Below are 288,358 nucleotides of genomic sequence, written 5' to 3'. Positions count from 1 at the left end.
AGGGTGCCTCTGCTGGGACCTTGTGAACATACTTTATTTATTTTGAGATTAGATTAGGAAGTTTGAATACAATCAAACAAACCAGTAGCGTAACATAATATATGCCCTGGGAGTGTCAATCCTCTGTTCCAGCCTCAAATATTTCCTTGAATAACAACCTTAAAATCCTAGTAAGAATACCCCTTGATACCATTATGCTGTAAGTAGAGTTTACTAAAGACAGAGGACCTTTTTCTTAACGAGTTGTCACTGGTGGGAACAAACAAAATTGGTTAAGGCAGAGAGAGGATATGATCAGATCCTATGAGCCTAGCCATAAAGCAGTATCATCCCAATACAGTATCATACCTTTCACCTCAAAAATTCAACTTTGTGTCCTCTCACATGTACTAATGAGAGCATCTTGAGGCTGGAGCTGAGGTTAATCCTTCCTTTGCTGGCTCTCCAAGTGCTTTTGGCACCATTTCCAAAGAGGAAATGCTACAGGTCTTCCTGAGTGAACTAGCAAAACCAATGAGTTTTAGAAAGAGAAAATGTGTCAGAACTTACTTCCACAGCTACCTAGATATGTTAAACTGAATTAAAGTATATGTCTTGACAACATGCAACTTCTCCAGATAGGCATCTATTTCACGTGGTTTTCCATTTCATGGCAGGCAGATGGAGCCCTCTCTACTTTCTGCAGTGTCCCAAAGGACACTGTCACCCATGTGTTGAGCTTAGGAAGTAAATGGGGAGTTTGTCATCTGAAATCACTGCATTGAAAACCAAATGACACAGAACAACAATGCTTTTCCGTGCTGCTGATCAGAATGACTCAATGGTCCTCACTAATGCCACCTACTTGAGCAGTTTTCTCAGCAAGCACAAAGTTTGGGAGATAGGAGCTGGTGAGCCCAGCTGGGTCCCACTGGGATGTGCTGGTTTTATTTATTTTGCAATGAGATTTTCAGGTGTCAATGCAAACAACAGAATTGGTGATTTAGTTTTATGTACCAGCTGGAAAGCCCAAGCCAGTTTCCGGAGCTGCCCCTTTATTCCTGTGGTCACTGGCTTTCCTCTTGCTGTTCTGGGCAGGTCACCATTAGATGTTTTATCTGTTTTCAGGAAGACAGATACCACCTACCAAGAGTATTTCTTTGAATGTCTTGCCTTGATATGGTGTCAGACCCAGTGAAATACAGGATGTTCCACGTGGCTTTTAAATCCCACCACAAACTAAGAAGTTATCCTAAGCCCAGGCACAGCTGGAACAGGGATCTGGGCTGAGAAGCTGCTAAGAAAGAAGTGGCAAAGCAACATCAAGGGTAGGTAGAGTTAAATGGCTGAAGAAAATTGAATACAGATGATAATTTGGGATTTTTCCTCCTTAAATCAGCATGAAGGGGAAAAAAAGCGGTCACCATAAAGAGTCTAACAAACAAGCACAGAGGAAATTGCTGTGGCCAGGAAAAGAGCAGGAGAAAAGCAAGTTTCCCCACTGCTTTTGATGGAAGCCACAGAACTGGTTAGAAAAGGAACAGAGAATGCTGCAAGAGTCAGAAATTGCAGGCTGGGGCCCAGATCCAGCAGGAGCTGAAGGAGGCAGAGGCCCACAGTCACAGGCCTGCCTGGGAGCGGTTCTCAGATCCAGGTCTCGATGTGAGCCTTGTCCTCACCCAGATGCCTGCGTGCACTGTTTTCCTCCCTGGCCTTCCCTCCAGTTACCTTCTCTGCAGCTACTGCTTCTCTTCAGTGACTACTGAAAGCCCAGTAGGAAATACAAAATTTACTATTGCATTTTTTCTACATTAAAATATTAAAGGCAGTGGGACTATTTCCATTACAAATCTCTATTTAGTATAGGCAAATTTTGTCTGTTAAAATACACTGTAAAATTTGTGGGGGTTTTCCAGCTCATTTCAGTTCTACCTTGTTTTTCCTCCTTGCACCCTTCCTGGTAAAACTGGCTACTCCCTTTTGCTCAGGCTTTAAAGTGTTCCTTATGCAGAGACTTAGCTGGGAAACCGAGAACTGGAAAATGACAATTCCAAAATCTGATCAGTTCAAAATGCAGCCAGAATGCAAAGTTACACAGACATCTTGGAAAAGTGGTTCTGATTTGTTACAGTTGTTTCATTTTTATTTTTTTATACACAACTCATTGACCGAACTCTATCATAATAAGAAATAGAGCTGTCAGAAAGCTTTTAAAATAATTACTGTAATATGCGTAGCAGTTTAGAAAATCCCACTCAGTCAAAAAAAATACAGGTTAGCTTCCAGTTCCCTTAAAAAGTTAGGATTTGCAAAGTGTTTAGTGCAAAGTGTTAGCAAAGCTGCTGAAACAGATCAAAACCCAACAATTTTAAAAACAGCAGCACAATTTTAAGACTGCCTTAGTCAATACCAGTCTTTCATGAAGTGGTCCAAGCACATCGGCCACAGAAAACTTCATCTCCCCACCTCTTTTCTGTTCTTAGGAAAAGCCCTGACTCAATGCAGGAGTCTTCCAACAGTTAACACCCATTAAAAATATTAAGATGACTGAAGGGAATAGTTTTATTTCTCCATTATAAATAAGCAATATAATTCTTTGTCACCAGTGAGATACTTCCAACATGCTTAATATTATACCTATTCAGACCAAATAAATATAAATTGTTAATAGAGCTAAATCTTGAAATTTGACTCTTCTGATGTCTGGAAAGGGGAGAGAAATATTTCATTTTGGCTCTTCTCTCTATTGTCTCTCTACTGCTTTTTTTTTTTTTTTTAAGACTTCTAACAAGGTTTTCCACCCAACTCCAAGTGGAATAAGCTGCTCCCATTTCCAGGTATGTGCTAAGGCTTCTCCATCACATGCAAAAGGAAAATAGGAGATGCCAGAGAGCAGGTTCAGCCTTATTCTTCATCCTTTGAGATATTCAGAAGCCATCTGGGCATGGTCCTGTGCAATCTGCTTTGGGTTGCCCTGTTTGAGCATGGGGCTTGGACAAGATGACCCAATTCATTCACAGAGGAAGTACAGTGCCCATGGCTCTCATGCCATCACGTGCAGTGGTACCACAGCAGCAAAGTTTGGCAGGTTAAAGTTGTTGGATGTTCAGCCATGAAATATGAACCTGAAGTGGTAGCTGGAAACCCAGGTGCGGGCTGACAAAAGGGATGCAGAGGATCTCCTGTTGTCACCCTGGTCTGATTCTCCCCCAAAGCTGTCTATTTCTTCTACTGTAGCCACACCTCTTGTAGAACTGAAGCAATACACCTGGTTCTAGTCCATTACATTTGGTCTTTATTTTCCTTTGTGTAATATCAGTAAAATTCAATTAATTACACCAGGGTGGAGTCACTATTTTGTTTTTGTTTTTGTTTTCAATGTGAGGTTCTAAACTACCTCCTTATTTATGCTGTTACGTCTTCATCTGTTAATAGAGCCATCAACAGATTACAACCTAATTGCATAAATTAGGAATGTAATTTGTTGATGTTCCTGTTTTGCTGCTGTTCTTTTTTTTTCACAGTAAATCCCAGGAATTACAGTCAACAGCAAAACAATTGCAACCATTACTGAACCACCTAAAAGCAATTCAACAGCTGCATCTTCTAAAACGTTACTGAGTCCAGAGACTTACAAATAATACTGACTCAAAATACTAGCTACAATTACAATGTAGCTTATAGAGCACGGATAACTATTTACATGATAAATATCTTCAATTTATAAGGTAGTTAAAAAGTTATATGTAGTGTGTAGTGTATAAGAAAAGAAAGCAAACCCAAATCACTGCTAAAATCTTTCTAACATTTTATATAGTTTTATACATATATGTTTTAGATCTATTCTTTTATATTATTTTCTTTGCTTCTTATAGAATAACTGGTATTAGGTCTGATGCGGAGACATACATGTATACAGACACATAGTCCTCCATGAGAAGATTCTGCATAACTTGCTAAACAAAAGCTTTTCAAACAGTAATTGATACATTAAAAAAAAAAATCTGACAGTGTGAGTATGACTTGGTTTTGGTAGGCAAGAACCTACCAGATCTGATCTCCCATTCACAACTAGGCATAAAAGCCTGATTTTATAGTGTAATGGGGAAACAGGCCTCCATTTTTCTAAATTCTTGGTATTGCTTGTTGTAACTGCTGAACAGCTGCCCGAATTGTTGGATCTGCATTTCAGAGAGCACATCAGACTCAAAGCAAGTGGAGATGAGATAATCAGCTCTCATTATTTGCTTCTATAAGTCATTCCAACAGTTTTCTATACAGTATATATTCCACTGTTTTGTTTTGCCCTTTGCCATTTCAAATGATTTTAGTAATGAAACTTGTGTTGTTTAGCCTAGGAAACCAACGTAGTTTAAAAGACATCCACACAAGTAGAAAATTAACCCAATTTAAGATAGCTAAATATAAGTGAACAAAGTGGGTAGAAGAAAGCTTTACCTGTCTAAACAATTCCTATTTGCACCTTTTTCTGAGTGATGTAGATGATAAAAAGTGCTTCTAGTGCCTATGGATGTAATGAAAAAATAATACTGCTAGAAAAATCCTGTGCATTTAAAATTATATAAATAAGCAGTTAGGGACAGGTGGATACTCCCATACATTTCAACGTCACATGTATTCCTACAAAACAACATATTGTAAGTTGGTATCTATTTCAAACTATATGCAATGAGTGTCACTTAGTGTAGGCTGTATTACCAAATTGTTTTTTTGGCTTCTTCTGGTTTTACCACTTTGTAAATTATTCACTCTGAAGTATGTTGTATATTTGCTTTTTTTCCTGCCAGGCAATTTTACTATTCTGAAACTGGCCCTGTGTGACTCTTCTCTGGTAGACCACCGCCTATCATTTTAGCTCTCTTTCTTCTTCCATTTATACCTGAGAACTCCACCAAAGTCAGGGTGTTTGAATTAGTTTTGTTTTCTTGTGTTAGGCCAACCTCCCAATCTACTCTTCCATTCAAAGGTGTAGAAGACTGGTTTGGTAGCCCAGCAGAGAAGCTTTTCTTGTACCCTTTCTCTCTCTCTTACACACATATATATGTAAGGACCTGTTAATCCATTCAGTGGAAGAATGAGCAATATGCAGTGCCAAGAAGATGAATATACAAAGCATTATTTACTTTTAAAATTTTGTGGCTTGTCTTGTAAGTGAAGAGTAATTTGATGTTGCAAGCCTAGAGATGTACACTTGTACGTGAATTATGCTCATTTAGAAATTATCTAAGTAGGTAAGCAGATGAATTAGTAGTTCACTACATAAACTCCAAACTGAGGACATGGTCCCAACAAGGGCCATTTGTTTGCTGAAGCTCTTTCCATTAGTTGTTTTTGCTAAAAGACGAGAGTGGAAGAGGCATTCCTGCTGCAAATTCAAGGCATGTACATTTTTTTAAGAGTATCCAACCAAGTGTCTATGGTACAATCCAGTGATTTCAGTTCCTTCTTTTGACTACTTTGCCAGCTTAATGGCAAAAGCTCTGGACTAGGCTACACAGCAAATGAAAGAGCCTCCAAATTCCCCTGAGACCCTCCATTCCACCTCTGGACTGCCTCCAGTACACCAGTGATTGTATAATAACAGCAGCATTATATATAGAAAGTCAACATGAGTTCTGAAGTCATTCAACAATAGCTAAGCATAATTATTTACATTATAGTCACAGAATGTCTGGGAGGAAAAAAAAAAACCCAACATGTAAAATGAGGCTTTTGGAGAAGGCAAATTGTAGCAATTACTGGCCTGGCAGCTCTTTTTAAAGTAGTGTTGATGTGTTCAAAAGGAAGAAATTTCGTTGGGTTTTCTTTCAGCTGCAATGGTAGCTCTAATGCTGCAATCAGTCTGTGTGTACTCACTTAAGAAAGCAGAGGGAGCTGTCTGATGGCAATTACCATTCTCCCTGCTAGGAAGCCAGGTCACAAATTAGCAATCTGTGACTTCATGTCACATCTTGCAAAAAGACAGGCCTCATATCCTTGGGAATACAAGAGAATATGCATTGCATTATACCATAAGATAGACCTGGTAATTAATTTATACTTACAGAATAATTACATTTCACCAGGACTGAGTAAAAACAATAAAAACTACTGACTGATAGTTTAACAATAAAAACTACTACCTATAAATACTGACTGGTATTTACAGCAGGGAAACTAAATCTGGTTCTTCTGCAGTCGGAAAAAAAAAACACCTCTTCCTGAAAAATATGTAGAATAATTGAAGAGCTATGATGATGCAAAACAGTATAAAGAAATATAATAGCTGTGAAACATAATGTAATCGGGTACAAGTAATATACTTTCAAATAGTGTGACTGAGGTAAGTGAATGCACCAAATTATTGCAGCAGCATACCTACTGATAAATCAAAAAAAAAAAAAGAGTTATTAAAAGTCATAGTTACAATGAATTGGTAAAAGTCATATTTTCTATGAATAGGAAATCCTGCTGTAATCAAAACAATTACGATTCTTTGGTTCAGCACTGTCAAACCCAGCACGTGGAGATCTCACCCCATTGCCCAGTGAAGCTGTGCTCCTTGGGACAGTCAAGAGCCACACTAGTGCATTCAGCGATTGCCAGCGCCTTGCGTGTGGCAGAAAAGTGGATTAGCTGAAAGAGACAGTCAGTGAGGGCCTTTTCTTCAAAGGATGCTCATAGCCAGACCATGCAACAGGGAACCATAAAAAACTCAAATTAATGGAAATAAAGAGTTCACCATATAATATCTAGTGGTCAGTCTGGCCCTATACCCACAAACACAAATGTCAGTCTTACCCTGCAGGCAGCCTTCTGAAAGTAAAGGAAGAAGCTTAATTGAGATTAATGGCCTTTTTTGCTGGGGCCCAGGGAAAGTCCTAATTAATAAGGCAATACGTTGAACAGTGAACATAATTTATAATATGTGCAATCTTCAGAAGACATAAAACGCACTGACCAACATGACACTGAGTGAGAAATGTCTTATGCCTTCCTCACTTTGCATTTTAGAGACACTGTCACCTGTCCAGTTTAAAGTTAGCATTCACAGTTTTATTTTTTTGAAGGCAAATATTCTTGCTTTACACACCAGCATTCTCAAAACTCTTCCTAATGTCACACGAAGAGGATACAGCTTCAAGTCAGCTTACATTGTGGTCACAGATGACAGGCTTCTGTAAATCTAAGCTAAAGTAATTGCACTTACATTTGTTGATTTTGCTTGTAGTGACATTTTTCTAGGCTTTCTTGCAATATTAAACTTACTTTTTCTCCATTTCCTATTGCCTGCAATGCTCTTGCATATTTTCGTTCACACTGTTGGGGCACAACACATTTCCACATAAAAAAAGGCCAAAAATTTTCACACAGTAGTTCCTGCCTCAAACCAACTGTTCTCAGGTGAACTAGACTGGTATTTTGTTAAAAAGTATATAATTTAAGAATTTCATATGACAGAGATTTTATCATTCATATACATACACAACACACGCACATTTCAAAGGTAAGAGAAAATAATTTACTATTTCCTTCATGATATACCTGTTTAATGTTATACTTCAAGAATCTTTGCAGGTGTCCTGAAAAGTCCTACACAGAAAGGTCAACATCATGCAAGACTTAATTTTTTTCTGATACACACTGAGTATGTACATGCGTGTGTCCTTGTGTTTTATATGATGAAATATAAATACACTCACAAATACACATATTAAGTATACTTATCCAGTCTGAAATAATGCTGAATTATTCAGGTGCTGAACAGATTACCTAATAAATAGCAGAAATAAATCAAGGTGTGTAATATTTTATCTTAAATTTTTTCTGTTATCACCACTACTAAACAACACTCCACTTTTCCTCAGTAAATAGATCTATTAAAACAGAGAACCAGAACATTTTTCTTTACCAGGTCTACTTAAAAACTTCTGCTTGCATCTTATCTTTTATTCTAACCATAATTTTATTTCTGCTTTGACCAGAAGCCTGATTTGTCCAAATGCTCTAATGAAACCCAAACACTTCCATGTTGCGCAGCCATCCTTCCTTTTACCCTTCACTTTCAGTCAACTCTTGTGTCTTCCCATTTCCTCTTCGCTAGCTTAGTTGCAGTTCCTGGGTGAGTAGTACTCCAGATTCACGTACCATCACCCTAAGCATAACTGTCACAATTTGCAAATCATAAAACACTAAAGAAGAAATTCAGGCAGATGGAATTCAGTTGACCACAGTGAGCTGTACCTAACTACAAACAGTCCCATTGTGGTCCTAACATTTTATTGAACAGTGTATGTAAGAGTACATTCCTTTCTACTCACACATGATACAATCATCTTCCATAATTTTTAGTGCTTTACATTATGGCATTTGCATGCTACACTAATGGACTTAATAAGTTTCTTTGCAGCATATATTTTCCTCATGCCTAGTTTGCTGCATAAAATTCTTTAACTTGGAAAGAAAACTGTTCTTAAGAAAACTCATCCTACTTGAAGGATGCTCATCCTACCCTACAGCAATCAAAATAAAATAAAAAAATAAATTTATTACATACTGTTAAAATCAATGACAGTTCTATGGATAATGCATAAAGTGGTAATTAATCAGAATTGTCTATATAATGAAAAAAATCATTTTATACTTTTATGAATTCAAAATGAACTCTTATTTTTCAATATATTTGGTATACAAAAAGAAAAAAGAATTAAAAATATTTTAACACCCATAATAGAATGACACATTGCCCCAAAATATGATCTAGAATCCAAAATTTTTAATCACCTTTTTCATGTTACACATGGTATATATCAAGTATATATCATGCATAGACATATCATGTGCTACATAGCATAAAGCTTTGCCACAAAAAGCTTTAATTCATACTATATTTACACAGGGAAAGACTTGTATTTTGTAATTATTTTGCTTCACTCAAGTTCAATTAGGAAAAAAAAAAAGTATTTCCCTGAAGTTATGGCATTCTTATAAATTTTACATTTCAACTATTTTGTGTTCAAATTCAGTTTATGGTGTATTTTGAAACATCTATGATTCTATATGAGATATATCAAATTTGTCTGATGTTACTGCATTATGTATAGTCTTTTTTTAGAGAATATAAGAATTTCAGTATTTCAGATTTAGGGTCTCATTCTGTTTTATTAGGAAATGGTCTTTTACTTCCAAGAATGGGAAAGACTGATTAAAGCAATCAGCAGCAATTCTCCCGTCAACTTCTGTGGTGGCAAGATTAGTCTTGCCTCGTACACCTTTACAAAATTATTCTTACAAAACATATATACTCTATTCACAAAATAAAGCTGCCAATGTCTCATTTACTTGTGTTTCAAGGAAACATTTTTACTGTAAAAGACTGTGCATTATAATGCTTAATACAAAAGTGGCTGAACAGGGAAACCCAGTTCTAACTGACTCTGCTAAGAATATTCACAGATTTTCTGCTATGCAAACTTTAAATGCTTTCACAGTCAGGCACCCCATATATCCTGTGCTACTGACTCCACAGTGAATTGTCGTATGACTGTCAGGGCTCCTTGTGCCATCTCTCTATCATTTCAGACAAACACAGAAGCACTGAAACATAACACTGCTCAAAACACCTTTAGGCCTGGTCCTGTCCTGCATTTTTTTACATACAGAAAAGTACTTTATCAGCCAAGTAGATTTTAGATTGCATAAAAATATCCTACTTCTGATTGCAGATTTAAATGTGCTTAATAAACAAACACTGAGATCAACCAGTGGCATTGCAAAGTGTGCAAAGTTAAGCATGTAGTCAAGTCCTCCTGGGAGTAAGATCTGCATTACAAGAAATAAGTTTCATAAATATATCCACAGAACAAATAGCAAGGCTTTTACCACAGGGACTTAATTTTGTTCTTTTTACCCATTCCAAAGTTCCTGTTAACTTTCTTGGATCCTCTGTGTAAGTTGGATAAGGATTTTATAAACCACACAGAATATCACACAGAAAGATTTTTAGATTCTCTATTTTTTTAGTATTTCTACACAGTGCTAGTATCTTGACGACCCTATTCAAACTGATCAAGGTTCAGAGCTTGCAGTTCTTCCTCAGCCTGTGTTGGTACAAGCTCACATTCGATTCACAGTTAAAACTAAATAGTAGCCTTAGCATTTGCTTTACTGTTTTTAATGTGAGGGATAACGTTGTATGGGTTTTGTCTCATATTCTTTAGGAAACAAAATAGCTTACAAAAATTATATGAGACAAATTAGACAGTTTTAAGATCAACTTTTATTGAAAAATTAAAACTGCATTGCATATCTTCTTTATAACGTTGACATTTCTTAAACCACAAAACAGAGATTCTGTTTAAAAAATCTCTTCATATTTGTCATCATTCAAAAAACAGATTATGAACTAAGTCAATGATGATTTTAAAATCCTGGGTTACTCCCAAGGCCCCTGGTTCCATTTGTCTGCCATGAATGGTTTCTTCTCTAAAAAGTACCTTTAGCAATACAATCAGTACCTTCAATAATACAATCAGAATTTTTCTCATTCAAAATCAACAGCTGCTGTTGATTTTTATCTAATGGTCAGTCTTTTCCAAATAAATTACATCACTTAATAAGCACTGCAGCTACATGTTCAGCTAAGATCTTGCCTATTGTTTATTTGATCTGAATTCACCCACACAAAATTACAGTGATTGTCCGTGTGATTTGAAAAGCAAAATTGCTACCTTAGGGTATATTTTAAACCTCAAAAAACCAAAATTACTCACCTGGAATTGCAATGCTTTGACTTAGTCAACACTTCCGTATATCCATACTTCCTGATCTCTCACGGTCAATAGTGTATGGATTTAAAAGCAGGAAAATTCCAGGTAAGCTTTTGTCTGAGAAGCTGTAACATATTACTCAGGTGAAAATTACCTACTGAGAAGAAAACACAGATGAGTTTTCTCACTGATGACCATAATTGCTCTGTTAAAATCAGCTAACCAAGACAGAAATTAATATGAGCCCTGTGCCTGCAGAAGCAAGTACATGTAATAGGGAAACGCTCCAAAGTCTGATATTAGAATTAAAAGCTTTGCAAAAATCTAATTATGGGTATCATCTGTGTCAATACACAACACTGCAGAAAGGCAAGATAAAATGCAGAGGGTAGAAGGATAAATTTAAACCCCCTGTCTTTAGAGAAAACACCTCTGTGTTAACCGTCTCACTTCTGAAACAGGCAGGAAGAGCTCCATTATTCCCATCTAGCTGCAAAACATCAATGGGAATAGGTAGAACCTCTGATGCTTCTGACCTTCAAAACACAAGATATTCTACTAAACGAAGAAGCAGAAATTTTAGTGAGCAAAACTTTTTATATGTGATGAAGAGCTCTAGATCTATTTCTGACTACGTCACAGGACTGTATGAATGCCAGTAAGCTATATTACGGTCTTTCCTTAAGTTTCATGATCAGTTACATGAGGATGATTCTCTTTACCTAGGTAAAGAGATGCTTCTAGGAGATACAACATTTCAAACACAATAAATTATAATATTGAGAATGTGATCTGGATACAACGTCCATGAAGTTAAAATATTAAGGTTAGAAAATGAAGGATAAGTTGGGATCTTTAGTAATACTGTTGCTGAAATATCTTGATTAGGGAGGTGGAGGAAGTCAGAAGTTCCCACGTAAGAACTAGTTGAAGAAATCACAAGGACCATGGCGCTGCTTATGTGGAAGATGTAAAGTCCCCTAGTGAAGCTAGGTCAGCAGTTATATATCTTTGCATTGATTATACTAGTTCATATTGTTTCTCATAAACAACAGGGACTGAGGGAAATCTTTCGATTTCCTGTAGCTGCCCTTTGAAAAAAAACTGTGACAAAACTTTGTGTAAAACTGTGACAGAGACCAGATTTCAGGCAGAAGCCTGTATTGAAATGTGACATGTACTTCCTCTTCAAAACATTCTGTGCTCTAAAAACAGCTCTCCATGAGAGGCCCTCTAGTTTTGATGAGTAGCTGATATCTATAAAGAATGGCATTTAATATTATGGAAGTTGGTACTGAAGTCAATGTTCATGCTGACTATTTCTGTATTGCAGGCCTCAGGTCATACTGCATGGATGTTTACATCAAGAAATATTAAGTATTGAAGACATGGTAAGATATCAGGGTTATCATTAAGGAAGGTTGAAGTTTAAGAATAAGAAGGCAAGAAACAAACTACACTGTCTTGAGGAAAATAACCCAATGAAAGAAATACTCTACCAAGAGGTTTCATGGCATAAAAGTAATGATGTAGATAACATTTTGAAAGTCATAATCATAAATCTAAAAGACAGTGACAGATTTATAGTAATTTTTAGATTCAACTCAAATAATTTCAAGAAAAGGTTTTAAAGAAGGTTATGGAAGAGGGATAAGCAGTAGTTCTATGAAAAGCCAGAAAGCCTGCTATATGATATGGCATTTACCATGACAGCTTTTTCCTTCTCCCTGCTCTGGCCCAGCCAAAGATGTGAGACAGCATCCTCAGAAGACAACCAGTGGGACCTGCAGGATGGAAATCTCTCCTGGCTGTAGCTGTCCTTCCACAGGACTGAGAGGAAGCAGAGAGGCTGCGAAAACTGCATAGCATGACTGCATTGTACTGAATGTTTCTAAAATAATTTAAGTTTATTACTGATTTGGGGGAAAAAAAAAAAGAAAAAGAAAAAGAAAAACCAATTAATTACTGACTTGCATAGAAGATAGCCGTAGAATCATATATGAAGAGATTTGAAATTAGCATATTCCATTAATCACCATGACAACAATTCAGTAGACAGAGGGTTATTGAGTCTTCATTTTGTTCCACTACTCTGCTTCCAGCATGGAGTTTTCCACTGGGTAGTATTGATTCTCTAATGATTAAAACTGAACAAGCTGCAGATGACTTTAGTGTCTGTACTTTGAAAAGTCTAGCCAGTTGAAATAGTTGTGACAAGCCAGCTCTATTAAAAGATGCTGAGATTACTTTTGTATTTATTTATTTTATAAGCTCCAAACACATAGTGAATTCCATTTCACTAAAAGAATGATGCTGGTTAAAACTCCCACGGAAATGCTATAGAAGTTCAGGAAGCTTCCCATAGAGTTTAGTTAGAATGGTCATAGACATCAGTCCTGAAATACAACTCAAAAACAGGGGCCTTGGTTAGCAACCAATATTCACTAGAAAAGCATTCAGATCACTGAAGAGACAGTCTGACATTACAATAAATAAAACTGAAAATTCTAATAAATTAAAGGGATCTCATAATTTGACAGTTTATACACAATGTTAGAATTCCTTATATTCAGTAAAATTATCTGTAAGTTATTATTTTAAGGGCACTAGGATTTAAATGAAAGTGTCAACTAATATTTTAGTATTTTTTTCTTTGGCTCACAAAGACACTAAAATACCATAAACATTATTTAGAACTTCAATAATATATAAATAGGATACATTACAAATGGAAGAAAATACAAGACAACTCTTCAGCATGGTAAATCTCTGCATATAAATAAGCAAATATTTCATATACCTACAATTCAACAGTTATCTTGCTGTAAAACTATTACATTGAAATCCTTTTACACAAAGTCATTTAACAATAATATACACAATCTACACAAATTAACTTCTAAAAATACAGCAATAATATACCTGTTACAATGACTCTGCTACTATTATCCCCTGATGTGACACTAAAGGGGAAATACAACTATTTTACTCAAAGGTGCTGTTAGAGATTGCTGTTTTGTACGTGAGAGAAGCACCAACAATAAGATTTAATACTGTTATACATTTTCTTTAGCTCCTAAGAACCTACATTTTAGAAATGTTTCTATATGCCTATTTTTACCTGGGAAGAAAATCTGTAGCACATTATCCACATCATTAGTTGTTGAAGGAAAAGTTAATTCTCTTAAAGTGGAAAACATGCTGTGGTTTAGATCTAAGTTTATAACCACTTTATATATATATATATATGTGTATGTATATATATATATAATTATATATATTTATTTATACTGTACATATATACTGTGCAGAGTTCTTAATTTACTATTTTAGTACTTACTAATTTCCTGCTGACTACAATAAACAAGACCAATGTAAGAGTCAATAGTACTTCAACTTCAAGATAATACATTTTCCCTCAGTATTATGATCTACCAATACATATATGTTTCAGTAGCCTATAGTTGTTTTATTTAAGGATATCTTAGGAGACTGGACCTTACAGAAAGAGAATTTCCTTAAAACATGTTCTGCAGAACTGGGTTAAAAAAAATAGCCAGTGCTGGAAAACAGTGAATTAGAGAAATAAATAATTCAACCACTTTACTACAGCTCCTGCCCCAATCTCTCTATTTCCTCAATGAGGAAGTCAATGTCAGACTTCGTTGCTGCTGGGTTTGAGATGACCATTCGGAAGAAGTTGACTTTATCGCCCTGAGGCTGATATCCAACCATGGTAGTACCTGACTCCATCATCAGTGCTTTGATTTTCGGTGCCACCTTTATAATTTAAAAATAAAAAAATAAGAGAGAGAGAGAAGAGAAGAATTAAAAATTTTATCCTTTCTTGGTATGTTGCAACATTTCTTAATTTGGAAAAAATAAACGGACAGATCGGAAAGGCACTAGTTGTTATAAAAAGATCTGTAAGAAAAAAAGCTTGAAAATATAAATATGTAGGAATGACTATTTAAAGAAAAATTGACAATAATACCCATCTTTTTTATTAAGAGACTAATAGCATCCTAGAGTATTCATTATGTAACAATTTAATCTATTAAACATACGTGCCATTTCTCTGTGCTGAAGATTTTTGTCATGAAAAAGTGTTTTCTGTCTTTTGATGAAAATGTACTCCAGAACCACCTTTTAGAGGGTAATGGATGTTTTCCATGAGAATATTATGCATTCTGAAAGTCATTTTCTAGAGGCAGGGTAGGGGGAGAAGCGGGGACACAATGGAAATTTTTCGACAAGATTTATTTCAGAAAGAATATTCTCTGTTAGCGTAAGCCATGGAAACCTTCCAGTAGTTTTGCAGTACCGTGCATTTACTACAATCTCACATCTTCACTTTAATTTACAAGGAATAATGTTCTGACAATCTTAATATTTGGTATTGACTGAGCCCAGTTTTGCCATCCAGACCTTCTTTCTCTCTGCCAGCCAAGGTTAGATGTCCAGCTCTTACACTGTTTTGCAGGATGCTTTATAATATCCTCTGACATTAAACAGGGTCAAATCAAGTATTTCATCCTTCTTCCCAGTCTTATCTTCCTCTTTTCTCTCTTTTTTTGACAATTTCTTTATCTAACATGTCACTGGTTGACCTAGGAATTTCTATTCTTTTCTGTTCTCTTTCCCCAGTGTGATGCAGACATAAAATCCTCTGCAAAACTTCCCAAGTTTGCCCATTCTTCTCCCTTCCCAAACAGGAAAAAAATTGCAATTCATTTTGCCAGCTATAAAATCATTCTTTTGTCTCCGGAATGTATTTCATTCCACTTCTGTCTGTCTAAAATGCTACTACAAAATTATTGTATTTCACTTCCCCCAAGTCCTAAGTAACATGATACTTGACCATATGCCTTCACTTCCCTCTATTTTTTCTTCAAATAAATTTATCCCAAAGGGTGTAAATTTTCATGGAAATGCATTAATACATGACTAACCAAGCACATTTAAAATTTATATATAGACCTGAGGACTTACGTGTTTCCATGTCCTTTACCTGTCCTAGCATTTTCAAATAATTACCCTCATGTTTCTTTTGCTGATATGCTGCCCTATTCAAACAGGATTGGGACATCTTTGTGCCTCACTACTTTTTAAAGATGCATACTGCTTTTGAGAGTACAGAAGTGATACAAAACAAATAATCACTGAGTATATTCTGTATCTCATTCTATAGGGGAAACGTGACTTCAGCCTCAGTATGAGACAAAGGTGGACAAATATCAAGGTCGTAACAAGCAATTGAAGAACTGACATCCCAGAACTGGGAACATGAGTCAACACACAGATAAATTATTTTTAATAAACAGAACACTTTGGGTTGAAAGTAGGCTATATTTTTGTATTTAACGTAAGCCACATACCCTGTGTAACTTTTCTCTTCTCTCATCAGAGTCTGGCATGCCCCTGAGACTTGGCGGAATATACCAAAAACATACATTTGTATGCTCTGGCTGCAAAAAGAACCAAACACATACAGTGATAAACAAAATAATACAGATCAATCACACACTAAAGGCCAGTCAGTAGCATATTTTAGCACAGACATGGAAGACAAAATATAGTATTAATTTTCCTAGTTCTGCATGTTAAAACAAAATAAATGGATTACAGCACTGCTGGTTGCATCTGCTGTCTTAGATTCCCTATATACTGTCCCATTTACAATGTTTTAGGGTGCTAATGAAGTGCAAATACATTTCATCTTCATGGAGTTTTATGAGGAAGTGTTTTCCAGGATTGCAGCAAAAGCAACCCAATTTCCCTTTTCTTAGTAAACAGAGAGATGAAGTATATTTGTTATTCTATCAACCAAGAGCTTATGCAGTGGCACTAGCAACAGAATGCACAGCAAAAATAGCAGTGTCTCAGTTATGTATGTAAAAACATGGAATCTCAGCTTGAGTAGATTGTATTAAGGTAGTCTTCATGCCCTAAAGTGAGAAGTCCTCTGCAGAAGAGGAGAGGACATAAATCTGACATTTATGGCAAAAAACCACATGCATTTGGCCAAAAAATTACCCAGATGCCAATAGTCATGTAGGTCTTTAGAAAATAAGAGCAGTTTTGCATAGCTGGCTTGAAGAACTGTAAGAAGTGTGAAGACTGTTTTTGAAATTCCATACAGATTTGGCTCCTATACACAGGTTAAATGAAAGAAAACTTACCTCCCCTTCAAAAACCATCTCAAATTCTTCTCTGTTTTTGATCTTAGTGTAGAGATATTCTGCCAGCTCCAGGCATTTGTTGATCTGATTTTCAAATCCTACTGTACCCTGTTTTAAAAAGAAACTAAGTATTAATTACATGGTCATTTTTCCTACTCCAATGCAATCATCTTTTCAGATAAGCTTCACTCTTAAATGTTTTCAGTCAGGAAACATTTAGCAGTATTATTTCTTGTAATTTAAAAGTAAAGTTAATCAATACTACAAAAGTGGCTAAATGTGGCCTTACTGTAATCAGTATTTGGTTTGGGTCTCATTTTAAAAGAATTTATTACGATAATAACAAGAGTTTTGATATTTTTAATAGATTATTTTTAGCTCTTTTTCTTTTTCAGTTTCAAAAAAATACTATGAATATTAAGTCTTGGCTTCCCAGCTCTTTCTGAAAGACTGGGATCGTGGAATGGGAACTCAGTTGAAAGGGTAAGAGTTGGGAAGTAATTTATTTCCTCTGAACAGTTTGCTAGAAATTTGCATTTTAATAAGTCAGCAAACAAAAGCCTGCAATGTGTTTCCTGAAAATCATTTGCCTACCCACTGATCTTTTGTTGTATCTGATTTGTTTTGAAAGATCATAATCCCAGAAAAAGTAGATGAATGTTGCTTATAAATTAAGGGCGGGGGGGGGGGGGGGGGGGGGAGTTTTGGGTTGTGGTTTTTTTTTTTTTTAAAGTACACTTTGTATATGAATGAAGAGGTAAGACAAGTACACTCTTAAATTATTGCATATTTGGGTAAGTTCTTTGTACTGAATAAAATGCCTGAAGTTAAAATCACAAGAATACTTCTGGACCTAGGCTATATATTTCCACTATGAGGACAAGAGTATGATCACTCATGGTGGCTAATGCTGAAGGAAAAATTTCCACAGCTCCTAATATTTTGTTTTCTTAACATTTTTGTAAAATAATCATGCAATCTGCTAGAAACAGGTTCTATCCAATACCTCAGAGATCTCAGGTCCAAGAAATCTGAATCTGTCTCAAGACTAAACAGAAATCTGAAATAATTAATGTCTGGAGAAATTTAAATTCTAGATATGCAGAACAACTTAGCAATTTTATTCTATATTATTTTTAAAGAATCACATCCAGAAATATCCTACTTCTGAATTTTAAATGAGGCCTATCCATTATGATTTCCACTGTATATTTTTTTCTTTATTGTGAAGTGCTGTACTTCTTTAGTGAGGTCATTTTAACAGGTGACTAACAGCAGAGGTAGAATCACATGCCAGTTTTAACAAAATGTACTCGACTGGTATTCAGAAGAACATTCAGTCCATGCTTTAATGGTGCCTGTAGTCAGCACTTGGTAATTAGAACCACAAACAACACACTTCAAAGTTGCTAGTCACGGTCTGGTTCTAATGTGCCATAAGCAGTTTCACGTTCCTGGATTACAGTACCAAGATGATTTATTTTGGAGGAAGAACTGAGTCTGAACTGAAATGTACTTAGCCTGGTAATCAATCCTGTGCTGATTACTGAAGTCATTGTTACAGGTATTTTGTGTTGAAGCGTTGTGTTTCTTTTTCTGAAGTACTTTTTGAAATAAACAATGACAACTCTACAATCTGTTTAAAAGTAACTGTATATCTGAAGTTCTGTTACTTTCTTCCCTCAGTCTTCAATAGTGAGGAAATCTGCATGAAACCATCTCCTATCATCACAGATTACTTACTATTGCTGTCCATCTCTCACCCAAAGTGAAAACTGGGTTATGATTGTACATTTTGCCAATAAATTTAAACTCATTTTTATAAAAACAATATTAGACGATAGACAGGTTACCCAACTGAATTCCCATTTTGTCAGCAGAAGAGCAAGAAGAATAGTAATAAGATGACTGCAGGTAAAGAAATAAAAATGTAACGTGTTTTCTTGACTACATGGACCCCTGTCTTGTGAACACATAGGCCTGTATGTTTCTGGTTTTTGAGCTGAACTTTTACTGTTTACCTTTGCCTTCCACATCAACCAGAATTTGAAAATGTCCACATGTCGACCACACTGTATTGCCTTATCTCCGGTGTCATAGGATACATCATACTGTTTGTCTTGCTGGAAGAGGTAGCCTGCACACATTTGATTGCAGCCTTGAAGTATACCCTGTAATGAAAAATGTGTATTGTATGACTTACATGGCATATGTGCATATGAAACTGTATGCATTAATAATATATAAAAAAATGTATTTAAAATATATACAGAAGAATTGTTCTTTAATGGGCCAAATTATGAAATACTGACCTTGTTTTGTAAACCTGAGCCACAAAAATAGTTTCATAATATAAGGTAGTTCTCTTAGAAGTCCCTGAGTAGTTTTATACACCCACAGACCTACACCTGGAAAAACATTCTCATATTAATTTGTATTCTTAGTTTTTGATACTAACTTTGTCCACTTTACTTTGTATGTATGTTTTTATGTTTGTATGATTTTAAGACTTAATTTTTTGATGTGTCAAATTACACACCAGAATAAAGCTGTGGTCTCTCACTGCAGCAGATAGAGAAAAAAAAGTAACTGGAGGCTTCAACTTCATATATTGTCCAGTTTATGACACTTAACATTAGTGATAAAAATAAATACAAAAGACCTAAACCAGACATTTTTTCTTACAAACAAATATGGTCCACAGACCAATAGAACCTACAGATACTGGTAAACATCTCTGAAGGAAACACACAGGAAAAAATTTCTGTATATTGCACAGAAGTCTTACACATGTGACATTTCTGAAACAGTTAGCACCTCCTCTAGAGTTCATCAGTGGTTCTTTGAAGAAGCTCGAAGACACTGGCGTATCTGATAAATACAAAAATACCTACCAAAGTTCTTATTTAGAGAATAAAAAATTTTGCCAAAATCCTCCAACAGTTAGCATAAATAATAGCTAGTGCTTCCCTGCAATAGATGTCGAAGTGTTTTATAAAGGAAAATAAACACTGCAGTCTTCGGTTTAGAGATGGGTCACCTGGAAGAGCAACAGCAGTCCTAGGACTGGAACCCACAACTCCTTCACCCCAGTTCTATACACGGGAACTACTTCTTCAACTAACTCTTCTAGCAGCAATTGACACGCCAGAAATTAGTAGACAACAGAATTAGGCCTATCCACAGATGACATGATGTGGAGTTTTTTTATCATCTAAGGAAAATAAATATTGCTTAAAAGAATTAAGACCCTGGTCATGCTTTCATTGATGTCAATGAAGAATCTAGAAAAAAAGCCCTAAAAAGATACATGGAGTCATAATAAAAGCATTATGGTTTCTTTTCAACAGAATTGAGAAACTTTTCAACCGCTGTGTAAGGTAAAAAAGTTGCTTTTTATTTAAGCAGTTTAGACTGTGACCAATTACTAAAACCAAGGGTGTATGGTCAGTATATCATAGAAACAATGGGGCAGATGTTCAGATCAATTATATTAGCATGGCTCTAGCATTGTTATTAGAACATGCAAAGATTCAACAGCTAAAGATCTGACCCATATTGTCTACAACTTTAACAAAAAAATCCCCAAAAAACAAAAAACCAGAAAAGATAAAACAACTTCCTAAACACAATGTAAATCCACACAATTATTCCTTCCAAAAGAAGTTTTGAAACTAAATGGATTTTACACTACCCTCCTAAAAAGTAGGGCTTGGTATTTAGTGTTTTGGTTTTTTTAACTGCTTAATTATTAAATATAAGGCAGACCTTCTCCCGGACAAGGATGGCAGAACATTGCAACAACACTCCCATCATCTTGTGTGGATTCCAAGTGACTGAGTTGGCTCTGCAAAAAAATTACACATTCAGATAGGTTTGGAAAACAGAAACTTAACCTGAGGCAGTCACCTTTGTTTTTTGCTTTCAGCTAGAAATGTATGGAGTTTTGACCATGATGAATTCACTATGCAGATTATTACTGTCTCAAGTGTCTTCTTTCCCAGATATACTGTCTGGAAAAGGAATTTTCCGTGCATTAACACTGCAATGTCAGACTTGTGATTGGTTTATATTATTACTAATACCAGCTAATTTGTGTCAGACTATGCTGGTGAGCTGATATAGTAACTTCATCCCCAGAAGACTCCACTTCTAGAAATAGCACTAATAAAACTAACAAAAGAAGTTTGACAGGTTATATCAATTCAAGGTACTGATTGAGGGAGGGGGATGTCAGAGAATTAAGAGAATGCAGTTCTTTACTGAAGAACTGCTGGAAAAGTAGAAAGCAAAGGAAAAGACACTCCTCTTGCTTATCTGCTTTTCCAGTTAAAGCCACAAGATGCCTTCTCTGTACTAGTTTGTCAAGCCCATGGACTGTTAAAAGGCTATAAAATTTTACATCACAATCCTACCATTCTGTATGTAAAGCTTAAAATTTACATGTAAGCACATGTGGATGCACAAGATCACCTAATTTATTAGCCAAACAGATGAGATGTTCTGTATTTTTAACATACTGTCCTAGACAGTTTAATGATGATGCTAAAATAAATGTGCCAACATTGCACATCCATTGACCTCTTCACCCTAAGTAATTAATTACGAAACGTCCCCTTGATTGACCATGTGTTCCAGAGAAGGAAAGTGTATAATCATATTTCACAGACTGTGCATGTGTTCTTACAATGCGGTTGAAAGAAAATGCAAAGCTATTTCCTCCTCTTCTACACCCTGCTATCAGAGAACGCAGACACAACCACAGTTCCTCTATTTTGAGCAACACAATGACTCCTTCACCCCAGTCTGAGGACCACTAATTCCATAAAGATTCCAGACACAATTCCAGCCTCTATCTGCGCTAGGTTAGTCCATAGCACCCCTCAGCCAAAAGAACAGCTCACCCTGTGTTGTACCTGAGGAGCTCACCATCCCTCTAAAATCTCCTGCTTAGGCAGTGCAAACCAGCAGGTATAGCTCAGACTTAGGAGGCAATTACCTTTTAAAAAACTTCACTAACAGTTCAGATGGAGTAGTCAAGAAATAGAAATTTATATAACAGCTCATTTCCTTCTGAGACCTCTGCAGTTTCAGTTTAGCACATTTATTTATTCAACTTTCAGGGTTCCAAACAAAGACGGTTTCAAGCCACTTTTGCAAGGAGCATAAGGTTTATTTGAACATGAAGATGTCACTTTCTACCCTCACAGCCAGCCAGCCAGAGACTGTCCTATCACAGGCAATCCCACTCTGTACCGTGGCAGCATGCCAGCCCTTGCAGGCCCATGGCTGGCCAAGTCTAGCCCGACTGTTAGCCACAGACCCCAGCTGGGGCCTGTGACAGGCAATTATGCAGGAGGACACGTGGGCCCCATCCCACCTCTGAAGATCCGTACAGCTGACTTAGAAAAGAAATAATATCACGCTTCATGGCCTGCTGCTTTCTGTACTTGCTTGAGATTATGGTCTTAATTAGCACCCCTGGGTTGACCTCAGGTCAAAAGAGGTGTGCCAAACTACTGTGACCAAACCTGTATAGCTTAAGGAAAAAATTTTCCAATGCTGACCTCATATTAGACGTGTTGCCATGACGTGAGTGACTTGCAAATTAGATTGAGCGGAGGTAGATATGATTCTGCTACTTCAGAGTACTCCTGCCACACCACACACTGCTGTCCTTGAGACAGGAGGGTCCACATGATCTACCTACCAGTCCTGTACATTATTCTTTATCTTGTACTTGTTCTTCACTTACTGTATGAGATGCCCACCACTAGGAAAGTTTGTTTTCCCTAAGGCCTAAGGCAGTGCATTGCTCACTGTTCTCATTTTATGCTTTTACACAGTGCCCGCTTTCAGCACAGTTGACTTGAGGAAGCAATTTGGTGCTGATTTGAGAGTACATGGATAGAACTTGTTTCAAATCTTATTTTGCTTCCCTGGAAACCGATATCTACGGTGATGGCAAAGATCTGACATTTCTGATTCTTCATTGCTTTTCTGATTTTTATTCAGACGGGCAGCCTTTTATGACAGAGAAGTTTCAGAGGAAATCTAACGACAAACACACCCGCAGGGTTATAAACATCGCATCTTCTACAGACTACAACTTTGTCATCATCAGATACGGGAACATCTGTGCCAAGTACTACTTATGGGACTCCCCTTAGTCTGAATTGTAAGGGCTGGGGGGAGGGTCACGCTCTCACTCTGCTATCACTTCCAACACAAACGCTTGGCCTTTTTAAATTTGGTTCAAATAATTGTTTAATAAAGGCTGGCTTCTGCTCTCAGTGGGCATCTTGGTAACCTGGGTTATGTGCTTGGGGGTACACACACACTCTCTTTTCTGCAGACTGCACTCTGGCCTCTACAAGAGCTTCCTGCTTGTTTCACGTCATCCCCACATGGCACCAAGTCACACATTCCTTTACCCTGAGACGCGCTGAGTATCTGTGACTCCTTCTGGCCTCTCTGTAAGCTCCCTCAGTTTTCTGCCAGGCACCGTAGAACTGTACCAGCTCTGTGCTATCACAGTCCTTTTCAGCTTACAGGTACTGAAATTTGCCCCTAAAAATTGCTGCTAATTCAGTCTCTACCATATGTTCCTCTCTTTGTTGCACACAAATATATATTGATGTGTATATAAATATACAAGCAATACAAAAGCAAGCATATATATATATTTATAAAATTTCATTTGCAGAATGTATACCCTTTATTTTCTGGAAATTACTGCAAACATCCTTCAGGAGAGAATCTCTAGGAATTCCCACCATGTCATGGCTTCCCATCATAGGTATTCATGCTCAAGCACCTTCTCTGGATTCTTCACTGCTATTCTCAAAGCCCTACATTTCAGAGATTGTCTAGCTCTCACACTTCATTTTTTCCTTAAATCCTCCTTCACCCATTCCCAGAGTTTTGATCCCTTCAAAGCTCTACATAGAACAATCTCTTCCTTCTTGCCAAGCAATATCCTTGTCCTCCTTCAAATCTGCTGAAAACTTACCTTTCACTCAGCTGTAATTCACTGTTTTCTTCTGTAGTATTGTTTCAATCTTCCTACTCTGAACCTTTCCTGTCTATCTTGCTTTTGTTTAATTTAGTGCTCAAACTCCCGAATGTAGCAAATTCATTTTTTCATGAGTTTGTGAAGTGTCATGTACATTATGAAAGTACTTTAATAACAGTATTACAAATAAACACCATGTAGTACCTTTCTATTCCATTCAATTTATGACGATGCTTTCGGGACATTAAGAGTCCACCTCCCCAGGCAGCCTGGAAGAGACAGAAAAAAGAGTAAGACTTGTTTTGGAAAACCCTGACATATTTTAATTTACACAGGATCTAGTAATAAATATTTTAATTCAAGACAAAACGTGTAAACAAAAAGAATCCTCTTTTGCCTGAATAATAGCACTTAATTTAGTTACTTACATCTACATGGAGCCAGAGGTTGTATTTTTCACATATATCTGCAATCTCCTGTATTGGATCAAAGGCTCCATATACTGTTGTGCCTGCAGTTGCATTTACAAAAAGAGGAACGTATCCCTGCAACAAAAATAATAATATTTAATACAAAATCCAAGCTTATACAGAAAGAAAAAAAATAATAATTTTAGAAATGTGTCTATCCCATTTTCCAGCCTAAAAATGTTTTTCTTCCCATCCAAAAAGTACATATTAGCAACAGTAGAAACTAACAAATTTTGTACATGGTAGGAACAAACTCGGTTTTTATTGTACTGCAACTTGACAAAATAAACTAGTCAGAAGGTAAAGAAAATTATTTTGTCTAATCTCTTTCAGTGAGGATATTCAAACACTCCAGTAGAAGACTAGCAATAATCAAGTAAAGTTGAGACTCTTACATCAGTAAAAAGGAAAATTAATGAAATGTGACTTATAAGTTGCAATTTGAAGGCTTGAAGTTGTTTCTTTAGTCTTTATGTACTTATAAACAAAACAAAGCAGAACAAAGCAATCCAAAACAAAAGCAATATATGTGGAACTATCACATCAAAGTGAGACAATTTTGAATTAGATGAAAAAAAATGTGAACTGTAATATCATCAAGTGCCCAAATATAAAGAAGTTAAGAAATAAAAAAATACTAATCTTGATTGTTCTAACTTTGGTGGTTTTACACAAAATTAATGAATTTTTCATTGCATTGATTCACGAAATAACAATGAATGCCTCAAAAGATTAAACTTCCTGGCTATATTTACTAAACCTGCAGCCTCACACTTGAAATCTACTGGAATTTTTAGGACTTCAGTAGAATTTTTGATGGTTTTAGCTAAACTTTAAAGTTTGGACAAAAGTAGGTTTAGTTTCATGTTTTCGTATTCTTTTTCATATATTTCCAAACAAAGTTATTTTTAAAAGTCATAAAATACAGATTTGTTTCAAGAATTAAAAATACTTTTTTTAAACAGTAAATGGAAACCTTAGCAAGACATATAGATAATTCCCTAAATAATACCTGAATGTATAATTAAGCAGCTGAAAATATTATTATAACATTTATATCATTATAATGTTCGCTTTTAACATAAACTCTCAGACTTCACAGGAAGAGGTAATTTTACTAAGCCAAGCATTTAAGTACTAATTTTTAAAAACACAAACCTTTTGTTTTGCTTCCAAAATTTTTGCCTCCAAATCAGCTGGTATTATTTTGCCTCTGTAATTATTGTAGAAACAGAAAGACAAAGAAAATTGAGGAGTGCATATGGAAATACTAGCTACAGCTGAAATAATGTAATAGGATTTTCTCAACAGGCCATTAGCAACTTGACACACTGTACTGAACCAGTCCATAAGCACAATACAACAAATTTAACAGTCGAACACATTTAATATATCAAAACCTTAGCATTCATCCTACCTTTCATTGCATTTTATCAAAATCACGTTGTCTGTTCCAAATCCAAGCGCAGCTCCAGCTTTCTTTATTGAGTAGTGACTCTGCAGCAAAACATATGCACATTTAATGGAAAGGTTGTTTAATGATGAAGCATCTTCACAACATACATCAATAAATTAAGAATTAGCAGCTTATTAAACTCACATGTTCTGAGGTAAAAAGAACCAGTTTAGGGACTGCAGCCATGCCTTTGGTTTTGACTTCAGGGAAATACTTGTAGCGTGCAGCCATTATGCTGTACATGTTGGAAATAGCTCCTCCTGTGAATGAGTAAACGAACGAATAATAAAATAGTCACAATGAGAAAAAATGCATATAAGAACAAAGACATACAAGTCTCATTTGCATTATGCAGTGAAAGTGGCGGTGAGCTATGAAAAAACCTATGTCTGAAATGCATGGTCTTCAGTCTAAACGGCAAAGGGACAGACCCTCTAGAAAGTCATACCGATAGCTGGAATTTTCTATCCGCCGTCTCTTTCAATCACTAACATTTTGTAACACATTCCTAAAAAGTTCAGCTTTTGTTGTGCTGCTTTTGCATGACAACTTCTTGTCAGCAAGAATAACAGGAACTTATAAAATTGTCTAAGTGTTGACTGAAGAAATGTCGCATACTGGGTGGATTTATACCATCTTGTTGTAGATATAGAAGTTGATGACTTAAAGGTAGATTTCTACAGCTGAGATAGTTATTCTAAGCTTCCTTGTAGTCAGTGAAGGGAAAAAGGCACTTTGCAGGTTATGATTCAGCTAACCCATTTTGACACTTACTTTTAAAGAATGTGAATTGAGGGAATGCAACTATTTCTCTTGGTTTACTGCTGAAAAGAGCCCAGGACAATGAGTTCAGTGCTGCGATGCAGACCTCAAGATTTAGTAAGATGAATCTCATCCGTAAAGTCTTGGATAACTTCTTCCTCTAATATTTCTTCATCAACAAGAACACTGAGAAAGATCTGTATTTTTCCATCAGACAGGACTGGAGACCGAGAAAGTGTGCATTTTTTTGTGGCCTGTTCCAACAAGAGGTGGAATTGTCCTTCATCCTCTGAAACAGGATGGTGTACCCCCACGTCAAACCCAGAAATCTGAGTTCTGCTGGGAGTCCACATCGTCCACACATAGGCCCGGGACCTCCATATGGTTTACCAGTCTTTTCCATCACTGCTGACTGCCTTTGTATCACCTTCACGGGAAGACATTTTGTCCCGGTCTGCATAATGGAATCATACTTGTGAATCCAGTCAGATTATGTCCCAGATAACATGTCCCAGAAAGCGATGGGCAGTTACAGTCTTTTTCTGACTGTGAGCCCAAATCCTCACTGACCATCAAAGAAGACAGTACATGATTCTCAAGAACTATTGGTCAGCAGGGATTGTGGTTGCTCAGCACCTCCAGAAATTAAGCACCTAAAAAGGGTGTTTAAATGCCTAACTATATACCAAAGCTTCTAGTGAAGTTTTAAAATGTTGTCCAGCCATGATACATAACCATACCCAAAGATAATTGCTTTTTCCCCAACCATCTTTGTGGGATGTTTAAACAAAGCATTCCTACTACGAAACATCTGATGCATTGTTTTGTGTTGCAGATATTGTGGTATTGTGGGCATTCAGATACAGTTTACGTTTATTTTAACTTTTGAATTTTTAGTCAAACCACCAAAACAGAGAGGAAAAACTCACCAGGTGAGAATATTCCATCGCCATCTTTATTTGACCACCCAATAATCTCTCTCATCTTTCGAAGAGTTATTTGTTCCATAAGGACAAAAACTGGGGCAATTTCATAGGTAAACCTGCATGGATAAAGAAAAAAAAAACCACACAAATAAAAAAAAAATCAAATAGAGATTTTAAAAACACACAAAAATTTCCCAGGCTACGATTCTTTGTGAAAATGCCTAAGATTCCTAAAAGTTTTCCTATACATTTAGGTTCTGATACTGCAACCTTTACCCAAGCAAAAACCCTCAGGAAGACAATACTGAAAATAATTGTCAATAAAAACTGCAGTACTAGCTCTTTTGCAACTTTCTATATAACCAACATAAGACCTAATGCTTACCATCATAGCACTGCTGACTGCTGTACAAGATGGTACTGTAAAAATTTGTTTCCCAAAGTGCCAATTCCACATTTGTGGAATAACATATTGCCAAGTCCTTATAAAAACAGTGAACTTCACTGAGCTAAATACAACCATAATTAGAAGTATTGAGCTAGGGCTTCAAAGTCTAAATACAATTAATTATGTGGGTTTATTCTGTTGATGATCTCCAAGGACAACTTATTTCTACAATACCATGTGATCAATAACTGTCAAGAGTAATTATAAATGATGATTTTCTAATTACCAATTACTAAAAACAAGCCAGCAGTCAACTATTGTATCCACTTAATGAGGGCAAAAACCACTGCATAGTCTGGTATGCCCTAATGTCACAGACAGATAAGTGTATGGAAAGTGACAGCCATACAACCATTTTGGTGATCAAGGTACATGGATAAATCACTACCACTGTAAACAAACTCTGCTTGCTCTGTGCGCCAAAAAAAAAAAAAAAAAAAGAAAAAAAAGGAGAGGGAAAAAGAAAGCAGATAGAAACTAAATAATCAACCTGTGGTTTCCAGAAGAATCTGTAAGAATATGACACCCTGACACTTTGATCTTACTGATGTCTTCCACTTGAATAATTTCACCAAAACGTATGTGTTGTCTCTCTAATACTAAAATGACATTTTGAGAATAGGTACGGGAAACTTTAAGGAGATGTGATATGAAGAAAGGAGCATGTGTCTGAAAAGCTTGTCTTTTATCTACAGCTGCATTGGTTAGTTAAAATATTAATTTTTTTTCTTCAATCCTTATGTGTCCTTAGTTCATCAGAGAAACACCACCACTATTTTTAAAACATTCCTTTAAGACTAAACAACATTTGTAATTTGTTTAATTGTTGGAATCGTTATTTTCAGAAGCCAAAATACTGGTTATTTTGCTTTTATTATCATTAGAACTGCCAGAGACAGACAGCTGAACACTGATCTGAAGTTTGGGTGCTGCCAATATTTACAGAGAGACAAAATTAAAAAACCAGTTGGTGTCTGCTAATAGGGGTGGGGTGGTGGTGTTTTAAGCACTGCAAGTCTAGGATATATACCAGTCTTTATTGAGGCAGAATGACCAACTGAAGTCAACAGGAACTCAGCAGTGTGTAGATCACCGAAGCCTAACACAAGATACATTTAAGTCAACGTGGGTTTTTTTCCACCAGTTTAAACACATTTTGACGTTTTGCCTGAGACCTTGCACACTGATCCTACGTACCTCCCAGAAGACTTGAAAGCTTGAACAAAAAATATATAATGTTAAGCAAGTCTTTTGTATATAAGACATCAAGTGTTCACGAGGGGAATTTGCAATATACTTAAGCCCAACTAAAACAGCCTTTCTTTATTTTATTATGTAAATATTTTCTGAGTCTTCAAAGACTGACAAAGATATAAAAGACTGAAGATGATTATACATGATAAGGCCAATACAGCTATATTAGATGATGGCCATGATTTTAAAAATCACATCTCGCTAAAGTTCACTCCAACTTATTTGTTTTAAAATTAAATTATTTTGAAAAATTCAGTTAAATGCAGAAAATGTGTTTGGCTTGGAAGGAACTCTCCGATTTTAGAATCAATCTCCTTACAAAAAATGCTGATTAGATTTTCTTATACAGTTACAACCTTTACAGTTGTTTCTATGAATTAACTAAGAGTCATGAGTCTCAGCTCCTTACTAACAGAATAAATGAATGGGTTTTTTGGTAGTGGCCAGTGCTGGCTTAATTCTGCTCTCACCTAAAGGCCAAATCGCCTTACCAGGCCAAATCACTCTAGCTACCTGTCCTCCTGTTTGCCAGTATGCAAAAAGCATTCTGAGAACAAACATACAGCATTTTACATCATTTTTCTATGTTACATTTTCGTAAGCATAAATGCGTAACACTGAAAATAACAATATAATTCTCTCATCTAACAGTGGGCATAAAGAGAACTTCCAGATAATATTACTGCTTTCTAACCTCAGCTGGCTGGTGCATGGTGAGTGAATGCCTTCTACTACATATCCCTAGAGCTGGATGAATAATGGCAACTTCTGAAATTTCCACCCTGAAGGTCTTATGATTAGCAATTGAGCTATGAATAGCACATTGATATATTATTTCCAAGTCAATGTGGGAAGCCTATTGTGATTAGTTTAATTTAATGTATTATCTTCACAGTGACATTTAAGTAACATTTCCTAACAACAATTTAAAATTTTAAAAGATGTTTTGATTACTCAAAACTCATTTGCAAAAGAAAAAGCATTTTTTTAATTGTTCACAAATATTTTAAGTATTGTTTATAGGTGGAAAAGCAAAAATGGCAAATGGAAAACATTCCCTACCATAATCCAGTGTTACCGTTGCTTGTGTGTTACATGCTTGTGTAGCTGAAATAGATTAGAACAGTTTCTAGTTAAACACCAGAACCTGCTCTTCTGTGCTGGAACACTGCTTAAAACAAATAATGTGTTCCCCAGAGTTCACAGGGATGATTTGGCTATTTTTAATAACCTTCTCTGTCAGTTCTTTGAATCATATTTTACAAACATCTTGCTTTAACCGTACTTGCAATTACTGTATTATTTGAAAACATATCATGTCGACCTTGGTTTGCTGAAAAAACCACAATATATTATTTTGCATTTGCTAAACCTCATACAAGCAAATAGTCAATTTTCATGCTCATAGAGAAATATTTTCAAGATATGTTCTTGTTTGAAGTATAAATGGATCAGAAATTAGCCTTACAGAACTAGCTATTTAACAATTTACTTTTAAAACCAAAGGAAAAAGCAACCTCATTTAAAAAAAAAAAAAAAGTTACTCTTTCAAAGTCAGTAAGTGAGATGATGTTAATAATGATGGCAATATTTCGTAAGATTATCAGTGTCTGCTACAGAGCTGAATTCCATTATGTCCTCTCAGATTTGTGCAATTTCACTGATTCCAAAAGGGTAACTAAGTTAGTCAAAGGAAAAGGGGCTTGCAGAGTTACACTCTCAGAAGTACATTTTTGTGACAGAGGAACAATATTTAAGCAAAGTATTATTTTAGAAATGTAATCAGATTTGTTTTCACTTTTAATTGTGGTGTGAAAATAAAAGCACTTCAAAGCACTTTGCAACACTTCTTTTACAACTAAAATATATGTTGTTGGGTATTCTTCCCAATCAGCTTTTAAATCTGAATGTCTCATACCAATTTTTAGGAAACGCAGATCTGATTGAGAAGATTGTTACAAAGAGCAGGCTGGTTTTGGCTGGAGCACCTTATGTATTTTTCTTTCTTGCTAACCTCCTGAAACAAGGCCAGATCGTAATCTACACAGAGCTGCTAGTAATCAGCTATACTTAATGAACCATTTACTCGTGGATAGGCCAGTGAAAATACTGTTCCTTTTCCAATCTGCAGATACATTTCCTGTGTTCTGCCAATCTGCCAATTAGCTACAAACTACCCAAAACAGAGGTAGCTTTAGAGTTAAAACACATCCAATGCAGGACTAAAACAAAGCTGTTTGTTCCCTGCCAAGTATTTAGGCTCCCATCACATTTTTGAGCATATACAAATCAATATATAAACAAAAACTGGCTAGTGTTTTTTTTGTTTGTTTGGTGGTTGGTTTTTTTTTTTATTATTAATTATGCTCTTTGTTGCAAAAATTCAACATAATACCTTAAATTTACATCTATCTTTCATTAATTTTGAGGTGAAGAAACATTAGGAAAAGTTTCCTCATTGGTATGTTCTAGATGTAAAAATTTTACTTTGTTATACTTGCATTTCTTTATTTATACACAGCTTTAATAAATCTTATATGAGTAATCCGTTATCATCAAATTAATTTTCTATGCTACATTTTTAACCATTTTGAAGCCACCCAGAAACCACTTCTTTACCAGCACATGAACAGGGGAAGGTGGTGCCCCAAGCCTGCTATGTCTGAAGTCAACAGCAGAAAAGACAATCAACTTTTACATATTTTGTATTCTAGTGTTAACATATGGATAGCTACAGAAATACTCAGTCTGGAGACAAAGTCTTAAAAAAAAAAAAATCGGGAAAAGATAAAGAAGATAGGTCCAAGAATAGAAAAATAATTTCATGGTACTGTCTTAGAATCAGCATGTTCTACTTACCATGTGGTCTGGGATATTTGCATTTCTATTTATCAGAAATGTAAAACTGTTCAGCTTTATATAACTATTTTCACTGTATTACTGCCACATTAAGAAAAATGTGTCACGCTTTTATTGAAGATGCAGCAATTGTCATTTAAAGAAGAAATTTATGCAAGTCTGTGGCAGTACACGTCTACCATAATAGACGGCAGCCCCTGTAAGCACCAGTCACAGGCACCGACAGGACGACCCTGCTTACATGTTTGTATTAGCAGTCGATGTCAGCCACTCCCCAGCCAAGCCAATAATGTCCAGTCCCGTGGACAGCTGATTGAAAAAGCGAGGATGACCTGGAAAGAGAATTGAGAGCAAGTCAGAACAGCCCCACTAGTATCTCTCAGGTTCCAATTTTAAACCGTCCAGCTGTTCTGACACAGACGGTGGGTCCGCGCTCCTAACACACTTGCAGCGAAGTTTTCAAAGCAGGTCCTGCTTATGGGGGGACCGTTAACCAACTTTCACGGATGCCTCGTTACAAACTTGGAAAACCGCTTTGGAGGGAGCTGCTGCATAGAATCATTAGCGTTTAAATTAAAAGAGAGGACCTCAGAGGCGCTTGAGATTGTAAAACACCTCCGGAACCTGGGCAAGGGCTCGGGTTCAGGCTAGCCCAGCTCCAGAGGCCCCCCCCGACCCCGCAACCTCAGCCGTGCTGTGAACTCGGAGGGGGGGAGCGATACTTGGCAGTAACAACCTGCAGGTGCTGGGGTCATTTGCATTTGAATGGAGAAAGAGAGGAAGGCTCATCCGCTTGTAATGAGGCTGTAGGGATGGGGGAGGAAGGGGGGAGCGCGGAGGGGACCGTCGCTTGCTGAGCTGCGCGCCCACGGGAGCGGATTTTCGCGGGACCTCTGCGGGAAACGTCCCAGTGCAGGGGGACCCGCTGCAACGGGGCGCCGAGAGCCCCTCAAGAGACCCTCGGCACGGGCGGTTCCCCCACACAGTCTACAAGCCAGCATTCACCTCATAAACAAAGGCCTTGCTGTCAAACCGAAGTCAGTCATATTCCTGTATTTCAGCCGAAGTTGCTTTTACAAGCAATAAGCCCCACTACTTGGGGGGTCTACTTTTTTAGCATGAAGAGGTGGAATTCTTAAAAAAATGTTGACGGAGGCGGGAGGTGTCATGATTTAGTCCTTATCTCAGCTCTCTTGGGAAAGGACAGGCAGATGCCACGCTGGGGACAGCCCAGCCCGAAAGGGGGAGTTTAGCGCTCGACGCCCGGAGGGACCCTGTCATGTCGCATTTGGCTCAACACTGGGAACATCAGCATCTTTTGACGTAAAGAAATAAACGCGATTCTGCTCCGAGCGATGTCAGCGGGGCCCGTGAGGAGGCGTGAGCCCGCCGGCGCGGCCACGTCTCGGCACATCCCGAAGAGGAGGCTGCCGCGGGAAGTGGGGGGACACGGAGGCGAAGCGACTGGGCTGCTCCTGCCCCAGGGAACCAAACGGCTCAGCGCTGAAGCCCAGAAACATCACGCCGGCTTAGCTATTTGCTTTGTACAGCGCTTCGCTCCCTTGCCACGAGACACGGTTCGGGAAATACGAGACATTTCGCTGACCTCCCAAAGCTGCCATCGAGCCCGCGGTCTCCTGAGGCTGGGCTGCAGATTCAGCCCCGCTGGCTTTTAAAGGGAGCTTCACTGAGAGAGAGAACGCGAGTCCTGGGAACCCGGGGAGCCGGGGCGGGTGTCCTGGGACGTCACACCCTGAGAGCCCGAGCATCTCTTTGAAGCTGCACCAGGTCCTGCTTCGAACAGAGCCTGTGCCTGGTCGGATACCTGCATCTCCGCTCCCGGGGACAGATCCTGCCGGTCCCGCAGAAGCTCCAGGGGAGGTTTGGGCTGGCTCGACATCCGGGCGCAATCAATACCGGAATAACGGTGGAAGCACGCAGACCGCAGCGACTCCGGCTTTGCTGCTGGCCACCTGTTCAACAGCCCACGGGGCTGGGAGTGAAACACGCTTCCCTCTGATTAGAGGCACAAAATCCAAATATGCCCCTGAGACTCTTGACTAAATCAAAGCACCGTGTGAATGGGAAACGACAGGCAGCTAACCGCCACGTTTGTCGGCAAGTTTTTCTGCCGAGCCGAGCCGAGCCGGAGCGCTGCTCGCCGGGCAGAGCTCAGCAGACCTCAACCGCTGGAGCAGGACTGGGGAGGGGAGGCACGGCCCCCGCCCTGTTACCGCTCCAGTTCCTGACCTGCTTGGGTACGTACAGCAGCCAGGGCTTGCTGCCAACCGAGCTTTCTTCTGACACAGATGCAAAACATTTCAGGCCAGACAGCCTAAAAGAGCACAGACTTTGCTCTACAGCGTGGCTACAGCTCACCCAGTAAAAGAAGCGATTGTAAACGGGCATTTCTATCTGATTCAGAAAGACCTGGACAGGCGGGGCTCCCGGGTACGGGCCTGAAATCCACGGGGTTCCTTTATTGATGATTCCTAGGATTTCAGTCTCTTTTGCATTAAACGTCTGGTGAACATAAAGAAGAAAAACTGCAAATTCAGTGTCATTTATGCCCTCATTTACCTAATGATATTGCTCCCCGGAGATACAGACAGCTCGCATTTCATCAACTGAAAGAGATTACGTCGTAAAAACTTGTTTCTGGGCACCACAAACAGCACCGAGCCCTGCCCGCCGGGGATGGATGGAGCATCAATAGCTGAAGTTTCTGAGCAGAGACATTTCCAGCGCCAGAGAGCCCTGGAGCTGAGCCTCTAGGGAGGCAGAGGCGAGAACGTGGAAAGGGTGTGGTCTTACCTCCGTGGGCTCAAGCCCGCTCCCTTCCCCATGGGCCAGAGAAAAGCCCTAGGAGAGACTCTTCAGAGTAGTGTGCGAGAACCTACCTGTCCTCACTCCGTATTTCAGCGTGTCCCGGCAGTCCACCAGGATCTGCTCCAGGGACTCGGGGTTGTCCGAGAGCTCCAGGTTGAAGCCCTCCATGCCCTCCAGGAGCTGGTGCGGGTGGTGGAAGTCCAGCACTTTGGTGGATCTGTCAAACGTCTTCCTTACGTAATTGAGGAGGATGTCCACGACCTCCAGCAGGAACTGCATGGTCTGCTCCTCACCATTCTTGGCGGGCAGCAAATCTGCGGGGCAAACCAGCTGTCAGCGCCTGCTTTCTGAGCGAGAGGCGCAGATGAACGACCATCGGCCGGCCGCAGCGCTCCCGGGACGGGGAAGCCGCGGTCCCGGCGCAGCCTGGCTGTAGCGGGGCAGGCGCCCGGTCCCGGGTCGTCCCGCTCGCCCCCCGGCGAGTGAATCCCGCCGCTGCCCCCGGGGCTCCCGGCCCCTCTTGCCCGGTGGGAAAGGGCGAGCCCAGGTCGTGGGCAAGCCCAGGGCGAGCCCGTGAACGGCGGGGACACCTCCGAGGCACCTCGGCCAAAAGCACGCCCTGCAACGCTAACGCTGTGCGGGGCACTCACTTCCCGGGGGCCTAAAGCACCCCAAACCCGCACCTGCCCTTCTCCTGCAACGCTGACCCCATCCCGCAAAGGGGCTGGTTTCCTTTCCGCACCCTCCTCCTCAATGGCCCCGTACCAGCAATCACAGACCGTTTCATTGATATTTTACTGAGGAGAAAATAAATTATAAAACTAGTCTTCTCCTGGAGGATGGATCTGGAGTGAGATCCATCTCTAGATGGGTCCATCGCTAGAGCTGAGCTGCAGAGGATCATCCCAAAATACATAGGATTGCATTTCAGGAAACTTGGCCACATTGCCTCGGCAAACACACACCACACACAGAGAGACCTTCCTTCAAGAACAACCAAGCAAAAGCACGGTCTGAACGTCGCTGCACTAGCAAGGGAGGCAAGGGCAGACTACTAAGGGACCTGCCCGAGATGGAGCAAGCAGAAGCTGTAAATAGTGTTTACCTCTGGCATACAAATTGGAGAAATCTGTCTCCGTGCGCCGGAACCTGGATTCCTTCTCGCTGTTCTCGCACGCCAGCAGGCTCTTGGAGGACTGCCTTTCCTTCAGGGAGCTAACGATCCGGCCCTTGTCTTCCAGGCTGTTGGTCCTTTGCAGGAACCCTACATTGTTATTGCAAGGTGCACAGGTCAGAGTTTTCTCACTTCCCAACATGTTTAGAAATATCTAAAGCAGCTCTCTAGAAAACAGTTCAAAGCGGTGTTGGCTCTGAATCTGACTAATGAGGTCAGGAATAAGAGTATTTATGGGGATTATTTGCCTCCAGGAGGGAGAGCTCAAAATGCCATCAACTGCAAAAACTCAGCCATGCAAAAAACAAATTTTCGTCATTTAGTGCAGTGGTAAATTCTTATTAAGTCGATCAGACAGATTCCACTTCAGTAATCAGCCGCTGGAAGAGAGTTCAGGATGAGTCAATGCTATTCCAGCCTGCAGGCGAAGTTTATGGACCTAGCAGACAGGGGCAATGATGTATGATTAAAATCAGGGCCACTTTCAGTTCTCCTCGTGGTGCTTTCACGCACAAAAGGCATGAGAACAAGCACCCATTCTGGAACAGCAGCCCTGAGAGCGCCAGCGCTCTAAGGACACCGGTAGCACTCATCACCCCACCTTCCCGTTGTCAGTAGGGACTAGCACGTGCCCAGGAGATGCGGATTTTCCACCCGAAAAGATGCTTTGATACTAACACTCATCATCCCTGGGCTCTACAGGAGCTCCGCTCTCACCAGAGACTGCGCCCTGGCGCCCAGGACCCGGTCTCAACTGCTGTTGTTATGTGCAACAGCAATAATAAATCTCCTCGCCCCGAGAATTATGGTGGTGGGCGCCACGCAGGGCCCGTGGCCAGTAACGAGACTCCTCTACTTTAACAAGGCAGAGAGAACAAATAATTTTCAGGATGTAATCCATTAAATCCATGCCAGCTAAAACACGCACAGGGTTGGGCTTTTCCTCATTAACGAAGACAACGGATTTAGACCTCCCAGGCTGCAGCGAGCGCGCCTGGATGTTTGGAGCAGACAATGCGGCAGTGCCGGCCTCCTTTTTTCTTTGTTTTCTTTTAAAACAAGTAACAAATGAAACCAACGCTCGTCGCGGCTGGGCATGCCCGCCAGGGAGAAGGACTTTGCAGGGAGGAAAACCAACGCCGTAACGTCCCTCGCCCACGTCCCCCGACGCCGGTTCTTTCCAGCGCCCTCCGTTCTCCGGCCACGTGTCCCCGCTCTCCGGAGACCCGATGGCGAACCGGCACCGCCGGCTCCTCCCGGCAGGCCCCCACCGTCCGGGCCACCTGCAGCTTGGGCAGACCCCGGGGGTTGCATCTCCGTGCGGAGACATGTGAGCGACACTGAGCGGCTCCCGGCACGGCACCCGTGCCTCGGAGCCCGCTGCGAGCCTGATAGGGCCACGGAAAATGGAGCCCTCGGCCGTCAGCCCCTTCTGCATCAGTCGGGAACCCAAACGAGTCTCCAAGAGGGTCGTTCGCAGGCAAGTTTGCCTAGCCCATCCTTTCAGTGAATACCTCGCGTTTTGCCTTTTAATATTGATCTTCTACTAATTAGTTTCTCTCTACGATGCTTTTAGGAATACGAGTTATACGAGAAAGAAACTGTTTAAGGGAAACTCTCTTCGTGCGTAAGTTGTAAGTTAAGCGTAGCCGTCCAGGATCGACGACAGTTTTTTTTTGTTCGGTTGGGGTTTTTTTGTTGGGTTTTTTTTGGGTGAGTTTTTTTGTTTGGTTGGTTTTGTTTTTTTTTAGTTTTGTTGTTACCGTTTTTACCGGTCCTTGCAGCGATCACCAGCGCCTGCAACAGCGAGTGCTGTTCGCCTGGAGTGCTGTGCGCCTGCTCATGAGGTGGAGCAGCTGATACCGAAGCAGGTGCAGTCTAGACTGGATTCCGGAGCGATCCTCTTCCCCCAGGTCCTGTGGCTTCATTTTGCTTTATTTTTCCGTTTGTCTTTTTTTCTAGGCTCTTGGTGGCGATGCTCAGTGGGAAGAGTTACGTGAGAGGAGACGTCTGCAAGAAGAACGCCGCATCCCCCCGAGAGCCGTGCTCCCTGCCGCACAACGGCCGCTCTTCTCGGCGTGCAGACACACGTCCCTCGGAGGCTCCGGTGGGAAAGGAGAGGGCAGCGCTTCAGTAACCGAGAAAGGCTGCAGTTGCCACCGGTTCGGCTCTCATCGGGCTCAGAGAGGTCGGAGCTTCGCTGAAGGGTCTGGCCTAACTAGAGCTGCGCTAGGGAGGCGGCAGTGAGAGCGTGCGGACGGCACGGAGCTCACTTGTCCAAACGACTCCGCGGCGGTTCTTCCCCGTGGGGGATCCCCCGGCTCCGTTATTATCTACCGAAGCCGGCGGCAGCGAGCTCAGGTGGCGAGGATCAGCCGGGGCTCGGAGCGGCTCCGCACGGGGCCTCTCACCGTGGGCCGCGTGGGGCCCGCGGGACCGCGCGTGGCGCCTCCAGGGCAGGGAGAGAGGGAAAAAAAAAAAAAAGGGAAAAAAAATCCTGAAGGGGGGATCTTGCTGCCACCCGGCACCAGCTCACTCGGCTGCAGAAAACGTGTCGGTCGCCCAGGTCTCTCGGCCACAGCGGCGTCTCACGGAGCTGGAGGGTCCGGTCCACGGGTGAGCTCCAGCGGGGCAGGGGCAGCCCCACGCTTTGTAGTCGCCAGACCCTCGCATTGCCCCAGCTCCTCTGGCGGGAGGTTGAGGGACGCTCCGAGCGCCCACCCGCGTCCCGGGGGCTCCTTCCATGCCGAGGGGAAGCGCGTGGCTGCAGCAAACCTTTCATCTGAATCCGAAGCGGAAAGGCGGGTGGGTGTAGGAGAGATCCGGCAAGTAGCAGGGCATGAAACAGCGTCCGCGCTGCTTCTCCTGTAGCGGCGGAGAGCGCAGCCTCTCCCAACAGCAGCCGGTACCTCCCGCAGGTGTTCCACTGACAGGTATTTTCATCCATGCCCTTTCAGAGACGGAGGATTTCAAAGCCGAGTGAGACCGGACTGGCGAGGGAATCCATCGGTTCCCAACGTGCCCACAAATCCGGCGTGATTTCACATCGGGCCTCGCACACGGCAAGCGCGTGAGCCCCGCTCGGCCCGGCCGCCCCGCGGGGCCCTCAGCTGCCGAGGCCGGGACGGACCCGCCGGGCACCGGTCCTTGCCGTGGCCACCGGGCGATGCGCGTCGGTGGCGGCTGCAGGATATCCTGATTCTCTCCACGGCCGGGGGGTTCAGTACCTCCGGCGTGACTTGGCAGCAAAAATCCCACTGACTCCGGAGACGAGCGGAGTTTCTAACTCACATGGCTGCTTTTGAAATCCCGCTCTCCTGCGTTGCTCGCTGGGCCGGGAATCGTGAGCCGGCCGGGGCCAAACATCTGGGGACGCACCTGAGCAATTTGACCGTGTCGAGTATTTCCACATCAGCTTGCCACGCAAACGTTAGCAGGATCGGTCCCAGCAGCGATAATAATTGCCGAAGGGGGACTGAAAGATGTAGCATTGCAACTTCAGACACAGGGGAACATCTGCCCATACTTTGCCCACCGAGACAGTTCATTAAACCGCTTTAAAATATGTTCTCTTTTTTTCTTTTTAAGTGGATATGTGCAGAGAAGAAGAGCGTGGGGTGTTGGTGGCGGCAGTGGTCTTTTCAGGCGGTGACTTTCAACCAGAAAGGAAAGGAGTTAATCCTTAAATCGGTCAGTTGTTTGAGAAGAAATGACATACATCTTGGATACGTAATTACTGAAAATGTCAAACACATAATATACAGCACAGGTGGAAGAACCGACTCATTGTTCAAGACCTGCCGTTTCTCTGAGATCAACCCTTATCTAAAGGTTGCATTCAAAATGAATCGATTTTGGTGTGATACACACAGAAAGAACAATTCCGAGGCGTCTGGTTTACTATAGCTTTGTGACTGCACAATATTTGGGGTCCGGAATGATGTCTTGTGAAAGGTAAGGACAAGGGGACATCATCTGTAATACTCAATCGTCAACTTGTTGAGCATGTTCAATTAGGATTCTTGGCAACCTTAATACTTCACTTTATATATTTACCAAAGGCAGCCTTCCCTCTGTCATTGTGAAGGTGTTAGATTCAAGTAGGAGGGCTCATACGAGCAAAACCAGTGGTCGCGACCGAATCCGATTATTCCGAATCACCGTCACTATTCAGGGCGTATTTTTCGTGTAAAACAGAAAAAAAAAGCCAGAAAAGGAAAATGGAGAAGCGAACCCGAGAAAAAAATACAGCAGCCCTGCTTGTTTTGAACTCCCTTCACAAACGCTCTACTACAGTCTCTTTTGCCTTTCCCAAATCCAAAATGGTGGGATATTTCATTTTCAGTGTATTTGATCTCATTGAGAGAAGCTGCCATGTCCCTCTGTAACCCCGGTAGTCTAGCAACACGGAACAAGCCTAACGGTGCGTTACTTTATCAGTTCTGCTTGCCGGGCTAAATTAAAATGATGATGAAAAAGCCCATCGCTCCAGCCACTGAAGGGACTGGTAGGGAAACGGTCCATTAAACCCAGATCAGGAGCTATTTATAGAACTAAGCGACTACTCGTTAATGTCGCCTGCGGGTACCAGAGAAATCTCTAATAGACACAGGACTAAACATTCGCTCCCTGATTCTTTTCCAGTCCAAACATCCAGGTGACGAAACGTTTAGCGAATGAGCTTCGCCTCGGGCAAGTAGGGCAAGAGGTTTAAATATATCTTTGCTTTGAAAAAAGGCCCGTTTCTCCCACGAAATAAGTTCCCATCCCCCCAAAAAGAGATGGCTGGGGAAAATGGGAAATAATTTCTGTTCATAAGGGGCACGGGCTGAACGATTCTCCCCATCAGAAAATGAAGATTTGACTGTTTGTCTCTGAAAGCAAAGGCGCTACAGAGAAATCCGGAGAAGGAAGACAGCTTGTTATCTGCAAATGAATCTCTTGCTATAACGTTGCGATCTGATTGTGCATTTGTTTCCCTTCCTTCATTTCATGTGCCTGCGCGCTGACTGGCTGCCAGCGCTATCTTACCGGCACAGCAAGCTGACGAATTGCTCTTTAATAAGGCTCTCGTTAATCTTTTTCCCCCAGGAGATCCGTATTTTCTAGTCAGATAAGGTTGAAAAATTTCAGACAGTGAGAGGCGGCCAAACCCCCCGCCCGTTCCTCGCCGCCGGCCTCCCCGGCGGGCCCGCGCTCCCCCCGCCGAGGGCGGCCGGTGCCTGCACAGCCCCGTTTATCGCAGAAGGACGGCAGGGCCCGCAGCCGCCCCCCCCCCCACCGCGGCGGACAGCGCCTGGGCCGAGGCAGATCCCAGGGAGAAGGCAGGGCGGCGGCGGGACCGCCGTGCGACCAGCAGGGGGCACCCCAGGCCGGAGGCGGGACCGGTGGGCCGGCGCCGGGGGCGACGCGCCGCGGAGGGGTCCCGGCCCCAGCGTCTCGAAGCATGGGGTGTCGCACGGCAAGGACACGGGTGGACTTACCGCATATCTTCAGCCCGATCTTTCTGGTGCACCCGTGAGCCACGCCGCACCACGAGTCGTAAGCTGGAAGAGAGGGCAGAGACGTTCCCCTGGGGCGGCGGATCTCCCCCCGCCGCCCTGCCCCCCTCCCGGCCCGCCGCACCGCCCCCCGCACAGCTCCCCCGCGGCCCCCCGCCCCGGGGAGGTCCGGAGGAAACGGCTGCTTCCCGAGCCCGGCGGCGGGCAGCTGAGGCTCGGGTGACAGGGAGGTGACACGCTGGCCTGCCGACGGGGGAGGGAAAGGCACCCGGGACCCGAACATCTAATAATTTACTGGCGGGGCTCCAGGGAAATGGCAGCTTAAAATAAAGTGGCGTGAAATGGGGTCACCAATGAGTTCAGGAATTAATTGGGTGAAAAATAGTATTTGACTAGACGATCGGACTTGCATGGCTAAGCCTCGGCCAGACTGCCGGGCCGCCGACGGCCTCACTAGGGACGCTCCCGGCCCGGCTCCTGCCCCGGAGCACCGTGTGCCCCGCGGCTCGCCCGGCCCGGCCGCTATATGGTGGCCCCGGGGCCGGCAGCCCTTCGCTCGCCCGCCCTGCACGCCCGAGGTAACGCAGCCGAGCGGCTCCTGCGCGGGGGCAGCGCCGGCGGCACGACCGCACCGACGGAGGGAACGGGCTCCTTCCCACGCCCTTGTGAGACCCAGCCGAGCCGGGGGCTGAGGTGGAGGGGGCCCCGGCCGCGGCACGGAGCATAGCCGAGCCTCTCCGGCCCCGGGGCCGGCGACGGAGCCTGGGCGGGGCGGGCAGCGGCCGTTGACCCGGGGAGGGAGAATCCCCTCCAGCCCGGCGGAGGAGACCTCTCGGCGGGGGCGCTGCCCGTGCCGGCGGGCGGGGAGCCCCGGGTGGGCAGGGCGGGGTGCTGCTGCCAGAGGTTATCTCATTTTTAGCCGCTATGCCAGTTAATTCGTTTTCTGCGTGTGACGCTTCAGCCGAAGGCAGCAGAGCCTGTCACCCCCGCCTGGAACAAGATCCAGTGCTGCCTTCGCCCCCTCCCCCGTTCCTTCCAGTTGCAGAATAATGAAAATAATGACTCCGATGCTCGTGCCTCGTAGCCCTTTCAGGGTAAAAGCTATTCCCCGCTTCGCTGTGCCTGGCAACCTTTCAATTCTTACTGTTGCCCGCTCTTTGTCTTTGAGCATCGAGACTCTTTTTTATTTATTTTCGGTAAGCGATGCTCTGAATTGCCTGGCAGGGCTATAAACTGATTCTCTACCCACCTGCAGCAGCCTCTGCTTCCCACTCACACCTCAATAACTCAAAGCGAATTTAGAGCAATTAGGAATACAAGGCTTTGAAAAGCTACAATTAGCATCCAAATTTCGCTTGATTACAGGCTTCAGCGTAGGCTGAAAGGAAGCTGCAGCATTAGCATTTATAAAATGTAAGGAGGGGGGACACCCGCTTGAAGCCACTGGTGTAACTTCGCCCTTTAACTGATTTTTCTCCACACCCCTTACAACATCCCGATTTTTTGGCTATCTGGGGGTTCAGTTTATTGTCTAAATCCCCCAAATGTGGCTGTAAGATAAAGGTAGCGCTGGCCGCTGAGGTGGGCTTTTCCTCCCAGTGTTTTATTCGCCACAGACCAACCTCTCCCGCTCCCACCAGGAAGATGGTTTCTTTGTGTAGAGCACTCTCCGCACCTTGCTTAACAGCGCGGAACAGGGCTTCATGGTTTTATCGTTTCGTTTCGAAACTGGTCTTTCCAAGCCTAGGCGGAGAAAGCCTCCAAAATACTTTAAACGAGAAAAATATGAAAACCTACTTGTAGGTCGAAAATTAGTTGGGGTGGGGTCCGGAGCGTCGTTGGAGGACGAGGGAGCAGAGGAAGCCATCCCTTCAAAAAAGCCCCAGTCCCTAGAGCCCGGGTTTTCTCCAATATTTCTCCGAGGCGTGGGCAGCGAGGAATTTGCTGGAAGGAAGAAAAGGCGGTTTTAGTAGTCTGGTCTCCTGGAGAACGGCACCGGCGTCCTGTCCGGAGGGGCGGGCAGGGGCCGGCCGCCCCGGGGCCGAGGGGCCAGGCACCAGCAGCGCGCCGCGAAAATGCCTCGACAGGCTGAAGAGCGAAATCCTCCCTTCGCTGGATGCCGAGGCGCTACCCCCCGCGCCTGAATGATGGATTTAGCAGAGCATGAAGTCTATGGCAATTATATCGGTGGCCGCTGAGCAGGGCAATTATGTGGCTCGCGTCAAATGGAAACCAACGTGCAAAGCGGGCTTCGAAATGACCAGCCCACACGACCTACAATCCCAAACCGGAGCCCGTTTCTGTGCGTTGTCATCCGAGCCCCAAACATACGCCAAGATAAGCGTTCAGGAGAGACTGACAGACAGATCCCCGCCACCACAAAGGTGCATTTGCCCAGGTCCAATGACAGGCGCCACACACACGTGTATTTGCACACACATGTTTCAGCAAATCGGGACCAGTACGTGCGCTCCAGCGCTAACCAGCGCTCCCCCGTGCCCGCGTTCGCTTTAGCGGCACAAATGGCAGGAGAAGGCATGTCTGGCCGGGGAAGGAAGGTGCTGGACCAGCCCTCGCTCCTCGCCAGATGTTCAGCTCCTTCTTGGCGGACACGGCGCTCCGATAACCAATACAGGGTCGCTGATCGAGAATTGCCGGGTCAGTGCCCCGCTCATCTCTTTGTCCCCACGGCTACCTACGATTTATTTTATTCCCCTTGTAAAGAAAATGAAGGTCGCGGTAACGAACGAGCGCTTTCTTTGTTAGCCTCTTTTTTTCAAGTCGGTAGCTACCGATTCATTTCCATTGCCGGGCGGGTTTACGCCAGCGTGTAAGCGTAACGGATCAATGATTTCAATGGAAAACAGGTATTCCGCTTTTTTAAGAGGAAAAAGAAAACAACTACATAGCAGAAGAGATTCTCTAGACAATGCCTGGAAGTGAAGTAACAGGTTAACACAATGTCTAAGGCGCTAGCTCTCTCAAAATACCCGTTATCCCTCTATAGGTACGACAGCGACGAAAACCGATTTTAGGGGAAAAAAAATCTCCAGATCCTGAAAGAGCTTCCCAAAGGTTTGAAAAAATAGGATGCTGTTTAGAGGAGACTTACCGAGGGGGTGAGCGGACCACTCTTACCGCCGGAGTCCAGGCAGGCAGGGCGACTCCAGCCTGGGAGCGACCCGCCGCTTATAAACTCCGCCAGAAACGACGTCGGAATACCAATCGCGCCGCGGAATTTAATGCGAGATGACCTTTTTTTCCAGAAGTGCTCGGATTTGCTTTTTTAAAAGCGTGAATCGCCGGTTGATCTGTTTCGACGCAGGCATGAGTCACAGGACTGCCGCCACCCCCTCCGCGCCGCTCCGCACGGGGGCTGGGGACCGGGGACCGCCGGGGCGGCCGGCTGGAGCGGGGAGGGAGGGGCGGTCCGTCCGGCCCCGGCTGCCGCCACCGATCCGCTCCGCACCGGGGCGGCGGGGTTGGCTCCCGTGGCGGGTGGGGCTGCCCGGAGCGGCGGGGGCGGCAGCCCTGTCAGGGGTTTCTGCCTTGCGGGTTCCCCGTTGAGTCCCTTGTGCGGACGGCGCCGAAGGCTTTCCCTAGATAGCGCTGCCTTGACCCGAGGTGGCGGGCTGTGCGAACAGGCGGCAGAGCACCGCACACACCGGCAGAGGCGACGGGGCCGAAGTCCCGCTCGGACTGTCCCTGCGGCCCCGGTAGTCCCCTGCACACGGCGCGGGCCACGAGTGAGCCAGCAGGGGTCCGTTTGAGCTGTAGCTTCGCAAAACCACCCCCCCTGCTCTGTGCCGGGGCTCGTTGCGCCCCTCCGGCGCACTGCCGGTCCCCGCGGCCGGTGCCGGCAGCGCCCGTCGCCCCGCTGCCCGCCAGAGGGTGACAGAGGCACAGGCACTGCCGCGCCTTCTGTCCTCCCGGCCACAGGGGAACACCTGGATTTCTGTGACTTGCCCCCAGTGTTGCCGATAGATCACGATTTCAAACCAGACATCCTTTTGCTGAAACGAGAAACGCTAAGACAACATTTTCTTTTTGTACCCGCGACAACCCCAAATCTGTGTTTCTCCACCCCACACCCTAAACATGCTTCGCCAACACTGTGGTGGTGACCACGGTGCTACATTTCAGCTTGTCGCCGTAGCTACGCAGATGCCTAAACCATACCCTTCTCACAAAAATGGCACGTAAGGGGCTGGGAGGAATCTGTAATGAGACGGGAGGAGGGGAAACAGCTCGATGGAGCCAGAGAATTTCATCCCGTGCGGGGGGTGCTGGGCAGTGCAACGAGCAGCAGGGACGTGTCCTTCTTGAAGGACTCGAGGGAAGAGCAAAAACTTACAAGCCCATTTTAGAAAGGAGACTGGCCGACTCACAGCATTAAGTAGCCGAGACGATTGCTTTGCCGAGCACACCTACCGTCTAGGAACTGGAGGCGTAACGAAAACGCCGACAGCACAAAAGCCAGCTTTTAAACATAGCTTTAAAGGAATTAACAGCCCTAGCTGACATGACCTTTTGCCGTCTGTTCCAGGCTATCGTTTTAAAGCTGGTTTCAACCAATCGGGCAAAATGTTTGCTCAGTGCAGAGCGTGAGAAATAATAATATAACTGTAGCTAATTGTCTTTATAAACGTAAACAAGCATTCATAGGTAATCGCGGCAAAATTGCAGTGCAAAGAGTCAGCGGAAGATCACGCAAAGATCTCCTAAGCCATCAGTCACTGCAAGGCGCGACCCGGCTGGGTCCGTGCCCGGCAGGCACACAGCGTGTGCGCTCATTCCTTCCCCTCCGGCCTTCCAGAAGTGCGTGTGTCTGGAGTAAATAGACATGTTTTAAAATAAACATTTACATCCTCGGCGAGGCTGAGGCCCATCAGGGGAAGGAGCCAGGCAACGAAGACCAGCAGGCTGTCCGTGCCACGCTGGAAACAAGTGCCGTTCTGGCACCTGGGTGCCCCCCCCGCCTCAGCCCCACCGCTCCCCTCCGCTCAGCACCGCGGACAGCGCCCGCCCCGCCCGTCCCGGCGGGTCCCGGCGCGCTGCCCCGGCAGGGTCACCGGCACGGCGGGAGGCGGCGAGGGCAGCAGACCCGCACGGCCCCAGGCGGGTCTGCAACCCTCCCCCCCCACCTCGCTGCCGGGCGGGCAAGAAAATGTCGAAAACAAAACCCGCCGAGCCCGGTCCCGCCCCCCCCGCCCCACGTCCCCTCTAGGTGGTGCTGTATCTCAAGGCCAGACCCTGCAGAGCCCGCCCGCCTGCGGCTGCTCGGAGCCTTGTGCTGACGAGGGTCTCTCTCTTCGTCCTGGCCCCGGCGGGACAGGAGGAGAGGGAGGCATCAAACCCCGAGGCTCCGCGGGTCCCCCCCCTCGCTCCGCCCGCTCATCTACCACGCAAAGAAACGCTTGGTAACTCTCGTTTGCAACGGACCCCCTTAAAAATCCGACCTAAAACCAAATCACTCCAGCTCCAGAGGCTTCGTTCAGTGCTCGCCATACCAGCTGAGAACCTTTGAAACACCCTTGCCAGCTGTACATGCCCAGGTGGGGCCACTCAGAGAGGTACCGGTTTCAGCGAGAGAGCTCAAAGCCTTCCCCCTCCAGCTGTGCTGCCTGAGCTTTCTGCTCAACCCCTCTTCGCTCTTTTCTGGTTCCATGCGCCTGTCCCTTTCCTGTGGCTATTGCTCCAGTGCACTGCAGGCACAGGTTACAGAGAATCTCTTTGCAGGCTGGAGACCCAGAAGACTTGGGTTTTGCTTCAAACCCTGACATTTACTGAGGATGCGGAACACAGGAAAAACCACTGACTCGCAGTATCAGCAAGGCAGCAAGATGGAGATGTATAACCCCCTTAGTTGAAGCTTGTAACCAGCACATTGGTTAGAACTCACACAAAAACTCCAGATCACGGGGTCTCTTTTAGTTCACCTCCATCCACTAACTGGACATGCTAAAACATGAATCTTGAGTACCCTGGGTGGGCACAGTAATGAAGGTGATGCAGTCTTTGGCAACCAAGACCAGTCAGTGACTACACAGTGTTTGTAACTGTGGGCATACGGAAAATGACTGTTGAGCAGAGGAAAAGTGTTGCAGCCTGTGGGTTTGAAGAGTCATTGTGCTAGGGGCTGCAAACAATATTTTAAGAGAGAGGAGTGCCTCCTGCTACACTGTAAGGAGTTCACAATGTAACTATGTGCCAATGGAAAAGCAAATACGGGAAAGGCATGGAGCCACAATGTTTCTTGTTTCTTCATATTCTCTAACCATAGTCATGCTATGTATGCATTTATCTGCAGACAGGGAAGTAAATTTGCCTTCTGATTATTATGATTGTTGTTTTTTCCTCCAGGAGTGTTCTCTCTCCATTGCCTTATAATTGTAATTTTGTTTGGATTGTGAATATTTTAGCTGGTTGGGACCAGGCACGCTCTTTCCTTAAAAACATATACAACAGTATGTTCACTGAACATCTGCGATACTCCAGAAATTGTGGGTTTGTATATCTGCAGCCTGTGATTCTTTCTGTTTTTAAATCACACAGTTATAATAATTTTTAATCCAGTACATTATTACAAAATATATTAATTGCATCAGATATCTGTTTCTTTTTCCACCATTTCTGGTACACAGTTATGTCTCATTTACCTGCACCTTTGACTGAATGGAATAATTTAAATGACAAATTTCCCTAACTCTTGGCAAAGAAAAATCAGAAAACTGTTCAAAACTAAGTATTTCAGAACTTTTCTGGCTATCAACTGCAGTGCTAAAACATACAGATATAAATTACTGGATATCTGTAACCAAAAAAAAAAAAAAAAAAAAAAAAAAAGAACGTGCCAAGAAAAAATAACAAACCATTGCTCTAATTATTTGGCACTGTCCAGAAAATTCTTCACATATAAATTTGGTGAAGACTACAGATTTATACTCTTTTTCTACAGGTAACTTTTGCTGTTTTATGGGACTTGATAAAAATGTGTTGAAGGTAAGCAATAAGTTTGCTTTGGGTTTTATGATCAGTCAGTCATTGATGTACCCAACTGTCCCATATTTAAGGATCATGTCCATCACTCGAATTTCAAAGACAGCTCAGGATGAGCTGCCAGCTAGAACATTTGGCACTGCTGCGATGAAGGGCATTTAGAAAAGTCTAATCTGAAGCACATTGTTTTACATACTTTGTGGCTTCTTGTTGCAGGATGTCCCCTTCCTGATCTATGCTGGCACGTGTTGCTGTCCATTTTGATCTGCTTCATCTGAAAAACATTCCAAAGAACAACCCACATCCTGAAACAACAGCAGCAGCAAATCCCAACTCTCAATACCCCCAAGCAAACTTGGAAGCAAGCAAAAAAACTCCCTTACTTCCAAACCATAACAAAATAAAACCCAAGAGAAAACCTTCTTTTTCTAGATGTATCAAACAAAATTACTTCAGTTAGGGAACCGTGTTTGTAGCATGAAAAAAAGTTAACAAAAATGATAGTACACCCATCTCTCTACCAGTTTTAGGGAATTGTAACTGTTTACCCTGTGTTTGAAATAAAATTTATTTCCCACCTCCCCCAATAACCCTGTAGAGGCAAGACAGCTGATGCCTGGATTTCCCCCTTGTGATATGTTGTTATAATTGTTACATGTCTCACTGAATTATATCTTTTTATCCCATAGGAGGGCATCAGTTTACAATGAAAACATTCAGTAATTTCAGTAACGCTGCTGTAGGAGAGAACACAGTTTGGCTCTCCGATCTCAGAATTAGTTTGGAGAGCTGGACTCTGGGATTTTTTCATACATGATTTATTTAAATTAAGCATATTTCATAAAGAATTCTCAGGAAACAAGAAACACGTACATTTCTGCTACTTTTAAAATCAATTCTCAAATCATAACTCAGTCTCAGGTATGGGCTTAAGTCTCAAAAGTTTTCAGGACCATTATAGTTGTGGGCTTAATTAGGGTGGGTTTTTATTATTTTTTTTATTTCCACTCTTTTCTCTGTGGTGGATAACATAGCTTTTGCCTCAATGAGTTTGTCAGTTCACTCAGAATAGTCATCAGTACTAGTGAAAAAGTAGGTCTTCTGCAGCACTATGCTTGAAACCCTTCAGCCTCCTGGTATCTTATTAGCTACAATACTATAGAAATCAAAACAAAAAAAAATTTCCAAAGAGGAAGGTTTAGCACACCTGATTGAAATAAAAGTGGTTTAAGCAGAAAACCAATACCTACATTTTATAACAAGGTGTAAACATAGCACAGAAACACAATCAGGACGACATTAACAGCTACAAAAATGGACGGGTGTCACACCGTACTCTGAGAAGTTGGACACCAAGTTTGTCCACCAGATAATACAGGCGGGCAGGCAAGAAAAAAAAAATATCTTTCTGAGTAGTTCATATTCCCTAATCTGAGTGGATTTCATTAGAACTCTCACAATGAACAGATCCCTATTCTGAGGTAATGGAGGAGTGCATGAGCTTTAAGCAAAGCTCCCAGCTGTTACACACGCCTCTTTTCAGTATTAGTATGGAAGACTATGAGAGCATTGAGGGGCAATTTTAACGAAAAAACACTTCTCCCAGATCAAGAGACTGATCAAGAGGTGATTCAAAGTGAAGACATCAGCTCCGAGGCAGAAAATCAGATTAGAGCTGTCATGTTACAAACACATACTCAAATCTATTTATGTAAAAAATTCTTGTCCTCTACTTTGGCCTTTCAAAACTCCTTTGAAGGCCCACATTTACCTAATGCTCCTGACTCCTCATTAGAATTTTGGTAGCTGCACCATGACCACAGGAAAAGCAGAGCTGCTGTCATCTTGGAGGGTGTTAGAAACTCAGCACTAGAAGAAGAGAGACAACTTAGCCATGCTATCTTTACCAGTTCATACTCAGCCACAACAGTTTTTTAAAGTTTCTGCACATCAGATAAAGAGCAGCACAGCTCTGAACAATGAATCAAGTATAACCTCTCTCTTTATAATCCTAAGGGATACTTAATGTTTGCAAGGGTTTAAAGCAAATGTCTGGGAAGGGATTCAAGAGAGTACAATAGATAGTGCTGTGGTTTCTGACAGCCCCGTTCTCTACAGGACAGGTAACAAGGCTACTTGCACTCCTCTCCAACTACGATGAGAGAACACTAACCTGGGACTTCACTCTTCAGCATTCTTTTACCAGACACCTTTTCTTTTCAGAGATCACTAATGTCTTTAAACAGAAGTTCCTAAACTAAACTACACTACACTGATGGTAAGGTGAGCTAGCAAAAACTCTGAAAGATTTGACAGATATCCAGGCTTCACGCTATTCATGCCATACAGAAAATCTTAGAGGTGTAGTTCCACTGGCCTCTACCTTCACAGAAAATTCTGTAGAAAGGCTTTTAGGGATCTGAAGACTCCCAAAAGACCAACATGTAGCTTTTCTAGGATGTAAAAGAGTCCAGAATTTCCCCCTCTGGTATCTGAAATGTTAGACCTGGAATCTGGCTTGCGTATTGGTGTAAACTAGTCCTAAATGCCTTCAGATATTAACGTGTCCATTGCTTGCTAGAGGCAGGCTATATAAAGCGCTGCAACAGATTGCACTCTGCAGTAAGAAATATTGGTAGGACTTTATTCTGGCTACTGTTTTTTAACATGTTAAAACAACTACTGTGTTTATTTGCAAGTGAATAGGCTCTTCTTCAAGACACATACAGCATGGAATCTAGGTGAGTGAAGGATAACTGCCAAGAGTTGTACAAAATTCTTGTTCAAGTAAAGGCATTACAGATTGATTTACTACTTTAAAATGTTTGTTGGTTAACAGCCGGCTTGAAAATGCAAATTTTAAACCAAAACTCCCACAAAAGATGCAAAGTCCTTTCAGAAACTATTTGACCAATTTCAACCACTCAAAATACCAAGAACCAAATGTTTACTAATGAGGTTTAAAAAAACCCCACATTCAGCAAAGAGTGAAAATTAGTTTTACGTTTTACAGTTATAAATATAACTTGTGTTATTATACATAAGAAATGAGATCAAAGATAGTTAATTAAATACATTTCCTTAAAAATGAAGGTAAAGACAAACTGGTTTTTAAAGAAGTCTACTTCCCAGACAGTCCTAAGAACCCCTGCAAAGCACCATCAAAAGCCCTTTACTAGGCGTTGCATATTCAGTTTCAGTTACTCAAAATAACTTCTATTGTTATCAGAGTCACTAGGTTGATCCTCCCTACAGGTTCCTAATTTTGATTCACCAGACAGAATTCGCTTCAGTAAAATTTTGGAGCCCTTCGGAAACCACTTAGTCCATTTGTCTTTGCTCATGCCTTTGTGTCCAATTCCTCAGTAACAGTATGGGAGCTTCTCCTATTCTCATTTATGGACATAGTATGAAGATAAAAAAACAGCTATGGCATTCACTCAAACTTCAGAGCACCTTAAGCCTTCCCCATTTCCAGAGGGCCACTTTCTGAGTTCTGTGACATGTATTCATGTATTTCGTTTTTTTCATGAGCATGGCTCTGTGGAAGCAGATGACATGCCCATTTTGAAAGTAATTAAAAAAAAAAACAACCCACAATTATCCTTCTCCTTCACTTTGCAGTAATTCTCTGTAAGAAACATGAAGAACAAGAATATGCTGCTAATGACAGGGACTCCAGGAACGACCTTTAGATGCTACTGAGATACAGAGACATTGTACCTTGTACCAAGATGAAGTACTGGAGAACTGCAAAGGCACCTCTGCAACGCTGGAAAATCTCTTCAAGTAAAATAAATTACATCAGAGTTCTGTGGGTTCCTGCCCTTTAAGCTGCTGGGGTTTCATGTCCTTTGTGCTGTTAGGGATAAACAAAGAAACAGGCACTGCAAAGCTAAGCCCTGTTAAGAGTCACAAATATTTGGTAAGCATCTTCTCTGTCATATTTACCCAAACAGATCTGCATCAGGAATTACTGAAAGAAAAAGAGATACCACAGCAGCTAAAGGCAGTAAGAAATCAATGGAAGGTTTCTTATATAGACACATCTATCTAAGCACGATAATATTAACCAATTATTTCTCCAAGACTTACAAACGTAGATAGTCTTAGAGAGTTGAGCATTTATTTTTCATATGAAAAAGAATATGCAAAGTATTTATTCAATAGCATTTGGACACACCATTGGTAAACATATTTTTTTCTTACACTGAGGTAAAAGGAAAATATAACCTTACAATTATAGCATGAAATGGCTACTATATAGTCTTAAGAATTAATATGAGGCCTTAGAATTTCTGCAGTGAAAAGCAATATTAAACTTTAATGTACTCATGTGTTTAATAAAATACAATAAATGTATCTTTTCTTCTGCCTACCCCAGAACAGCATGTTAGCTATGTTTGGTTCTCATTAGTTGACTTTACTGAAAGTGATTACACTCAGTCCAATTCTCCATCCCCATATAACTTACAGTGTTGTACAATAAAATTCTTACTATTTTTAAAAAGCAAACTGTAAATACAGTAAGAGTTGGGTACAAGCCTTACCTGCAGTAGCACGGCTTAATCAAAGTATTTTTTCATCATTTTAAAGTGACAGAGTTGCACTATCTGTTGAGTTAGATGCATACCTTTTTACAGACATACCAGCCAATTTATATCCAAACTTTTAAAAACACAACTTATTATCTATTTCTTTCAGCATTGTAACATGGCTCATTTAGTCCTCACCATGTGGACACCAACTGATTTGAGATAATACATATGGCAGACATCCCACATAGATGTGTGCATTAAAAATGGCAGAAGATATTAGCACAAAATGTAAACCATCTTGAGTTTATATATCCGATCTATTCTTGAGATGCTCTACTAAAAGGGAATTTGACTCTCGAGAGCATATTTGAATAATTTTAAAGTTTTAATGCCAGTCCAGAAAAATCAGCATATTTATAAAGTAGGAAGAATGACTCCCAGTTTATGATTTTTCCCTGTCCTTTTTAAAAGCATGAATATGAATTCACTTAGGTCTTGAGAAAATATCTCCAAATTAAAAAAACAAGTAATAGGAGCTGAATAATGTGGACACCAAAATGAATATTAGTAATTCAGGAATCACAACCTCAAAGAGGTTTATCATTTTCATTCCTTTCAATTTAAGTGAGAAAGGAGGTGCTCCACTTCTCTCTGGAAAGCAGCTGGCGTACTTATCTTTTATCCATTTCTAGAAACTAAACTTTTGTTCTTTCTACAGCCTAGCTGTGTCCAGAGAAACAGCTGAATCTCTGTGGTAAATTTACTCAAGCATCTCAATTCTATAGTCTCTTTATGCAGACCAAACTCACCAGAACTGTGAATTCAAACTCCCCCAGTTGAGTATGAATGTTTTACACCACACTGACACCTACCATTGCTACTGTAGTTCATGCCACCTCAGTCTATAACTTTTATAAATGTTAACAATATACTAAGTTGGTACAAGTCACAATCTTACCAGTTATGTAGATTCTGATCATTTTTACAACCAGCACTTATTCGATAGTGCTATATGGTTTATCTCCAAACCCGGACAAGAGATTTTCAATGAAGCTATACATTTTTACAAATACCTCAGCTAAGACTTTTCAGTTGAAATAGTCTTAACAGCTATTTTGTTAATGTCAAAGCTACAAAAATCACAACAATTTTCAGCAAGCAGTGTTTTTATTTTAAGGCAGCATTTCTGTCACTCAAAACTACATCATCACTTTGCAGAATAGGGAGTTTCACATAATCATGCTGGAAGATTCATTTTCTCCTGTTCAAGTGATGCAAAGGAACGTAGCAAGTCTGATACCCCTAAAATACTATGGTTTGCTCAACTGACAATCACAGTTTCCATGTGACTTGTTGCTCCAATGGGAAAATAATTTTATCAATTGCTTCTGCATACATCAAGTTCGCACGTGTCATCAAGTTATAGAACACTTTTGCAGGAATAAGTTTGAAAATATTACAAGGTCTACAAAAATTCTAAGATCTGATATTAACCTTAGTAAAGACTACTGAAATTGTAAGAAAAATTATGATTAAACAGTATACTTCAACAATGGGTCCTTCTCTTCTCCCAAGTAGCAGGCGATAGGACAAGAGGAAACGGCCTCACGGTGTGCCAGGGGAGGTTTAGATCGGATATTAGGAAAAAATTCTTCACTGAAAGGGTTGTCAAGCGTTGGAACCGGCTGCCCAGGGAAGTGGTGGAGTCATCATCCCTGGAGGTACTTAAAAGATGTGTAGATGTAGTGCTGAGGGACATAGTTCAGTGGCGGACTTGGCAGTGTTAGGTTAGCAGTTGGACTCAATGATCTTAAAGGTCTCTTCCAACCAAAACGGTTCTATGATTCTATACCTGTTGGAGAATCAAAATCATTAACTGAAATTCAGTAGAATCTCCAAACTAATTTTCCTCAGCACCATCAGAACTTTCTTCATTTTCTTCATCATTGCTCTTTGAACAGCTAGTACTCTTTGTGCTACTATTGCTGCTTTCATCACTTGTTTCTTCATCATCTTCACTCTCCCCACTGGCAAGTTTCTGTGCTTCTTCTGCCATAAAAATACACAAGATCATTCACTGGTGCACTGCATTTTATATTAAAAAGAAGTTAAAAAGAAGCAAGTAGGGCAATGAGTTTCACCTATTTTCAATTAAATCATTAAATACCAAGTAATCCTTTCTAGCAAGTGAAGAAAGCCCTGTAATGACTGTGTGGCAGACTGCAGGGTTAAAACTATGAAGCCAGCTTGTATCCTGAAATGTGGTGTGTCCACTCTGCACTTGGAATTGGCTCATCATAGCTCTAAAACCAGCACAGCTGGTCACCAGAAAAATCACTCGTTTATAGGAGAATGCTCAGATGCATTAAGCCACAAAGATTCTTTGTTGTTCCTGTTTCCTGTAGATACACAGCAGCAAGAGAATGGAAGATTCCCCCCCTCTCTGCTCCTTGCCCCAGGTGTCTTTATATCCTAATTGATACAGGACTAGAAACTCTTGATCACAAACAAGTGGTGTAAGCTAAAGTTAATATGTAAGAGAAGAAAACGTACATCAAAACCAGGCTTGGGAGTATCCAAAGATGGATGAAACTAATCTTTGCAATTTTTTCCTTCTCATTATTTCTTCCCCATATTACAGAATTCAGAGGGACTTCATGAGGTTAACAACCTTTAGCCTAATACCCATTTCATAACAAACACGGCTTACATTTTAGCACAATTCAAGTGCATGGTCACAGGTGACATCTTAGAGCACCATCACATGTCTTTTTGTGAATCTATCAGGGTTAGTTTAAAAACTGATTCCCTCTACTAATTTTTACATGTTCTCTGTTGGAGCTTTCCTGCCCAGATGATAGGAGTTTTTTTTCATCGTTCCTCTTCCATTTCAGTGCAGGTCAAGTCAGATTAGTTTAAGGTCTTTATCAATGCTTTGGAGTCAGTTAGTTGATATTATATTGAGACAGATGAGGGGAGCTCACCTGGTCCATTCTGCGTGTTCTGAGTTTAGAAGATGGTTTCTAAATTTGTAAGAAGATCTCTGACTCTTTTCTTCCTCCCTTAATGTACTGTAAAATGAATACTTGCAATTGAACAACTAGATGTTTACTCTGACACTTTGTAGACCAAGGCAGCCTATTTAAGATGTAGAAAATCCAGATGTAACAAGTATTTTCTCAATAATTACTTGCTTTTCAAACACAAAGTCAGGTTCCTATTGGTACAATAATTCTCAATGCTTATCAGTGAAAGGCAAGAATGCCTCTACAATAAATATTGTAGTTGCAATTCTCAAACTTACCCATCAACATATTTTCTTCAAGAAGTGGAAAAAATTGCTTGGCCTCAGTATTTTCTAGGTTATAGTTCAGAACTGCAATCTGACAATGTAATATATTACAAACATGTATAAGATGACAAAATGAACAAACCAGAAATAAGTCTGTGTCGCGGACAGAGTGATCAACTTCACTCATAAGAGAGAAGTAGTGAAATATTTATTAAGGTGAAACAGTGACTTAACAAAATCAGTAGTAAGTGTGATAAAACCAGTAGTAAATGCGACAGTGTTTTACGAGATTCGATGTCAAGGTACACTCTATCATTTACTGCATAGAGGACAGGGTCAGACAAGCTGTCAGGGAGACCCTTTCTGAACCTTGTGACTCAACAGGAGGACCCCCTTGCTTTCTAAACTCCTTCTCAGAGAGCAGTCCAGGTGCGGCTGGATCCAATCCTAGTCCCAGACTTGGTCAACGGTTTATGTCTAAAGGATTATATATGCACAATCAACCCTTTATATTACTTAGCTAAGATTTCAAAGTTTAGCATGCTATTAGCCACTTACCGAGAATCTGTTGCAGCAAGGAATCTCTCAACCTCGAGGAGTGGAACCTTAAGCAAGCGTCCTCACAAAAGGGGAGACCCTGGCGTGCAGCCCGCTGCCATACAGGAGAGCTCAAAGGGCTCTTGGGCTGTCCACTATTTGTACAGTAAGATAATTGACGTATAGTCATATTCTCATGGGAACAAAATTTCTAGGTCCCCACTCCAGACAGTGTTTTGGCTATGTTGCCAACCATCCCCCAAAGTCCAGGTGCAAGTTATCGCAACTGATGTTGTGATGGCCAAGGCCTGAGCAGGGGCAGGGCCGGGGGAACAGGGAGAACACACCACCACAGTCTGCCACTTATGGTTCATGAAAGTGCAATTATACCAATGAAAAACTTTACATATACACATATCAAAAATGGATGTTCATAACCTGAAGAATATCAAGCTTGCTGTTATAGCCTGTGCTCTTGGGTAGTATCACAATTTTGAGTGTCTGCAATGCAAAAAAATTGTGTCTCAGCTAATGTCATTAATAGTTTCAGATAAAACTTTAATTCTAGAATTAGCATGGAGAGAAGACAAATTACATTTAAGAGCAATGAGATCATAAAGATCTGCAATAAAGATCTTAATCGATATAATCATTATATCATAAATAAGAATAATAAACACAGAAGAATCAGATACCAGGTTAAACTTGAAAGAAACCCAAAATTATTAAGGCATGAAAAAGCTTTAACATTATTTTGCAGACCACATGCACCACAAAGTGAGCAAAACCAACCAAAATCAAAAATTTCACATGAAAGAACAATTTTGAGGTGAAAACTGCCGTAATTAAATCCCTCAAGATTCAGTTAGACAGCGGCTGTGCAATTGTAATTTTTCACAAGATAGTATAAAATTCACTGTTCCTGTTATAGTAAATTGCCCGGTATTTTGGGTTTTGCCATTCTGCCTTCCCTAATAAACCTTCCTTCTCTATTGCATTTACTACAAAAAACAATTAAATCAATTGAAATGAAGGTTCTGTTCCTAAAGAACATCCTAAAGAACAGTGCAGGAATTTGTGGCCAACTCACGAACAGGGAGCCAGGAGAAATCAGCTGAGGTCACTTGGAGACAATAACAGCAACAGAGATCCAAAAATATAATACTGAATACTCAATTAACTGACGGCAAGCAGGCAGGCAAGAGCGAAACAATTGTAACCCAAACAACCATGTGTCTGAGGCCTCCAAAGCTGTGCTGCCTGGCAAACACAACAAAACATAAATATATTTATCATGAGGAATTGATAGGATCTTCTCTCTATCATGATAAGAAACCATGGTAATGACTGACACAATGTATCATTCTCATGAATGAGTATTTTTTACTATAAGCCAAAATCACATGTAAACCTAGACCTGGGAACGAAAGGTTGGGTAACTAGGTAATTAATAGTGCTGACAAATCTTGACAAGAATTAAGAAGTATTCGCTGCAGAATTGGTGCCCCAGCTTACCTGAGTCCATAACATTTAGTCACGCTGTTAATTTGTTATTTTAATAAAGGAAAGTTACCTTTCCCAGCAATTCTATTGGTGGAGTAAGTTGTCCCTCTTCATTTTCACTTTGTTCATTGTTACTTTTTCCATCATGATCTGACATTTCCAGTGGCTCATCATTATTTTGGTTTTCAATAGTATTTGGTTCAATTTCAGCATCAATTTAATTACTGGGTGCTTTCTTAATTTTCCTAGATTCTTTTTCATCTGAATTTAAAGAGTAGAATGACAACAAGAGCAAACATTAAGACTTGCAGAGCATTTTACATGTTCAGACTAACTCACAAACATTTCTTCATTAATGGTGATCACTGGTAAGGTCTTTGTGTATATAGTTTAAAATATTTTCTATTTAATGATTACCTTAAAAAGGTTTCTTTAAAAAAATTACTTAAAAGGGTTTGTAAAATTGAAAAATATTAATATTATACCTGGAAAAAAAATAAATCTCTTACTGCAAGAATGCAATGGGAATGACATAGTATCTTCCACTAGTAAGAACTCAAAATGCTAGCTGTTAAATCTCTTGTCTATACACCCATCTGATTTTAAATGCAATCCTCCTGTTGACACATAGGACAAAAAGCTGAATGAATGTGTTCATCAGTGATTAAGTTCTTGAGTTTAAAAATCACTCTTAGGCTACAAATAGAATCACATTACTGGGCTTGACTTAGTCTCAGTGATAACAATTTTACCAGCTTTGTCCCATAAGATTCAGATGCAAAGAAATTTTTGTAAAAGTAGGGATCAAAGAATACAGTAGCAAGAAGTAAAGAAAATTTAAAATTTTATATTATATGAAAAAGTGAATGCAGACCAGAACCTCTTTATGGAAACATCAGTGTAAGAATGAGTTATACAGATTAAAGGAGAGAATTGACATCTTTACTTTAAATGGAAACAACATGTATTGTTCACAACTGATTTTTTTTTTTTTCAATCATACAATTAAATTCCAGAACATGTAAAAATATATTGACCAGTTCAGAAGATATTGCCAAGCTGAAAACAGATCACAGGAAACTAAATATGTACTTAAGACTTCCTTTGTTCCTAACACAACAATGTGCATTTTTTTAGATTTCTAAGATAGCTTGAATTCACTGAAATTTTGTGGGAAAGTTCATACTTATTTACCTTCTTTTTAAGAATTAAATTTTCTTGTTATTTTTCACAATAAAGAGTTCTATCTTTAGTAGAATGCATTCTGCCAAATTCCTTCTTTGAAATTGATTGTTCTCTAGCCTGATTTGCAATGGAAAGTCACAGGCTAAATTTTGCCATTTTCCAAAGGAGGTTGTTTTCAAGAAAATTTGGTCTCTTGTTCCTTGGAAACCCTAATGAAAGGGAGCATCTCCTGTCATTTTTTAAAGTAAGTAATTTCTCAGAAAATTTCTCTCAATATTTTGGGGACAAACTTCACACAAGACAGTGTTTCAGGTAAGAAAACCAAAGTAAAGTCAAGGCAATGAGCCAGTACCATGTATTTTTGGCCTACCCGACTGGGAAGGCAGTAGGAAAGAAAGAACTGAAATGTGTTATTTTGTACAAGCCTGCACATGTGTGTAGAAGTCCACACAAATAAGGGAAGCATACAGGAACGAAGACAATGAGAAAAGGGTGGACTCGATGATCTCAAAGGTCCCATCCAACCAAAAATATTCTGTGATTCTGTGATATGCTCAGAGGGGAGTATGCAAGAACAAGATTAGATGGAATTAGAATTGGAGGGACAAGTCTGATGCATTTTCCTTCAGAGATAACCACCTTACCTCTCCCAACCATCCCCTTAATTAATATCCCTTCTATCTAAAAAGTATCAACTATCTTTTTTCTTGCAGTCTAATTAATAGGTATCAATTTAAACTCAGACCACCTTAGCCTTAACTTACACTTAGCTTTGAAGTCTTCTGTTTCAATATTAGACCTGAAGAAGTACTTCTGTGTCCAGTGTTTATCTATGTGTCCTCAGTTACACAAATTGGTCCAACAAAAGACACTATGTCTGTTCTCACACCTTGCCTATGTCTTTAACTCATTACAAATAGCAAAATGCTGTCACAGAAGTCATTCTCACACTTGTTCTTTCCTTGCTGGCACAACAAATATTTAATAATATAATGGGAAAAGGAATAATTTCAGAAAAAATGTCCAACACAGCCCCTATCGATAACGGTCTACAATTTGGTAATTCTTGAAGAGTCACACCCACAAACCATAGGTAACTTTAAGTAAATACAAATTGAACCTGTATTTTCTTATATAATCTGGGGAAGAATACTGGATGAATTCTTATTTTTTCACACTTTTGGATGAAACATCCCATATATATATTGCAAGAAATTTTCCAGTAGGGGGGGAAGAAAAAAAAAGAAAAAAGCAAAAAGCATATAAATATGAGAAATACTAAAAATTGCATCATTATTCACCAAACTGATCTCTAATGAGTTTTACAACCACAACAAAAGAATATCCTGTTTTGTGATAACCTTATACTAAATATTAATTCGCTATAGAAAAATGGGTTGGTTGAAAAATGAACATGTGAAAATGAAGGACAAAATAGTTGAAACCTAATACAATGCATTAGTACCTTGCTCTTGAAGATGAAAATTCCTCATTTACAAAGTATCAGAAAGGAACAGTCATTTAGCTTGCTACCTTTCTCCTTTCCTGCTTTCCCAAAAAAAAAAAAAAAGAAATTTTACTCACATTTTAAAAAGCCTTCCATTATCCAAGCTTTTCAAGGAGTATGATGAATAATGAATTTTTTCTTTGCAGTTAATTTCAAGGCAACCTAGATCAAAGTTGGGTTCACTGACAAAAAAATAAGGTCTTACAATAGCTCCAAATTTTGGAATATGTTTATTTTTAAGTCATGTCCAGCAGACAAACCTTGTTTTCTCTGGCTGCCTGAGATGCTGGTTTTTTTCCCCTGTTTGTGTTCACCCCAGGCAACAGCAGATCATGCTGACTGCAGCTGCCTCATCTGTGCCACCGGTTTCTTCGAGACATCTACTGTGTATCAGAAAGACAAGCTGGGAAAGAAAAATATATAGTTCCCAGCTTGTCTTGCTACCCTGCAGTTCAAGACTGTGGTTGTGAACAGGTAAAGGGAGGAGCCGCAGAGGTTGGTGTGGCAAGATTTCTTGCTGAGCGTTTCCTCCCAGTGGCCATCAGCCACCTCCTGTTGACAGAACTCCCACTGACCAGCCATTAAAAGAACTGGATACTACCTAAGCTGTTCAGAGGATTTAACGCCTATTAAAAAACCTTCCTGGTAATATTTACATAGCACTTCTTATTCAAAAGTACATAGAGGGGTGAAATCAGACCTATTTTTCAACAGATATTTTAGAGGTTTGTTTTGCATGGGAGACACCATTGCTTACCACTTGTGATCCAAATCCTAAACTTCCTTATACTAAAAATCAATGATTTTCCACACAGAGAAAACAAAATACACTCTTCTCCAAAATTATAATATTCCAATAAAAATACAGTATTTTTCAGCTTTTGCTGAACAAAGCTATTGAGCTTCCAGTCTGCACCATGGCAAAAAAAGGTTGTAATCTGAACACGAGTCCTAAGAACAAGTTCTTTTGCATGTTTGTTTTTCACTTAAATATAATTTGTGATACAGAAAACTCCCACACAGTAGGTACTGATCTGGGGATGACATCATCACTCTGTTCCTTGACACACATTAAATGATGGCAACAGTAGAAATCATATTTATTGACTCTGCATCTCTCAGCAGTTCCACTCACCTCCTTGAACTTTTGTGTTTACAACTCACAGGTATTTGCCTCTCCTTTTTAATGTTTTGTTTGTTTGGTTTCTTTTTTTTTTTTTTTTTTTTTTTTTTTTTTTTTTTTTTTTGAGAATAACACTGAAAATGTGTTTAAGCAACTGAAAGTGCTCCCAAGAGTGTATGAAGTAACTATGGTAAAGCATAGGGAAAGCTAATTTCTGCTTACCGAACCTTCAAATCCCCTCAATTATCTGTCATTGGAAGTCTTATAAATAGATCGTTATTATCAGTAGCTTCCACAAACACCAAATCACTATCAGCATGATCAAATCACATAGTATTTGTTTTGGTGGTTATAAGGGTGGCGAAAACAGTACTCCCAAGAAATGAACCCAAAGACAGAAGATTCAAATGTGAAAGTTCATGCTACAGCTACAAAATTCAGAGAGTATTTATCTAGTGTTCTACAAAGTTTCCTTCATCTTTCAAATCCAAAACAATTTTTAGAAGTCCAATTATAATAGTATAGGGACACGACAGAAACAAGTTTTCTTTAAACTGAATTTAATAACCACCCTCAGAGTTTCTGCACAACAGTGCCCACTCCAGAAGTTTATACTACTTCCAAATGACACATGCAAACATTTGATTCGCCATTTATGTCCGGAAGAGGTATTGCCTGAGTAGTTATCAGTCTTGCAGTGCCACACGCAGTCCCAGCAGAGCTGGGAGCTGCTGCCCCTTTTGCCTATAGATGGGAGAAAGCCGCAGGACTGGAGGTACACCTTCTCCTGGACATGTTCCTGGTGCCCCTTTGTCACGTGTTTAAGCAAACTCAAGCTGGGGAACCCTTGAGCAGTGCAAGGTAGCAGGGCTCATGAATAGAAAGGCAGCAGTCATTCTGTGTCCTGTGAAGATAATACAGGGAAGAAGCCTGCACACCTTAACGCCCTTGATAACGTTTCTGTTGATGTTAAGGCCAGAATCGGCCTCGGAGAAAAATTTTCACAAAGATTTTTTTCAATTATTGTTTCTAATTGTGATGAATTTACATATTTTATACAAAACAAAAACATATTACACTTATTTATCCATATGTTTATCTACAGTAATAATAAAAATATTTTAAAAATTAAATAACAAGTCACAGAACACGAAGTTGTTGAGTTCCTATAATGTAGCTTACCTAATACTAGTATTTTTTTATTTGATCTAAATAACAATGGTGCCAAGTGAACCACAGTTAGAGAGTTCATCCGTGTATTTCCAGTCTTTCAAAATTAATTGAGTGACAAATGATTGCATTATTGAGTTCTAATTGCTTAAAAAAGCATGTAATAGATCAGCTGCAAAACCAAAGTCATCATCTTACCCTGGTACTGCTTGAATTGATTCAATAGCCACTTCTGAAAAGCAAATACAGAACAGCTGTTTCACATTTTGGTCACCTGATGCAAATATTATTCCTCAACTCTAAGATTTCTTTAACTTGACGCTGTATGGTGATCTTTTTAAGAGTTCCACTTCAAATATGCACTACCAAATTGCCCAACCCCATGCTTACTTAGGTTTCCCTGATTAAGTAACAAATATTGCTTTAAGCAAGTATTGTTTTAAAAGCTAGCACTTGTTAAATAATGTACCTTTTGGCCCCAAAATAGACAATAAAAAAATATGTATCTGTTCCCAAAATAGAAACAGTAACTTTAAAAAGTGATAAATTTCTATTCATGGTATTACTAAATTCCTGAGGCAGTGATAATTTTCAGCAATTTCAATACAAATCCATACAAAGATATAAACTGAAACTTTGACATCGTTTCATCTACTGCATGAATATTGACAGCAATGAAATTTAATACATCACTCAACATAATATCTGAATAAGAAACAAAACTAGTCTATTGCCATAAAGGAGGTATATGTTTAAGTTCTGGAGTGAGCTGATGCTTACCTTCTTGGTCTCTGTCCTTTTTAAACAATTGTACCTAGTAGAAAATAAAAAAAAAACCCAGCTGTATTTTTTCTTTTTCCTTTTTTTCTTTTTTTTTTTTTACAGTAGACTACCAGAATTTGTATAAACAAACATGCAACATCAAAACAAACAGAACACCTTTTTTTATTGTTTTTTTAAATCTTGGGATAGCATGTTTTTACTTAATTTCAGTTACTGAAGCAATTAATTCATATCGACTTAATGTCTAAGTCAAAAGAAGAAAAAAAACCCACCCCAATGAACAAAACAAAGAAAACCAATCAGGACTTTCCCAGTGTTTTTGACAAGCTCTTGAGGTGGGCTTCTTCCCTGGGGTCTCCATCTCTATTAGAAGCCATCTATCCAGCAAAGCACTGATGCACATGCTCACGCTCCACCCAATTATGTAAAACAACCGCAGTATGTTCTTACGTCCTATTGAGATCACTGAAACTTAAATGTGTGCTTAAACAAATTTCTCTGTGGATTCCTTAGTAAGCAAACCACGTGAATGCTGCCATTATGGTCTTTAGCATTTATGAGGTGCTAGAATTTGTAATTATCATTTCCAATGGCCTTGATTTTCCACTGTAAGCAAATCTTCACCAGTACAGACTAATAATGTAGTACTAGTGGATCATCATAACAGAGCAATGTAGAACAAATGCATAAAGATTTTTAAAATGTGTTTAATGTATACTCTTTGTCATTAAAGAAACAAACAAAAAAAAGCTTTTATGTTACAACTTCCATATATATTTTACTCTAGAGCCACTTGAAGGTCTTATTTGCTACATCATATTAAAATAATGTTTGAGCCTACAACAGTTATTTCACACCTTGGATAAGACAGGTACCTTGGCCCATCCCTTGGATAACAGCAGTTTAAAACTTACCTGGCAGTAAGTTTAAAACTTACCTGGAGAACAGACAGTATCCAGCCTCTCCTCATTCACTGAGCTGTTGTTGGCACTCAAGGAGGGCAAGTGGGAACAAGATAGCTCTAAAACCAGTAAAACTACAGGCCATGCAGTCCCTTCTCTGCTGTCTAGTGGATCCCAAACCAGGTAACTAGGAAGGGTTGATTGACATTTTATGACTGTAATACGGTGAAGTTCTTCAGCATGAGGAGCAACAGCAGTATCTAGAGTTGTACAGCAAAGAGACACCCAGAAATTACAAGGAATCAAAAATGAAAAAGATTGATTGCACTTTCACTAGTACGTAATGTAAAAAAGCCTCCAGTGGCACAAATTACCTTTTTCCTCAACTGTAGCCACAGCATCACTTACATAACTACATAAAAATCAAAATACAAAATTTGAACGTAGAATTTTGAACAAACACTTATGAAAAAAGCTTAAAATCTGACACATCACAAAAATGATGCCAAATGCAGCAAGTACCATACTTAACCCCCTTTGCCCTTCAGAATGTGCACTTTTTATTATAATTCTAATTTGGTTCACTGGGTGGATTGCTCCTCTTTTATCCACTAGGCTTGATCAAATCAGTACAATAGAACTGCTGATGCATGAAATGATAGGTCAATGTAACCTTGTCATGGAGTAATATCCCTGCAAATCACAGTAAATAAATAAAACAATTCATTTTATATGCTCTAGCTATTAGGCATAAATTACCAAAACCTAACATTTTTACTTCAAATATAATATATTGCTGCATACTACTATATGAAAAACTCATTTAAATAACTTCTTAACACACAGTTAACATTTACAAATAAACAAATAAATGGTGGTTGTAGTAGCCATTACCGAATCCCCTTCACCCCCCACCAGACTTTCCCAGAACAGTGTAACTGACTTCTTCTTATGGCCTTCGTACAATGAAGGCTTCCTAAAAACTTGTCATCAAGATGTGTCTTTCTCTTCTTCCCTCATCCATTATGGATGTCTCTGGAGAAAGTTCATCTAAACACAAGCACAGTACATTTAGCACAATTTTTATATATAGAAGTTTGGGGTTTTTTTGCAATTTGTAGTTTTTCATTTTTAATTAATTTACGACAACAAAGTTAGCATTACATTGCTAAAGTTTCCATGTACTTAAAAAGCGATTTATCTTTGATTCATGATCATACAAGAAAATACTTTGTAAGACAAGTGTAAAAGTAGTAAAAAACCTTAACTACCGCCCCAGTAGTCCCATGCCAAGACATCATACTTCAAAACATATTGGAAATATTAATTTGTGATTTTATTCTTCACAGCATTAGATGTGCTATGAGGATCTCTGCTGTGCATTACTATGAATTAAAATACTTGTTTAAAACTTTTATAATACGCTACATACAAGTTTGTGTGAGCATATACATATTTCTATAGACTAGGGTTGGTAAATACAACTTAGAGGAGTTTACAAGGCTGCTGTTGTGTAATTCTGAGAGCATATGTTCACATTGTTTTTATGTAGCAACAGTAAAACTTAGTTTAAATAAAATTTAAACAGTATTTCTAACTGAAGTCTCTAATCTTGAATGGTTTGCTGGATATGACAGCTGTATAGAAGACAAATTATCTATACTACTAAGTATCTAATGTGTGCTGAACTTCTGAGATGGGTGTTTGCTTTCATTCTTTCCTAAAATATCCTTAGGTAGTCAAAGGAATACTTTTCTTAATTAAAAAGTGTTTCATTTTTATTTATAAACACAAAGGAAGTATTTTAAACTTCAGGGATCAGTGAATGGAAAAAACCTTATATGATTATTTTATGTTAGACAAAAATGTTTAAAATACACATTATAGATAACTGCATAGTTTAGCATGAAAAAGTCATGCAAAATAATTTTAAGTTGGAAATACAGTTCTTATAGTTACACATTTAACGTGGGAAAAGGGTGCTGGAAACAGGTGTTGAGAAGATTTCATTTTTCATTTGGTATATGAGAAGGAACACACACGTGTTCTCATGATAGATGTCTCAAGTAGGGTACTGTTGTCAGAGCGATTTTTCAGGAAGTGCACGTCAGCTACATAATCTAGACAGTAAAACCAAGAGACTACACTACAATGCCATTATTAGTTTTAATCAGTGTCTGCCAGGCCAGGCAAAAGACAATATACAAATGTTAATAATATTTATTTAAAACTGGAATAAAAAATTCAAAATAAAAATATTAGCTATGAAAATATGCTGTTTATGCTCTCATTATTAGCTTAATAACAAACACACTTTCCAATGTATTAAGAAAAGACTGGGAAATTAGAAACTCTAAAAAAAAAAAAACCTCCACGTTATCTGTAGTCACAGATAGCTCATAAGAAAATACCTCTGGATCGATCAATTCTGGGGTTCCAAAAACCTGAAAAATAAAAAAACCAACAAAATTTTAAAACAAGTTTGGTGACCACATCCACTATAAAATCTAGTACAGTTATCTGAAGGCTCCTATAAACAGAATCAGCTGGTTTTCCTTTAATCTTAGGCTGAAAGGGCCTATGACACAGTAGCCATATGCCAAAAAAAAATATTAAGAACATTCAACAAAGAGATCTGCAACTTCTCTGGGTCAAAAATAAAGCTATCTGTTTTGTGGTCAGTCTGAAGGATACATACATTTTCCTATACCATGCAGATCAGCAGCTCAGATGCTGAATAACAAAAAGCAGGACTCCTCAATGCACAGTAGCCATGCATCCTTGAAAGGAACACACCAACGTCTCTCTGCTCTCCTTGCCAGCGCTGGCATTTATAAACGCTTTCCCCTTGCTGCTATCTCACTTTGAAGCAGCCAAAGCAAGTCATATTTTGTTGCTGGGTTTTGGCCTCCCCTCACAGAAGGCACACAGCTGTCAGGGAAGCATAATGTTTTATGTTTGAATTCCATTGAAGGGCCAGACCCCACTCCCTTAAAAGTCAGAGAAAGTTTTTCCTTTAACTTAATTAGGAGCAGAAAGAGGTCTTGAGTAGCAAGTTTCTTCAGTAATGTATGTATTTCAATGGAGTGAAGTGACAGGTAAAAAAACAGTGCTACCACCTGAGGAAGTGGTATAAATTCAGACATCTCATTAGCACTCCAGATCCTACTTACCCTCCTGACACTTGATGGGAAAGGCCACTGAAATGACCACGGCAGCACAGTATAGGCGATCAGTAGATCCCTACGGGTGCACCACCACATGGCTGCCACTCTTACCTTTGCCTCATTCCCACCAGCTGTTACTTTTTGTACCCTGGGAACCGATGAGACCCGGTCCTCCCTCCTCCTCCTCCCCCAGGTAGGTCATACCAGCTGGGTCTCGTTCAAAGACACATTGCAGGGGCTGAGGAGGGAATCAAAAAAAGAGCAGTAACTGCTTAACCTGGATGAAGCAGCACAGACTCCAAATGTTGAACCATGTCTCTTGTGAAAAACATCCATCACCTGAAGCATACGGGAACCTCACCACATCTTGTATGTTGTCTTAGGAATATATATGTAAGACTATAAAAATGTGTTAGGAAATTTATCCTGAGAGAAATAAAGCATCAGAAGGGCTATCACCTTTCAGCTGTTAACATCTTAACCATTTCCATCTTTTTGTACGATGCAATAAAGGGACAAGATAAAAGTGAGGACTATCTGCCTGTCAAATCATTTTATTCTTTAAATTAAATCAGCTTTCATGTTATGCAGGCATATAAAATGGTTTGGAAAGCAGTATATTTTAACTCAATCCTTTAACTCCCAGGTTTTCCACTAATGGGAGAAGAACTTCCCTGTACTTCACACACCATGCTTCAGCCTACAGCCACACTTCACAGCCCAGGGACGAGCTGTGGGTAACACAGCTCTGAATGGAAATGCTGGCGTGTATCTGACCTTCAGAAACAACAATGACAACGTCAAAGCTTACACCACCGCAGTGAAAGACGAACAAGCCACTGTACTGAAATAAAAGCTAAGAGTCACCATACCAAGTGACTATTTTTTTAAAAAAAAACACCAAAACCAACATGTTAAGGGACTTGGCCCTACAGTTCTGAGAAATGAGCTTCAATTTGCCACAAAAAGGCCTGAAATATGACTAACATTCCCATCAGGTGTATTTTCCAAAGTCCCCACAGCTGCCATCAGTCCCAGAGCGGGACAGGGCCAGCCCACCTGAGGGAATGGCGACTGGCGATTGCCACCCTGGCACTGATCCCGCAGCAGGCGAACTCCTCCACCGACTAGAGATACCTCCATTACCCGCCTCTCACCTGGGATGGAAGGGAATGCACGGCCACGTTGCTAAGGCCCTGGAGGGTGGGGGGCTGACAGCATCCCCGGCCCAGGGCCCAGTGCCAGGGCACACACTCCTGTCTGGCACTTGTCCCCAGCACGGGGACCTCCTGCTGCGGGGGCTGGGGTAGAGGGGGGTGCTGGGGGGCTCGGCGGCCCGGGGGGCTCTGGGCTGGCGTCAGAGGCGAGGCCCCAGGGCCACTGTAGCCCACGGCTGCGCCTGAGGAGCAGGGTCCAGGTCGGTGTTGTTGGGAATGGCCTGAGGAGCAGGGGAGAGGCACCGGTGTGGGCCCTTCCTCGGTGTTAAGGGGGATCCGGGGAAAACTGCAACAGGTATAAAGCCATCACGCTCTTTCTTTTCAGAGGGGATGTAATCCAGCCGCACGAACAGCTATCGAAAGACGTGGTGGCCCCACAAAGCGTAAATCCAGTCACAAAGGGATGAGGCAAATCAGTGATGGATCGGCCTATCTGCAGCTATTAAACACAACAAACGAAATGCAATTCCAGCTCAGGAAGTTTCTGAAGCACTGTTCCCCAGAAGCTGAGAGGCCACGCCAAGGGGAATATCTGTTTTATATATGCCTTGTTTTTAATCCACTTTCCTTAAGCATCTGTTACTGGAAAACAGGCTCCTAGGTTAAACAGACCTTTGGTCTGGCTCATGATAGTTATGCATCTCCATTATGTTTACCATTTCCCCTGAGAAAACCATTTCAGGCTTCTCCGTTCCTGCTTGCCAAAGGAAGCCGCGTGTAGCAGGGACTCTTCCTGCATTCTGGGACTCTCTAATGATTATTTGGTTGGCTCCCGGGGCATGTGCAGTTCTGCAGCTTCCTTAAGGTCTTACAAACACACACATCCCCTCCCCATCATCCCCGCCAAAGGCACTGAAATGATTTTAAACAGATGTAGCTGGGATACTCTTTAAGTCTTTCCCAAGAGCATTATAGTGGAGTGGGTAAAATAATCAGACCCCAGAGGTATGAATCAGAGCCCTCCTAAGAAGTTAGAAAAAGCTGCATTTTGGTGGTAGAGGTGTAAATGAAAACCTAAACACTGAGGTCTGGAAGCTGAAAAGTGACAAGTTGGTGTCCTAACTGTTGCCACAAAAACTTACGGGCATTAGCTGTGTTAGCTAACATGCCACCTATCCCTGGGCACATCTTCAGGCCTGACCTAATCTTTTTGTGAACTTTTCAGCTGCAGTGTTGCTTATTGCATTCTAGTTCAAAGTGATTTCCTAACAACTTATTTTAAAAGAAAATGAGTTTGATAAAAGTTACAATGTGAGAAGTGTGATATTACAGACACAAATGTTAGAATTTATTTGTAGAATTTAAATTGTAAAAATCCTTGGTATTAATCATCATTAATATAACTCTAAATGCATCTCACACTAACAGGCATCAGTGAGATATCCAAATATTGGTTAGGATTAGTAGAGAATTGGCTTTTTGATCAGCAATTAAAAAAATGTTGCACCTCTCTAAAAACAAGTTCTCTTTGTGTCAGCCGAGCTGCTAAAGACAAATCTTTTCAAAAATTCTGATTTTGCTACTTGATTGTAACCTGTGCATAAGAAACTTCTGTACATGGAAAAGGAGAACAGAAAGTCAGGTCAGCCACTTAGTTTATCTCTGACTGATGTAAGACTTCATGGCTTAACCAACAAGAAGGACATCTCCTGCAGGCAAAAAATCAGATGAGACTATTTTATGCTTTTGATTTACCTTTTTGAATAAATGATGATAGATAAAAGTGATACCACTATTAAAAAGTGCTGTGGAATCAGCAGCAAGTCAAGAGGTTTGGTTGCTTTGATTAAGGTTTTTCATGCAGCATTGAGATAGTAGGAACCCAGTCATTTCTGCAGCACAATTTCATGAGAGAGACTGCTCTTATTGCTCTTGAGATCAAGAGCAATACATTAAGGACATATTAAGGATGGTATATTACATAGTCTATTAGTTTTAAAGGGATGAGGCATGTCTATAACTGGAGGTAATCCTGGTTGGATCATTTATCTTATTCTGTTTTATAAAATGTGCTTTGTTGTATGCTGTGCTTTCCTCATGCTTTTCAAAGAGGAAGAATGTTTTCTAAACTGAAATAACAAATAATTAACACGTAATTTGCATATGGTCCAAAGCTAGAGGCTCTGCTGTGATCTAACCATCCAGCCATGGGAGCACGATGAGGACTGCAGCACCCCTAGACTATTGCTCCCCGGAAGGAATTGTGCAGTGAGGAACTCCTTACCCACAGCCAATGGATATGAAGGGGTAAAGCTCCCCCTGTCAAAGCACACAGTCAGCTCATGGAAAACAGAACCATGTTCCAGAGCATCCCACCTGCTCTGGGGTGGCTCGTGTCCCTGTAGGACACAGCAGTACTGCAGCTGTTTCTGGACCTTGTGCAGAGAAGGCAAATTCCATGTGCCCGTACCCCACGCTGTCTTGCAGATCTGTACAAAAACCACCGGGAATCTAAGCCTACATCATCATTCTAATTGTTTTTACCAACATCCAAGTTTTGCATCTTTGATAGTGTGTGTATCTTAATTAGGAGCTGGTTCTCAAGTGTATTGAAAAGCAACTGAACAAACCAAATAATTGTATAATTCTAATACATCATTCTGAGTATTCAAAATATCTAATTACTGTAGCTTATTAAAAACAGGCCTAAACTTACCCCCTTTCTTGAACATGCGGAGTAAGTGGCAGAGGTTCTAACACCTAGATCAGAATCCAAATCTGATTATTACAGCTGATACCTGACACCTGTTTTAAATTAAGTGTACGATGAATGAATGCACGCAATACAAAGACAAATGAGGTTCTAACATACTTAGGCACTGTATAAAGAATTATTTTAATGTAACATACTATTCTGCTTTACTGGCTGTTTAGTATTTAATATTTCTTAGCTGGTTAAAACTGTGGTTCTAATGAGACAAATAATTGAATGGTAAAACTAGAAGGTAATTCCCACATTTAAGTCTCAGTGATTTCAGCACTCTGCAATCACTATATATAGCTTAGGAAATTTTCTTCTTCATGCGTACCGAAGTATTTCAAAATAGTACAATTAGGCACAATGATTTGGTTTTTTGGAGGGCAGGGGAGAGGGCAAACCCCATGAAGGTAATGCAACAGCTGCATACTGGGACAGCCTACAGAGAACTTCAGGGCTGTACCACAAACTCTTGTGAGTTGTGTGGGGAAACTGGGGGGCAGTGACTCAGCTAAAGGCTTCTAAAAATTCTTGGGTCTTGTGTCTCCCCTCTGCATTCAGGAGGCAGAGAAGGGAACTAGGACTCTTTCTTAGTGTTGATATTTGTGAGCATAAGCCAATGTGGCTCATGAAAAGGAAAGGTTTCCCACCTGCTTTGTCTTCTCCCTCACCCTCTGAAGAGTAATGACCTTCAGACCCCTGATCCTCTTTTTTCCCCTTGTGGGAAAGACTTTTACAAGCCCTTCCTCTGATGAAAAAAGCCCGCTTCCCTGTAGACTGCCAGGATGCGCTGAGCGTGTTTAGTGTTGTTCTTCTTTGTACATTCAAGATCCCAATGGGGCAGCAGAGTTACAGCTCCAGTGTTTACGTGCATTAACTGAGCTGCTCTGGCCGGTTTTAAATAGTATTACAGAGAACCTACTTCCCCTAACAAGATTGCTCACGGTTCTGGTCTCTCTAACTTAACTATTCAAGCACTCAACATAGCCTTGATTACAGTACTTTGCAAGTAGCTTCTCAGTGCCATTATACAATTTATTCAAGCATTTTATTAAGAAGCTCAGACATAGCCCTAGGTCCCATGTAGGCACATAAGAAGATTTGGTTAATATTTTGGAAAATATAAAAATGTAATCTTTGCCTGCTTAAAACTGTTTCTTCCAGTTCTTTCAGAGCAAATTAACAGAAGGAAGTCAGTGGAGCCACGCTGCTGAAGGATCAGGTAATGCTGAGAAGAATGGGCCTCCTATATTGGGCTAGTAAGGTGAACAAGCGATGTTTTATAACACATAAAGTAAGCAGATGTCAAGTGTTTGGCTGGGTTTTTTTGCAGGGCTTTTGCAAAAGCAAAGCACTACCACTGATCCTGGCCAGAAGGAAAGCAAATTATGTAGATGTGAGGGGAAGAAATGAAGCCCTTCCCATGGTCCTTTGGGATTAAGATACGGTAGCTAAGAACACCTGACATTCTCAGGCTGTGTTATCTTTCCTGTCTAATCTCTAATGGGTGAATAGCGCACGTTTTCCTTTCTCTTTTCACATGTGCATCCTAGACTTGTGGAGAGCTGTCTAAAATAAGGGGGAATGTGGCAGCGTGACTGACATCTCCTTTCCATACAGATGAGAGATCTGCATGTGGAGATCAGAGGCACGCCATCTGATCCTGAATAAAGCATGTGGGATATGACCCCAAGTGAAGATACGGGCTTTGGTCTAATAAAATTTCTTTTAACCTGCTTTGTAATTAGAGCCTGTTTTGAAAGTGTGCTCTGTGATGGCTGGTTCATGTTAAAAAGGAAAATGAAAAATGTTTTTGAGTAGTATATAGGCTAATACTGGGACGTTGTTTAAACAGCACCTATAAGAACAAGGACTTACAGATAATAGGAATATATTGCTTTTGCAGACAACCCTGCCTTTTAAAAATACAAAAACATAGGCACGCACTATTGTTTCTGATGAAGCTGGCGACGTGGCCATTTGTGAAGAGAGTATTTAACCTGTGAAAAATATCACAGTTTATAGATTTTGAGTATTATTTTTCATTTCAGAGATAAGTAACTCCGAAAAAAAAAAGGGGTTTTCCTCTATTTCATTTTCCCTCTTGTGGTTCCTCCATATTAAATGCTATGGTGATGTAATACTCAGTTCAGGACGTCTCAGTCACTGTCATGGTAAAAGTCTGTGATTCAGTGGCAACAGGAAATTACAAATGTAAGAAATAGTGCCTTTTATGATGGGACAGGTTGACAGGAAGGGCAAATTATGATGCTTCCCAAAGTGAGTTACTTGCTCAGCATTGGCATTAATGGCCAGAAAAAGCCAGTGACCGACACCCTAGAGAAGGGGGATTAAGTTGAGCTAGATGGAGGCTCCTACCTTAAGGCAGAGGTCATATCATATTGTTAGGCCGGAGAGAACAATTAAATCCAAAGCATAAGAAGTCTGTGCTCACTTGATGATGAGGTAAACCAGGCTTCAGCCACATGCTGCTGTAGGCACAATTGTGCCAGTCGTGGGGAGAGGAAAAAGACGTAGCCCTTACCTGAGGCATCTGCACCAGCAGAAGGCACCACTGTCGATGCAGCAGGACAGACAAGGCAGCACTTTTGCTGCTGCAGTTTTTTTTCACTCTGGAGGAGGGAAGGCAAAAGTGTGGAAGAGGAAGGGTCGCTACGGTGATGCACACATTAAGTGGTCTACAATATTCCTACACTGGTAAACTGTTCCTTCCTTGGGCAGAGATAAAGGGGATCAGATATCAGAGGGGATTATTATTTCTTTGGGAGTTCAATTAGATGAAAGGAAATTCTGTCCTTATTACCACTAACGGAGAAATCTGTACCTATACAGAGACGCTGTAGAAGGTCTCTGCACCACTGAAGGGTGCACTTCAACTGTTCATCCAGTAGCAACCCAGTTCACACCTCTGTACAAACTCTCCACTTCTCCAAGAGTTCCTGGCCACTAACTTCAGTACTTCACAGCATGGGACACATGGCACAGCCACCTGCAGAAGAGGTGGACCCCTACGATGTACCTACACGCCCTGGAGTGGGTATCCGTAACCTTCCTCAGTGGGCACACAGGATTTGTACACAGCTCGGGCTGGGCTCCGGTTAACATGGCAGAGCAGGGATGTAATCACCAGACCTGGGTCAGGGACGTGCTTGGATTTTCTGTGCACTTACGTAAATGCATATGGCAAAAAAAAAAGAGATGATGATGACAAGAAGAAAAACAGGACTGATGGCCTCCGGGTTAAAGGCCAAATCTCACTATCCATCATCTCCCACTGACTTGTCACAGTCACAAGGTCAAAATACACGTTTCCTTTGGTTTTCATTATCCATAATGAAACACCTATATCACTTCAAATCAGTTTGGAGTAAATATTAACAGGGAATAAAACCAATAAACTTATTTAAAAGACCCTTTGAGTTACATACATTTCTACTGATTTTCCCTGATCAAGACGTTCCAGGTCAGGTTTGATGAGGCTCTGAGCAATCTGATCTAGTTGAAGATGTCCCTGCTTACTGCAGGTGTGTTGAACTAGATGACCGTTAAGGTCCCTTCCAACCCAACACATTCTATGATTCTATGATTCAAGACTACTCATGCAATCAGCCCAGGGCCTTGGATCCTTCTTCTTGATGCTGCACGTTGACACTTACCTGACAATTGTGAGCCTTGCTGGTTGCTGAACACTTTCAGGTCCTTGGTGGCTTGGACGCTGTTTACCTTCAAAGTTATTGAAGACACCTGTGAGGCAATCCCTTTGGAGGAAAGCTTTGCTTTCAAGCTCAGTCGTCTTGGGGGACTTGGGGAGCGTGTCTGGCAAGTGTTTTTAAAAAGTTTGGCAGGAAAAACTAGGAGGTCTTTTGAGTTGACTCCATCATGTGCCAGAGCAGCAGACCCCGTATCTCTACCAAAGAACTCACAAGAACCTCATAAAAAGCGTAAAATAAAAGACTCTATAGCAAACCTTAAGATCTGACAACAAGCGGGGCATCATACATTTGTTTCTCACCACTCAATACGGGGAAAAGCTGACAAGACCTATTAAATGTTACAAGGCTCATTTAGAAGTGCCTAGACAATTGTGCAACTTGCACAGAGATACAAATTTACCTTATTTATAAACTTTTGAGTGGTCTGCTAAAATCCTTGAATATCACTCAACAGTAAAACACCTTTTGTCTAAGAGTTTCAAGACATCAGCATATTTCCTATTTCTTCAGTATTCAAGATTAATATCAGATATAGGTGAGAATATACAAACTGAAATAGTTAAATTGTAGTTACTTACATAAAACATAATGCACTCTCTCAAACTCTGCAAATAATTTAAGATTAAATATTCTTTCAAAAATTACATCTATAATTTAGTATGGAAGGAAGAATTACATGGCAATGGTTTTAGGAAGGATATCTCCCAATATAGTTTAAAAACCCCATTATCCTACTTTTTCTATAATAGTAGTTGAGGCGGTATGAAACATAACTTTATAAATTTGTTGGATTATTGCAGTGAGAATCTGGTCAGTCAGGACCAAAAGGGGAATCCTGCGACCTTCTCCTGGGTCAGTCTCACTCAAATAAAAATGAAGGCTTTGTTGTGATAAAGCCCTCAATTTGGATTACCTGACTTGGCCCTTAACTAAAAATAATTTGATTAACAACATGTTAAAAAAAAAAACCCAAACTACCTGAAGAACAATGGTGGTTGTTTTGTTTTGTTGTTTTTTTTCTTTAAATATTCTCTGCTTGAAAGTTTGCTCAAGTGTGAAAGTCACTTTTCAATACAGAAAACACGCCAAATCTCAAGTTTTTAAACCATATCCTGATTTTTTGGTAGAGATTAATTAATTTGAATTAACTATAAGATTAATTAGTTTATATGATGTGTCTATTACACCAATGATATTTAAGTTTTAAAATTCAGAAATGAATTGACCTTGAGCAGCATATGTACTCAAAATGTGTAATTAAAAATAATATTAATCATTTAATTTTATAAAATGAACAGCTGTTCTAGTTGATTGGAAACAGCTAAAAGTGTAAAATGTATTTTGTGAATGTAAAATTAAAAGTTAATTTTATTATAGAGTGCAATTTGCCAACTAGAAATAAATTCTTGAGATGTAAGCAATATATTTTTGTAACGCTCTACCCATACATCAGAAAGGTCACATATATTTAAATGCCATATTACTATAAAAGTTTAACGATTTCAATTGAAAAGCTATCATATGATTTAGCTATTTAGAGATGAATATGAAACCGCTATGATGGCTATGCCCTCTTTTTCCAATGATCTATTTAAAAGCTTTAGAGAGAAATAATGTTTCATTAAATATTTTTTATATTCTAAACTGGCACTTTTACTTACCTTGTGTTGTGAATCCTTAATTTTCTGCCTTTTTTTTTGTACTATTCCCACAGATTTAAGACTTTAATTAGCATTTGACATCGTGAGTTTTCACTTAAATGCATCTCTCCCTCATAACAGGTATTTAATTTTGACTGTACGTATTTTTAACCTGTGCACTTTCATGCTTTAAATGTAGTCATTATACAGATATTATACAAGGTGCATAGACTACAACACGCCACTGGGGTTTTTTGATATATATATTTTTTTTCAATCAGATACCACGACCCCCTTGACGTGGTGTGGGCTGGTGACTGCCAGGGCTATGGTCTTTTGCTTAAAACCTAAGTCACTTGCAGGCTCACACTTCAGTGAGTGGTAAAACTCAGTATTTCAGGGCAAGCTGTGTCTTGAGGACTGACTAAGAACCCAAAATACTATGGCTAGACCAGGAAACATAGATGCTGGGTAAATTCAGTTTGTCATCCAACTGGAGAAAAATCTTTCTGTAATGGTCCAGCTTAGGAATCATTATGCCTATGCTTACTGGGCTATTTTCTGCTGGTTACGTCTGCTCTAATAGGAACAGTTCTTCAGTTCTTTGTCAGGCTAAACTTGTGCCAGAAACCATCTAATACATTGCTTCAGCTTGTGTTAACACTTCATCTTGATCTTGGCACTTACTTAGCAGAGAAAGGCCATCGCTGTGTGGCAACATCCAAGTCCGTTATTCTGTCCTGTAAGTGGCCTTTCCAAACTCTGTGATACTGTCGTTTCCCCTCTACTGCTATCAAAAAAAGCACTTTCCATTACTGTCCATTTTAAGTAGGTCTGATCCAAACACAGAATTGAAAGACTATTTAATGAAACAAACTCTTTTAAAGCAGTCCTGATTTCTGTAACACCACATTCTTAATGTAACTGAGTATCAAATAAAGGAAGCAGGTTGCCACTGTATGCCATGAAACATTTCAAAAAGCAGAAACATTACATTCCTCCTGATGACATATTTATATCATATGTCAGTAGTGAGTGGGATGTGCTTTTATCTCAAAGACTTTTTTGACTAAGAGCTTCTGGATCAGGTCCATCAGTTATTTCCTCCATTGCTGACGCTCCTTCTGCAACACTCAAAGTACCTTCTACTTAATATCCTTCAACAACACACTTCTGGAGCCTAAATCTTTGGCAAAAGAATGCTAACCAATGAAGCTAAACATATTTCTCACAAGGCTTTCTGTAATAGGACAGGTTATAGAAGAGTCTTCAGTAGTAAAGGTAACTGCCTGCTTATTAATTTAGTAAGTTGACACTAAGAATATGGTGTGGGAAATTAATTCAGAATCATAAACATTAAAATATTGTTGAGGAGCTGTACCACGGTAACTGTCCATTAACTTCTCATTATTTCAGATGTGACGGTTCTGGTGGTATTGTCTCATCTCATTATGTCCTAAGAGAATAGATTCTTTGCAGTATTTGACACACGCACAAACACCTCCGTTTTACACGTTCTGTCATTATAAACATTTACTGAGCTGCTGCTCATCTTTGACGCAGCAGCCCATGGCAAAGTCTATCTCTGTCCTTATGGTTGTGCCGAAGCTTGTTTGACAACTGCCACCAGAGGAACCCGTCTGAGGCTGAATGGTTTCAGATTAGTCCCAGTGAAGTCTCGATGGCACTTTTTATTTGGCTGTCTCGTTAGGTAACCAGAAAATAAAGCTGACTTGGTAAAAATAGAAGGAGCAAATAACCTATTCTCAATGTTAAAATGCAAAATTTAGCAAATGACTAATCAGCTTCCTAATTTGTTTGTTCTATGCAAATTTCAGTTAAAAAAAGTAATAGTGAACTAACTCGTTACAGTAAAAAGGTCATTATTTTAAAAGAAATTTGCCAAAATGAATGTAAGCCTGAACTCATACTTACGTGATGCCCGATGAGACATAAGGAACCTAAAAGCTGTCACCGTTTACCAAGTAATTTTAAACACAATTTTGTGCCAAATACCTTCCCCCGTGCAGGACAGTGACTGCCATTTCGTCACACTGGGAGGGTAACAAACATCTCACTCTTCAATTCTGCCATTTTACAGAAAGTTAACATATGGAAAGCACATTTTGGCTATGCCGTGCCACAGGCAACATCAGGCCGGGAGCGGCTGCAGGGCCTGTGGCCTGGACATCTCTGAGACGGGGCGTTATTAACTTTCCCACCTCTGCTCAAATGTATATCCCGGTCTATAGGACGGGACCTGTGCGTTCACTCCCAGTACTGGCACCATGTTCCTCTTTTCCCTCATGGCTTCATGTGTAAGAAAGAAAATGACAGTAATAATAACTAAAAAAACCCAAACCAACCCAAACAAAACAACCCAAACCCAAACCAACAGGCCAACACCGCTCCGAAGAAGGTAGGGATTTCAAAGGCGTTTACCATGAGCAGCTCCCAGGTCGCGGTGCGCTGAGCTCCGCTTGACCCCGGCGACGAGGCTGGACCCGGCCCGGCCCGCCGCCGCCTCGGCGGGAAACGGCGGGAAGGCGGGGAAGGGGGGGGGGAGAGCCCGGGGAGGCCGATGGAATGAAACCGACGCGGCGGGACCTCCCCTGAGTGACCCCAGTGTTAACGTGTTTATTTCACGCTGCAGCCGCGGGTCGCTTTACAGAAACATCTCATGCTGGAGCCCCGCACGGGGCCGAGGAGGAGGAGGAGGAGAGGAACACTTGTATTCAAACAGAACTATTAAATAAACCTGTACACAAAACTTCAGTCTTTCCCCCTGAAAGCACCGAAGGCTGAGCCCCGGCACGGCCGGACCGACGCTGCCGCCTCACCTCCGGGCGCCCACAAGCCCCGACCCCCGCGGCGGCGGCCGGGGCGGCCCCGCTCCCGCCCCAGCGCCCGCGGCCTCCCCTCGGCCGCGCCCCGGGGCGGGGAGGGCGCCTGTCCTGGGACGGGGGACCGCGGCGGCCCCTACGAGCGTCTAGTCCCGGGCCTGAGGGTCCGCGGGGGCCGTGGCTCCTCCCGGCGCCGCCTCCAGCCGAGCCGAGCTCCCGCTCGCCGGGCCCGACGCGAGTCCGAGCGCCGGTCGCCCCTCTCCCTCCCGCCGCCGCCCGGCCCCCGGCTGCGGGGCGCCCTCAGCCCAGCTCCCCGCCGCGCCGCGGCTCAGCTCGGCCCGCGGGTGCGGTGCCGGGCCGGTCCCGCCCCGCCGCCCGGCGGTCACAGGTCGCGGCCGTCCTCCCGCTTGACGCCGTCCGCCGCCGCCTTCAGCTTCTTGTTCTGGTGGGTCTTGACGTGCTTGGCCAGGTGGTCGCTGCGCATGAAGCGCTTCCCGCACTCGGGGCAGACGAAGCGCTTCTCGCCCGTGTGAGTCCGCAGGTGCCGCTGCAGCTCGTCGGAGCGGGTGAAGCTCTTCCCGCAGAAGAGCCAGTTGCAGACGAAGGGCCGCTCGCCCGTGTGCCAGCGCAGGTGCGCCTTCAGGTGCGAGGTCTTGCCGTACACCTTGCCGCAGCCGGGGATGTGGCAGATGTGCTGCTTCTTCTTGCCCGGCTCCGCCTCCGGGGCGCTGCCCGCCGCCGACTGGCAGTTGGGGCAGCGGCAGCGGCGGCACCTCCTGGCCGTGGCCGCCAGGGGAGACTTGGTCTGCAGCAGGGCAGCGATCTGCGTCTGGTACTGGGCGAAGTCCGAGTGGCCCAGCACCAGGCTCCGCGGCAGGGCCGCGGCCGCGGGGAAGCGGTGGCCGCAGCCGCCCGGGGCGCCGGCCTGCTGGATGCTCCACCAGGGAATGTCCTCGGGCGGCGGGTTGGGGGAGAGCTGCCGGCAGGGCTGCGCGGGCGGCAGCAGGTTGGAGTAGCCGGGCGGCAGGGCGGCCTGGGCGGCGTAGGGGACGTAGGCGGGGGGGCAGCTGGACGGCAGGGCGGCCATGGAGGAGGGCAGCATCTTGACGGGGGAAAACTCGTAGGGGTAGGAGGGGTCCGCCGGGGGGGTGAGGGGCAGTTCGTGCGCCCCCCCGAAGGAGGGCTGCAGGTGGTTCTTCTGAGGAGTCAGCCCCAGGCTGGGGTGCGGCGGCGGCAGCCCCCCCGGGGAGTGCGCCGGCATCTCGCCGCTCCACGGGTGGAAGATCCTGGAGGGGGATCCCAGCGTCGGGTCGTAGGAGACCTGCAGGAAATCCGAGGGCGCCGCGCCCGGCTGTCCGATCCGGCTACAGGTGGCGGCCAGAAGAGCCAGGGGCGAGTGCTTGGCCAAGTCTGGGGAGGCGCTGGGGGTGCGGTCCTGCGCGGGAGCGGGAGGGAGGGAGAGAGGGAGGAAGGAAGGAGAGCGCGTTACTCGCCGCCCGCCGCCGCCGACCCGCGGGAGCGGCCGCGCCGCCCGCGGGAAACTTTCTGCGCCTTCTGCCCGCGCCGCCCGCCGCTCCCGCACGGGCGGCGAGCTGCCCGAAAACAGCTCCGGCCGAGCGGGCAGGGCGAGCCCGGCCCCCCCCGCCCCGCCCGGGGACAGGCTCCGCCACCTCTCCTGGGCCGGGGGCGCCGGGGAAGCGGCCGCTGCGGTCAGGGGGCAGCCCCCGCCCCGCATCCGTCCATCCCGTGCTCCCCCCGCCCTGCCCCGGGACGCTGCCTGGAGTTACCGCCAGGCTCCTGGCGGGAGAGGGAAGTTGCCGGCCCGAGGAGCCCGAGCCCGGCCTCTTCCCCCCCGCAGGGGGACCCTACCCACCTCTCCCGGGCCGCCGCGGGGGTGAAACCCCGGGAAGGAGGCAGCAAGCGCCAGCTGGCCCCCCCCGCAACGCGGGTCGCGGCGCCCTGCGAGCAGCCCCGGGCGCGGGTACTGACCTGGAGAAAAGCCTGGAGGGAGTCGTTCCGGAGGACAGCCACCGCGGCCATGGCTACTGCGCCTGGGGCGAGGGGAAGGCGCCGGGGCACCGCCGAGGCATGGAGACGCCGAGGGGAAGACGAGGAGCTGCCCAGTTTCCTTCTCTCTCTCTCTCTCTCCTCTTCCCTCTGATCTCTTCGCCTCTGTGCCTGTCCCACCCCCCCCGCGCTGCACGATCTCCGCGGACTGTCTGACTGCACCAGGATCACCTCCAAGAATTTGATAAGGACTTTGCTGGGCCGCCAGCCAGTCAGAGGGAAGATTTATGGCTTTGAAGTTTGCCGCTACCCAATCATCAAAGAATAGCGGCTCTTTCAGAAGCGAAAGCAAATCCTTTGAATCCACAAAGCTCCTATGGTGTGTTTGTTGGTCTGGATAAAAGAACTGATTATTAGGGGGGATGGGAAGGGAGGAGATAAAGGCGGGACAATTAATGAAGTAATCACTATGTGGGAAATGTATATACACAAATAATTGGATTTTCTTGATCAAAGGACCCCTTACCGCCTGGAGACCCTCGCATTGGATGTACAAGACACTGGATCTCCCCTCCTTTTTTTTTTTTTTTTTTTTTTTTTTGCAATTAAGGATTTGTAGCAGAGCCCTAAAGTGACAATGTGTCTTTGTTATCGCCCGCGAAATCTGCCTCCGGATTCCGCTGATAGTGTTTGATGACTCAAAGTAACAGGAGCACAGCGAGTTCACCTGATCGGGGCCGGTCGATCCCAGTCGTAAAACTTCCCTGGAGTAATTGTCGGTGGTTCCTCCCCGCTCCCTCCCTCCGCCCGCCCTTCCCCCGAGGCTGAGGGATATGCCCTCGGTATGACTCCGCAAACAACCGCACATTTTCCCCTCTGGTAGCTGGGTTTGGTTTCGCTCCGCTCAGCCGGCGCTAACCCTGTGTTATCGGGAGCCCCCGCCCGGCCGGGCTCGGGGGGACGGCGGGGTGACACCGGCAGCGACCACTCCCGCAGACAGACACACCGACAAACCGGCCAGCCGAGAAACCGAACGGAGAAGTTTCCTCTTCCCTAGCGGGGGCCGGGTGTAAAAGACGTATTTTCTTTAAAGGAAGACAGGATCTCTCTTGGTGGCGTTTCTGGAGGCGGGATGCGCGTCCGCGGGAGCCTGCCTGGCCTGGCCCGGGGGCGAGAGCGGGTCCGGGGGGCTCCGCGGGAGCACGGACCTTATTACCGGGTCTGTGCCGCCACCCTCTCGCCCACCTCCTGCCACAAAGCCAAACTCGGGCCCCAGGGCTCTGCTCCCTCACCCCTCACCTTTCGGCCTGTGTATATATATACATATATACGTGCGTGCTTATGTCTAACCCGCTTTTCTTTGGACCACGTGCGGGGCTATTTCCCCGGTAGCCACCACCAAGCACATCTGGGGCACGGCTTAACGCCACCGCCTGCTGCTGCGCTCGGTGGTCGGCAGAGCTGGCGGGACCCCTCGCACCGCGCCGCCCAGCAAGGGGCAGGCGGGCCCCCGCGCCCCTCCGCGGGCCGCTCGGCACCGCGCTCCGCCGGGGGCCCTGGAAGCGCGCTCCTCTCCTCGCCGCTTCCCCATCTGCTCCGAGGCCACCGCAAACGCGTGAGCCGGCCTGGCTGGCCAGGTACCAAAAGGGGACGTTCAGCTCTATCTTGGGGCGGGGGGGGGCGGGGGTGTGTGTGTACGCTTTCGGGCAGATGCCCCCGGCTGTGGTCCCCCGGAGCTGTTTGCCCAGGTAACGCGATCCTCCCCGCAGCCGCTGGGTTCAATTGTATTCACGCCGCCACTGAAGTCTCTTTAAACGCCAGCACACAGAGATCTTTATCTGGCTTTCCTGTGGAAACAATCAGTGTCCGCTCAAAGACTTCCAAGAGTTGTAGGGCTTGAATTAGATCGGTTTCTTTGAAGGGATTAAAGTGCCAAGTCCTCTCCCACGGCTCCATATAGAGTCTTGGGGAGAAGTAAAAGCTCGACCTCGTGTAACACTGATCTCTACGCAGCAGCCACTTCAAGCTCTTCCCTTGTGCCAGGTAACCGCTTCACCGGGTCGGTAACAGAGGGACAAGCGCCCCGCACCCAGAGCTTTTGCCACGCACTGATGCATCGCGGCAGGGCTCGCAGTGCAGCAGGAGCCCGGGGCCCGGCAGCAGCCCCCGGCGGGGCAGGAGGCTGCGGGCAGCGGGGGTCCCCATCTGCCTGCGAGGGTGCCGGGCTCGCCGGGTCCAGCGCCTCCATCCACCGCTCGCAAACACCCCTCCGGCACCGCCGGTGCGCGACCCGGCGCGGGCCGCCCCGCTTCTCCGCGGGACGTGGCGGGGGACAGGGAACCGCAGCGAGCCCCGGGCCGGCAGGGCAGCCAGAAGGGCTCGCACATCTCCGCACACCCCGCACACCCCCGCCCGCAGCCGTCGGGTGCCCCGGACTCGCTGTCCAAGCTCCAGCCGCGCCACAGGAGCCGCATCAGGTCAGGAGCGCACCCGCCTTCCCCTGGCGTCTGAGCTGCTGCCAGGGCAGCCGGAGCCGAGGGGGGACCCCGACGGGGGGACCCCGACCCGCACCTCTGGCCCCTGGAGGAGCAACAACCCTCCAGACAAGCCGAACGGCGGCTCTGGCACTCGCGTCGTCCCTGAACTTCGACATCCCCAAACTCGTGCCAACCCCGGACTGCTACGAGGTGCTCGATTTAATTCCTACCTCTATTTTTGTTAATTCGTTTTATCAAATAATTGCTAGGAGAATAATCTGAACAATATTTATAAACAAAATGAGAGTCGATAGGTAGTTCAGGAGACATTGAACATCTCGAGGTTCCCCCCAACTTTTAAGGTACATTATTTCCCCAGATCTCTCGATGAACCAAAATGATTTGTAACGTTACAAAAGAGTTAGTGGAAAGTTGGGTAACTTTCTATACAGATGCCACACTGCAGATGCCACAATGCCATAAATCTGCATCCAAGAAAGCACATTACTTAAAAATCGAGAATAATTTCTCATTTCTGGAAGAAACCAATGGGCTGAATAATGAAACGTTGCAGTCATAATTTTCTGTACAAATAATTAGTGTTCAAACTCGGAGCGTTTCGGTCTCCTGAAATGTATTCTTAATGAAGTGATGTTCAGAGCTGTCATTAAAAATGCAGGGCTGGAAGATCAAAGTACAATATTTATTTTAGAAATTTGTTTCAGTTATCAGGAGATACAGGTATCAAGGCCAAATGTCAATTCAGTTACACAAAGCACTATTTCCATGAGAAATGGGCTGCCGCTACACGCCAGCCTAAAGCGAAGAGATACCGCAGATGAGGAGCAGCGCGGGAGGCGGCGCAGCGCCCGGCGGAGCGGGCTCCGGGCGGCGCAGCCGGCGCAGCCGGGGCCGCCCCTCCCCGGCCGGGACCCACGGGGGGCCGGGCCCCGGGGCGAGCACGGCGGCCTGGATGCAAGAACTGGAGCCTGGAGAGCTCCAGCCACGGGGTTGAGGCGTTGCGGGGGGGGACACACACGACTGTGGGGTGGGTGTGTGGGGCGTCTTCCCCAGCCCCACTGCCTGCGGGGGCCCTGCTTGCTACGGCGGGCGGGGAGAGCGCTACCTCCACCGCTAGCACCAACACAGAAACCAACCCGCAGCCCCCGGGCCAGAGGGACTGAGACCACACTGGGCGTGATGATTTAGAGACAGTGGACATAAAGCATTAGCCACCATCTTTATGGACAGGTGTCTTCAAAGTCAGGATTTTTCAGACTCGGGTATCCCAGAGTGACTGTCCCACTGTGCAAAAAAGGCTCTTTAGACCCTGGTTTGAATGCAAGTAGCAGAGAAAAAAAATACTTGGGAATAACAGCCAGTGGTCCCCTCCATGGTCTCTGCTGTGCCTCTGCCTCCTGGTCCCTGAGCACCCCGTTGCAGAGCCTGCCCCAGAGCCTGTCCCCGTGACAGCTCACACTGCCACAGCGTCCCATGAACTCCCCATCTAGGTCTTCTCCTGGCACCCCTAGTCCCTCCCAAGACCTTTGCAGTCCCCTGCCATGAATCCTCTAGTCCTTCCTACAACCCTCCCGTCTCGGCTTTTCCAGCACAGCCACGAATGACTCTGGGAGCCTGGATGGGCTCTGGCCAGCTGTCTGCACCCAGTTTGGGGATCTGGGGCTGCCTTAAATGAAGTACTGTTCTTAAACAATTGTGACAAAAAATCAGAAACACAAGCATTTTTAAGTGAACAGCTGCATTAACATTCAGCAAAGCCTCCTAGTCATGTCCTCCATGAGAGCGTGGTGGGATTCAAACCTGAACCGGCTTTAAATACTCTTGCTCCAAAAGGCAGTATCTTCACACCATGCCCCATTCAGACCACAACTGTCTGGTTTAAAGCCTTACTAAAAGACCATCTATCCGCAACACCAAGAAGTTTCACCAGAAGTAAGGTAAATTAACCCATGTATATAGCTCCAACCATGCGTGGATGCGCTGGCAACAGTTATGTGCCATTAATATTGCTATTATTTACTTCAGCAAATTTGACATTTTTATGCTAGACAACCTGACTGGCATAATAAGAGGACTCATCAGTTCTTATTTTTAACATGCTTGTGTATATGGTTTGTTTATTGGCTTCAGATTACTAACAAACAGTTTTAACACAATTATATCTCCTAAGTTTTAACAGTTTTAACATCAGTAGATGAAAATAAAAGAAAGGTTAAAAACTGCTATGGCACCTCCTGCATTTTTCTGTGCATAAAGGAAAAAACACAAACCCCTAGACAAGATCAGCACATGCAAGGGCATATTTAGGATTTAAGGGCTTGCCTCAACATTTCCCAGTCTCACTGTGGATTTCACAAAGATTAATAGAGGATTTCCCAAACTTCTGAAAGCTGAGCTGCCCTTTAAGGAAAGTAGAACAAATTTTATGCCTCGCTACAGTTTTACTGCCTGTCGTTAAAGGTTTAAATATCTTCATGCATTCATCTCCTGCTCCTTCCTTGGCTGGCCCTTTGTGACTCCTCCTCCTGCCTTAGGGAACATTGGTGAACATTTTTGGATATACTTCCTCCCCTTGCTTCCATACTTTAAAAAGGTGTCAGACTCTTAAGTATATCAATATTGAAAGAGTTATTCTTGGCTCCACTTGGAATGCCTGGGACACCTTTCAGTTCAAAACAATCGTTTCAAACTCTTTGGAAATGCCTTTCTGCCTCTGGCATACACGGCTGCATTTTCTTCACCACTCTAATGGCCAGAAATGGACTTTTATAAAACGGAAAGCAAGCCAAGAACTCTGGTGAGCAGCTGAAAAGGATCTGCTGTGTACACCCTGCTTGTCCTCCCATTTTGGGAAACATTAGGTAAAAAAAGCCTGTGTATTTTTGGTGGAATGCATTTGTTTGGGGAAGACTGGATGGGAAACTTTTATTTTATGAATACAGGTACATATAGCCACTCTATTCTTGCATTGTAATTATTCAGTATGGAATGAAAAGGTAATTAAACTATTATTTGCCTCCTTTGAACTACAGAGAGTATATTATCTAATAACTGGGTCTCATGGTAATTAATTTTCATTACTTAGTATATTTATTGACAAATTAAACAACTGTCTCTGTCTATAGTGTGTTAAAACTGGAAACAGCACAAAGTTTAGACAGAAAGATCATTGTTCAACCTACACATAAATACTGGATGATCATATGGCTGCCACATTGATATCGATTTGGCTGAATGGATTAATCCAACACTGTAAAAATACACCTGTTACTTAATGAACTTGTGTTGTAATTTTAGAACATTTTGGTATAGAAAAGATTAAGTATTTTCTAATGGCAATATTTTTCAATACTTTAAGAATTGCTTTTGAAATAACCCATTCTTCAAGGACTACTGAACAAGAGTGTATTAAAAATCCATAATCTTTCTTACAACGTGCAAGTGATCTATACAAAGTCTTCAACAACTCCACTTTAGCTGGGGAAAAAAAAAAAAGAGATAGGAGGAAAAAGCCCAAGAGGGGGATTATAGGGGTAAAACCTGGGACACAGATACGGGGCATGACTATAGGATTGAAGGTGTGTCAGGTAAGAGATACTGTTTTCACACCAAGGGAAATAATCTGAAGACCCTTTCTACAGACCCTCTATGTATAATATTTTAAGGTAGCTTGTTCCAGTAATACATACATATTAGCGAAAGGCAGTCAATGCTTCTTGTGCCTATCAGCTACAACATAGGTAAGAGTTTTTGAGAGGTACCTAGAAAAGCCAAATTTCTACATTAAGAGGGGATTTTTTTAAAAAATGCCAATTGTCTTGGCTGCCACCACCGGCCCAGGATGCCAAAGCAGATTGGGGAAAACTTCAACTACAATTTTGAAATTACTTACCTCTCCTTAGCTGAATATAAAGACTTAAAACCACTGCCCTCATAGACTGACAGAAAAGTCTTTTTAGGAATGCACTGCATGCTATATTTCTGTGTCACTTTATAACTTGATGCCTTAAGCAATGCAGAATAATAGATAAATAGGTAAATGCATAAATTGTGTGAACTATTCAAATATAAATTTGACCCCCTCCAATTCTGAAAATAAAAATACCATCAACAAAATTATTTAAAATGTATACAATGCTTGTATTACGCTTTCCATCTGCACAGAGCTATAGAAATGTGAAGGCCTTCTCACCATACTCTTATGCAGTAGAGTCAGCTTCCTTCTCCTTCTTTACAATGAGAACAACCGTGGCCACACACACAACTGCACCAGGTGTGGAAAGGGGAGCTCCTTGCCTCAGTCCTGCACACAGGTTACCAGACTGCTCCTCACCGAACACTTAAACAAATTACCCCAGCTCAGCTCAACCCTTAGGAGCACTGGCCGAGGCAGGTAACTCCTGCTGGCTGGCTGGCCATGACAAACCAAAGCAAATAATCCTAACCTGGGAATAAATTACATTTCACTTCACTCTTCAGTCAGCCCCTCAACTGTCTGAGAACCCAGGACAAGATGAGGAGAAAGGATATTCCCCTCAAAGACAAGGGTGTCAGCAGGGCCATGACTCCTGCTCCAGCCTAATGAACAGCGTCATTTTTCTCACATTTCTGGAACCTGTGAAATGGAGGGCAAAAAGAAATGGCCTTTAAATGGGTACACTTTTGGGCTTCTTTCCCTCAGTAAATCTCACAACACTATTTCTCCTACTACATGCAGGAAGCACCCTTTTTTTCTACTAGAATTGGGCTAAGAGAATCATATATTGCATATGAAAGAGAGAATGGTCCATGATGAAGGACAGATAATGCAATAAAATGGAAATGTACTCTTAGTTTAAATTGCCTATTCCTTATGCTGGGGAATGAGAGAGAGACTACGATGCTGCAGTGCTGGGACTCCAATGCCCAAATGATACAGCTCTATCATGAGCCACTTTTAAACCCAAGTAAGCGGATTCAGGAGAAATCTGTGATTTGCAACCACCGACTGCTTCTCAGGAGGCCACACTAAATGACAAAGAAACATTTTCCAAATTTTTCATCTTAAAATAAGAAAGTCTTGAGAAAAAGCAAGTGCAAAGTCATGCAATTTCTTCAGTGTCATCAGACTAACTTTATAAAATGCTGTCCTCCTAGAGTACGGGCTCAAAAAATAACTGTTTTCCTGTCAAAATTCTTACAGAAGTCAATGGAATGCCCATAAAAATGCCCATAAAATGCCCATAAAGATGCCCATAAAAACTGAACCAGGTTCATGATTTTTTTCACTTCCATTGCTACACATGCTAAGTGTTCTTGGCACATGGAGAGATTCAGAAAGAAGCTGCTCTATAGTGCCAATGATTCTCTTTAATGAGATATAGTTATCAGTTGATTTATGAATTTCTCCTGCCTGTTCTCATTTACTTTGCTCTAAATTAAGGATAAGATCATTTGCATTCTAGAAGTAAAACAGTGTTTATAAGAGAACAGAGTAATCAAAATCCGTCTTAAATCAAGTTTTAAAAATGTACACAGTGAGGTTAGAGGTAGTTCTAGCAATGTGCACAGCCTCATCCATTAAACTCTACAGCAAAGACTCAAGAAAAAGCATTACATTTCCAGTTTTATCTAGTTTTCCATATTAGTATAGCATACCCTTATCTCAGGAATTTAATGTCAGAAGAGACAAAAGGAACTTTCTGCCTCAGCTTTCTGATACCCTGATGACCTCCTCCTGGGAGATCCTATGCTCTCTGTTAATTTAGATACCATATGCCTCACTGGTCATCAATTCAGTTGCTGCTCCTTATTTCATAGCCCTCACAGGGATTTTGATCATGCTATCTATAAAACTAATCACTTCTCCCTGTTTACTGTTGCTCTACCAGTCAGACAAGCCCCAGCTGATCAGTATTTTCTTATACATACTTAGAAATAGCACAATCTAGTCAGCTTTGCTCTTTCCTTTGGTATATGCTGCTCCACTATCATTTATACGCTATGTGCAGTGCTCAAAGTAAAGCATTAAAAACTGGAAAGCAGAAGAGGAGGGATGTAGGAAAGAGGAAACAGAGCTACAGAGACTCTGAACTAACAGTACTGGTCAGATGTCTGGAACTGGAAGGGAGTAGCCTGGAGACCAGGACTTTCTTGTTATGTTACAGCATACTGACATTCCTGAAATCCCTTGATTGACCAGGATCTGAGCTCCTACTTGTGTGTGTTATAGGGTGAATATGTTTGATCTCCTTTTCCTGTGCAAGCCAACATTTTGGGAGGGGTCAGAAGCAAAAGTCTAACCCTCTGGGTGGAGAGGCTGAGAAGGTAACCTCTGATCAGGCACCACACTAGTGCTGAGACTGGCTGGAGAAGCTAAGAACGAGTGTGGACTTACCCACGCTGATGCTGGGGTCACTGGTAATGAGAATACCAAGATGAATGGAGCAGGTCACTCTGCTCTGAGTGATTGAGGGAAGCTGTTTTCTTCTCTGTGGGGTGTTCTTTTTTGGCTAAAATAACATTCACTCAGAAGTCTCCTACACAGGCATATGCAGCCTCCTCTGACTCTCAACCCACTCTGATATTCAACCTAGATAAGAGGTTGAAACCTTATGTCTCCACTTCCCTGTTCTCTCCTGCCACCAGCCAGTAGTGCAATTATTTTTCACAGCTCACCTTTCTTCATCTTTTAGTAAACTTGCCAAGTTTACCACTGATAGGTGTTGTGGTTTAACCCCAGCTGGCAACTAGGACCACGCAGCCTCCTGCTCACTCCCTGCATTTGCGATGGGGGAGAGAATCAGAAGAGGAAAAACTCGTGGGGTGAGATAAAGACAGTTTAATAGGTAGAGCAAAAGCTGTGCACGCAAGCAAAGCAAAACAAGGAATTCATTCACTGCTTGCCATCGGCAGGCAGGTGTTCAGCCACCTCCAGGAAAGCAGGCCTCCATCACACAGAATGGTTACTTGGGAAGACAAACACCATCACCCTGAACATCGCCCCCTTCCTTCTTCTTCCCCTGCTTTATATACTGACTTGGGGTCAGCTGTGTCCCCTCCCAACTTTTTGTGCACTCCCAGCGTACTCGCTGGCTGGGCAGTGAAAAGCAGAAAAGGCCTCGATGGCTCAGCAACAACCAAACCCACCAGTGTGCTATCAACACTATTTCTCATCCCAAATCCAAAGCATAGCCCCACATCAGCTGCTAGCAAGAAAGTAAACTCCATCCCAGCTGAAACCATGACAACAGGGTACGTAAGGAAGGAGAATAGCACCCAGGTGTGTAGGGCATATTCAGGATATTTTTCTGAGTAACAGGAGTGCAGCTGTGGAGCTGGGAGAAAATATGGGAATTGGATCAACAAGCAAAATCTCGGGACAGCCTTGAGTAAGACGAAAGTCAAGCTGTGCAGTGAGTGTATTGGGAGGGGCTTTAGCCAATGTCAGCACATCATCTTGAAACCATTTATCTTCACAACTCCTCTCTAAAGTAGTATGTTATTCCATTCTTACCAAAGGAAACACAGGGAGACCACATACCTTGTCCTATGTCACATATTAACCCTACTGAAGAGCAGGGACCTGGACTGAAATAGCCCTACTGAAGAGCAGAGGCACACTACTGGGGACCATATCATAAGATGTTCCACCTCATTCCCCTTACAAAATCCAAACTCCATTCTAAATCCTTCCCATCCTCTCAGCAACTTTGAATTATGAGCAGATACTGATCTTTCTGTGGGAAAGACAGCTGAGGAATAAAGCCCAGATAACCTTGGGCAGGCAGACAGGCAAAAATGAGACTGTGTGAAGGCAGTCAGGAGACAAACATGCAGCCTATGCAAGTAGAGCAATAAGTCAACATGCCCACAACACATATATTTCTGCTCTTCCTGATGTACAGTGATTAGAGCAGATGATAAGTAAAACAGCAGAGTGTAACACCTTTGCTTTACAAAGACAAAATACATATTAGGTGGGCTGTACTGAACAGACAATTGTGCCTCTATAACTCAAACACTGAATATCCTGAGCAGAAATAACTACATACTTGCTAACTTTTACATCCCATCCTTTCTCTGCTTTAGCAAACTCTTCATCTTCACTACAGGATTCTGTCCAAGGCTTTAGTTTCAGCATCAAAACAACCGCTCTCAGTGGCAACAACCTCCTCTGCAGAAAGACCTGCAAGCTTTGCCACTGACACAACTTCTGGAATTCAGTAATGCTACCACGTATATTTTCCTGATCTCACACACAGGAGCAGTCAGAAGAGCTAATTTTCCTCCACGCCAAGTAGTCCCTCTCTCTATGCCAGCTTTCTTCTCACGTCAGCCACTGTTCCCCCAACCTTTTCCAGTGAATCCTTCTACCATCGTGTGTGATCAAACACAGTGAATGTAGATCTATGGCACGTGGTTACCTCCAGCACCTGCTGCCGATTGCAGCAGGTAGCACTGTATGTAACACAAATTTCAGATTTTGATTTTAAAAAAACCAATAGCTTTGTGGCCACCTCTGTTTCCTGGCTATCAAGAACCTAATGCTCTGCAAATACACGAGGCATCAGCATACAACCGTATTGCTGTATCAATCAAGTTTTGGGACACTTTTTCTTCCCTTACCAGCTCCTTGTTGATCTGTGTTTGGCTGGTTCCCTTTAACAGTCTTGCAGGCATTATTTATGACATAACTGGCATGTTCACGTCATGGAAGTCTGGAGGGTTCAAAAGAGGAATAAAAGCTTGGGGTACTTTTCATTCTTGGCCATTCAGAACAATTCAGATGCAGAAAAATATTTCTATCTAACCCTTGTTCAGCATCCTTCCTGCATGTCCTAAATTTCAACTCAGGTTTTGTTGTTATTTACAGCTATACAATGATATACAAAGAGCTAAATGAAGACTCATAGGATACTGAGAACATCTTGTAATCCTGCCTCTTAGAGTATTATGTGAGCTATTGTTAAACACGGTTTTCCAGCTACTGATTAATTATTTTGTCAAAAACAAAACCAGTGTGATTTTAATGAAAGTACTCAGATTTAGTCTGGCTGAGCAGAGAGATTATGTATTTAATTGTAAATGGGCTATAAACATCTGAGATCTTTACGTATGGAGAAAATAATAGTATTTATATTTAGATGTTTGAGTGAAGCTTGGGTTTTTACAGGATTGAGCTGGAAAAACCAAAGTGATATATTTTGATCTCTTTGTATTTTTCTGATATCTCTTGATCAACTTAATTTGAAAGTGAAAACATAAATGTATGTTAGAGATATCCATCTCTGTGCAATTTGTCTGAAAAAAACCCAAATAATTTCTTGCAATATAATGAATCCCAGAAAAATAAGGGCAAAATAAGGTTTTTTTTAGACTATATTATTCATCCAGAAGAAAAAAATCCTCCTCAGATGAAGGATTACAACTATTTTTGCTACAATATGCTTATAAATATGAAGGATAAATCACAGCAAAACTATTTACATCGAGCCATCTAATAGCATATTTATGACGGTTTGTTTGGAGAAGTATTTGTTAATTAAATATACTATTTATCACCTACCTATGATTTTCATCACCCACCCAGTAGGCTATCTTTCTGGAGTTCCAAATACTAAATTTCTATCATAGTATTTTTGAGAATTAATAATCCCAGAATTCTTTTTTCCTATTCTTGTGCTGGTGTTTTCTGGAAACTTATGACAGGAAAGATTCCTTCCAAAACTTACAGTAGATTTATAAAAGATAATGGGTTTAATGGTTTAACTGATTCCTTGCAGTACTGCAGGCCTAGAAAAAAAGTTTTACTTTGAACCATCAAAAAGTGAAGAATTTTTTGTGATTTTTGAAAGGGGAACCAGATCCCAAGATACCGATTTCAGTATCATGGCAATTTCTTATCGTAGAAAAGCTAGGAATTTTATACCTGATACATTTTATTTGTCTTTCCATTTGCAATTTTGTATTCTAAAAACAATTTACTTGGAGTCACAGTAACTATACCACTTGCCTTCTTGAGAAATGTCCAAAGAATCTCAAAGTGGTTTTCTACCATAGGTGTTACATGCATCTTAAGATGCTCTGCAAGATGATTTAATGCTTTATTATAGTACATGATGAGGATAATCTTAAAAATTTACTAAAGGTTGCCTCTTCCATGAAACCTAATGGTTCATATCTTTTTTTTCCCCTCTCTCAAGTAGCTTCCTCTTTTTTCTTCGAAGTCTCCCTCATCATAGTTTTCTACTCCATTGTCCCCAAGTCCATTAATTTTTCCTTTCATCAAAGATCATTAATACTTCTCTCTTCATGTCCATCCTTTAAAATTCTTCTTCCAAGTGTCACCCAGAAATTGGATGCAGCGGAGGAAGCCACAGGGTAAAACAGGAAGACTTTGCCCTCTCAGAAATAACAAATTACATGCTCTCCGTTTGGTTCTGTGCAGCAGTTGGAAGAAGCAGTGAAGTTGGCACCTTGTCACTGTAGTGTGGCAGAGACAATGAAGAATCCACCTCTAATTCTTTTTGACACAAAAGAAGACAGGAGAGAGAAAACCCATGACCACCTTGATTTTCAGTTCCCCCTTCCTGTGAGAGCAGGATGACAGTGATGTTTCCTGCATGTTGTGGCTGAGCAGAAGAAAAGCTAGGGGTATCTGAAATACCAAACATTCCCAAGAAAATACCTAACAGTCCTCACAGTATCATTCATAGGTCAAAATACCTTAAAAGAAAGAAAAGTAGCCTTTAAACGAGTCGAATCAATACCTGTCATAAACACTACATTTCCTTTGAAAGTTTGTATCACTGTACTTTTAGCTTGTCAGCAACATTTCCAAGTACTAAGTGTACTTCTCTTATTATCAAAGCAAAAAAATACTTATATCCTCAGGATATATCCTCCATCTGCAAATTAAAAAAAAAAAAGAATTTAAAAAATGTAAACTATAAATGAAACAGTGACTGGAATTTCTTTCTGAAAACACTGTACTGAGTTACTAACGAGTTTCTGATAAAGTTCTTTCAAATTCTTATACCTACTGGTTTAATGACAGGTACGCTTACCTTCTTGAATTTTACTGTTGCACAGGGAGTCCAGAGTGTTGTCCCTTTTGCACTTTACCTCATATTTTCTTCACAATTTGCAGACATACTCTAAAAATCATTGGGAATTTCCAGCTTAAGTGAAAAAATACGCAGATCTAAGTTCAACAAAGGTAGCCGTTTCTAACAATCTCTAGCAAACACAACACAGCTGACAGCTGAATGTTACAAATGGGGCCTCATAAACAGGGCTTAACAATTTTGTTTAAGATCACAAGTTCCCAACCAACACTTGAGCCACAGAAGAATGTCCATTAGCTGCTATAAAAGCAAAATTGGTAGGGCTTTGTGATTCAGTGGAGGGCCTGAAAGGCGCACACACAGGCAGACACACACCAACACACTGGAGAGTAGTATAAATTCTTCAATTTGAATAATTTCCACTCTTTTTTCTTCCTCTCACTAATATGAAATCATGTTTCGTTTCAGTTAAGAACATTTTTTCTGCTCCACATTTAATCATGTTCACATTTCTTTCCGGTTTCGCTTCCACTGGTCTCTTTACATAGCATCCAGTATGATTTTTTTACTGTGAATTAAAAAAACCCTCTGTAGCTAGAGTTGTTTTGTCCCACTGTTGTTTTCTTTAATCTTTTGTTCGATGCATGGAAAGATGCTAACCTTTCCGTGCTATCTTAACCGCAGTGATCTGGCAGCAAAGCAAATGAGATTTAGTAGATATGTTTCTGTTGTCATTATTAAACTTCATATGCTTTGCTATGTAGGCAACGTGTTTTATTTCTCTTAACTTGAAAGAGGTTTCTGTCTTATTGTTGCAATTTATTAAGGGCAAACAATCTAGGGCTTATAATAGGCCTGTAGGCAGAACAAAGCCCTTGTCAAATGGAAGGGTTGGCTGCTCAGCTGGGTAGCATGTAAATGTGCAAAAAGAACTGTTCTGTTCAAAGACACTAGACATGCTTTTTAAATAAAACATCTCGTATAATTGAGAGTTGCCATTTAAGAGTTGTGTTGGAAATGTTAATTTAAAAAAAATTAATTTAACTGAAGAAATAGAGTTGCAGTGTATTTTTTTGTAAACTCTCATAATAAGAAAAATCCCACATATCACTAATGTTTTTATTAGAGCCTGAATGCTGTATGTTTCTAAAATGGCAGTTTATTGTCATTTTATAACACTGTGTTATGCAAGTCAGGATATGTTCATTGAGTGCTGTATTCATCCTGGGCAGACCATGTAAACTTGATCTTATCCAAGACATATTTTTGGGTTTGTTTTCAATATGAGATCACTCTGCCTGTTACTTTGACATAGTATAACGTCTCAAGAAGTAAGACAGTTTCTCATTCTGCAGCTCATTTAAAATTTCTCATTATGTGCCTCCTTTGCAAGAGCTGAAATTAAAATGACAGATAAAGATAACAACATAATAGACATTTTTTTCATGCACTGGTCCACTTGGGCACAGACAGTTCTTTTTTCCCTCTTCTGTTAAAACGGATAATCAGGACAGTACCATCAATTAGATTTTTCACTTTAACTTTTCATAATGTTTCCAGACTTCACTATTTGGCAAAGACAATTGGGACAGATTTCTTTATTTTTTCCTCTGGCCTAAAACTCAAAACCCCCCACTTCCCAAACTGTTACCACCGAAGAGTTTATTAAATGGCTGAAAAAGACAGCTGGTCCCACCATCTGTTAAAAATTTTCAGGGGCCAAATGAAACAGGTTACACCTTTAGCCATGCCAAGTCTTCCAATACCCCCTCCCTCTCACAGCCTGTGGAGGGCTAATCTGAATTTCACGCTCTGATTTTGCTATTGCTAATGTCTGAGCTTCTTATGTGTGCTTCTTGTAGTTGCTTATATTGGTTCTCTAGCAGTAACAAAAGCTCCCCTCTCCTTTCAACCTAGCTCATTTGCAATCAACGGAATCCTGGGTCTATAGTCTCCTTTACAATAAGATACTGTACCTTGAAGGAAACCCACAGAGAACCTAGCATCTGACTTTTTGGAGCAAGAGAGAAAACCAGGGGTACATTTCTGTTGTTTTGCAGCCACTTTTCTATAAATGCTAATGGAAGTAATTCAGATGTGCCAACAAAGACAGAATCTGCAACACACTGCAGGTGTGAGGGGGCTGAAACAAAAGGGATGCTAACCCTAATGGTATTTCTTGTCATTAACAATTCTTTGATGTTCATACTTGAGGCTCTCTTTTATCTTGTAGTTTTTCAGCCATCTTTGTTAACATGCAGTGCAACTAAATCTTTTTTCCCCTAACCTTTAAAGACATCTGCAAAATGTTTATGCTAAGTTAGTTTCCATAGCGTCTTTCTGTAACACACATTGAAGTAAAATGAGATAAAGCCTGCAAGGTTATTATTAAAACATCAGTAAGTTCCTATCATTAAGTGAAAGGAGCAGATCAATAAAAAGAAGCTCTTAATGTTACTTTAATAAGGATGAGTTTCTTGCAACAGGACTGGGGATTAACTTCAGTGTAACAGAAGTGGTGTTTATAATATAGCAGCTCTGTTGATAAGAACCAGTTTGTTTTTCTTGTACTCATTTAAAAAAGAATTACAAATAGCAGTAAGTTTCTATATTAAAAAGCCTTTCACAATATAATATACTTAAGGACATCTAATTTTCCAGAAGGGATTTCTCTACCACTAAGTGGGCAATGGCATTCAGTCAAGACGCGGTAGGTGGAGTTTCTCCATATCCATCTGTCTTTCCATGACTTACAGATGGAAAAACGCTGTGTCTTTTAAAATGTTCAACTCAGTAGGATGACAGTAAAATGAAATGAACAATCAAAGCACATAAGATGCCAATCCGAACTACTGCACAGCACCACCAGCAGACCCAGCGTTTCGCTCTCATCCCATCGGTCATGTCCTCTTAGATCACATCCCATTTTATCACAGTCTGTTGCATTATTGTTGCAGCATGCTGGAATGTTGAATGAGCAACATAATCAATCAATACTAATTTCCAGTTTGAAATCAGCTGTAAATCTGCACTGAGTTAAAAATGCTGGAGATTGTAATATAAATTATCAAAAGATACAGTTTTATGAAGCCTCCCATTTCATTTTTCCTTCAAAACTTCATTTCTAACAGATCAATTTAATCAAATAAACGAAGCCTGTGCCTGCATTAAGTACAGCACTTGTCTTTGAATTTCGAAGTAAACTTCCACCACACTAATTCTACAGAAAAAGAACATAAAGAACAGTGGTTACATTCATACTCTTTTTTTCTTTTACAGCTTACTTCCATCTTGAGGGACAAAGGCAAACTAGGAACAGTGTAGTTAGTATGTTGTCCCATCCTAAGTTTCAGCTGTATAGACTGATGGACCAAGCTGCTTCTCTTGTTTCATCTACAGCATTCAGCAGTCTTAGAGATGTGTATGGGAATTTGGGATCTTAGATTATTGACAATTTTATGAAATTAACAGATTATTTTAAATTATTTTTCTTGCGACAATACTGAGCAGTGCTCACTCCTGGGGTGACAGAACTTACGAAACTAGAAGTTTCTGTTTCAAAGATTTTGTGATCTCAATAAGAGACGTTCTTAGAAGCCTTTACATAATCTCCCCTGTTGCATTAATTTGTTACTTATAACAGGAAGCAGCAGCAAGAACAAAAAACATTGAATAAACTATGTCAGGCAATTTTGTGGAAGTACCTCCTCTGTATTCCTCCCCCTTTGCTAGAGGCTCCCATGCAGCACCTCCGTATTGCTATGTCCCAGCTGTACGGCACTGCCATACTCCAGCACCCAGCTTTCAGAGGACAACTTCCACCAGAACCACAAGACCCTGCTACCCCCGTCCTGGTCTCACCCATCCCCACCAATGCATTACACAGCACGCGGCACCAGATCTGCTATTCCAGTTTTAGATAGGTCTTTGTCAAAGACCTGCCATGATCAGCAGCACAATTTTTGGAAAGAGCCCTGCCAGGCCTCCCTCCCTCTGTTCCTCCCTCTCTCCCTCCCAGCACCGTACTCCAGCCCAAAGGAAGGTATCCAGTCTTTGTTGTGGCAATATTTCTTTCACTGAGAGATCAAGATGAGACTTTCAACCCTACTTTTCACTGGTGATGGGTCAGATATTGTGACTTGGGTCTTCTGCAAAAAAAACTGCAAACATGTTGATCTACCTACTTGCCATCTCGATTTGCCGACTATCTTATGAAATACTATTTAAATTATTGAAAAAAAAATTATCTCTCTGGAATTTAATTAAAAAAACAGGCCTGCCAAACAAAATCAAGGAATTTAATCTATTACTGGCCTGATCAATAATATGTAATCTGTTTTCTGGAAACATTACTCCAAGATGTGTTTTTCACCTATCTGCTCCTATGTCCTCTAGCATCACATCACATGAGTACTACAATAAATACTACCCTGATAACATAATGTATATATTTACTGTTCTGATTGATACTGGATTTATACATGTAATAAAATAATTTCCAATAATTCTTGAGAAATCCATTAAGACGAGTCAGGGCACCACCAGCCTGTGTTTAAAGACACAGTGCACTATTATTATGAATTGTCTGCCTCCTTCCTTACCAGTTCCAGTGCCCAGCATGAAGGAGGCTCAAAGCCTCTCACTGAATTCTGTAACCTTTAGCTCTGGCCCAGAGGACCGCTCCCTGGCCTTTGGTCTTCATGGCATCCTGTGCTACTTTTGTCAGTCAGGGAGTCATGCTTTGTTGTCAAGCAGAAACATTTTCTGTTAACTACACATTCTGCTACAACTCCTCCCAGGGTGAACAGTCTTAAAGAAAAGGCACGGTAGTTAACAAAACATACTTCTAGTGTTAACAACAAAACTGACATTATTTCTCATATTTTGTTGTCAGAGTTAAAAGCAGGATGGATAAGTTTATTACATGCATATATTGGTCTTATGCATATATTGGTACTAAAACTACTTACCTGTTTCTTAGAGGATGATACTTTTGTGTCATACGGCTTTAGTTTTAATTGTATGTACTATATATATATGGTTAACCAGAAGATATTTAAAAATGCCAGAGCTTGGATGTCTCTCAAAATTCTCCTTCCTTCTTGTGAAAAAAAAAAAAAAAAAGAAATGAGAAATAAGTGTGTGGTAGACTTCAGTTATTTATCTCATTGCTAACTCTTTGACAATAAAAAAGCAATACCTCTATACAGTTACAATTCTTACAAAAGGAAGGAAGGAGGGAGCAAAATTATTCAATAATAACTTTTTTTTAAAAAAGGGAAAATTTAAAAATTGGGACTTAAATATTTTTGGTAGAATTTTATAAAATTTGTAAAATTTAAATTTGTTGTAAAATAGCTAGTAGTACCACCCAGACATCTTGACCTCCAGCCATTCACTTCCACCACAAAACTACCTTCTTAGTCCCTCTCCATGAAATGATGTAACTTTTGCTCAAATTATATATTTCCTAATTTTCACTAAAGAAGAAACTTGTGAAGAAACTCTACTTACAGCGATGGGCCTGAGCTCTAAAACCTGATTTGATCACTTGTCCTCAGATGCATGAAATCAAGCAAAGATCAATGGATACTGAAAAAAGACCATTGTGTATTAACACTGCAGGCTTTAGGCATACATATCTTGCACTATCAGAGACAACAACATATCAAAGTATACGAAACTCATCCTGTTTTTCCTACTGTTTATTGAGATCAATATCAAATAAGAATAGACTAAAGGACACTACATATCTTCAATTTCTTATTTATTTTATATTTGTCATATCTTCTATACTTAAAACCACACCTGTTTCTCATGATGATGGAAGATATAAATAAAAAATATTCCTTCACAATAACGGATGTTGGTTATGACGATGAAGGTTAGAGATTATCCAGTCAAGACCACCTTTAAATAAAAGTATAGCAAAAACCGAAGGGACCTAAATACAGAAAATAGCAACAGTAGGAGAGTCCTTGCAAATCTTAAAAATTGCAACCATTTATAGTGAATGAGAAATGCACTGAGGGTATGTAAAAAGTAGTATAAAGAAAGTAAATTGGTAGTTCCCTTTTACCCTCGAACAGCACAAGTCAGAAGGTCTCCAACTCAATTAAAAAGGACCTTTCATGTTACAATACATACCTTTTGTTTAAAACTGAAACAGAAAATCCACTTTGTGTTTGTGTGTATGTGTGTGCCGTGTATAGCGTTTAGTACCACAGTGTACCAGAAGCCAGGAACTTAGTGCAATTGGAACACGAGACAATTGTTTGGAATTATAAACATTCATAGTTATATAAAATACAGAAAAATATCATATAAGTATAGAATTATATAAGCATATATTATATGCTTATATTAGCAATTATGCTACATGACCTAACATAACCAGTAGCTGCCTACTATTAGGAAGAAATTTTCCTTCCAGGAAGACGCCTTTGTCCAGTGTGGCTTATTTTCTGTACTTACCTGAAAATTTTGGGTTTGATTGCTACCACCAAAAGGAAAATCAACTTTTTGTCTGATTGGACTCAGCAAAGTCTTTGGCTTTACATTATTTATAGCCATATTTTATAAGCTTCTAAGTAACAACAGCTCCTTGGATAACCTGATAGGGGCCACTTAAAAGACCTTCAGTGGACAAAAGCCCTTTCCACCACTCTTCCAGTGTACGGGTGAGGGAGGTCACAGTGGGGGCAAATTTAAGATGTCTGCAATTTACTCCTATTCTAAGGTCCCTTTATGTTACTAAAGTGATGTAAATGTTTTAGTGAGAAGCACGTTTAAAATTACCAAATGAAAGGGGCTAATCTCCAAAAGCTCCCTGCCCCATTTTTGTTGGCACAGAGAGAAGTTTTTAAGCTGCCATAACTGAAAGGCAGAAATTGTCCTCATCAAGAACTGGTTTCTAGTGCCATTAAAGTCCACAGAAGAAATCTACTAAAATCCCTTGTTGAGCATCACTCTACTCTCTCCTATTTGCTGAAAATTGTTTAATATATTACACGCTGTCTAAGAAATTTTCTTCTTCCTAACAGGATTTAAACTCTTTACTTTTATAAAATATTAAGAACAGGATATGTTATGAACTATTAAGCAAAATACATTAATATTTCAGGATAATATACATGAAAAGAAATAAATCAGAACAATGCTTCAATGGTATCAAAACCAAATGAGAAAATCTAAGCAATTCGCGTTGATAGGCTCCCACTGATCACAATCATCACGCTGCCATGTCTCCTGGACTCCTTTTGATGCACAAATCAATCAACTCAAACACACACACATCTATCAACGTGGGAACAGAAGTTCAACTCTTTGGCTAGTTTTAATGCGACTGCAGGGCACTACAGCAGGCTGAGGATATTGCTTTTAATAATCTAAAGGCATATATGTGCTCTAAAATGAGGATGAGAGAAGGCCACCTCACAGGGGTTATCTGGTGAAGGGTAAAGTGTATTGATCAAAAACAAATGAGGCAAGGAGGTTAAGTTATGAAATAACAAAATGCACAGACTGGCTTTGTGCACAGCTTTTAGCCAGGAAGTAGCAAGAATGAAAACACACTACTCAACAGCAGCTTTTAGATAGTAACCTCAGTATAAAAATATAGTAACATTAAACTAATTTGAAAAATTATAGCACATGTAGATAGTGGCACTGCATATAACAAGGAAAATATTGTACTTTACCCTTTCCATGCAATTAAAGACTGCTTAAAATCTCTTTGAAGTCCATTTCTGATAGCTGAGATTGATACAAGCTTAACAATTGGGAAGAAGAAAAAAGAAGAAACCTAAGGAATGTACTTAGGGAGTGTTTGCATTTTGCTTGTGCTTTACTATTTAATGTCTGAAGCTGCTTTTGTAAAATCGGGGCCCCATTCAGCAAAGCACTTAATCACGTGCTGAAATTTCATGGATTTCAGTGGGACTTAGGCTTTGGCTTAAGTGCTTCACTGAATTATATAGAATTTTTCACTTCCCCTTGCTGTTTTGTGAAATTAATAGAACTACTCAAAGTAATGTACTACTCAGTGTAAGAAAAATCTTGGTTTTTAGACAGGTGACATGGTATCTAACTGGAAACCCCACTACCATTTAACTAAAACAACTGATAAACTCCTAACTATGCATAATAATGATGTGAATTGCAATAATAATAAAACTTTATTTTCCCAAATAGTTTTCAAAAAGGAAGGATAGAACCACAAAGCAACAATATTGCTAGAACTCCATGTGATCTATGCCAGTACAAGAATAGAGTAAGTCATTTGACTCTTAATGACTCATTTTGTCATAACTCTTTTGTTATTTTCCATCCAGATATGCTACAAATTAATAGAGAATTTATACATTGCGTAGGAAAAGTTGTATGTTATTTTTGATGGGGTATCATAACAAATAATCATTCTTGTTACGTTTTGATAAAACATAAAGAAACTGATCTGCACACATGCATTCATATTAGTTGCCATTCATATTTGCACTGCAGTTTTGAATATCATTAATTCATCTGCAGTTACTCACCAATTCTCCACTGTTAAAGAAGTCTCTAAATTTAAAGGCTCTAAAGTGCTTTTAAATTACATCTACCCAGATGTACAGCAGAGGAGAATGAGGAGTGAACTGAAGGACTCCAACCTCCAGCAGGTTTTTAACTTCTAATTTCAACCTTCTGTCACATTTCGGGTGAAGAACTGTTCTTCCTGGAACAGCCAAATCTTTCTCTCATCCTCATCTGCCCTGCCTGACTTAATTTCTGTGTTTATTAGGACAGACAAAGCTTTTGCTGAACTATCAATTTCATTACCTCTTTTCCTTTCAAACCCTGTTCTGTCTTAGGGATTCCCTGACTGCATTTAGGTCTCATTTCCCATGCCATCCCTCCTTGTCTCGTGGTCAAAAAGACAGTGCCAGTGAACCCTGATAATAAGAAAATCTGTAGCTTAAGGAACTTAAGGTGTGAACTGCACCTCCACAAGGAAGAAGGTTTGTTAGCACAGATCAGGGTAAACCCATTGGAGAGGAGATGAAAACAAGCATCATAATTAGATGTATGTAATACACGGTCACATTTAATCAGCATGGTTTCTCAAAACCCAAAAGTAATCATTTTGAGCAAATTTGTAAGGCGATACACATGTGAATGTTTTATTTCCAAAAGATTTTGACAGGAACTTGTACGGAAAAGAAGCAAAGAATTGTCACAGATCAAAACTGTGGCTGAGAAACAGAAAGTGAAGAGTAAGATGAAATAGTCAGCTTCTGTCACAGAAACGGTTACCAGCAAAGCATCTCAGCGTTCCATAGAAAGTTACATATTGTTTCAGTCAGGATTTGGAAAAAAAGTGAAAAGCAAGTAGAAAATTTGTAGGTGACATTTTTTTTCCTGCTACATACAAGAGGGCTGTGGAAATGCAGGAGTCACCAGAGCCCAGAGACGCAGGTTAAGAAAGAAATTAAATACTTGCATTGATAACAAGAATAACAAGTCATAATGATGGTTTCAGTCACAAGGGCTACATGAAGCAGTGTGTAAAATGTTCACTTTAAAAATGTTTTCCTCTTATATTTGAAATAATTCTTCAAGTTAAACTTATGGTAAACTATTACTTTAGAAGAAAAATATTTATGAGGTAAACTGAGACACAATTACTATTTTAGATGATTTTACTCTGTATGTTTTTGTAGCCATACACAGCACAGAAAGGTATAAAGGATGATGTTTAATATCAGTCTAATGAAATAGAGAACATTTTCACCCCAAATGAAAATTTTTAGTACAGAGGTCTTTTAATCCAGTTCAGTTCCTTGATCTTATTTTTCACACAGCTCTACCAGCAGTTGTGCCAGCACAACAGAAGGGATAGCACAGGGTGGGAACAGCAGCCAGGGGAGCAGGGAAGAAGGGGTCAGAACTGTATAAACTAACCTTGCTGCTAAAGAAACATGTCTGTTACCAACATCAAGAGACACAGGTAGTGCTGTTCCCCTTTACCGCAATTGCTTACAGAAATACAGCAAAATGGGGCAATTTACAGCTACAAACCCATGTCTAAATTAGTGAAAGGAAGTTACTGGCTGAAATTTTATTTTTTAATATATTATATAAACACACACGCACAAAGTTAATTGGATGAGATTACCATCATGAGACTACTTTTACCAGTATTAGTCAATAGAGTAAGTGAGGTTCAGCTTTGAGCAATAGACACACCTCTTGAAGGAGGAGGAGATGGGGAACTGAGAAAGCTGTCATCTTCAGGGATAGATTCAACAGCTGACAATGATTTGTAATACTCATCCTCTCCGTCAAGCACTTTGATTTGGCTTGAAAGAAAACAAACAACATTTATTAATTTTAAAAATGAATTCTGTCAGTATCTTCAGAAATAGAAACTTCTCTGTGGATGAGAAAATGGAGAGTGCTAGTACAAGAAAGGAAAAAAAAAAGACGGGATGACCTGATGGGAAAGACATAGCTTTTATATATACTTCTACTTTGCTATACCTTTTTAAGATTATATATATATATATAAGTTCTGAGGATCAGTGAAATGCGACACAGTCTTTTGATTTGCATGTACAGAATGACAGACCAACTATTTGCATCAAATGGGCATTTCATTTGAGCAATGGGGTTTTTTTATCTGTATATGTTCCACAAGTAGGGTATGATTTTGATAATGTATTTCAGCTGATGGTTTGCTGTGAATATGAGCCAAAGACCACATCACCAATTTTGGGGGAAAGCCCTATTGACATCAAGGGGCTTTCATTTCCGTGTGATGTATGATGAGCGCTGCAGTCCCATGTTAGTGTTTTTATTCCTTGAAGATGAATACAGACTTTTTTAAACTAGGGGAGGAAGAACAGATAAACCAAATCTTGCACAGTCGTGCAAAATTTTGGGGTTTAACCTTGACTCAAAGACTTCCTATTCATACAGTTATATTCAGAAGATTAATTAAAAACAGAGGAAATAATACAGAAAGTTCTTGTATAGTTTTGGAATGGATGCATTTGCAAGACCAAGCATCCATCAGTTCTCTCTGGTCCAAGTGACCAGTCAATTAAGTATTTTGGCAATTGTATAGGAGCCAACTTGGCTTTTGTAAATCGTTTTCAGTGATTTCTGCCTATTGCCAGGTGATAACCGCTCACGTGACTATGAGAATTGACACAAAACAACAGAGAAGGAGCAACTCCTTTTTGGGCTGAGCGGTCTCTCTGTCAGTTCTTAAAATGTGCTCCCCCAGGAGGGCTGAAGCCCATTGCGAGCGTGGTGCTGCAGAGCTGGCAGGGCTTCTGTCCATGTTCTAGGTCAGAGAACTTCAGTTTCAACACCCTTCAGTTGGCACCTTTCACTAGTGCTAAACGCACTTAAAAACACAAAGAAAGCTATTTTTTTGTCGTAGTAGTACTCAGAGAGAGCTGTGGAGAATATTTTGTGAGAATCAGTTCTAGTGTCTGCAGACAGCAGTACATACAAGTTTTACATTTGCTTCTGCAGAAAATGTCCAATGTCAATGCACAGAAATATGTTAATTGTTTATTTTTAGAAACCTCTCTAGAAAGTTTTGCATATTCTGTAATATCACAAAGGACTTCTTCTGTTTACAGTTGCTTAGAACTAAGAAGATAGATATTTACCCAAGTTTTCTTGGCTTCCTCTTGCTCCCTTGATATTCTAGAGTTCCCTGTGGAGAGGGCCAAGAACACACAGTCAAAGCAAAGCAGCAAGTCGTTAATTTTTAATTCAAAGTGATTTTGTGTTGAATGCAAGCAGATGCTGATAATATCAGAAGTCACAGCATAATTTTTTTGATCAAAGGGCTCAAGTGAGCCTGATGAAGCATGCATCTTGCTCGTCTTTGATAAACCACATCAATTATTCACCGTGAAGGCAGACATCCTGACATGAAAGCAACAGATAAAGAGCATAAGCACATGTTCAAGACGAGAGCAGAAGAACGTGGGGGTGGGGCTGGAGGGGCTGAAACAGGTATTAATAACAGAATTATTAACTGGAAACAAAGCCAGTAAAACAGCTTTATTGCCACTTTGAACTCACATTTAACTGGTTATAGTACATGTTGTCCTCAGGGCTATTCAGCATTTTGGGCTGCTGACATCGTCGACGAGGTGTTCTCAGCTTCTGTTCAAGACAGTTTTCTGAACCTTCAGTAAGATAACACAATTTAGTTTTAAGCTGTGCCAGGTGCTGTGATCGTCTTAGCGTATTTTAGTCTGTAAACAGTCTTTTCTTCTGTCCTATTTGGTCCTCAATTTATTAGCAAGTCTGTCCTATCCAAAGTAAGCACACAGAAACTTGGGGATCTTTGTTTTCTCCTTTGAAACTTAGTTCAAACACAAGTTTTTAAGCAGAACTTCATTTTTACTTTTATAACATTTTTTATTCTTCCATATATCTATATCACACAGCTCCTTATTCCTTTCACACTTTATCATAGTATCTTCTGTTATCTAAGCAGGAAATGAGGTATATTGTGACTAGCTAGGGATATATCATTCAGGAGCAGCAAAACCGTTTTTCTACAGTAGACAGTAATAAAGCCCTTTGACTGATGAGACTTAGTCTATTATCATCATTTTTATTATATAAAAGGGCTACCTTCTTGACATGGCTCTCGGTTTAATCGGAGTAATCGGACTGGTTTGGAATTAGGCTTTCTTAATATAATTTGTGATGTGCTGTAAAGTAACAGTTGCTTAAAGTCATCTGGAAAGCAGAGTTTAAAGATGAAGGAAATATTTCAGAAGGGGTGGATTCTGAAAAGAACTAACAGCCTTTTTATTCCTTTTTTTTTTCTTATTAAGAAAAAAAGACATTCTAGTGTGTTGTACTCTATTTTACCAGGCACTTTTTGTGGCACATCCTCTAGATTACCAGAACAACTATTTTCAGGATAGATCAGGATCACTAGGTTACTAAAAGACCCTGTGGGGGATAAGGAAAGGTCATTTACTTTTCAAATAATTCTCCCAATACTTTTGACTTTTCTGATATCTCCCTGTTAAAAAATATTTTAGTGACAGTATGAATAAAAACAGTTTTCGGTTTTGAAGAAAAAATATACATCTTATCACATTTGCATTCCATACTGCACGGGAAACTTGCTCGGATACAAAAGACCAGCACAAAAATCAACTAGCACGAGTTCCTTTAAACACTTCAAAACTGAAGTCAATCTGGCTCATGTGGATGCAGGGCTCTAATCTCACAAATCCATTTGTAAGATTTGGCCTTAAAGAACAGGTAATATTACAAAGGAGGTTTATTATACACCCAGGTTTACAGTCTACAACTATTGTACTTTTGTGCAATTACTGAGTGAGGTAGAGAAGGTGGCTGAACTTCAGCCTTTTCGGTCAAATGACTGACTGTTCTGGGAGATTTTCTCTCTTTCACTGTCTTTCTCCCTCTCAACAGTGAAATTTGAAAGATATTAGATTCCCCTCAGTGTGGGACTGCAATGCCTGTGTGGGAGAAGAGTACTTGTTTCGTGCCAACTGTCGTGTTCCCTCACAACACCTGGGAGGGATGGTGGGTTAAATGGCCACCAGGGAACTGACTGCAGAGCTGGGTCTAAAATTCAAAACCAATTTTATAGAGAAAGGTTACATTTCTCCAGTAATACAAAAGAACTTTTAAATAATATGTTTATGCTGCTTGCTAATTTAATACCCAAAGCTTCAATGCTTTATGCTTTCAAGTTCAGTAAACCTTTGTATTTTTGCTAAGGAGAGTGAGACGGCTGAGTCTGAACCTTTGCTACTTACCTGTATTGTATAAAACCAGACAAGGCAGAACCTGTTCCAGAAAATACTTCTAGGGAAATTGGCTGCTCAAGTAATACTTGTGTCTTTAGAAAGCTTTTTCTCTAATACTTAGGTAGGACATAGGTTCAACTTTGTTCTCTCTGAAGTCTCTGGAAGTTTTGTGGAAGACCTGCCATAACTATATTCTACTCTCTCTCTGTTTGCTCTAAAAGTTACTCAAATTGATCTCAGAGCTTTCTGTCTCAGGACAGCAGGGTCTGCAATTTTTTCAAGCAATGTTTTCAGTTACAAGGCCATATGAGTTCCTTTTTACAGCAATGTAGTTCTTGAATACCTCTCCACAAATATTTTTTTTTAGTCTAGCAAGAGGCTGACATGAATAAAGACTTAGGCCCTCACAGTTCTGTGTAATTTCACACACCTCTCACACACCTTGCCAGAAGTAAAAACATGGCACGCAAATATTTAGAAATTTTCAAACAGTACAATAATATGATGGGGTATTCTTTTTTCCTTTCCTTCAAATGCTGTGGAGGCCTTAACGTTATCTTTTCAAAACATCTATATGTCTAATCTTTGTTTTAAAAATGTCTTTTATTCATTAGGATTCTGAGACACTAATATTTTGCTCTAGCTTTTTATCCTGACACTTAATTACTTCTGTGTATTCTATGGGTGGTCTGCAGCTTGTGTCCTCCAAAGGAAATACCCTTTCAGTGGGCCCATTTGTCTTAGCGTTTAGTAGCATACTACATGAACAGTGCAAAATCTGGTAACATTTATCATAAACTACCATATCTGGAGAAAGCAGTATTAACATGTGCTCAACACTCAGCAGTTGAATAGGCATTTTAAACGCTGTTCTAAAATATTTTGCTTTGATGACAAACTTAAAGCCACCAATAAGAAAAAAGTCACTTGTCACTTTAATAGCAGTAACAGCAGCACCAGTATCATAAACAGGGTACTGTCTACACCGCACCCAAATTGTGCCAAGTGCCCCTGCCATGTCCAGGCTCCTGAGTTTATTATAAGTTTAGAGACCAGATGAGCAAGGGAGCATGTGCACTTCCTTCAGGTTGTCCTTTAGCAGCACTTTTTTTTGAGAGACCTGCTTCCCTTTTGTCTGGAAGAAAACTTGCTTTGTAACTCTAAGAGCAGAATATCCTTATGTTACCATTTCTTTATTGGTAAATTCCTTACTGCAGTGCAGAAATAACATAGAGCAGGCAAAACACCTTCTGCCAAGTGCACTATATCAGCTGATCTAGCAAGCATAGGGTAGCTGAGGTTCTGGCCATCCTCCTCCTTTCCTCACTCAAACCCAGAGGCTGATACACATGGGTGAGCAGGCTCATGTGGATGCTTCCCTAAAGCTACTACAAAATTGATGTTGCTTACAGTGAAGGGAATTAGAAACTGCCAAATGGGTAAATCTGTTGGAGTATACAGTATTTATAAGTAAACAAACCGATGGGGTTTCTGTTTACTCCTCCATTACCACTATTGGTTATCCTTTTTATTTCTCTGGTACATAAGAGCCCAAGCCAATAGATCAGGACCTTGCAGTGCTCAGACAAATTGAAAAGATCTGTTGTTTTTTTTTTCAACTAAATGCAAAGTCAAACATTCAAGTTACATTTTTCAGGATTGGGAATTGCATAATTAGAAGCTGTGTCTCCAGGAGAGACTTGGGAATCGTCATGGATATTCAGATGAATATGAAGTAGACTGGGTGCAAAGCAGAGGACTACTCAACAGAAACAGGAAAACAGTTTTATCGTTGAGTGCAGAATTATTTTAAAGTGGGAGCTGTAAAGTGCAGAATGTTTTGAGAACAAGAACAATCTGAAAACTGGAAAACCTGCCATATGGTGAGAAATTTAAGAAGACTGTTCTATTTCCATTTTTTCAAAAGAAGTTTAAGAGGGGATTTGAAGCAAGTCTAAACCCCTGTATAGAAGGTGTAGGGTTTTCACCTTCAGAAACAAACATCTGAATTGTCTAATGGTCAGAAGTGGAAGAAAATTTCAGACCAGAAATACAGCACATACTGAAAGCAATCAGTCAGGAGAAAAAAATTTTTAGCATGGAAAATCAGGTTGAGAATAGAAGCTTTTAGAAAAGGTACGCTTTGATTTAAGGCACAGTTAAAAACCATTCATGATATGACACAGATCACTTCTAGCTTAATATAAATTCATTTCTCTAATGTGATTTTTATCACAAGTCTCAATCTGCAGAAGATTTTGTATTGATCTTTTGATTTCTGGGATATACTTTCACCTCAGAATTTTCATGTGTTTCTTCTTCTTTGCTTTCTTATGGCTGAAATGGAAACATTTTTCTTCAATTAGCTATCACATTCATCATAATGACACTTTTTATGATATCTCTTGGCTTGGAGATGATTAGCACATTTCTTATGCCATATCTTATTTAGATGATTTTTCTGTTTAAAAATCCATCCTTTCCAAAAGCTGCAAAGGACTGTTTCAGAAATGCACAAACTGCCAAACAGTGAGATTTAACGGAAGGCTTTAAAATGCTCTTTAGCACTGACACAAGGACTTTTGCATTTAGGATTTGGGCCCTGACCTATACTTTCAAAAGAGTACCTGCAAAAATGTAATTTTCTAATGACTTCCCATGAAGCAGAGGATTTCATCTGATATTCAGTGAAGATCTCATCTTAGATGTCCTGTTTGTCCTGCTTATCTTGGTATTGAAAACTTGTGGACAGGCACTGGGCACACTCTTCAGAGGAACTGTGAATCATCAGATTTTGCTCTCTGCAATGAAGCTAGAGTCTTCATAAACTGTTTATGATTGAACCCTTGCTTCAAAAACCTCTTGATGCTGATAACCTCACCAAACATTGTAATTTTTCCTATATTGATAATTCAGCAGAGAAAATGGTGACGAGGAGCTACAACTGCATTTGGACCTTGTAAAATTCACTGATGTGAGTCAGATTGTTTTAAGGTTGGTGCAGCACAGAGGGGGCTCGAAACTCTGGATGACATCTTACTTTGAGCAAGGAAGGCACAGAAGGGGTCTTTGCCAATGTGCCCGTGCCACAAAGCAGGTTGCGTGGCCGATTCCCTTGCTGAAGGGACTTCATCCACTACAACACATACTGCAGGGTGGAGCTGAGTACTCTCATATTTCTTCTGAAGCCATTTACCCAAAGCAGGTTTGGAAGGGATTTGTCCTGTCTCTTTCTGTTATAGCTGAACAGACACCTAATATCTCAGGATGGGTAGTTATTCTCTAATTACTCAGATGGGGAGATTTAGAGAACGAGAAGGGGCAGCCTGCTAAAGGAAATGTAATGGGGCCATTTAGGGGATCATATATCTTTGTAACAGTGTAAGCAAATAAAGTAGATAAATCAGTATGACCAAGAAAAATAGTAAGCATGTGGCTGATTTCCAATCTATAATATCAGATGAAACATGAAAGTGCAACCCTTAATTATAAGCAAATATTAGCACAGACTCATGGGATCTCATCATAACATCTCAAGGTCTACATTCATGAAAATTTAAGCAATGTTTAAAATCATGTTAATTTGTTCTTTGTTTGTTTCTTTTCCTGCCAGTCTAATTTATTCCAAAAGACTTTGGTTCTCAAGCCTGGATATATTGATCATGCCTATGTAAAGCATTGTTATAGCCTGGGGAGAAGACTTTTGTGGAAAAACTAGTCTTTGTTCTCCTTTGATAATTTATATGTATTTTGATGTTTTCAAGCTTTTCCAGTTTTGAATCATTTTTCAAGGCAGCAAGTTAACTTCACTTTTTCTCTTGAAGTCTTGGGCAAATGCAGAAATGACCTCACAGACAACGATAATATACATCCTCCTCCTGGACTGGATGCTAAGTGGATAATTATGTGCAGCATGTTGATTTCAAGGAACAGCTACATTTTCTTCTGTGCCATACAAGTCTGTTCAAGCAGAGGACTCAAGGGGCTAGTGATTCTGGTCTCACTCATATCAGTGTTAAATGGCAGTGACTGAACGTCACTTATGCAGTAAAAAATGCTGTAAATGAACTGTGCTTTATGATTTTAATTATTTCAGCTCTATTTAAAAAAAGAGAGATTTACAAAGGATGCATAATGCTATTTGGCCATGAGTCTTCATATAAACATGTGTTCCTCCCTTTCTCATTGCCATGATTCTCCACCATTTGCACAAATTTGCATCACACCATAAGTGCAAAATGGAAGTAAAATGAAAAACTTGCCTGAGAAGCAGAATGAATGCTCAGGCAGTTAGCGCCCACTGAGCCCCTGCTGCGCCTGCCTGCCTGCCATACTCAAGCCAGTTAACACAGATTTATCTTGCACATCCCTGTACTAAACTGTACTAAATAGTGTGACTTCAATATGAGCACACATTAAGAGATACCAGGCCCACATCACAGAGTATTTGTACACTGCCTGTTAAATGCTACCAACTATAAATGCATCAGAAACAAGGACAGAATATCAGCTGTAATAGGCTTCACAGAACAAGTACTGTAGAATAATCTCTAGCTTCATTTGGGAATAATGAAGTTATCAGGTCTATATACTATATATATAGTGTATATATATACACTATATATATAGATATATATACTATAAATTTAATATATTATGGTGGTTCTGCAAAAATGTTGGAGGCTGATAGAAAATAAACACACCGTCTCTGAAAGATTTTAATCTCAGTACATTCAGAACCACACCAAGAGACAACAACATAGGGCAAGAGAGAATAAAGAGCAAGGCTACTTGGTGACTTAAGTAATGAGGCATAATAATATCTTCTTTTCTAATATCTCTAATATCTTCTTTTCCCCTCTGAGGTTAATGAGAAGAGAAAGAGAAAACTACAGGAAAGAGAAATGGATGGGAAAAAGACAAAAAATGAAACAATCAAGTAAGATACTGAGAACCTAAGTAAGAGAAGAAAAGGGAATAAACAACCATTAATGGTGAAGCAGTACAACCTAAATTCTGGCATCAGAGGATTTGATTAATCTAGTAACATCAGGAGCCTGGAGGCATATTGGCAAATTTAACACTATTAACAATTGCAATTCTCTCTAGGATACTTCATGCTTACCTAGCAGTAGCTCCAGAGCTCTGCAAATGTTCAATAAGGCCATCCGTTCTGTTGATATAATGAGATATAATATGATGGGAACCATTCTTGCCACCAAATTCCCTCAGTCCCCTCCTCTACATAAGAGCGTCCAGGAATACTTACAGGGGCCAGTGCTCTTCATGCTGCTAGTGACAAGCAAGCATGTAAAGAACAATAAATCAGATGTCCTTTGAGAAGTTACAAGGCCTCAGCCCTTGCTAACTCTCACAAAATATCTTACTGGAGCTTCACATAAGTGTTGCTAAGGGTAAGGATGTTACCAACTTTAAAAAATATATACTAATGATTAGAAAGAGTGATTAATCCCTAGAAAATCCTGAAACTCCATTGTACTCAAAGCTCTTACTTGGATTCAGTAGGTAAGAATAAGAAGTTAGATTTAATTATTTTCAGTGTCAAGTGCTTTATAGTCTAAGTCTATAGCCCCAAATGTAGTAACCAGGTTAACTGAAAACACAGAATCTGGAGGGGTAAAAAGTCCTATCATAGAAAGGTTTAGAATAAAACAAAATCAAGCTTCATGATCACCTCAGATCCCCCACAAAACTGTGGTGAACTAGAATTCTGTTTATTCAGATGGAGTGTGCTCATAGTGCCAAGAGCCATAGACTGCTAGGGAAATTAGTGTAGCCTCTTTGATGTCATGTGCATCCCAGAATCTGTAACACACTGCTAAAACTGTGAGTGTAGCCTTTTGTTTATATCCCTAAACAGAACCATTTGAATACACACACTGAAAGAACTCGTAACAGAAGCAATGCATTTTCTTCCACCCAGTGATTCATTACTTACGGCTTCATTTTGGATACTGCAGTTCTATGCAAAGCCATATGCTTTAGATTATAAAGCACTAAGCAAATCATAAGTTTTTCAAGATGGTATGTAAAGGCTGTTTTTGCATCTGTTTGTTGCCAACGACCCAGATGATACTGTAATTAGAACAACAAATATTTTATGTGAAATCAATCATTTAGCTGTCTCTGAACCCTGAGACAATGGCTTTTAGGTACTCTTTGTTGGGAAACAAGATCCATAAATAGTTAGAATCTTGGCTTTTGTTGTTTTTTTCCCTTCCAACACAATTCTGATCCTTCAGTATTTGTCAGTTCTTTCAGTTTCTATTGTGAGTGATTTAACTGTAGAGGGAAAAGGCAGAGATTAAACAAAGCATACCAAAGAACTAAACTGTCAGTGACTAACACGGGTAAGATTCAAACCTGTCAGCAAACAGCATGCTTCTACAAGTATGGTCCTGAAGACATGTCTTCCTATACATATTGAATATACACAACCCCTCATACGCCCTGCATGTAATAACATCTAATAGTGGGTTCCAGAGGTGTGGCAACCAGTCAACTATCCAGTCAAAGCCCACAGATACAACTTTAGCTTCAGTTAAAAAATCATTCCAAACCACTCTGAATGGCAGAAACTACTTCTGGACAATGAAGAAAACTTAATCGATGATTATTTTTCTTCCCCTCCTTAAACTTGACCCAAGGTGGTTGTGGAAGCTGCTTTTTGGTTAATTCTTGTGAACTTTTCTGAAGAGACAGTTAATGATGAAAAACCTGGACATTCCAGGTATGCTGAAATTACTACATATCACAGCATATTTTCTGGGTTTAGAAGACCTGCCTAATCCAATAGCCACCAGGTGATACGAAATACCTATCTTACATTATGATGTGAGTTAAGTGATATCTCTCTTGCTGTTTGAGCAATGCTGTATAATCAATACAATGAAGAATGAAGAATTTCGCAGGGGAAAAACCTACTGAGAGCAATTAAATACAAAGAGATCACTTCCGGATCGGGAAATCCCTGAGCCACAAACCATACTAGGCTGGAGAGTGTTCTGGGCAAATATCTCTGCTTGTCCTACTTTTGTACTATACCCTAGGCTTTTGCTCTTGGTTACTGTCAGAGAGAGGAAATTAGGCCAAGCAGACTTGGATTGGACTGGAAATGCTCTTTGTTCTCTTTTGTTTTGGGTTTGTTTTCTTTCTTTTTTTGGTTTGAGGTTGCTAACATTCAAATGACCAGGAAAGAATTCCACTTGAAATAAATTCAAGCAGACCAAATCCCCAAGAGACACCTGAACCTGAGGTTGAGGTAACTCCTCACAATGTGCATATCCGAGTCTTCAATGCAAAGATCATTTCAAGGTCAACTTGAACTGCTTATGGCAGGACACTTGTATTACATTTGCGTTTTTGTTAATACTGCACCAGATCAGCCTGAGCTTCTGGAAGGCAGAAGTAGAAATCCAATGCAAAGATGAATACAAAGGAAACACAGGCATTCTTCAGTTCTCTGGACACACCCCATTTTCCCTTCTCTGTAAGTATTTATCTGAGGTGCTAGTCTTGAAGTAGAAACACTGGGACGCCTACACAGGCATCGTGCACCCAGAGGCTTGCCATGATGCAAGCTTGTCCCATCAGCATTATGTCATGGTTGGGACTCAGCCTGTTGGTGCAGTTTATTTATTTAATGAAGTTAAAGAAAACAGGATTAGAAGGAACCCCAGGTGACTATTTTGTCCTTCCCTGCCTTCCAAAGTAAAACTACAACTTATGTTGGAGGTATAAGAAATTTTCGAGATTGCTCAGAAGCAAAACAGATCAACAAAATCCTCACAAACATGGCATCAACAGTAGAGCCATTCATTATTACTTCTGCACAATAAGATGACAGCTATTCCTTCAAAGGAGAATTAGGATGATGACTTAGTTAATCTGACTGATTAAATAGCTCTGGCAACTTTAAAGTATGAATCCTAAATATTATGACAGTATCATCAATTTTAGAGATATTCTCCAAAGTACATTTGGACCTGCTAATGCACAACTTTTTAAACTGCAGATTGTGGATCTCAAGAGCTGCATATCATGTGCTAATATGCCTCAGAAAACTCACTGGACACTTGGCACTGGTTCATCTTGTGGATTCTAGCTAAGAAAAGCAAAGCATATGGGGAAAAAGATGAAACAAACATAAAAAGTAAACTCAGCGATTAACTTTTAAAAATAAAAAGTCAAAACATTCAGTGCATTAGAGAACAGTAACAAATCACAAATACCTTTCTAATACTGCTTCTCTACAGAGCCAACTACTGAAGTTGCCAAAAATGCATCATACAAATGTGGGGAGTTTGTGCAATCAGAAGTAGGGCAGGAGGCAATCTGTAAGTTCACACTCAGTTAAGATGTGGTTCATAACAGGCCTGTGTTTCAGAGTTGCTGTCCTAGCAAATAGCCTGGATGCTTTTAAAGGTAATCCCTCACCTTCTTCCAAACTGTTATAATAGCATTTTTATCCCATACCCTCAGAGATTAAGCCACTTGATTGACTTTGAATTCTGGACACACAGGAAATTTGTATTAATTTAGCATAATGATGAGGCGCAATAAAGGCTCTGTGGAACCACAACAGCATGGTCTCTAAGGTTTTGTTCGTTACAGAAACACAATTTGCATATCTAAAGGCTTGAAACCATGGGTCCATATTGATACAACTAGTATCTCAAATTTGAGTGTAGCAGATTCAGCATATATTTCAAAGAATAAATGGTAGAAGCCCAAGATAAAACTCTCAGTAGATTTCTTCATTAAGAAAGAAGGTTTTTTTCTGAATTCAAGGTATTTGGCAGCAGTAACTTTTAAAGGAAGTATTAAAGAAAGCTTGACTGAAGCCTGCAAAAATGCCACTAGTTAGATATTTGCTTCCCAGTATTGCTACAGTGATTTATCTGCCATTTGTAAATGTTGGAAGTAAAGAAGGTATCTTGGCTAGATAAAGGAAACTAATGCTGCTCACCTACGTGCTACAGCGATACATTCCTTTAAGGGGTTGTTAATTGCTACTGGGACTCCTAACATTAGACCTACAATTAGTGATGGTTCACAAGTGATGTACAAATCAAACTCAGGCCAGTAAATTCTGAGAGAATATTTTGAAACTGAAGAAGCATGAGCAAACTCTTCAGTCAATGACAGAGTTAGAAAAATAAGCAGGACTAGAAAAAACCTTCAGGCTTTAAAGATGTCTGTATCCTGTGAAAGAGCATCTAGGGTTTTTTCCTCCTTCCAAATCCAAATCACAAACTTTTTATTGACAGCTTACACTATGAATCTAATGGTATAATGCTAGATACGTAAAAAAATAAGGGGTCATAATTTCCAGAGGTGTAGTTCTTTAACTTTCATCCTGAAAAGGTAGATGGGGGCTTCCAGTAGTAGCAAAGTGTATTCAGAAAATGTAGAAAAGACGTTTGAAGAAAACTGAGGGGGGTCTGCAAGGAATTTCGACACAGGGATCTCAATCCTAATAAGGCAATTTTAGGCTATGTATTTCATGATGCTTAGCCACACCACCTGCAGTAAGAGTTTGGGGAGTGCAAAGCACACAGAACATGTGTACTTTTCATCCAGTCCTTCCTAAGAGCCTTTAAAGAAAAATTTGGCAAAGACTTCAGCTCATGGGAGCAGAGGAAGACATACACATATGTGCACATGTACAAATAAAGTGAGCTTACTTTCCAATATTATAGTGACTTGCTTATGTGAAAATATGTTGTTTTGTTCTGAAATCACCTTCTTGACAGGGCACAGCTTGCATTAGTACATTAGCTCATTGCATTATATCCCCCTCTGAACACAGTCTTCGTACTTGAGTGTCACTTATTTTAAATTGGTAAATGCTACAGCATTAGTTGGATTTTTAATTTTTCTCATAAAGACGTGACTAATTCTAGTGACTTGATGACATTTTATTCCTCAGAGCTTCACAAACCCTTCTTTTACCAAAGTGAGTGGTGACTTCAGGATTCAAACTGAGGCAGTAGGAAGGCTGATTTTTAAACCATTACAGCTCACCCATTCTGGAAAATCAGGCTCCTTCATGGTATCTTAGTGTAGGTACACGGAATATCTCACCACTCCAGAAAACACAGACTAATTGATTTCAGAAGTTTTGGAGGGAGTTGATTCAGACACTTTTTCCACCTACTATAGATCTTTGACTTTTTTTTTCAACCTCTTTCTTACAACTCTGTACTAGATTCTTGCCTGGTAATTGAATAACATATCCCTATAGAATAGCTTGTGACGTAGCAACATCAAATTCTGTTTATGCCCTGTTTCTATACTTGGGTCTGTGGGTATTGCAGAGCATGCAAAGTTGTGAATTAACGCTTTATTAGTTACTGTGCACTTACTCCTTGTGTGAATGACCTACAAAGGACCACACAGAGTTACAACATGAATAAACTAGTGCATTGCAAGCGTACCTACTGCCACAGAATAGCACTTCTGATTTATCTGTTTCGAATAGCAGGGAAGTATGGCCATATTAACATAACTCTCTTCTCTAACATACCCTCCTTCTTGGTAGGACTAATTAGCTTAGGCACGGCACTGCACTGCACTGCACTCATCCAGCTATACTGCCTCCAGGGTCTGATTCACATCTAGCTTGAGCAGCTTTGCAAAGCATTGGCATGCGCTGAGTTGCTATATCATAAATTTATATTATGGCTTATTCTATACTAACTTTCCCATGGAGACAAAACCTAAAAATCAGTTTTACTGCTGTGAACAGATTCATCAAAGCCTCCCACTGAAGTAATGCCATAATAATAATGACAATATCCTGTCCCCAGCAGAACGGCTCATATCCTGAAAATGCTAACATTAATGCACACCTTCACTACTAGAATTAGTTCCTCTGAAGTCAGCCCCAACACTAAGCATATGAATACAAGGGAAAAATAGAAAGTATCAGAAAAACACATTGATATTAATATGGTTTAGAGAAATATGATACATGGAAATACATAACAGAATTCTAAACCCTTCCCTTTAGAAAGGACTGCCTTAATTATTTCTGTTATCAAAAGGCCCTATGAAGCAAAAGGCTATGGGCAGACAGAAATAACGCATTTCTCTTCACTTGTAGAAGATACAATAAATTTTAAAAGTTCAGCACTCACTTTATCCACACAATACATGAATTAACTCATCCAACAGTTTTAATACAGAGATAATTGAGAGCCATACGCTTTCTACAAACACACAATAACATGTAGGAGTACTTAAGCTAATCTTTGATGAAAAATTCTTCTGTTAGGTTCTTCAATAAAATAAGCACAAGAATAACCTTTGCTTTCATGGAAAGTATCAATTCGACATGTAGCTGCTCAGCATTGTCTAAATTAAATGAATATGAAACTGGTGGGTGGACAGAGGGAAACTGAAGATAATCAGCAAAATTTATGTTTTCAAATAATGTATAAAACACATAAATCACTTCAAAGAGGCCCATAAAATTATTATTTTTGAAAAAAATATTTAAATTGTAATATAGCAAAAAGCAAAGAAACATGACTTGCGGACCGTAAGTTACAGTTCATTGTTTGCTTTCACAAGGTAGAGTGGCAGGAAATTATCTCCCTCTCGTCACGCATTTCATTTTTGATTAGGTGATTTTGCATTATTTGTAACTTCAAAAAGCAGCCACAAAAAATGAGGTGCCAAAGATATTTTTTCTTCTCTGAAGATGCAATTTTCTAGAAGAAAACACCACATAGAGCAAAACAAGATTTTCTGTTTTTACTGCAAACACTCACTCTTGCCAGCATTCTACACGAAGTCAATGCATTATGCCACTGCATAATAATGCATCATGTAAGGCCTTGTAGGATGGGACCAATACCCTTTAAAATATATATTATTATTTAATGATTCATCCCTTCTTTATTACTGTCAACCAATAACACTTATTTGTTCAAAACAAATTACTGTTCTTTCATCATTACATTAACACCATTTTGTTTAGAACAATCCACAGTACAAAAAGGGCAACATTATTTACACAGAACCTTAAATAAATCCTTATTTTTATTTCTAAATTACATAGTAGAGGTTAACTACACTTATACTTTTTTTTTTTGGCATTCTGTGTGTGTCTCTGCTATTAGGACTTGATCTGGAAAGTTTATGCAGAGATACAAAACACCTTAGGTCGCTGTTTTGGCATTTGAAGTTTAGCTTCATGCGTTTTGTGTATTTATTTTTTAAAGGAAGAGGGCTCTATTTACTATGCTTCAAAATAAATCCTTGCAGGGTAGGATGGACCATAACTGCTGCGTGGCCTGTGATGAGAGGTACCTGTGCCACCTGACAGCGCCAGCAAAGGGTTAATGTCCTCATTACACCCCTCCTTCCTTCTCTTTCCCCCACGGCAGCAGTCAGCCAGGACTGGGATAACAGTTTGAACACACAGAGAATTTGCAACATTGGCCTTGCAAGGGATGAATTTCCCAGTCATCACTGCTGAAGTGTTAAACTCGGATGTCTAATGATGACATTCTAAACATCATCATTATTTATTTCACTGGAGCTCAACGCATACAGGGAAAGATAGTCAATCATATTATGAAGAGCTACATGATTTATTGCTCCTCTTACACAAGAAACAGTAGTACCTTGTGCCACTATTCAAGAAAGACCTGAGTCCCCAAACGCTAGCTGTGAACCTGGGCCTACAGAAAGGAGGCTGAGCCCATCAGATTCATCCTTGTACTGAAACACCACAATAGGAGAGGGTTCAAGGGGACACAGGAGCTGAGAGAGCACACCTGATCACCTTTTCTAGTTTTATTTGTGGATGATGACAGTAGTCAGAAGTAGATGTCACCTATTGCATTACTGAAGAGGAGAGTAAGCTTGTACTTCATGTAGAACGAAAGGCACAAACCCAGTAATCCTGCCTGCAACTGCACGTTTCTTATCCTTTTAGAGGACTTATGGCAAACCTGTGGCTAAGAAGTGCTCTGCTGCTGCCACGTGTAATTAAGATGGTATCCAGCCATATTTTTAACATCTAGTAAAAGCAGAACTATGGCCATTTAACTTAGTATCCATCAGAAAAATGTGCTTATTGTCGATACTCAATGGAAAAAAAAAGTTAATGACATCACAAGAAGTGCCTATGCCTTTTTTTTTTTTTATCATATCAAAAAGTCTCTTCGAGATTACTGGCATTTGAACATGAGAAACTCTTAGAGTAGCACACAAAGTCAATAAAATGATCTCACTAGACTTGCCAACATGCATACGGGGTTTTTCAAAATAGCCTAGTATTTAGTTGTATAAGCTCCAAATGGCATTTAATGGGTGAATATGCTTAAAGATTTCTGAAAGATGTTCCTGCTTCTTGGCCATTAGCATGCTGCGTCAGGGTAATTTAAATCTGCTTCAGTTCTGGGTACTCAAGATCACAGATCTCCTTATTTCTAAAGGGGAGGGATTTCCGCCTAAGCGGAAGAGGAGCATCCCAATAAAAACTATAACACACAACAACTAATGGGCCCTCTTCGGGAAGTGCCATGACCAGACAACTGTAACGGCACCTGAGTTAGAAGTTAGTCAGGCTGCTTTTTTGATTTGATTATTTCTTCACTAATACTGGAATTTTAGGGCAACTGAAACTTTTTTGTGAATTCAGGTCATATTAGCTAACAGTTTCAGCTGAAACAACATGAAAAAACTTCAGAGATGTTGAAACAATTCATTCTGGCATCTCAAAAACAAAACATTTTGATTTTGTCACAAGGGGACTCCTTTTCCAAAACAGAGGAGGTAGTGCTGCCACCCCTGATATCCAAAAACTCAGTGATTAGGCCATGTTCTTAGGTTGTGAAAGATGTAGCTTCAAACACCTCCTTTAACTGATTTGGTACAGGGACTTGAACCCAAACATCACGCTTCTCAGGAGAGTAACCTAACTGCTGGGCTAGAAAATATTCTTAGGTAGGTTTCTCTCAGCCTCATTTGTTGAAAGTGTCCCACTTTGCATAAAGTAGTTAAATATTCATTGAAACAGAGATTGAAAGCCAGGTGCTGGCCCCCTTTTCCTCTGACTGCTCAAATTACCAGGATCTCAAGTCATTCACATGCTCTCTGCTTCTGTGGCCTACTTACTATTTAATGTATATTCCACTGATGGGAGAAAGGGGAGAGTGAGAAAATGCTTTCTTCTCTGAACTTCTGTATTGGCTTTGGGCATAGCCCAGGCCAGTGAAAATATGGGTGGGTGAAAACTTTAAGCCTTACCTTTGCAAGGACAGTAGTATGGAAGGTAAGAAATTATCACTTTCCAACATGTAGAGTAGTTAAAAATAAAGACGTTTAATGACAAGAAATAGCATTATTTAAAGGAGAAAGAAGTGAGACATCTGCATCTATTTGTATCTAGCGTTTATCCCTATTGGCACAATTAATAAAAGCTATGCATAAATCACACGAAGTTCATTAAATCCACTGGCTCAGCCTGCTGACTAATTGGTAAATACACACTCGATAAAAATGTAAAATGTATGCCAACTCCACATTTTAAAACTGGTTTCTCTGCTTCCCAGTTGCTTTTCCAACAGAGCTTGATTTTCATGGTTATTGGTCTCAGGGAAACAATAATGCCCACAAGATCTTAGGCCCTAGAGCAGGAAAACAAAAAGCAGCTCTATTGAGCTTACAGAGACTAAGGAGTTACCTATCCTGTGTCTAGGGTGATTTTCTAGTGTACCTGTGAATCTAAGGTCTGCTGATGCCAGCTGTGCACATTTGAGTAGACTCTTTCAGGCACCTCAACTCCTTTATGAATGCAGCCTTCTGCACTTGCTTCTGCAATGTTGCCTTCAACTAGACTGGTGTGAATGTGCTACTGCTCAGAAAAACTTTGATCAAGGCAAATCCGGCACTTCTGATAAATTAAAGGTCCAGGAACTATGCAGGCCTGTGCAGACAGAGTCTGACACTGTCAGAATTAGACACAAATAAAAACTAATTATGAAGAACATGACGAGCGTGAAAGTGACTGAGGCTGGAGCCACCTACCCCAATACTCCACTCATTCGGACAAGGTGAAGCCTCTGTACTCCCCAGCCCAGTGCACCCTCCTTTTCAGAGGAGGTCAGCACCCAGCCAGGCACACATTTTTATGGATAGGGAGCTCTGCAAAACACTTTAATACTTCCAAGGCCTTTTAACAAATCCATGTAAAGCCTCATCTGAAGGGTCTCTTTTCGCCACCATCACTGATGGCTCTGATTGTGGAGGGCCTTCCTGACATCAAACAATCCCAGATGCAGAAAGGCCTTGGGAGCCAGCCCAGCGCTTTGTCTGGGCCTGACCTCAAGTTTTCTGTATTTACATTTTTTCCAAAACATGATTTAGAACAGATGTCACTGGACACCAGAGCTCTTCTCCAGGCCTGGAGTAGAAAAATCACAGCAAAAGAGGGAGATACAGAGCAGCTCAATTTACATTACATGAGGATATTGATCTGCATAGCAAGGAGAGGGAGGAATCCACCCATCTTCAATTTTAGTTTAATTAGACTCACATTCAACCATCAGTGCTGGTTTCCCTCTATTAAGGCTCAAGCAAAATGCTCAGTTTGATTGTGAACTGCCTTATAACTAAGTGGAGTATTTTGGGTTAGGGATGGTTTAGGACCATCTCTGCTTGTATTCTCTAGTCCTGCCATTGACTTTGACAGTGTCTGAACAACATATTCAAAGCACTTGCCCCAAACCACACTTATGGTGTGCATGTTTGAAACAAAGGATGAAATAATGTTGACAAACAGTATTACGAAATTGATATAGCTTTAATAGTGGCTTAACGAAAGAAATGGGAATATGAAACTCCCTTCTTCTCTAGACAATGTGTGGTGAAATAAGCTGTCCGCAATGGAGGGAAAAAGCTCAAAAAGAAACATTTGGAAACAATACAATGACATATGGTCCCATATGTTGAATCTATAATGCTTCCTAATTCCTTCAGGGTAAAATTCTCCCTTCTCCTGAACAAATTCCAAGTAACTGGGATTTGCCTGTGAGGACTGAAGAAAGGAATAAAATCTGCCCTCCATACACAGACAGGAGATATGGTTATGAAGCAGCTTGTCTGCAGTTACCATTTTACCCCTGGATTGGAGCAGCAACAAGTTTTTTGATGCTTTTTGGGGTATTTACAATTGCTGATCCAAAGGCTCATCCTCATCTCTTCTCCCTGGTCAAGTCTGCTCAGGGAACGCTTTCCCTTTAGGGTGCTCCACGGTAAAGAGGGCATGTGCTCAGCTTTCTGAATCATAGGAAGGACAGTGGAACAGCTAGAGTTGCTTTATAACTTTCATATATAGAAAGCTGCATGCCCAGGGCTCCAGGGCAATTACGTTCTGCAGCAGTTTTAGGTAATGCCTTTACAGCCCTTAGTTTTTTGAGATACATGATTTCCAGTCATAATTCCTATGCAGTTCACCCATCCCTGAATGAGGGAATGGGAGAGGAAAAGGCCTGCAAAATATAGCAACAGTTTTTATGCTCTTACAGAGCAGATTTTTTAAGTGTGCTGAACAGAAGTGGTCAAACATCTATTCAGCAATGAAAGTGCCTCGTATATAAATGCTCTGAATTAAACTGTGATACAATAATAATTATTGGAATTTTGGCACATTTTGGGTGGCTGCATTACTCATAGGATCAACTCAAGCCACAGGCAACTGCCTAGGTTAACAAATTACTGGAGATACTGAAGTGGCTACAGTTCTGTTGAGTTCTCACAGCTCTGGAAAGCCAGGCTACCTAGAGCTAAGCTACACACTTGCATTCTTCATCACTGACCCTTATGGACATAACATTGCACTGCAATACCTCTGTTTGTACATGAAAGGGAAACTTTTCTCACAATCCTTATTCTTACACTCCTTATTGATGGGATGTTCCAAACTTCAGATGCTCAAAAGATGACACATACTGCAATTTGCCTGGTCATTAAAGTGCAGATCAATGGCCATTTTATAGGTCATTTAAGCTGTTTTTTAATTTGCTTATTTGTCACTGTCTGTTTCAGAAGCCAATAACTATCCGTATTCATTGATCTAACTTCTTTGTATATGAATAGCTTTGAAATTTTATGTTGCTAAATAGTTACATATTTGAATTCTTGTTCATATTTTTTTAAATTTGTGTTAAATACCATGCCCTCACCAGCCTGTCTGTTAGGAAGTGGCACCTTTGCATTTTGTAAATGTGGGTTCTACAGCCCACTAGGACTGTCTTTGCACATTCAGCCAAATTCAGCAGACTATGTCCTCTGCTGCTGATCCTCCTCCCTGTTTTGACTGGATCATGCAACTGAGCTGGCTGATATATGTCAGATGAAAAAAAGAAAAGATGATTTTGTATTTTACCCAGATGTGTTGGTAGTTAACAGTAATGACCTGTGAACACTGGAAGGAGTAACACTGCAGTAACTGGCACCTCCATGAAAAAATTACCTGTGAGATGACGTCTAGAGTCTTCAGCTCAGCTGAAGTTCATCAACAGGGAGGGGGATTCAAAAGGTATGTTCATGACTGGTATCAGAGAGAGACAAAAAAGTGTAGCAGATATGAAATGAGATTAATCAACTCACTAAAAAGTTCATTTAGCAGAAATCCTGCTGTGAAATGGGAATAAAGGCAGAAAAGCTTTTGTCCACAATTTGGTAGGTCAAGGGAACTAAGGCAATATGCTGAAATCAAATAAAAAATTTTAGTTTTATTTTCCCTTAGCTGTGACTAAACAAAGCACAGGCTCATTATTTCCTGCATTCCTGAAAGATACCTTTGTTCTTTACCTTTTAAGTCAAAGTTTGCATTAAGAGAAGTTTCTTTGGAACTGGTATTATTAAGCATTTCATCCTCCACAAATCAATAAACCTAAACATACACAGTGGCACCTTGCAGTGCCCAGACACAAGATGAGTCTGAAGAAATTGCAGGATGCTTCTTTGAGCTGCTAGTCTGGAAACTGGCAGCATGCAACATCTGGGAAAGACATGTCCCGGTACCAGACACCAGCTACAACATCCTCTCATGAAGCAGAACAACACTCAAAACTCAGGAGCCCTTCAAGACTAACATTCAAAAAGCTCTTTTATGCTCAGAGATTTCTAAAAAGGCTTTCACACTATGGCTTGCACACACTGACTTCTACAAATGGTCACTAATACTGGTATCGCACACAGGGCTATGAGCTAGTTGTCACAGACTTCTGGAAGTTCGTTTTCTCAAAGGCAGAAAAATTCAGATGTGCCTGTACTGAGCATCCTGGCTTCAGGAAAGGTGCGAAAATGGCCAATAAAATGAGAGTGTGTGCTGCAAAAGATCTGGCTGAGTATGGACAAGATGGTTGTGTCAAGCTCTGCTTTAAATGAGTTTTTGTTTTTGAGTATTATCTGAGTTGACTCTGAGATTCTGCCTAGTTACCTTAGCTGCCCAGCTGATTCAGCTCAATAGTGCTGTCCCAATGATGCTGATCTACAGCAAATACTGGAGCCTAGCATGCAGATCTCTAAACAGGAGGTGTTGCACAACTCTGGCTTTCAGAGGGAATTTCTACTACACAGAGATGCTTCTTCAGAGAGAGTTGGAACTGCTGGGAGACTGACCTTATCTTGAGACCAGATTGGAAACATAACCCTAAGGAAAGACAGGCACCATCCTAGGGAAGTAGTGCGTGCTCTGGGAGGAGCATCTTCTCAATCCAGCTCTACTCATTTAGGTTCGGCTCTGAGTCCACCAGAATGCTTTTTTATTTTTCTCCTGGGAGACAGTTATAAACCTGTCATAAACTCAGAGATGGATATGATGAGGATGAGGGCTTCAGATCTCTGATTCCCCCACTAAAAGCAGCAGAGATCTTTTAAGCCCATAGGCAGAGATTAAGTAGTACTTGACTTTGCTTCTCTAGCAAAGGGACAAGGGTTATCCAGACAAAAACTACAAAAGAAAAGGAAGGATGCAAAGAAAGCTTTTAGGCCAAGAACCACAATAAAATCCCAGAATAAATTTCTGCCCAGTTAAGTTTCTAGAAGGCACTAAGCTAACCTTAATGCTGATCCAAGCTGAGTTTTATCATCTGATAGATACAGAGTCAACAGTACATCCTAAACATACCCACACAGGTACTAGACACACTGTGCTACGGGAATGAAAAGTCTTCCCTCTTTGGGGAATCATCCCGTCTTGAAGGGAAAAGACAATTATCCCTCTTCCAATCACCAGTACTTGCTCTTCCCCAGCTCTGAAAAGGGCAATGAAGGCTTTTCCATGGCTACCAGAAACCATTTCAAAAGCTAAACCAAGATAGGGCTGAGGTGGGAACGGTATGGGGAGGGAAGGAATGACAACTCCTGTATATTTATCTCCAACACTAGTCATTTTGTTAGTTATTTGCCTCTCTTTGGTTCTCGTCTCTGTCGGTCAAAACATTTACCAACAGACACTCCCTCTGTTTATCTGGTGTCTAAGGCACCTCTATCAGAACGTGAATCAGCATTAGCAGTGTGTCAGCCTGCACTGGTGTTAAGTGATGCCTGCCAGTCTGCCCCCACTGTAATGTTTACGCTACTTTTTGTTTTAAAACAGTATGTGAACTCGACACTAGCTGCATTAGACCATCACCAATACTTGGAAAAGTCATCTCTCGTTTAGTATTTGGAAATACTTAAAGAGTTTGAGGAAAATATTTTCATAGAATGTTTGATGTAAAAAATGCTCCAAGGCAGATAGATTTTTTCAGTTAACATTTCAAAATTGCTTCAAGACTGGATGAAGGATCTGATGAAATACTTCTATGTTTTAATCTTCCAGCTGGAAAATGAAACTCTATTTAATATTTAAAAGGTCTTTTACAAAATACACAGAACTATTTAAAACACTACCTGGGCTATTCTGCAGGAAAGAAAACAGAAACAAATATGCCTGGAGTACAAGCCCCCGCAGCCACTCAGCAGTCCACAAAACAACTTTGGTGAGTGCAATCACATCCTTCCTTCCCAGGGAGGCCATTCCCCACAGAAAGCACAGAGTCAACCACTCTTGCCAGGGGAAAAAAGCATCAACTCATCCAGGACAAAGCTCAGCTTCTTCTAGATGGAATGGGGCTGGCACTTGTGTGAAATCATCCCTAGACTGACTGTAAAGAAGGGGCACAGCGTGCAATTACTGCATCCACCTAATATTTCCTGGAAGAGGACAAGAAGCAGATGGGTCTATATCCCCACTCATCATCTGGTTGATTGTCTAAATTGGCTTTACATACATGCAGCTGGGAATGTTTTATAGCACTCTCCTTCACATTCTTTCTCTAGTCACTGCATTTTTCCTTTTATATTGAATTTCCTCTCGCATTGAGAGGGCAGCTCCTGGATAACTTTGCTCCATGTATGTGTGGAACAACTGGTACCTGCTTGATATTTTGCTGCACTATTTGCTCTAGAATGGACTAGCACTTTAAAAGTGGATGGAAAGTTGCAGAAGAACTGTGATTTATTGATTCACTGACAGAACTTGGTCCTGACCACTCTGATGTGGCAGAAGGGAACACAGCAGCAACAGTGGAGGCTTATTCAATCTTCATAGTGTTTTACTGCCTTCTTCAGTAGAATCATTACCACCTTAAGCTGGAAGATGGCCCCCTGATCAGAGACTGTTTTCTCAAATTGCGGAGGGAAAGATTTGCTGTATAATGATGACTGCTTGCTGTAGTTACTATTAGAAATACACAGGAACCATAGACCTACAGGAAAGAATCAGAGTTTGAGTAGTGCACAAGACTGAGCAAGATACAACATTTTAGACTTTCCTCTGCACTCTCACAGGCTCAGCTGTGTCTCAGACAGCTTTGGCGTATGTATACCCTTCAAGGCACAAATGAAGAAAAATCATTCTTTCTGTTACTCAGGTCTTTTTCAGCCTGCTACAGCAAATGATGCAGTTTATTCTTTCACTTACAAGACTCTGCAGTACTAGCAAAACTTGTTTTAAGCTCTCCCTGTTTATTTTTCTCATATTTCAAAGGTAACTCTTCACTGCAAGCTCACTCCTCCTTTGCTAAGAGTGTATTCCCAATCCTTTAATATTATAAGAAAGACTTAATGGAGAACTGAAGGTCTACAGTCTTAGAAATCATGATGGACTTAATGTATCTCTTATGTCTTGCTAGGGCTAATTTGTCTGCGTGGAGTGTTAGGTTGACACTGCACTAAAGCTTCTATTTCCAGTGAATCTGGAGCCAGTTTTTCGAGTACGTGCTACCCTGCTGGGAGCACACATCCCAAGTACTTTCACCTGTAAATTGCGTAGCAGTGAAATACAGAAATCCAGTCTAGCCCAAAGACACGACAAACTTATGACTCATCTTGTCCACGTCTAAAGTTTTCTATGAAGCAGATGACATTTTCTTCATCACTGTTGCAATCTTCATATGAGAGTAGATCAAAATTTAGTAGGGTTCCCATGAGTCGATCTGTTTTAGGGCCTAGCAGGCACGTATGCTTAGGCAAGTTGGAAACCATCTGTATTTCAGCTTCTTGGATAACGAAAGAGAATTTCCATCTTAAAAGCTGATAGTAGACCTGGTGATAGTTTTCGGTTTTATAAATCATCTGAAATGCTTTGACAGAAAGGGACACTGCAGTGATACTGCGAAGTACTATGAAACCAGAATTTGGCCTAGTGTATGAACTCAATCTCACAGTTCGAATCGGTGGTTGAAAACTGTTAATTCTTAATTTCTTTAAGAATCAGATCTTAACTTTGCAATGACTTCTTTTTCATCTACATGCAAGATTTTAAAAATAGGACTGGTGTTTCCTTTAATTAGTATTTGATACAGTATTAATATTCCTATTTATCTTCTACATGCCATATGGATTAAATTCTCATTACTTTTGATCTTAATACTTTTAAAATATGTAAATCAGCAGACAGACACCCTCTTTAAAGCAGTGTTTGCACACCACATCTATTATTGCCTTGGGCAATAGGAAAATATCTGCATTGCTAAAATTCCAGAATTGTGGAGGAAATCTTGAAAAATCAGATATTAAACTGATCAATCTAGATGAATTATATAATGACTACGTAAAGCGCAGCTCTTTAGATTCAGCTGTACCTAAAAATGACATTAAAAGTGGCCAAAGACCATTATAGAACATGTACTTAAAACTAAGTTAATTTCTAGAAAGAGAAGAACGATTTCACAGATTGAGCTAATTCCAGATGCAATGCCTTAGAAGAATACTATACTTTTTTGAAAAACTTACTTTTAATCTCAGATGTTAAAAATACAATTATTCGGTTTCAAGTTTACAGTAGATACATTTATCTTAATTCATCCTTTATTTTTCCAACAGCATAGCACACTGCTCATAAATAGATTTGCATAGGCATGTATTTCAATTTATCTGAATACTATGGTTTAGCAGAGAGGACAACCTTATGAGAGTCATCAATAGAAACAACAAGCAAAGAGGATACATGGGACTGACCTCTGTTTACACTGTAAGTAATCTTCAACAACACGGGAAGCATTTAGATTTAGTGTTGACTGAACATAGTTCATGAACACGTAAGTCTGAAAACAAAAGCCTATCCAATCATTTAACATTTGATCTTCCTATAATATATAATAACATATTTGTAGCTAGGCCTGTTAAATCTCTGCCTACAATAAACTGCTGAAGTGTATGTCCGAGTGTTTTCAGAATAAATCAAGAAAATATAGCTGTGAAAACAGGGCTGATGCATGCCATACTCTGACTGAGAGGTGGAAGGAAGAAACTGTGCAGCTGCAACCACACTGCATGCCCCAAAGCATGTGTGCTGTGCCTGCATGGCGTATCCATTCCCTACCTTTCAGCCCTGGAAAGTCTGTATCAGTTGAGAAAAACTAATGTTCTGGTTAAAAAAACCAACAACATAAATTGCTCTTCAGTATCAGAAAAGACATTTTCAGGGAAATTGGGCACTGCTGCGTCCATTTAGTCCCTTTCATTTTTATTTTTTCTGATCTCATCTAAAATCCACTGAGTCTGTGGGACCTTCTCCATTTTCTTGACTAAGCTCCGAGTACAAGCCAGCAGTCTTACAGCCTGATGTACTGCTAGCACTTTGCTTTTATTTTGGTTGTCTTAGGAAGCTACAGGACTAAACATCGGTGTTTATTCAAGTGTCATCTGAGAGAAAAGAGCACTCCTCTTTAAATTTATTTACATGAGGCCATGTTTGGCAGGGTCCATAAAAATGAAAACCTGAGCCCGACCTCTTTAATCCTATGGTACAATGGTCTATCTATGTGTGTAGACCATGACTTCCCTGGGTGCACACCAAGCAGAAGGTCCACAGGTTTGCTTCCTGAGAAGGCAGTGAAAGTTTCATAAGTAAAAGAAACATAAATTTGGCTTTCGCTCTGAACAACAGTTTAGTTTAAGGCCTAGTCTACACCAGCAAATACTATCAATGCATTTATTTCTTGCCATCATCTGGGTTGATAAAAGTCCTCAGTTAGAAATATGGCTCTTTTTTTGACCAGAACAATGCATTCCATCTGGCAAACTGCTTTAAGAACTGCTTTACTGTGATGAGATGCCTTTCCAGCAAGGAGGTTTGCTGGCATACATCTGCAGCACAGTTACATTTTCAAAGTCTTCTAACTGCAGATACAACCTAACAGGCCAGTTCTGTGCATGGTAGCTTCTCCAAAGAGAAGACTGCTAACTCTGCTGAATTAAAGCAGGCTTTTTTTTTTCAGGTGCTGCCCTGCACGACTACAGCAAAAATACAGCATTTGTTTCACAGAAATCTGCAGGCTGTAATCATACAGATACACCAAAAAGAAGGCACACCAGCGTCCTTAAACTTCCAGGAATCTGATAAGCACCACAAATATTATTCTGAAATTCTTATGCAACTAAATGAAAATGTTTTCTCATAGTTATTTGCAAAGGCATCATTAGTATGGTACTGCTTACCTAAACAGCAACTGTACTTCCACAATTGTGTTTAGAATAACTAGGTGACAGAGTATCTTAGAAGTAATTTAAAATTCCCCTTTAAGTGTCTTAATGACACTGTAGGGGACAATACAGCACTTAGTTATTGCAGCTTAAATGCTTTATGTACTTACATCACAATTATTGTTCATTACTGCTTCACAACACAATTATATATTATCTTTGTCTTAAACATGAAACATATCAACTAGGAAAGTCTGTTCACAGCCATGCAGTTGCCTATATTGTTCAACCCAATTTGCTTTTGAAGTTGAACTATAAACTTCTAATTCTAAGCAGTCACTTAGAATCCACATTTCCATCTTATTTCACATTGAATGGTCCTATTTCAGCAATGATTATTATGAACTTTAAACAAGACGTGTGAATAACCACTGCTACACCCTGAAGCACTGGGCCCTTCATCATCAACCCCTGCTTCTGACTGCTGCATTTGTTATATGCAGGAAGAGATGTTGCATACAAGCCTGTGAAACTCTATGTTAATAAATCAAGGATCTCTTGGCTACTGAACTCGCAGCTCTGTTCTCTAGTTAGTTCACAAGTATTTCATATCAAAGGGATGCAAATGTGAAGGTTTAGAAATAAAGGAGTAGCTTTCAAATTTGAGGCTAAATAAAAAGCCTGACAAGCAATACCTTTAATAATCTGTACCACTTCTACCTAGTCTCCCTTGCTGAAACTTAAGCACAATGGTCCACAGTGGGAGCAAGTTCTCTTTCACCTTTGCTCCAGGTAGACTTACTTTGTCCAATGATACAGCACCTACAGAAGAGTATTTCAGGGAAATGACCACATCAAACTAAATTCATGCAGCAATTACAAGCAAAACCTTGCCTCACCTTCCATGTTTTTCATCACTTGGATGTGGAAACCTCCTGCCTCCTTCTCTGCAATCCCATGACACATTCACATGAAAATAATCTTGGGCTACCCTACTGGAAACAGCTTCGTAAGCACCTTTGCAAGTGCCAGCTGAACTCTGTAGGAGTCATGCTGAACAGCTGGGTGGCCTATGACTTCTTCCAGACTCCCATGGCTGGTCAGTTCTCCTGACAGACAAGCGCTGAAGCTAACCACTTCATCTCCTCCGGGATGCTGTATACTCACACTGAAGCAGACAGCAGGTATAGTGATGGAATACAAATTCCTTTCATGGGCCATTCGAGAGAAAGGACAGGTCTCAAAAGCTCTCACCCTCTTGACCCGGCAACACAGGCCGCACATTCACATGAGAATAAGGCACAATCAGGATATCAAATTAACAAAGTCTATTGTTTTCAAACAGCTGAACTGTTTTAGATTAGTAATGCCTTCTTTTCCTGTGCCCTAGTAAAAAGGGGGCTGTGTTTCAGTTCTAGATCACTCCTGGCAAGTCAGCTGGGAACATGCAGAACACAATGTACACCAGATTGCAGCACACTGCTGCCTTCCTGCTCTGAGCTTTGTCATCAGCTCACATGAAAACAGGCCTAGGCCCATCCCACCAAAACTTGTTTTGCTCAGTTTGTTTTTGTTTCAAAAGGTCCTTCAGGGGAAAGAATCTGGTCAAAAATCCAGCCACAATTCAAATTGTTTATATAAAACACACTTGGGGCTCCAATCTGTGGGAGCAATATTTTTAAATGTTTGTGTTTTTTGTTTCTGATTTGTTGTTCTTACTCAATGTTCTGATGTTGGTATGAATAAAGCCAGACAAAAACCCAAGCATTAGTTTAACAAATGTAATCCAGATACAATGGGCTAGATTTACAGACCAGCCATGCTTATTCATGGTGTAGCATGAAGATGCATGATGAAGTTGAGCATAATAGGCCCAATTTACAGTTGCCCTGAGGCCTCTTCAGGGAACACCCCTAGCACAGAAGGCCTGTTTTCTGCATGCAGAGCCAGCTCTGTGTCTTTGTTCCTACTTGTCCCAGGATAGGAATCATTCTAAGGCAGGGCAGCACAAACCTGAACAAAAGCCACTAGGGTAAAAGTCTACAGTCCTCAAGAAAAAAACCTCTCTCTCTTCTCCCTTACCCTCTCCTTTTTCCCAGTTTCAGTTATTGAGTTGAACTGAAGAAACCTCTGCAGATATGGGGACATCTTCTCCTACTACACCTTTTCAGAGGTTCCAAGAGGCATTTGCTCTGCACCAACCCAGCACCTGCAATCTTCCAGTCAGCTTGCAAAGGAAACAGTGGACACAACCTCTTTTACAGTTAGACTCAGCTCTCCTATAGGTCATATGTACCAGTGATAGTTTTCAGAAGAACTCAGCTCCCTCTTGAGCATCAAACTTAGTAGCCAAGTTTCCAAGGCAAAATCTGAAACACTCAACAGGAAATGATTATCATTTAGTGAGTGAATGCTTAGGAAACTGTAGTTCTATTTTTCCACCCAAACCCATCTTTTGGAAACTCTTAATAAGCTGATCCAAAGTTCTACTGAAAATGCATCTTGTAATGTTTGCTTATTACTTTGCTGGTAGTAATGTTCCTCCACTCAACCCAAATTTACATGCCTTTACCTGCAGTAAAAATTCGGTATTTCCATGTAAGAGAGCCCCTCCAAGCTTTCTTTGGGTCAGTTTTATCCTTCTCATCACTCCTTTAAGTATGTTTGCTGTTCCAAGTTTGGCTTTTTCTGACTGCAGTAAATGGAACTGCAAATCCAAAGGCAGTCAATGATGTTCTTATTGCTGAGAATTCTCATTTGGAGAATTTACTTGGCAATATTGAGTGAATATGCATGTCATCTGCCACTTATTTTATTTTATTTTTTAACAAGGCAGAAGCAAGAACATAAAAGTATGGTTTGTTCCGAAGTCTTATTGTGTTATTTCTTCATTAGCTACAGGCTCTAATCAGAGACCAATCTGGGACACGCTTCCTCTTTCAGCAACAAGGGATAAAAGATCTTGATAACCCACTGATAAAGGTTGACCTTAAACAGTGATCTTAAATTGTCTGCCAAGTCAAAGAATAAATCTGGCCCTGGTTCTCAGAAGCAACTATCACTTCAGCTGAAAGGTGTTAGTTTTAAAGACTCACGTCCAAAAATCAAGGCACATCTCGTTCTTCTTCAGATGACCCTGCATAGTCACAGGACTTCAAGAAGAGATAACTAGCCACTACAAGAAGCTCTATAACAGTGTGAACTTGATTTAGAACTCTTGTCAAAATTCCAGTACATTTGGAAAGGCAGATAAGATGCTGAAAATCATAGGTTAATGAATTCAGGTTTGACTCCAAACACCCCTAAGTTAAAATATGTTAAGCTCTTGCTTAGGTCCAACATTGAATATTGAGATGGACGCAGAGGAATAAAAATTCATGTTATGAAGTAAAACTGAAAAATTCTCCAGTCCTTTTCTGCAAGACATAAACTGCCTGAAAGCTAAGGTTGACTCACTTAAAAGCAAACTGTCTAATTTATGCTCTCAATGACCCTCATATAATCCACAAAAAAAAATATGGCAGAATTTAAGCCAGTGTGCATTAGCAGTTTAAAAGCAATTTATTTATATCCTGTTGAGATCATCAAGAATTTTACAAATGTAACTTCCAAAAGGTAGAGGGCATTATAGTTGTATGGCTACACTGGATGGGATAGTGAAGTAGAATGTAAGACTGTAAGTGCTAGAAGTCCAGTGGGGGTAACTGCAATTTCTGCTCTCTCAGTTAACTTCTGGAATGTTGTTCTAAAGCTTGAGTGAATTGCTTAACTGACTGGGCTATCTGGAGTCTCATGTTTTACCTTGTTGCTTCTCCTGATGTGAAATTATGTATGGACAGACTTCGCTTTCCTTTTTTTTTTTTTGGTTTGTTTTCAATAGCCTCCAAAATTTATAAATAGGAAATAAAAAAGGGTCACTGAAGAAAAGGTTATATTACACAAGGGAAAATTTTCCTTATTTCATCTGGTCGGTTCTTTATCTTCAAAGATTTTGGACCAATTAATGCTTCATCCTTTCAGAGAGACATACTTCCTAAGCATAATGAAAAACTATGTTGCAAATAGTGATGTAAAATGTTGCAAACTAATGATGCATTGATATGGGCACTACTGCAAAAGAAACAGTTGTTTCATCTGTCATGGGCAGTGTCTTCTGCCCTACTGATAAACTCACTCTCCAAGAAAAGATTAGGTTTGTTCTTATTTTCCTTTTTGCCTACATGACTCTTTCCCATTTCTTATTTTTTTTGAAGAAATAAACTGCCCATCCTTACAAGTCACACCACAAACCACTACAATTCTACAAACAAGTTACAGAATTTAAGCTGCAAAGTGACTGATACCACTTTTCTGACTGCGCATATTTATTTTGTGTGTGGGAAGAGAAAAGGGAGTTTTGTGAATTAACAGTGCTTTTCTTCAGTGTGTGCCAATGACTAGCTTGTGCTGTGTGGTACTACCATGTAGACAACCTTTGAATTATAAAGTTTAAGACTGCAAGTTGCTTATGATGATGAAATGTGATAATAAAAATTCTGCTTCATTTGCAATGCCTAAGACATCTCTGCTTGTGGCGCTTTGTGATGATTATGTTCTTCCCAAGGGAATGTTTTAAAACAGACTACAGTTTGCAAATAAAAATATCTAATCTACTCATGTAAAGTTTCATTTTTCTAAAGCAGTTAAGCTCCTTTGGATATGAAGCTGAGGAATTCACCCTTCTTGGGCCCTAGATCAATGATCAAAAGGCAGAAAGCATGAACCTTGATACAGCAGACAGAAAACTGATAGATACTACAGACTCAACCTAACAGCTGTTCTGAATACCACTGCAAGGGGCAGGCTCTTATGAGGAGATTAAGAGCAGCGCTACTTCCAATTTATCAGTTTCTTATGAATGAAAAATTAATTGGAAGCACATGGACAACAACAGATGAAAGAAATGGATATCACTTTGTCTCTGATGAGCAAAATATGAGGGGTGAGCCCGAACTGGAATCTTATACCTGTGCCTTATGGGACATTAGGGGAGCCAGGATGCAGATCTGAACTTCATATATATTCACCTGTCTCTGAAAAAAAATCAACAGCTCAAAGATTTTTGTTGCAGAAATATCCCTTCTACCTATTTTTAACTATAGCAGCTGGTTGTTCTGAATTTTTAAACCTACACCCATATATGCTGCTACTCAAATTAGCTCACAGGTTTTTTTGTAGAGCTGCAGCAAACTTTTTTTCTTTTTTTTTTTTTTTGCAAATAAGCCTTTTCAAACTCACAAGCTTACTATTATTCATTTGATAGTCATGCTCTTTATCGTAACTAAGAATATGCAGTAAAGAACAGCATTAAAAGAATGTAGAAAAAACAATTGCACCACTTTTCTGGAGGGCATTTTTGGTGTTTGCAAATCCCAGTACTACAAAAAAAAGCTGGAACAATGAAATATTTTTTTCCTTATTCTGAATGTGACTTTTGTGCGTGTGCATGAGACAAACATAAGCACAGTGGTGAGAGTCCCAAGAATAGCACTACACTCACAAAACCACAAAGAACCAAAGACGTACTTCCTAGCCTATAGAGAAAACAACTAGCTGCAGCTGAAGATAAAGAGTTGGTATAGCTCTCTAACCTAAATACCAGGCAATCACATAGATTACAGAATCACATGGGGTTAGAAGGGACCTCCAGAGATCATCTAGTCCAACCTCCCTGCCAAAGCAGGTCCACCTAGAGCAGGTTGCACAGGAACGTGTCCAGGCGGGTTTTGAATGTCTCCAGAGAAGGAGACTCCACCACCTCCCTGGGCAGCCTGTTCCAGTGCTCTGCCACCCTCAAAGTAAAGAACTTCCTCCTCGTGTTTAGGTGGAACTTATATTCAAGTTTGTGCCCATTTCCTCTTGTCCTATCCCTGGGCACCACTGAAAAAAGACCCGCCCTGATAATAAGATTCTTTATACTTAATTCCTAAAAAAATGTAAGAGATTCAGATGAGGAAGGACGTGTTAAAGATGAACAAGTCTTCCATGGGTATTCTTGACACTGTTCAGCTTGTTAGCTATCTCTGCATTCTCCCCATTAGACTTAGCCTGGCTGCCAGGGCAGCCCAAAACAGCCAGCAAGAGGCGATACTTAGTAATTATACAGTTGTGTTTTCTGCTTTCTCACACCCGTCCTTGCTTGCGCTTCTAGGTAAAACACTGATTTGTACAAGGCAGGACAAACTTTAAAGACAAAAAAATCCAGGTACTAAGATATTTTAGGAAAAGAAATATTAGAATTCATAAAACTGTTCTTTCATATAGGTTGTGTTATGACTAAGATACGCTTGTTCCCTGCCTGAGCACACACAGGAAAGCAGCTTCTCCTTCTCCCATTGGCAGCAATAACAATACTTACTGTGATTTTGGTGTTCTTATCTTCCCTTGGGGGAAAGGTGTTATAAGCAGGGAAGGTGGGAGTGTGGCATTACTTTTCTGGTGTACTGCCAACATCAGCCAACGCATGAGCACAACTGGCTACCAAAAATTCTCTCCGTACGCAAGGAAGATCCTCAAGAAAGATTATCCTTGCCTGGGGACAGAAATGAGCTCTGCAAGCTCATAATTACTGCTACAAGCTAGTATTTGCTATTGCTGTATTCAACCTAACCATTATAATCAACTGAGGTTATCCACGGGAGAACTGAAATATAGAATACTTGTAGTGAGTAGAGAAATAATGATGGAGAGCCAAGGAATACAATCACTGTAATGAGCACAGCTAATGAATAACTGATATAAGGTAATTTCTTTCTGCCCAAATACTTCACAGCCAGTTCACAATTTACTGAATGGAATACCTATTTATCAAACTGTATCTATGAGTAACTTAAGAGTATCTAGATCTTCACATATGTGGTTGCAAATATTTTGTCCTGAGTATCTATCCTTTATTTGTCAGAAACATTTTTTTTTTCATTTACATTGATCAACCATGCAAATTATATACCATGGTTTGCATTTCTGTTAAGCTGTATATCATTTTTGGCAGTAAATCACAGTCCACTAGAATAATGACCCAAACGAATACAGAAAAAAAATCCAAACACATGCAAAGTATGTAAGATTTTGAAACCAAAATTTTTTTCAGAAATAAATTTGTTATGGTACTTTCTGAGCTATCCCATATCTCACACACCATTCTGTCACCATCACATTAATTATGTTACTATTTTTACCATAATGTTTTCTCTTCATAATATCTGTGAAGAACTGTAAAAATGTAAATAATTCAGGAAAACATATAGTGTCTTCTAGAAAGAAAGATCTGAAATTCACTATTACTACTTAGCTGTCAGGAATTTAGCAGAGTAAATTCACATTTTTAAATATCAGCAAAGAACCAGAAATTATTTGGTAACATACAGCTAGCAAATTAAATCATAGCTCTATCAAAGCCAATGAGTAACTTTGCTAGCCTTTTTCTCACAAAGTAACCTGAAATAAGGACGCTATCGTAAGTTTTCTGATAGTGAGGAAAAGTTAAAAAATTCTAAATTGTCTCTTTCTTTGTGAAACAAAATATAATTTGTGAAAATATTATTATATTTATTCTCTTAGTAGAGAACTTTGTGTGTACCCTCAAGGCTTTGTACCTACTGTACTTACTCTAACAAAGTTTACTTAGATAAAATGGTGTGGATTTTTAGAAACAGAAGAGTAATGAATTAGGAACCACACTATTTGCCTGAGTAGATCAGTCATCTGAGATGAGATACACTGCTGGTTCAGAGCAGTAGTACTGTGCCAAAATAATAAAAATAAGGCTGGTAGAGAGTACTTAGAGAAATTTCAAGCAATAACAGCAGAATGGTGAATACTTCTGTATTATAAAAATACTACTGTATGATAAAAAGGTTAACTACCAACAAAGAAATGGCAAAAATAAGTGCTCTGACAAACCTGTATGTCATGGACAGAAAATGAAAAAAGAAAGAGCAGGTGAACTGCAGCTTGGATCAGAAAGACAGTGGTAGACTTTATGTGTTAAGAGGAGAAACTGAACCCCTATTAAAATTTGGGGGGTTTGGCACAACATTATTGTGTATATATTTATGAAATTTGCCATATTTCTTACTATTATTTTTCAGTATTTCAATGAGAGAGATCAGCAGTCTCTTTTTATTGCAATGCAGCCATTATGAGCCGAATTTCAACTTGTTTTATATTGAACAAGTACCGAGCTGTCTCTGGAGAACTTTACTGCAGTTTATCTATGCAGTTTACTTGCATCTTACTTTATCTCTCACCTTTGATACTAATCAGTCATGGCTGCAGGTCAAATCTTTTTGCATTGGAAACAATCACAATAACCAATCCAGAAGTAAACCAGCCTGTAATGAAATTCACTGCCTAGGGCTAAACATAGAGCTAACATGTGTTTAACAAATCGAAGCTTGTATTTATCACTTGTCACTGTTTTTGTCTTTGTCTATTGGAGGGGAAAAAACAATTAAGAAGCTGAGCAGTAAAGAAAAACTTAAGAATAGCCCAATTTCTTTTCAGATTTGGTGGTCTGTTACTGTGGCAAAATGCAGTCTGCAAATCACAGAATAGCGAAAGGTTTAACAGAAAGTGTCTATGGGTGAACCAGTTCAGAATACAAACATCATCAGTACAAATCACAGCTGACAACTTTACATAAGGCTGAGAGAAGTTCAATTGACTTCACTTATGTTTGCAGTCAGATTTTCTGGACCCACACTGGAACTACATGGTGAAGAACTGAAATACTGAAACCGAGGTACTGTGTTTCTCACCCTAATGGCTAGTGAAGCTAAATGGATCCCACCCAGCACCTATCCGAAAAGTGGAAACTCGGGCTTTCCATGAGATTGGAAGTGATGGTCCCTCCTGGGGCCTCCTGCAGGGTCCCACCACGTGCAATGCAATGCACAGTAACAGGCTTACTTAGACCAACAAAATCCATCTGCATAAATATGCGGCCTCACAACCCTGGAACAGTGATTATCCTTTCTTATAATGACAGAAACAATAATGATTGCTTTGAGACAGCTTTATTTTCAGCTCATTTCCTCAAGAGACATCCTAAAAAATATCTTCTCCTTCCTATGATTTCTATTTATAATTTCTACTTATGTAAGGTAAAATGAATGATTTGGAAACATGATTTCTGTTTACTTGGCCCAAAGCTCAGCATTTATCCCAGGTGCGAAGGGGTCAGTAATCCAGTGATACTCTTTTAAGGAAAAAAGAAAAAGAAGCTACTTTTTCTCCGGCTCATGCCCAATCAGATTTTGGCTCAAAAGCCACAGCACACTACTGTAGCAGGATCCTTTCAATGGAAATTAATTATACAACATACCACATCAAGCCACTCCTCTGCCAGGGGCTTCAGCTGCAACATTGGTAATAGTAACTCCACTGCTATAGTGCGGTACGTAGTAGAAGAATACTCGCACATAGCTACAGCATGCTCAGTACCATCAGATCATACTGTGTAACACGACCCTGGCCTTTTCAGTATTTCCCGTAACATTCAGACTTTCCCATGATCATGCTATTTTATTTGCAAAAGAATTACCAACTCAAACCTGACCCACTCAAAAAAAACCCACAAACCCCCCATCCCTCAAATCCTCTGCCCAGAAAACCCCTAAACCTCAGATATGTAGGGATCTTTTCATGTCAATTTTTTACAACCAAGAGACCCAATTCTGCTCACTGTTACGATTCTACTGACTACAGTCAAGTTTTCATGATTTACATTCCTTCAATGTAAAATTAGTCTCAGTGGGGGGCTTAAAAATGATGAAACGAAACTCCTGATTAAACAACCAAAAATAATTCTAAATAGATTACAAATTCTTTCACTTAAAATCCTGAATGATAGGATTCTGAAATTAATGGCATCCAAGTGTCAGTATCACCCCATCTGCCAATGACAACTAGTTGAAAGTCCATGCAGCGTTTCACACTACATTATGCAGCAGCGGTTTGTTTTTCATTTAGAGAGGAAGGTTCGCTATAACGGAATCAAGCAGGAAGCTGAGTTACACAGAGAGAAACAGCTGAATGCCTTGCATTGATCTCTCTCTCACTCGCAGAAAGTGAAGTAGCATCTTTGGTTACAAGGCATCCAGATCTTGATACCACAGCTTGTGTGAGATACTGCCTGTTCTTTACCATAATACCTATTACAGTCATGCTGGGATATTGCCTTATCAAAGGATAAAAAGTGCCCCCATTTCCAAATTACCGCAGCTGTTACCTTTCTTAAACAAAGTACAAATAGAATTGAGATCAGAATTAAAATTATGCTACGATGTTAAACTACCATGTAGAGTAAGCTGGGTCCCTGTATTTAAGCACCTTTCACTTGCAAGTGCAAGACATCGACTCAAGACTGTACTCTAGGGCTGAGATTGAGTAAGTTTTGAGTATTTTCAATAATAATGTCTGACGCAAAGAAAACTACTCTGCAGCGAAGACCAATCATCTAGGTATATTCTCTGTGGCTTGGGTGTTTTAACACGATGTTGCTCCTGACAGAATTAAAGCTGGATCAAATTAAAACTGGAGATTAGCCCTAACAAATAATGAAGTTATCATTATTTTCTATTTCCTGTTTAGGGTGATGAACCTGTAAGTATCATCTGTGTGATGACAACCACAGAGTAACTTTTTGGGAATAATGTCTTCTATGTTCCCATGCCCTTAATAAAACTTGTCCACAGTACCGTCTGAAGTGGGCAGCAGCCTTCCTCCCCGCCAAGCAATAATTTAACACATTTCATTATCTATTTGCCCTCTGTCAGTGTGAAAAACAGTGATTACGTTTACATGTCTCTCCAAACCCAACACAGCTACATTCACCAAATCACATTTTTATGATTGGTTTACCAGAAAGGAAGAGAAAAATGAGCAAGGTAAAAATAAAAATACATAACGTAAAGAAAACATTCAAAATGGGTCACTGACTAGTGGGAGTCCATCTTGGAACATGCCAGGCCCTAATTTCAACTAGTTTTGAGAATATGAAAGATTAAGGAATCTAAAATCAAAGGCTGTGCTGGAAATGGCCTATTGAGTTTTACAACTATAATGCATGTTTCACTACTTCTGCCTCAGATTGTGGCTACAGACACTGCAGATCGCATAATTCCAGATCTCTCAGAACCCTGGCAAATTCCTCTACCTCTCCCAAAGTTTCAGCATTGGAGACACTAGTGTGAGGTGCAAGGCATGAATTGAACATCGTCAGAAGACATACACTGTTCTTCCACAAGCGAATCATGTCCATGGCCAGAGACTTTTTGCGCATTTTCTCACTTGTTCAAGAGGTCTGTGTTAGCATGAAGAATTATGTCATCCTCTGGTCAATGCAGCTACACTATTAGCTTTCCTTTTACAAACATATTTCCTTTGCGTCTCAGAAAATCTGTCATATTTACATTTGAGGCAAAGTTACATTGGTCAATTCCCTATGAAGCACTCACTTCTCATTAATAATTTCCAACATTCTCACTATCTATCTCACGGAATCACGGAATTGTTGGAGTTGGAAGGGACCTTCTAGAGACCATCTAGTCCAACTCGGAATACCACTACTTGGCCCCTGGAGATTATATTTATATTATATTGATTCTTTCAGTATTACTGTATTGTGACTAGAATAATGAATGTATGGCTTAACTGTTACTATTGACTGGACTCTTCTCTCCGCCCCAGCATTAAAGGATAGTACCAGGCAGTGTGTCACAGCAGAGACACTGAAAGGAATCCTTGGCTTTGCTACTAGCCCTGCCCCACCACTCTGGCAGAGCCCAGGGGAACCCCTGGGCAGTGCAGAGCCAGCCCCTGTGACTCTGCAGCCATAGCTCATGCACACACTTAACTTGGGCTGCATGCAGTCTGGCCATACTGCTCAGTCTTTCTATGACCCAGTGTAAAGGCTTTTGAAGTGAAAAAAGAGGCTTTTGTTTCTGCATTAATTACATAGCACAGTCTTCGCAGGATCTTTGTGGAAACTTCCTGGTCTATTTTCCCTTTGCTATTCTACTACTGAGAATGGGCAGCCTGTGCTATTAGACAGGTGGATAACAAGATGTGAGTGAACAGTCTGCTCGGTTAATATAAAAATATGTAAAATCCTATCATTTTTTCCCTTTTGTGTTCTGCCACCCCTGGACTGCGCTAGAGCCTCACCTACCGAGGCCTCGAGACAAATAAGCAGCCTGTCCTTCCCTGTGTGTTTAAGCCTGAAACTGACTCCCTCCTTCAGCAAACATCAACACTGCTTCATAACTGGGTCACAGACCAGTGCAGAAACCTGTCACATTCCCTTCTCCGTTGGCTTCTGTTCCAGGACCACAGCACTAGCACCAGGCTGACAGACTAGTTCTGCCTGTAATGTAACTTAAAGGGAATTCAAAATCAGTCTATAACATTGCAGAATAATGTTTCAGTATGAAAAATAACAGTCTTCACATTGTTTGGACCACCTAGTGGACAGCTTTTTTTTGTGTGAATAACAGCTTATATAGTACAGCCCTACATTATAAATCACGTGTATTTTATACAAGTATTCTTATTCCAAGAAGATATTTGCTATTTCACTTGGTCTTCACAAAAGGTCTAACAATATTCTCTTCTGAAAGGTATATTTCACACAATAAGACTGAATAAAGATTGACCAGCGTGTGAAAGCATCTGAATTTCTGAATACAAGCCTTGTTTTCAAAAGCACCCAAGGAAGTTATTATTCTTAAGCAGGTTTACTTCCTTAATAGTTACTTACTGAAGTGTGATTTATATGATCATCTATCCGAGTATTTTCATGCTTAACTAGGAAATTCCTTACTTCTCTGTATTTGCACACTTATTCATTTAAACATACATGTTTCTTAAATAGTTCAGATCCATGTTGCATTTCTCTCTTCTTCAAATTCTATTCTTCTATCACTTTACATTTTTTGAAGTCTCTCTAAATTACTGGGTAATGGCTCTGGGTCACATGCTTGCTAAGGGTGTAATTCTGCCACTTTTACTCTCTCTAGTTGTTTTGCCTCAGACACAATGTTTTTGATTTCAAGGAGACTACAAGGAGACTAGTTCCAGGGTAACATACCATATCCAGTGAGAGTAAGGATGACAGATTTGGGCCCTGACTGCTTTCCTCAAGAGGATTTGCTGCAATGAAGATATTTCTGTTTGACAGGTTTATTGTTTAACATGTAATAATTTAAGATAGTAATGCACACATCCCCTGCAGTACCACACTATGGATTCAAAACCCATATGGACAGAAATGCATGAAGAGAGAATAATGGATTTCTCAACCTGCTGTGTTTACATACTCTTCTGGTTTTAGCATGGAAAACACATTATGCCTGTGTGGAAGACTAAAAACATTGAATTTGCATTATTTCCTGTAACAGAAGGATCTTCCTATAAATACCTCTCTTCTTACCTTCACATTGTAAATTGTTTAACTGAACTCTGTAAAGTTTAAACACATAAATTACAGGATTAGGGCTCAAATATTCAGATAAATTTTTGGAGACTTACAAGATAAAAGTTGTCTCATTAAATATATAAACAGAAATGTTAATGTATGGCACAAAATAATAAACAGTTAATTTTCAGTAATAACCTGGAAATTAATGTATTATCATTTATATTTTGGCTCTAGTTACAGGTATATCACATTACCAACCCACTTCATCTTAAACTGTGGAAGGTATTCTATGATCCAGTATTAAAGTCTGTATTCACAGATTTGCAAGGCCAAATGACTACAATAACAGAGAAAAGTATTCTGATAAGTAATGATTTCCTGGAATATTCAAAGATAAACCAGTTAAAACTCATCAAATGTCATAATGTTTTACTTCAAGTTTTTAAACTGTTACTGACCATGGCAAAAATAATGTGTCAGCAAATAAAATAAAAAATCACATTGCATAGATTGTAGAATTACTGCAGACTTTCCTGTGTTGCTGACTGAATCTTTGTACGTGTGAACAAACAAGTTGTCTTTCATTCTGCCAAACACAAGAGATCTCATTACTGTCTTCTACTTTTGAGGCTGGAAGGCAAAGAAAAGCTGAAGCTCTTGAAAGTCAATTTGATTTCATTAAAAGGGTAGTTTGAGATTATGAACCATATTTTAATACAAACTGTATTTTAAAAATCTTTTTATTTCTGCCCCTGTAATTCAGCTACTTAGGGGCTTTTTTATATTTCCAGGATGAAAATGTGTAGAAGAAAGTTAGTTCCTTTATGTTTCCTGCTTTCCAATGGATTGTTAAAAGACCTCATCAATATATAAAGCAAGTTACATGCTGACAACATGTAGCTTATAAATAGTAAACGAAAGATCTCTGTTATTTATTATATTTCTTACCTCCTTTTTTATGGGATCTCAAGGGACTTGACAACCGATGGTCTGCAACTGACTGGGATTGGCTAATTGATTGTGAATCATTCATTTCGAATGAATGTTTTGAAATTAACGGAGAAGCAGAGATCTCATCCAAATCCTTCTGGAATAAAGAATGCTGGTTTAGGCATATCAGAAATATATTGATTCCACGCTGCCATGCTCACTTATAGTTGCGATCTCACAGAAAGCAACTTCTTATTTTCTAAGACTTCAGGAAACGTCTAATGCTAGACTTAAGTTATACAAGATTCTTGTAGCTTTCAGCAACACCGACTTAGCACCCGTCACAAACATTTGTTTACTTTTTCCATTTAACTTATTTATCCCCTTTCCTCATGCAGTTAAATCATAGCATGCACTGTATGCTGATTTCCTCTCATAGTTAATTTGTATCTTTAGAAAAAAGCTATAGGAAGGTATTAATCTGCTTAACATTTCTAAGTACATCATCCAAGGGATTTTGTTTTTTTAATCTTACATATGCTCAGCAGAGTTACTGGCAAAAACTGTACATTTTCTCCATTTCATCCTTTCAACATCAAATGGTAAGCAGCAAAAATTGGATCAGACTTCAAAGACTATGCTGTGCTCCAAGTCACAGAGCGACTCCTCCATTTCACATATTGAATTCGAGCAGGATATCAAAGTGCTACCAAAGAACCTCAGGTCCTTACTAAAAAAGAGTCTCTAACATCTGTAGAAAGTGAAGTGCACAGACAAATCACCTCAGGGAGCAGCTAGCATTTATTCTCAGCAGCAAATTTCCAGCCTTTTGATTCTCTTATTCACTGTACCTCCCTGTCTTTCTACAGAACTAAAGTTCTTAGCAAGCAGGCTTTTGTCTCAAAGACTTCAAAACATCACTAACGGTTTCATGTTCAGATGGCTATGCCAAGCAGCCATGAACACATTGCAGAACTGTGGACTCAGGAATTTGAAGTTATAATGTGATCTTATTTTAGAATATAAACTTAGTGGTACCTTTTTTGTTTGTTTGTCAAGAAAATCAGGCACCACAGGAGAAGACTGGTTACTGCTTTGCTGCCTAAAAGCAAAGAAAAATAAAAAATTCAGTTTAAATATTGTAATTTCTTCATTCTTACAAAAGGTTTACTGGCATACACATTTTTTGTTGATTTTCCCTTTTCCCCTTCCCCCAATTTCTAAATATGCACATACAATCAATTCAGAGAAAACACAGACCAGTCCCATTTCCTCTTATAAGGAAGTGCATGTTATTAAACACAGTAACAGGCTATGAGCAATGAACTTGTCATTAAAAATTTGTGGGTAAGTGCGTATGTAAAACAAGTTTATGAGAATTCTATGAAATTGAAGTAATGTATTAAAATTAATTTCACAAGATTTTACATGAAACTTTTTTTCAGGGCTGTGAAAAGCTGTTTTCACAGAATTCAAACTCAAAATTTGGCAAATGAGAAAGAAGTGAAACAAATGGTTTTGTGTTCTCCTAAAGCCACTTGGGTTAAGCACAGAGCAAGAAGAGTTCAGATTCTTTGTCTATATCTGTTATTATTTTACTATCACATTATGTCACCATAGAAATATTAAAGGCCAACTCCTGCTCTCATTAATGCTAATTAAAGTATTGTAACAACCTTCTTCAGGCCCTGATCCTTGTTGGCAGGCCTTTGAAGTCAATGAATCTCTTGAATAGTAAAGTCCGCCCAGACAGAACTTGCTCCAGAATCTTTAGTTATGCAAAACCAAAAAAAAGATGCAACCAATTTAGTTTGATGGATAAAAAACTGAGGTTCGTAGAGATTATTTGATATGCTTATGGTCCTAAAATGGGATTAAAAGCAAGATTTTCTGTCAAAACACACCTCAGCCATTGCATCATTACTCTCCAACCCCCTCACAACTTTTCTAAAAATGCAATTAATAGCAGCTGTATTTCTACTTATAGCTGAAAATATCTGAAATCTAAGTTTCAGTCATAGTTTTTGGCTTAGATATATACATATCACAGCTTTTTTCATAGATGAGGAAAAGCTTTTCAAGGTACTAAGTAGCTCATTCAGTTTTACAGTTATTAGAATTGAATACATTTCAGCCCTTTCAGTCACAGTGGGAAGGGGGAATATAAAGAACAAAAATTGCTTTACTGATTAAAAAATACAATGTATGTTATCTCAAATATCATTTTTTGTCAATACTTATGTTTCAGTCAGCTCATTAGTTATAAATTACTCATGTAACAATAGAATATCATATTGGACTTTAAAAAAAAAAAGTCTGGCCACACGTGCATTTTACCTTTCAGAATACACCTTTAAAATGTACTTTTTAAAAATACTTCAAATTAAAATAACACTACTGAAGGACCTGAAACATTTTAGACTATGATATATTGAATTTGATAGCTGTGTATCACCATGCATATGTATTAGATAATACATTTATTCTGTGACATCCACAGAGGCTACTGAAATATTTCAAGCCTTATTCACAACAGGGTTTAGGCTCTTAGGTTAAGTTTGTCTGAATGTGTTAACCCAGCTCAAGAGCATTGACTTAATTTCAAACTAATCACAACAATGACAGCATGATGGTTGTCAATAAGCTATCTCTCATCTATTTGTGGGAACAAAATGAAGCATTCATGAACATGGTAAACATTCCGCTTTACTGTCATGTTGCAATTTCATGAATGAAGTTTGCATTTGCTTGTCAGATTTGGGAAATTTAAATTCCCCTTTATTCTTTGACACTAAGAAAGAGAAGGAAAACATTCTGATTAATGTGTGGTTTGAATTTAAACATGTTTTCCTTGGAGGAAAAGGAGGGATCTGTTTTAAAAATGCATTCTCATTTTATGCTGGCACACTTCTTGTACAGGAACGTATAAAATATATCTAGGACTGTATTCGACATTGCATTTGTGCAGTTCCATAAAGTTCTTTATTACTATTTCTCTTGTATATATATTATTTAGATAATCACTTATTTAGCGGGATTAGTTAGATAACTTGCCACTTTACCTAAAAATTACTCACGCATTTGTTGAGATGATTCATCCTCCCCCCTTACCCACCAATATTGCAGAAAATAAACCAAATATGAGCTAATAATCATGAATAATCCTCAAATATCACTGTGGTCAAAATCAAAATCTGCTATTAGATCAGTATGTTGCAAATAGTCTACAATGCCAAGATGGACTGAGTCACCACCTAAATTTAAATATTCAGATATTGGGGCAGTTTGGATCTGGATACAAATCTGCAGCTTGAACTAATCTCTACCTTCTATAAAAAGAATCTAGATTTTAGTATGGTTTTGCCAGCACTTCAACTTTGCCAGGTCTAGAAAATCGTCTAAATGTTTAAAGCTTGAAGGAAGAGTTCAGCACCTTGCCTTCTGTAGAGCATAAGCTAATAAAAATCAGCCTCTGGAATTCTGAAGCCCTTAGATCCTGACCCTCTGTCAGGATCCCAGTGATTCTGTGTTTCCAACTAGAACAATCCTAAGTTGGGTTATATTTGACTCAAGATACCCCATCCTTCCACAGAAGCTACTGCTGCTGATACAAGTATGTACTTCATGATTACTAGCTTTTACTCACGAGTTTTTTGTTGAATTTTTCTCCCCCTGTCCTGCTGAGAAGGGGGAGCGACAGAGTGGCTTGGTGGACACTGAGGCCAGCCAAGGTCAACCCACCACAATGTCAAACTGGCTGCGAACTCTTCTAAAAACATGGTATCAACTGTAGATGCTGAGTACCTCGAAATCAGTCTCTGAGCTATTCTGAAAATCTGGTCAATATGCAACATGGGAAATGTAGCAGGAACAGGAGGGCAGCTCAGCAGTAGTTAGTTCATATAAGCCAATCAGTGACAATAGCTAACATTTCCAAATGTGGCACCCGAGGCTAATTTTGAGGTACAGGATATTTTCAGGTATCTTTGAAGGAACTACTTGTCCTATGGTTTCCAAAAATTTTTATTTTCCACATTTGCAGGCAAGCAGTGTTTGGGTCAGAGTGATGAGATCCAGTCAGCACACTCACCAGGGAAGGATGCAAGAGATCCAGGTTCATGTGCCTGGTTTCAGTCAGGCAATACAATTTGCTGCTGAATGTTCAGCTACTGAGCTACAATACACCTCAGACTTCACATATGGACTGTCTATAAATCACTCAATTAGCAAGAAACATTGACAAAAAGAGAAACATTGATTCTTAGGGTCTGTCTACACATCTGTATAGCGTATAGCCACACTATGCTTAGCACTGAGAGCAGTCAAACCATAGCAGCATATAACTAATAGCGCAGACTAATTTTTGTTGAAGAAAAATAGCTAGTTTTGGAGTTAATCTGGTGAATTCTGAGTGTGAGTCATGGAATTTGGACTTTAGTGATTTTAATGCTTTCAAAAATGTTAGAAACATTCCTAGGTATTCCACTACGAAGAATACAGCTAATTTTGCATAAATAATGCATTCCTGAACAGAACAAATTTAAACCTTCCAGCTGCATAGATGAGAAATTCCAAAGGGATGGGGAGGACATAAAACAAAAAGATGAAAATGAAAAATTCTGCCCAAAATTCCATTTACATCTTTATAATAATCATAAGTAACTATATGAATTTATGAACTATAATTAGAAGCTCACGTGACAGCAGAATCAGACCCAATGGGTTCCACCACTGTGTGTCACAGGAACTGCAGATCTCCTATCTCAATGGCCGCTATCCGAAGAGGACCCTGTCTGTTCATGCCGATCCCAATCCGTGTGTTCCTGACTCCAGAGCTGGAATCCAGTTCCCATCTGTCACTGAGTCCAGTCTGGGACTTCCCCAGTGCCTGCCGGTGACATCATCCTGGGAACTTGATATGGTTTTGTATGTATTGTATCTATTTCATTATTTCATTTTATTATTAATATTTCATTAAAGTAGTTTGGTTCCTTCTAAACTTGTAAATCTCTTTATCTCTCCTCCTCCTGGGAGCGAGAAGCAGGGGGAGAGCATTTGTCGCCGTCATAGGCCAATTCTGCCTAAACCACGACAGACTGACCGAGTGAACCTCACTTTAGTGAGAGGCAAGCTGCAGATCAAGTCAAAAAAAGCATAGCAGAAGATAGAAGAGGTTTTATATGGAAAAGCTTAATCCACTTTAAGCCGGTTTCTGAACTGATCTGTGCTCATGTGACTGAAATCATGTTTATTGTCTGCTCTCAGTGAAACACAGATATTATGCTTATGTGCTAAGCCACCAGCGTCCATGTAGGTGAATCCACACTGCATGCTATTTCAATGGGCCTCCAGCTGTTGCAGAACATTCAGAAATGAACGTTGTTCATTTTTCAGGCACAGCAACAATGTCATTGCAAGTAAAGCTGACCCAAGGAGAATTCCTCTAGAACAATTTTTGTACTTACTCCTTACGCTGATGCAACAATGGCTGCTGGCATTGAGATGCTATAAAAGCATCTGATTTACAATGCCAAAACCACTGGCACAGAGATCTTACATTTCAAGAAGTCACTCTGTATTTACAAATCATAAAAAAACCTTGGTAAATCATTTAAGACATCCCCATTTTCAGAGAAAAATCACCTCTACCTATGCTATTTTTTTTTGGTCGTAAGTTTGTCTAAGCTGATTTTCAAAACCTACAGTGATGGAGATGTCAAAACCTCCCAAGGTAGCCTACACAGAGCTTAACTCAGTTTACCATCAGTGAGCGTTTCTTAATGTCTAGCCTAACGCTCCTTTGCTGCAATGCAAGCCCATTATTTCTTGTCTGATTCTCAATGAACAATTTGTTCCTTTCCTCTTCACATCAGCCTTTCATGATTGGAGAAATGATACCACAAGTACCCTCAGTTTTCCATCTCCCTTGGAGATCTCTCCATCTCATGGTTTATAGAGATGTGATCATTTTTGTTGCTGAGGGACTTGCTCATTTTCTTGAAATGCAGTGTCTAATATGCAACGCTAACTGAGGTCTTGACAGTGATGAGAAAATGTTATGATGCACATGTGAGGTAGAAAGTATCCTCCTTACTACTGCCCAATGTAAACTTTGGAGCAGGATGCCATTACTGACTGACATTCATTTTGTGGTTCATTACAGTCCATGTACCTTTGTTTCTAATTCTAATCCTGTCCTTGTAACCATCACTCAGTACAGATAGAAATTTAGTAATCAGATTCTGCTTCATCAGTCAAGCCATTAATGAGTAGAAATAGACCCATTTCTAGGTTTTGACTTTCAGATGCATATTTCCTGTAGAACTGAGAAACACTGATAATTTGTCTTTATGTGTAACTTTCCAAACATCTAAGTTGGTATGTCTGTGTAGTTTTGTTCAGGCTTTATTATCCAATCTTAATTACCTAAGTCATATGTGAATGTCAAGAGTTTTACTAAAATGAATGGTTTCTGAGAACCTATGCTGACCAAAGCATGAACATGACACCAACTAGCTAAAAAGAGAAAGAAGAGAGGAGAAAAAAAATCACAATGAATTTGACTCAAGTGTAAACTGCTGTTGATGTCAAGTATCTTCTAACAAGTGTCCTTAACACACAGAATCATAGAATGGTTTGGGTTGGAAGGGACCTTAAAGATCATCGAGTTCCAACCCCCCTGCCATGGGCAGGGACACCTCCACTAGAGCAGGTTGCTCAAAGCCCCATCCAGCCTGGCCTTGAACACTTCCAGGGATGGGGCATCCGCAACTTCCCCAGGCAACCTGTTTCCAGTGCCTCACCACCCTCACAGTAAAGAATTTCTTCCTAATATCTAAGCTAAATCTCTCCTCTTTTAGTTTAAAACCACTCCCCCTCATCCTATCACTGCACTTCCTGATAAAGAGTCCCTCCCCATCCTTCCTGTAGGCCCCCTTTAGGTACTGGAAGGGTGCAGTAAGAGCAGAGCCTTCTTTTCTCCAGGCTGAACACCCCCAACTCTCTCAGCCTGTCACAGAACTCCACAAGGAAACAAAGGAGCAAGGAATACTCACTGACACGCGGTTATAGTTACAGACATAACCAATGTGCAACAGTCACTATGTGGAAACAACCTTTTCTGCTGTACTGTATAGCATAAGGCCACTGATCATGTACATATAGCTAACTTACATTGCGATATTTAGCAGTCAGTGAGCTACGGTTCAGTGAGCTAGAGGAAAAAAAAAGCCAGTACAGGAAGTATTTTCCAGGGTAAGTATCAGATCAGTATTATTTAACACAACTTTCATTTGGGAGGGAAATGGATAAGAAGATGGTGGAACATGCAGGTTACAGATGCTTTGATGAGATTCTAAAGGGATTTAAAGATATTTGAGGATGACAGATCTGTCTTAATAAGAGTATGAACAATGTAGCATAGATTAAGGTCCTTAGTCACTAAAATGTAGATTATCCTGCTAAGAACAAGAACATTTATCAAAAATATATTCACTAGAGATCTGTCAATCTAACAAGTTCAAAATCACAGGACATTTTAGAAAATTACTTTTCCCTTCTCCACAGATTATTCCTAATTAGCTCAAGAGATGCCTAATACTAACTTGAAATTGTACCTATGCCATTACAAAATGCAGCATCCTTGATTTCCTGCGATGATCAATTGTAAAATGGAGGCAGACACAAGGTGAGGCTGGTGTCTGCACTGGCCTCGTGAGACGGAAGACCCTGTCACACTCCTCCCTTCTCTGGTGCGTATTTGGCTCTCTCCAGAAGGTTAAACCTGCTATTCAGCAGGGTTGTAAAAAGGGCTCTGAAGGGTTTTCACTTTCCTCATTTGAATTTAATCTCGACCATGTTTGGCTCTTCAGAATAACTCTGCCCTTTTTAAGTTTTGAATGAGCTACTTTGGGGAAGGGTTTGACTGTGATTCGGTTCCTTCATGCCCTGCAGGCCTGTGGGTTCCTCTCCGTGGCTCATGATGTCAAGAAAAGGCTTGGCAAGTGTCACGTACACAGACCAGGGCTTAGGGGGTGTGTGGAATTCAGACTTAGTGTCAGTCTCCCAGATGTAAAATAAATCTCACGACCCTTTTTCAGTAGAAGGAGTCACGGGGCAACTCCACAGCCCTGTGGAACTAAATGGAAATACAGTTTTTCAATGAGACAAAGCCACTTCCCTGCCAACGTTTACATTACTTTCATATACCTTTCATATTTCTATTCCTATCAGAGATATTTGCCAGTTCTCAACGTGTCTTTAGTTACTTGTGACATCAGCTTGATACAGGGAAGATTTTTGCATTTGAACACAGCTAATACTGGTTTTCAAGTCATGCATATAAAGGCAGGAAACATCTAACATGCAATGTTAAATGATCTAATGTGCGCATTATATTAGCATCTAAGTCATTTATTAGTTTGAGTTTGCTTATATCCTGCTTTCACTGACTGAAGAGTGTGAACTAGGTGTAGAGATTCAATTTCCTTGAAGGAATTAAATTTTTTTAAAGTGTCCTTTTCTTCTGGACACTTTGAAATTCATTCCATGTTATAATACTGTAACTTCTTTTTTTAACAGACCTTTGAAAAGCAGCGGGTTGTCATACTTTGAATGTATAGTTATATTCCTGTGCATACAACAAAACAGAACTGTATATGATTTTGCTTTCTGATCCTGAGTACCATTAAGCTCATTTTTCATTTTCCAAAACTACCAGTTAGAAAAGAAACAAAACAAAAATAAAAAAGAAATTAAAAGAAAGGAGTATTTTATTATGCTGTACTTTAGTTCCACGGTATGTGGAGCCACAGTGAGGCTGTCTTCTCTAGGGATAGATTACCAGCTACTGTGTTAAACATCTGCACTATTATTCAGCAGCCTTCCTGTTTCTTACAAGTCTCCTGTATGACTGAACAGCCATATGCTTAAAACACAACAGCCCAGTAACAGCTACATGTAAAAGTGAGGCTTGATTTATAGGAAGTTACTGGTTTTAGTCCTAAGATTCTGAACATCACCTGTGAAGCGCTGATCATTTTCAAGTCTTACCGAAATCACTGGAACCTGAGGCCATTGCTGAGAAATTTATAGGATTAGGCAAATAATCTGCAATATTTATTGGGGTTAAACTTGAGAACTGCCAGCAGTAATGGCAGTTTAGCAACTCCAGCCAAAAGAAGGTATGCATCTGTTTATCTGTTCGATTGTGCATAGCAATCAGGACTGGGGGCAAGACCTGGATGGTCAATGTATTTTACATGGGCACCTGCAGGCCAGGTATCTAAAGACACTTAGATATTGATTTCAATGTAAGTTCAGTGGTTGAATATCTTTAAAGGTCTGTATATTTGTGCTTCACAGAGCCCAAATTCACCTCAACAGTTACTGAACCATTAAATCCTCATAAGCCTCAAGGGCTGTACAATTAAGCAAGCTGTACCTAATCCAGAAAAATACATTTATTTGGATATCAACAAGGAATTCCAGAAACAGTCTAATGCAAAAAGGGAAGAAAACCATTCCTGACTAATTATACATAAAACAGATGGAAGGAAAAAGTTTAAAGAGGCTGTGTCCCTCCAAGCAAGTGCAGGTGAAAGCTCTAGATCACTGAAAAGAAAAAAAAAAAGCCTATTTACACTGTAAATAATTATAATTTGGGATGCCAAAGAAAACTGATAATAGGCAGCTTATTAGCTCTTGCTTTTAACCATCAGCGCAGACTGAAGAACAAATGATCATGTGATCATCAATAGTTCTAAAGAGATCACAAGACACACACCCTTTAAATACCTAAGAGACAGAAGGAGCTGCATGCATATGAAGGGAATCATAAATGAGGAAACTCGTTGCCCCAATGAGCAGTGAGGCAACCCAAAGACAGACCTACGATGGTAAATTGCAGCAGGCTCATTCTTTTCCCTGAAAATCATTACCAAAAGCATTTCTTTCTCCATTTAGTCCTTGTCCAATGGCCTGAACCTTTTTCTTGCTGAAAACAGAATACTGCAATGGATTCTGGAACACTATTAACCTACAAGAATGTAGGTGGTTACACCTGAACAAATCCTATAATAATGCACCAGAGCATGTAGCAGACATCACTCAATATAGATCAACCAATGTAAGCATGGAAGTTAATATAACTCAATGTTATGAGCACACAGAGAGAAAGAAATATCACTCTGGGGAAGTTAACAGTTATTTAAAAAAAATATCTTTTTAACAGAACAGCAGCATCTAGTTACAGTCAAGCAAGTCATTAATTTCCTCAGAGAACTCTTAAGAGGTATAACAGAACCTGCATTTATATGCTATATAGGAAGGACATAACAGAAATAAGAACTGGAAGAAGCACTGAGATGTCCTCATGCCCACGCCACAGGAGAGATCTCACAACTCGTAGTCACTGAAACTTGCTAATCAAAGGGATTAATCCAGCAAAAGCAGCCACCTCTCCTAGAACACTACTGGAGAGACAGACTTAGACAACAGCTAAAGATATAACAGATCCCCCTTACCTCTCATACCCAAGAAAGTGCCAGAGGGACATTTGTTTGAAGTGATTCCATTGGTAAGGAAGGTTAAAATACCCTTCCTCTACAAAGAGGAGGGCATCACTACTGTGGTTTACAGTATTCCTAGGCTTTCTGTCAGTGACCTGCTTTTTACAACTCTTTCCCCTATCTCATTACTGGCCTGCACGGAGATTTACAGACACAGAAGGGTAACTTTTGAGAATTTAATAACATGCACTGCAGTCAATTCTGGAATGCTGAGCACTTGCGATCCTGTCCAGAGTCTACGATGTTCTGGGTACTTCTGAGAAGTGCACAGAAACAGGACAGCAACCCAGGACAAACGGCACTGCAAATAAATCTAACTCTGCTAACTGGGACAACACTGAGATGACTAAGCTGGTGGGGGGGACTGGCTAACCTATGGGTGGTCATCCTCAGAAAATGCCAGATTCCCTAAAAGCTGGCTGAATCATGATGACATGTCTGCTCCTTTCAGACCTTATTGTGTGGAAAATGACTTCTGTTAGATAATAGACAGCAAAGGATTCAACTCACCAGTGCTCTTCACAGCCAAAATCAGAAGTAGAGCAGCTGCTCATAAGCTGAGGATCAGATACACAGCCAGTGCTGTTTTTCAATCTTGTGTAGGTTTTACGAACAATATATCCCCTGAAAGCTAAAAAACATAGTTATGAATCAGAGAAAAATTCTGCAGAGCCTGAAATGCAGACTGGCACCTGGCTCTGCAGTGCAGAGCTGAACGCCTTCAACTTTTACTGAAGCAGTGGACAGAAAGAACACTTAGTAACTCACAGGTGTGGCTCCAGCTGGAAATTATACAGGGCTTTACACTCCCACTGTTACAGTGACCACCTAGCACAGCCTGGGCAAGGAAAACAGGCCTCAAAATGAGAACATGCCTAATTCAAATGGGAATCCAGCTTAAAAAGTATTAAAATATGTAGTAGAAAATCACTCCTAAAACACTTTCTTTAATCACAACTCCCATAATTTGAGCTAGTTAGAATTTTACAGAATCAGAAATTTCACCTGCTTTTATTCTGGGGTAGAGGGGTGTGGAGCCAGGGACAGATACAGTCAATTAAAACTAGAAAAATTAATAATGTCTTCTTCTATTTTTCAATTAACTGTAACCATAACAAAACATTTAAAATATCTCTCATACAAATAATCAGGAAGAAGAATCTGCAGACACTGAAGTTTATACGATTCATAAAAAAAAATTTGAACAAAAAATCACTAGAGGAATCACTAAAGGAAGTGGCAAGCATGCAGTGAAATGAAATGGTAAATAAAATGGAAATGAATAACATTTTGAAGATCTCTACACCTTTTGTTTCCATGGACTGTCTCTAGATTTGGGTACCAAAACAACTTAGTTACTTCTATAGTTTTATCTGACATGAATTTGCTTCAATTCTTGACACCTGCGAGCAGTTAGTAATAAAGCTCCTCCATACTGCACTTAGGACAAAAGACTAAAAAGTATTGCAATATACACTTCAACCCACAAATTTTTAAATATTATTTCTTGTAGGGTTTGTTTCATGCATTATTTTAAGTAGAAATACCTTTATTAAAGGGAGAAAAGGGATGAGTAAGGAAGAAAGTAAGTACAGTATCACTGCCACAGCTGAAGTGTACAACAAGCAGTTGCTGAATAAGGCGGCTGAGGGTTGTGAGAGAAAGGACCTGTTTATTAGTCTAGCTGGACTGGAGACAATATATAAAAGAAAATGGGAGCTAAGATTGGGAAATATTATGGTTTTGAGGAAAAATATTTCCTGTCTGGGAAAAAGCTTTTAAGTACACTAAACTTGCAAAAGCAGAGGCAGTCTGGGGACGAACTACCCAAAGGAGGAGAAGAATCCTCTCATTGGGGTTCCTAAAGTCCAAGGTTAAATATTACAGTGGGGTGTAGAATAGGCACAGAAGTAGGGTATAGGGCAACCTAATGTAGGATCAGGGTCAAGATAACATTGTAGATTACAACAGGAAATCAGGAGGTAGAATAAATACAGAATACAGAATAAATTGAGAACAGAGAGGTTGATCAGAAGATTAACAAGTTTTCCCTGTATCTCATGCCTCTGATTTTATGAAAACACTCTAAGTAGGCATTACCTACGTAACAGAGAATAAAGGTTGTAGAATTTGCAATCCCTCAATTATTACCAAATTATGAGATAATTGATTGATTTCCCTTTTCTTCCACTTAACTACTCTTATAAATTTAGCTGCTCCCCATACATGGGGTTTTTTTGCGTAATGAAAAGATGGTGGAGGAAAGAAAATAGAGCTACCTTGGCTGCATCTGTTCTTTTCCTTAGAAAAGGGCTATAACTAATCCCTTCTTTTCTATTTTAATTCCTGTATAGTGTTAATGGTCTTCTTTTCAGGCACCTATCTCCACAAAAATATGTGGTGTCACACTTATTTGTGCAGTATAAGAAAATCAAAACCATCTGAACAGTTCAAGGTGTGGTATGCAATGCACCATAACAATCTGAGCATTTCGGTGCTACTGAGGTTTCGAGGGTAAGAAGCAGTAAAAACTGCCTTTTAATGAGAGGTCACTAAAATAAATAACCATTCACTTTACAGAAGGCATGACAGAAGCTGGGCCTGCTGAGGTGTTGTGCTGAATACAGAGCTCAGGTATCGTGAGGCTGAGGAGCTTTCTGCCCTTAATAATTAGACTGGAAAAGTCTGCCTGTCTGGCAGAGATGAGGCAAGCATTCACTTGCCCCATGTGATCAGGCTTCCAATCCTTAACTATCCCCTATTGACCAGACAAGGAGCCTACTCCGATACTGGCAGCAGAGACAGCTGGCCAGCAGCCACCTCTCTGCAGCTGAAACACGCTGAGTATCAGTCAGTTGATGAACTACCATAAAGATAAAGAAGCATCGAAACAAATGAACTAATAAGATAAACTTCAGTTTTATCCTTTGCAATTTCTCAGCTTTCAGCAGTTCTTTGCATCTGTGTCTGTGTCTACAAAATCAACCCTGATACCTACTGTGATTTTATTTTTTTAAATTCTTTTCCTTTTTCCCAGAGACTCTTAATGTCAGTATAACCATTTTGGTCTTTCCCTCATTCACTACAAACAACGTGCTGTATCTGATTTAATAAACATAGTTTTTACCCTATCTTTTGTTTTATAACATATTTTCAAAACCAACTCCTTTTCAACTTAACCTTTTTGCAAGCTAGTTTCTAACATTCTTCTAGAATACTTTGAATCTGACAGGTAAATGGCTATATTTTTCCTACTTTCCCTTTGACTCATGGGATAACTGAAGTAGCAGGATAAACAAACTTGTCTCTCAAAAGCTTCATCGAGCATTAGTAGGACTGCATCTTTTCAACATTTATTAACTGGATCTATAATGTTTCAAAGGAAATGCATATGCAGAGAATTCTGCTGGGGGAGTCTGAGAGGCTGGGAAGCTGCTCCATCACAGCAATTTGCATTACTGACTGGTGCTGGTTTTGACACTAAGTACTTGGCTCAAAGAGTGTGAAATTAGCAGACTCATGTTGCTACTGCTCCATGAACAATCACTGCATCATTGAAGAAGAATGATTACCAGCTGTCACCTCATTTTCACCTTATCCAGTCTATATTCCAAACTTTCCAGCAACAGTATCTTTAACCCTGATCTTTACATAGCCAAAGATGACAGGATCTGAAAAGCAACATAGGAACTGAACTTAATTTTAGCACTTTTATTAGTAACACAGTGTTAAATGTTTTATGTGCCACAATTTAGGACATGAATTTTTACTTCTTGTACTAATAAATTCTCACACAAAGCAAGTTTTCTGTCAGCTCCATCACCTAACAAACCAGAAATATATTTACCTCAGGCAGTCTGAGGTTGCAGTTAAAAACCTTTATTTTAAGGTCTAAATACCAAGGCATATACATTACACACCATGTTGCACAATTCCAGATAGGAAAAGTCCAGACATTTTCCCTCTGATTCCCATAGGAAATATATAGTTACAGAGCAAATTATGAAGCACAATGTAGAAAGATCAAAGCTAAGCAATCACAGGTCTATACAAGAAGTCTAAAGAAAGGAGATGAAGTAGTATTTTAAACAGCAGAAGGATTCATTCTCAGTCGTAAAAAATCATGTTAAGCAGACATTTTCTACACAGACACATTTTTAATCTATAACATCACCTAAAATAGCATATAACAGAAACTCAGAAATGAAAGCTCATGCTTGCTGAAGAGAAGGTATAATGGTAGTTTGTAATCAGAAGTTGATTTGCTACAAACACCATATCACTTTCTTGATTTGCCTAGTTAAAAGAGCATTCAGCAGCTTAACTAACAACATCTGAGAGGATTTGGAGCCCATGAATCTGATTCTTCACTCCCTGCCAAATTAATTCTAATGAACAGTAAAAGGGATGGAGAGTCACATCCTTTGCTGGGTCCGATGAATACCTCCCCTCTTTCACCTCCCACTCTGGATAGATATTGGGTGATGCCTGTTTAACAGCAGGGAAAAAAACCAACCCTCCTGTCTTAAGTTCTCTGGCAGAAGCATTACGACAAAGCAACTCATGAGTTCTCACATACAAGCAGTGACTACCAGCAACAAGCAGTGACTACTGAAAAGACTCACCAAGGCTGCCATCAGGACTGGTGTCACTGATGCACATCACCACTTGGACATACGGTTTTTAGTTACTGTGCATTACAGTCTCTGATCTTGAGACTTGGTCAAAGAAAAAAAAGTGAAGAAGATGACTGGGAAACTGTTGTCAATATCAGCAAGGGAAAGAAATAGGTTTTCCAATGTATTGTTGGACAATGTACGTTGCTGTCCCTTCCTGCTTTTAGCAAGGGCATGAAATCCAGTAAGAATGGTCTCCTTTTCATCTCCTCAAAACAGGAAAGCAAACCAAAAGGAAATGCAGACATATTCACATCAGCAGAGCTTAGCTCAGAGATGAGGATAGACTATAGGACCTCATACTTCAAAACCATAAAGCCTTTTTGCTTTTCCTAACATGTTCCCAGCATATGAGCTGCAGGCTTTTAATGGTTACTAGAGATAGATACTAAAAGTGAAGAATTACTGGATACCCTAAGCTACTACAGAAAACAAAGAGATGGAAGAGTGAAGTTAACCAAAGCTGTGCAGCCTGTACAAACCAGTCTGGTTTACCCTGAACATGAAATCAAGTTAATACAAGGTTCAGCTGCCATTAAAAGAAACACATTCATCTCTTCAATGGTTCTTACACTGACGAAGTAGTTAAAAGAAGAAAATTAATGATATAAAAAAGTAAAGCTGGATCAGCTACTTAGTGGTTGTTATTTTCAGGAGAACTTAAAAAATATATATATTTTAGATATATTTATAAAGTGTTTAGAAGTTGTTGGAACATTTTACTCATGTAATTCTTAGATATATACAACAATATTAGTCGAATACATGTACACACACATGTACCTAATGATAAAAATAGACAGATAAATATAGGGTTTTCAATAAATACTTGTCTTCTGTTGAAGCCAACATTAAATCTTTGCTGTTGAAAATCCCAAAGGTAACACTTTTATTAAAAGCTTATATTTATTACAAATATGAAATAGTAAATTACAGCTGTTCTCAGGCCTTCTTTTTTTTATTATAATGGAGTAAATTTTGCCAAAAGCACATGTTAGAGATTTGTAAATAGTGAGCAACACTGCACGAGCAAAAGTTACAGAAAGAAAGCAATTTACAAAGGGATGCTTCATCTGGTTTCCTTCTGAGCATCCATCACTTTCTATTTAAAAAAATACCAACAACAGCCCAAATCTTGAGTTCTTGATAAAGAATTTTCCAATACAATGTGACATATGGTGAGTGTGCGAGCACGTGTTGGAGGAGGAGATGGTGGCTCAATGGATTAGTCATTTGCCTTTCACCTCTGGAAGCATAGTTAAACTCAGTCCTGACCAGAGCTGCACAGTATATTCCAGATGGCTAAAGTGGGCCTAATTAAAATGAATTCAGTGATGTCACCTCAGATCTAAGTGAATCGCATGCACCACTCATTTGGCATTTTGGCAATGTCAGTTCACAAATGAAATAAACAGATTAAAATCCTCCCTTAAGTCTTTTGGGACAACAGTCACACTGCATGGAAATACATGCTATCTACCATAACTAGAAAACGTACTTTTGTAATTGATTATCTGTTGTTTTAAATTCTAATTAATTCATTATTCTAATACAAAGAAACATTAAACGAGACTTGCATGGAGGTAAATCAGAGCAGCAACATTTCAGTCAGATGATGCAGTGGATATACACTGATTTAAACCAGCTGTGAATCCGGGAACATAATTTTTAAAAATTCTTTATTTTAACAAAGTATTTTTCCTTTTATTTAGACGTAAATCAAAACAATACAAATCCCAATCACAAAGAAATTCTCAGAAGTGCAAAGTATTGTTAAACACTTTACACAAAATCATTCTTTACAATTCATCTCTAAGTTAAAAATTAGCATTTTCTAACCTTCACAGTTTGGAAAAGTGTAACTGGAAGAAGTAGGAAAGACCTTGTGTACCCCGTGTACCATTTTAGCCCCAGGTCTAATAACATCTGTGTATTCTGAGAACCTGTGATGTAGATATGCTGAAGTAGGGTAGCTTTTTCTTCCCCACCTAATTTAAACTCACAAATATTTTGTTTCCTAGCAAGGGTGTTTTCCCCCATCTGAAAGAATCACTTTTTTTTGTGTAATATAATACACTCAGGAATTGTATCCTCATGTATATTGTGAGGGTTGTTTTTTTTCTAAGTTTGTTTTTTTTCTTCCAGCATTTCTTCAATGGATAGTGAACTGCTGGGCCCACAGAGATCTCCAGACCACCAGCTCATGTATTTGAAAGGCATCTGTTTATTTTTAAAATGCAAATGTAGCCTACCTCAAAGACTGACTTGCAAGAAATGAACAATCTGAACAAGTCAAGAGGTTTCCAATCAGGAGCTGTGTTCCTCCTTTATATCAGGCTATGATCACTTGCTGTCAAAACCACTTAAACAATATCCTGGAATCTGAATGAAGTCCCCCTACAATTAAAATGAGCAGGATAATCCTGCAAGAATTATTCAGGCAAATCATTTTTCACACAGTTTAAAGTAATGATAAGGTCATTTACAAAAGAAATCAGCGCCTTTGAAATGCTGACTTGTAGACAGAGGACTGCCTGGAGGAGGGCCATAGATAACAGTGAAGACTGGCCTCCTAACACTACCCTCGCAGTCTTTGGAACTGATTCTGATGAAGAGAAGGCCCAATAAGGTTAATACCCCTACTTTGATCTCTGTCAAAGCGTACCAGCAAGAATTAATTTACATTTCAGATGAAAAAGGTTGACAGCATGAAAAGGCATCTTGTTTCTGGTATGTGAATGTGCTGTAATAGATCGGGAATTCTGAAAGGAAGTTCTGAGGAAGCTAAAGGGATAAGCCGAGCGGCTGCTTTTATTGGGAAAGAGATGAAAGGAAAACAAATTTCAATATGCGCTGTTCTGTAGAAACATGTAAGCCAAATGCTTCCTAAATTTCAAGGCCTGCTTGAGTGGGGGGCGGAGGGGAGGGAAAGGAGAGGGAAGTACATATATTTTAATTATATGGTTTTGCTAATGTCTGGATGACAAACGCAGACAATCTATCTCACTGCCTGAAATGGCTCACTTTAAAAAAAAATACAAAGGTGATCATACTCCATTTTACTGAAAAGCTGCCTTGAACTACACACTCACATTATAAGATGTGCAGGGAAGGGAGGGATTTGGAGTTGGTTTTGTCTCCATGTCACCAGGCACTTGGACAGTGTAATGTAAACAACAGAAAGACTGTCAGTATATTTTAAAACCTGGAAAATGGCCACCATTAGCAAGCATGAGCTTTGATTTGAAACACAGAATAATTAGCATGTAGAGAAGAGAAAATATGCACAAAAAGAATTTTCAAATAAAAAGTCTTAGATACAGGTTTCCAAAGGCAGACAGAAATGTGTTGAGAATTATTATTATTATTATACCCCTTCAAAAGCAGCACAAAGATAGGAGGAGCAGACAGCCTAATTAATACAAAGGTGCACTGTGTCACTCTTAACCCTATAGTCCTAATGCTTATTCACCCAGACTGATCACTGGAACTGTCAAGTGCCAGGTTACAAAGGAAGACAGTGTGTGCTGGTGGGAAGACTGCTAATAGCATTCCTCCAGCATTAGGTCCAGAGGGCTCAATAGAAGTGTCCAAATTCAAGGGTATGCGTATGCTCCCACTGCCTCTGCTCTGCCATGTTCAATGCAGCGTCTCAGAGATGGCAGGAGGGAGCAGAGCTTTGAATCTCTCCCATGTGTGCAAACAGCAGAATAGATCAGTTGCTTTCTCTAAAGAGCTAGTAATGATCATGCATTTCCTACGTGCCGAAGAAATCTGGCTGGATAAAACTGTAAGGCAGAATGTCCCCTACAGTCTCCAAGTGATACTGCTTCACACCAGCTTCCTACTGAACCGGAGATAACTCTCATCTTAAGGAACTGGTAAGAGTGAGACAGTGATGAGTCAAATGTTTCACTTTCCTTTTTTAGGACAAAAGGCTGTTGTAAAAGTCAGGAAATCAAAGTCCAGGTACGACCAAGTGTAAATGTAGCAAATACTCCAGAAAATAGTTGCAGGAGGTACTTCAAGATCTGCTCTCTGTGCTGTCCTGAAAACAATAGAAAATGACAACACAAAGGAGAGGAGGAAGGGGAGAGAGAGCTTACGCAGTCCCTCAGTGCTTGTTGTAACGGAAGAAAAAAATTCTCCTTCACAGTTCTCCATTTAATAGAATATTCTGCATTTGACCCTAGAGCTATAGTTCACGATTCTACATAACAGTATGCATGCAAAGCTATAAATTATTTTTTTATCCTAATGACACACTGTTCCTTTCTGTAACTATACTGGTATTTTACTTTCTGCTGAAAGTCACAGTGATGCTTAATTTCAGAGTAGCAAACTTAGACAAAAGCAAAACAAATTAATTTACTTGAAATGGCTTGAGAACAAAGTAAAAGAACATTTAGAACACGTCTTTTTCAGATTGACTTTAGACTTTATGACACACAGAATAGAGAGGTGACAAAGCTTAAGCAATTATAGCACAGGAAGCTGGTAGAATAAAGGTGGTACCTTGGTTTATCTGTAAACACATTTGCTACAACTCATTTTTGATCGACTTCAGTCTTTCAACCTGGGGTTGGACAGGGAAGGTGTATTACACTGCATCATATGGAGGCTGCTTCATATTGCCAGCATGTGAAAACACCATTGAGCTCACAGCACTGGTTCTTAGATTTCCATGCCATATGGTACCCTACGCTCTACTAGAGACCTACACAGCCCTATGGGCCTGTTCCTCCAATAATCTCTTTAAAGTTTATTCAAATTCATATTGATATGGCTGCATAGGAGTCTGGCAGAGAATCAAAAGATTGGCCAAAGCTGGCAAACCCAGCAAGCATTCAAAACAAAAACCTGGCAACCTGCCAAGATTAGGGCTTGATACAAAGACAGAAAAATGCATGTCCAGTGCCTCCCATCCACACTTTTAGTCAAATAAATCCAGTGCTTCATACCAGCTCTATTTGTAGTTGAACCATACTGACTGTTCTCAGAAGAATCTTAAAGAATTAACTCAAGAGCTTTTAATCAGTTTGTTTTGCTTCCAGAGAAGTACTTTAAAAAAGCCCAAAGTGCGTGATACCTGTCACTGATGTCATTTGATACTGAAGAACAGACAATTAGAAGTAATGTTTTTGATAGCTTTAGTTTGGACTGCAGGTATTTCTCTTGGCTATAAACACTGACACGTGAAATCACCCCCACCAAATAGGTGTTGGCAATTGAAATAATGTTTTAATTACCTGCTTGAATATGTATAGCAGCATCAGTTCTTCTGTTCCTTATTTCCTTGTACTTCCTGCGAGCTTCATATCCTCTCCAGGCTAAAAATACAAAACCATGTGCTGGAAATTACATTTATTTAAGGAAGTGCTACAGAGTCTACAGAGTCAGAGATGTGCTGAAACTTTCATCCCTCCTGCCATAACCACTCCAGCCCCCACCCCAAATACCTCTTCCCCATCCACCCACATGTTGAACTCTGGGTTCATGAATACAGTATTCACATCCCCACAACTTCAAACACTGCTTCACTCGTCCAAATTTTAATTGTCACCATGTGCTCACTGATGTCCTCATCCAAAAGGCAAAGGTGCATGATCATGTCAGCACAAAAACTCCCCTCCTCACACAGCTCCCCAAACTTGATATAAGGAAGCCTGCTAAGTTACTGACACTCAGCCTCTCAGGCTGATGTATGCTATCTGGAATTCTGGTTTACATGGGGGTGGGAGGGCATGCTGCATTTATGTGCTGCATGCTAGCGTAGACATACCTAGCAATATTTTCATTTTGTGCATAGGCATCACATCCAAAATACTAAAATATTTAAATAAAGACATTACAAAATACTAAGACGACACCTTAGAAGTAAACCAGTAATATTTGCATCAATTAGCTGGAGAGAAAAGCACCTCTGGTTATTTTGATTTAATAATAAACTATTATGAATTAATAAATAATGTACATGCAATTTAACAGCTTGAAATGCGAAGACAATGAAATAGGGAATGTGAACATTTACCTGACTGTATGGTAACAGCACTATTTTCTCTTTTCTCTTTGACTTTCTTGTACCTCCTTGCTCCAAGCCATCCCTTGATATAGGCTTGCATGACCACCACCCTCCCTATAACTTCTCGCAGGAACAAATTTAACTGCTCTATATGGTAATACTTCAGAAAAACCTGAAATGGAACAACAACAAAACAGTACTACATGCAGGCAGTAACATAACCTGTTGTATTCTGCCTTTTCATTAGTCTCGCATCAGGCTGTTTTAGGGCACTGTTGCTGAGAAAACTGGTAAAATACTGCTTGCTGATATCATAGCAATCTTGTGAATCAAAAATTTGCTCTCGGCGTGCTTGTGGAATTTCATTATTCCACAGATTATAATCACCCCATTGCAAAATAAACCACATATTTATCCCGTTTACAAAGTAAATTGGTCAGGAGGATATTTTCAGGTATCAACAATTTTGAAATATAGCCTTTCTTGACAGTGGGAAGATAAATCCTGGGTTGAATTTGTTCTGAGACATAATATTGTCTAACAGGATTCTGCTTCAGGAGGCAAATCCTATGGCTGCTTATATATACTTTATCTGGGTCTTGAGCAGGAAAATTCTCCATGTTTTTCCTTTGTGCACTGTAAAACAACTCAAAATACTGTATAACATCCATTTTACAGAAGTCAACAACTCCATTTTAAACCATGAACAAAAGCTCTTGACAGAGCCATCGGGATCTCACCTGAAACTCCACAAATGGATAATGTACTAACCAGGCTCACAGGATGGGCCTGCGTGTGAAGTTTCAGTCATGCCATGACTAAGAGGAGGAGGAACTTCAGGGAAGCACTACCACAGCAGGCACTGACAGATGTACTGCCCTTATCAAGGCAGCCACGTGCAGAGTGTGCCTTGGGGAGGTACCCAATGCATCTCTCCTCTTGCAACACTAATTCAGCTGGCTTGGGAGGGTGCCTCCATAACCTGGGAGGCTAACTGGAGCAAATTCCTTGCTCTTTTGCTCATTCATGCAGCACTTTTCAAATCACTATTAGACATGTTTTGCTAAAAGGATATTATCCTCGAGAAAATGTTAGCACCCTCTACCTTGGTTTTCCCAAGAATCCAGTTGTCTAGTTTAGATTTCTCCAAAATGGCAAGACAGTTTTCTCTGCTACCAAGGGGTGTCTCGTGTGCCTTGAATGCAAGGTAATAATACCTGAAAAACCAAATGACACAGAAAGAATTGACTTGACAATCAACATGTACTTTCACTACTCTTCTCTAGCTCACAGCTGCATGTCTAGAACTCACAGGCCAAATTCTTCCTTATACTCAGTCCTCTTCATAAATCATGACACAGCTGTCATGAACAGATATTTGAGCATATACATGACATAGGAAAATGACTGGTACCATAGTGGTGACAAGAATCTGCTGCATTCTAGAAATCCCCAGTTGGTGTAATTATCCATAAAGGTCTTTCACAAACCAGTGCAACTTAGGAAATACTCAAGGTTACTCTGAATTTTTCTGATGAACAAGTGAATGAATGTCAGGGAGAAGAAGGAAAAGTGCTAGTAATAGAAAGGAAAGCAAAACCAAAACCTTTCACATAATGTGCAAAATAAGTACGCCATCTACAGAGCTACATAACATACTTTGACACAGTAAAATCTCACTGCAAATCTGCAAGTTCTGTTGAATAAGTAGGTGCTCCCTGTGGTGTTCAATGGACCTTTACAGATTTCTGAGTGGCAGAAAAGTCAAATACTAGCACCAAAGAAAGAGAAAAGCACTAAAAGTAAGTTATTCATGACCTAATGCCTGTTTCTTGAAAGAAATGCTAAAAAAGGCATTTCAGAATCTTTCAGTATTTTAGTTACTGGCATTGGTCATTTTTTCACAAAGAATCACAAATGGCCTTGACATGCCTTCAGAAGCATAAATCCACATAAGAAGTCCAAGGCCCTTGAACTTGTAACAAGATCACTGCCATCAATAGAACTCAGGGGAGCTTCCCATTTTCAGTATGACTAATAGAAAGACTGAGTATTCTCAATCAGTGAAGATAAAGGCCAGCATTAGGAGGGTCGGCAGTACAATGATACAGTGATACTGACTGATTACTGAAGCTGAAAGGCTGCCACTGTGTGTGAAGAATAAAGATTAGTTTACAGTAAAAACAACTCTCATATCAATCTTAATTTACAGAGAGCAAGATGCTCAGACTGCACGAATATCTCCCTGTGTTTCACATCTCCAGAAGAGGTCATATATATGCATAATTAAAAAAACTGGCATTACTATCATATTGGCAAGGATTTTATCAGTGCTGATGCTTAAACAGAATTAACAATTAACAGCTATTTTAAAGAAAAAACAAGTGAATTACTCCTCATACAAATGTAATAATTTTCTTTACTCACAAGGATTTCTGTGGTTATAATGAGGTTTGTAAGTCATTAGGCATGATGTCTTTTTTCTGTTTGATTGGGATAAACAATTAATTGGAACAATTATGATCAATTTCAGTGGCCTCTGGAGCAGGTCCATACTAAACAACATTGACTTTTCTTTTGTCTACATTCCCTTGCAAAGAACAGCCCCTAACTATTATGTGAAATACCATTATTGTGCAAATAATTAATGAAAAAGGGATGAAAAGATGTTTGAATTAAACAGACATTAAAAATGAATAGACCAATCCCTACCTGTAAAGCCACCATGCATTACTGAAGAATGGTTTTATAGTACTTAAGTAACTCTACTTGGAAACAATTATGTTAAGTAACAGCAAGAACATGTGCCAGTTAGTTTACAAATTTAAGGTTATTTTAGCACAAGTACACTGGTGGATGGTAGCAACTGCCACTTCAGCTCTCATTTATGAACCACCATGTGCTGTCTTGGTCTTCTTTAAGTCATACTTCTACAGGTGCTACCCTATTTACATTGTGTTTGAGAGAAATTGTTAGGTTGAGCAAACCATTATCTGAAATATTAGCATGCGGAAGAGCCATCAGATGTTCTTTAAAACATAAAGAGAAGAATCCGACCAGTGAACCTCAAAGACAAATTCCTCTGTAGCCACATAGTGGCAAGAAAATATCCCACCTCATACTGAAGAAAAGAGAAGCAATTACAAAGAACGGAAAAGCACAAGATGAACTATTTTTTTTAAAATCAGGAGAATATGATTTTCAAATATTAGCTCCAGTTAATCTCTAGATATTAGCTCCTGTTGTCACAAGAAAGAAAAAAGAACCACTAAAATAGTCAATAAAGATCAAAGGGGAACAAAATGACATTTGAAGGCATAAGCACTGGAATCAGTCCTGGACCAGAGACACAGATATTCACCCACTGGAGACATTGCCCACTCTGAATAATGATAGGAGATTATGTATTACTGAGTTATTTTTAATGTAGTGAATTTCTCAATAACATGATATTTCAAATTCTTTAGTCAAGTCTTTCAAAATACTGAAAGTCATGCTATTTAGTAGGTATGGAGAAATATGGTGTATTTAAAAGAAAAAAAGTACGTTTCCTCTGCCTTATTACTGAACTTAACGATGTCAGTTTCACAAGACAAAAGGTATTATGAGTTGCACTAATAAAACTCAGATTTAAAATATACCTATCACAAACAATTTGTGACAGCGTGCGATTTCAACACATACTTGACAGATAGATCAGGGAAGTTGCACTAATAGTAAATTGCTGTTTGCTTCAAAAGCCAGTTCAGATAACCATGTTATTTACACATGTATGTAACTTAAGCAGTTCCTTTCCTTAGAAGAAAGAAAGGATTCAAATGTGGGATAATATCAGTTTTCTGGTTGTTCATACATCTTTTAAGGCATGTTGTAGTTGGGAATTTTAAAACCACAGAACAGTTTTTAGACAGCACTGATGCAATAAAATAATCAAGGAGGATCTCATGATTTTTCAAACTTATTATCTTATCAATGACGTCTAATTACTGAGAAGTTGAGTTTTTATTTGCAACAAATACCTGGCTAAAAAGTATTTTTGAGCTATGCAATTTTCAGGCCTGACTATACTGTTTTGCTTATGAGAAATTTCAATATATTTCAAATGTAGTACCCTCTCCATTAGCTCTCTTTCATGACCTAGAATGTAGTTGCTTTTGGTTCAGAAGAAAAACATAAATAAAGCAAGGCCCATTTTTTTTATCAAATCTTGTTTTGACAAAAGTTTTTTATAAATTGAAGTCTATCTGTCTTTTAAGAAAGCAAGCCATTCAGAATAACAGTAACTTTACAAACCATGCAAATAACTTCAGTTTCTATATGTAAACATATTGTCTCCCAATATTTCATACAAACTTCCTCTAAAAGGTGTTTTTCCAAATGTTTTGATTGATCTGACTACTGGCACAGCAGACTCCTGTAACTGGTTAAACACGGCGGGATATCAGATTTTCAACATCAGGTCTTTTCAGTCATGTCATCAAAAATAAGGCAGAAATGACTCAACTCATCAGAAATAAAGTCTGTGTCCTGGGTTGAGCAACACGGGACTAACTTCTCTTCTAATGCTGGGGAAAACTGCACTTTTAGAAGACTCTCGTGTCTGAATTCGTGAAAATATTTACTTTACAGCCAGCCAGGCTCTGTGGGATTCAAGGTCTCAGTGTTTTCGAGCCTTGCCAGGTGCAGGGACGAGGAAGAGCAAGGCCTGGGCATTTGACCCAGGCTGGCCAACAGGAGTATTTCATACCATGAATGTCACATTCAATATAAATCAGAAAAGTTTGCTGCGTAGCTCTCTCTCCCTTGATGGCAGTGGTCCAGAGAACTCCTCCCCAGTGACGTACCCTTGAGCCCTTCCCTTCCTCCTGAAGCCGTAGTGCTCGCAGTGTCCGACATTTATTGTTCACTGCCAGGAGCACACAGCTTCCTACTGATAGAATTGGCTCCGTATAATTCTTGTATATCTTTTGTTAGTATCAGGATTAATACTGGTTCTTTAGTACTACTGTTAATTAATCAGTCTTATCATATTAGATCTATTTATATTTCAACCCTGGTGTTTCCTTGCTTTCCCCAATTCCCCTTTCTGGGTGGGGAGGGGTCATCAGGTGATAGAATAATTGTCTAAATGACCATAAATTGTTATGGGTTTTCTCAAACCGTAACAGTCTAGCAATACGCGACTTGCAATTTCTTTTTAATCATTTCTCCTCCAGAACTGCTTTTGGAGTTTGCATTCTGCACAGTAAAAATGGTCTCTAGACTGGTGTTCCAAAGCTCAAATCCATGTATTTTTTTTTAAGCAAACACTATGTTTTTTATCTGGTGCCAGTTTTCATGTCTGAATCACAGGACTGCAGCTGCAAAAGTAGTTTGACTTGATGTCCTCAGGATAACTGTATGGCAGCACAGAATGTGCCACATAGGGTCATCCAACTATTTTACCTAATCTAAAATCTTTGCACAGTAATGGAAGATTTGGAATATTTGGGAGGAAGGTAAAATGTATCATGTTAACGTATCTAGTAAAAGTGTGCAAATATTGCACATTGTGAAATTTTAAAGAAAATGTCTGGGAATGCACCCAAAACTTTGGGGTATATGCAACGAGAACTAATAATTTTGATTTATTGGCCTAATTTCATCTTTATCATATTTATGTAAATCTACTGTACAGAGATGACAGAGTGACCTCTATTTACAACACTTCACCAAGAGAAGAAACCAGATACTTAATTTCAGAAAAGTAGAGCTAGAAATCACATTTGTTTCCAGATAAGATGAAAATTTCATAACTCTACTTTTTTATTTCCATATTTGTACTTGTTATTCCAGCAGAAAAATCTAGTAGTCTGGAATACTTCAGTGCTCTTCTATGTTAAGCCAATACTTTTATTTATATTTTTTAAAATAAAGTTTATAGTCCTTCATGTGTTGCTTCATAAACATGCACATATTTGTGCAAAAATAAATTATTTTCTTGGGTTATACATCCTGCTTGAGAATTTCTTATGCATGACACATATTCATCTACATGTTTCCTAAAAGTACTTGACTAATCACACTGTCAGCAGCAGTAAGACTAAGAGAAATGTAATTTACCCTCAGAATAACTAATTTCTCAGAGCTGATGAAACTCTGGAATTATATATTTCTTAACCAGTGGTTCTTACACTGCACTACAAACTATCCTTCATGGACGTGAATAGTATTCCAGAAAAACATACATTAAAGTGGGATAAACTGTACTTCATAGTCAGTAGGTATAAACCAACATTTTTAAAAGTTTGATTTATCTCCAAATCAACAATTGCAAAGCTAGGACATGCAGAGTTAAAGTTAAATGTTAAAAACATCCAAGTATGCTAAGATACGGAAAATTTCAGAATGATGCTATACATTAATTATCTGATTATGGCCAATGCATTTTAGTGTTGGTGGGTTTAGATTAAACTGATTGTAAACAAATGGTTCAATTTCTCTCCCCTCCATAAAGGGTGAACTGTGGAGCGGTTCAATAAATAGCATTTAAACCGCACCATTAACTACTATACTAGTGTCTCTTACTAAAGTTTCCTTCACATTTCAGACTTAAAAGCAGCATAAATTCTCCACAATTAACTCAAAAAAGTAATGATTAACCCTTTTTCTCCTTAAAACAAATCTTTGCACTAAATATACTAGCCTGAGGTGGAGAATGGACAATGATATGTGAAAAGCACAAGGTGCAAGAGGATAAAATACCTTTCTAGCCAGACCCCCAGCAATAGTAGGGAGATTCGCAACATTCCAAAAGATGTTTGTTCCTTCTCAGCCCTGGAGTTGGAAAGTTTAAAAAGCCCATGTTTTTAGCACTAAAAGAGCTGTTAAATGACTTCCAAAAATTCCTAGCCTGTATTGCTTGTGTCTCATCTCTTTCAGAAACTTTTGCATCTGAATTCATGCAATTAATTACATTTGACTCTATATGGAGTATGAATGAAAAAATGTAAATGAATAATGAAAAAACATCTAAAATACTCTTGAAATTCAGTAACAGATACCTAACACCTATGTTGTGAATCATCAGATAAACACAGAATCACAGAAATACTCTCAGAAAGGCATAATTTGGTCCATTCTGCATATACAATTCATAAGGGGTTATCAGACTTTTCACTCCTAGAGGTTTTGTATCTTCTCCATCCTGCAACTGTTTACCAGTGTTCTGTGAATGACAACTGTCTAGAAAGTATATGTGGAATGTACAGCAGTTTACCATATTTAAAGTGTACAGGAACATTATACAGACCTGGTGAAATTTTAAAGCCACTGAAATAAATAACAAACATTTTCATGGATAATGGTAAAATCTAAGTATGAGGGATGTTATAATTTTGTTTCCAGAAATCACTTAGGGACGTTGGCACAGTGCAGACTCAGTGCTAAAAGTACATTTGCATTAAAAATGCAACATTTTAAAACCAAGCATTTCTTTTCTCTGTAGCAAAACTGTTGACTTCTAATTGAATTCAGCGCTTCCTTGATTTTGAACAATAAAGAAGTCTACCACCACTGAATTTTTGGGATTAGAAGAAAGCACATACTGAGGTAACATGTCTTACAGGATTTTGAAATATTTGACCAGTTTTTATTCCCAGCTCCACTCAATGCAGAATGTGACTCATTAAGGTCAATGAGGCTTTATAAGGTAATGAGAAATGTAACACTGACAGTTTAGAGACTGTGTGCCCCAGGTGTACCAACAGTGACCTTATGCAAATTTGCACTGTCAAGACTGAAAAAGCAGAACCAACCTCACCAGATCACTGTTACACTAATAGCACTGGTATTGCCATGAGCATATGATCTGAGTAACATAATCTGGCTACTGTGGAATAGGTAGCGCATATAAGAAAAGTGTATCCTGCATCCTAATTCAGTACAAAGAACTTTAATGCAGAACGTAAATGGGCAGAGAAGAACAAAGGCAATCTTTAAATGCAATTTGTACAAAACTTCTCAACGTATTCCTAGGTGCTTATGAGGCAGTTCAAGCATGCCAGCATTTAGCACCATTAGACTCTCAAGTCCCTTTCAACCCATGGAACAGTATAAGCCACATTACATAAAAGCTAGGGGATGCATGGTGGGAACACACCTGCATACCACATCATGTCACGTGAAGCTCCAAGGGCCTGGCCACTCAATAACAACAAGAAGTGCCCCATCCAGTGGGACTTTCTGTGCAGGTCCCCACTAGAAAGCACACCTCCCTCAGCTGCTATGCAGTGCATGGTCACTATGTGGCCCACAAGCCAGGCACACCAGGTTGCCTGATCAGCCTAATAACCTGTGTATGAAACCTCAGATTCCAGCCTGAGAAAGGGTCCGTGCTGCTTCACAGCAAACACGTAAGACAGACACATGATGGCTCAGGGTGCGAAACAAGGCCAATGGAGACTACGTGCCTGAGACCTGACAGGTTTGAATGCCTGAGTGCCTGATTGTTTACAGGGGCTGCAGATTACATTTTCCTGCTTTAGGTAAAAGAATATGCATATTTATATACACAAAATAGATGGCTGTATACTTGGCTGGAGAAACATTGTGTGAATGAGTTACAATTAAGTCCTCTCCTCACCATCTGTTTTTTAACCCAATAAACTACCTCCAGGTTTGCAAGACTGAAATAATTTATTCTACATGAAAACAGAAGACAGTAAAGAGTAACATTAGACAGAGCTTTATCTTTTGTTTACCTCCCACCTGATAAACCCTGAATGGTTCTGTTCCCTGCCTTTGATTGTTTTGTCCTCATATTTCCGGCTAAGAGTTTACAAAACAGCATTATTGAACAGGCAGATAAGAAACACACCTATTTGTTTAATAACATCAAGGGAGAAAAAGTGCTGGTTCATCCATTTTGTTGTTAAGTTGCTCAAAAGGATCAAAACACCAATTAACTTGCTGGCTTAGAAAATCTTTGATATCCTCACATTTACTGACATTTTGAAACTCTTGTTCATACTTGCCTAATGTCTTTTTGATTATGAACAAAGAAGTGCCAATCTGTTTAGCATTTGACCTGTTTTCTCAAACATTTTTATGTATTCAACTACTTAGTTCCTAAAAACACTTGACTAGTCATGGCTATAAGTTGAAGAAAAATGTTTCTTGTTCCATTGATGGCTTTTTAAAGCATTGTTTAAAAATAAAGCATGAACTGAACAAAGGAGCAAGAACATCCCCTCTCCCACTCCCCCATTAATATTTTGAACTCAGGAAGTCTTCTGTGCTGTTGGGCAAATTGCTAAATCTCTCCCCGACTTCCCTTGTCATGTTGACTTTCTTTCCTGAAAGAATTACATCAAATTGGACTAAAAACTTGGGGAGTATCTGACAAGATATTAAACACAACTTGCCCTTATCTGCAGGAATGGAAAGCTACAGTCAGTGCTGCTTTTATTACCATTACTTTTCAAGGTTGTATTCAAATTCAGTGCACTTTTGAATGAAAAGAATCTACTGATAAGAGTAGGCCTAATCTCCTCTCAATTTACACTAATTTCAGTGGAGTTAATCTTAGTTCACTTATGTGTAAATTGGATAAAAGTTAAGGTTAATAATTCTGCCTTCAGCCTCTTCAGTATGTTGCAAAGATGTGCTAGGGATCACAAAAATTATCCTGTTTGTTAAACCTGCTTTAGAATGGTGTGGCCTTACTAAAATTAGTCACATAACACAAAAAAAAAAAAAGGTGGGGGGAAATCATGTCTGAAAATTAAATTGCTTTGATGGACAAATGAAGATGTTAGTTATCCTTCCTAGGATATGTATATCTAGTGTTTTCCTATTATATATTCATTTAGAAAACTAGTATATTACAAAACAGAAACATTCTTATTTTTTCAGAATGAATTGATGAAGCAACAGTTCAACATCTCTCAATGCAAGGACCACAGATTTCCAAGACCAAATGACTGATCTACACACATGTAAATTTACCCAATCTCTGCTTTTTAGAAAGGCCTGTGAAACTGTTTATGTCTTTTCTTTCTCAAAAACATAATCAGCTCCCTCCCTTTAGCATCATGTGAATGACTTGCTTTCAGTAGATTCATTAACTCTATATTGTCCAGATGAGCAACCTCCAGTTCAGAAAATATCACTAAATGCTTGATTTTCCCATTCGCTACTTGTTCTGACTGTTGAATAGTTGATTGCTTAACAGTACTGCTTCTGCTCCATTATTGAATTACCAATCCTAAAGACTGGAAAACAGTAACTGCTACACAAAACCATATTTTAAATCTAGAGGAAACTATAATGGTCATATAAACATATTGTCCTCATAAAGCCAACAGCATTTCCTGAATCAAATTTATAACTTTTTGAGAATTAAAATAGTATTAAAGGTAGTAATCATAGCCATGACAAGGTTTCAGGTGAACAGAGATCTGGTTATAATTCCTATACCTCCAAGATAAATGACTACAAGGCTATGAAGCTATTACAAGGAATATTTCTAAATCGCAGGTCTTTCTTGCACATGAACGTTTTTTCCAGTTACACCCAATGTACTGCATTTCTTCATTGTTAGGCTTATGTCAATGTACGGGCACATGCTCTTGACCTTCTCCAGAGCACAAGTAGCTCTTTTCAGCTGAATTTACATAATTTCTGACATGACAAAAAATGAGGAAAAAGGGAGGGAAAGTAAAAAGGGTGTAAGAAGAAGAGATGTAAGAGCAAAACAGGTAGGCAACAGCAAAAATTTTTATGTGAAGATCCTCTACATGGAGAACTACACCAGTACAACATCCCAGATTTGAATTCATGCCTTAAGTTTTTCCACTATGACCTTTCTACACAATAAAGGATGTAACAAATCAAATTTGATACCTTATTTGATAAATGATATAAAACATATTTGACATAATTTTTTACAATGTGTTATGTCTGAATTCAATCAATTTCCCCTGAAAATTTCCCTGGAATATTCCTTTTTTTTTGGTCTAATCTAATTAAAGTTTTCAAGCTTGAAGTTAACACTCTCCTCGGATTTTTTTTTTTTTTTTAAAACCAAAGCTTTAGTTCTTAAGCATGTGCACATTCCTCATATGATGGCTGAAGGTCACTGACCTTCCAAACCCTTATATTATGATGCATAATTTCCACTTGTTGCTCTACTGAAGGAACCATGGGGACAGGCTTGCTACTGAATATTAAGTGCTCACTGCTGGTCTCACATCGACTTTTTTCCATTAGAGCTCAGATATCTCTTGTAGTCTTTATCTCTGTTAGTCACTGCTCTCAGAGAATCAGACCATACACAGACAAACCAATGTTCGTAGAACTTTCTGTACTTAAATGTGTAATATATTGTATTGAACAAAGTATAAAACAACAGCTATTTTACAGAAGTCTTACCTCTTTACAAACTCTTCAAAGAGGATGCGATGAGAATATCCCTTTTGACGTATTTTGACAGTTTCCAGAATTCCGGTGTATCGTAGCTGCAGTAGAACTCTTTCATGAGAAAATGTCAGTGCTTCCCGATCATCATTAGGTTTAATGCAGCGGATAAAGTGAGGCTGTCCAACAACCATTTTGGATAAAAGATCCATGAGGGAATACTAGTGAGGAAAGTAAAAAAAGATGCACAGACTTGACAAAAAAATGTAATGGAACTACTTAAGCAGGAGATACGTATTTGTAAACAGTATGTAATGCTTGATCACATTTTAATCTGTAATGTTAATCTGCATTAATGTTTTATTAATTTTTAAGCTTTAGGTTAAAACCCAGAACCTGTTAAAAGTTTTCAATTGTAAAAAAAAAAGTTATTATTATTCTAGTTCTTATTTCTTACACCTTTCTCTTAAATCTCTCCTTATACTACATTTCTGTAGTTGAAGAAGGCCCATATTAAAAAAAAATCAATTGAAGAATGTCCTAACTGTAATTCTACTGTAGGAACATTTGACCAATCAAATAGCCCCAACAGAAGAACAAGCTTTACTGTGAAACAATCAATCACAGAAATTCACAGAAAATCATGGTAAAAGGGTTGCAAGAAGTCATCAGTTCAGTCGTCTGCCCAAAGAGAACACTACATGTGTCTGTACCATTTCAGGCACGTCTCTGTTTAATCCATTTTTCAGAATCACTGAGGGTACAGACTACACAATCGCCCTGGACAATCTACTGAAGTGCTACATTATCATGACTATTCCTAACATTCCTAACACCTAACCTAAATCTTCCTGCTGTAACACAGACCCATTACTTCTTTTCCTAACCACCCTGGACATGGAAAACAATTTATTCCATTGCATGTTACACTAAAATGAAAAGTGTGATCAGATCATATATATCAGCTTTTCCAATGACTCCTGTGAATACTGGTACTTCTGCTCCATCCTCACCTCATTAACTCACTGTACGATCAGTAGGTGTTGCAAATGTACTCAATCTCAAAATCACATACAATTCCAAGTGGACTGTGGTCACTTTGCAGTAGGCTAGAACACTCTACATCCATACTTGTATTACTAGACACAATGATGCCTCTAGGTTCCCAAATTTGGCTGTGTGCTCTTGTACCCTCTACACTGGGGCAACATCTCAGTATACATCAGCTTCCTCTATGCCCTTCCTTACACTATTTTGCATGACAAAGAAAACACTGCATGAAGCTTTGACCCACACCGGCCAGCACAGCACTGTGAACCTCCCCACTCTGCATGGTACAAGTGCAGCCCAAGGACCAACTGCTCAAAACTTTTCCACTCCGCAATGACTGCAAGAAAAAAAAACATTAACCAAGAGCCTTGGATTGGTACATGGGTTTCCTGAGTCCTAACCTTCCAGTTCCAACATTCTCAATGTTTTTTCCATACCTGTTTGATTTAAACACATAGGCAGAATATACATTACCCCAGAAAGGATTACTACTGATAAAATGGCAATCCATATGATTTATAACAGCACTTCCAAAACATGAATTGTTTTTACTTATTATCACAAATGACAAACCTTAATCTTTAAAAGTAGGTATGCCTGAGCTTGTGAAAAAATATTAAAGTTTTAGTAATGACAGCTATTTTATTTGCACAAAATGGGGTTTCTGTTCATAAAGAGGCCTGTTCCAGACTTCCAGCATTTTACATGGAAATAGTCTAGATTCTAGATCCTGCTATCAATGCACTCAGCAAAATTATAAAAGTTTATGTATGAGGAAACAAAAAGAAAAGGAACAAAAGAAAATTTATGAGGCTACAAAGGCCTCTCAACAGAATAAAAAAAAAAATCTCTTATTATTCTCTTCTATATCACAATCCCAAAAATATTTTAGATATACCTATTGTTCTTATCACCAAAGCATTTGTTTACAATTTAACTTTTGTACCCTAAAATAGGAAGCCATAGTTTGCCGCTTCATGTTAGTTGTTTCCTCGGGGTGTCGCATAACCTCCATCGTGTCAACCTGGGAGACAAAATTCAGATGTTAGAGCTGTTCCAGAAACACTGCAGATCCACCCCACCTCGCCCATGAAAGCTGGGTTCAGTTTTTGTTATGGCCATTCCTTCAGGTATGAGTACTTCAGAGTACTTTATCAGAGGTACGAAGGCCAGCTTTGAACAGATGCAGGACATGCACTGATTTGAGAGCGAACTGTAAGTGTTCCAAATGATTTCACACTTTTGTTACAATAGCGTAACACTAGGCCAATGAAGCAGCTCACAAAATGGAATACTTTATGAACTAATTTCTAAAAAGTATTCCTCTTATCACCACTACAATGAACTCCATCAGGTCTTATTTTCTATAGAAGAGTTACCGTTTTCATAATTACCAGGAGGTAAATTAGCAAAAAGCTGCTTCATTTTGCTCATGTATGGAAAAAATGTTGTGGTTGGGTAACAAGTGGCAAACAAAGTAGGTAATCTCAGAATGTATAAGCCTTTTCCTTTCTGCTGTTGTGGTTACTATTAATTACTTTACATTGCCATTTTGATGCCAAGAATTTCAGCAATCTTACCCTGCTGAACTGCCATAGCTTCAAATAACACTTTTTCAGCATTTCAGAAGAGTTATTTTTAGAGGGTATGCATGGACAGCAAACATATTGCTCCTTGTATATTTTAGTTATATTGTCAGTACAGCTGTTCTTATCAAAATGAAACCAGAATTTATGAATGAGTATAACCATGGTTACCAATCACAAGCAGATTGTGTTGCTGTATTACAGCTCAACAAAATTAAAGAAAATCAACCAGCATCCTGTTTGCATGGAGCATTAACAACATTTTAGCATTCACTTGCTTTGTGGCAGTTTACCATCTGCTCTGACCAGGTGGCATTTGTATAAACCAGATAATGCTGTTGTCAGCACCTGTGCTACACTTCCTGGACTTTGCTCCATTCGATCATTTCCAACACTCACTGACTTAAGACCACTCTTCTGAACACTACAAGTAATTGCTGAAAGATTACAGTTCTCAATAAAGTAACTGTGCCTCTTACCTTCAGGAGATATTTAGGAGACTGCATGCAAAATATAAAGGAAATGAAGCACTAAGTAGTAATAGATCAAGTAAATGGCTTTTGTGTTGGGGAAGAAATCAAAAGAAAACTTGTGAAGACAAGATGCAGAATACAGATGGTGCAAAGAGAGACAGATTTCCATCAGGGTGACCATAAAAATTTCAGTATGTTTTTGTAATCTGTGATGTTCTAGCCCAGAGTGGTGTACATGCATTAGTACGCATCTCAAACTAACATGAGAAAAAAAAAAAAAGAAAAAAAAAGATGCAGTTTGGTTTCAGTGTTAACTATGTTAACAGAAAACTGTAATATATCCCAGGAAAAATGCCTTATCAGCACAGATAACATCAAACATCTTAAGAAGTCACCTGACAAAGTAAACATCAATGACCTAATCAGAACAGCAGGCATGTCCATGAGGAAGAATACAGGAATATTTCAAAACTAAAAATATTTCAAAAACTTGGCAAGACAACTGCTTTTTGAGATTGATATCTAAATCTCTAGTAAAGGTCAGGTAGAAGACCAAAGCCACACAAGTGAATTTTTACAGTAAGTTCAGAATAACTGGTAACATTTAATGTTAAAAGACAGACAATCATAAAGAACACCAAATCAAGAGCAAAAGCAAATAGTTTGAGGAGTGCAGTGAAGCCCAAATGCTCATGAATTTGAGCTTCTAAATTGGATTTTTGCCTGTCTAGAAAAGCAGAGTCTCTTAGTGATATTGTTGTTGGATGTTCAGCACTCACAATCTCCCAGTCACATCTGGAATCTCTGCTGGCCAATAAAGGCCAATAAGGGCTTCTGCTCTGCCTTTTGGGCAGTAGGATACCGAAAGCATCTCCTTTTCACAGCTGCTTATTTTCACCAAACCTGTAGAATCTTACGATCTTTCAGACTGTCAAATATGGTTTACTACAGCCTGCTGGGTTCAAAAGGGTTTTGGTTTGTTTTGGGGCTTTTTTGGGGGAAGGGAACGAACACACAGAAAGACAGATGGTCAGAAAAACTCACAGAGGAGATATAAGACACTTTTTCTCAGAAAATCAATGTAAAACGTGTATTGTGAGATTCCTTTTTCAATGGATGATGTTGCAAATTCAGATCTGTACAATCCATAAGGACTAGCATCAATTTCCAGATCTTTTTGACAAGAAATATTTGAAGTTTCCACTAGAAAAATTCTGATAGACCCCGAAGCTAGGGAGGTTTTCCTGTAATAATTTTTAGAAGTTTTGTCTCTGGTTAATTTATAACACTGTGGGTCTCTGAAGCCATGCAGTTTTATGGTAGGGCAATAATCACATGTACAACAGGCAACAGGCTTTATCACAACTGGCTTGGCAGAAAATGATAGAACATAATAAGAATGTCATGATATAATCTTGTGTTTTAAATCACTAGCTGCTCTTTTCAAACTAAAATGAAGAATATTTCAACTGTTGAGTCACATTTTTACATGACAGTATTAGTGACGTACAATATACATTTATACAATTACAACTGAAATGGGAAACAGCTTGACCTAGAAAAGACAAACTGTTCCATCAGTAAAAAAAATTGCTTATGATAGTTTTGAAACAATATTAAAAGAACAATTTATGACATCATGTCACCTTATGAAATCACTGGAAATTATTACTTTCACATATTGACCACACCTGCTGCTGGCATGGTATGAAATACTGTAAACCCAAAAAATACATTAAGCAAAAAAGCTCATCAATTAAATAACAAATGAAAATTTCCAAACTTCCAAACAAAATTATTACGTTTGGATTTGTTTAACAAACTGTAAAATAGTAATTTAAAATATTTTTCCTGAAGTAGTTCTAACTGGTTTTATGAAATTATAAGAAAGATTCTTTTCAGCTAAAAAATATTTCAATTAACATTTTCTGAATAGTGCTGCACTTACGCACGTCTTTTAGCTCCTATAAAAATTTGAAGAGTGAGTAAAAACCACTTAAACACTACTTAGTATAACTGACTGTGTTTATTAAAGCTTTAGAAGAGAGCTGCTCTACTCCATTCCAGCTGTATCAATAAAATGCACGCTTAGAAAGCTTATGCTGATCATAGCTGGATGTGGAAGACAATGTGTATATAATACAAGAAAATTGGAAAGGCTATTATCTGTCCTTCAGCACTGAAAGTGTTTATACCAGAGAGGAAATAAATCTCTGAAATCCACATCTGTATTTGCCGGTACAGTGAAGGATATAGAGGTCTGGGTAACATGAATTACTGTAACAACGTTTCAGCATGAGCTCCTAATAACAGGAGAGAATGAAAAGAAATAGAAAACCCAGAACATAAAATTCTGTAGACTTTTGAACAGTTGCTGTTATCACATCTGTTTTAAAAAATTATTACTGTTGCTTTGGAGGGAAAAACAAACTCCAAACCCTTAACTAAGCTAACTCTAAACTTAGGGGCAGGGAGGGTGTGTACATTCTATAAGCTTGAGGCACAAGAGTTTTCCTCACATATTAAGTGTACTCAGTTGGCACCACATCGTACTAACTGCCATAAAATTATCCCATCCTCTTGCAATTATGCCACATACTTTTACAGTAAAATCCAGCAGCTTTTAAATTCTATAGTTCTTCTTTTTAAAGAATAGTGGTTTTGCCAAGTCATTATTTTCTGGCCATCTATCAGGTACAAATGTCCCTTGTTTTTTTTCACTTGCACATTGAATAAAAAAGGAATAGATCGTTTGGGTTTTTTTTTAGCTTGCCTTTCATACTGTTAAACACACTATTTAAATTTTATCTATTTAAATCTTTTTAGGCCAAAATTGCCAGAGGAAAACCTTGACCCCATTGACATCAAAAGGAATATGGCTATCAATATCAATGTGACTGAGATTTCACTCCATAAGTTTAAAGATTAATCAGTAGTAAATTGATTCTTCATTGTTTTCTACAACAGGATCCTCACTAAAACTGGAAACTGCTTCCAGCTGAGGTCCATGTTTTCTGGTATTAAGGCAGATTCTTATTTAGTAAGAGCCTCGCTGTACATCTACATCAGCTAAGCAACATGTCCATAGTCTTGCTGTAATATTTTATGAACAATTGCCTGTCTTCAAAGGGAATGCTACTAACCTTGATACGCCCAGCACTAAGCTGTGGAGGCAAAGACCTAGATGCTGCCGTCACTCTGGCTCTTGCCTGTGCCAAGTTACCTGTTCAAAAAGAAAGAAATATATACTGCAAAAACTGTTGAAGAAGCTTAGCAGGGAAAAATTTATATGGTGGAAAATCAGCTTATACAATAGCACTAAAAATAGCAGACACCACCACACTTCTTCTACACCCCACTCATTAACAATTGTGCCTGCAGAGCATTCAGCACAGGCATGACAGAGTGCAGCGTTGATTTAAAAGGCAGGAAAAAGTCAGTGATAAGGTGGTATGTCACTGACCTTAGCTACTGAGCTGATGAAAACAAGGACAGCACAAAGGCATACAGCTCAATCACTAGTAATCAATTTCCCTGTGACTCATTGAGAGATTTAAAAGAGAAAAAGACAGCAGAAACAATCTTGTTTCTATGAAATCATGTGGATCCTGAAGTGTTTAGACAGCATCTTAAGCTCACAAACCAATGAAAGAGATGAGAAAATGATAAGACGGTATCTTTTTTTGACCTTTTGACATATAGGCCTGCTTAATCCCCAATCTTATTGTCCCTTGGGGTTTTTAAAGACTGACTCAATTCCTCAGGCAAAACCATATTGTGGTGTGAAATGAAAGACGAACGCCTGTTTTTAAATGTACAGTATGACGTGTCCTAAACTTTTTCCTCTATACTTGTAGGCCAAAATCATCACAAAATAGCTTTCCAAAATAAAGGCTCAGAGAAGAGAAAGGAAGTGATACGGGACTGTGCATATGCAAGACACTCTGTATATTTCAAAGTTTTAGCAAGTCTAGCACAAGATGTCCAAATGTTTTCTCTGGCTATATCTTCAGAGGCTAAACTGTGATTAATAGCATTGAAAGAACCCTTTGAAGCAGGATTGGTGACATCAAAGCCCTAATCCATGGGTGGCAGGATTTTTATAATGAGTGGGAAGCATTTTAACACATTTCAAAGGATTTACAGCATGAATAAACAATAGGCCTCTGCAGATGTACCACACACCTTTCAGAACCAGAACACATAAATAAGTGTCCGTTTTAATTTAAATGTAAATAAAGTGTTAACACTTCTTTCAGATGCTAAGTGCCTTGTTTGCATCAACTCCAGTGTTTAGCTGTTTGCTTTACAGAAAGTCAGTAACTCTAAACAGTCTTCAGAGTTTTGCTAAACTATTTATTACATAACTGGTAAAGGAGGCAGGATGGGAAAAACGAGAACCAAGAACACTTAATCGCTGGTAACTATTCCATAAGGGAGCAGAGCAAGCCCAGTATCCACAGAACACTGAAGGGAACTCTTCCTCTTACTTTTCTTGGAACAAGAAAAACACCAACCCCCTGAAAACAGTCTGGGGGCCAGCACTCAAACACAGCAATGACAGTCTTTGGAGCGATTCAAACATTCTGAATTCATTTCAGAAAGTATTTCTCCTTTAAGCTGCTGGCACTGGGATTGACACAATGCTGCAAAACTGGCATAGCATTGCCAGATCTAACAGCGTATGTTACCTGACAGTTTAAATCACAGTGCAGAACACAAGGTACGTCCATGTTTCTGGAAACCGCGTTAGGCTCTAACGTGTAGGCTGAGAACTGCAACTCTGTTTTGAAAATCTTTTATATCTTGTATCTACATATACACATGGTACGTACACTATATATATGTATCTCTCTAAGATTAAAATAAGGATTTTAATGAGCAAGTAGTTGGTGAATTTATTTTTCTCTTAGCTGTAATTTTGATACTTTTGTATGTTAGAAATGACTCTTTTGTGCCATTTTTGGCTAGTTTATAGTCAGTAAACATTGGGTACCTGTCCCTGCATTCGATTTTCATTTAGAAGGTAATTTATTACTTTACACACCAAAAATAATTAAATGTTATTCCACTTTGTGAAGAACATCAATATTTGATGAACAAATGTTTTTAGATAATAATGTAGGCAGTTAAAACTGCCATGGGTTCCTTGAAAGGTTAAACTGGTTAAAAGTTAAAAGACCACACTGTGTCTTTCAGAAGTCTAACTTCACACCTATTATATGGTCAACACTTTAGAGAAAATACAAGCGACATCCATGTAGACTTAAATAAAATACTACCTATATTAAAATCCAACTCCATAAAATGGACCGGTTAAGCAATTTAAAACCCCCTCAAAATTTTCTTCTTTTTTTTTTTTTTTGAGAAGTCATTCACGAGGAAGAGAAGTTAATGGTTAAAATTAGAATTAATCTTTAAAACATGTACATGTTTAATTTTATTCACATGCATTTCCTTTTCAGTTCAACAGGACTGCTCATCTGAAAAATTAAGACTCCTACCTACATGTCTGCCAGATCAGAGACTAAGGTCTCTGGGATTCATTTGTGTCAGCGGAGGAGTCAGTCGGCCCCGATGTTTCTCTTTTTTTCCCCTCTGCTTAATAAAGTTAGGAATGTCATTAATGCTTTGAGAAGTTTCAGTCATTAAAGTTTGTGAAGTGCTCTGAGAGCTTCCAACAGAAAGAGAAGTAGCAGCACAAAAATCTATGCACTCCCTGGCTAAGCTCACTGTGCCAATGCTCAGCAAAACTCCTTTTGTCTTGAAGCTGTACAGGAGATCTCACATCCCTGCAAACATACTCTTCACTGATGCCTCATTTCAGGTAGGCGAGAAAGACCATACTGTCCAAGTACCTTTTCTATTATGCAAAGCCAAGCAGAAGAAGTTTTGAAAGTATTTCAGGTATTTGCACAGCATAGAAAGAAGAAATGGGTTGTCTTCTGTCAGGCTGGACTTTGCCAGTGCTCTCTAGATCTCAAAAAGGACTAGTCAGCATTCCTGTCTTCTCACTTGCATCCTTGGCACTTCCTCACAGTGTGATCTGGCCGAAGTAATGATTTGTCCAGCCGTTGACTTTCCACACCAATTAGGAAAAGTACACTCTCTGGCTGGATGTTCTGATGTCACTTACGGTTTGTCAGTGCTTCATTATTCTTAGGTGATGGGTTCTATAAGTAGTATCAAGCAAATATTAGGAATATTAGCACTGCATTTATAACCTCATTTTGGTTATGTCTGCAATAGATCATTCCTCCCATGCCAGGTAAGAATTACATTAAGCTGTGATACAACATTCAGTTTGGGAAGTGACTTACAGAGAAAAAGCTTAATGACAATGTCACCTTACTGTACAAGCTGTACCAGGGATATTACTATTATATAGAGGGCACAGTACAAGCTCTTTCCTTATCCTCATATATTTTATTAATTTCTTTCATGCTTCTGGTTCAGATAAAGAGGGGTTACTTGAAACACCATGTAGATACAGTATAATATGGTCAGAAATGCTACAATGCATTCATATTTCATTGACACTACTTCTAATCACAGCTAAGCACTTCCACTCCAGAAGAGGTACAGAGTCAGACAATGTCTTTGACATACACAGATTCTTCTCCGTCTTTCTTTTCAGTACATTTTATCTAGCCTAAGGAAGTCGACTGCTTATCTCCATAATGCATTTTCATCTTCTGCTACTGTAAGACTAAGCTTTTCTTAGCTTGACTATAAATGAATACATGTACTTTTTTTATTGGGTACTAATTTGAATTTGGTCACTGACTATCAAAATTCTATTCTTTTGAGTCACTGAAGTCATTTAAGCTAATCTTGTGCAATAAAAAGCTAAGAATCCAATTTTCTCATATTTTACAAAATTTTACACAATAATATATTTATAAAAATATTGTCTGCGGAACACAACTATCAATATAGAGAACTTTCCCTGCTGCCTATTCTGAAAAGAGAATTACTTTGCTTCCTATTCAGAGTAAATAAATAAAAAATGAGAAATAGTATTTTCAAAATCAGATTGATATCACAAAACAGAATCTGATAACCATGAAAACTTACTAATAGTGAGGCCCACCTGGGAATAATCTAATTATGAGTAATCGCCTCAGGATCAAAAAAGATGCACTTTTGGCCCAGATTATTTGAAATGAAAAATCCTCACCACAGTGAACTGGCAAACTCTGATCCTGACTCTCAATTAGACTAAAGGTTTCTTTAGCCTTATTTGCATGAAGTAGACACAGATTGTATTTACAGATACTTAAAAGCTTTACATTCCTAGACTGGGATTGGAAAACCTGAGTGTAAATTCAGTGCTGCTACGCTTTCTGCTGCATACATTACAGATACTTCAGTGGTCACTTCCCACATTAATGAGGCACACACTGGCAAACACACAGCATGACGTTTACAGCAACAAATAAAACTTTGCTTGTAAGCATCATCACTGCTATGTTTAAATATTGTTCTAACAGAGTAAGTTAGTAGACTTCTTGTAGAATACAAGGGAAGTAAGGCACTGACAGCAGCTGAGATGAAATGAAGGTCAAACTGCCTACTATATTCCAAGATATGTAAATGTATGATCTCAGAAAGAAAAGTTTTAACTTTTACCCTTACCTACTAAAGAAGAACAGAATACGGTACATAATTAGTTAGCAGCAGTGCCCAAGATATTTTTAAAACACAGCCTTGAGTATTAATGGCTACTTTAACAACATGCCCAATTTTCAGCTGAATTGAAGCAGACTCCTGTAGCCATTAACTCAACTGGGAGTGTGTTCACTGAAATGCAGACGTTTCCTGAAATATTACAGGCAATTAGAAGTTACAGTGTAAATAATCTTGGAGTTTTCTACTGCTTGATGCCCAGCGCTTTGTTTAGTCCCGTCTGCATCCTGACCAGCTGGAGACCTGACTGACAGGCTGGCCACAGCCTGATCTGGTCAGTGTCCCAGCTGCTGCATTACAGAGAACAAAGTCATAGAATCATAGAATCATATAACTGTCTAGGTTGGAAGGGACCTTTAAGATCATCTAGTCCAACCAACAGATGAAACAACCATCACTAAACCATGTCACTAAGCACTATGTCAACCTGTCTTTTGAATACCTCCAGGGATGGTGCCTCAACCGCTTCCCTGGGCAGCCCATTCCAATGCTTAATAACCCTTTCAGTGTAAAAATTTTTCCTAATATCCAATCTGAACCTCTCCTGGCACAATTTGAGGCCATTTCCTTGTGTCCTATTGATACTCAGCTTTCTATGATTTATACATTTTCAGAAGACACAGGCCATTTCTTTCAGATATCGTCCTTAGCAACTTCCATCCACATAGAATCATAGAATGGTTTGGGTTGGAAGGGACCTTAAAGATCATCGAGTTCCAACCCCCCTGCCATGGGCAGGGACACCTCCCACTAGACCAGGTTTCTCAAAGCCCCATCCAGCCTGGCCTTGACCACTTCCAGGGATGGGGCATCCACAACTTCCCTGGGCAACCTTGTTCCAGTGCCTTACCATCCTCACAGCAAAGAATTTCTTCCTAATATCTAAGCTAAATCTCCCCTCTTTCAGTTTGAAACCATTCCCCCTTGTCCTATCACTCCACTCCCTGATAGAGTCCCTCCCCATCTCTCCTGCAGGCCCTCTTTGGGTACTGGAAGGCTGCTATAAGGTCTCCCTGGAGCCTTCTCTTCTCCAGCTGAACAATCCCAACTCTCTCAGCCTGTCTTCACATGGGAGGTGCTCCAGCCCTCCGATGATCTTTGTAGCCCTCCTCTGGACTCACTCGAACAGGTCCACGTCCTTCTTACGTTGGGGCTCAAGAGCTGTACACAGTACTCCAGGTGGGGTCTCACGAGAGTGGAGAAGAGGGGCAGAATCACCTCCCTTGACATCTTTGGTAGTGTACAATTTGATGTGGTGTGTAATCTACTCAGGACAATAAACCTTGAAATCTCTGGGGAACAAGAGACAGTACAGAATGTCGCAATCTCTATCATCAACAAAGTACCTCCCCATCAACACAAGGTCTTCTGTTGCCCCAGAAAATTGCCCTGGTTCCTGTACCACATCTGTAACTGAGATTAGAAGAAAACTACAAAGGTGTATTTTCTGTGAAGACTTCACTGTTGAGGAATTCTCCATTACTTTAATTAGCTCTGTTCAGGCCAGACAAGAAGTTTATTTCTTCTTCCAGAGGTATGTGGAAGAATACTTCTAAAAACATACAGAGGTTGAAACTATGGTTACCACACATGCTGATTCAGCTCTGGTCTCCCTCATGGTTTTATGCAACCGACATCCTTTTTCTGCATGTTACCTAAGATATTTTTTTTCCTCAAAAATCATATATGCTTTATCTAGAAAAGTAAGAGTTTGATTATGAAGAACATGGAAGTTATCTCAGTATTTTATCTATGCTCCCTCACCAACATGAACCAACAGCAAGCATTATGGTAGCTCACACCTCAGCATCTCATCTCTGATGATCTCAGGACTGTCCTCTAACACTAATTAAGCTTCACAGGACTCAGTTTAACCTGAGGCCAAAATAATTTTCTGCAAGAACAGTGAATAAACAAGAAACCCAGGAGAAGTCAAGAATTGTGATTTCCAGCCCACTGTTTGTATTTCCAGAGTATGTTCCCTCTCCATACAATGTATAAAACATTTTATGGTTTATATTCCATCACTTAGGACCTGCTGCTGAAGCTGCTCCATACAAACACAGTCTGATCAAAAGCCTACTAAAACCAGCAGATTTCCAATTAATTCAGTGGTAAAAACTCACTGAAAGCACATGGAACAAAACAGAGGAACATTTTCTCTGACCTCACTATGACTATCAGCCTTCTCAGTGGTTAAGACCCTAAGCTAGACAGGATTAAAATGGTGTCAAAACCAGGTTTTGACACTTCAAGAGAAGAGCTGTCTTTTAAAAGTCTTAATTTAGGATTAAACATGGTTACAGAACTTTATGAAAGTCCCAGGCCTCCCTGTTTTTGAAATCTAGGCATTAATGATGTTGACTACTAATTTAATCAAGTCTCAAAGACTTCTCAACTGAATGTTTGCTCCTCTGGATCTCAGTACTTCCATACACTATCACAGATAGCACAAAATCAGTTATTTTTGTCGTAATTCAAAACATTATTCTAATTTATATTTGTATCTCCATACTTAACGAAACAAATACCCACTCATACGAACACCCACAAATGCATTTTCTGTCTTTGACACGCACTGTGACCTGCTGTCCAGGCAGTTCAGCTATAAGCTGTCCTATGCCAAGCCAAGCCAAGTTGGAATAAGTAAGACAAAGTCAAATAATAAGTGAATGGTAATGCTGGTTTAGTAAAGTACTGACTTTTACAGTTCGTTGTCGGGTGAAAGAATAAAGAAAATGGATAAAATAAAGTACAAAATCATAGTAAGACAGCACACTCAGAGTACGAAATACTCTAAAACAGATACACAAAATGCAGCACAGGCTCAGAGGTTTGTTTTCCACCAACTACATCCATCTCTTACATACATAAACCCTAATCCAATTGTTTTGAAAGTGTGGGAAATATGAGCACGTTCTTTGTAAAGGACACACCAAAACCGTTATGGATATTCAAAACAGCAAGGTTATCTGAATATTCAATAAATTTATCTGCTCTACAAACTGACTAGCAAATTTAAAAATAATTGCTCTTCTAGGATTTGATCTTAAGAGCTACTGAATGCTTCCAATGACACACCAAGCATCTTTGACACGGTTTGACCTTACAGCTCATAGTGCCTGTGGAAACTGCCGAGTAAACTACTCATTAAAACAACTACAGTATAATGTTCTCTGAATATTTCTATATTTAAATTTTGTATATTCTGCACAGGGAGATCCCATAGCCTACCATAGCCTACTAGTTAATATAAAAAGCAGTAACATCCGTACAATGCATATTTTGCTTCCTCAATACATATATATATTCCACAATGTAAGTGTTAAGATTAATTATTGCTCACTACTGTGAGACAATGTTCATTGTAGAATTGAGGAGTTAGGCTAGAAACATGAAAATTGAAAATATATCTCCTCTCTTCTGAGAGAAAGGTAAAGAAAAAATATTTTCAAGATGGCCTACAGAGAATGGCCTATTATGAATCAAATCAGTAAGCTCATCAAGATCTGTTCTTAAATCTGCTCACTTGTACTTTTTTCAGGGTTCAAATTGTAAGCACTTGAAGATTAAAAAAAAAATAATCTATGCCCTTTGCTCATTTTCAGTAAAATGTAATCTGTGAAGTCTCATAAAAACAGCAGACTTCTGCTTGGGCAACACCCTTTACCAAACATAAACGTGATAAATCTAACTTGACCCTTCTCAGCTGTTGTGTTTACTGACGTGCAATTCCAGAGATTCGCTGACACCCTTTATTTACAGGGAGTTATTCTCAACAGTAAATAATTGTTACATCTTATACAAAGCTTTAGCAGGATTTAACTTTGACCTGATAGATGGTTCTGTTTCCAGATGAGTCCCATTTATTAGGGCTATTTTAGGGCATGTTTTGAACCCTACCGCTAGCAAGTCTTGTGAGTATCTGTGTAATGCATTTGTCCTGTGACACAAAACCTTGGGATGTGAAGAAAAAGAAACGCTGAACTGTAAAATGCTCAACTGAAAAACTAAATAAAAAGTAATCCAGCACTCTGCCTCTCAAACTCAGTTAAGCTACATTTAATTTAGTTTACTGATGTCCCACATCTGCAACCCAGTAAAGTTCACAATTGTTACATTGCACAGCTGTGGTTTAAAGCCTCTCTTTGCACACAACACACTGGCAGCAAAACAAAACCGATTAACTTTTATATGCTTTTAACATATGGACCAGTTAGAAGGAGGAAAGCCCTGTGTCCTGAGTGAAAATATATAGCTTCCATTAACTTGACTCAAATTCTTACAAAATATAAATTCTGATTCATCTTTAAGTAGAGAGATTATAATTATAATTACAATGGCTTTGTTTCTGATTTATTTGACTTGGAGTGCCTGCAGTTATCTCTCAGAGGTGAAAATACTAACACAAAAGTACCATTGTAAAAAAATTTTACTGTAGGACAAATTAATAAAATTATGATGTATTTGAGTCTTTTGCTCTATTGTGAGGTGTGGAATTAAGAGAAAAAAATCCACTAACACCAAATGGAAACATGCTATATTTCAGTGCATGAGTATGACAGACACCAAGCCAAAAGACCTGCCACTACTTATTGCTAGAGGAAGGACTTGTGCTCAATAGGGGTGCACAGTGACAAACATGACAAGTCAAATCACAGTTCCACTGAAAACAATGCCACCTACTATTTCAACTGGCCAAGGTTTCACTCTATGCCCAGTAGTATCTGTTCATGGGACTGAAATGCAAGAAAATATGTTTGTTTCCCTTGGTTTCTGACTCCTCATGAGAAAGATCTTCCTTGTCTCTAAATTGGAGAGACATGGATTTGACCAACGGACCACTTGGTGGATAAGGAATTGGCTGGATGGTCACACTCCAAGAGTTGCAGCCAATGGCTCAATGTCCAAATGGAAAACAGTGACAAATGGTGTTCTTCAGGATTGGTATTGGGAGCAGTGCTGTTTAACATCTTTTGTCGGTGACATGGATAGTGGGATTGAGTTCACCCTCACAGCAAGTCTGCTGACGACACCAAGTTGTGTGGTGCGGTTGACATGCTGGAGGGAAGGGATGTCAACCAGAGAGACCTAGATAGGCTTGAGAGGTGGGCCTGTGCAAACCTCATGAAGTTCAACAAGGCCAAATGCAAGGTCCCACACGTGGGTCTGGGCAATCCCAAGCACAAATACAGGTTGGGCAGGGAATGGATTGAGAGCAGCCCCGAGGAGAAGGACTTGGGTGTGTCAGTTGATGAGAAGCTCAACGTGAGCTGTCAATGTGTGCTTGCTGCCCAAAAATCCAACCATATTCTGGGCTGCATCAAAAGAAGCGTGGCCAGCAGGTCAAGAGAGATGATTCTCCCCTCTACTCCATTCTCATGAGACCCCACCTGGAGTACTGTGTCCAGCTCTGGGAACTAGATGATCTTTAAGGTCCCTTCCAACCTATGATTCTATGAATCAACTGCTATCAACTGCTAAGTTACAGAGAAATTAACATTGAGATAGCACTCTTGTCACCAAGGAGTGGTGAAAAAGAGTTCTTTAAAGTGATTTTGCAAAAGGCCCTAGTTCTTGTGTTCTTTAGTGTGCATTAAAAAAGACTGAAACACTTTTTTCACATTCTTGCTCAGCACACGGTCCATGGGTTGTTTGGCTTTGGTTTTTTTTTCATATGAGATACACATTGTTTACAATTACTTCTTGTCTGCGGACTGTAAGCAGAGCTGGAGACTCAAAGGCACAAAGAATGCAGACTAAAAATCATTACTGAGGAGGGGAAATGACCTTTAGGCAGGCTAATTATAATTAATTTGTTTTTGAAAAATATCTATTTTCCTCCTATTTTGGACAAAAAAAATAATCCTGTGTTAAAACATCACCATCCTAACTCTTCTGTTAAGGTCGTGAAAACTTTCATCCCGTTTCTTTTTGACAGATTACGCTCAAATATCTAGGCAACATGAGCAAGGAATGTTTATTAGCATTGGATATATTGATACTACATCACTCTGAATGTGTCACCAATACTCAGTGCTACCATAATTATTAGACACAATGTTACTGTAACAGTAATGGTACCCAGCTCTATATTTATTCTATGCAGCCAAGCCCAGCCCCTACAGATCCTCAAAGCTAGGACAGGAACATTTCCCAGAGTCTCTGCTTCGGTGGTGGCAAGGCTGAAGGATTTCCCTTTCCCTCCCTCCAGGTGGCAAATCTCCTGCCTCTCTCCAGCAAGGACCTCCGGCAGAGCAGAGCAACCCAGACAAAAGCTCTAAAGGTTTTTGAGTCATAGAAGGGGGAAAACTCTGCAGAGATTGTGTTTCAAAAGTAGAGAATTATGTTGTGCTGCAGCTCTTCTGGGAAGACAAAGCCCCTCTGGCACACCTCCCTCTCCTGCCAGCATGATCTGGTCAGCTAGGGAACATAAGGTAAGAGAGAGAAAAAGTGGAAGAGGGAGCCTGCAGTCTCAAAAAGCCCCAGTGGTGCTTTGCCCAAGCAGTCCAATGGTACCACCACTTAAAGGTGATGCTGCAAAAATTCTTGAATATCAGGACAGGGTGTCAAATGGTCTGATTCCTCACTGATACCACTAGTGAATGTACCAAGGTTCTCCTTAATTTTCTAATTAAAGCCCTTTTCTCTTACAAGGGGATTCTATTTTCTAGACCGCATGATCCCTTTTCTCAATGATGCTTTAGCCACAAACCAAAACTAGAGACAAACAGGAATGCATTATATCTGAATGGGAACATGCATATTCAACTGGAGTAGTGGGAACTTCTTTTTTTTTTCTTTTTTTTTTTTTTTTTTAATGCTCTACCTCTCGCTCATATTTGGAGTAAATTCTATTTTAATTTCAGAATATACAGAATTCTTAGCACAAGAAGCTATGTCTGTAGAAAGAATTGACAAATATGGAAGCAATTGGGAGAATTGGTAGGTTAAACCAGAAATGTTCCTTCAGTTTCGAGGTTAAAGGTCCCTAGAAAGTGCAAACAGATTCCAAAACGTGCCAAACGTGCCTAAGCTTCCACTGAAAGATGACAAAACATGCTGTACACACTACAAAATTAGTGCCAGAATGTTTAAGTTCTGATGTCTCCTATCAGTAGTTGTGCACTCTCTTAAGCATAAATTACTATTACAAATGTATATTTAATGCCCGGCTGTTAATTTCTGGACCTTTAAACTACACAGTCTGCTACTGTGAAATAGAAGCATTTGTTAAGAGGGGATAAGTATATTTGATAAATTACAGGGATTAACATGATCTTAAATTAGTAAAAGAATTTAGCCTTTTTAATATTTATTTTCTTGCTGCTGCTCAGTTTTTGACAGCAGAAGACATGACAGTTATATAAATATACTTCAAACAGAGGGCCTTCTCAGGGTGGGAAAGGCATCTTTTTGTTCTTACTGGTATTTAAGAACTATGTTTTCAGTAATTGTCAGAGCCGTGTTACCAGTCTCAAATTCCCTCTTGCTTCTGGGATAGCACCACCTAGTGACTACTACACATATTAGAGATTGCTGCTTGGCAAAAAACATGTACGCTGCAAATTCCAGAGCTAGTTGCAAGCAGATGTGAGAATGTGCTGTCACTCATCTTCAAACAAAACACCAGAGATACTGGCAGAAGGCTCATTTCAAGTCAGGGTTACCTGGAGAGATGCAATATGGCTTCCATGTAAATTATTAACTTTTGCATCAGTCAGTAATCTACAAAAAGCTGCAGAAAATTGTACCAAGATTATGAATCTTAATATGTATTTTTTCTGGTGAGCTTTAGGAATGAAGCACACGTTGAGTGGAAGGAAGAGGGCTAGGAGGCAAGGACAGAGTATGATGGGACATTTACACAGTCACTATTATTTTGTTTACAAAAGCCTCTTCGTAGAAAGTTGAGAGAATAGCATTATCTTTCTTCACTGAGCAGAGATGAAGCAGCATTGCCAGAGATACCTTCTGTTCTCAGCCAAACCTTTCATTTATCTTGCAAGCTGCCAAAACTAAACCTGGCAACAATCTGATTTTAGATCACAGAGGCCCCAACACAGGATGCGAGTGCCAATTATATTAGACAGCTGGAAAAAATAGAGTAAAATCACAAAGACTTTTAAAAAATAAAAATGACATAAGGGTTTTAAGCTAATCTTATAAAACCATGCACAGGAGCATATGCATAATTATTTTTCTAACAGGACATCCTGTACCAACTTGACAGAAATACAGTCAACACTCAACTTGCTGTGTGCTCTTCATGGAAAAGTAAATGTTCTACAAGGGGAGGCAGAAAGCCGGCAATTCATCTAAACAGGAAACAACGAGGGAATGTGAGAGACAACACAAAAAAGTGGAAATACACCAACATGGTAACTATACATGGCAATGACAAGTATCTTCTTACTGAACCTTTTATGCATCTTGGGCAAAATACCCAAGGTCAGTGCTGCTGCCACTGAAAATACCTCTAAAAAGCCACAGGAAGGTAAGTATGCATGAAAGCTTCAGCATTCTGATTTAAAAACAGCAATAAAATCAAAAGAATAATATTTACAATAATCGGGTCTGATAACTGGGACAAAGCACCTAATGTGTTTCATTCTGACAATACCTCCAAGGTATAAAATGGCTAGTAAAGAGGGCTGTGGAGGCACATTTGACCAGATGTGACCTTTCTTTTTTGCTTTGCTTGATCCATCCAGCATGAGTAAAAGAATCTCTTTTACCAGTTTAACGCAGACTCAAATGTCAGAAGCAGACACAAAGATTCTTTTTTCCCCACTTGGGCACAAACCAATCCTACTCTATCTTAAACTATATCCCCCTCCATCTAAGCTCATCATAGCTGAAAAGAGAAGCAGATTCCTCATTGGATCCTCATCTCTCAGGACCTCTAAAGGCATAATTTGAAGCGGAGTAATCCAGAGCTTTCTAATTACAGGAAAAGAACAGAGATGTTGTAACAGGAATCTATCCTACGTAGAATATAAACAGATATTTTGCTATCAGTTTTACATGTGCAAAGAAGGCTCCAATAAATGTTTTTCTCCAAATGTTCTTTTTCTACATAGAAAAATAGGCTGCCCAGGGAGGTGGTTGAGTCACCATCCCTGGATGTGTTTAAGAGACGTTTAGATGTGGTGTTGGGGGATATGATATAGGGAAGAACTTTGTAGTGTAGGGTAGATGGTTGGACTCGATGATCCCAAGGGTCTCTTCCAACCTGGATGATTCTATGATTCTATGAAATTGCAAAAGAGGTTAAAGGCATCACCAGAGGCTATGACTGGGCTACTGAGGTTCCAGAAATTCCAGAGAGCACAGCCACACAAGCATTGCATCTACAGCCCACGTACAATCAGCCTACACAGCACTACCTAATGCATACACATTTATTTCTACCTAAAAATACAACAGCCTCATTAGTATATGTCATATCAATCACAAGAATTTTGCAATCTAATACAATCCATCATATATAGATTATTCCTTAGTATTACATGTTTTTCTTACCCATTATGAAAAAGATACTTTAAAAATGTAGAAAGTATTGAGAAATGTGTACGTTTGTTAGCTTGTTTGCATGTACACTGCAGAACTATCATTTGTATAGGTTACTGCTATACTGGCATCTATCCATGGAGTAATCAAACTTCATCTTGCTGTTTTATTTAGCTATAGATCTGTGTACTTTCATGTAAGTCATGAAAGCACTAGCTTTAAATCAACTGAATTAATTCATTCTGGCAGATTAGTATATGTTTTTTATAATTTGTAAGAAGCTTTATGTGTATTGCATCAATGCATCTAAATAAATGTATATTACCTCCAAAACAACTTGCTCTACATTGCATGATTTATGAACTGTAAGACACAGCACACAAGAATCTATCAGCTGAGAACTGAACTTAGTAAAGGACTAAGAACCAAGAAACTCCCATATTCTCATCCTGCTCTGAGAATGAGTTCTTGTCCTGCACATCAGATAACCTGCCATTCTCTGGAGTGAGGGATGAACCTTGCTCCCTCGGTTTTTTAGAATTCGCGTCCACATATTTAAAAAAAATATGATCAGAACATTTTAGATATCTAGAAAACTAAACAGCAGAGCTGAAAAAGAATTAAAAAAATTTGTCCAGAAACAACTAGACTTTTAGAGGATAGGTAGCTGAAGAGGTTGCGATGTTAGCAAAGCTGTGCAGAAAATACCTGTTTTTGTTAAGGGGCTAGAGAACAGCTGCTGAAGAAGTTTGTTCTCTGAAGTTCGCAACACCACTACTATGTCAGCAGGAAGAGTGTCTCTGTTCTTCTCAAGGAATGTGCAGGCATCATATAATACCTAGCATGGGAAACAGAATCAGAAAAGTCATCAAATAGGGCTTCCCAAAAACTACTATGTTCTTTAAAATGTGAACAGTCAAGATGACCAAGTAGACCAGTTAGTTTGGCTCTGACAAGCCAATGAATTATCTGCAAAAAACTTAAAAGTGTACAGCTACAGCAGTGTCTTCAGAATGTGAACTGGCTATAAACAGCACCTATATTCATAGCATGTCACTGCACATCAAATTGGGTTAAACAGCTTAAATCATGTTGTATTATGCTTTGTCATGTCAAACTATGGTATGCATGAAGCAATATAATACAGATATCTCATTAAAGCTTAAGTTGACAGTTTACGTGTAAATTAAGAAATGGTGCTCAGGTGGTCATCATCTATTTGTTTATCTATAACTAGACCTGTTGGAGGAATGGGAGCAAGCTGCACATCTCGGTAGATTAAAATAGGCTTCTTGCTGCTTCGCAAATGATAGTAGGAAAACAAAACATTCACTATTTCAATTATTTTAAGTGGTTTTATTATAAATTAATGCCTGGCTATTTGGATTCATATAAGAATCAGTTAATTTTGCTTAACTTCTTATTTATTTTTTTTAATTGCAGTAATTTTTAGACCTGTTTTATTATTGCTAACAATATTCCTCTCTAGCCTAATTCCACTGGAGTCCTTTAGTTTACATGGAAACTGAATGTTCTCCTGCAACAGAGAACTGGCCAGTGGTGGTTTTATCACTTGGACATTTGGGTACAAAGAATTTACTAAACCTATGTAAAATTTTACAGTTATTCTTAACAAGAGAGAAAGCTGGACAAAGTTTACTAGAACATATCTTAAAATTATCTTAAAAGACTTATAATGAGCCAGAGATGAGACTTCATCGATAACTATATAAAACATGGCTATTTCATTTTGATTTTGTATATGAACAAAGATTTGGACCTGAAATCACAAGCAAAGCTCATGTTATGTGAAACTACTGGACCCTTATCCCCCATATAAAATAACACATGGACGGCTGAGAACAAAAGAAGTTAGGTGCTACAGAGTACCAGAAAACATCTGTGCAAGCTAGCTGCAGCCTTTCCAATAGTCTCTATAGGACTTTAAGTTCTACTACTGACAGTGTTTTACATTGCATTTTATCCATATACTTATACACGCTCACACACAGAACTACTGTGGCATTCACATGATGTTAATAGCGTAACCCGTTTGGGCTCCAAAGAGTTGTTCCTTTGAAATGACTGTAGTAACGGTGTTTCTGGTGCCAGATTTCTTTCAGAATAACAGGGGTTATTGTCTAAACAATTTGTGCAGGAGCCCTAAGGATAGGTTCTAAAATGGACTACTACACATGAAAATTTTATTGTAGATTCTAGGTTTCCATAAACTATCATTCTGTCTCTTCAAATGAGAAAAAAACGTTATAAAGCAGAAACTTTGGAAAAAACAAATAATGATCATACCTCTGTTATGTGAACTAAATAGAAATCACATGACCTTACCTTTCCAGCATAGTGCTGAATACCAAATGACAGTTCTACTCCTTTTGGTCTCCAAAAGTATTTGCATCGTAAGTTATCTTCAAATTTATCTATACGTTGAGAAAAGACATTGATATAAGTGACTTAGAGTCACTAAGTAAAATCTTCATCCTAATTAGGGACAGTTTACTGCTCAAGAAGCCAGAACAACTACAAACACATCTATTATCAGGTTGCTGAGAAATAGCTGTGTGCCAGCTTCTCTGTACTTTCTTCCAAGGTGCCACTTCTGAATGGAACAGCTCATTCTAAACCAGACCAGTAAGATTGTCTTGCAAATCCCACTGTTAGTGGATAGTTCTGTGCGTGGAAAACTATCAAGTAAGAGGGGCCAATGACAAGGTGTGATGATTTCTCATATTTTGCTATGAATTTGCTTATATGTGTATAGAGGCTTTGGAGTGGGTTTATTTCAACTATGTATATTCAAAGCTGTGCATATATCTCACTTTCTTGAATGCCTATTATTTGTATTTTCCCTATCTTCCTTTCCCCATTCATTTAGCTTTGTACATCATGTTTTAAGCATATGTTAATGTCTTCTTAATCTCTCATTTACCTTTGGACTTCTACAGAAAGGGGCTTCTATCTAAAACTTCTTCCAAAGAGGCTTTCTGTTGACTACCTCTAAAGAGCTGACAGAAAAAGAAACACCACTTTGTAAGAAAAATGTCTTGTATGGCCTGTGATATTTTGTATGCTCTTTAATATTTTGTAAATAAATTAGTGCTGATGCTGTAACACTTGCTATTCTATTTCTTTATCTGAACAAGCAACTAGAAACCTGAGGCCAGTACCAATTGATAGAATTCTCTGTCATGTTGCATAGGTCAGAAAATACTACCAAAATGTTTTTTCTAATGTTAGAATCCATTAATATATTGTGTTAGGCTTTTCTTTCTATTAACATTTAATCAAACTTGTATTTAAAGCAAAAAGAACAAGTCTGGAATTTTGGGAGGGGGGGGGGGTGAGGGTGGTGGAATTAATGATTGTTGGGCACATCTGGAGAGGGCAAAATATCCCACTTTGTTTTCTTCTTGAGGGATCCTGCTGTACTGTGTACAGATCAGCAGTAAGACTGATCCAAGGTGCTGGACCAAGGAAAGTGCCTCTGTGAAACTGTAAGTTCAATATTCAGTATTAACTGATTTATAGGACCCACAGGGAGGCACACAGCTTTAGTACACAAATGAGGACAGGAAGAAACCATAGCATTTATTCTATCTGTGACCTAAATTCAAGTTTCAACTCAGTCTAGCAGAAGTGAAAAATCTTGTACATATATCATGCAATTTAACAGGCAGCTGTTATTTTTCTCTGACTAACAGTTTGAGTCTCTGCTGCACATTCCATTGAAGGAACTCTCTGTTTCATATCACAGGGAAAAATGTAGCTTTAGTAAACAAAAGCAAGACAACAGTTTTAAACATGGCATGCGCTGCATGTTTTAAAGTTGGCACCAAGATTTGTTAAAATATATGTAAAATATGCATGAAGGAAGGGAAATATTCAGCCAGATGGCACACCAGAAATAACACACACTTTCTATTTATGATGAGATAATCTGGAGTGAAGCAGTATTTTCTAATTGGATAAACATAGGCCTAGGAGCCTGGGAGATCTAAATTTTACTCTCAACACTGATGTTGCTCACAGGGTGGTCCTAGACACAAGATTCTACAATGTCTCAGTGTTCCCTTCAGTAAATGCAGATAAATGCTGCTTGATGTACCTCACATACAGGGACAAGATACAGGTTATTTCCTTGTAACTGGGAAGACAACAAGCCTTTGACACCTGATATATAAGATAACTTTTGCAATATAAAAAAGAACAGAAAACACGTAAGCAGAGAAAAATGATGAAGCACAATTAAAAATATATTTAAAATATCAAATGGAATGACACAGCCCCAGCAGGACAACTAGACTAGTAAAACTTGAGTAAAGATGTCATTCTGCCCTCTCAAAATATATTTGTTATTTCCCAGAATTTTTGTTTGCACATACCAACTAAAGTTAGGTCTGTTGCCTGAGGAAATCGACTTTCTTCATCTAATAGAGACAGGAGACCCATGGGTTTCTGGAGGAACATATCTAGAAGTGGACGGTTGTCCTCGTATTCCACTGTAGTAGCATCAATTCCCTCACTCTGATATTCCATCTACAAAGTCACAGCACAGTTTTAATACTGAACCAGTAAAAGCAACATCATCAAGACATTTATGCAATACTCCATAAGCCCCAACATTATTTACAAAACTTCAACTGAAAGATGTCATTATCTTGCATTTAAATCACATACCCATTTTATAGTTTATCATGTACTCCTGAATACGATCTATGATTCAGGACAGCTGATTCAACTAGTTCTCATCAGAGTTGAATTTACCTGCTCAAGTGCAAAGATATGTTGATTGAAATAAAACTGGATCTGTTCATTAGCAATATTTATGCACAGCTGTTCAAAGGAATTTCTTGCGAAGTTTTCAAATCCGAATATGTCTAGTATCCCAACATTCATCCCATTTTCAGCATTGCTGTATGTGAAAATACGTACAAAATTTATCATGGGCAACACCAAGTTAAAATAAAAATAAACGCTGTAACCAAGATTGCATAATTAATACAATCTGCTGCAAAAAGAGAGAAGAAAAAGTGTGTTTGAACCTATGACAACTTGTGCATTTCTTCAGCATCATTAATACTTTTGTTTTCTACTTGCTTATTGCAAATTTCCATGATGGCAGGCAAATCGTAGGTACATAGTGACAGACACTTAGCAGCCGTATTAAATCGAGTGGTTTCAACAGGCAGATCTCAAATAAAATCTATTGTCTGCTCCTCCGGGTAGACAAAAGGTGTCAAGCTTTAATAGTATGTTTTTGCTGTACTCAGTCAGAAGCGTAATTACTAAGTCTGCTGCTGCTACAAGCTGGATTGTTAAGAGCCCATGTGTTAGCTCAAGTATCTTCATACCAGAGTCACCACTAGAGTTGCAAGTATGGATGAGGACAAGCCTATATGACATAGTGAAGTGCCAAGTAGAGATCTCAGATCATTTTCACATTACCTAAGGGCTTCTCTTGTTTCTAAAAATCTCTACAACTGCTTGAAAAGATCAAAGCAGCCAGATCAGTACCTGGCAATGAAATCATAAGGATGCACAATGTAAACATTTCTGTAATTATGAAAAATAAAAAATCATCACTTACATCTAAAGTAGTAGACAATAATTCAACACCTGCATTTATTACTAGCTTACAAAAGCAGGAGGGCTGTAAGGACTGTGAATACATACTAAAGTTTTTGGTGTACTCCAATTATTTACGAGCCTTTGGTATGAGTTTAACGTTTACTACGTAGGAAACATCTTTTTAAACAATTATACAACATTTTAACCACCCCATTTCCATTGACTTCAGTAGCTAAATTCCACTCAGCTCTTTGAAAATGTTGGGGTTAATGCCCTGGAATCAGAATTCAATATCATAGCATTAAAGCCTTTTTGAAGCCTTAGCCAAAATAAACAGAGCACCCTTTCTGCAAAATCAAAAATATACAAATGGATGAACCCATCAAAGACATATGCACAGTAAATACACATGACTCAGTGATGTGTAACTTGCCATATATTTTTGTCTGGCTGAAGCAGCGTATTAATACGATTTACAATCCAGCTGAAGAGCCGGCCATAGAGTGCTTTAGACATTGCATCTCGCACATCAGCTGCTTTGTCCACAGTGTTTGTTCGGATAATAGTCTCCCCTCGAGTCACAACACAGTGGGAGGTTAGGGCCTCTTGAAGTTCTTCTGACCCAATACTTAGTAATGCAGCAGCTAAAAGACAGTGGAAAAAAGATACAGGACTCATTATGCAGTAGGAATCACTAGCATTGCCCAACTGTTACCACAACTTAGAGATTCTCACAAATACAGTCAAGTTGTATTTAGAGAACTGACAATGTTAAAACGTATTTACCATTATCTAAGGCTTCTGGGTTGGGAACCTCACTTTTATCTGTTTGGTGTTGTGATGAAATGGCAGCAAACTCAATATTCCCAGTGTTTAAGATTCCAGTCAAAATTCTGTACACTGAGTACACTTCCTGTAAAAGATGACAAGAAGCACTTTTAAGGAATCCAATTAGATACACAGATCATATTTAGGCTATGAAAGAAAAACGTGGGCATTGGAATGGCTATTAAAGCTTATAGCTTGCTCCAAGAGAGAGTTCTACAAATTCAAGTAAGCTCCTATTGATACAGAATACAGCATGATACAGAATTGCGAATGGACTTGCTCAAGTACCAACTGAGACCTCAGGCTGGTCTTGGCTTCCGAGTATGTGGTTATGCTTTAACAGGTCACTTCTGTCATAAAGGAGATTCTGTGGCACAGGTGTGTATCCACAAAACCAAATGGCAGCCTGTGCAGGGACAGCACTGGAGGTGGTTTTTATAAAAAAGGTCAACAATGGTTTAACAACTGGTTCTCTTACCTCATCAGTGAATCCTATAATTCTAAAGCAATGCTGGATCGCTTCAAATTGTCTTCCATAGGAATCTTTAGTAACAATATCATGCATTACTCTTCCAGTTTCATTATCAATATATCTAAATAGAGTGGGAGAAAGAAAGCACCATACAGGCAGATACGCAAGTACAACCTCCAGCAAGTACCTCAGTAACCGGAAAGAATATTTACTTCAATATCTTCCAATTATATACTTCAGTGCTAATTCATAAGAAGTTTTTGGTTTTGTTGCAATAACTTTTGCTTATTCTTTCTTAAAATCTATTACAGTGTTACCAACGTTTCACATGCATCCCCTCACCCAACACAGATCAGATGCACCCAAAGTACAGATACCAATTAAAAAACACAACTCCAAAACACATTCTGGGTTCTCACTGAAGCATTACAGTAAGAAATCATAAGGTGTTTGTCCTGATTTGAAAGTGTGACAGAATTTCTACATAATAATAAGCTTGATTCTTCCTCCTCCTCTTTAAATAGTTCAAGTTCTCAAAGCAATACAAATAACATAATGCCTTATTGTCCATCCTCTTCTTTGCTTGGGAGGATTAAAAAAGATCCTTAAGGGATGGAGAAGGATTAAGAGAGATTTTAAGCATCATACTGAAAGCAAGAGCTGATCAATAGCTAATTACAAGGAGCAGTTAAAACAAGTGATAGTTACCTAGGAGGCTTTTTATCAGGAAGTCTATATTCAGAAAGTTTCTTCTGACGATAAAGACCAGCATAAATATAATAAAATATATGGAAATTTTTCTCTCCCCTGGGGGGAAAAAAAAAAAGCATCCTTTTAAAGCACATGTGTTTATTCTTGAGGTATCTTGTACAATTTAAAAGCAGAAGTTCTTATCATGAGTTCACTGGTGGATAGCAAATGTCCCACTTGTTTTAATGGTGTAGGATCAGCAACTGTGAAACACGGAAAACCCAGCCAACCACAATATTTCTCCAAAGAATGGAGCAGCTCTGGCTTCAATTCAAAAAGAATCTGACTATTCTTGTCATCATAGCACCGTACAAAGGATCACTGCTTTAGCAGAAGACACGAAAGCATTTAAAATAAAGAATTTTGGAGAATTAAACAGAATTCAAACATTACATAAATGTGAAAGGACAGACAATTAATATACCTACACAGCCTGTTTTATGACCCTTGATTTTTCAAGTAGATATTCAGAAATCTTTGCCCCCATTACAGCCCCTGTGGGTGTAAACATCATTTCCAGGTATTTTCCAAAGCGACTTGAGTTGTCATTGATGGCAGTGCAGGCGTTCCCAAATGCTTCAACCAGAGGATTCACCTGAAGAATTTTCTCACGCAAAGCACGGTTATTGGCCTTGACAGAACAGATACAGAACAGAAGAATAATTAAAAGAATATATTGCTTATCCACAATCCAATTCTTGCTTCAGAAGCATAACATCCCTCTTTTATGCTTTGGACTTAGTATGGACTTACGTATGGACTTAGATACTGCATTAACCTTTCTACATATACCACAACAGGGTCAATAAATTAATGAGGGTTTCCCCAGGTAGGAAAAAACAAATTCTTTTATCCCTGCAACTGTTCTGCCTCTGAGATATCATATAATTAGTTAGAGTACCAAAACCATCAAAAACTAAACACATCTACTTAAGGTTAACCTTATACACTTCATTTCCCCATAATTTGTAACTAATAGCATTACTTATAACATTTAAATGTATAAGAGCTTCTAAGATTACAGCCACAGCAAGATCTGTCCTTCTTTATTGTATAAAAGAACAATGGTATATGTAATAAACACAGCAGATAACTACAGGCACTGAACTCTTGGGATCTGGCACCTTCTCTTTAAAAAAAAAAATTAAATGGCTTGGTGCGGGTAATACCCTAATAACTTAATTCAATACTCTCATATGCATGATTACCCCATCCCTAAATCAAGTGGAACAATTCACATGAAGAGCTTTAATTATTAAAGATTAAATAAAGTGGAAATCGAGGGTGGGGTTGGAAGGATTTGTTCATAGTTTTACGTGATTGGTTAAGAAATACCTTTCCCAAGAAGGTCAAATGTTGGACAATCAGATGGGCACTTTCTGTCTTTCCAGCACCACTTTCACCACTGATGATAATACACTGAACACACAAATCAAAACAGTTAAGTGCACAGCTCATCACATGGTCCATTTCAGCTATTACTGCTCCTATCTGTTATTTAATGTTTAGTACCAAGACTACAAGTTATTTTAAGGGTGAACTCCCTCAACTCCCTTCTGAAAGGAAAGATCAGCAAAGGCTCAGTGTAATAATTTACTCTCTAGATTACTAAAACGTGTCTCGCAATGCGTGACAGCAATGTGTATATGTGTGAAGCAGTGACTGACACATAAACAAGTGACCACATCTACAGACTAACACACGCTATGCACATATGTGGCTTGTTTCAAATGCTTAAAACTCAGAAAACTGCCACAGCTCAGTTGATATGACATAATTCAACACTGCATCTGAGCTTGCTGCATTGAATTCATATGAATTAACCCTGAAACACAGGGTAAAGCTGTATTTAATACACTGACTAAAAGTCCGCTCCCAGCTTTAAAAATAATCTTAAATAATTGCTGCTGTACAGCTTCTGTAGGTGACATTGACATTTAAGCTAGAACAGCAAACTAGTATCTAAACATTTTAGAAAAATATGTATTTGTTCACTGAATGATTCTGGGAGAACATATCCATCTTCTTCCCGAGTCAGCAGTCCTCAACACATCGTATTTTATAGGCTCTCCAAATGGCTTCCAGACTCAGAGAATAGCTAGAATGGTCACTTGGTATCACCCTCTCTGCTGTTATGCTTCGTGGACAAGATGGAAATAGAAGGCCAGTACACCTTGAAGACCAGCTAACACTTGAACACTGAAGCTTTAACACTTCAGATCATAGCAAGTAAGAACTCTAACAGCATCCATTATTTTTCCATTTTTCATATGTTCTACAGATCACCAGTACAAATATTAGTCTACTTAAGCTACAGTATCAACTGACATATAATTAAAATGTTAACACTGAGCAGTTGCATATATTTTTGTGTTTTTATTCAAACACCTGAAAATTATTTGCACTACAATGAACATACAGGATTCTTGGCTGGAAGAAGATACAACATCCTAAAATACTTGATGCAATGACACTTCATATAGAACTGAGCTTTGTAAAAAGCTTGGAAAGATGTAGCAGTTCTCTAGTGGTGTCTTGTGGTGTCTTGAGAGCAGGTGCAGGGATTGACTATAAACAACGTGTGCAATATGACATTTCCAGTTCATTTATTTGCTTCTTGTTGGGTATTTTTATTCTTGGAAAAAGATAACCCAATGATGGATTTACAGGATTATGATACCTAACTTAATTGTCTTTGTGACGTGTCACACAAAGTCATGTGCAACAATTCATACAATCAAAGCCCAAGAGTTCTTGCAGAATTTATAAAACTCTTGTAGAATTGGACAGGACTTGACTTCAGCATCACGAGAAACGCTACAGCTGGAGTCACTTTTCAGGCTTCATAGGAAAAGACAAGGGAAAGCTCAATGGATAAAACAAACAGAATCAATATGTTTTTGATCTGGCTACAGGGTTTATCTAATGCACCTTTACCTGAAGAACCAACATAACATTCCCCAGGTAATGGAGATAAACATGTTCTTGTAATCCTTTGCAAACAGAAATTAGGAAACTGATTTAGATCTAAACGCAAATTACTTCCTCAACGGGTATGAAACATACAATAGTAAAGATGTACAAAGTTAGCCTGATGGGCTGATGTCAAAACTAATTTTTTCTCCCAGATAACAAGTTGTCACATAACTTATTCTACATGAGTACTTGTTTTGTTTAACACCTCCATGAAAGAGCATATAAGCCATTATAGAAGTACTACCCATATCTCAGGCCTGTGTTCTTCTACGTACTCAGTAGAACTCCTTTTCTCTTCATCTTCCATGTCCCTTTTGTCTTCTTTGCTTGGTATTTTCTGATTGCAGGTTTTTTATTATATTACTCTGCTCTTGTGATTTTAAAAAAGCATTTTCTATGAATTACTGTGTGATGTGTGGAGTAAAATCAGGAGGATTTTATAAATAAAAATAATTATTAGCCCCCTATATTCATGTACGTACAGCCCATCAAATTAGAAGGAGTACAAAGTTACAATCTTAAGAATGTAATAAAAAGAAATCTAGCTTCTAGAGCATGGTCTTTCATTCTCATTAAAATCATTGCTATATAATTGGATTTTTGTCCTTATTACATTTATATTAGAACTATCCTTAATATATTTTACTCAAAAAATTAGTTAATGGCGCCTACTTTTCGTGATGTGTAGTTAAAGGAATTGATTATCCATTGCTTGATAGCATCTTTATGCAACAGAAAAGTGTTTCAAACTCTGTTAATCTGCTATGGCATTGAGACCCTCCTACTTTTCACAGGTGTAAATTACTACAATACCTAGTTCAAGACAGGCTAGAATCAGAGGGTGCAGGCAACACTTTGCAGCTGGTGTCAACTGCCAGGACTCTAAAGGAGTCTAGTAAACTATATTGGTAAGGCAACTCTATCTTCTTATTTGACCTTTTCATCTCTTTTATGCTGCTGTGTCTTCTTCAGAATTCACAAATCTGACTAGATTTCTACTTCGGGTTTTCCTCATGTAGAAATAAAAGGTTTAAAGAAAAAATTTCCCAAAGTACAACATAACAGATTAGCCGTAGCCATGTAGTATAGTGGCAGTACGATTAATATCTAAAGCAAAATGAACAGATTCTTACCTGATCTTTGCTGAATGTAACCATACTTTGGTAGGCAGCATCTGCAGAAGCAAATATGTGGGGGGGATTTGATGAACGCTTCACACCATGGTAAAGCTTGGAAAACTAAATTTAAAAAAGAACACACAATAGTCAAAATATGCAAATTAGCTACATAATTAAGAACTGAAAACAGGATAGTGACTATCTTCTGCCTGTTCAATAGAAGGTAGTTGCCTGTTTTACCACATAATTTCCACTGAATCACCTGGAGGAAGAGTGGTAATTCTTGGCACTGCCCAACTTCTAGAATAAAAATTACAACACCTAAAACACACTCTGATGTTTCCCGCACGAGACAGTGAAGAGAACTGTATCACAAGGAACAAAATTTCAAACACAAGCATTCAACCAAGTAAGTGCTCAACCTATATAAAAGAAACTTTAAAGATAACAGTGAATCCAAAATTTGGGCCCTCTACATGCAACATTGATTTAGGTACCCATGGAGACTAACATTTATGGCTCCGTCTCCCTTCATATTTGTAGGAAATTAAGCTGCCTCTATCTTTATAGCATTTGATTCACTTGTTTCTTTTAAGCAGCAGCTGATGGCACGGGCCATGTAATAACCCAATAGTCAGAGCAATTCTTCAGGAAGCAACAGCCTCATTGTGAGGAGGTTCATGTAACCATCTTCTGCTTCCCAGAAGAAAGCCCTAAATGCCAGACAAGTGGTTGGGGCAATTTTCATCCCTCCTATGGAATTTGTGCCACCAAGCAGAAAGGAATGAAATCAAATGAGACTGAATTTAAAAATAAATAAATAAATAAAATTGTAGCCACACTTTTCAGGAAGAAGAAAAGGCTGGGATTTAGTCTGTACTCCTAGCTTCCAACATTACTTAAGTATTTTAGCCAGTGGTGGTAATAAAAAACATAAAGTAAGTTCTGTCCATAGCTTGGAATCTCTCTTACCTGGGGAGAATAAATGCTGAGATTCTGGAAGGGGTTTAAGGCTATTAAAATGTCTCCAACATAAGTATAAATTTGTAAGTCAGCATAGCGTTTCTGCAGCTGATGGATAATTGTATCCTGAGAAGATTACAAAAAGTTTGATAGTTAGACAGTATTTTCCCAGTTAGGATGATTTTTGTAAATATACTGAGAACACTGATTAAGAAATACTTATTATAAATGTTACTAATTGTTTTCAAAAGCCAACACCACAAAACTAAACAAATACATTCACAATTCTTGCTAGTTCCATAAATCTAAGTTAAATGGCAACTCCTATTTCCAGATTAGTACATATTTTGTTACACCAGCCTAAGAAGCAAACCTTCAAAGACAAAATGGCCATGCACATTATTGCTGCACCTCATAGTACATTTCCATTTAATTTTTTATTTGACCATGAAAGAAGGATAATAATTTTTCAAGGATTAAATTTTAAGTGGTAGTAAGAGACTGTTTTAAACAGAACACTAACACAATTTAGTATTCTTTCTTTCTCTTGCTGGCATGCAATTTAATGATCATCAAAACAAAAATTTACAGATACTGTGCATATAGGTAATATAGTGAAATATGTAACTGATATTACCACTTTTTATTCAGAAGTGGTAGATATCACATTACTCTGTATAAGTTGAACAATTTTAGGAAAAATCACTTAAATCTAGATCTTCATGACTAAACTTCACATTTCAGGAAACTCACAAAATAATTTAAACTAGTATTACTTATAATTAAATTCTTCCACATAATAGGATTCACTGCTACTGCTTTTATGTCACTATATAGAATATTAACGAAGAGATGATAGCAGATCAGTCACGTGACAATTCCTTTGCCATGGTGAGACAAAAGCTTGCAAGAAGAAACTCTTCTCATTCTGTTAAAAGAAGCCTAAAAAGCAGAAACAAGCAAAATGTGAGGCACAATTTCAGAAACTGCTATTCAGACAGTACAGTACCTCATCTAGAACTTCTAGATTTACCAGATCGTCATCTAGAGAGTACTTGTCAGCTCCATCCACCTGGTAAGGTCTTCTAGTATGTATTCGTTCATGCCTGGAAATTTGTTAGTAAAGCACCAGTGTTATAAAACTGTACCGAAGACAGCAAACATTAAGAGGCAATGGGAAGTCATGGGTGAGTGGTTTTGCCAGGCAGAAAACACAGACACGCTCCCTGAAATACATATTTTTGCTTGAAATATCCTTTAATAAAAGCAATAGGTCAGCTTGCTGTCCAGTGTAATATCTGTTTCCTCTTTCACAATATATAAGCCTATCTATTTATCAATGCTCGGAGATGAAGATTTATCTGTAGGCTTACTACTCCCCACTCACACAGTAAAGCACAAAAAAATTCTCCCTCTTTTTCCTTCCCTTCTCACTCTAACCTAATAAACTACCACTCTGTTTAATTAAATCTTCCCCCCACATACCCAGCTGATAGTACTGTCGTCTAACAAAGTTACAAGAAGCAGTACGTAGTATAAAATCCTTCTATTACCTTGGTGTATGCCAAAGTGCCTCCTCAGGTGACCCTAGATCTGGCCCAAAACAACATTTTTGAATGACAGCTGCCATCAGACTTTAAATTCTATGGATGTTCAGTCGGCTTGTCCTCAGAGATTTAAGCCCCACAATAAGCAGCAGAGACAAACTGTCACATAACCCCTTTATAATCAGATTACGCTGAAGGAATCTTTGAAAATGCTGTGTATATGTTTTTAAACAACACATCTTTTTGAAACAGGGACAAATCAAGAGGCTGAAATATGTCTTCCACAGAGGGGGTGAAATATGAATGCTGTAAGCACAACCAGGCTTTTCTTTACAACAAACATAATCAAAGCATAGTAGGAGGACACCCGCCGAGATACAGTCTGCATCCTGCTGAGTAACATTTAGCATTGATCCTCAATGACAGTCCCTGACAGATTGTTTCTGCATTGGTTGCCATGTAGAAAGTAGGAATCACATGATCACACATCCTGAAACAACGCTAAATATTACATCAAGCACTAACGAACGGTTTTGTGACTTGGCACGAAACACTGTTCATCTATAATGTTGAAGGTTAATATCAAGATGTAGCAGGTCTTTTTTTTCTATAACCATATCTTCATATACTCATGGAATTCTGTTTCAAAACTGAACATTGAGGCTTTTGGTTTTTTCCCCTTTATGTACACTTCTACCTTTGAACCTAGTCGGCTTTCATTCAGTAAAGAGAATGTTTTCATATCCGAGAGCTATTATATCATCAGAAGAATTATTGCATAAAAAGCCTCTAAACAAAGAGGAAGGAGGAAAAGAGCGTCAGCTATGAGTACAGCTTCACTGATAATTGTGAATCACATTTAAAGAACCTAATTTTTTTATGTCTACTTTTATTCATTTTCCTGATTTACTTTTGGCTCCTCTGTGAAAACTATTCTATAACAGTTTATTTGAATTGTAACTAAATACTAGTGTGCAAACTGTTTTGTCAGCTAGGAAATAAAATTGTGGGAACATGGCAGGTTTTGCTGACAGTCCCCCACTTAAATTTTACATCCTACATTCCCAGAGATGGTAGTTTGCTTGATGTTGTACATATGAAGAAATAAAAGACGGAGAACACAAAAAAGAAGCTATGAAAGAAAAATTGTTACAGTGGGTATTATTTCCAGTGGGCAGCATGAAGATCATGTGAATTTGTTCAACGTTCCACTCAATTAAATATTTCATTTTCAGATCCTTGATTAGGTGGTGGATTGTGGGTTCTTTTTGGCTTTTTTTAAAGCAGTCATTATATTCAAGAACATTACACTTTGCTGACAAGCCAGATCCTCAAAGGAGTAGGAATGCATGTAAGCGGCCTAACATAGTACTGTTTTTTCTCATTGTTGTTTCTGCTTCAAACCAGAATTCAACCTCTTATTTCACTGCAGAGAAAAATGCTGTTGTAAATAACATAAATCATTTTGAGAAGGGAGCACTCCTCAGTCTACAAATGAAGGAAGTATTTTAACGGTTACTTTACTTCATGGAGATGTAACTAATAAAGCGATGGCTAGACGCTATAGCTAAGATAGCTCATCCGCGAAGCTTATTCTTCCTGGAGCAAACCATCACAGCCACAATATTAAATTGCAACAAGCTGCAAGTATGGATGTATCTACCAGAGGTGCAGGGAGGAGGGGGAAGGAGGGCACATTCAAACCTAAGCATCTCTAATTGCAGAATGGCTTTGTAAACTAATCTGTTATCTGATTGTGTATTAAACTCCTGCTGTTTGTTCTCCTTAAGTGATAAACGAATCAATTTTTTTTATTGGAAAGGTTTTTTTTAACACTATGTGTTAAAATTGGTCTTAGTCAAATGTAAGTAAAACATATATACCTTTGTGCATATATTTTCCTCTGCTTAACTCATTTTCCTAAGTACACGATTAGGAAGAGGATATTAGGAGCATAACATCACATTAGCTTCAAATCTCCTGCTGGCCTCATCAGTTTTCTACTGACCCTATGTCCTGCAGATACATTGACAGTGGGAAGCATACAGACAGTAACCTTTAATTATTCCCACAATTTTACATCAGAAATACAATCTGCTTTTAAAATATTAAAAAAAAATCTTAAAAAGCAGAAGGAAACACTCTTAATTGGGGAAATAACTATTACTATAATATTAATAACTATAATATTTTTTGCATAAAAGGTAGAATTATCAGCCATTTTTTCAATTACCCTTCCTTTCTAATAAAATGGTACAAATTCTAAGCAAAGGGAAAATGAAAGGTGTTAGGTTATTTGCCTTAAGGTTCCAGCAATGTTCTGAATCATCCCCTGGAGGATGTAGTTTCTTCACTGACAAAAGAAGTGGCATAAAGGGCCAGTCACTCAAGGCACCTAACCTTATCAAACCTGAAGAGCAGCATTAGATTTATTCCAGAATTCTAGTGACGAGCACTGTCCATTGAAAAAGTGTCCATTCTCCGAAGCACCTTCCCTTTGCCTTTCCATCGGGCAGGAATAGCTGGAAGGGACAGAACTTGCTTGGATTTTGGAGACGGAGCAAAGGGAGAGAAGTATTTCTCCCTCAGGACAACAATTTCATGAAGAGGGTAGGAAGCATTCATTTATTCCACTTGGGGGAAAGACAGAGTTTGAAAGAAAATAACCTCTTTCCGTAGTAGACAACAGCCATAGTAATAGAAGTGCATTATAAACAGCTAAATGCTCATGTGACCCCACTACCAAGCTGATGATGGGGAAGGAAAAGCCAGATGAACCACATAGACTTCTAGATTGAAAAGTCGTCTTGCTGGCAGGTCCAACCTGAGGAAGGAAGCAGCAGCTCTGATCTCTCTTCCCTCCACCCCTACCACTCTTTTATGCGTGCCTTTACCTTGGCCTCTTGGTGCAGTTAAGCATTTACATTTACTGTTTTTTTCTAGGACTCACATAGGAAAAACTGCTTTGTACTTGTTATTCCTTACATTATTGCCAATTTTAAAATTAATTGCACCCAGACTGAGATTTACATGAAAAATACTCAACACAATGAGAAAGAAAAAAAGAGAGTGTGCTACTGCCACACAGAGAAACACAACCTATTTTATGTGCATTGCAGAAAATGAATTTTGCTCCTGTACATCAAGTTTCAGCCTGGAGTAAGGTCATAATAGAAATACTGACACAGCCTTAATTACACTACAAATGCTGCAAGTATAATGAAAATCTGTGCAACCTTTAGTAAAAACACACACAATATAATCAGACCAAAGATCACTTTGGGGGACTACAGTAGCCTTGTGATTCAAAAAAAAAAAAAAAAAAAAAACCACAACCAAAAATGGAAAAAACAAGTTTTTAACTCAGTTACCTAATACTTATATAAATGAAGGCTAGAAGAATTGCATTAAATTACATTGCATACAGCATCAGAGGACTATTTCTGGTTCTGTTTCTGTTATTATCTTTAAGTCCAAAGAAAATTACTGGCTGGATGCAACCAAATTCCTTGCAGTTAATTGCTTTCAAAATTAAATGTGATCTGGCAGAGAAGCTAGAAGTATTACTTCATTGGATGGACTGCTGCTGTAATCCAGCTGGCTAATAAGAAGGGGGAAGCTGCCAATCTACTGTAGTCTCATCCTAATATCTGACAAGGTAGGCTGAACATACCTGTCCTTCTCAAACTGTTAGATGCTTGGCTTTCTTTTAGCTTTTCTCCTTTTTCCTTTTTTTTTTTTTTTCCCAGGCTTCTTCAAGTTTGATTCTTCCTGATGTACAGATTTGCATTTTATCCTTCAAAATGCAAGGTTTCATAACTCTGTTCCCCATTACAGAAACAAACTTCTAAATGGTGACCAGCAGTAGCACACTGACCAGCGTGACCCAAAACAGTAAACTCTGAACTCTTTACTGTCTACAGTAAACTCATTTCAAACCTTATCCATGCAAACACTGAAGTGTTTTTATTCTTTTAAAATCTGAAACCAGGGGCTGATGGAAGACCTTTTCCCATTGATTCCAATGAAGAAGTCTATTTACAGACAGGAACGTAAGCTACCCAGACATAGGAAAACATCCAAGAGAAGAATGAGCTATGTCTGGAGTTGGCCTCTTCAAAGCTGCTGCTAACGGGGGAACTGCCACTTTGAACCATATAACCAAAACCATTTGATACTTGATCAACATTAACTCTCAAACATCAAATCAATTATAGAATTTTTTGGCCAGGAGTTAATTAATCACTTGAGGGAATATAGACCATTGTTTTGCTCAGCATCAGCTACTGTAACATTTCATAGACTAACAAAATAAAGGTATATGGCAACTGGTGATTATTAAATACTTTTGTTACCTTAAAATTCTTACAGACTTATTCTTATAGCCAAATGCTACATGGGGTCCCACAGTATCTATAATTTTGAACGATGGCTTATAAGAATATTACCAAGGGCAAAATTTTCAGTCTGCATTCTGTGAGAACTCTCCTTCCCTGTTTCCAATTCTAAGCTTTTAATCATATATTTTCCTCCTTGATGTTCCACTCCTCCACTACAGTCAAAAGGCAGTTCATAGATCTGCTAATACGTTTTAATTTCTCCATCTCAAATGCTGTTGTGACTTTGCTTTTTTAGATTTTCTCCTGCATGCTATACTTGATAGAGCAACCTGTTATTTTATGATTGTTCATAAATAGATAATTTCCTAATTGTTGTATAATCAAAGGTGGGAAAAACACCACCCAGAACATTTTCATTTCATTCACTTTTTCTCATGGTCAGTACTTTTCAAACCTTCCGTTAAACATTAAAAATCCTCCAGTTTTCCATTACTTCTACTCACAGTCCACTAAAATATTTTGTATTTTGGGTTTTTACAGAATAAAAAGGAACGTTTACTTTTTTGAGAAATTCTTCCTAAAGGATGCAAGATTTTTTCATCAAATTTTATACAAGGAAGTGCTGGGGCAATAGACAGAGAATATTTGGGTTCCAAATTTGAGTTTCCCTTTTAAATGCCTCAGTGACAAGCTCCATAGTATTTTTAAACATTACTAATGGAACTTGAGATATTGCCTAGCTTAAAGTACTTTGGAAGTTTTGACATATGTTTCTCAACTTCTTAACTCTGAACCTGCTGCCAGGTTTGCCAGGTTTAGATTAAGTCCTGACAAGGACAAAAATATATATCAAACTCCAGCGAACATGTCCGTGTTTTGCAGTATATTTTGGCAATGTAGACAGCACAAAGAGTCATTTAACATTCAGGAATATTTAGGAAACATTCTAAATCCCTTCTGACTTCTTCCTTCAGCAGGCTAGCAATCAGCCTGGATGTTGGAATCTCTTGTACTATGAATCAGAAAAGCAAATGACCACACAAATGAGTTCAAGAATCTAAAGGCGTATTTGGAAAGTGAGTGCCTCTCTCCCTTAATGGATTCTAAAACACATTCTAACACTGTTTAACAAAAATATAATCTACACAAACAGAACAATGTTTACTGTTAAGTGAGAATTAATAATATCCTAATCTGTAATGTATCTTTGCCTAGAGTCTTCCCAGACTCTAGGGTAGAAAGAACAGAAGGAAAAATGGCTAGAGCTTCAGGCTTTATGCATGCTTCTCTTCATCAACAGGTTCACAGTGACCAAAGGTATAGCACTGCTTTATAGAACAAGAAAGTACTTGCCTCAGACAAACTGCTTTCTATTTTTTGTAGATGTAACGTATCAAATAAAGCTATCAATAGCCATTTCATAAGTGGAGGAACAGAGAAACACTGAGGGCAAGTGACATAACAGAAGTTATATAGTAATTCAGAGAGAATGAGGAATAAAACACTCTATCATGGTTTTGTATTATAATTCAGAGAGTGCCTAAACATTATTGGTATTTTACTGACATGCAATTGCATGAATATCTATCTTGAAGAACTTATACCTGAAATACAGGAAGATTACTATCAACTGGACTTGTATACCCTTCTTTAGTTAGAGAATACAGAATTAGTCTTTATCAACACTCAGTTGTTATTACTGTACCAAGAATATTTTTATAATTCTGCTTATCATTCCTGACCAATGTTTGCATGTTCTGTTGTCCACACCTTAGACACCTGTAATTTAGATTCCTACTTTTTTTTTCCAGTTCTGCAATTTAATGTTACATGAGATACAAGTCTTTAGGAATTAATTACATTTCTTGTTCTCACAATGTTGTTATGCATAAAGACACTATTTGAATAACCTGAACACATTTCACAGTCCTTGTGTGAGTACAGGATTGGTAAAGTAAAAAAAAAAAAAAAATCTGAGCGAGAGCCTGTGACAGCATCTTCTCTGATTTTAAGAAGTGCTTTCTGCCTGGGGGCAGCTATATATTGATGGGAATAACAGTGCCCTAGCTCCCAAGATCTATCCATCTGTTAAAAAGTAATGATTTATTTGACTTTAGAATAGATGGGAAAAAAAATTCAGTCTTGCTGGAACAAATACATGTGAAGTAACATTCTGATGTACTAACCTCTAGTTTTTAAGGATTAAAGAACTTTTATAAAAACAGAACTACTGGACCATTTAGCATTGAATACACTTCTTAAAATTAAACTTCACATAACCGCTTCTATAGCAAAGCTGTTAATGGAAAGTATATTGTTGTTAACTAGCATTTATATCCTGGTATTGTTAGAAACCAAACCAAACATACTCATAGTTAATTGATAGTTTATAAGAAGGATATGGAGTAGAGGTAAATTTAATACCCAGAGCTCATCCTTATGGAGCTGTGACATTGGACCTTCTCACAAAGTTTTTCCCCATGACAGTATAAGAAACAGGCAATGCAGGAGTGGAGTGCTGATGCTGAAATTTCAGCTTCACTCAAGATCACAGCAAAACTCAAGGATTTCAGTCTAAAGGATGCCAAGAGATGAAAGAAGAACCTTCTTCCTCATTACAAGTGTGGAAAGGGGGTACCCTGGCTGGGTTTTCTGAAACTGAAAGCACCTATTTGCATAAGGATAGAAGTTATCTGTATCTCACTGATTAAAATAATTTAGGGAAAAATAAAGCTGGTGAAAAAGTTTCAAAGAGCATCTTTCTCAGCAAAAAAAGCAGGAGATCTTAATAAAAATTCATTTTTAAAGTAATCTTTTATTAACATAAACCTTTTCTTTATCTTATTAACTTCTAACCTAAAGGAAATAATAGAGTATAAAACTCTAGTAAGTTATCTCCTGGCAAAGTGTCAATCATCAGTTTGTCAGTAACAAACTGATGACAGCAACAAATGTGTGTGTTAGTAGGCTCTTTTGAGCTCAGCAAAGACAATGAAGTGCCCCTTCAGTTCAGAGGTATGAAGAATTGTGCTAAAGTTAAGCCTAGCTATGCTGCACACAAAGAAGTTTATAAATGAAGAATGAAAGAAACTGCATTAAAGAGACATTTCAGTCTGTAGCTCCAGTGGTTGACCCAGATGATTCTGCCAAAAGGGGACAGCTTGCTTCTTTTCACCCATCTCCCCCTTATTCCTGGTCACATGAAGTATTCCCTCCTTTACTTAAGCTGTATCAGTTGAGGCACCCCCTCTGCAATCACTAAGACAGAAGAAAATCAACTGTGTGTTTCTACTGGCTTAGTTTCTTCCTCTTACGTTAGAAGCTCTTGCTCAGGAGGTTTAGACAATCACTGGAGCTGTAATAAAAAGAGCATCACGAACTTGTTCCTGGGAGCTGTGGGAAAATGAGAGAAAGAAGTCAGTTCTCTTCAGTAGCAGTGAACTGCCAGATCAGCTCTCTACATCTCTCCATCATGCCCTCTAAATCAGTAGCACTGACTCTCTAGCCTGCAGGCTTGCTCTCAGGCACAATGACCTTAAGTGATGTCCCAAAATAGGCAAAACTGACATGGCTCAATTGGAAAGAGAATCCTATTAAAAAATCCACAGGTGCTGAGTCAGTAAAGAATCAAAAGATGCAAAGCACTGATGCTGGAAGACTTTCAAATGAGACCAACCCCAGATACCTCCATATCAGTTATCATCACCAGTGACTCCATGAGTTCCCTCACAGTAGAAGTGCTGATGATTTTCCAGTTTCTGGAAATTTTCAGCCTGTGCTCTGAGAGTTCTATGGCAATATAAATGGGAAAACATTTTCTTTTACTTATCTTTTAAATGATGGATCTGTAGTGTTATTGTACTCCTTAAAAAGGGCATCCACTTTTCTTTATCTCTGAACACCAGGGCACATTTCATTGTATCTGTCATGTGTACATCAATAAACAGAAAAAGCATGCACATATATCCAATGGTATAATAGAAAGTTTTACTCAACATGGCTTTTAATTGGCCTATGTACTTTGAAGCAGTGGCTATATATTCAGATGACTTCTACAGATCACCACAAATGAACGTCAGTAACTTTTTTTACAGTACCATCTGGTCATGTGTTCTTCTGCATGTCAGATTCTGTATTGAAAATTATTTTATAAATGCATTACGGAGTTTTTAAGGGCTTTTAATTGGTACCAATTTTCCTAGAGGGTACTATCTCCCTTTTACAGAACCAAGCTCTTTACTATTATGAGACTATGTCTATGCCTCTGGGGAAAACTATGATTAGATGCTCCTGGTGGTTGGTTCTTTTGTAACAATCTGATGTTTGTAGTCCAATATTAACTGTTTGGCCCACACTCTTGGTATTTTGCAGGGACATGCTTTTTCAATCTCATTAAAGTTTGTACCAATTATTCAATTTTCAAATCTTTGGAAAATCAGCACTTCATCATTCTGAACAATATGTTGTAGATTTCAGCGGTAAATGATCACTAAATTTTTGTCCTCACTGAGCATGCTCTCAGCCCTGATCAAAGTGGGCTAGTGCTTCAAAGAACAAGTAAGGATACCACAGTACAGGGTTACAACAGACATTATTTAATAGCAGTTAGGCCCATTGGCTTCAAAGTGAAGCCAATAGTAAGGTCCGCCAGCTTCAAAGTGAAGGTAAAGATGACTATTTCGCCAGCAGCCTAATCATGTCTCCCGTCTTATTGTTCACTGGCAGAGGAAGAAGCCATCTAATTCAGAGGCATGGCTAAAAGCAAACCAAAAGTCCAGGGAAGAACAAGATGAGTACAATGAGTCTGCTGGGAGTAGAGCTTTAAGAGTAGAAGAGAAACGTTAACAGACATGGGGAAGGTGAATTCACTGATAAGAAACAAAAGGTCTGCCAGCTACATTATCAGGTGAAGAGGAACACCAAGAACAGAGAAATGGCTGGAAAAATAGAATAACCTGGACTAGGACTTGTTGAAGAAGGTGGAAGTTAGAAACAGAAGCTATTGGAGTGGTAGAGGAAGAAGACACAAGAAACAGGAAAACAAAGCTTTAAGGACAAAGAGAATGAACAGTGAATGGAGACTGATGGGAAAGATGGGTCAGATAACAACCTGGACAGTGAACCTGGGAATAGTTGGCCAAGTAAGTTTGGGGGCATCAGGAACAATAATAGAACTTAGACTGGTAGGGAGGATAGGATTACGGCTAAACCTATTGCAAGAGAGTCCCCTTCACCACTGCAATCTGCAGGTGCTACTGCACACAAGTTGCAAATAATAAACCTTGGCAAACAAAATATTTAAGATGGGTTAGGAGGTGACAGGATGGACAAGAAGCTAAACTCCCTTAGGTAAGCACTGATTGATATTGGGAGTGCTGGGAAGCAAAACCCTTCTTGCATTCCAATCATGCATAAGCATAAGGTGCAGAAGCTTGTCTTGTCACAGCACTCCCAGTTAATATATGCAAAGACTTGAGGAAAGAAATGCTTAGTCTTGATTCTGTCTTACTCCACATTACGGAAATAGATCCCAGAAAAATGTATTGGAATACCATGAGGAATCCATTTCAGACCTCCTCTTAGCACAAGGATCATTTCACTCTGTCTGTATCTTCTATTTGGTCAACAGCTGGGAAAACTCTGATGCCTTTGGGCCAGCCAACCCACAGCTTTAGGCAACCTTATCTGTGAGGTGTTACATGGGGGAGGTCTGCTTAGGAGGCTAGATACAGCAGAAACTTCTCCCTCACCCACAGCAAGCAGTTCCTGCTATATTTTTTCCAGCAAAAAAACCCCACCAAAAACCTCCACAGAAGTCAACTTGACCTTGAAACTGTACTTACAGCTATTCCTTTATTTTAACTTGTACATTTTTGTTTCAGCTTTTAGCATTTAAGCTACAGAATCTTACGGCATGTAAGTATATACATGTTTATGACTTATGAATCATGACACTTAATTTCCTTCATCAACATTAGTAGGTGTTTGTTTATAATAATGGGCCAGAGCTTATCTCACTCTAGACAAATTTCATATTCCAGAATGATTGCTGAGCTTGGGAAGGTGTGTTCATTTGCATTTAATTCTCTCTTGAAACAGTGAAATTCTGCCACCCTCTGGACAACAACTAAACTAAGGCATATTTACAATCAGCCTCAAAAGTAAAAGAATCCCACTGCTACTGATAAACATTCATTGCTTTTTAAGCACATTTTAAAATTAAGTACTAGGCTGAATGAAAAATAGCAGTTACTATTAAACTACAGACAAAATAGTTACTTTAAGTACCAAATAGCCTTCTTACTTAGAGCATCTAATCAAACTGCAAATATTAGTGTTCTGTTCTTAACCTTTTCTTGTAGTCACTTCATTGTTCACAGTTGTATTTTTAAAGATCTGCTACCAAAATCTGATATAATTTTTCATCATGCCAATAGGTACTTCCACAAACCAGAATACTCTGGAATTATTAGCATCGCTGTGACTGAGCCAAAAGTGAATACATACAAAAAGAGTTCAGTGGGAGAAAGAAGGCTAAGGAGAAGGTTGCATAATGGCTGATCAAATTAGCTTTAAAGAGTATTAATGGGAAAATACGTCTCTTGCATTCACATGGCATGCAGCACTTACTGCTAATCATATTGCTAGCCAATGTCTGTGCATTCAAAGTTTCAAACTGTGCTTCCAGGATTAGTGCGGGGAAAGAGGGCTGCAGCATATATGTTGTACGGTACCTTGTTTTGGCTACAGAGCCTAGCTGTTGTTGTTCTTGGATGAGCTCAGCCAGTTGTTTTTGCAGAGACATATCTTTACCGTGTACTTGTTTAATAAACGGATGCTCCAAAAGGTGGGTGACTGAAGGACGCTTTTCAAAATCCTTGATAAGACATCTGTGACAGAGAAATAGTGGTTTCAGGCAATGAAGTTGTTTCATGACAGCATGATTTGAGTTGTCTTATGTGTGACTGTTATTGTACAGTAGTTTCTTTTCCCACAAATTTGAGTTCCACAGTATGCAACAAGACTCTTGCTCTATATTGGAATAAATCCAGCGTAAAATACTTAACTAAGTGAATTTACCCTATAATATACTAGTATAGAGGCTATGAATTTGAACTTATTTAATCTCTCTTTTTAACTGTAACTAGCTTACTATGAAAAATGGCATCATATCTTGTGCTGTACAGTTAATATACATTAAACATAACCTAAGATGAATAGACAATACTTAATTCACTTTAATTTTCTACCTATTGTCTGATGAGAGTTTTGACTAAGAAATACAGGATACAGCCTGATAAAAAACACAAGTAAAACTGTGATAAAACACTAGACAGAATAATTCGATACAGAGCTCTGTTTTGTTTTTAAAATAAACGTATCAGGTAGATCTTCTATATTGCAATGAGAAGTGTTAGCATAAGAATCATAGAAAATTCTGCAAACCTACATAATTCAGACTGGAACAGAAATGAATTAATCAGAATTAAATGCTGCCCAGGGTACAAAAGTTTTGTCTGTGATAGGAACAGGTGATCTAGTAATGAGTAGAGAGCTACATCCTATTAAATTAGCATAAAGTATCAATTTATATAATTGAGATTTAAAATTGAGGAAGCCACGATTAAAGTTGAATTCTTTTCTGTACAATAAAGCTGAAATAATACATTCCAAATAGAAGAATGATCTAACAGTATTAGACTGCTTTAAAGTACCTTCTAATTCTTTATATTATTGTTTATCTTGCTCAAATAATAATATTGACATTATTTGAGAACATAAAAAAGAAATGTTGCAGTTCAGTACATATCTCCCTTCTAGCACTTATCATTTCAGCAAATCACAGCCCAAGATGAGTTTATTTGATGAGATGCATTCGTATTACATATTGTCCCAATTACATTTCAGATTTGCTGATATTAAGTGATACACCTAAAGTACAGGGCCAAATATCACAAATAAAGATTATCTTTTTAGCCAAAAGTTCAATGAAACTTTAATACCTTCTAGAATAATTTCTATTCTACCAGTATCAATAATGATTTGCAAAATTTAAACTACATCTAAAAAAAATAATCATACACATTAATTGATTTCAAATACTACCAAAGACATTAGCAAATTATTAAAGTTTAGCCTCACCTCAAATACTTTACTGAAGCCTAAAGTCTGGTCTTAAAATGATCCTGAAATATCTTTCAACACAACTTTAATGCTTTAGGTTCCTGAAAACCATTTTCCCAACCTCTTCTTGGTACATCTATAGTCCAGAAAAGACAGTCTGTAAAATGTGCTACCAGTTTTATAACTCTTTTGGTGAATGTTGCTGTAGGCTAGAGTGTAGCCTCCTGATAGAAAGACTGAAGTAACAGAACCTGCTTTATCTCCATCCCTCTGAGTGCAAGGCTATAAATACCAGTCCGTTCCTTCCATGAATAGATCCATCATTAGTCGTCAACAGGTTCTGACATCCCCTCCCCCCCCCTTTTCCTTTTGTGATCCATGTTTTTTAAAAGTCAATACACCTGCACAAACAATATGGTCCATGTCAATCCTGGTTAAATTTATATGTTTCCTGAGAAAAAGGAAAAAAGCACTTGAAAAGAAAGATAACATAACCAGGACGGCAGAAACCACAGAACAAACCAACAAAAAACTACACAGCATACAAAATCACAGATTGATGGCAAGTACATGAAGGGGAGATTTCAGTGTGAAAAAGCTCATTCATGCATGTGATTTTTACCACACTAACAATAATTACAAATTTATAATATTTATGCTGTGTTGCTAATATATACATTTTCTTGTTAAATTTGTTTACATCAGGAATTTTTCAGTAATATAACAATCCAAGTGAAGTTATGTTATAGAATCATAGAATAGTTTGGGTTGAAGGGACCTGTAAAGGTCATCTGGCCAACACCCCTGCAATGAGCAGGGGCATCTTCAACTAGATCTGGCTGCTCAGAGCCCCATCCAACCTGACTCTGAATGTTTCCAGCGATTGGGCATCTACCACCTCTCTGGGCAACCCGCTCCAGTGTTTCACCACCCTCATTATAAAAATTTCTTCCTTGTATCTAGTCTGAATCTATCCTCTTGGTTTAAAACCATTAACCCTTGTCCTATTGCAACAAGCCCTAATGTCATGGCAGTTACTTTTCAGATAGTAACACTACTGGAGTTTAAATGGATTCTCGTCAAGAAACTGCACAGTTCTAGACAGAATATCTTCTGTTTACCAGAAGCACGAAGAACATACAAATCTTTTACCTGGTGGTATGCAGTTATTAATACAAATTCTACTCGAAGCTCTGGAACAATGCACCTTCAAAGACACTCTATGGACAAGATCCAGAAGCTGCAAGAGATATTTTTCCATATAGATGGCCCTTAGGTGAAACACCCACATGTCCAGTATACTGCATTCATTAAGGAAGCCCAAGAGGAAGAGACGTAAGGAAAACATTTTACAAAAAAAGTTCTTAGCTTCTCTATTATGTGCCCGAAATGCTAGCTCTTTGGGTCTGGCAGGTGTTTTCATGAGCATAGTTAAGTTCTGTCAGGGAGGTGGTACTGAAGACTACCTTAGGATTACCTTTGCTTCTGTTGCATACTCCTGCCAATCCCCCGCTGACTGTTCACACTGCCTGCATGCTACTCTTCTGCTCTGCAGCTATCAAAGTTTATGTATTGTATCATCTATATGCAGCCTTCACTCTCTGGTAGTAGGATATTTTTGCAATCTGTGGTCACTTAGGGTTTGACTTGAAACGCAAGTAAAACTTCATGAATTCATAAGACGACCAAGCTAATGACACAAGATATACACATAATTCTGTGATCAAAGACTCTGTTCCAAGCTCAGACAGAGCACACCTACTATTGTGCCAAGTTTGTGTCTGTATTGGAAGAACAGAACCCTTTCAGATGGTTAGTGAGATTCCACAACAAAGCAGAGAGCTAGTAACTACAAGCTGCGCAAGCATGAGGGACAGCTGCTTAAATTCACATCCATAACTTTTTGTGTGAGCACTTCAGTTCAGGGAAGAGACTGACAGGAGAACGCACATTTTCACTGAAGCTGGTTTAATCCATCAAGTTAAATGGCAAGTTCCTAGCACATTAGGAACATAGCAGCAGAAAGACCAGGCAGGCCACAGGACATTGAAGCGTGTATGGCATATACACTCTCCTTTTGCTCTGAAACAGAGCAAAGTGTTGACACAGTGAGTTCTAGAAATTACTCCTTATTATGTTTCAAGTGCCAGCAACTGGCTTGCAGCTTAGTCACTGTAGATACTGTCGACTCAGCGCATACTCAGATACTCGGTGCCAATTTGGTGTGTCACCAGGCCTGCCAAGATGGAGTGCAGGATGGAGAGCTGTCATGTGACACTGAAGAGATAGTCCTTGTATTCCACCTCTTGGTGCGCATTCCTTTGTCCTAATTCCTCTCTAGGTAGACAAGACCTATTAATATTCTGAGGTATATTTATATTCTCTGCTTCTACACACTGTCATTTCAACTGTGTTGCTTTTAGTGCCACACTGAATGCATGCTGCTGTTGTTCTTAGTCAATGCTACCTGTAAAATAACAATTCTTGGGCCACCAGTTCTGTGCTAGTGAAAAATGACACATCAGACTGCCAGTGTCACAGAAGGTGTTCAGTAACATATTATCTCCTATACTGGAAGCCGCATTGACACTATGCTGCTTTTCAGGAAAAAATAATTTCATATAGAATATCGGCTCTTACGATGCTAAAGGCTGCATGATGGTGAGCATTATCACAGTGTTTCCTACTGACCTGCACCCTGAAATAGAACTATAAAGTGTGAAAAAGTTAATCATATGGGTGCCTGAGTCCAAAGTTGCCAGTACATTCAGTCGGGAGATGCATTCCATGTAAAGGCCAGAAAAAAAGAAATCAGGAAGTAATACACAAAAATCCAGCAATGTTAACATTTGAAAGAGGAAGAGTAAAGTACCAAAACAGCTTTTATAATGACACTTACTAGAAAATATTCTTATTCAGTGCAGCCAAAGAAATCAGTGTATGCCATATTAAGAATACAATATTAAGAAGCCACATCACTGAAGGATTTGCTTCTGAGGAAAGGAGAAAACTAAAATATCTTCAGGTGCTCATCTGAGCATTTATTTAAGACCAATTTGGACAGTTAGGTTAGGCTCTGTCAAACATCAAATATGCTGCAATTACAGATAAAACCAATAAGTATGCTGCAGCTGCAAATTAAACCAATTTGTTTGGCCTGTAGAAATTATATATATAAAAAAAGAAGTGGTGAGACTGCCTTGCATTGAGCAAATTGACTAGCAAATCTACTACAAGATGGGTTTCATATAAGGTATAATGAAAATATTATCATATTTGCTGTGCTATTTTTCAGATCTAAAGTAATGTGAAGGCTAAGCAAGTAGAGATTGAAAAGGAAACATTGTACATGTTTGCCTTGATGAAAGTCAATCCATTACCTAATTTGAAATTCTAGTATCTTCCATCATGCTTTCTTAGCTGAAAATTAATTCTCAGAATTCATTAGTGTCACTACATTAAACATAGGTTGCAGCCATTTGCTGCAATCTCACAGCCAGGCTCCTAAGCACCATTTCCATTCTGCCACAATTACAGGCAAAGATGAAGCATTTATTAGCAGGGGATAAGAGCAGACTCCCATACATGCAGGCCTGTCTGAGACAGCCTCTAAAAATTCACTGGCTGCTTGCACTTGGACGATAACATTGTTGGAATTGCTATGTCTCCACAATGTAAACTGCCATTTTGCAAGTAGCGAATCACATGACTGAAAAGGGGAGCTATTTATCAGCATTCATGAGCTAATATTTACTAATGAATAAATGGAAAGAGACAGATTTCATAAGAACTGCAATGGAGGCTTAAGTCTCCTGTGTGCTCAGAAATAGAAAACAATTACTAACGTCATTCATTACTGCAGCTAAACCTAAGTAGAACAGCAGCACTTATTTCTTTCAGAAATTCTCTTTTATCAGATCTATTATGATCTATTTGGCCACAAGCACTTTAAAAATAAAGAAACTAACCAGGTCCAACCATTATAGCTTAGTTACATTACGATGTACTTTGTATAATATTTTGTTTTCTTCAGTTATTTCATTTTGTGAATGCTACATTTTCCGATGATTTCTCATCTGCTGGCAGTAGGTTGCCAGAACTCAGTTTGTCTCACAAACCAAATATCCAACCAGACATCTAGTCACTTTTTATCATCTACATGCATAGAAGATGCATTGGTTATTATTTGGAAGAAATGATGACTACATCAGACTCTGTATTAGAGCTGGGGAATCCAAACAACAGCCTCTGGGCAAGAGAGAGATAAAGTCTCCAATCAGATCAACAAATGGTTAGATAAAGTCCTCATTACCACCCCTATCTCTCTGCCACCCCTGGCCCATCAGGGTGTCTCCCCGTCATCTGCTCCTCACACAGCTCTACACCACTCTCCTCAGCCCTCCAAATACTTCACTGCTTGCACAAGCACCTGCTGCCTAGCAGCGAGGCATCTTTTCAGCACTCTCCTATTGGGATAGAAGAGCTTTCCAGGGTCTTGAACAGGACTTCAGGTCATCCTGAGGTGCTGAGATTGTCTCCTCCCAATTCCAGAGAAAGCAGTTACTAGGTTGCCCCCACAGGTAGGGACGGCTTAGCTGGGGATCTAGAATGCAGATTTCCCAGAGGAAGAGGAGAAAGAGTAAGGTCATATTCTCTTGATCCTCTCCCTAAGCAGGGAGAAGGAGGTCTCTAAGTTCTGAGATTTTTATTTTTTCTTCCCCATACTTTCCCAGCTACTTCCATCAGAAGGTTGTTGCATGGTGAAAGATTCATGAAATCAAGAGCATGACCCCAACTGGGTTTACTCCCCTGCTTAGAGAAATGCAAGGACAGACACCGATGAGCAAGATTGTCTAGGCCAGGTACATGAGTTCAGAAACCTTCCAGTCAAGGAAGGAAAAATAACAATCTCTAAGATTGTTTTTAACTGGTTAAAAGGCTCTGTTCCTATCCATCACTCTGACTGTTCCTCCTACCTCTGTACTACACATAGCTGTGGGAAACACTGGTCAATCACAGGCAGCAGAGAGGTGGAGAAGAAAAGGCATTTCATGAATTACATTTGTAATAATGATGCAGGGATGTGCATGCTTCCCTGAAGCCCCCCTGCTTCCCATTCCCAGGCCTGCCCATCCCCCACCACTGCAGGTCACTCGTTTGCAAAAATAAACTAAAAAACTGTGACAGCTTTGCCAACAGCATTTCTGTTTTCAGTCCTAATTCAACAGGACATAAAGGATATAAATAACCTTATCTTCAGAACTATATATAGCTGCCCCTTTGGAAAAAACAAACACTGAGCACTAAGGGTATGTATATAGGTTAAATAGGCTTCCTGTCTTGTATACCATCCCATGATAAATAACAAGGATTTTACTGTTCCTTCTGCTACAATCAGATATCAGGATGCAAGACTGAATTTATGACAAAGTAGTCAATCATCATGTGCATAATATAAATTCTGATGGTCAGAACACATTTATATCTTTATTGATCTGCCTTTTGGTAGCGAATGCCATAAATTACTAATCTTCCCTAACAATGAGAGAAATACCCTAATACTGAAATGTCACCAGCACCTGTTTCTTAATAAATCTTCTTGCAGTTTAATTTTAACATCAAGCACCATATAGCGTAATTTAGAACACACACCTGAAACCTAACAAAGGTCCACTCACACTGAAATTGTAAAATTAGGTGTAGTAAATAGCTTTACTTCTTCTATAGCTTCAAAAATTACAACAGGTTTCCAAGCCTCCTGAGGAGACACAACAATTTATTCTGGCTCATATACGTGATTTAGAGAACAAACAATGGAAACTCTATGGAGTGGCAGCTCTCAGAATTGGTCAGACTTTGCTCATGTTGAAACCCCTACAATTTTACCAGAGACAACAGAAATTCCGTCAGAACAAGCTAGGGAGCATCTCAAAACCAACAAATTTATTTATTCTATGATGAAACTGGGGTGTTTCTAGCCTTTTACCAGCAACAGGTCTGGTCTGTTTCTTTGGTCTGTCCTTGAAGACCCAGGAACACAAGGTGCCTTCAGAACCTTTTACAACTGAAGCTTTTTATTAGAAACAGTATGTTTTGCATTTTTACGAAACATTCTCCCTTAGGTATCCATCCTCCTTTGACACTACAGCATGCAGCTCATTTGAGGTAGTTGGAGCATAGAGAAGGTAGGAGATAAGGAAAGCATAACCTGATACTGACAGTTTCTTTCTTTTACATCTTACATTAAAGCTGAGAAGGCATCTAAGAACAGAGATATTTTTCTCTCCTTTGGTGGTAAATAAGGACTGCCACTAAAAAGGCAATTGTAGATCCACTATGCCATAATCACAGAGCATCTGGGAAAAGTTTCTCACTTATACACCATTAAGCTGACTGCTTGATGCCCTCTGCTGCGAAACCCCAAATCAAGCCACACTATGACGTCGTCATCTGAAGTAATTCACAAACACCCAGGCAGATGAGATCCAGTAGTTCTACTCATTGGGAATCCACAGGCAATAACAACATTCTTCCCATTACAGTGTGCCAGACCTGACTTGTACCTCATGGCCCACAGGAGGACAGAAGGCGCATCTTTGCTTCCTGGAGTTTCCCTTAATCTGGAAGCATGCTGGACTGCTTCATTCCCAGCTCTGCTGTTGATTGAGTGACTTTGAGCAAGATGCTCTTTGTCTCAGTCTCTTCAGTTTTAAAGGAAGGAACTGAACTCATCTCTATTCTGCAAGTACAGATGACTTAAAAATCCACCGAAAGGAATAAGGTATTACTATTCTACTGTTGCTTCAGCCCAACGCAAAGGTACTATTATCAGGCAGAAATGCTGGATTATTATTTGTTTTACAATTTTCGCAACTCCAATTTTTACCACTTTCCTATTTCTGTATTTCTGCCTTTTATACCATCAAAATGCATTTCAAACAAACCTGGATCATCTGGAACACATTCCTTCTTTGAGAACTAGAATAATTTAACTGGAAGGAATAAGTCCACCCCCTAAAAACAAACTGCTACAAGATCAGCACAGACATACTTCACTTTTCTCTGCTCCTGCCACATTCTTTCCTTCCCACCTTGCATCTTAGTGTTTGCGTCTACTACTTCTGTCTTACCGTCCTCAGTCTTCTGCCATGCTCAGTCTTTTTTTTACTAAATATTATGGAAGTCAACCCATGCAATAACAGGTGGTAACATCCTGCCTTTAGATTTCCTTTCAAGTAAAGCAGAGAGAGTAAAGCATCTAAGCCTCGAACAAAGCTTTAAAAGCATCCCAGTGAAAAAGCAATAGGCAGAGACTACTTGAGAAACTGAAATACTGATACTTAATGAAAATAGGAGCTTGAAGAAGGGAGTAAAGAAACTTTGTCTCATCAGACAATTACTTCACATGCTCTCTCTGATACTATAATCTTCTATGCAGCACACTATTCCTAGAATTGCCAATGCTTCCCAAATAGAGTTGTCTCTCCACCATGGATACAAATCCTTCTCACTACACTATACTTACTATTGTTAATGTTTACAATTGAGAATAGCAAGCCAATAAACTGACAAACTAGGGGAACCAAGGGAAAAATGAGTGCTTATCTACAGTGGTAAGGAACTCAACAGGATATGTTACTGAGTGAAAGATCTTGATACTATGACATCTGTAAAACCTAGCACAATTCTTTACAGGGCCAGGACTTCAAACCTGCATGGGAATTTCTCACCTCTACCTAAAATTGCATGTTTTTTCACTACAACTGCTCATTAGAAAGCCGAAGATAATTGTATCCATTATATTTGCCCATTCATCTGTATAAAAATGTCTCATGCAATATTCAAGAGCGGTGGAGATCTTTCGTCAGGTACTACAATTTAATATTTCAAGTTCATCTGTAGACAGATTCTCAGAATCTCCATCAATGAATAAAAGGCGAAAACTTACAGATTTGGTGGTAACCTTACACATTGCAATTTGTATCTTTCTGACATTTGCAAACCTCTCTGTCTTCTTAGACACTGAAATTAATTAATGAGTTATGTCAAACGCATATCATGTTCTCAGTGACAGAAACAGTAAAATGTTCTTTATGTAATATGAACAGTGTCACTAAACAATTGCTTAGTGAAAAAAATTTATCTGCATTCAGAGAAGTTAAATCTAAATGGATCACTTAAAACCTATATAATCTAGATGATCTATTAATTGAATAACTCTGAATGTAGACTCATCAATATGAAATTCAGCTTGTGAGGCCGTGTTTAAATTGAGTACAAAAATTTAGGTTTATCAAGACTAAAAATTATATTTATATTGTATTTGCAATGTCAACGCTAAAATAAAAGTTGCATTATGATGATAAATGTGACCATAAATCCTGTAACTTCACATTTTTACTTCAGTATTTCCTGAATTTCTTAATTCTTTAATTCCCTCCAGCTTAACAATGACTAATTAATTCAAAGAACCATCATAGCTAATCATTGGTTAAATAAGTTTAAAAGGAGGAGAATGTCTGTCCAGGGAGATACCATTGCTCATTTTAATTAAAATTACCATTTTGTGATGTAATGTAAATAAAGGTTATTGTATCCTTCTGCTCCAAGAACGTAGTAACTCTTCTATTTACCCCTCGAGATCAGTCAAGGTTTAAACTGCCAAGAAAATTATTTGCAGCATGTGAGATAACTGTAGTGAATGGTCTTTTAACATTAATTTTAACATATAGCCTGTATTATTTTATGAACAAAATCTGAAGCACTGTATGTCTAAAATGGTGGTGGATACAAATTGTTATCTTAAGAGAGCAATGTCATCTATGCTGTAGCTATCAAAAAAAAAAAGCTTCATAAACATTCATGGGCAAGGAATAGAGTGAGCTCTTAAAAACTGGTATTTTATTTCAACATAGAAATAACCACAGGTAAAAGTATATTGCTTTTAGGAGCCAATCCTCCAACAGCTGATGTGATTGTTGGCCTTATAGGAATAGTAAGCCCTATTAATAGGCAGCTAGAAATAAACAGACAATTCTTTCTTGCATGAGCGGAGCAGCCAAGTTCTTCATGGACAATTACAGGAGCACAGACAAATAGGCACACATAGAATTTTACCAACCTTTTAAAAGTATATATGTGCTTGCGTGTATCTCAGTAAATATCAAATACAAAATTAGGCTGCTGCCAGGCTTGGCTGAAATTGTCTGTATTTTTTTTTAAAAAACAAAATATCTAATTCAGATTAGCCATTTCATTGTAAAAAAACTTATGAGGACAACATATTACAGTCTTCATCCCATGTCAAGGTCAACAAGGCTGGAAATATAAATTTAAGTTCACCAAGCTAAGAACTATCCTGACCCCCTCTCCATTCAGATTTTGTAAATAATGCATCTGACTTTAAAATGCTACTGCAAAATCACACCTCTTGGGGCCGTAGAACCATAGTTAAAAATACAGACTTCATTTCTGAAAAAGATATTATTACTATTTTAATAGTTTAAAGAGTTACCTACAAAAGTGCATTGAAACTTCCACCTCAGGCATGTTGTAGATCACTAGAATACGAGAGATGTCTTACAACAAAAATGTCTCTTAAGGCAGTGGCATTTCAAGGGATGAGAACGGAAGGTGAAAAAACAGCTACAATGACCAGGTTTGGCAATCTTGGCATAAATAAAATTATTGTTTAATCTGAAGTCAAAAGTATGCTTAGCCAAAGCTGCATGCTTGGTTTTTGTCAGTACAAAGGTCTGGCTCACAGCTTGAACCAGATAAGCTTGTTATGCAAATGATGTTAGCCATCAGGAAGGAGGTAGATAATGAAATTATTTGAAAACTAACCCCTCATCACAAGGGTGACAGAAACATCAGGCAAGGTCCTAACATATGGATAAAAGGCAGTATGGAATTTATACAATCACTGCTTTTAATTTATCATAACTAAGCTGTCACAAGGTGGGCATCAACAAATGCATAACTAATGCATATAAATGAGCCAATTATCAGTAATGGCTAAAAGGTTTTCAGTTATATGATCCAATGTTTCATTATTTATTTTTTTCTGGAAAATCCACTAATGTAAATCCAAGCCTCCATAAAAACATCTTGTAACCTCTGCATCATAACGACACATGCCCGAGAATGAAGGAATGTCACACAGAATTCCATTTCAGTGTTCTCTTAAAGGTAGCTATAAAATCAGTATATTTATAACAATTGTTGCATTTCTCCATTTTAAGAGACTGCATATGAGCATACTTCCTTACTTCATTGTGTGAATTACTGTAAAAATGAAAAGGAAGATTTGAGAACCTGCAGATGTTGCTGGTGAGAGGAAGTAATTAAACAAAAGTAATTAAAAATCAATGTGATTAAAAATATACAATTTGAAGATATCAAAACCCCAAAGGACAAGATTAAAAACAAGCACAGCCATAAAGTACTAACGTCTGACTTCTTTATGAACAGTGTATGCTGAACTAAAGGACTGAACAAATGCTAAGAAAGGTTATACTTAGTTTTTTGTATTGTTCTCAAGCTCAGCAGGGACTTCTAAAAAGGAAGATACCAAGAAAACCTGTATAACAATGCTGAAGATTAATGCACAACGTTTCTGAGAAAGGAATGTAATCTTATTGACCAGGTGCACCGACTCTCTAAAGCACAAGTGGAATATAACCCACCAGTTCTAGAGTCCCCCAGAATATAAACTATTGTCCATAAATACTGTAAAAACAATGTTTCTCTATAATAGAATTCATCCACTACCCAGTGACGTTTGCAATTAAACACCAATTCTTCTATAGATCACAATGTACGCTGCTGTGTAAACAAGGACATGCATTACGGAGAAACAGAACTTGGGTCAATCTGCTCTAGAGGAAGGTACTTCTACCTCCACTGGAAGAGATTCTGAGTTACATTGCAGTAATGATAGCAATGGCCTTCCTCTGTAGGCCTACCATTACAGTATACCTACCTTCCTGCTTGATTAAAGATCAGCATAGAAAGTAAGACTATTTTTCATGGATTATTAATAAAATTTGCATTATTCTTTCTATGTCTAACTTCTCCTAAAATTGGAAGACACTACTACACAACTGACTGAGAAAGGTATCAGGTAGGAATATTGTACTCCTCAAGTAACTATACATTAACGAACAGAATAGATTCAAAATGTAGATGCGTATATTTTCAAACCCGTCTTGAAAAGTCAATACTGAGGAGCGGTGTTCAAAGTATTTGGTTATTTGAACAGTGTAAACTTCCCAAAGGTTTGATAGTATTATTCCCCATGTTACACAGTTTAGGCTGTAACAGGTTACAATGAAACCCTGAAGAAATTACTCATAAGAGTTGCTGTAAGATTTTTCAATATAATGCTAGCAACTACTAAATTATGATTTCTTAGTTTCACTGTAAAAAGAAAAAAATAAAGCAAAGGCATGTTTTAGTTCAGCGACAGCTGCATCCAGAAAGCTGGTACCACCTGGGTAACATATTACACTCTTGGTACAAGTAGAGCTCAATTACCTATATTGGGTTTACAACCTACTGAATATTAGCACAGTGGCAAAAAACAATTATTTTCTTTCTTATCTTTCAAATTCTTATATTGAATTGACTGGCAGTCATTTTCACTAACCTTCTTTCTCCTTGACACAAAATTTCACTGCAAAACCATCAAGGAAATCAGGTATATTTATAAACCTGTCCCAGGTCCATCAAAGTCAAAAAGCAAATCAACTAAGGAGCTCAGAGAAGCTGTGAAACAAATTATAAGAAGATCAAACTGTGCTGTATAGCTTTCAAAAAGTGAAGCATGGTCTAGAGTCTATGAAAAGAAAACGGAAGTTAAAAATCTGCAAAAGCAACCACTCCATAAAATAAATTCTGTTTTCAGATTGATACACGTAGGCCTTGCTGAATAAGCTGTTTTTAAAGAAAATAAAACTCACTGTGAAATGAAATGGTTGAATCCTCTGCACCATTTTTCAGGATGTAGCAAAGTAGGAGGAGGATTTCTGAAAAAATACAAAGTTTGGGGGTTTTAAATGTTAATGTTTACCAGAATTATCTCACAGATAGTCAGCAAAGATAATACTGGTTCCACTAGGGAGAAAATTATGATCGAGAAAGTAATGCTCAAATTGTCTATGTGTTCCCTTCAGATGCCTGTCGGGTTTTTCTTGCTGCTGCTTATTCACTGGCAGTTCTCCTCTTTTCATGTCCTTCTCCTTTCATGTCAATACCTTTGAAGTCGGTAGTCAGTATAGCTCACAGTGCGCTTCCTCCCAATACTTCCCTTTCAATTCAGCCTGACTCAGGACGGATCAACTGAAATTGGAATATTAACCTCACCATCACACCACTTTAGCCCTTTATGCCAGATCACTGACTCTGACCAAAACTTTTTTAAGTATGAATCTTAATCATAAGAACTACCAAACCGTCAACAATCTGTAGGATTTTCAGTCCAGATTTCAATCTGTATTCAGTTTGGATGACACTGTAAACCCTAAAACTATTACAAACAGATGTTATTTTTAAAGTGACATTTAGCAGACAGTATTTTTACATTACATAGTAAGATGGCTTTCCGTAAGAATAACCTTTTAAACTCTGATACGTTCCATGTTCATTGGCATTTAACAACTTTCCTTTCTGATTGTTACTGTTACAGTTAAATCACATAAACATAAAGAGCAAGGCCTATAGCTCATATTAAGTGGACCAAATTTTAAGTGGACCAACCTATAGCAGGAAGGGTTCATGAATCACATTATACTATATTATCTTCCAGAGGTTTCTTCTGCAACTTAAGATTTGATAAGTAATGAAGTCTATTTAACTTTTTAAGATTAAATATATATTTTATGAAACCTAAATGATTAGTCTTTTGCTGCAGTTGAGGGCTCAGTGCAAAGGCTCACATACTACTGAACTGGCAGAAAAAAATAAATCACAAAAAAATTTATTCTACAATAGAAACAGTCACTAATATTCTGGATTGTAACATGAGTCACCTCATTTGTACCGGGGCCACATTCCACAGCATGACACTGCTTGGAAGCATCTCACAAAAGAAAAAGGCAAACAACCTAAATTAGTGCTCACCTGCCTAGTAGTCTTGAATTTTTCATGCATATTCATTCAAAGAGTAGTTCCATTCAATAATTACCCTCAAAAATCCAAACAAAATGGTTAAAAAAAAGTAATTTATAATGAGGTTTTGTAATAGATGGACCATTTTTGTTCATCTGTATCTATTAAAAACAAATGCAGTCATCTAATTTCACTGCAGGCTGACATGTTTTCTGAGATTAATATGTCATTAATTTAATATGTTATGATAATGTTATAATAATTTTTCTCTTTTGTTACAGACGACTCAGGGAACACAATTTTCTTCATGAAGTGAAGAAACCCAGAATTTTTGAGGTGTGCATCCCTTACCAAATTTATCACTAGGAAAAAAATATGACTGGTTATTTTCAATGACAATAACTTTTCGGGGTTGTCTTCCATTTCCAAGCCCTGTAAGTTCATGCACATCACAGAATCTGATTTTTTACAACCATTAAAAAAACATAGAAAAGTATTTCTAGAGATATTCCCAGAAAAACAAAACAAAACAAAAAAACAACAAAACCATATCAAAGAAAGGTAAACTTTAAAAACTTCTTTCACTACAATAAAAATGATCATCAGTCCACGCATCCCATATGCATGAACTCAGCAAACAGCTATAAGGGACAGCCAGCTGGGGTTAGGATATGTTTTTAGTCTTTATTTTGCAGGAATGGTATCTGACAATTTGGATTCTGATAAGACCAGCTTTTATTGTACTGTGAAGTGCAGTGTATTTCTTTTTAGAATAATACCAGCACTGTGTACTGAATATTTGCTGTGAAATTTTGAATTTGAATGTCACTGCAAAATAATTTGCTTTTTCAAAGCGCAGTTACTATTGATGAAATACATAGTTTTGTCCTTTCTGTTCACACTGTTCTTAAGTCTTTCCATGGTGGTAACAACAGTGCTTACAAAAAGCATATGGTTTGGAGGCTATTTTAATAAGCTCACAAGGAACTTTTTGAAAAAAGACACAGAGGTACTTACAGTAGTTGCAGATATTATGATGGAAACAGGTGGGATTTCATCATGGAAGAACTGACCAGCAGAGCAGATGTCATTCAGGAAATACATTTAGTCATTTGCAGGTTAATGATTAATGGAGAAAGTCATGTTTTTAACCACACAGAACATGTTTTGTCGGACAAATTACTAGGCTACTAAGCTCTCACTGATAGCTACTCTCTCAGAGGTGGCTGAGCGTGCCACGTACCAAATCAATCCAACCAAGTAATCTGTAACTCTACAGATGTTTTCTTGAGCTTGATATTTTTGTATTTGTTGACAGAAGATACTATGTTATTCTTAGTGCCTTTGTAGTAAAAACATAGAACTACTGGTCGTCTGCACTTACATCACTAAATTGATGCTTAAGGTACCCCATCTATAAAATTGAGCTGATAAACATGACCAGAACCATAACTCATTAGCATCTATAAAGTACAGTGGTTCTCCATGAAGAAAGACATTAAATAACTACAAAGTACAAAATTGGCTCACCCTCTTCTGGCATCATATCTAGAAAGGATTTCCAGAAAGGGTAAGCTTCCTACCTTTGCTTTACCTAAGACACCACAAACTGTTTCATGGTGACATCAAAAAACACCACTGCTTCCATGGCACCTCCAGAGGTGGATTTTTGCAGTAAAGACTCAAACCCAAGTTCTAGACACAAAAAGCCAGATACGCAAGGCTAACTTGAAATTAATAATCCATTAAAATATCTGTAATTCATATCACATTAAAGAGAAAAAGTAAAACAACTCACATACATTATCAGATGCTAAACCACAGAGAAGTAATACTTGCCTAATCAATTCAGGTCAAAGACCCAACTAGGGCCATTTGTGATTCCAGACTGTACTAAATCCAGTACATGGAGTTCTATGGTTTTTGTATACTTGCATCAGCCAACATCTCTAAGCAATCCTAAGCAATCTCTAAGCCAACATTCTCTAAGCAATCCTGCTTCAGCAGGGGAGTTGGACTAGATGATCTATATGGTCCCTTCCAACTCTAAAAAAATTCCGTGAAATTCAGTGAAACATCACTGCATTTCACCAACATCTGGCTGTTTCTGCAGACCTCAGAACACATTCACAGTAAAACTAAAAAGCTACCTCTTGTTAACTTGCTGACATAACTTATTCTGCTCTTTTCATATAAAATTAGAATGCTCTGCATGCAACCTTTCAATCTGAAGGACAATATAGTCTTATTTTCTACTATAAGTGATGGAAATTGTGAGAAGTAGATAAGAATATTATTGAAAAAAGTGGGTATAATTGGGCTTGTCTTTTGAAAATGTCGTCCTTTGATGCAAGATGAGTAATCAACCATTTATCTCCTAACTTAGTGTCTTTTTCTTTTAGTTCTTTTCTATAATTCATAATTAGTCACAGAACTACATGCTCTATTTCTTTAGGCAGATGCATCGTTCTTGTGATCTTTTTCTACCCTTTTATTCAGTGCTTTCCATGGTCACACTGACGTCATTTTTCACTGGGAGTTTTGCTCTAGCGAGGACTGCAGGACTGAGACTGTACAAGATACCCCATACAGGAGCACAATGGTCTTTGGAACATGAAGACATTAGCAAGCTTATCAAGCAAGAGCTGCTGCTGAATTCTGAATGATACACACACAGCTATGCGCTGGAAATATTTTAATCTGTTGAGTTTTATGTGTTCCCTGTCATTCAGCCTGCCTCCAAAGTCACAGCTGGTAAAACAAAATCGGTCATTTTACCACAATAAGGCCGATGATGCAGCTCAGCGAGCACCATTCGTCCTTTACATTAAGCTGTGAGCCTAATTACAGATCACAGATAACAGATAGTTGTTGGCAATGAGAAAACAAGTATTTTCATCTTAAAATACTTCTATGACAAATTTTAAAAAAACGAAAACACATCTACTATTTTTTAAACCATTTCAGTAAACATAGCCATACATTTTATAAACAGAAATCAAGACACAGCCTCCAATGACCAAATTACATCATCAACCTACCACATTGTTTCCAATGAGAAATTAGCAGATGAATATCCAACACCTGTCACAATGAACAGGCTCTGGCAATCTCATCCCCGTACACACATGTGAATTATTTTTCTAGCAGACTGAAGAGACAATAGTTCTGTTGACAGTTGCCTAAGTTTATAGACAGATTTTATATTAAATTAAACCATTCATATATTTCAAAAAAACTACATGAAACAGCCACAGAAAAAAGCAGAAAGTCAACCATGCATAATAATGAGATTTCCCTACAAAAGGTTACATAAAGCAAATGTTTTTTATTAAAATACATGAATAAGTGACATTAATTAATATCTGATAAATTCTCATACTAGTTTGAAGTCCTGCAGCTCCAAAGCATCCCCATTTTGGGTAATCCTCCAAAAACAACCAGGCAATTCTCGACAGGGTTCGGAGGATTTCCTAATGCACCTGGTTTGTGGCCCATTCAAATCAGTAAGAGGTTTCCACTGATCTTAATGAAAAGTTCAGATTCCTAACACTCTCCCATTCATCTGTCTCTTAATAAAGGCCACTCAAGTTTGACTGACTCCCAGTAACATACTGCACCAAAGTCCACTCAGCAGGAAGCAGGGTACTGTATTCAGCTCTGTAAGGCTAAGATAGAAACCATAGAGTTTAGGTGCCTTCAGGAGTGGAGAATCAGCACAAAATCCTCCGTGTACATGGAGGCAGGCCTCTTAAGTTGCCTTTTAGGTCAGTGGAAAGCCATCATCAATCAGAATGCTGCTGCATGAAGCCTCCATGGTTGGGAACCACAGCAGCACATTGCCTCAAGAAACCAGAAGATCAGAAAGAATACAGGATCTACAAGAAAATTGGAAGCAATGACAGAAGCAGGGAATCTGGGCAAAATGGCTCTAAGTGTAAAGCAATTGTCTGCCCACTGAATTGATTTAGGGAGCTCCAGAGGCAATTGAACATCCTTTCCTCAAAATGCCTAGAGTTGTGTAAGTCTTGACGATACTGGGCACCAATCTCCCTTAAGTCTTCTTAACCAGATCTATAAGCAAGGCATTCCCATGCCTACCCAGCCTACAAGGCATGAACCATATGTTGAGATTGTATGTACCAAATCACAGCATATGAAATAGCTGGAAAAGGCAGTAGTTCCCCACATCATCTTTAGCTTCTAAGTGGTCAGCATAGTTACATAAACTTTTCTCAAGCAAGGGAACAGACTAATGCCAGATCATAGTACTCTCACTATACAATTAGGGGGCACCAGCAAAATTACTCTTATTCTGTGAGAGCAAAGGGCTCCTGCCAAATTCACTCTCCAGACACCTTCTCAGTCACAACTGATTCACTTCTAAATAATTTCTCATTTTCCACTCCCCTTCCCTTTTCTCTGAAAGGACCGTTTTCCTCATGCAAATATTTAGTTCAAAACCATTAACATACAACTTCAATTTCTTACCTTCTAGAATATCAAAAACCTGTATCTATTCAAATAATGTGTAAGGATATGCTGCTTTAAACCAAGATCAACATCTACCAAGGAAAAAGAAGTGATTAAGGGGAAGCAGAACACAAGACATTACCGCCTCATTGTTGAAACAAAAATATTCTTCTTGCTTAAGTATTTTACTATCTTTTAATTACAGAGTTAGCTGATATTTCTCTCTTTACTGGAATGGATGCTCTTTATTTGCCATAGGCCGTACACAGTTACAGAAGTCTGGACTGAATCCAACAGCATATGATAAATTTATGAGTTGAAAGTTAAACAGACAAATATAACTAAGAGACTGTAGGATCCTAATTGCTTGAAAGGGTAAAGGGTACTTACTAATCCAGTTTGTAAGCTTTTTTTGTAACACAGGGTCCTGATCTAGTAAAATACAAATTGGATATGTTTTCACTCTTTCTCAGAAGAGAACGATGGCTATATGTCTTGTAACACATAAACATACATCCGTCCCCTTTTGCTTGTGATTTTACATGACTATTTACTTATTTTGCTGCCACTAAGTAGGTGACTTAGCAGATTAACAATGAGATGGGCTCAACTGCAAAACAAATACAAATCCACAAATGAACAAAATATCAACTACTTCCTTAAAACACACTTAAATCAAGACTTATTCACAAGTCTCTACCTTAGAATATTTCATCAGCCAGCACAATAACAAGCAAAAATAAATGTTAAAAGGTAGTTAGTTCCAGAATTATGCACAAATCTCCTTTTGATTTTCAAGATTCACTTTATACATTGGCAAAAGAAAAGCGCTTCAGGAAGAACATAAAGAGGCTGTCAAAAGAAACCTTCTAAGAAACCTCCTTCACATGAACAATCCCATGTTTCAAAATGGTATATATCTGATAAATTAAAAGTCACCTTTAAAGTAATGAGTACAGACAGAAATAACGTGCTAAGCACATTAAACTATTTTGCAAGTCAAATAATAACCTTCAGAAAATGTACTAAAACAAATCTCAATTATATAATTTTTTAGCTCATACAAACAGAAAGAAAATGGATGAAAAAGTATTGCAAAGTGTTCTGCTTGGGAACATCTGGATTATCTTTGACTTTTTCCCTTGAACACTGCAATTCACAGGCCACTGGTTTCAGTCAGATTTGGCAGCCACAAGGTTTCATTAGCCTTTTTCAGAACTTGACAAGGCATCATTTATTTCTGTCATTTACTCTTCAGTTTCCAGTTTCAGTTTCTAGCTTCACTGAGACAGAAACAAGTATTTTATTTCAGAAATATTTTTGGATGGAGGTGAAAACATACAGCTTTGCATTCCAGTGGTCAAGCTTCAAAACAAATATTTAGCATAACGGAATTATTATGCTTTGTCATCTCATTTATACACAAGTTTCAAAGACCTAAAGAGATGCTAGCAAATTAAGAGCAATTGAAACAGAGGCAGTAATAGTAGAGATTTTTATTTATAACCACTTCACATCTTTCCTGCAATGTAGTATTTTGCTTTTCTATTAAAACCATTGCTCTGTGAATTTGAAAAGCAGGAGAATGTCAGTTCCCAAAGAAATAAAAATGGCACAGTAATACTTCTGTGCCTGACTGAAATACATATGGTATTGTCTAGACGTTACACTTCTGTAGCCAGAATATTAAAATACTGCAATTACACTGCATATTTGTAGAGTTGTATGGTAAAATAAAATATCTGTTAAAATTTGAAAGTGAAAATCCCACAGATAAATTCCTAAGGGCAAGTCCTGAATTGTACGTGTTTCAAACTCCCACTGTACTACATCAGCCAGTTTTAGAGGCCTGAGTAGGCCACCTGCCTCAGCAAGAGGAAGACTTAAAGGGATGCCACAAACCATTTCTTTTAAGAAGTGGAGGAAGATCACCAAGGGAAGACCTAGACAATGTGGAGTCTGACGCAGAACCTGGTCCCACAGTTCTGTGCTCCTGCTGGGACCTGCCTCTGCCCAGGATCCACACAACAGCAAAGGCCTTCTCATACCATGGTCAGTCGCCCAACAGGCTTCACATTGTCCTGGACACACAAGGTAACACAGGGTTCCTGTGATTTTCCAACTGCCCGAGACATGCATTTCTGGGCTCTTCTTTCCACCAAGAGTAAAATGTTTTCATTACATTACCCCCATGAAAAGGCGAACTTACTTCACAGAACCGGTTCTGTGAAGCACCACTTGTGCTTCTTCTTTACCTTCTCTTCGTCTGACTAATTTAGCTCTTATTTTCAAAGAGGAAGACACCTTCTTATCCTTCCTTTTCATAGAGGGGAGCCTATTCTTAGTTGAGGTTCTACAGAAATGCAAATAGACCTAACAGTAACCTGTAAAAGAAGTTTATTACCATATGCTTGATGTGGCTGGTAGTAAACATGGAATTCAATCATTAGACTTGACAAAAGCAAGCACTTAAATTCTGCATTTTCAACAGGAAACAAGGATTACTCCTTATTTGTACTTTATGACTCAAACCTTATTGTTTTCAGTTTAGTCTGGTTCATAGCATTGTAAGAACTGATATTATTCTAATAGCCCTACCAGTTCAAAAATTAATCCTTATGGAGAGAATACATTAGGTAACGGTGGCATATGTCCAGTGGACCATTAGGAGGATCATTATAAAAATTCTGAAGTAATAGACTGAATAAATGCTGAAGTGTAAAGAACTGTGCAAGAGTATCATTTTTTTTAAAAAGAAATTATCATTTAAGGTAATATGCCTTCTGAGCATGAAGACTCTATGTGGACTGGAATTTCTTTGTTCCCTCTCCTATTCCATCCAATAAGCTTTACAGTAAAACACTTTAATTTTTGTCTGCTTAAAAAAAAAAAGAGTATGATTTAGGAATCTCTGTAGATTACAATCAGAGTGAAGATTAATAAACACAGTATGATAAACATCTAGAATTTATTCATTATAAAGAAGTCTCATGACAGTAATTCAAATAAAACCTCTCCTATGCAGAACTAAATGACAGTAATATCAGTAAGATCATATCCCAATAAGCCTGTAAGATGTTAACTTAAAACTCATGTATCTCTTGAAACAACTGGGTATGCTGTGGAAAATACCCTGGGAAAAATACTGACTCACACAAGGTAGGGCATCTAAGAAAGGATGAAGGTAGTTAAAATAAATTTAAGGCAAGAAACATTAATGGTGCAAGTAATGTATAAAAAAGCAATTAGTGATGCAACGAGAGAAAAAAAAAACAACTACAAAGCTGAAATATTTAAATATCATGGAATATGTGATTATTTTTTTTTACTCAAGATTCATGTTGAATATTCTGGGATAAGCTTTGCAAAGAAGCATCTCCTGGATGAATTAACATCTCCAGAGAAAAGTAAGATTTGAAAGGAGCAATGTCAAATGACAGACATAGGACAAGGGTTCTGAATGTAGAAGGCAACATCTTGACAAAAGGAAAGACAAGACAATGCCAAGACTGGGAAAAATACCAATGAAGTAACACAATGAGAAGAGCGAAAAGTTAAAATGAGAGCTAGAAAGTGAAAATGAGAGACAAAAAGGAAGATGAAGACAAGCAAACCAAAGGCAAAAATATGTATTCTCTCAAAAAAACCCCACCCCGAACCCAATTCCACAAGCACATTCACTGAACACTTGGAGAGGAACAAAGAGGACAGAAGTGAGAAAGCAAGAAGGTTAGCGGAGAGATAATTAAAATATTTAAAGTAGGATAGTAATGAAACATTGAAGAAAGAAAAGAGCTGATATAAATCATTCTGTGTAGGTAAGAGATCATTGACATTTGACCTGGGGAGATGAAACAAAAAAATAACCAAGGATATAATCGAGGAAACTGAAATACAATACAGACCTTTAAAACAGGTATGTTTTGAAGACAGACTACCATAAGATAGCCTGCATATCCAGGAATGAGTAAAAACTGCAAAGTAGCTGGTGGTGGAACAATGAACAGAAGGAATACATTAGAGCAAAGAAGCAGCTATGAGAAAAGTGTGTTGTTAAAACAAAAAGCAAAATTTCAGGTGAAATTTGAGTGCCCTGAAAATTATTAGATTTTTGCCTTTGGGAAAGGATTTCATCTTTTGTGGGCATCAATCAGAACCATGGCATAAATAATATCTAGAATGCAATGGCAGTTAAGTGTTGAGGATACACAAATGTCTTTTAACTGTCTTTTTCTACAGTAAAGATTAAAACACTGAATGAGGCTCTGAATCATAGCACTGTTTTACCTTTAAACATTCAAAAACATTGGCTATGTATGTTCAAAATAAAGTCAAGTGGTATCAACAAGCAAGCACTCTATTTCCTCAATAAATCTGGGAAAAAATGCATTTGTATCCTTTTGGAAAGACTGAAGTTTTCTGGCAGCTAACAACGATAAAACTATACAGTCATGTCTTCCCTGCTTTTTCTGGAATGCAGAGTTTTAACACAGCTCTGCTGAGATTCTCCCAACTGAATAGATCAAGAAGTCAGATTTTGCTCCAAGGGAGCTCTCACAAAGAGCATTTACTGTATATTTGAGTTGGGTGGGCACCATCTTCATCTGTGGAGTCTTTAAAAAGTCATAACAGGTTCTGTAAGACTTGAATATCCAATACAAGAAACAATGAAATAAATAAAATAATAAAAAAACCCAACAACCAAAACTTTAAAATAAACCAGCTGAGAAGTAAATATATTTACACCAATAAAAATACAGGCTATAACATGGAACACAATTTTTCCTTCCTTCCTTAATTTCCTCTCGGTAATTAATTATGAAGAACTAAGAGGTGATTACATACATGTTGACATGACATGAGCACTCAACTTCAAATAACACGTAGAATGGCTAAACACAAAAGAAAATCACACTTTCATCAAGTCAGATCTGTTTTTGTTCCAACATAAGATGTTTTCTGTTCTTTTTTTTTCCCCAGACAGTTCAAGCAGATGCTGCCTGTAAAAGTCTGACGTGTTTGCATGCTGGCAACAGATCATGGATCATCAACTTGCCCAATAAAGCTCTCTTATTGTAATTCAGAACATCCTTACCCAGCACTTGTTCTAATATGTGAAGAGCCTGGTAAGAGGGAACCTGATATAATCTATCCTGTGAATGAAAGAAACCTAGAAGTTACATTTTGGCTAATTTAACCAAGCTAAACTGCATAAAGTCAAATCGCTTTAGTCAACCAGGTAGAAAGGTGAAAGGTGTTACTAATATTTTTTTCCTAATGTTCTCAGAGACTGTGGTGCTGGATGTCAAAGCACAGATACCAACTCTCTCAAGAGGCGAAATGTTCCTTTCCCCTGCCCCCCCCAAAGCTACTGAAGCAAGGCTTGCACAAAAAAAACCCCTAAGGACTCCCTTTCCAAAAGCACAAGAGTTGCCCCCCCTGTTCCCATAGACATATATTTTAATTTTTTTCTAAATACATCTTTCAGTGATAGGATCCCATAATTCATTTACCGAGTAGATTAAAGTGCCAGTCTTAAATACTTTGTACCCCTAGAGATAACCAGTGCTACGCTCAAGTTGCCTCTAACTTTCTTACCGATACAAAAATATTGACACTCTTTTTCAATAAAAAAAAACCCCATAGTTCGCTTTAAAAATAATTACACCTCTCCTGAAAAATTCACTTGTTTTTGATGAGTTTTACCAGCTTCTTTTTCCGTCTTCTAATCTGGTTTTATACCTTTTGTATATTTTCAATGCTATTTTTGAAGGGTTACTAATAATACTGGACAAGTCCAGTGACTGTATCATTCAGACTGCATAAGTAAATGAATTATCCTGTTTACTATTTGAATTCCCCTTTCTACACCTGCATGGATGAAATGAAACTTTTTACCACAGCACAGAGTAATGCAGGCTGGAAATGACCTCAGGAGGTCTCTACTCCAACCTCCTGCTCAAAGCAGAGTCAGCCATGAGCTCAGGTCAGATTTCTCAGGGCTTTATTCAGTAAGGTCTTCACACTGCGAATTCATTTACAGTCAATTTTCAACAAGGATTCTTAAATAATCATCGAAGTCAGGACTTTGAAACCCACCCTTTAACACGGCCTCTGCTTTGCATCCCTACATACCTAAGATCACATTTAGTACTGATGCTATCACAGAACTGACTTACAGACTGATTCACCTTGCCTTCATCATTACTTACCACCTTCTTCCTCCTCTTTTTCCCTTCTCCATTGCCTGTCCACTATTTCTTCAAACACTACTGGAACCTTAGTGAGCCCGGTATTGCACAGTCATTTAATCTGACTACATTTCAGTTTGTTCATATGTAAAATGTGGTCTCCCTGCACAGAGTGTAGTATTTTATGTATTGCCTGGGAGTTTTTCTTGGCCTCACAAGGTGGTGAGAGAAAACTTGCATTTTCTGGTGGAACTCTGGAGAGAAGATGCAACAAAACTGTAATCTCAATGGCCTTTCATTATCATAAAATAAACCCACTGAAATCATTATTAACTCCCCGAATACTGCAGCTATAAAGATTTATAACCAATGTCTACTCCAATAAATATTTCTTTAAACTTTTTATGAGTTTTAACTTATGGTTACGCTTTTGATAGAAAAGAAATATAAGACACTAATTGCTAATAGTAAATGTGTAGATATGCATAGTGCATTATTACTGCATTAATCATGAGTAATGATGAAATATACTGGACAGAATTTTAACATTAATCAAACTGATAACTGTAACAAGCAAATCAATACCTTTCAAAGCACAGCTCCTTTTCACCAAATATGTTTGCAAATAGTGTGATTACTTGTTATTGCATATTTCTGGAAATTACTTCAGTAGGAAAAGCACATAGGCATTTGGTGATTTTTTTATTACAAAGATAAAATAACCAATGCACATTCATTACAATCCTAAAGATAATTACAAACTTGCTAGATTATGACTAGTATCTAAAAAGTTAGTCTTCCTTTTTCTTCTGCTTCTATCAGTCAGTGAATTAATTCCTTTACAAATATGAACATCAATATTCTATTTCTGAGATAGGCATGTGTTTTTCAATTATATCCCATGAAGTCTCTGGTACGTGAAATGTATGAGGTGCCTTATTCTCTCTGCAATACCAAACTATGTGAAGGGATTATCTTTTTTCATGCAAAAATCTAATTTAATTTACTTGGCTCAATTCATTATAAGTGATGTAGGCTATGGAACTACAACATAAACCATAAGCTACAAAGTATGTTTTGGAAACCCACAGGGCTAATGGCTTGAAATGCAGTTTTCCTTCTTCAGGACTGCACTCCAAACAAACAGAGTTTTATTATTTTCCTTCGAACATCAAGTTCTAACTCGTATCTATAAGGCACATGTATGGCAAGTTCCCTGCTCACTAATTGCCCTGCAAAATCATATGCTGAGTGCTCAATAACTCAACAGAATGCAAGTGTGTATTTCGCATGTGCAGCAACCTGTGCGTAAAGATGTCTGAAAAAAAAAAAAAGGAAGTGTTCCACAAAGTAGACATCACATACAAAATTTGCAGGTTTTAGGAATGCAAATTTATACATGCATTTCTAAGTTGCCAACTGATGTGGCTTTAACCTGCGATAGTGTTCCAGCCTTAAACAAAAAAGCAACTTTTTTGCACACACACAACCCCCTGGCCCTTTTACCTCCATGAGTGATGGATAAGGATTATCACTATTTCATAGTAAAATACCTCTCTTCAAAATTGAATCACACATGGATGAGAGATTGTGAACATCCTCCCTTGTCAGCATGATGGCTCCAACCCCACATAACTTTCCCATCACAGAGCAATTATCAAGGGGACTACAGGTTTTTCTGCTATGCAACAAGGCTTTAATCTTTAATTCAAACAGTACATTCCCCAAGACCCACTGCAGGGGAAAAAAACAAAAACCAAACCCTCTCTGGATTAAATATGAAGATGGGTATCGTGCTAGGCCGTCCTTGACTGGCACAACCACAAGGTGAGGTAGGCTGACTAAAGATGTTTCATTGCCAGGAAGTCTAAGGGAATCACTCCTTCAGTGTACTTCTCAGGCAGCCCTGACTGCAAGTCTCTTGTGAACCTAGACTTTAATGCAAAGCTTCCCTCAAGGAAGTTAGGTGTGGGAACATCATATGTCCTCAACTGTGGGCAAGTCCCATCCCCAAAAACAATGTAGTGCAATTCCCAGTTTCTACATACAGTTGCAACACTTGGTATTTGTGGCCAGCAAAAGGAATTCAATGAGGAATTCAATTTTCCTTCTTTCTGGTACTCCAAGAATTTAACACAGTAACTCAGACTTCATTTGCCTGCAGCTGTTTCAGCGAGAGAAAGGAAAAAGAAAAAGGGAAAAAAACCCACCCTAAACTCATGAGTTTACACAATTTAAATCCTGATGGACCATTTCAAAAGGGATGCAGAATGCGATTTTAACAGACCCTAAACAGTCTGCTTCATGCATGCTCACTTAATACCAAACCAAGACATTCTTAAAATTTCAAGCAGGGAAACCTGCTCCGGTTACCTTGGTGATAAACTAAAGACAAAAATTGCACATAATTGTTGCTGATGTCACTGCTCCCAATTGTTTCCAAGGTTACAGAGTACCTCAAATAATTGTGATGTTTCATTTCTAGACTGTATTGGAAGCCCATTTTCTGTTCTCAGTAAATTGTTTGGTGCTGCAGGTAATCTATCTAAACCTTATCTAATAAGGCATCAGCCGCCTCTCAGCAACCTCTGGTAATGATGTAGATTTATATGTTGAAAATGTAGCTACCTAGTTCTTTACTGAGCAATTTGACTCCTAGATTATCTCAATTATTTTTATCCTAAGAATCTATTTCCATAACAAAGTATATTAATCAATCATACAAAAATATCCGAACAGTAAATGTCTTACTGCGAAGCAATATTACATATGAATTATCTACCTGGAAGGAAACTGTTCTCTTGGCTGAATGGTGGAAAATTGGCTGTTAACTATTTATAACTGACTGCTTTTCCCACTGTCTTCAAACTAATTTTAAATGCAAAGCACAAGTATTTTGCTGCACTAAAAAAATTCAGCCATGCTACATCTTCTCCATTGCAACCTCCAGTTTACCACGCACCGTGGAGCGGATCTCTTTAAAGTTCAGTAACTACTATATGTAAGGAGTATTCTGCTACCCTCACGCTATTACTGCCTCAGGACAACTACAGACAATGCTGCTAACTACTGTAGTTGTGTATGAATTGACAAGAAACAGGGAGCAGTTTCGAAAACACACTAAAACCAATGTGTTTTTAGTCTACAATAATAAAGCAATAAAAGCAAGACTTTGTAGCTCAGCTCTATCCCCTAAATTTAACTAAGCCACATTTCAAATCCTCGCTTCTGAAGGAGACGATGGTTAGTAGATGTCCATGTAGCCCTTCTCCTCCTGCTGGATGTGCCCTTCATCACTTGACTGCTCTCAGACTGCAGGGCTTGACCTTGTCAGCATGAAATTTTCCACTAGAGCAAAACAAAGTGGCACTTACTGTATCTTAGCAGTCTGTTATTACTCATGCAATGGATTTTGAAAAGTAATAATTTACTTTAGAAACTGGTTGACTAAAACAGTTTATGTGCATTTAATGCATGAAATGAACTCCATATGGAGCCACTAAAAACATCTGTCGGGCATCTCAGCTTCTACCTAGAGTTTGGAGAGGGTTAGAGTGCAGCACCGAGCATAAAACAGAATATCAGATGGGATTCTTTTTTGTTTGCTCAGAAAATGGCTGAGCATGTTTATTTTCATGATTATTCATTTGAGTTTCTCAACAAATTCATTTCAGCTGCATCCATTTCAGCTCTTCTGTGTGTAATTCCCATGAATGTTCAAGCAACAAATATACTGGCAGGAAAGTTTGCTGAAACAGTCTGCTTTAAATAAGCACCAAAGAACATAGAATCATAGAATCATCCAGGTTGGAAGAGACCCTTGGGATCATCGAGTCCAACCATCTACCCTACACTACAAAGTTCTTCCCTATATCATATCCCCCAACACCACATCTAAGCGTCTCTTAAACACATCCAGGGATGGTGACTCAACCACCTCCCTGGGCAGCCTATTCCAATGCCCGACCACTCTTTCTGTGAAAAATTCTTTCCTAATGTTCAGTCTAAACCTACCCTGCTGGAGCTTGAAGCCATTCCCTCTTGTTCTGTCATTAGTTACCTGTGCGAAAAGACCAGCACCAACCTCTCTACAGTGTCCTTTCAAGTAGTTGTAGAGAGTGATGAGGTCTCCCCTCAGCCTCCTCTTCCTCATACCAAACAGTCCCAGCTCCTTCAACCGCTCTTCATATGATTTGTCTTCCAGGCCCTTCACCAGCTTCGTTGCCCTCCTCTGCACTCGCTCCAGCACCTCGATATCTCTCTTGTATTGAGGTGCCCAAAACTGGACACAATACTCTAAAAAAATACCCTTCTATTTGTAATTGCATGTATTCACAAGAAAGCCAGTTGGAGGAGAGACTCTTAACGAATCAAAACCCAGCAATATACTATGCAGTCAAAGTCTTCCCTAATAGCTGAAGTAGTAAATGCTTACAGCAGACTATCCAACAACAAACCACAGAGCACAAATTACTTGCTGAAATTAGGCTATGAATACATCTGAACAAAGAATGCATCTGCAAAATCAAATTCTATCTATACACAACATGAAAAGGAATAGAAAGACAAAATCAATGAGAAACAGTTATGTAGCTGTACATAAATTATGTGATAACTGAATAGCTAAAAAAAGACATGAGGGAAATAACACCAAGATGATTTAATTTTAGGGCTGATTCTCTACTGTCTTATGTAGTATATAAAAATATTTATAATATTTTACCACTTTCTCAAATGTATAGAAATGTCATAAGATAATGGGGAACAGACCCTATTTTGTTACGATATGGCTGCTAACTGCATACACTTCAATTTTTAGATCTACTGCCAGACTTAAAAGACTAGTTATCCATACTTATTTGGTATGGTCTTAGACACAAACAGCTTGCTCTGCTTTTTAGACACAGATGATGTAATGAAGGTAACATTACTACCAGCCACTCATTACTCAGTTCAGCCCTGGCACAAATCTATTTAAGTCTGATATTCAAACCCTAGGGTGCATTTGATTTTAACCAGTTCATATACCTGTTAGAAATGAATTAGTAATGAATAAATTTAGCAGAGCAAAGTCCCTACCCCAGTGTGTTCTGGCACTGTTGCAAACCGTGAGACAATGTGATAGTAACAACATTAAAATACCTTGTCCTCACAGCACAAAACTTTTTCCCCATGGAATTAATACACGCTTTGCCAGATTACACAAACAAATGCCAGGACATTCATCCATCACTAGTGGTGTACCCCAGGGGTCAATACTGAGACCAATACAGTTGAATGGGATGTTCAACATCTTCATTAATGATCTGGATGATGTAGCAGAGTGCACCCTCAGCAAGTTTGCTCATATTCCAATGTGGGAGGAACGGCTGATACAGCAGAGGGTTGTGCTGCCATCCAGAGGGAGGGAACCTCAACATGCTGGAGAAATGGGCCTACAGGAACCTCATGAAGTTCAGCAACGGGAATTGCAAAGTCCTGCACCGGTATATGCTGGGGGCTGACCAGCTGGAAAGCAACTTTGCAAAAAAGGAACTGGGGGTCCTGGTGGTCACCAAGTGGAACATGAGCCAGCAATGTGCCCTTGCAGTACAGAAGGCCAATGGTATCCTGGGACTGCATTAGGAGAGGTGTTGCCAGCAGGTTGAGGAAGGTCATCCTTCACCTCTACTCAGCACAGGTGAGGCCACACCTGGAGTACTGTGTCCAGTTCCGGGCAGGAGTTATACCAGAGAGATACAAAGCTACTGGAAAGAGTCCAGCAAAGGATCACTAAGATTGATTAAGGGACTGGAGCACCTCTCACAGGAGGAAAGGCTGAGACAGGTAGGACTGTTTAGCATAGAGAAGAAAAAGCTCAGGACAGGTATTATCAATATATATAAATATATAAAGGGAGAGTATAAAGAAGACTGAGTCAGGTTCCTTTCAGTGGTGCCCAGTGACAGGGCAAGAGGTGATGGGCACACACTGAAACACGGGAGGTTCTGCTTGAACACCAGGAAACGTTTTTTTCACTGTGAGTGTGACCGAGCACTGGCACATGCTGCTCAGAGAGGTTGTGGAGTCTCCATCCTTGGAGATACTCAAAAGCTGTACGGACACGGTCCTGGGCAGCCTGCTACAGGTGACCCAGGTTTAGCAGGAGGGTTGGACAAGATGACGTCCAGAGGTCCCTTCCAACCTCAGCCACCCTGTGATTCTGTGGAAGAACATACAGCCAAGCACACACACTTCCTGACATTTTCAAAAACACGTCAATGGTTCACTTTCTGTGAAATCAGTGATCCAGAACTCTGGAAAAATCAAACACAGAATGGAGATTAAAATAATTTTAACAGAAATGAAACACAGAAGTTCTCCTTGGAAACTACACTAGCTACCTAAAAACATATTTAGTGACCTAAATAATTTTGAAAATCTAGTCATATTTGACTTATTCAAGTTATATGAGGAGACTACAACTTGCTGAAGAGCTAGTAGTGGTCTTTCAATCCTCAGTCACAGATGTGTATTCTTTTCCATCTACAGACAGACTATATCCTTGAATTGCTTTGCTATTCATATACCAACCAGGGAGGATCCCAAGGACCTTGTACTTTTGCTCATTAGATATTTCCACAGTACTCTTAGGTGTAATGTGTCACCTTACATTTTTAGTATTTGGGATTTTCTATAAAAATACAATCACAAAGTAATGAAAGTCCAATGTATCAGACAATAAAATAATGTGTAAGTGTCAAATTATTCCTCAGGCAAGTATACATAGCTTTTATGGATATTATGATGCCCTACCTATAACCATATGCAGAATCTGGTCTTTTGAGGTAGTTTAGTCACATTGCTGTGACTGCATTTCACATTCATATTAAAAAATAAACAATACTGCGCTCTGAAACTTCTAAACTGCTGTCAAATTATGCATCATAAGACTGTATTAAGCATGTTCCTTTAATTACTATAAACACTTCATTTTAAATAACTACAATTCTATTAATTCTTTTGGGTTTTGTTTTGCAGAAGGAATCAACTCTAAGCTTTACTGTCCTACAACACATACTTGTATTTCTTTACTGTTCCAAGCAACAGCAGTAAAAATGTATGCTACATGATGTATCAGTATCATGTCAGTACTAATGCAGATGGCAAAACTACAAAAAAGTTGATAAAGCCAGCTGCAATATGAAAGGCTATGTTACAAAATATTATTTACATGTTACCTGCAAAAAATAATGTCCCCCAACAGTTCTTACCTGTTCAGATCGATGAAACTACCCATCATATACCAGATGCTCCACACTGTATACAACAAAGTAAAGTGGAAGTGCAAATATTTTGGCTTCTCTGCCTCATATGATTGGCTCACAGTCACACTATCTATTGCTGCAAAATAGGCCTATTTTCTCTCTTGATGTGGTCATGCCTTAATAATGACAATAACTGAGTACTCTTAAGAACTTCTTCAGAGATCACTACCAACGTTAAAGATGAAGTGTATGTTTGCACAGAAAGTACAAAGATAATAGTGCCTACCTGCAAACTACCAGGAAGCTGAAGTTGCGATGGGGTAGGAGGTGGAGAAAGCAGGTTTGCTTCTGCTAGAGCCAGGTCAGCTCCTGAAGCAGTCAAGCATCACTAAATTCAAACTAATAAGCACTCCCAAGAACTTCAGGTCTCAACACAGTACAACACAGGTGAAGAACTACACCATTCAATCAGTACTCACAAGCTCAACTCCATCCCACTCCTGGCTATTTAACATGAATTAATGAAGCATAATAATTTTTAATGAAATTTCATTTAATTCTCAGTTTTCATGGGTTAGAAAATTAAATAACCATTTCTTATCACCAATCAGTTTTAAAACAGGTGCCTTCTACTGCTTTCAGAGTCACTTGACTGATAAAGACATTAGAGGAGAATTTGGTTCAGTTTCTGTTAGCGTCAGCTGTCAGTGTAACCTAGAAAATTGCTCTTAATTTACCACCTCCCTGTAAAGAGGATTGTAAAGAGACAGATCCTGAAACACAGGATCTTTGCAACATGATCTGAAATTCTCACTTTACATGGGTATATACACCCACCCTTTCCAGATTACAATGTACAATCTTTATCTCCTCTTTGTCACACTACTTTTCACAGCCATTACTTTTCATAATTTCAAATCACTGCTACCTTAAGAGATAGTACTGATATGATGTAACATTTTTCTGAAGATAACATAATTTGAAGAATTTATGGACCTATTGTACTTTAAAAAGCTTGCTGTAATGGTATTTGAGAATCTTTTACTTTGTAATCTTTTGCCAAAACAGACACACCTAAGTAGTGGGAGCAGATGGAAGAGGGTAAAAGTATCAACTCCCAAATTACCAACTTTGCTAGCCACCTTCCCTTCATAATTTAGACCCTTCTGTTGGAGATTTGAAAATATATTCTAGACAGATGACATGTTAACAGAATCATTTCATGGTTCAGTGTCTTCACAGTATGATTTATCTCTCTCTCTAGGCACTGGAGGTCCCTTTTCAGGAGATTTATGAGTTAGATCCAAGAATTCATTTTCATGAAGGAGAATGTGTGCATCATTGCAAAACAGAACTTCAACATTTGCTCTAAGATAATGCTTCTTTCTTATTAGCAGTTTTAAGAATGTCTCATGCATGTGGTATCACAACTGTTTCCAAGACACTCCACATTCATAATATAAAATGTTCATGAATGAAATATATTTTTTAAATTTGCATTAGTCCATGAGCTTGTATCTATCTCCTTCTCTTCCAAATCTTTGTAATACATACAGAAATAAGGTCCAGAAGGCTAGTGTCTAATGAAACATCTGACTTAAATTTAACTGGCATTTTCTTCTTCACTCCACTTTTGCTATATTTGCTACAGACAATACATTTTCTGTAGGACAAGAAAAATGGTTAACCACTGGAACATGCTTAAGAATCTGGCCCACCGCTCATGCCATGTTATCAAAAGTACACAGTTAATAGTTATCCACTTTAAAAAACACAGTGTTCTCAAATGTGCTCAGCATCCAGCATCTCCTGCTGTGAAACAATGGTCAGGTTTTCAGGGGAGTGCAGCACAGTAGGATTACCTATTTTTCATGCTTGACTTGAGATACTCAGTGAATTCTGAGGGTTCACCTTCCCTCTGGAAATCAGGTATTTTGTTGAGATAAATTTGATTTCTAATCACATTTTATGGTGCTTGACTCAATGAAAGGAAACCTTTTTATCGTTCTATTCAAACAGAGACTTCCGGTAGCTGCAAGACAGAATTCTACATGTGTAAGTGTGTCTGATTCAGGACAAGGATCAACAATGTCAGATCACCAATGCATGTGTGTCACCCACTTCACACTGCAGGTGGTTTGTAGTTACAGTTTAAAACACACTAAAAATGGAGGACAGGGAGTAACACATCAGTTTGCAGTCTTTCAACTAATGCTATTTATCTAACAGAAGCATTTGTGTGCCTTTCACTAGAATCTTCATAATAAAATCCTTACCCTAAACAAGATGGGGGAAGAGAACTGCAAATAAGAAAGGATAAGTCATGATCTTTATTTAGAAAGGTACAGCAATCAGAAAAGACAGTTGCTGCTCATGTTGAGGAGATGGGAGTAGACAGAGACACGATTGAGCCCCTGTTATCTTAACACTGTCCTGTTAAGAACTATCTTCAAACAAAACACTTTCAGCAGACAGAATCCTGATCAGAGACAAAAGTATCTGAATCTTTTTCCAGCAACGCTGAAAGTACAGAGATGTGAAAACTCTAAAACATCTTAGTGCCGTCAGAACTTTCCATATTATGAACTTCTGCCTTACGGACCAACCTCTAGTTTTATTTGACAGCTTGCAGGCCTATCACTACAGGTTCTGTCATTTCTATATAAATACAAGCCTGTACAGAGAAGTATGACTGGGAAAATCCCAATTTCAACAGCCATCCAATGACATATATACCTAGGATGGGACAGAGAAAACGTTCATGGCAACTGGAATGTTTCATTGTGAGATATGTCATTTTCCATTAATGTCCACTGAAGAGGGGAATGTAAAATACTTCAAATAGAAATAATGAAGATAGATCTCGATTTAAACAGGCATAAGGAGCCTCCTCTTCCAGCAATGCCATACAACCCAAACATCTTGAGGTCCTATGATATATCCACAGACATGCTCCTTTGCAGACCTCTGAGCCATTCAACCTGGTTCAAATTACATAATTCAGACATGGATCTGTGTTGGTTGGAGTGGTAAGTTTAACAGAAGCCTTAAGTTTCAGAATAAAGTTTCACTCCCCCCAGAGAGTTTCCTGGGGACTGAAATTTTGACGGTGCTTTGCTGAATATTTAATTTTCTAAAGCAGTGTCACTCTGACCTTCTCTTCCATGGTTATAACTGCTGTACAGAAAGTATAGATAAGTGCAATTTCTTATCTACTGGAAGAACATTTAGGCTGAATTTAATACCTTATTTGCTTGTTTAGAGAACACAAACAGGATGTTTGTAGGATGTAGGATGTTTGGCTACTGTTAGCTTTTCTTGTTTTCCTGTGTAAATTAGCACATGAAAATAGTAATAACCTAATCCTTGACTTGAGTTCCACATAAGAAAACATCTCCAAAGATCTTGGGGTATGTAACTGCTGTGACTGTTAGTACAAAATCATTCATTCAATGGTTGATTCAAACCCTATAAAGTCAAAGTAAAGACTCAGTGATTTCAATTATATTCATTTAAGACTAAGGCCTAGCTTCACAGTGCACTAAGTTGAAACTCAGTGACAAGGCTAACAACACAATTACTGTCTGTCTCTAGAAAAAAGCCAATGACTAAACTGACATAGAAACTTAACTACTTTATTCCTACTTGAGAATGTAAGAATTCTATGGAAACACACACACAGATTTCTGTATCTAGCTTTGGCAATTTTGCCATTTCTAACATTTTTAAGTACATTCATGAGAACAGATTATTCAGTGCTTAATAAAAAAAACGTGAAAACTATTGCAAACTTTTCTGCTAATGTAAAGAAATTAGCAACACAAAACAGACCAGTCTAGCACATAGCAGGCACTATAAATAGAAATATATGGATCAACTGTAGTCAAGAATGTAAGGGAACAAGGAAATAACTCCTGATAACTCTCTGCCTGAGTGATGTCCAAGTGTCATTTACACTGAATAGCAATTTCACGTTTTCTTCTCCAAAATAAAGTCAAATCAGCCCAATCAACAAAAAAATTATCCTGGGAGAACACATACAGAAATCAGCTATATGTAGTGAGTCCATAGCCCATTACATTTATTGCTCATTATTCACAGTAGATTTTTATGCTTCCAGATAAAATGGAGCTTGACTGTAAAACACCACTCCCACCATAACTGTGCAACACACTTTGGTGTCATTTGGTATTAGTACATTTAACAGTAGCTGAAACCTGATTTGCCAGTTTCATGTCAAACCACAAGAAACCACAGCTGAAAGAGGCGCTGTTATCAACAAATCAAATTATGTATGTCTGTCAGAAATTAGAGTTTGGGTACATACACAAGGCTGGAATTATATAAGGTTGTATTTCTTCAGGTCTCAAAACTACCTCTAGAATCCCAGAATTAGAAGTGTGTACCTTAGTACTCAGCTCCATTGTACTCCAATATTAATGTGGTTTGAATGGCAAATTACAGTTGTGAGACAATTTTGGAAACTGCTAACCTCCTGCTGGTGGCCATTTCCCAGGTGAAAGCAAAACGCAGCTGAACGAGTTCTTTCTCACTATATCCCCCAGGATCAGTAAGCTCCAGACTTCACTTGAGAGCAGTGCTGTCACTCATCCATGAGCTGAGGGCAGTCAGCTGAGTGAGCCCTTCCTCCATCTCACCAGATATGCAGAATTATATCCTGATTTAAATGATGGGTGGAGCAGAGCCTGCTGATGGGAAAACTCAAGCAGGCAGCCTCCTATAGAAAGCAGGAGGCAGCACTCGCTAGTGGTTACCGCCCTTCAGCTGAGACAAGAATTTCAGCTGCATGAACACGCTGCCTCTCATTTACTCCACCCTAATCTGAGCTGTTTGTTTGCAGGTATCAGCAAAGCAATTTTAAGACATGAAGATCCCTGTGTACAGCACAAATGCCTCCGGAGGTGCGACAAGTGCTTGTCTCAGTTAAGAAACTTACTAAGTCCAGAGTCTAACTGTAGTTTCACCAAGCCAAAAACTAGGGCTGAAACTTGAGCTTTGGCTCAAATGCACAATGGATGCAGAGAAAGTCTTGGGCAAGAAACTGCAAAGGAATAACAAAAAAGAAAAGGAAAACAACAGCAAAGAGAAGAAACAGCAGGGTTCCTCTTCTTCTGATTGGTCTTACAATGACATTAAGTCATGTGGAGAGGGGAAACAGGGATTGACTTCCTCTTCTCATAATGCAGCTAAGGGTTACCAAATAAAGTTAGTGAGTGACATAGTACAGGATAGAGTTCTTCCAATAAAATATAGCTACCCTGTAGGCTTCTTTGCTACTAGATGTTATAGTAGTTGAGAATTTGTATTGGAAAATTTCAGAGATGATACTCAAGGACACTAACTACCTAAAAATGACCAACTGGCTTAACATTTGCATTTACAACTTCAGACACAGATATTATCATGAAAGCAGAAATTGTAAAGACGCCAGATCCCTGAGCTCAGAGTATTTTGGAATGAACAGTCTCAGAAGGTGAGTTGCAATGCTTCTACATGTTGCTGCTTGAGCGCTCAACGACCAGTGCTTGAAAACCACTTTCAACCTGAGAAGGGCCTCAATGCTCAAGCTGAAAATGCTGTTAAAAATGTGTGAATTGCAGCACAGTTATCAGGAACTGCACTAAGATTACTTGTAAACTGTCAAACTACTATAAGAGGGGAATGCACCTTTTCATCACATTTGCTATCCCTCTGAATTGACCTCAAACAAGTGCCAGGAGAGAAGCTCTATCTCCTATAATCCAGGCCCTTATGCCATCCAGCACCCACCACAGTCCACTTTATCTAATATGCATGCACAGTTACCAGCAGCAGGGTTATAGCTCATAAAATGCAAAGCAGAGGCACATTGCTCAACTTAAAAATTGCTAGCATTCTATTTAGTAAATGTACCCTTTATTTAATTCATCAAATAGCAAAAAAAAGATGAAATATCCAAGTCATACAGAGATGCAACAGCAAATAGGGAAAGACGTAAACTCTAGATAGAAAACAAAGCCTCTATATGCCCTATTCTACATATCTTCCTATTGCTTGCTGTTACTTTTGATATGACTTCTGTCCTTTTGAACTGTTCTGCTCATTGACAAAATTTATAGATATTGCTTTAGTAATCTGAAGCCTCCCTTGCTGCCTTAATTGCCAGGACCTGTTTTACACTTGTGCAAAGGCAACAAAATGAACCGCTGCTTCAGTACGAATAATTTTGGAAAGAGTGGTGGCAGTTCATGTCTGAGCCGGATAGGAGATAACTATATGACGCAGAACCCAGCACAACTGTATCTGCATATAAATAGACTTAATCAGAAATGCAAATTGCAATCAGAAGAGATTTTAAAAGCCTGTGATAACTGTGCAGATAACAAAAGGTCAAATGCTTGTATTGCTGAAGGTCTTAAACTGTTATCAGTTAGTGGCGATTCCTTATTTATGACTAAAATGTGGAAAAGACAAGTCTATGCCAGTCTAATCAAATGATGGACACTTTCTTCTATTATTACAACTGTTCTGTTGTTAAACTCTATTTTACAGTGTCAATCCCAACTTATTCAGGAAGACACAATGAAACCAAAACAAAATGAAACCAAAAATATATAGCATGAAATAATACAGCTAATTTACATTGCTATATATAGAGGGCATTTCTATCCCTTTTAATTTCCATGTATGACAACCCAAATCTTCATATTTTAACATCCTTGGGTAAATGAAAAAATAAATTATGACTACAGTTTGCTGACACTGCCAGACTGCTTCATAGCATTGCCAGAATTGTGCAGTTTTCTTCCACAGTAAAATAAGCTCAACACTCTAGGGGATTAACATTTAAAAATGTTATTCAACAGTTACAAATGCTGGCTGCTTCTTCTTTTAAAGCAAATGTTTTCATCAATAGCTAAGAAAAGAATTTTTGAAGGGAGGGACCTTGATATTATATGATTTTATATTCTAAAATAAGAATAAAATAAATGCATACGTCTTTATCATTTCAAGGTGTTTTAAATATAAATTATTATAGAAGTCAGGCTTAAAAAAAAAAATCTTCAACATTACAGCTTTTTAATGTCTTCTCCTATGACAGATTCTTAGGATTTGAAGCACAAATGTTTACCAAATATTTTTTTTCTCCTGTGACTAGATTGCCTTTGAACAAACTAGTGAGTGAAGAGAGCCATCTAGTGCCATACCTTGGAATTTTAAACAGGGTTTTCACCGGATGCATGTCAAATAAAGGAGGGTCTCCATCCCCCAGTTCAATAGCTGTTATTCCCAAGGACCATACGTCACATCGAGCATCGTATGAGTAGTCATACTGTTGTTCACAAGCAATAACCTATCAGAAAAAAGGCAGAGAAAACAATGCTTTAACGTAACGTACAATTCACGCTATCCTAGTATAACACGAATGTACTTTTTGAGTCATTTCTAAAATCCTATGTCACTTTCAAATCCATATCCTTGCCTGTATATCCTAGTTAGGAAAAACCCCACAACAATGTAACAGTAAATTAGAACTTCTCTTAGGTTTGTTTTCTTTAAAAACAATCTCCCTCTGTTTTAAAATACATGGGATACTTCAAATATCTATACAAGGAACATCACTCTACTAAATTCTGTTTTTGAAAGCACTCCCTACAGAAACCTATTACAATAGCAGAGAACCCTATTGATGTTATTCTTATTAACTCTTATGACTATTCATGAGGATAGACTGATTTGTACAGCTGTTTTTTAGATAAGAATATTCCATCAGTCATTTCTGCCAATTATTTTTTTTTTTAGTTTGTCCCTACTAGATTTCAGTAGTTTAAAAAAGTCTTAATTAACATACCATGTACCTTGTTTAAGAAAAACCGAAGTTAACAGGAACGTCTCCATGGTCATCAGAAGTGTTCTGTATCACAAACCTGATGCGCACCTCCAGCTAACCCACTGTTTGCATTCTAATCATGAGCTAACCATTCATATAACCTGGAAACAATTCTGCATCTAAATGTGAGATTCAAGCCAAATTTAAATTTAGCCCTTATCTTTAAAGGGATGAGAGAAAAATTGCAGCATCACTGCCTTTTATTCTATCATGATTTGGAATCCTGTCTCAAGTTTCTCTTCCCAAATCTCATCAATTAGACCAACCGCTTTGAAAATTTCCCAAATCTGCACATATTGCTGGTATTGTCTTCCATGATTTTTCTCACAGTTTTATTGCTACTGATTTGTACTTAAGATAAACAGAACTTCTGACAGCATGTCCTAAGGTAGCTGTATCTATGTAGTAGAAGAGATCTATTTTTTTAATTCTGTATGACTTCTGAGTTCTTCTGTTAGACCTTCAATTTGGGACAATGCTTTGCAGAGATGCCAACATGCAAGTCAACAGCCCAGGTAGGTGCTGGCAGAGAGCTACTCACAGCCTACTGTAAGAAAACCTTTCCTGGAGAAGCTGCTGATTCCAGCTTAACCTCTTGGTTACTTTCTCCATAAGTTGCACCTAACAGAGGCATTCATGCCTCTGGTAGAGATCATATCCAACAAGCCCACAGGACCTGTCCATCTCTTACTCTGGGACTCATGACCCCATCATACACCACACATTTCATCAGAAATCAGGGGTGTTGAACATAGGAGTTAAAAATAATACCAAAATGTTTTTGAGAGGGTTTTTTGGCAGTAAAGTTGGACATTAGTATATTCCTTTGCTACATTCTAATAGTTCCATTCTTTTCCTAGAGCAAAACAGTCCAGAAAAATTAAGACCTCTCTTGAATTTTCCATCAATATTTTGACAAGGGTTGAGATCTCTCTCTTCCTCCTCAATTTTTCCAGGTTAGTATGCCAAAGAAATTTCTTTTCATACTCTGCTGACAGTGGTATTTTCCCTTTATTGCTGTAATGTCAAAGAATCTTCTGATAGAGTATTAGACCAGTGTTTCTATTGTCCAAGGAACACTGGTGATCTCCAAGACATTATAAAGTGGTCAGCAAAACGTCTGCAAACCACCTGAGAAAAACATACATACACGCTCCCCTACACATCAACTACCAAATAAACAGAATGGGGAAAAATGAAAATAAGCACTGTAAATAAAAGAGGGTTCAGGGATTTTTTTCTTCATCTTGAAGAGGCAGAGTTTTGTTAGCCAATGCAGTGTCTTTCAAAGTTGTAACATGAGGATCATTTTCCCATCTCCCTTCTCTTCAACAGAATGTCTTAAGTGAAAGCTCTGAAATATTTTTTAGCTCTTCAAAGAGTTCATAATAGCCTTGATGTCATCCCAAAGATCCCCCTCTCTCTTGAAAATGATGAGTTTTACTGTGCAGTAGATACATCCTTTGCAACTCAAGCAGAGTGCTTTAAACCACCACCCTTATTTCAGAGGCCTATATGATAATTTCATTTCCTTATACCATGCCTTAGAGACAAGGAAAGAAATTAAATTTGATGTAAAAACTTGGACGAAATTCAGCATGGAAATCCATCAGAGATAAATAATATATTCTAAAGAGGCCATATTTGGTGTTGGCCCAAGTTTCCTTCATTGCAGTTTTTCTCAGAGATTGAAAAGGAAGCTTGTATTTCTTGATTATTTTTGTTTCTTCACACATTTCCCCAAATTATCTGTATCCTCAAGGACACCTCCTCAAAAAAAATAATCACGCAAGTCAGCTTCCATGACTCAAAAGTTGCAAGTAGCTTATCCATATGTGAATAATTAAATGCACTGTGTTCTCCTTCCTTTTTTAACACATGAAAATACTTATCTGCTTGGATAAAAAGCTGCTAGAGCCCATCTCCTGGAAGTGACTGTCTCAAAAGTTGCCTGGTTCTCATCAGTGTGTGGAGTCCTTTGCAAATACTTGTCTATTTGTTCTCAAGCTTTATGACACAGAGGAATATATATTCATTTTCAAGGTAAGGAAAAGAAGGACCTGCTCAAGGTCACACTGGACTTCGTCAGCGGTGCCACAAACATAGCTGGTCTCCCACATTCAAGGACACCACCACTTTTTCCTCTATAAGCACATCACAATTGCTTCTAACTACAGGCCGATACCGGAACTTGATATGTTTCTCAGTCTTAGAAAGTTTAACAGCTACACTAAAATAATATGAGCATCAGAGAGCTTTGCACTCATAATGGATGGGGAAAAGCAAATATACTGCAACTGCTGTTTTAAAAAACAAAAAGGTCTTTGAGCTTTTCTCAGTTTCACAATGTATTACCTACCAAACAAAGAGAAAGGAACGTATAATGCATCTTTCTGTGTCTTCTGCTCCACAGCTAACAGCTACACCTCCAGTAAGTATGGCACGTGGCATTAAAATGACTCTATAGCAAAATACTGGCACTCTAACCAAGGGGAATTAACTATTATCAGAGTCTCCTCCATTCTAATATCAGAGCCTAGAGTGATTCTTTCAGAAAAATATTCCCCTTAATTTGCATTCTCTTTGTTTACAAAAATTCAGCCAGTGGACCATGCAACCCAGTATGTTTTAGACAGACAGCTTGCCTATACTGAGATCAGTCTCACAGAAAACATACAAAATGAACTGCTCTTCTGACACCAAGTATGCAGTGTACATAGGAATTCAATGATCACTTTGTTTTGAAACAAGTTTTCAATTTCTATGGAATTTATTATTAGAATTTTACCAATTTATGCACCACTTAGAGAAACACAAATGCCACTAATTTTAATTTTTAAAGTAAGAATCAAATTTTACAGCTTTTTCCTTGATGAAAGGTGCACATTGGCAACTTGCTTTATGTGTTGGCTAGCAGACAACACTCTGCCTTGAAATCTGAAGAAGTAAGAGTTCTCTCAGTCACAGTTTACAAGCAAAGTCCTTGGGAATGCCCCAGCCCTGCTTTGCCTTGAAAACTATTGCAACTCCCTGAAGAGCAAAAATCTCTAAAAGCCAAATACAAAAAGGGAAAATGCCACTGAATTATCTTTTATTACGTTTCTGTCTCTATCAGGAACTCAGAGATACTTTTTTTTTTTTTGGAAACACCTGCTCTTTTCAGTCAGAGTTCTGGTGCTCAGAGTGCCTCTCAGCACTGCTGATGCCTGCTCTGGCCAGTGGGGCATGAAGACAGAGAGCACAGAAGAAATGATCTGAAACTGAAGAAAATGCTACCTCACTTCTCTACCTTGTGCAAAGAGATCATCACATCTGTACCTATTTTATATCCAGCAAAATCCTCCCCTGCTTGTACAAACAAAAAAGAATAAGTAGCATGCTTTGCTGCAAAAACTATGTTTATGCCAATGCTTCAGGGGCTGGTGTAGCTAATCCTGAGATTTGCCGGTAAATGCCACAGGAATAAGCACCAAGTCTTTCACTTTGGCATAGACTGGTTACGTGCACACAGTGGCCCAGGTTCCTAAGGAGACAGGCTGTCACCCTTTGTATTAGTTGTAATTTCATGATGATTTCCTGCCCAGCCATACTGCCGTAGGAGGGAAAGCATCTCAACACCACACAGAGAAACAGACAATGTGATGGTAGTTGTCAACACTAATTGTGCCGAGGGTCACACTGGGACAGGGTGAGGTAGTGGAGGATTCACTGGTCTGGCAAAGGTGGCACATAAACACATCAGTCACAGTAACTGGAGGGAATTTAGAGAAGCTGGTGATTAGGCATTCTGTGTGATTTAACTCCTCTACAGAAACAGAAACTTCACAGAGATACACAGGGTGATTCACACCCTGACAAGAAGACTTTATATTCAAGGATATAATTCTACTTGTTCTGAAATCAATGCAAAGATTTCTTTGAACTTCAGCAAGCCCATAAGTAAATCGCAGGTGGATTTAAAAGAGGGAAAACAGATGATACAGAGAACTAGCTGTTATTTGTACAGTGGTCATACCGACTTGTGGGCAGAGAGGAAGCTATACATATGTTTAGCTGAAGCAAAATACATCAAACAATTTTACGTTTACCCACAATTATTAGAAGTGAACTTTCATTTTGCCTCAGTATATAAAGTACACATACAAAGTATAGCTGCAAGCAAACACAATACCAGTAATAGCAGTACAGATGTGCTACCTGGAGACGATTGCTACGCAATTAGCACTGGTGACCCACCCGCAGAAAGGCTTCTGGAGTTAAAAAGGTTGATGCTCCTGAAAGGCGGTGCTGTGCCCAGCTGACGTAGCTAACTAAGCAGCTTATGAGGTGTGTGAGCACAATGCTGAAAAGCACTGCGTATGTAAAATGAACGGGGCACAAAATTGTTACCCTTGCTGCAAGGAGAACAGAAGTGCGAGCTACGCAAGTCAAATGAAATAAACCCACTGAACTTCTGTGCTCCACCTGACACTATGTAACCCAACTTAAATTATCTACATAGGAAATATAATATTAAATATTCTTCTAAGTTCTATGCACTGAAAAAACCCCAGCCTTTCATGATAGCATTCAGCAGCACTGGGGATACTGAAATACCCAGACCAAAGTGATACTTATCTATCTCTATCCCTCCCTCGCTTCCTCTTTCCCTCCCTCCTTCCCTCCCCTCAAGCACATTCACATAATTAAAACATGACAAAATTTGTGATTTAAATCGGTTCCATATTCTCCCATCTTCTTATTTGGATTCCAGTTCCTTATTTATTATCATCAGACAAATTTTTCAATGGTGTATCAGAAAATGATTATATTCTTAGAAATTTTACCAAAATAAAAGTAAATTAATATTTTAAAAAATTCTTATGAGTAACTATGACACTTAATGTTGATTCACTGAAAATTCATTATATGTCAACTAGTCAATTGTGTTGACACAATTAATTATCAATTGAGTTATCAATTTTTATTTTTAACTCATGCAAGTGAAATATTCCCAAGACCATTAGACTGCTCTGGCAGCAGGCTACATTTGTAGGGAAACATAATACCTTTTATTAGACCAAATGATAAAGTGAGGAAAAACAGATAAGCTTTCGAGCACCCAAATCTATGTTGCTTTATATCACAAGAGCATCATGGCTTCAACACTACTAATACAAATGTCACTGACGTGGTTTTTTTCTGACCCACAGACTTACTCCTGAGCAGTTAAGGATACACACTACACTCCTCACACAGATTTGTAAATGGTGTATCACAACGAAACCAAAAAGTCAGAGGCAACTCCAACCTTATAAGTAAACACATTTCATGTAGGGATCTCAATGCAGAGCAGTGTAGTACTGAAATTATTTTCTCTACGGTTTTGGGGGTTTTGGTTTGGTACGGTTTTTAAATCTTTAAACACCCTACAGGAAAGTTTTACAACCCCTCCATAGCTACTGTTTAGGTTAGAACAAAACAAGCATCTGCAACCCCTTGACATCCCTTCACAAGATTATGGCCATGTTATCAAGGTTAGTGAGGTTCCCTCCAGCTGCCACATCCTCTTCAGCGCCCTCCTGCCATGCCAGCTCATGAGGAGGTGAGCTCTCCTGGAGGCAAAGGCAATGCATTCTGCCAGACCCCACTCTGCAGGGAGAGCTGGCTGGTGCTCTCCTGCTGCGCTCTCTGCCTCTTGGGTGCCATCTCCTTCAAAGAAACCTCTGTATTCCAATTCAGCTTTCTGAATTCCACTGTTTTCCTTCGGGACTTTAAGCAAGCCAGCATAACTCCTTACTACTGCAGCTTGTTAAAGTTTGGGTTTGAGAGCCACAGAAAGTGGACTACTTTAGCCTCCTGAAAGCAGGGATGTAATTTCAAAATTCCTTTATACCCTAGGCTTAATATACTATCAGAAATATAGTAAAGTTAAACAACAAACAATTGTTCAAATCACAATGTAACAAAAACCTCTGTTATGAATGATTTAATGCTACCATTCTTTATCTTTACCATTTATTTTTCACATTTATTATTTTTACCCACTAAATGTGTGGGATTTTCAAATATTTCACTATTAATTAATCATGATCCCAGATAAACATAAATTCTGTAAAAGCAGGAAGAGTTTTCTCTATTCTCTTCTGTGAGGTTTTTTCCTTAAGGACAATCAGTTATTTTTTTGTAAATTATGTTTTCAATATTATCTCATTTACTGTAATTCATGAGGTAAAAAAAACCTGCAGTAAGAGCTAATTGAGTAGTCTATCTTATCATTTGCTGTAAGAGAATAGTTATTACACCTTCATGGAAGGTGTTATAAGGTAATACTTTCAAAATTTTCCTTATTAAGAAGGTACCTAGTTCCTTATGTTTATCACAAAATACGTATACTATTTCACTGTACAACTGTTTTTAAATGGCTTTCAGGCAGAAAAATAAGTGTATATACATTCTTGAAATCTATATCCTCTTTATACTAAGCAGTGGATTCCTACAGTTCATTATAGATCAACATTTACAAAATTCCATGCTTTGCTGGAATTTACAAGTGTGAAAATGTCAATATCAGAAGAGTTAATTTTAGTTAATACGGAATTAAAGTGAAGAGATGTAGAGCTATTAACAGGATGCTGACCTTGAGTCCCATGATGTAAGCAAAGGGCTGGCAAATAAATTAGGTTGAAGTGATGACAAAATGAGAATATATTCAATAGTTTCATGGGAATGTATCACTGTAATTGTTTAGACTTAATTAAAAACATAAACCCAGGTTAGTGACGGGGTTATCTTTTTTATGCTGTTTTTCCAACTCACTATTTAACTAAACATGAAATGTATTTACTATTAAGTGGATTTTTTTGTAAATTTTTCATGTCCTACAATAGAGAGGTAAATAAGAGAAACCAGCCCTAATCTACCACAAGGAAGATGGTTTTTTGATCAAATTCTAAGGCCTGAATACAGCCCTTACTGTAATGAATATTGTCTTTAGTGGAAAAGCTGCTGTGAGTCTTTGCAAAATTAGATTTTTCTCTCTATACATTTTTCAACTACATTAATGCAAATGACTTTTTGGGCTGCTTTTTTTACCAGTTTGGTTGATTTTTCTTTAGGTTATGCAGAGACACAGCTTTGTACTGAAATAATGCAAGTATTATTCACTGTTTTAGGACTAGACTTATTGCACAAACATATAATCAGATTTAAAGTTTAGAAAAATACAAAGAAACATTGGAAAAAGAAAGATAATTTAAACTAGTCAGCTATTGTTCTAATACTTCATAAATTGATACTGATGCACAGATGTACTGAATTTTATCCCAGGAAGTACACCTTGATTCAGCAGGGGGAACGAAAACAATCTGCTGTCTCTGGGGCAGTCTTACTGATCACCACCTCATCTTGGCAGGATGGTAACAAATATCCAAAACACAGAGTTCATGTAGCTTTAAATAATACTGAATTCCCTCGAAAATCAATAGCAAAACAGAGCCAAGATTTTACCTCTGGTTAACTCATTAATACAGAACTCATAAGAAACCTTTACCAATGTCTCAGGCTTTCCTACTGTCATGTGTCATATTTCAACACAATTCTTCAAAGGATCAACTATGTTTAATTATGTTCCTTTTAACACGTAAGTATGCATGCAACACTGTCAATTTTTAGCAGTTGTCAGTAAAATATAACAGCATACGCCCTGTGGTTTTAAATTACCTTCAGCATCTCTCCAGTTCTTTCTGACTTCAGGTATCTTTTTCTTTTTAAATTTCTACTCTTAAAACTAGATTTGCGCCAAAGAAAACACGTAGATTCTAACTGCGCTTGTTTCAAGAGTCATGTTTCCAGCTATATCATGATAATACAATTATATTGGGGAAAAAGGAAAGCTGCAATTCTATTTCAACTAGATTTTGTTCAGTTCTGCATCGTAGGTTGAAAATAAGACAAGTTAGAGTTTAGAACTAGAGATGTAAAGTTAAAATCTGATGCCTTCTGCTAGCATTCAACACAATTTACTTCAGCATAACAGTAGCAGATTTCAGGTAACTGGCAATTTCGGAACAGGCAGCTTTAAACATCCACCCTTCTTAAACTAGCCTGCCTTATTTATCTTTTTTTTTGCACGCCTCTATTCAGTGCTCCAGTTTCTGCATGTCAATGTTTGTAGTGTGAGATAATACTAATTAGGTTAAACAGCAATGATTGATTTTCAATGAGTCTGCTTTAAAGCTGCTCACAAACTGACTCATCCTTGCCAAGTTCCTCTGTTGCTTCCACACAGCCTAGTTTTAGCCTGTATTTTCATTTTTCAGCAAAAAAACGTTAATCACATGCTCTGCTCAAAACAAATGCTCAAGGGCATTTGATTCGTCCTGCTGCTGCTAAACAAGCCTCACAGTCATCAGGAAAAAAGAGCTCTCTAAGATGTCTGAGTCACTCAAAACTGTTAAACTGCTGCTTTTCGTGCTGACCAGTAAGAACACTGAACTGAACAGAACACCTTACACCAGTCACTGCTATTTTCCTATGAGTTTTTGCTATTGCAAGTACCATGCCATATAATCCCTGTGATATATTTTGCAAACTTCATTTTAAAATACAATGGTTTTCCTCATTATACAGACTGTTCCTGATCCAGGCTAATCCAATAATTCTAGTTTCCAGCACATTTGTCTCCTGCTTATACCCAGTTATTCCTATTTGTCAGCTTGAATAACCTTCTCCAAGTTTTATTTTCCTGGGGTTTACCCTGGAAAAGATTCCCTGTCAGCTTCATTTCACAAGATTCATTTCTCTGAAACACTACTGTAGTCTCTTCCTCCTAGGCAAGCTTTTTCATCTCCCCTCTCCACTCCCCCTTCAGATTAAATCCATCTTTCTCACCCTTAGATAAGATGAGGTCCCAAGATTGCCTTTTGCATTGACTGAGGCGCTCCTATGTTTCAAATACAGATAGTAAAAGTTCAATTAAAAAAAAAAAATTCTAGTCTTCATGCTTTCTATTTCTCTGACTAGTAACATTTCCTTCCTGTCCAGTTATTTTATGGTATTTTTGGGTTTGACATAGATTCTATCCTATGTCAACACCTTTAGGCAGTAAGATTTTTGCAACTGTGAAGTGCTTTTCTAGTTTTTACTGATCTCACCACAGTCTCATCTAGAAAACACTGTTCCTAATAAGCTGTTACCCAAGCAGAGATTTTCAGTTTATTGCAGTCCACATCTTTCACATAAAATTTTCGCTGCACATTTTAAAAATACCAGGAAGATCTCCGCAGAAGTAAGGTAAATTGCACCTCGCCATTGGTTGACGTGTGTCACTCATATGGACACAAAGAAAGCAACGTTAGTGACTCGCACATGTGTGTTATGCAACTTGTCATTTAAAAGCCATTTCAACAACAGCATAACAGATATCTGAGCATCTTACAGCTGTTTTGCAGATTGGTACATCTATGAAGCCTGATCAGTGTGGCTCACACAGGCGTGCAAAAGTGATATGAGTTACTATGCTTATGGCACTGGCTTGGTTATTTTGACAAATCTTTTCAAAACAGGAAGCATTCAAAGCTACTTCTGTTCCTGTTCTGATGTGCTATGTACATAACATACATTGGGTTACACACGTGTTGTATTTTCAGGTCAAAATTTTTCAGATCAAAATCTCTGCTTATTTCTTTGGCTTTCTACCTTGAGAATGAATATTTTCAAACAGGATGGGAAAATAAATTGGGTATGATTACTGCCTTCGATGGCAATTATTCAAGCAAAACAGTACCGTAAAAATAACTTCTAATAATCTGGCTTCAATAAAATATTTCATAATATGTCCACTGTTGTCTAGACAAGTATTTTATAAAGGTTTCAGAATGTCTCCAACCAAGGTGATTCCATAAATAATGCTTGCACAGTGGTTTCTAAGGTATCTTGTGTCTCCTTTGTGACGTAAACTGGTTGTTATGGAGATGGTAAAATATCAACCATTCTTTGTGAGACTGTGCAAGATCAATTTTGGATCCGTTACAGCAGCTTCTTTTCTTTGCTCAGCTATAATCAGCCTTCCTTAGCAACAGAAACAGATGTACAAAAAGTATAAAATGTTTTAAAACAAATGTTTGCATGATACTTTTAAGTGTTTGACATACAGAAATAGACCTGTGTGCATTTGTAATAGATGCAATTCCACCTCAAATTCCCCAAAATTCAAATAAGTCTAATGGCCTTCAACACAAATGAGGCTACTACTGCTATTAAGGTTTAACAACTTAAAAATAAACAGAGCACACCCCTTTCATTCCCTATTTTTTAATTTCATAATCTATACCTTACAAAAGTATTTTCTGTTTCTTAAAGCCAGGAGGATAAAGATTAACATCTTTCACCCCAAATTTAGGCAAAGTACATAAGGGACTTCTGTTCAATAGTGTGTTAAAACTTTCTAGAACTTCATGAAATAGAAGGAAAAGGGTTATGTTTGGTGAGTAGTATGCAAAAATCTGGTCTAAAATACACCAAATAATCTACAGACTAGGCTGCCTGTAGATTATTTTTCTCCATTTTTAATCTATGCTAATCCACGTGTCTTAGTGTGTAGGTCCCCAGTCAATGATAAGGGTAAAGAACACACAGCTGAGTCAGGATTTTGCAGAGTCCTGTAGCAAGACAGGGATGTGGGAATTCCTCCTCCCTTTCTCGATCTATATTAGAGGCACAGACAAGCGCACCAAAACGTACAGTATTTGATTGGAAAGTCAAGGAGGCCTTCAGTTATTTGCAGATTATCTGCACTTTTAACAGAAACATTATAGAGAAGAAAATAATGAAAATTATTTTGTATATTCTAATAGTACATTGATTTTACTGAAGAGGGGCCTAAACGTAGAGTAAAGCAGAAACACAGACATAGGCAAGGGAAGAAAATATACTCTTTTCTCCTACCATGGGGAAGTGACAACAAAGCGTGCATTGCAATGAATGGAGACAACCCAGACAGGAACATTTGCCTACCTCGGGTGCCATCCAAAAGGGTGTTCCCACTGAAGTGTTTCTACGCAGCCGTGTGCTGGTGAGCTGGGCTGAAACACCTGCAATAAAACAGACCCAAAAAACTTGGCTTCAAATTCATTCTGTCATTTCAGTCAGTTTTTTTCAAGTATCTGGAAAACAAACCCCGGGCTTAGGAGTACAAATACAGAACCTCTGGCCAAAGTAGGTGCAGCATTTGTACTGAAATTAATTTCAGCTTGCTGTTTTCTTTCAGAATTGCTGAGAGATTTTTTGTGAATGACTCAGTTTGAAGCACATTCATTCAAGCTTAAAAATTCAATTGCCACCTAAATATCACAGACTTCTTTCCGCCATTTTCATAAGTATATAAAATTATATTGAAATTACAATCTGACTTTAAAACTTCTGTTTCCAAAATTTACTCCCTGAACACCACTGGCAGGAAACTTGTTCACTAGAGTATTTGCAGAGGCTCCTGTTCAACAAAACATTTATGCACTTGCTTAAATCTTTCCCTATTGAGAAAAGCACAGAAGCTCAAGCTCACAGTGCAGCTTGTACATAGGGAGTTAAGCACATGTTTAAAACAAAACCTTTGCTTCAGTGCTTTGCTGACTGGGGCTGATCTACGGGTCAGAAAGAACTAGAGTGAAATCAAAAAAACATTAACAAATCAGAAGGAATTCTCACAGCAAATCTTCTGTGCTCTGGTCAACATAATTGAATTGTAGAGTTCAGGAGCATTCCCATAAACTGACACAAACCCAATATTGACTTTAAAAATATTTCACTTTAACTTGGTTTAAAAATAAACAAAAATCACTGTGGTCTGCTCCTACGGCATTACCCAGAAACAAAAATGGACAGAAACACATACAATACACATTGACTGATGCCAATAAATAAGAAATTGGGACTCAATTTGTAAGTTAAATAATTCGATCGCTGGCTCCAACATTCAATTCTGTATTTATTTTTCATTTTTCAGTGTGATTGCAAGCCTTCAGTGATTTCCTGAGTACTGCTGTGAAATAGTTAATGGCTAGGACCTACAGCAAGCCTCTGTGCATTTAACTCTGATTTCTCTTGAGCAAGCTTAATTTGTAGCTGCTATCTACCAACACTCCAAAACAGTGCAGAATACCAAATGGCTGAGACAGTGGGAGCGACTGAGTGAGCAGGAGCATAAATGAATAAGGTGCAGACATTTTGGGTCGACTTACACTGTGACCAACATTTATTCAAATATATCGTGCTGTCGAGAGCAGCTGATGGAAGAAACGTGTGTTACGTTGACAAAGCAAGTTGTAAAGTCATGCAATAAAGGCAAAAAAAAAAAAAAAGCCTCAATTAAGGATATCTGTGTAATCCTCTCTGTGACCTAATATCCATATGTACAGCCTTGAATATGAAGTAACTGTTTTTCCCCCCTTCAAGATTCAGTTTCATTCTGTGGATAGAACAGATACTGTTTACCGAATAGTAGTCATTTAATATTCTTTTTAACCCCATCAATTTGAGTTCTAGTTACTTACTGAGTATATCCAATCCTATACTAAATTTAAGATTATTATTTCTTTTCCCTTTTACATGTTTCCTTTCATCCTCATCAAACAATAAATCTCCTTAACATTCCTGCAAAATGGGAGAGGATTATTAGTTCCAGAGATTAACCTAAAAATATCCAAAGCATCCACTGTTTTGGGGTCGTTAATCTGAGATCTTTCAGTTTTCAGGCACTTCACATGACTCAAGTAGAGCTGTAACAGATCTCAGCTCCAGTTCAAGAACACTTAGCTCTTCGGCAAAGGAGGACAAGATGTTTCAAACCAGCTACTGGGAAAATGAGGAACAGAGTGGCCACTTCTAAAAGTTTGATGCAACATCATAGAGAAACACTGGCAGAAGCAAGAGTAGTCTTCAATCTGATGCCATTCAACTGTCTGAACTAAGAGTGCTTCTCTTTCTGAACTCCTTGCACTTTTCTCTGTGTGTCTTCCAACTTTCTGCAACAAATGAGACAAGCCACTCTACAAACAGTATCGCCTGTGACTCACTCCAAGTTTGCTCCCAGAGTCCCTTCTGTGAGTACAGCAGTGGGCTAGAGGGGAAAACCAGCAACTTAATGAAAGCTCAGTGACTTATGCTTCTTCAGTCAGGAAGCACACAGATAATGTGGGCATTTCTTGGCATTTCCTAACCATTAAGTGTTAGGAAACCCTCAAGATTTAACTCAGGTCTTTTTCTGAGGTAGTCATATTTGTTGTAATTTTCTAGTGTTACTGTTGTAGCAAAAAGTAGAAAAAAAACCTAAAACCTAAATGTGGAATCAGAGAGACAAATGGGACATCAGAAAGGTGATTCTCAGCTTTCTTGAATGTGCCACTTGGAGTTGCATCACATTGATCTGCCTTTGGAAGCCAGAGCTCCAAGCTGAGCTTCCACTGCAGCTCAGGCTTTTGATCCATCTAATAAAAACATTTTACTTTGGGAAGAAAAGCCAACTTTTCCCACAATGGAGTAGTTACAAACAAAGACCATGCTGCCAAAATTCCCCCAAATGAGAAGGGATCTTCATGCCTTGTACTAGTTCAGGGACTCACTCCAATTTTTTCTTCAGGCCACATGTTTCTCCCAGCACTATTTTAATTGTTGCCTTTAAAATTCAACATAATGAATTTCTGTCCCTAGAAGATACTAAGGAGTCTCCTGTTTCCCAACTAACTTTAGTGTCTTCAATAGATCTTTATGTCAAATTTGTAATACCATGACATCAGTATTAAATTTTCTTTCCAATGCATAAATTTAATATTTTGGTATTTTTTTTAAAAAATATTACTATTTGCAGGATTTTTTGGCACACCATTGTATACTACTCCCATTTTGTGAATGTTTGTCTTTACCTTTAGGCGCCACTAAGCAAACATCCATTATTCACACCATACTATTCTCAATGATGATTACCTTATGCATTATATGGTTTCATTAATAAATCATATTACTAATAATGTGTTTCTGATACCTTTAATAAAATTGTCCGTTTGATTGCATACATATTGGAGGGACTACAGCATTTCCTTATTTTTCTAACTGCATGTTTAAACGGAAGAAAAAATGCTGAACTGTGTTAGATTCTATTGCCAAGTCCCTTTCTATCTACCTATCTGTCTCTTTCTCTCTCCTGTTTCGTATGATGTTTCCAGACTGGCAATGCTCAAATCTAACAGCAATAATCACAAATTAAATGGATGTTGGGTTTTGGACCCAAGGGACCATTTTACCTTCTGCTCAGAGGGAAAAAATTATGCTTAAGGCTAGCAAAAGCCATTTCAGAGAGAAGAATGTTTCCTTTTCATATGCAAAAGATAGAACATCTAAATTCAAATTAGGAGGACAACTGCCCCGAAACTGACATTCCTTGTGAAATGCAAAAGAGCTTTGTAAATAAAATGGTACCTTCAGAACTATTTTTAATTATTAAATTATGTTTAAGCTTTTAAGTTAAAAGTCTATTACTAATTTTTGGTTAGAATTTTTATTCTTCTTGCTGCGTCAGGTTCCTTCTCCATTTTTCCTTCTTAAAATAATTCTGCGTATTCTTCTGAAAAAGTCTCTCGCTAGAGCATTCTGCCTTCCCAGGGGAAAGTAAACAGATGCCTTTGGCTAAACTGCATGTATCAGGAAAACAAATGGGAAGTGGTCATTACCAAAGTCAACGAGCTTGACTCCACCTTCTGTTGTCAGGAGAATGTTGTTCCCTTTCACATCACGATGAATGATCCGGTTATTGTGTAAATGCTGAAGGCCCTATATACCAGCAGTAACAAAAATAAGTTTACTCCCTTATTTAAAAACAATTACCCTACTATTAGGGAATGTAATGAAGACAATCTGCACATACTCTATAGAAACATCTGTCCACTGGATTACATGCTTGATATGACCCCTGCTGCTATAATAGCCCGCATAATATTGTCAACATTACCATACTTTATAACTGGAAAATGTATGTATGAGATATGACTAAATTGCACCCTCTGCTGTCATTACAAGCCCAATGAATATCCTTACCAAGAGAGCACCATATAAGATGTATGAGATTATAGCTTCATCCAACCGTTGGCCACACTTCAGCAGGCCTTTGACAAGCTCTGTGACAGAACCTCCGTTGCACAGCTGAGAAGGGGGGAGTTGCGAGGGGGGGAAAAAAGCAAGACAAGTCCTCAGTTACTCAATATATTTATTTAGGCTGTGAACACCTGCCATGCAAAACTGCACTACAACACAAGTCTGGGAACAGCAAGGTTTTTACCTTGCAATTATTAATGTTGTCACCCAACCTTAGAACATATTTTATCACCAATGTTAATAATAAATCACAGCAGCCTGGATGGGGAGAGGGAAGTGAAAACAGAAGTATAAAGTGTCATTTATAAAATGTAACCAAAAATTAAAATATTATGAACATGACTGTATTTTGTTGTTAAACGAGGATTTATAAGTCCAATTTACATTATTTGAGTATTTTCACAATAATACATGCATTGTCATTTTGAAAAACTGGTTTTGTGCGAAGAAAAGGCCAGACAGAAAAGACTGATGCTCTTGATAACTGGGAGGCAACAAATTACAGTCATTTTAAACTTTCACTCCATCAACACTCCTGCTGGCAGGCAATATAAAAGTAGACAGAAGCCATATCTCTACACTCAGATTTGATGGCATGCGCTGCCAACAACTGAGATGAAACATTCTGATCCAGAAAAGCAGCTTCTTGCAAGCATTTCCCATTAATGGGCTGCCATAGATCAAAAGAGGAGAAGAAAAAGTAAAATTAGAATCTTTGTAAATATGTTTTCACCCACACCATTGGTTTACTGTCTATGCCCTTCTAAGGAGCGACTCCCCTCTTTCCTTTCTCCTCTTTCTCCGTCTTTTACTTAATTTGTTTGACAAAAAAAAATGATGGGAGAATTTATTGCCTTTCTTTCATTGAATTTTCTCCTCTATACCTGTTTTTGCAGCCAGCGCTCTTACCAACGTTTCTGCCATACAGAAATCACATGCATTTCATCACAAGTTCATTTTACATGATCAGTATTAAGTTTAAAATACTACAACATAAATCAGGAGAATGGTATGAGAACAGAATTTCTACAACCTCAAGTTTTGCATCTCTCAAATAACTTTTAACAATTGTGTATCAGTTCAATCACTAATTTCTGTGATACATCGATATTTTCCTTCATTTATTACTAACTTCTCCTTACATCAAAAAATTTCATTAGACCAAAAGTTTTAGTTCATGGAAAGGACTAGATCACATGATAAACAAGACATCCTTTATGTAAATAAGTTTCTGAAGCAAAATTTCATCAATGAAGACATTGATGAATTCTGAAGGAATCTGACTTTACTGTTTAATTAATTAGTAGGGAATTTTACATATTTTTTAAATCAATTGGGTAGGAGCATTCAGCTCAATATCAATCATCCGATGTATTTACAAGAGAATTTCATCATCTCGGGAGAGAAAGTGCATGCTTTTCTTTCCATGCTTAACCATTTTCTGCCAAGCCATTAAGTTAAAGACTTTTGTTTATTGCTTTTATTACACTAAATGTTCTACTGAGATAGGCTTTTCTAAACTTATCTCTATCCTGCAAATCAAATACAGAAAAGTATGCCCTCACTTCAAAAAAAACCCAAGCTGGTTGTAACTGAAAAATGATACAGACTGACAGCTGTTTGGTACCATATGTTAAATGAATGACTGACTCTGAAAATAAATATATCCCATAAACACTACTGCAGCTGTCAGTGACACTGTTCTTGACAGTCAGTAAAGATCTGGGACAAAATGAACTTGTAAACTTCATTACTACTTCGTACCTAATGGTAATACTTTAAAAAGTGGGCTGATGCACATTTAGATGGAAAAGTAAAGAAGCTTGCTTTACAGCTGTCTGTGCTCCACCTATCTGAGAAATACAAAATGCTTATCTCTAAAATTCCCTATGTAGTAAACTGCAACATCATAAAAATATTTAAGGTGTCCACTTTTGCTACCCTTCCTCATCCTAGGCATTTATCAAAGTAAGATCCTGCTCGTAATGAGTAAACATGGCAAAATTGCGCCTAGAGGAAAAAAAAATCCACCCTCTATTACAAATTTTGGAAGTCACATATCCAATGAATATATTTCATCAAAGACTCAGAGATCAAAGTCTGAGCGCTTTGTATATTCCCTTTTACTGAAAAAGTGTCATTAATTTATAATATAAAAAGTAACTGCTATGCATATATAAATTTGCATGTAAATTCCAAGGCAAGAAATAGTTTGCCTTGTCTGTTAAATTTATCTGTATAAAGAAAACATGATTTTTTTAATGTCAAATTTCTTTGAAACTTTGGATAATGTGCACCAAAACCCACCTGAAATCAACATACATAATTGATAAGGTCTATACAAACACTTAACTCTTAAATTCTACATTCAATTTTGTTACATAGAATATGTCACGATTTTGCTTTACAAAATTTTGTTATATAGATTACCACATGCGATGCATCTGTTGGGTACGCTACACTTGTATTAAAAAAGAAAACACATGAGAAACCAAGCCCAAACTCAGCACAAAGCCAAAGGAGGCATACAGTAAAAAACAACATCAAAGCAAAAATACTAAAGCTCCTTTTTTTAATAGTTACTGAAATTTAAGATGAAACACATCACAGGTTTTCATTCAAGCTATATAATTCTGCAGTATACAGAAGTTAGACATATTGTTGGGATTCCACAACCTAAGTGGAAATAAAGATTCCCTATTTCAAGAACAGGGAGAGGAATTTCTGAAGTGATCAGTAATTAAAAAGTGAATGCTAACTTTTACTGGTTTAGTTAAAACACAGAGGAATGTTCGAACTGTCTGTTACTGCTCATCAGTCTGTGCAAAGCTCTGTATCATTAAGCCTAGAAAACATCTAGAATAAACACTCATCTTGCAATCTTTGGCAGTCACTTAACTGGCAACAAGACCCCAAGATACATGTTTCATTGCAAGAACAGTGATTGCCAAGAAGAGTTAATAGAACGCACTTCTGTTGATCAGTTTTCAACAACAACCAGCCTCCAGTTTTAAATTACCATGAAACAGACCTTCGCATTACATTTTCTCCGTTCCCTTTTGCAATAGGCAGCATGTTTGTTAGCTTTCCTCCATGTTACTACTTCATCATCTTTTGCATTCCCCTCAGATGCTTGAGCTCTTCAAAAGTTTAGAGAGATGTCTTACCTAATGTTTCCTCCAACATGAGAAAATCAAGCTGGTTTTAGGCAAACCATTCTTATCTAAAGGATTTGCTGGCTTTAGAGGCAGAATGTAGCAACTTCAACAGAAATAAAATGCAAGGACATTCCCTATTAAACAAAATTTACGTTTGGATGTGATTTTCAACAGTAGACTACCACATATCATCTATCACCAGTATTTTGACTAATGGCCCCAATCAGAGAATCATGAAAGCCAGTGACTCCTGTAGCAACAAAAAAACAGAAACCCAATAACATGTGCTAGTTAAGATGTAATGTTATCAAAATGTTTTTACCTCAAGTACTAGCCAGAGCTGTCCTCCCACATATTGATCTGCTTTGTAAAACATCCCATAAAATCTAACAACATTGGGATGATTGGGAAGAAACTGCAAAATATTATATTCTGCCTCAATTTCTTCATCTACATCCTAAATAAAAAACACAAACACATAGAACATATAGACACAAGTAAGTTCATACAAAGCAAGAACAAACTCATGGATAAAAACAACCATTTTTTATTTAGTTTGTACTTTTAAATGGTTTTACTTTAATGCAGCTGAAAGTACTCCCACGATACTGTAAATTTAATCCTCAACAAATCATGCCACTTTTGCTTTTTTTACATACAAAAATGTGAAGTCTGTGTAAAGCAAGCAGTTGTTGTTCAAGGATTCTTTCAGTGAATAATATACTTAACCAGAAAAGTAAAAATTATTCACTTTGCTCAGTTGTCTACAAAATTTACACAAGTATAGTTTTTTAACCTGTTTTTACACGAGCATATTTTTTATTGTGTAAGCTAAATGTAAATACACGAACTTTTCTTTTTTCTACAGTCATCAGATGGGACCAAGCAGAGAGAAATTTCACAAAACCTCAAAGAGGATATCAGTAAAAACAAAGACATCCTTATGAGGAAAATACATACACCAGAAACAATTAAAGAGAGACGAAACAAAAACCCATGAAATAAGAAAATGTTACTAAATATTTGTTAATGAAAGAATTCTGTGATGCTTAGGAAATACTGTGTAATATCAGCACATAGGCCACAACTCAGAACAGTACATAAGCACCGAATCTTTCCTTGTTTCTGCACAGACTGTGACTATCAGAAAATTTAAGGTCTTACATGTATTTTCCTTTTTTTTGCATTTTGATAAAAAGGATATTATCTTATTTATGACCTTCAGATTTATAAAAGAGAAAACCAACATGAATTTCAGTAGTGGTAGATGACAGAAATGTACTTTTTTGGTAAATATTTTAGCCCAACTGTCATGGTCAAACTCCAGCTTGATCCAACCTGAGCAGCTGCCAATTAAATCTTCCATTGAAAACTAGGGCCTTGGTTCTCAAGGGAAGGCAGGCATTTAATACCCACTAAAACTGAAGCTGGCACAGAACTACCTCTGAGAATTTGGGCTGTGCTCTTCTTCCGTTTTTATCTTAACTATTGCCTTGCAGTAATCCACTTTTGTAAGTACCCACTTATAAATGATAACTACAAAATATCCTAAAGTTCACAGTACTTCTGTGATGGGAAAAGTAATTCTTTTGGGGAGTACACAGAATAAATTAAGAACATTAAGATTAACAGCATTCTGTATTTTCTCTGCTATAGCAGGCCCCTATGAGGAATGCCTCTGTGCCTTCTTTTCATTTGCATGATCCAAGCACAGATATCTAAATTTGTACCAGAAGAATTACATAAACCTAAAAAAGAAACTAGGCAAATGTTGTCTTAAAATAGCATGTAAGATGAAATTGTAAGTTGCAGCTTTCAGGTGCTGGTACCAAACTCCTTCTGCAAAATTGTTCCCTTCAGCAGGACACTTTCAATATCTCACACATTTTATTTACATTTCAACTCTGAGAATTCTTTTAAATTAACAATGAAGTTACAGTTTAATATTTTTTACTTACACTGATAGGATCCAGAATCTTTACTGCTGCCAGGCTCCCATCTTTCTTATTGGCAACCTTATAGACTTTACCGTAAGTGCCTTTCCCAATAGTCTCTATAATTTCCCAGGTATCTGAGGGATCGGCTAATGATTCTAGTCCAATCATACTGGAATTATATTGAAACAATCCATACAATGGCTTCCTGGAAAACAAAGCAGACACACATACAGTGGGAAGCCCCAAGTAACTCTGTACTAAAGCTGGTGTCTTACGATAAGGAAATCAAATATTGTCCTAATTTGAGAAGAAATACAGATAGAATCACAAGTGAAAACCAGACAGAAAGATAAGATCACGAAATGAAGGAATGGAAAGAAAACACTGGAGAATGCTTCTCTTTACTTTGCTTATGTATTATTTGCTTTGAACACTGCCCCATACACTCCATCATTCTGAACACATTTTAAAAAGTTCTGACAAAGTCTGATCTGTCCTTCTACTGCACGCTTTTTTAATGGACATTTTACACAATCAGTTTAACACAGGTCATGAAATGAGGCCCTACTGCTTGCGCATTAAAAAGCCATATCATGCTTTTAACATATTTTTATTTAATGCTCCCTGGATAATTGCCAGACAGGCATTTATAGGTATAACACCTCATCATATATGATATGACATTAATAAATGTTAAGACTGGGCTGGTTGATGTAATAAAACACAAACCAACTTGATAACAGGCAACAGGGGGGACATTATTCATCACTGGAGATGCTTCTCAGCAATTGCACTTGTTTCTATCTCTGTATTTCAGTCAGAGTGGTTATGGTGAGCTACACTGGCTGACTGTACCTCCACCTTCAGATCTCCTGTCAGGGGAGTCATTTCCCCAAACGCTCTTGAGTGATGTATGGATCACTGCAGCCTATGCAAAGGTCTCCTTCCCACCCTTGGAATTACACAGATGGCAAGTTCTGATGATGAGGAAAATGACAATACTGTTTTAGGATTTAATTTCAAGTAGTGAGAACCCAGATCTTGCCCCTGAACTGGAATTAGAGAAAGGAAAGACGAAGTTTAAGATGAGATTAACTTAACCTTCTTACATAACTGATTGCTTTCTAGTTTCTCTAAGAAAGAGTATTATTTGCCCATTTGGTGGCTGTCAGTAGGTAGACCACTTCAGCTATCTGTACACTTAACTGAGAGATGTAAAGACTGAGATCCATGAACAAACAGAAGGAGAAAAATAAGACAGTGGTCTTGACAAAAGCAATTGAAGCAAACACCATAGCTGACTGCAAAAGCTCTCAATTTTTGGAC

General features: G+C 39.0%; 3 protein-coding genes across 3 annotated transcripts; all 3 read right to left on the bottom strand.

The window, feature by feature from the left end:
* Positions 1-14,354: 14,354 nt before the first annotated feature.
* GAD1 (glutamate decarboxylase 1) lies at positions 14,355-48,897 on the bottom strand. The gene is made up of 17 exons (XM_074145961.1): positions 48,821-48,897; positions 43,422-43,568; positions 41,607-41,669; positions 36,055-36,213; positions 35,021-35,263; positions 32,362-32,452; positions 27,563-27,675; positions 26,016-26,131; positions 25,833-25,912; positions 25,574-25,628; positions 24,374-24,490; positions 24,150-24,214; positions 20,699-20,777; positions 18,952-19,101; positions 16,931-17,038; positions 16,127-16,216; positions 14,355-14,528 (listed from the first exon to the last, which is right to left on the bottom strand). The coding sequence occupies exons 2-17, from the start codon at positions 43,489-43,491 to the stop codon at positions 14,355-14,357; spliced, it is 1,773 nt and encodes a 590-aa protein (XP_074002062.1). The 5' UTR covers positions 43,492-43,568; positions 48,821-48,897.
* Positions 48,898-80,844: 31,947 nt separating this feature from the next.
* SP5 (Sp5 transcription factor) lies at positions 80,845-82,502 on the bottom strand. Its single transcript, XM_074145657.1, has 2 exons — positions 82,452-82,502; positions 80,845-81,897 (listed from the first exon to the last, which is right to left on the bottom strand). Exons 1-2 carry the CDS (start codon positions 82,500-82,502, stop codon positions 80,845-80,847), a joined length of 1,104 nt encoding a protein of 367 aa, XP_074001758.1.
* Positions 82,503-106,219: 23,717 nt separating this feature from the next.
* Positions 106,220-287,920, bottom strand: MYO3B (myosin IIIB). Its single transcript, XM_074145732.1, has 35 exons — positions 287,883-287,920; positions 287,054-287,237; positions 285,418-285,552; positions 281,881-281,985; positions 281,517-281,616; positions 277,810-277,886; positions 266,132-266,277; positions 239,866-239,931; positions 226,513-226,668; positions 214,901-214,997; positions 213,901-214,017; positions 212,944-213,048; positions 210,170-210,253; positions 209,263-209,465; positions 208,793-208,891; positions 208,091-208,205; positions 207,571-207,697; positions 207,218-207,428; positions 205,981-206,128; positions 205,599-205,752; positions 203,548-203,636; positions 201,910-202,039; positions 187,143-187,222; positions 184,006-184,026; positions 182,887-182,964; positions 180,906-181,111; positions 170,599-170,710; positions 169,503-169,665; positions 168,721-168,801; positions 159,306-159,426; positions 149,266-149,329; positions 148,246-148,384; positions 108,100-108,206; positions 107,679-107,725; positions 106,220-106,355 (listed from the first exon to the last, which is right to left on the bottom strand). Exons 1-35 carry the CDS (start codon positions 287,918-287,920, stop codon positions 106,220-106,222), a joined length of 4,041 nt encoding a protein of 1,346 aa, XP_074001833.1.
* Between the last annotated feature and the right edge of the window lie 438 nt (positions 287,921-288,358).

Source organism: Numenius arquata, chromosome 3 (genome assembly GCF_964106895.1).
Source record: "Numenius arquata chromosome 3, bNumArq3.hap1.1, whole genome shotgun sequence".
Lineage (NCBI taxonomy): Eukaryota > Metazoa > Chordata > Aves > Charadriiformes > Scolopacidae > Numenius > Numenius arquata.
Note: the sequence above shows the minus strand (reverse complement) of the source record. Positions and strands in the feature narration are given on the sequence as shown.

What these genes read in the sequence shown, in the direction of transcription:
- SP5 (XM_074145657.1), bottom strand. Translation starts at nt 82,502, where the DNA reads ATGGCCGCGGTGGCTGTCCTCCGGAACGACTCCCTCCAGGCTTTTCTC. An exon ending in CCCTCCAGGCTTTTCTCCAG is followed by an intron (nt 81,898 to 82,451) that starts GTCAGTACCCGC and finishes GCTCCCGCGCAG; the next exon opens with GACCGCACCCCCAGCGCCTC.
- MYO3B (XM_074145732.1), bottom strand. Translation starts at nt 287,920, where the DNA reads ATGACTCCCCTGACAGGAGATCTGAAGGTGGAGGTACA. An exon ending in CCCAGAAGCCTTAGATAATG is followed by an intron (nt 207,429 to 207,570) that starts GTAAATACGTTT and finishes ACTGTCTTTTAG; the next exon opens with CTGCTGCATTACTAAGTATT. An exon ending in ATATCTTTGCACTTGAGCAG is followed by an intron (nt 205,753 to 205,980) that starts GTAAATTCAACT and finishes GTGACTTTGTAG; the next exon opens with ATGGAATATCAGAGTGAGGG.
- GAD1 (XM_074145961.1), bottom strand. Translation starts at nt 43,491, where the DNA reads ATGGCTTCCTCTGCTCCCTCGTCCTCCAACGACGCTCCGGACCCCACC. An exon ending in CGATGGAATATTCTCACCTG is followed by an intron (nt 26,132 to 27,562) that starts GTGAGTTTTTCC and finishes ACTCATTCACAG; the next exon opens with GAGGAGCTATTTCCAACATG. An exon ending in TTCTTTTTACCTCAGAACAT is followed by an intron (nt 25,913 to 26,015) that starts GTGAGTTTAATA and finishes GTTTTGCTGCAG; the next exon opens with AGTCACTACTCAATAAAGAA.